Here is a 273,717-nt window from a genome sequence, read left to right as displayed (position 1 = left end):
CAAAATTCTGGCAAATCAAATACAAAAACATATCCAAAAGACCATGCACCATGATCAAGTGGGGTTCATCCCAGGGATACAAGGCTGGTTCAATATAAGGAAATCAACAAATGTAATTCATCACATTAATAGACTCAAAGATAAGAATCATATGACCATCTCAATAGACACAGAAAAAGCATTTGATAAAATACAGCACCCCTTCATGTTCAAAACACTAGAAAAACTAGGGATAGCAGGAACATATCTCAACATCATAAAGGCTATCTATGCTAAGCCCAAGGCCAACATCATTCTAAATGGAGAAAAATTGAAGGCATTCCCTCTAAAAACTGGAACAAGACAGGGATGCCCTCTTTAACCACTTCTACTTAACATAGTCCTTGAAACACTGGCCAGAGCAATTAGACGAAAGAAATTAAAGGGATATGTATAGGAAAAGAAGAACTTAAATTAGCACTATTTGCTGATGATATGATTCTATACCCAGAAGACCCAAAAATCTCCACCAGAAAACTTCTAGAACTAGTAAACAAATTCAGATAAGTAGCAGGTTATAAAACAATACCCATAAATCAAAGGCATTTCTGTATATCAGTGACAAATCCTCTTGAGAGGGAAATGAGGAAAACTACCCCATTTACAATAGCCTAAAAAATAAAATAAAATACTTGGGAATCAACTTAATGAAAGAGGTGAAAGATCTATAAATGAAAACAACAGAACCCTAAAGAAAGAAATCAAAGAAGACCTTAGAAAATGGAGAGATCTACCTTGCTCTTGAATAGGCAGAATTAATATTATCAAAATGAGCACACAACCAAAAGCACTATACAGATTTGATGCAATTTGGATCAAAATCCCAGTGGCATTCCTTATAGAAATAGAAAAAGCAATCATGAAATTCATCTGGAAAAATAAGAGACCCAGAACAGCTAAAGCAATCCTTAGTATGTCAGGTTTTTATGGTGTTAAGGAGGCGGGTTGGGGCTAGAGGTTCTGTGCAGCCAGAGGTCTCCCTATGGTTTGAATCTCCCACCAGTGCCTAAGGAGAGAACACCTAGACTTTCTTATCAGTGTGCTCATGTGTGGGTGGGGGGAAGAGGGAAGGGTGAGGCTTCAAAGCTTCAGGAGTCAAACATCAGAAAATGGAGTCCTACTCTTTAATAAATGAGATATCTAGAAATACAACTGCTTGAGAAATTCTATTGAATATGATGTTCCTGATAGTAGGGTCTCTTGAGAATTGGATGGGAAAGTTGCAAGGAACCTGAGAGAAGGAGAAATGAATATTGCAAAATTTTTGCTAGTATCATTTTTTTAAAAAATTCAAATGTATTCCTTTAGCCTAATGCTACTTCATGACCAGGTTCCTGACTGCCCATCTTCAGTCTCTTTCATTCACTAAGCTTTGGCCCTAGTGATCTATGGTTTTTAAATGCTTTAAAGCTATGAAATATTTTTATATATACAAAAGCATCTTGTGCTTCTTACAAACCATTTTTTAAAATACAGTCACATATTCTTCTACACTATACATTATGCAAGTTCAAATTGTTCAAGTTTGGATTAGAATGGCAATGAATTCATAGATTAATTTGGAAAACACATTTATTTGAAAAGGCCTTCAGTACCCAGAACAGGCATGGGTTTTTGATGAGCATCTTCACTTTTAACCAGATATTGCCAAATTGTTTCCCAAGATGATTGCACTGATTTGTGCCGCTAATATCAGTGAATATTGATGTTTTGTGGGTTTTTGTTTTTTTTGTGTGTGGCTTCACATTTTTATTTGTACAAGTGTTGTCAGAATTCTCAATTTTGGACAAGCTGCTTAGTGTAAAGTACTATCTCATTTTTGTTTGGTTTGCACTTTCCTAATTACTATAGAAGTTGAAAATCGGTCCATGTAGTTTTGGGTTATTTGGTTTCCCTCAGCTGTAAATTATCTTTTTGTGTCATTTATCCATTTTTTTCTACTGGATTGTCTTTTTTCCTTATTTATCTATAGATTATTAAGATGCATATTTTGTATACTAATATTTTCTTGATTGTATCTTTTTGAATAATGTATTTTAAAATTTTGTTTGTCTTTGTCATGCAGAAAATTGTAATTTCTTTAATGAGGTCAATTTTGTTTTATTGATGAAATTCTTCCCTGCTTCAAGGTAATAAAGATATTCCTATATATTAATATTCTTTATTTTTTCATCTCATAATTTTTAAAGTTTTTAAAATTTCATACCTAGAGCTTTGATTAACCTAGAATTAATTTTTATAAACAGTAAAGGGTTTTGTAGATTTTCTTTTTTCACCTGTAAGGATAATCAGTTTTCTAAGCCTCATTTATTAGGTATCTCTTTCTTTCCCTACTTTTTATTGTTTCAGTTTTAGAGGCCCCCAGGTACCAGAAGTACATTCATCATGTTTTCTACCTGTCTGTCTGTTGGGGGGTTTTCTGTCCTGTTCCAGTAGTTCACTTATGTGTCCTGGAGCTAAAGTTACACTGTTTCAAGCACTAAAAGCATTATATTAATCCTGATATTTGGGAGAGAAAAATATCATCTTCCTTATTTTTATTTTTCAAAACTGTCTTAATTATTCTTGGTCCTTTATTCTCCTAAGTGAATTTTAGGATTATTTTGTCAAGTTCAAATTGTTCAAGCTTGGATTAGAATGGCAATGAATTCATAGATTAATTTGGAAAACACATTTATTTTTACAACATTGGGCCTTTCTCTCCATTGACATTGTATCTTCCACTTAATTGTTAGTAATTTCCTTGAGTACATTTATATTTTCTATTAAGATATTATATATCTTTTGTTAAAATGGTTGTCTGTTTTGTTTTGCTCTCATTGTAATGATGGAGCCTTTCTTTTAATTATACTTTCTGAATTTTTTTAATTATGTATAACAAAGTCATTGTTTTTATATTTTTATCCCAAAGCTTTAATAAGTCATGATTAATTGTATTAACCCAGTTACGAATTATCTTAAATTTTCTATGTAGACAAAAATATCTTTGGTTAATAATGATCATATTGTTCATATTGTTTCCCCTTCCCAGTTCTCTCTCTGTCTCTCTATTTCTGGATTTCTGTCCTGGACAGAAGTAGTGATTGTGAACATCCTATCCTTGTTTCTGACTTTAAAGCTAATATTTCTAATTTTCGCATTTGACTGATGTTTGCTTTAGGTTGTTGGTCCATACCTGTATCAAGTTAAGAAATTTCCTTTTTATTCAAAATTTACTACATTTTCTCTCTTTCTCCCTCTTCCCTCTCTTTTTCTTTTTCCCTCTTTCTTTTTCTCTCTTTCTCTCCTCTTTCTATCCCATAGTTTATTTTTGTAAAATAAATGTGAGATTTTTACCAAAAATTTATCATCTACATTCATATGCATGTCACAATTATTTTGTCATATTATGCTGCCTTTGTGCAGTTTCAATATCAAGGTTTTGCTAGCTTTATAACAGAAATTAAGAGATTTTATCTCTTTTTAAATTCTCTAGAACTATAGTACAAAATAGAAGCTATCTGTTCTTTGAAAGTTTGGTAAAGCACCTTATACTCTCTGAATCTGATCCTTGTTTTATAAATGGATTATTAACAATTTTTTAAAAATATTGGTCAGTATTTTTTGAGCTTAGTTTCTTCTTGAGTCAATTTTAATAATTTATATTTGACTCCAAATATTTAATATGGAAATAATGGAGCATCCCATTGCACACAAACAATAAAGGTATTTGGCATGTCAGATATTAAAAAGTCCAAAGTGGGACAGTCTGCAGAGATTTGCCACAGTCTGGCTGGGCATAATTCAGGAGCCACTTGTCAAAAGAAACGAACTTTATTTTTAGAACCACACTCGCCAAACAAAACAGCTTCTCAGGAAAAACCCTCAGAGCCCAACTGCCATCACCGGCTTCCCACAAGCCTCTCAACCTCCCCCACTCCTCCTGCTCTTGAGGCTGATTGGCTGGGTCGCGTGGGCGGAGCCAAAAAAGTCCCCCAATGAGCAGCTCCATGGTCTGAAAGGGCAGGGAAACAGCCCAATGAGCATCACAGCAGAGGAGCCAATCAGCTAGATGTTGCTGGGGCTGCTGTGAGCCAATCATCAGCTGGCAGTCTGAAAGTTTGCTGGGGCCCCTTCTGCTATGGCTCTCAACAGAGATTATTGAGGAATTCAACAATATCCTCAAGAGTATGAGTTCTCTCCACCCTTCCTCTCTGACATCTTCAGTGGGTTGGCTCCCATATTCAGACATAGCAACATTCAGAAGATGAACAGGGATTGTCTCTTCCAACTGTCTTAGGAAAAGGCAGCAGCCACCTCATCGTAATTGGCTGATCAGAAATAGCTCAAGTTCTCATTCCTTAATCAATCACTGGGCAGAGACTTGGACCGAGATTCACAAACACTCTGTAGAAAGCCAGACAGGGTGTGTTTTATTTTGTGGGTTATATGTGATCAATGTTGCCACTATTCACCTCTGTTGTTGTTAAGTGTAAAAATCAGCCATAAACAAGAGATAAATGAAAGGGCATGGCTTTGTTCCAATAAAACTTTATTTTCAAAAACAAGCAGTAGGCTGGATTTGGTCCAAGAGCCACAGTTCGCCAACATCTAGCTTAGAAGACAACTGAATGCAGAGAGGGAGTCAGCTATCACTCAGGTACCTGGATCTGTAGATTAGATGAGATTAAAAAAAAAAAAAAACTAGGGCTCTTGAAATGTTAGAAATGTGTGGTGGGCAGAGAAAGAGGAATGAGAGAAAGAAACCTGGTCCTAAGATATGTTACACACTGGTCTTTATCTTTTAGACTGTGGAAAAGAACTTACAACAAGGGAAAAGAAGAGCATTTTCCCCACTGCTAGACAGGAAAAAACCAGGGGATCTCTTCTCATCAGTCAAGGAGTGACAGGCTTAATCAGGCCAGGGGAGAGGAAGGCACTTCATCTTCCATTTTCATTTGCAAGCCTATTTTCCCTCCACTTTCTTCTTTAATTCCCTAAAATCAGTATTGCCTGGAAATTCTTTTTGCCACAATGATGCTGCTTTCTAAGAACCTTGGGAGCCACCACCAAGCAAGAGCTGTCCCAGCCCACATCAGGCCCGTGCACGCCACCATCCTTATTCACAGCTCCTGTGGGGTTTTCCAGGACAGAAAAGATTCAAAACACACTCTTTGAGGCAAAAATGGCCCCAGGACGAGATTCATGCTAACATAACAGAGTCTGACAAGGAGTAGAGCTCATTCTGACTTCTCAGCCATATCAGTATGCATATTTGAGAGGAATTGCCAAGTAATAATAAAAAGAAAGCACACAACTTCATTCCTGTGGGTTTTGTATCCTCTATTTCAGACAGGCTTGGACAAATTTTACTAAATCTATCACTAAGTGATGGGTCTGAAGCCCGTTTCCAGAAACTGTATGGGGGAAAGAAGCCAAAGAGGGAGGAGGAAGGGGAAGATGGTAAGATAAGTTTGATGGGCCCTGGGGGACCACCAAAATTGCTGTAGGAATCTTTGGCCATTCATCTTTCAAACCCTTTAAAACTTTGTGTCATATTGAGAAAGGTTGGGGTAGACTTGGGGCAAGCTCCTCTATTTCCCTAAGCAAGCACCAGATTGGAGATTAAGGAAGGGAAAGCCCTCTTTTGCAAGGTGATAAGTTCAATTCTCAAAGCTGTTGTGCACAGAGGTGAGCAATACCAGCTGCTGGCTGAATGGCAGGACAGGACCTTGGCTCTGGCAGTTGTTTAGGTACCAGGACTGACCCAAGCAGGCCCCAAATCATGAGTTTTCAGTGTTCAAAGTCTGGGACTGAAAAAATGAACAGGTATTATGTTAATCTATTTTGCATCGATAAAATGAAATGCTTGAGGTAGGCTAACTATAAAGTAAAAAGGTTTATTAGCTCATAGCGTTGGATGCTGAAAGTCTAAATGGCATAGTATAAGTTCTAGTGAGGACCCCGCCCCCATTGGCTGCATCACCTCATGACAGATGGCTAAGGAAGAGGCACATGAGAGGACAAATAATCACAGCACCAAACAAGAAGTCCAAGAGCTGAATGGGACCATGCTTAAGTCTTCTTCAGATAACCACCAAGAGGTCAGAGGAGAACTACTTTAATCCTTCCCAAGGGCAACACCCTCAACTGGCTTGAGGATCTTCCACTGGGCTCTACTTCTCAAAGGCTCCATGCCACTTCCCAATACCACTATCATGGGGCCAAACTTCCAACATGTGAAACTCTGGGGGACACACCAAAACCATACCCAAACCATAGTAGCTCAGAACACCTCACAGGGTAAAACAAAGAGTTGGAATCAAAGAGTAGGCAAGTAGACCTGGCACAGGTTTTGATGGCAAGGTCTTGAAAAATTTCTCAAAGAGTGTTTTTGAAAGAGACATCACAATGACACCATGATGGGGGAAGAACTAGATCAGAGAAGCAATCGTAAGATTTCATCCTCAAAGAATGTACACACTGTAAGGAAAGACAGCCACGCGTATGCCAGATGTAAGCCACAGGTATGCAACCAGGGATACGATCTCCAAAATGCTAAGGGGAAGGAGGGGGGAGCCTCATTGTAGGGATAGTGCCTTAGAAAGTTTCGCAAAGGTGAACATGGGTTTGAGTGATGGGGCAGATAAGAATGTGGATGAGCCCAAGAGACTAACATGTGCAGAGACACAGATGCATGAAACAACCCGGCATGTGGGGAGCTGCAGGAATGAGGGAGTCCTGTGGGGGATATGTAGGGGGGGTGGTTGTGGGGGTCAGGACTGGTGAGGAGGACCCAGAGGTGGCCTGTCATGAGGACCTCACCTTCCATGCTAACAAGTGAGATTCATTTTCTTTTTTCAACAGGGAGTGTGGAGTTATTGATGTATTGTAACCTGGGCTGTGTGACTCAATCTGTTTTTGAGTTTTCAAAGGAACCATTCCTACAAAAAAGTGATTGGGGCCAAGAAGATTGATTTGTGGGCTATGAGAATGAAGGGACTTGTCCAGTTAAAAATGTACCATACGGGTTCAAGTTCAGCTTAATAAGACTGGAACCCAAGTAGTGGAACTGGGGTTCGGAGGGTGGGGGGGGCATGGGAAACAGAGCCAAGAATGACTGGGATTGGATCATGAGTCAGATGAGAGTGATGAGGTAGAGACGAGAGTCGAAAATGACCAGCTCAAGTTCATCTGCTCTCACTTCTCATGCCCTAAGTTTCCCTTGATCTTTACATGTGTTATATATGGACCCCAAAGTCTGCCTCTCCTCCTCAACCTCTCCAAACTCACTCACTGCCTGTCACTCTCTTGTTCCTTGTGCTTTGGCCACCCTGGTCTCATCAGACCCTCCAATCACACGCTTGCCTCAGGGCCTTTGCATTCATGCTTCCCATCTGCTCGTCACCCACATATCCTCATGGCTGGCCCTCTGACTTCTTTCAGGTCTCTGTCCAAATACCAAAAAGCCCTTTTGCCAAAAAGGAATTCTCTAACCACCCCATCTAATACAGAAACTGTGTCCTCCCACACCATTTTTTCATATACAAACCCTGCTTGATTTTTCTACAGAGTGCTTAGCACCCTCTCCCTCTCAGAAGAGGTCTGACTAAGCTGAGGTGACTCATAGTCTCCCAAATGTTAGCGGCTAAACAAAGAAAAAAACCTGTCTTGGTCATTGTTATGCCTCCACTGTCGGCCAGCAGGGGGCTCCACTCATGGTAGTAACTGGCGTCTCAGAGTGATCAAGCATTATTTGATCTGCTTTCATAATGACTCCCACTGTGCAGTGGTGGCTTGTGCACTGACTCTTAAAGCTTCTGCCTATGAGTGACATGCGTAATTTCTTCTCCTAAGTCATTTGTCATAGCAAATCATGGTTCACTTCAAAAAGGAAAGGGAACCTGGGCACGATGGCCCGGGTCTGTCATCCCACCAGTTCAGGAGGCTGAGGTAGGAGGATCACAAGTTCAAAGCCAATCTCAGCAACTTAGAGAGGCCCTAAGCAACTTAGTGAGACCCTGACTCAAAATAAAAAAATAAAAATGACTGGGAGTGTGACTTAGTGGGTAAGTACCCCTGGGTTCAATCTCCATTATCAGAGAGAGACAGACAGAGACAGAGAGATAGAGAGAGAGACAGAGAAGGGAAGAGGGCCAGCAATCTGTGGTGAACAGCACAAATTTGGTGGTGTAATACCAGTCATGATAAAATTACTTTTTTCTTTCCCTTCTCCAGAATATGAGGTGCATGGTAGCCATATCATTATTCCCTGCAGTTTCCCCTATGTTAAGAACATGCTTGGCATGCAGTAAACACTTAATAAATATTTGTTGAATGACTGAACACACATCTAAGCTCTTGCTCTAGACTAAAACTCCTTGAGGGCACACGCAATGCTCATTAACTTTGTATCTCCTTTCATTTCTGGACAATGTCTTGGACCTCCAGAACATTCATTAAACATATATCCCAATGAAAAACAACCCATGGCTTAGGACCACACATCTTTGTTCTTCAGAACTCAGAAATAAAATATTTTCTAGCTTAGAGAATTCTGGAAACAGAATGAAAGAGTGAAGGGAGAGGAAACAGAGGAACAGGGCAGAAACCTTTTGACTAAGAATGGTGTAGAACATGAGATCATGAGGGTTAATTCAGTCCAGACTTCTTCAATCAATGCTATTCGTTGCCCGCCTTTTGTTTTAACCCACTCACCCCCTCCAGGCCTCCAGTACACACTTTAACACTCTGGTCTCTGACTTTGGCTGGAAATTTTTTAAACTCAGAAAGGTTTGAGTGCAGATCTAACAGCTGTGTCCCTCTTTTTTGTTTGTTTGTTTGTTTTTTAACTGCTATCCTCTTTATCAGCTAGTTTTGAATTAATTTCTCAGTCAGTCAAAGGAACATTGAAATTACAACATCCCAGAAAAAAGCCAGAGTGGGAAAGTAAGCTATACGAATGATCCTTGGGTACCTAAGGATGCACCTGAGAGCAAAATGAGATTTGAGACGGAGGCAACAGATTCTGGTTGTTTGCAACTTGTTGACTCCTGGAAATTTGATGTCAATTCTCTGAAACGTAGGAAGAGCGGAGGAGCAAGCATTCAGTCTTGCTGGAAAGTTGAGCATGCATATGAATGCATCTGTCCTTGCTTCCTAATTTATGAATAAAAACATTTTAGATGTACTCACAAAGAGACACAGCGGGACCAAGGGTTAATAAAGATCTCTGAGGCCTTTTCAAAGATCAAAACTCTGAATGTCCCATCCGACCTTCACCTGCTGAGGAAAAATCTGGCTATAGGCGGTGAGTGCTACAGTCACAGGATAGCTTGCTGGGCCTTGTTTTTGTTTTTATGTCCTAAGAGGATGGGGTGGGTAGTAGTTTATGGAAACACAAAGGGTCCAGAAGTGACCCCCAAAGGAGAGGCAGGTGAAAGGACTAGGTCTGCATTTTGGTGCTGAGGGATTGAGCATCCGGGAGCTGTTCATGCAGTGAGTCTGCATGGGAGGGACCAGACACCCACCTAAGCAGGCTTCTTTAGCATGAGCAAACATCTTGCAAAGGAGGGATTTTTGAAAAGTGAAAATGATGCTCAAAGGCAAGGTCCTCTGGCTAGAGGCTATGGCTTACTGCTGGCACCCAGATTCTATCTTGCATTGGAATGCTGGGAATACCCACCTGCTTCTCCTGCCCCTCCTCCCTCTGGGACCACATGACCAGAGAACGGTAATAAAAAATAAATACTTATTGCTGCAGTGTCAGGGTACAATCATTACCTGACAGAATCTTCAGATCAATGTTGTGAGGTTACAAGCTCATTTTTTTTAAATAGAAAAGAAACAAAGAACTTGCTTGAACAAAGCAGAACTAGTGAGTGAGTGGAAGGAGGATTGAATTAACTTGGCCTGATTCTAGAGCAGCATTCCCACAAGCCATTTGGGTAATTTCAAAATTTCTGGTAGCCACATTTAAAACGTAAAGAAAAAGAGGTGAATTTAATTTTAACAATATATTTTCTCTGAACCACTATGCTAAAATATTTCATTTTCATATGTAATCAATAAAAATGATTAATGAATATTTTACATTACTTTTTTCATTTATTCTTCAAAATCTGGGTTTTTTTTTTTTTTTATGAGCAATGCATCTCAATTTGTATCGGCCATGTACAATGAACAACTGCACGTCTCTACGGGGTGACACAGCTTCCTCAGCTTTCTTCAGCAAACTCTCCCATTTTCTAGCTTCCAGCAACTGAGATTCATCTGTAGGAAAATCTCTTCATCAAGTTTTCTGTATCCTGAAAAGTCATTTTTTCCCTTTCCTCAATATTTAGTCTTCTAAACATTTCTAATAGAGCAAATGCTTCCAATTTGAAAGGGGAAAAAGTGTCTCAACTGGATTCCCTGATGGGGCGAGTAGATGCTCAGTAACAGGACACAGGAATCCTGCAAAAGGAAGCCCTAGTCCCTTAGCCCTGTCAGTTAAATAACTGTGTTTCCTTTTGGCCGGGGTGGGGGAGGGGGATGCCTTAACCCACCACAGGAATCTCAGCACCAATCCTCGAGGTGAGCATGTTTTAGAGATGGGCCAGATGGAAAAAGTCCACATTCCATCTGTTCATCATATAGATGTGGCCATTGTCCAAATCTTGTAAAATCACCAGGAGGAAAAAAAGAAAAAGAAAACCACCATGTGGTGCATTCTGAGGGTGATCACAATTCTTTGGAGTTTTTAAAAGCAATGACTATGCCGTGTGTGTGGGTTCTATGTGCCAGGATGGGGGTGGGCACGGTGGCGGGGGAAGCAACCTTTTCCATAACTTTCTAAATTCAAGTAGACCTGGGCTTGAACTTTCACTCTATCTCTTATTAGCTATATTGGGGCTCATTAATTCATCTCATTGCTTTTTGGTAACAGGGTTAGTGTGAGAATTAAAGGAAGATCCACACAGAGTACTTAACCTAGTGATCAGTACATACTGTTATTGATAAAAAGCAGGACTCTTATTATTGATAATAATAGTAACTTGTTATTTTAATTTTTATTGATATTATTGTTCATTAGACTTCAAGGCCATGAGAATTTCTAACAATGAGTTAACAGATTCCCAACATCTCTCAGAGTTGAGACCTTGTGAAATACTTCACCATTGTACTTCCTGCAATAATATTCCTGCAATAGTGTTTTCACTTCAATTCAGCCAATATTCATAGAATGCTTCGTTAATTTAAGATCCTGGGCTGGATAAAGTCATGAGGATGTTTGCACCAGGGTCCCTTATTCAAGGCATCTTCTGACATGCATGGTGACTGTTACAGATTCCCATCACTAAGCTCCCACAGAGCAAAACCCTGCCTTGTTGCACCTCCAGCATCTGGCCTAGGGCCTGGCACCTAGGAAGAGATCACAAATATATTTCTGAATGAAGAAAAGCAGTCAATGGTGAGTGCTAAGATGAGAGATCTGTATTAGTTTTAAATGTCTTTCTCCAAGCCTTCTCTCTAACTCCCTGTCCATCCATTTCTCTGTTCTCACACACTTTATGTCCAACCACATCAAACTTACTGTCATTCACAAAACACAACCCCACTGCTTTGCATGTGCCATTCCTGTTCTTTCTTTGCCTGATGGAAAACACATCCACTGGTGACCCTCCTTGATGACCCCAACAAGGACCTTCTTGGTGGAAGCTTCCCTTCCCATCTGGACAGAGTTAATCACACTCTTCCTTGTGAACAAGACTGCTCAAAAGTTTGAGAGCCACAGGAAAGAGCACAAACAGTCCCCACACCACATGTCCAAATGCTTAAGTAGTTATAAATCAAGCTAACCAGTGATTAAATAAGTTCAATCCTTCTTCCTTGTCAAAGATGCCATCCTAACAGAAAAAATATATGAATACATGCATTGTTTTAATTCATCCATATCAAAATGTGAGTTCTAAATAATTTAAATAAAACTGACCCATCCCTAAACTGTCCACACCAGTGGACTGGTGTTGGGTTGTCCATGGAGGGTTGACTCTCCAACAATGAGGAAATACAGTTGATCATTCTGTCAAGCTCAAGTTCAAAACTTGCTTCTCTATGATTCTGTGCCTTTCCTCTAATTTTCACATATTTAACATAAATGTTTTGAAAAGTTAGTTATATCTCATTAAAAAATTTAAAGTAAAACTTTTTTTGCAAATCTAGTGTTTGGTGTTCACATGGTCACCAGTGTACAGAATCAGTATTCCATTTCACACATTAGTTAGACTTGCATATATAAATTTAAGAGTAACACAATTTATTAAAATGTTGCCCAGTGTTTTCTGTAGAAGCCATCCACAACTGTTTTGAATAATGAGCTAATTGGTGAGCTGCTCCCAGTTGGAATGTCAAAAGAAACAAGAAGCTTGATGCTCAGTACTACTGAGAAAGGATGACATTTGTGCAAGAAAAAAAGAAAAAAAAAGGTGTGACTAGTGATTTGTCTTTCTCTCATACCTAAATACTTCCACTGCCCAAGTCCTCTTCTCACTCAAAGCAGTGTTCCTATCAGGGTTGCCAAAGGTACAACCTGTATTGCCACAGTCTGGCTGGGCACAAATCATGAGCCACTGAAGCAGGAACAAACTTTATTTCTGAACTCTACCAGCACATTCCACACACGCTCGCGGAAACTCCCCCGAACGCCAGGCGGCCTCTCCAGGATCCAGCAACCGGAAATTCCCTCCTCCGGCACTTCCCCAACCAATGGGAACTCTCCGGGAATCCCGCACAAGCGGAACTCAACGGGAACTCCGCCAGAACTCAAAAGTCATCATCTTAATGGCTTGCTAGCGTCACCTCTCAACCACTACTTCTGGCAAAAATGCCATGTGTCATCCTGACTCGGCTGTGGCGCTCAACACTGTATACCTTCATGACAGTCAGAAGCCTCTTAGTTCAAGGATATGAGGCAAGAGAAGCATTTCCCTGGGGACCTGAGGGATGTTAGTCTTGAGAGAGGATGCTTAGAGTTGCAAACCTTGCAGGCAGTGTGTCCACACCCTAAGTAACAGAGATCATAAATGTTCTAATAAAGTGTGTGTGTATGTGTGTGTGTGGTGTGTGTGTGTGTGTGTTGTGCCATTATTCTTTACATAGTTGTTAACTAAATGGAAACTTCTTTCTTTAGCATCCTGGACTCCTTTCTTTCTCTCACATCCTGTATCAAACCTCTCTCCGAATCATATTGGCATTAACTTCAAAAATTATTCTTACATCTGATAGTGCATTCATCCACCTTTCACCACTGCCACAGTAGCCCGGGCCACTGTGATGGTTCATCTCTTGCTGCTGTGTTGTGCCTCTTAACTGTTTCCTCCCTTCCCCCTCTCCTCACTCTTCCTAAACTATAAAACAACTGGAACTCCTGCTCTTAAAATAAGGTAAACTCATGCCAATCCTGTGCCCAACATTTTCATATAACATTTAGAATAAAATCTGCATCTTTGCATTGGTCGGCAAGGCTTTCCTTGATTTTCCACCTCTCTAGCTTTCTTTCTTCATCTTCTAAAGTTAGCTCCTGGCTGACTGTGTTCCAGACACAGGGCCTTCCATGTCTTTTGCAGCCCAGCACACATGGCCCCCAGTGTCCTGACACCTGCCTTTCCCCATACCTGAAGACTGTACTCCAAGAGGTCAAACACTTGCTTCCCAATCTCTTTCCCTGTTGATCTTTCTAAAAAGCAGATCTTGCCTTTCTCTATTTCTTTACTTTGCTATATTTTCAGTTAGGACATTTAGCAAAGCTGACATGATATTACACATTTGTTTGTTAAAGTTATGTGTCTGTCATCCTCTTTTTGGATTTGGTCCTAGTGGTTCAAGTGCCTCTCTTACCCTCTGGCTCCAAAGAGGGACATCTCTCTCCATCTCTGAACATCCAGGTCTGGCCATCCCTCACCACAAGGATTGGTATACAGTTGCAGAATGAAAAAACAAATATTATTCTAGAAATTGTTAATGAAACATTTCAGAATGGAAGCTCTGATTTTGTTGGAGTTGCTAAATTGGAACTATCAGTGGCCATTCCAACAATTTATGTGGGAGACCTCTTGAATATAAAAGCAGCAGAGAGAAAAATTGAGCTAAAATAAGAAAACAAAAATCCCTGATACGTAGTTTGAGCACCAGGATTTTCAGTTAAATGATCCCATGAATTCATGGTTTTTACTTAAGCCTGTTTGATTTGGAGTAGCCAAAAGATTCTGATGACTATAACTATGTAGTTATGTGGGAGGCATTACTTCTATATTTGCCTCAACTTTCCCTTAGAAGGATGTAATGGGTAAACCAGACTTTCCTGAAAGAAAATACCATTTGAATAATATAATGTGTAATAATATAATGTGTCACTATTATATTAACAATATATGTTTTAGCTTTTTCACTGTTGTGACTAAAAACCCAACCAGAACAATTGTAAAGGAGGAAAAGTTTATTTGGAGACTCAACAGTTTCAGAAGTCTCCATCCATAGACAGCAGGCTCCATTCCTCAGGGCTCCATGAGGCAGAATATTATGGGGGAAGAGTGTGGTGGAGGCAAGCAGCTCACATGATGATCAGAAAGCAGAAAGAGAAAGATTCCACTCACCAGATACAAAATATATACCCCAGTTTATAACAACTCAGTTCACAATAGCTAAACTGTGGACGCAACCTAGATGTCCTTCATAGATGAATGGATATAGAAACTGTGGTATATATACACAATGGAATATTACTGAGCATTAAAAAAGAATAAAATCATGGCATTTGCGGGTAAATGGATAGAGCTGGAGAATATCATGCTAAGTGAAGTAAGCCAATCCCCAAAAAACAAAGGCCGAATGTTTTCTCTGATAAGTGGAAGCTGATCCATAATGGGGGTTGGGGGGAGCGTGGGAGGAATGGAGGAACTTTGGATAGGGAAAAGGGCAGGGAGGGGAAAGGAGGGGGTTTGGGGGTAGGAAATATGGTGGAATGAGATGGACATCATTACCCTAGATACATGTATGAAGATACAAATGGTGTGACTCTACATTGTGTACAACCAGAGAAATTTTAAAAAGTTCTCCATTTTTGTACTATGAATTGAAATGCATTCTGCTGTTATATATAACAAATTAGAATTAATTAATTAATTCTAATTAATTAATTAATTAATTAATTAAAAATATTTACATATACCCCAAAGCCATGCCTAATGTCCCTCCTCCTCCAGCCACAATCTACCATCTTCAGTTACCACTCAGTTAATACTATCAGGGGATTAATTCACTGATTGGGTGCAGGCTCTCAAAACCATTTTCCTCTAAACTTTCTTGTATTGTCACACACATGAGGTTTGAGGAGACACCTCACATCTAAACCATAACAATAGCATAATAATCATATAATAATATAATAACAAAGTATCTAATACTGTGTATATTAAACACAATGTTTTCTACTAAGGAAAAATAACCCAAGCTTCCTCCTGGATATTCCACACCCAGTCTCTCATGCCTGTTCTCAGACAGGTGCTTTTTCTAAATAAGTGCCTCTTCTCCTTGACCCCCAGGGAGAAAGCCCATCTGCCTTTTGGGAATCCCACTCTTGCATCCAGCACTGGTTTTTATTTCTGGTGCATCCCTCTTGCTTAGCACTACATTTCCCTGAGTCTGAGTTAATCAGCCTGTAATAAGAAGCAGAAATGAGTAGGGGGAGGGAGGGTGGCGGCAGAGGGCTCCATGGGACAATCCGAGGTGATCTCTGGCATCCCAAGTGCCTCCCAGTAGCACCAGGTGGATGTGAATGTTTCAAAACCAGACTCCTTGGTAGGTCTCCCTACTAGCACGAGCTGCAGGATCCTGACCAGTAAGTGTTCCTCTTATCTGATAATGAACTGTTGGATCACACACACAAGCACTAGCAATTCCTAAAGACATAAGAAAGAAATGTTTCTCTAAAGACCCCCATGGAGTCATGCAGAGTGGCATTAGCTAGATTCTCTCCACCCTACCTGTAAACTTCATCACAAAGGATCTTCTCTCAGGCATGATGGAAAAAATGTGAAGGTCTTAGTAGTGTGCCATAATACACAGGAGGAGGTGACTAAATTTTAGCCTGGGGTTATCCCTCTCCTCCCCAGTATCCTGATATGGAGAGAAGAGATGTGTCTATGGAGGGGATAAATTAATTCTTTTTTAAAAAATTGTATTTGTTATTTTTTAGTTATACATGATAATAGAGTATATTTTGACATATTTATACAAACATGAAGTATGTCTTATTCTAATTAAGATCCCAGACTTGTGAATGTACCTGATAGGGAGATTCACTGTGGTATACTCATATATGTACATAAAAAATTCATTGTTTTAGTTACAATATTCTTCTCCTCTCCTGGGCCTGATGCTCCTTGAAAAAAATCATGAATTTTTCAACTGGGTATCATTAATAAATAGGTATTGAATTAGCAGATGAGACTATACATGTAGACACATTGCATGAGTTTGGTAATGGACTTGACTCATAAGCATTACTAAACAGAAATGGGTTTGGAGTCTTTGTTTGAGGGGTAAGATCTTGCCTTTCTAGAAATTGCCAGCTAAAATAAAAATATTGTCCACGAAGGAAAATTAATTAGATGGTAAAGTATCCATTAAAATAGAACTGGTTCCTATAATGGCCAGAAGGGGGCAGAGTCCCTGTGGGAATGTGACATGGGACAGATTTGGATGTTGTGGGAAGGTTTCAGAGCATGTGGCACTGCCCAGGGAAGGCAGCAATAAGTGCAGAGAGATAGTCCAGTGGGGAACAGGAGAAATAATATCCAGCAGCAATAAATAAGAGACTTCCTTAAAGTCTGTTTGTATCACTGAAATTCGTCATTCATTTATTAATTGAGCACCTACTATGTGTCAGGTGCTGTGCTTGGGACTAGCAATAGAGAAATGAATCTAATAGACATGTCTGTTCAAGGGAGCTTATAGACCAGTAAGGGCTACAGAAATTAAACCAAATATAATTATGAGTTCTGATAAGAACTATAGAAGAAAATAACAGAATGCTAGAGGAATTACTTAAGTTAAGGGAGATCTGTCCAATGAATGAAATCTGGAAGATGAAGTGTGGTATGGAAAGTTGGGAGAAAAGTGTTCCCAGCAAGAGCAATTTTGCAGGAAGGCTCTGAGGTCAGAAGGAGGTTGGGACGTTCAGGGAATTAAAGAAGGTGGTTGCACAGTCCCGAGGGGGTAGTGACAAGAGTAGATTTGGAGAGAGGGAGAGGATTATGCTGGGTCTTTCAAGCCCACACTAAAGAGTTGGTGAGTTCTTATAGGAGCAACGGGAAGCTTTAAGGGTCTTGACGTAGAGGAACAACATTGTCTCATTCACGTTTTAAAAGATCACTCCGGCGACAGTGTGGAAAATGAATTGGAGAGAAGCACCAGGGGAAATGGATATTAGCTAGGAGGCTGTTGCAGTAGCCCCCCAAAAGAGGATGAAAGCTGGGACAGATGATGACAGAAGGGGAGAGAATTGGAGACTCTGAGAGGTGTATTTGAAGATAGACTGAGGCTTGGTAATTGGGTGTCGAGGAAAGGTGTCAAATGGTTTTTGACTAGTTTCTTTCATGAGCAGTTGTGGCAAGTCTAGGGGAAAGCCAGGCTGGAAATGTGAGGATAGGGTGGGGAATAGAAACACCAAGGGGTCAGCGTTGAACACATTAAGTTCGAGATCCCTGTGAAATAGCCAAAGGGGGATATTCTGGGATGGAGCTCTGAAACGAGGGCTGAGTGAGAGATGCAACTTGTGAGTCATCTACTTAGAAAAGTAGGATTTAAAGCCATGAGTGTGGATAACGTTGCCAAGTCAGGGAGAATAGAAAAATATCAAACATCCCATGACTGCAGTCTGAAGAACTATAACAAATGCAGGGATCTCTAATATTTAACATTCAGGCTTTTGTGGGCTGATGGGAAGAATGATCTTTTAGAAACTAGTTCAGTTCGTGGCCATGTAGTCTTGCTTCTTGTGAGGTATACTAAGTTTGTATTAGTTTCCTTTTGCTGCTATAACTAATTACCATAAGCACATGGCTTAAAATCATGAATGTATTTTCTTAAATTTCTGGAGGTCAGAAGTCCCCTGGGATAAAATCCAATGTCAGTAGAGCTGTGTCCTTTCTGAGGCTCTAGGTAAGAATAGATGTCCTTATTTTTCTGGCTTGTGAAGACTCCCCATGTTTCTGAACCTGTGACTTGCTTCCATCCTAAAACCAGACAGTCTCTTAACTGCTTCATTCTTCATTCTTGTAAAAATGCCTCCCTCTTCATTTTTACAAGACCCCTTGTGATCACACCTTGCCCACTTGAATGATCCAGGATGACCTCCCCATCTCAGCGTCTGATGAGTGCAACATCAATGCCCCCTTGCAGGGTAATGTAACATATTCACAGAGTCTATATATTAGAATATGGACATCTTTGGATGCTATTATTCTGCCTATAATACTAGACAAACACTTGCTTCTTCTCCTTTGGACCAGTTTAAAGAATACGACCTGCTCTTTAAGAACTAGAAGAAAGTCCTCTCTGATAGTATAAAAGGGTGAAATTTATTTAGTGTCTGTGTGCATTTGTACACCTATAGGTATACTTAAGCTATATACCCAATTGTATAAGGAAGATAAATAGCTAGCAAAGTTATTGGTTAGGGACTTGTTTACAGTTCCCTTGTCAATTTAGAATAGCTATTTGTTTGAAGGGGAATCCTTAGGATATTGTGATCATGAATACTAGACAGCACTTAGTAAAACATACTGTCATTGAAAAGCTGTTAGAATGGATAAAAGAAATAGCAAAAACAAACAAAACCCTTAACAATACCAAGACTTTGCAAGAATTAGGCCAACTGGAACTTTAATATGTTGTAGGCAAAAATCACAAATGGTACACTGCTCTGGAACATTCTGATAGCTCTACAGAAGGTTAAACATGGAGCAGTCCTACTTGTACTTCTAGATATTATCCCAAGAGAAATGAAACATATGTTCATGCAAAAAACTGGTAAGCAACGGTTTGAGTGGCTTTATTTGTTATCACCCCAAACTGGGGAAAAACAAATATCCCATACCTGGGGTATATATAAACAAAAGGTGGTGCATCTGGGCAATGAATGTATTTTCCTAAATTTCTGGAGGTCATAAATTATCATTCATCCACTCTGATCCCCAAACATCTCTCAAGTTATCTCCCTGCTCTTTCACCACGGCCCTTGCCTCAGTCCACACCGTCTTTGTCTTGTGCTTTGATCATTGCAATCACCCTATCTTGGTTTTACCCTCTGCTAGATTCTTCCTGTTACAGCAACCAAAATTTTATTCTGGTAAAAATAAGGGTTTATTTATTTATCCAAAAATGTTGTGTATATAAAAAAGATGAAATCTTTCTTGAATATCTTTCTTTAAGTGACTTAAATACACTTTCTCAAAGGAAACACTTATTCATTTTCAATTCCCTCACCTTGTAAAAATTTTTTAAATATTTTTTTTGTTGTAGTTGGACACAATACCTTTATTTTAATTATTTATTATTATGTGGTGTTGAGGATCAAACCCAGCACCTCACACTTGCTAGGTGAGCGCTCTACCTCTAAGCCACAACCCCAGCCCTTTCAATTCCCTTTTAAAGAAAGAATTGAGGCTAAACATTTTGTAATATTTATTGTTATTTCCTCTTTAACTCATGAATTGTTTGGAGGTGCAGTTCATTGAAGTGTGAATCAAAGTGTTTACCTCTATATACTGCAATTGTTATTGTCAAATTTAAGGATAATGCAGTTTTTGAAATGCAATCTATATGATATCAAATTTTGAGCAGTCCTTTGCGACCTGGTCAATTTTGATGAATGTTTTATGTGTGTTTGAATAGAATGTGTATTATTTGTTTGGAGAGTGCAAAGCTTCATATAGCTGTAATTGGGGTACTGAATCCATGATGCATGAGTTGCAACACAAATGTAAATTTAAATGGATTCAGTGGGAGTAAGTTTCCTTTGTCCCTGATTAAAAGTTCTGGAAAATATGGTGTCTTTTCTGTGGATTCTTAAGTAATAGATGGTTATACCCTCACTGTGGTTCTCAAATCACTGTCTCTATTAAGGGTCCTGCAGGAGTCCACACTCAGGAGAGGTTGCACCTCCCTCTGTGCTGAGGTCTGTGGTTGGCTGTGATCTACTTTGAAGGGTTCAATTGGCCTCTGGCTTCTTCCCCTTGTAGGCTTCTTTGTAATCTGCTGCTCATTCCATGCTTACCACTTACTGAATGGCACCAGTACCCATCTGCCTGGGCTGGAACCAGGAAACACGTGGCCTCCTCTTCCTGTTCCTCCTCACACTTTTAACAAAGGCCAAAACCCATCCACTCTGTTCCTCAAACATCTTTCAAGTTATTCCCCTGCTCTCTGTTGCTATTGCCCTTGCCTTAGTTCAGACAGATCATCTTTGTCTTGTGCTTTGATCATTGCAATCATCCCATCTCAGTTTTGTCCTCTGCTAAATTCTTCCTGTTACAACAACCAAAGATTCTCCTAAAATATATATTGGATTTCATCATTCTTAACTCAGATATTCAGTGGTTCTCTGCAGTTCACAGAATAAATTTCAAACTTCTCAACTTTGCATATATTGCCCTTCAGGATCTGGCTCCATTAAAAAAATTCTCTCCAGTATCTGCTATAATCATTTCTCTCTTCCCAAAGCAAATCTAAATTCCAGTCTTCTTGTAGGTCCTAACAAGTGCTATACCCTTTCACCTGGAAGCATAATGCACAGGACCATATATTCTTAAGATAATAATAATATTTCTTAAGTTTACATATCTTAATTCTGAAAGAATGGAATGATGGAAGAAAGAGTATACATATGCATGCACACATATATCCATATATCCACATACATATATAAACTTATATATATCTATATATAACATTTCAGATAAACATAGGAAAGTCTATATGTGTATATATATATGAATATACATATATGATGGAAATTCTAATAATCAATAAATACTTTTTAATACTGTAAATGAATATCCATTTATCCATTTATAGACAGCAATAAGCTAATTGCATTAATTTCTTTCTCAGACCCCATTAGATACACACACAAAAATATATAGCTTCACAAAGACAAAAAGAGTGGGATATGAACCCAAGGCAGATAAGAAATTGTCACCCATTTTTGGAATAGAGATTTGGCAGATTTAGGAAAGCAGAGGAAACACTTCTTTGCACACACAGGGAGATAAAGTTAAAGAAATTAGATTCACCTGGAGGGCGAAACTAACAGCCTGCTTTCTGTCCCAAGCCTGGAGTCCAAAAGTGACTTTTCAGGAGGCCTGAAGAATCTCAGAAAAAGACCTCACATGCCTGTTGCACAAAGAGCTAATGAGGTAAAATCAAGAAACCCTCCCAGAGAGCAGACAAGAAGATAAAGATAGAAAAGGATACAAAAGAAAATTCAAGCACCCTAGAGCGTTAAACCAGCAGGGTCAACATCTGAGTAATGGAGTGTCCAAAAAGATAGAAGAGGAACGTGAAAGTGAAGAAATTATTAAAGAAGCAACAAAGGACGTCCTCAGGACTACAGCCTGCTCAAATGCCAGCTTTTCTGTGAGGCACTCCCTGACCCCTAAGCCACAGTCCCCTCTGCCAGTGTTCCTTGGCCTCCCTCCTTACTTAATTTTCCTTCTCTGAGCATATAAGCATCTGCCCTTCTGTGCACTTTTCTTGTTTAGCATCTTTCTTCCCCACCAGAAGGCTAGTGCCTTGCAGCTCAGGCTGTTCATCTGTTTCATTCTCTGTGTGGCCCCCATGCCCGGCTATGTAGATGTAAGGACTCAGTGAAGAAAACAAGAGATCTAAATCTCATCTGCTGAGGAAAGATGTCAACTGATAATGCCTCAGTGGTTCTCAAATCACCGTCTCTATTAAGGGTTCTGCAGAAGCCAATAAAAGATATTTGTGTGTAATTTAGATGTATGGAGGCAACCACCAGAAGGAATGGCTAAGAGTTCAAGACCATCAGTTGCATCATAAGAATAGAACTGGACTTTGGGGGCAGGAGGAGGCAAGATGTTGTTTTTCATTGCAAGTTTTTGCAACTTATATGCTATTTTTTTTATCATATGCTTGTTGGTGTGAAGACTGTGTACATGTCTTAGAAAACATTTTGTATTTATTTACTGTAAATATGTCATATCGACAATCATAATACCTAACATATACTGAGCACTTATAACATGCCAGGCATCATGCTAAACATTATATGGATTATTGAAGAATGTATTACATAACTGCTGACATTTTTTATTAATTGAAAACATCTGGATCTAACCTATACATATAAAAACTTCAATCCAAAAATATAAATATTTAATGACATAAGCCTAATTGATAATTGAATAAATTCTGCTTATCAATTCTCATAAGGATATGAATTTGATATGCTTACTGGTGTCCTTAAAATGCAAGAAAGATGCATTATTTACTAGTACATTCTTGCAGAACTGCAAAAGCACTTGTCAACAGGGTTTATTGCAGCAAAAACTATAGAAACCGAAGGGAAAAATGTGTATACGCTCTTTTAGAACATCTGTCAGTGTCATGTACGTGCCTTCTCTCTATTCTTCTCTGTATATTTCTTTTTCAGTCTGTTCATTGTGAGCGTAATGACCTTTGTTTCGGGAGATTTGTTAGATTTTCACAGTATGAAATGGCTTCTGACAGTCATTTTGAGCCACTTCATCCTATCTCTGTGCTGCACCCATGAGTTATTCAGGAACAAACTGAGACAGTTACCACAACATGTCGTTCATCAGTCAATACAGTCGTGTGATAATTGTGTAAAAATCCTTTCAACATGATCTTCTGTTTGAATGCTTCTGGTGTTTAGATTAGACTATGAATCTGTTGGCAACACCTCCCTTTCCTTCCCTTTACCTTTTGCTTGACCAGACTCCTGACCATCTTTCATGTTTCAGTTTAGATGTGCCCCACCCTTGCCGAAAACCACACCACCTAATAAGGATCCTACACTTCTTATAGTTCCTGGTGCATTGTCCTGATATGTCACTTTATATACTCTATTGTCATGGCCATTTATTTTCAGTTTCACCTGCTGGACTTAATGCTCTGTGGGCACAAAGACTGGAAAGGTATTTTTCTTGCCCAAGAACATAGCATAGTGCCAGGTATGTATAGCAGGTGCTCAGAAAAAATTTGCAGAATGAATGAATGAACAAATGAAAGCCACTGTCACTGTATACAGTTCCACTTTAGCTTACACATATTGAGTATTGTGAAAAATAACAACCACACAGCTATGTTGGACAATTGCTAAATCACAGGCTAATGAGAATATACATTGGTACAGCCATTGTGAAAAATAGTATGAAGTTTCCTCAAAAAACTAGAAATAGAACTGCCATATAATATAGCAATACCACTACTGGGTATTTTTCCAGAGAAAATGAAATATAAAATAGACATCTGTATTCCCATTTTTACTATAGTGCTATTTACAATAGCTAAGATAAGGAATCAACCTGGGTGTCCATCAACAGATAAAGGAATAAAGAAAATGTTGTAGATATACACAACAGAGTGTTATTCAGCCATAAGAAAAGTTAAATTCTGTCATTTGCAGCAACATGGATGGAAATGGAGAACATAATATTGAGTGAAATCAGTCGGGCACGGAAAGACAAATGCCACATATTCTCACTTACTTGTGAGAAGCTAACAGGTTGATCTCAAAAGAAATAGAGAATAGAATAATGGTGACCAGAGTCTGAGAAGAGTATGCAGGAGGGAGGAAGGGAGACAGTATGGCTAATGGGTACAGAAATATAGTCGGATAGGAGGAAGAACTTCGAGTGTTCTGTAGCACAGTAGTATAAATATGGTGACAACAATTATTTTGAATATTTCAAAATAACTAGCAGAGAGGATTTTGAATCTTCCCACAACAAAGAAATTATACATGCTTGAGATAGTAGATATGCTAATCACCCTGATCTGATCATTACATATTATAAACATGTATTGAAATGCCACACTGTACTCTATAAATATGTGCAATTACTATGTCAAGTAAAAATTAAAAAAAAATATTTAAAAAACAAAAAAGAAATCATGTTCACCAGAATAAAAGGATAATAAATTTTAAAATATTGGCCCAAACCAGAAGTTAAGGGAGAAAAAGAGGGAAGGATATGCCTGTTTCCTGTGTTCCATAGGAAATGAATATTTCCTAAGTTCTTTTCCTCCAGCAATTTCCTAAGTAAATTGAGAATGCACCATATAATTTTATAGCTCCATGAAAGAAGAAAGTAAAATGCTTTCAAAATGGTCTGTGTCACAGGCTATAACCCAGCCTGTTATTTATGGCTTGACAAATAGATGAGAGAAAGTTGTTAGATTTCCATATTTCTTCATATTAGCCTTTGAATAATGGTTAACAAAGGCCACATTGAAAACTTAACTTGTCCTATCTATCCCTAGTGAGATCAGGTTCTGGATTATGTGAAGCGAAAATGTTTTCAATGCAGTCCCCTCCCGCTCCTGTTGTCCCACCCCTAGCTGGGGCGAGAGACACCATAGAAGCATCATAGTTGCTTCGTGTTTTTTCTGTTCCTCTTCATTGGACCAGAGCTAAAAGGCTCTGGTCCAATACCCTCACCAATGATATGAAAAACTTGAAAGAAAACTTTAAAGGTGGGTTTAAAATTTTAATCTGATGCTAGTTGAAAGATGATTGCTTGAGGAGGTATGGTTGTCTGCAATTATTGGAAATTGGACAAGACTTTAGTTTTTAGTTCAAGTTATGGGCAGACTAAGGCATAACATATCAAAGAGAATGCGATTCCTTGGAACAGCCTCATGGATATACAAACGAACTGTAAAAAGAAATAGAGAATTATTCTACTTTGATGGTTATGTGTTTTATGTATGGAGTTAGATTTTCAGTTTATATAACTCTGAGGGAAAATGGATAAATCAGGATGCTATTAAAAATAATTGTAGGAGGATTTTCAATGACTTATGTAAGATTAGACTCTGGCTCAATGTCTATTTTCCTATGGCAGTTGTTCCTTTTTTGCTTTGTTTTAGTGCTTCTTCAAGAAGCACTAAAAGTAGAATGTATCTCTCACTCAAATGATGTTCCAGAGACATATTAAAAGTTGGAACCATCTCAGTCACACATCTATGTTATGTTATTCACTATGACCAGAAAAATATCCACATTATCTTACATATATCCATGTGCCGTAATTCATAATGTTTCATTTACTTTATTTACTAGCTGTACTTTCTTTATAATCTCTGGCCAGAATTTATAATAATAATTATTTTTTATGCTTAATTATGAATGAGCATTTTTATATTGCTTTAAATGCAAGAAAAGATATATCTATTGCATATATTTAACTTGAAGTAATATACATGTATAATATGCATATATATATGTACATATGTAGATACATATGTGCAGAAAGATACACATGCACATACACATATGTTTTCTGTGACTGTAATAAATGTGCTCTCTTATGAAATTCTGCTGCTGCAGTGGGGTTGCTATTGTGTTATTTGTTGGTTTCAAATGCTTAGCAGGATTTGTGACCAGTCCAGGAAGTTTCTAGTTTCTCTCAACTGGACAATGTACTAGGTAGCTGAGTGCATGGGTGTTGGGGTGGAGGCAAGAGAGTTCACTCCACCCAGGGCTCTTGTACAGATGCTTAGTCCAAATTCTCACCACTATGAACTAGTTCCTTTGTGTTTGAGCTTTGTGGCTGCTTAGTATTACAGAATCCTGGAATTTTTAAACCTAGAAAGGATATTAAAGATCAGATCCAACAACCATGGTCAGTGTTGGATAGGGAGACAAACTCAGAGAGCCTTTGTCCAAGGTCTCATACTCTGAGAGGTGCAGAACCATGAAGGTAATAAAGAACTTCTGAAGGTCACCTTTGCTGCCTTCACTACATTCATGCATTTTTTTTCATTCTTTAATTTAGGGGTAGTCAGGATTCTTTTGGGTGAAAGTGAGAGAAAACCAACTCTGACAAACTTCAAGAAAAGAACAAACTTCATTATCATATGTAACTGAAAACCTAGTATCTAGTGGCTCCAGTAATCTTTTCCACACTTGGTCTGTCTCCAGATATCATCTCTGTTTTCCTCTGTGTTGAATTCATCCTCAGAAAGTTTACCTCAAGTGGTGGCAACATGCCTCCATCCTCTCCTCCCTTCCCTCAGAGTTTTGGGCATGTATCCCATTAGCTTCAATTCTACCAGGAGGAGAAGCGCTCCCTCTCTTTGTAGCCCCAGAAAAGTGTTGACATTAAATCTCATGGGCTTACCCCTTCAGAGGGTCAAAATAAATCAACTGGTCTGTCCTGACCAAGTCACATACCCTCCCCTACCATCAGAGAGTGGATGCTACCCACAGCTGAATCTCAAAAGCTGATAGAGAAGGAAAAAAAATTAAAACAAAACAAAAACATGCAGTTACTGGAATTAAAATAAAAATAAAATAGATGCTAAGCAGTTCAAAACAGCCACTGTCTGCTTCAGGTGCACATTGTATCTGAGACACTGAGTTAGGTGATTGTCTGTGGAGTGTCTGTTACTTAATAAATTTGTTTTTCAGATTTTTCAGGATGAACGTGCTGGCAGAAAGTCAAACTCACAGAGATGGGTCAGAGGAGAGGCTATATTGGATGTGTTAAGGGGAGGCAGCAGAGAGAGGTTTGGAGTGCAGAGCTCTGCAGAGAGGAGAGAAAGTGAGGCCCAAGTGAAGGTCAGAAGGGTTCCAGAGGACAGAAGGGATGGGGGAAAAGCCAGGTGAGAGGCTGCCAGAAAGAATTTATCTGCTTAGTCCAGTGGAAACCAGGCAAGGTTCATTCATTCAAATGGCTTTGGAGGGGTTGCTATAGTCAGCTACTGTGCCATGTGCTGAGGTGAAAAGATAGAGCTGCCTCATGACCCACGGGGACCCATTACATAACTGACTAATGACAAATGCAGTAATTGTTACCAGGGAGAACTGGTAACATGTCCCCCAAAGGTTTATGTGTTGAAGGCTTGGAGGACCTTACTGCATGGTAGTGAAGTTGTGGGAAGTGAGAATGGCAGAGAAGTCACCCTAGAGAGAGGGACCTTCAAACTGGGACCTGAAGAAGGAAGAAGAGATTTGCCAGGGGGAAGAGGGTCCGGGAGAAGGAAAAGAATTCCAGACAGTGGATACTAAAGCCTGAGGGAAAATGTCCAAGGTTGTAGTGAAGAGGATGGTGCATTCCACACCATCCTAGGAGGTCCAGTGAGCACCAAGAAGGAAGCCTGGGAGAGCCCAGACTGGAACAGGAAAGCAGAGGCCAGAGCCTATCAGGCCATCTGGGCCACAGGGACTATTTTGAATTTTACTGAGAGCATTAATATATGTGGTCCACGTTGTGTTGTTAGAAAGATGAGACTTGGCCTTTCTCACTCCCCAGCCATTTTTGATGGCTGCTCTTGATTGGAGTCTGTCTTGCACCTAAGGCAGGAAGTTGGTTGGTTGCAAAGAAGATGAAAAAAAAAAAGTCTCTGGATTTGATCAACTCTAAGCTCCAACTTGATATGAAGAGTGAAAGTGTATGCTGGGTATGAGCAGACTCTGGAGATGATCAGACAGAGCAAAGCAAAATTGGTTATCCTTGCCAACAACTGCCCAGCCTTGAGGAAACCTGAAGTCGAGTACTGTGCCCTGTTGACCAAAACCAGTGTACATCACTGCAGTGGTAATATTACTGAATTGGGCTCAGCATGTGGAAAAACACTAGAGTATGCACCAATGGCTATCATTGATCAATAAAACTTTCCAGAGCTTGTACAAAAGAAGAAGGAAGGAAGGAAGGAATAAGGACTGGAGGGAGGGAGGAATAGAAGGAGGGAGGGAGAAAGGAAAAGAAGGAAAAAAAAGAAAACTTGCTATGGATAGAAAAAAAAATGAAGAGGACTGAGGCTACAGGGTGAACTCAAGGCAATGGCAGCTTGGATCGTAGTAGCAATGGAGATTAGAGAAAACAGACACATTAAAGAGGTATTTGAAAATCTTAGTATTATAAATATGAGTCTTCTGCAATAGTTGGACAGGCAGTACAATATATCTTGTGGATTTGTATTAGTGGCACATTTTCATTAACTGGTTAAATTGTAGGTTTTATTTTTCATGACAATATTAAATTGGCTGGGGATTCAGCTAAATATAATTGTTTTGTGGCTAACTGTGTCCCATTGTAATAAATAATGGCCACATATCAGCCTGTCTAGTACTGGACTTAAGAGACAGGGCCACAGGGAATTTTGTCAAGCTTACAGAATTGGGGACTAAAAATAAAAGAACTGAGACTCTAAACTCTGGTGGTCTCTCAGAATGTTCTCAATTCTGTAGCTCACTTGCTTGCTGCAGTTATGATCATCTCTTAAATCTGTTAGAGCTCATGGTCTCTTGAATGGTTAAATGGGATGACCAGCCAGAGTTGGTCTGTAATGCAAAGAAAGAATTCCAACTGATAGGGTGTGATGACTCAGAGACTGTGTGTGCTATTATTTCAGTGGTCTCCTGGAAAACCAGCTTTGAGAAATATAATTTTAGCCTGGAAAGCTAAGGTTGAATATGTTAGAGATGTGCATCCAACAGATGGTTCATAGTGTGCAGCATATGTACAAGATACTCTATAGATGTATGTAGTCTAGAAGAAAAACTATGAGAACTGACAAGGTAACACTATGGTTCTACCTAGTTCTGTCTTCTCCAGTCACTTACACTTTCACTTAACCTGCCTTTAAAACAAATACAATGATAATAAAATACCTATAGTATGATAGAAATATAAATAATACCCAAAGATGAAAGTAAATGAAATTTGTGAAAGAAGTTTGTAAGTAAAAAATGGAATGCAAAAAGAATTGTAACTGTTTGTTCCAGTCAAGATTGGCTAAACAGTACTGTGGTGTGCTAATCAGCTTTCCACTACTGTGACATAATACCTGGGAAAAACAACTTAAAGGAGGAAAGATTTATTCCGGCTCACAGTTTTGTAGGTTTCAGTCTATGATCATTTTACCCCATTCCTTTGGACTGAGGTAAGACTACCCATCATGGCAGAGAGCACATGGTGGAGTGAACCTGCTCACCTCTTGGGGGACAAGAAGCAAAGAGAGCATGAGGAAGGGACTGGGGGTGTGGCTCCTTCAAGGACAAGGCCCCTGTCACCTACTTTCTCCATCTCTTACAGTTTTTACTACCTCCCAATTTTGCTTTCACATTATGAATCCACCAATAGATTAATCCACTGATTAGGTATGAATCTTTATGATCCAAACACTTTCCCAAAAGCCTCACCTCTGAATATTGCTACATTGGGGAGCAAGTCTTCAACACATGAGCCTTAAGGGGACATTCCAAATCCAAACTGTAAGAAAGAGCCAAGTCTCAACCTTAAAATGAAGTTCTTTCTTGCCCCTGTGAAGTCCAGGGTAGGATCCTCAGGGAATGTGTCTTCCATTCCTCCATGTGGCAGTATGGAAGCCTACACACGTTTTCTCCCCTTCCACATATTCAGTGAGGATTGTTGCCTCTGCCATTGTAACTTGCAACTGGCATCTTTTTTCTCTCCTGTGTCCATTTTCCCTTCTGCAAGTGCACTTGGAGTCTTCTTTGGGACATCATCCCATTCATGTCTCACATGAGGCTGGCCTTCTCCTTTTTCTTCCACCACACTTATAGAGGTCCCCCTTCCTGGACTGGCTCTGGGGAAAGACATGTGACCTACATCTGGCCAATCAGTACTTTCTTTCCCTTAGCCAAAGTGATTGATATAATGATCAGTTGAGATCCAAGTTGGCAGAACCATATTGAACCCCAAGATTTTGTTGGAAATACTGAATACAAAAAAACCCTTTTTTTTCTGTAGAATTTGGTAGACCAAGAGGATGTGGGTATGGGGCTTCTTATCTGGAATAAAGCCAAGACAGAGAAGAGCTTAACTGTGGTTTCTACAAAGTCAGATGCCAGCCACATTTTAGGGTCCCTGGACCAAGTCATGCCAATTCTCTGGGTTTATCAACTATTACATTTTCTTTTTAGCTTGAACCATTTTGAGCTGGGTTACTGGCACTTGTAGTAGTAAAGGAATCTTTGCTAATATAGCTGTTTATTTCCAACACAGGAGCTACCAGCCTGACCAGGGATGGTAACACAGGAAAAGACAGGCACTCAGCCGTTTCAACCCATTCCAGGCCTGATCTGTCATTTGGGAAAATTGAGAACAGGAATGTCTATCTCCTTATTTATGTTCCCTTTCTCTTCTAGTATTCCACCAAGTACTTGATTATTCCTTGCCCACAGAGTGAAGCATCCTTAGTTTTCCCTTTGGTAACCTAAGACATGAAGCAGGTATAGAGCATTCTAAGTTCAGTGGAGGAGGACTGGGCAGGAAAGGACAATTAGGTGACCTAAAGAATGCTAATGAGGTGCAAAGATTGGCTACAGAAATGCAGTTAGTTTAGCTCCATTAGGTGGGTGGGCTAGAGCTGGAGGCTGGAAGCTGAAAGAATAACAGGATTTGAATGCTACCAGCAGGAAGAGGAGACCACCAAGACGTTTCCTACTCCAACAGGGTGATACTTTCAACCAAGGCCAAATCAGGAAGCTGAAGCTATCAAGGCTGAGGATGGCCTGGAATGAATGTCAGAGTGAGCCTCCTTATAAGCAAATAAAGCTGGAGTGCATCAGTGACTCCCAGGACTATATTTCTAATGGAGACAATTTGCATTTTGATGATTTTTTTTAGGAGTGATTCCCTCTAATAACTAAATCCAGTGAGATCACACACAATACAAACCCCATGAAGAAAAGGAGTGTGTATATATATAATTTCCATGTGCAGAATGTACAACGAAAATGGTGTTAGAAAGCCCAGCACCTTTTGACCATGATCTGTGGATATCCTTGTATACCAAAGATAAAATTATGATAGACACCAGAGGGGGAAAATTTTCTCTAAGCTTAACTCAGCAGCCAGTGGTAGGTAGCAAAGAATAGCTAACACTATGTGGTACATTATTGATGCCAAATGCTTTTCAGCATTTCACATATATTGACCTATTTAATTTCCAAAAGAACCAATTTAGGAAGATGCTATTATTTCTATTAAAAATTTTTTTTAAAATGATCTTAGTACAGTGATGTAACTTGTCTAAGGTCCCTGGCTAGTTATTGGTAAAGCCATGATTCAAACCAGGTAGTCAAGGTCAGAGTTCCCACTCTTGATTTCTTTACTCTATAGCACATGGGATATTCTATTGGATGTCCCTAGACATTAGTCTTCACCTTTGAATATTTCTCCTTGTTCACTGCATCACTGCATCACTGTGGTCTTATTGCTTAAATGGCAACTCCTTTTCCTTGGTTTCCTCCAAGACATGGTTGACTTGCCCATTAGAAGAGCAAACATGAGTCAATCACATGGCATGGGAGGTCCTGGAGCTTCTGAGACCTCGACTCTTCTAGGAAATGCCATGGTAGTGTGTTAAAGGGCTCCTCTTTTCTCTCTTCTTCCTAGGTTCAGAGGCAGCAGACTACTATGACTCTATCTTCATCTACCATTTTCTTCCTGTGACAAGGCTGGCCTGGGTAAGGTGAGAACAGAGCCTCACATGAACAGGGCAGGTATCAAGGTGTTGAGTCAGGCTCAAAGGCAGAAAACAAGAACCCAACTTTTGCAAACTAGGTGTTGCTCTCTGACATGAGGTCTTTTCCCATTGTCCACAACTGAGTCTCAGTACAAGAGCAGAACAGACTTGGCTGGTTTAGGATGGGTGGAACCCAAATGCAGTGGGTCACACCCAGAGCCATTTCCTCCCTACTTCACAACGGGACAAGACTGCCAAGTTTTGCAGATGGCTAAATTCAGACCAGAGGTGTAGACCCCTGTTTCTGCCTTTTGATTCTCTGGTTGTTATCCATTTACACAACATATTTCAGTAGTAATTTTGATTCATTTTTTTTCTCCCCCTTTTTCCTAGATCTGAAGAGTAATGGCTCAAGAATGAGCTAACTTACTTAACTTTAAGAATTATTCCTGCTCAGTAAGTCAGGTAATGTAAATAAATCTTGAAAAGAAGCTCATCTATTCTGCCTTCTTCTCGGCCCTTGAACTTCTTATAGTTCCACTTTCCTGAAATTTCATTACAGTTGAAGTTTGCATCCTTTGCCCTTTGACTGGAGTGTTATTTTTGCTTTTTGTTCTGTTTTCATTTCTGCCCATACTTCTGAATCACCTACTTTTCCTGAATTCATCAAGAGTTGAATCCCCATATGAAATGTGACATAGGCTGAAACTCATTGTCCATGCAGCCCTAGGATTCCTTTCTAATGGTGACCTTAAAGCCCTTGGTGAGAAGGGCTACCGTGTCTCCCTGATATTGGCAAGGAGTTGAGGATACACCTGCTTTTCAGGGTAAATCAGTGAGTTTTGATTTACATAGATCTCTTTTTGGTCCAACTTTTTCGTCAGAAATTTTGTCACTTTGTGGGCAGGAATGAGGTCTCATTGACTGTTATTGGCCCCAAACATATTAGGGATCCACTTTACTTAAGTGCCTTGCTGATTTTTTTGGGGGGGGCATGCTCCTTGAACCTAGATATAAGTTTGTAAGATTTCTTCATATGACTTTCACAAATGTACCACTCACCGTGTGAAAACAATGCTTTAATCTATCAACAAAACCCCATAAGACCTAATTCAGAAATCATTTAATGAGGATAATCTAAAAAAAAAAAAGCAAAGAAAAAGAAAAAACTCACCAATAGTAAAATTTTTATCCTAATCATCTACTTATCCTATTCTGGAATAATATATCTAATAATATATCTATTCTTACTTTTTCTTTTTAAAGCCAAAGATTCTCTCTTGGTTTATTTTACTTTCAAGATGAAATTGCTTCTTAGGTACTTTTCTGATAAAAACAAAGAGACTAAATAAGGGTTTTATTAAATATGTTTGGCTTCTCTATTATTAGGCTGAACTAATGATGAAGGTAAATTATCCATCCCAGAAGAAAGTGTTTTGTTTTTTTTTTCCTCTCGAAATTCTTGCAACTTGTTACCTCAACAAATTACGTGGTTCTCTTCACATATTTTCTGTAATGTTACTATTTCTATACCTGCATGATTTTCTCCACTGTGTTAGTATTTTGCAAAATCTCTCGGTCTGGGGACAACCACAGAATAAATACTTGCAGAATTCATTCTTGGCTATAGGAATGAATGAATGAGTTTGAAAAAAAAATGTCAAAAAATGACAAAAAAAGAACATTTCTTCCTAGAAACAAACTTCCTCTTCTAAGACGCTAAATGGAGAAAGTATTTTTGGTAACTCAAACCAGAAATTTTTGCTTGCTAAAAAAATACTATGATTCTTCATAATTAGCAATTGAAATGTAAAGATGACCTTGAAGTTGATAGTAGAATGATTCTCAGATAATGGTTTTCACAGAATTATAAGACTCTTATTTAGGAGAAGTTTTGTGGCTTTTGTTTCTTATTCTTTTCCCCAAACCTCTGGACCTCTCTCCGAATGTTACTTCAAAGATAGCTTGCTTTGTCAGTTACTTCCCTTACAAACCTTGCAGATGTTAGCTCAAAGAAAAGATTCTGTGGTTTTAAACTATAGCCTGTCCTTCCTTTATATTTCTTCTGTGGAATTCAATGTCAGATCTTTCAATGGGAACTCAAGACAGTGGATATAAGGGTATGACATTTAAAAACACACTTCATGTCAGTATGTGCACAGGTGTGACCACATGATAAGCAAGAGGTGTTAACGAAATGACTTGTAACTATCTCCCACTTTGACCTGTTTTGACCAAACTTTATTATTTATTTAATGGAATTGACAAAGAGGAGGAAATCAAAACACGTGGGGATCACAGAGGCTGTTATGTTTATTGTGCAGAACAGACAGTGATAATCCACTAGAGAAATTTTTTATTTTCAAACAAGCAAGCGATTCAAAGTACAATCATAGACAGCAATTCTACATGAAGAACAAAGAATAAAGTTAGAAGACACTCGAAGGAACAGGGAGAAAGTCAACTGCAGTTAAACGTCTTGATACTTTTCTCCTGCAAACATACCTAACTTGCAGAAATGGTAGAAAAGTAAAATGTCCAGTCTTACTTAGCTGCGACCAACAACAGCAAAGAACAGTCCTATAAAATTTATCTCCCGCAAAAATAAACTATATATATAAAAATTTTATGATGTTCTTACTGTTCCATTGGCCACAAGCTTTTTTTTCAGTATGAAAAATGAGGTATACTGGGACGTAAGAGGTAGTAGTGTGTTTTGATTGTACAACATACAGGAAATAAAAGAGTAACTTCATCAGAGATGGAAATTGCTAGGTGCTCCGAGTTTGGCCAACATGAGCAATTGCTTCAGTTTTATGAGCTGGCCAATGAGGTTTCTAAAAAACCCATCCAAAGATATGGAATGGGACTTTTATTTTTATGAGCCACTGTTTATTTGATTATTTAATGCACAGTTAACAGTCATGTTGAGTTTTAATTCTCTCCATAGCTCCTTTGGTGATTCACAACAGTGAGCGATCTGCCAGTCTCAGAGAGGTATGTGGCCTTTGAAATTACCTCCCTGAAGTGGCTAGAAGAGAGATGGTTTTGAGTTTCATTTGGCTTCAGTACAAAAAGTCATACTGACACAAGCCATCATGAGAAACTACCTCCTGGCCCAGTGGATAATACCATGTTAAAAAGTCAGCACACTCACTAGGAGAGAAAGGCATAAAAACTCTACATAAGAAGCGTTCAAAATAAATCTGGCTGAGACATGTTACAAAAATCACATTTGTGTAAAATACATGAAAATATCTGTCAAGCATTTTCTTATATTCAACTAATCTTAAAAACACATATCTTTTGATTGCATTAGGCAAAAACTGAGCTTGCTGCATCTTACCTACAAAGCTTCAAGTTTCTTTGAAGGTTGGCTTTATTTTACTTATTTTTGCAAAAGTATGCAATAATGTGTTCCTTTCTATCAAATGTCTTACAAAAATAGTTTTGATTAGGGATAGCTGCAGTTTGAACTATTTCAAACACTGGAGTAAAAAAAAAATGAACGCTGCAAGTAACAAGTTCATTCCTTTTGAAGTCTGGAGGTAGCTCTTTGCAAGTCAATTAGTCCATTTCCTTAAACAGTTCATTTGAGGTACAGACTTGGAGGGTAATATTTAAACATTACAGTCAAATTTGTTTTGTGATGTGTAGTGTGATTGAGAAAAATTATCCTTAACAACCTAGGAGCGACTTGGTTAAAAACATACTCAAGTTAATGTAGAAATCTAGCAGAGAAGCTGAAACAAGTATTTGTAAAATTTTAATTAAAAAAAATCATAGGAAAACACATAGCCATGCTGAAACAGAATAAGGAGATTGCTTCTTTAACTGTAATGAAATGTACAAAAAGAACTGCAGATGATTGGAATCACCTACCCAGTAAGATTTTTATCTTGCATTGCTTGTGTATAGCAGCATGTAATAAGACTGTAAATTGAATGTAACATTCAGAGGTAGTATTGAGTAGTGAGGATATTGCATCTCTGGCTAAAAGTGCAGTTTGAATGAAGAGATGGTGAACGGAAACCAAAGTAGAACACCTTGGTCGACCATCTTATGTCAAAATGCATTACTTGAAGTAACACATAGGCGCTTAATTTGAGGTAAGTGGTATTTAGGTCTTTCATGGAAACTGATACACAATGGGGGGGGGAAGGGGGAGAGAAAGAGAGAGAGAGAGAGAGAGAGAGAGAGAGGAGAGAGAGACTGCTTTTTTTCCTGCTTTTAAAACTGTTTAACTATAGCAAAAGAAATTTAGATTTCGCTCCTCCCACCTAATCATTCAGGTGAGTTCATCATGCATTATTGTTGTACCTTTTCGTTAAATTACAAAGAGGATAATTTTACTTGTCTAGGTTCCTTAAAATGCTTTGAGACTGACAAGTATTATTTATTGCTTAAAATGGCATTTGGCTCTATAGGAAGTAGATTTCCTGAAAACGAAGTGGTGTCTTGGAAAAAAAAAAAAAAAAACCCGAGTGCTATGAGTAAATTTATTACTCCTGCTGATATGTGTGATATCCATAAATATAGGAGTTGGCAACATTTATTTGCTTACTTCCCTTTTTGAAAAATGAACATAACCTTTTCTGGCTTTACTAGCTGAATGAAAGGATACATCAGCATTTCGTCTCATTTAGAAATTAAAAAAAAGTTAAAAATCATCAAGTAAGTGTCTACAAGATTATACGAGATAGAGAGAGTAGTATCTAGTCCTTATCTTTGGTGTTCTAAACAGGCTTCACTACAGGGCGAGCGGGTGGTGTGGTGTGTGGGGTGGTGTGAGGTGTGCGCAGAGCCACACACCGCTTTCCTATACAAATGCCCGGTGTCACCAGAGTGACACATTTCTTGTTTGCATGCAGCGCAGTGACTGACTAAACCCAACTCAAGAGTTTTTTCTCACCCACCCACTCTTGCTTATCTGATCAACTAACTATTAGTAGGTTAAGGAAAAAAAAAAGAAAACAGTTATTACAAGTTGCATTGTTAAAACTGTGTCCCCTGTGTTTACAGCAGTTTTTCACTAAACCTGGGACTGTGAAGGGATTACAAAGAGAGTGATTAATATAGTCCTTTTTAAGGTTACGTGATTTCGCCCCGCCCCGCCCCCGCCCCTCGCCCGCCCCGCCCCTCACCCGCCCGCCCCGCCCCGAAGAAAGTGGAAAGACCATGGCCATAGAGAGTAAGTGGTCACTGCAGTGTCTTCTCCCTTCGAAAGATCCAACTGCTGCTGAGGTAGAAATCGAACGCTGGCGCCACCTAGTCCTCCTCCGCCGACTCTTGGGAGGATGTCTCTTCAGTCTCCTCCTGCAACACACAAGGGCACAGGGTTAGCCACCCCGGGGGTCCCCTGCGCGCTGCTCCTACCCGCAGAGCAGAAGGTGACCAGTTCCCACTGCACATTAAGCTTGTTCAAAAGCGCATCCAGTGGTGGGCCAGCCCTGGTTTCCAGGGCTTCTTGCCCTGTCATTGAGGAATCAAGGTGTTGTTTTTTCCCAGAGCCCTCCCTAGCCCCTGTTGACTTAAGGCTTGACATCATGGCGGCTGGTCAGCAAATTCAATTGTTTGCAGTCCCGGAGACTGTCAGGCCAATGTAAGCCAATGTACTCACTAATTAGAGTAAAAAAGAAATGGATAAAATTTTTACCCCCGACAGCACGCCAGTCATCAGTTTTAAAAACCCACCAACAAGTAAAAAAAAAAAAATGAAGTTATGGGGATCTTAAGACATAAATAAACCCATCCTCCAGATTCGGGTGATGATAGCTGGTATTTCTATAGTGCTTACTAGATGCTTTTAGGTACTGTCTGTTACTACCCCTGTTTTACCAAAACAACAGACAAGTCCACGTGCCCAAGTTTGAGCCAAATCAGATGGGTGTCAGAATCTGTGTGGCCTCTAGGCCTTGTGTGGAGGTGGGCAAGAGCACCAGTGGACACCAAGAAAAGAGCCATAAGGGTACTGAGAATTTCCTTTCCAGGCTATATCCTCGTTTTTGCATTTATTGTAGCACATTTTGAGACAATAACCGAATTTGGCATAGCTGTTCAATCTCAATACTAAATCCATCCACATCAGCCAAACATTTAACGGTGGGCTGGCCAAGCAAAGAAAATCTAATATATATGTTTTTGAAGGGCCTCCTCTTCATATAAATCTAACTCCTCCTTCCCTTTTCCTTTTTCTGATTCCTTATGGCTCTGGAATTTGCTGGGGTTTCTGCAAGCCGGCTCGAGCAGCAAAGTTCTCTTTACTTTTGCTTATTTAACAAATGTGCAGTACCTTTCAGGACATGGGTGGTAAAGCGGAGACAATAAACATTTCTGATAAAAGCGTCGTTAGTGAGAGGATGATTTTTATCAAATGCTGCACACTGTCTCCTAAGATGGCATGTGAAAAAGATCTGGGAGAAGAGGTAAACATTTACTCTCGCAGCAAACTGAGCCACTTTAAGGATGGCCAGCTTAAAACAGCTTATAACAGCCTTCATACTTTAATAGATTCGATTTTCCACATGGCTTCATTTTGTCTGGGTGGCTAACTGACACAATTTATACCTCTCTTCCTTTCCCAGGTCACTACAGTACACCATTCAGTAAAGCATGCCTTAGAGCTTGAGTGCATTAGATGACCAAACTTCCATTCATTAGCGTCTGAAACACTTCAGCTGTGAAGGAGCTCCTAAATGCTACCATGTGTGACGCTTTTGCGTAAAAGCAGCAAACGAGACGGAAAAAGCCCCCATGAACCGGCCACTCACACACCCCCATTGAATGTGCACCCACACATGCACACACTCATACGCACTCTAGACTGGACTCGAATCACAGGCCACTGCTAATTGCAAACCCTCTGCAAAAGGTTTCAAACATTCTCTTTCCCCCAAAGACTGAGAGAGCTGTAAATCCTGGGAATAAACACACATACAAATGAATGGATTACAGCTTAAAAAATATAACCACGGCAGCATCCAGTCATGAGATTTCACACCGGTTTTGTTTAGTCTGCTTTGGGTTTTGTGGGAAATGTGGAACATATGAAGCTACCTCCTCTCTCCTCACCAGCCCCCAAACTGCAGGCTTCACATATTTAAGCAGCAGGTTTATACCTCTTGACGAGGCAACAGGCCATGACCCTGAGATTCTCTGTGGAGTCCTGGTCACAAAGGAGGATGTAGCATGATCAAAGCCACGGACAGACGAAAGAGAGGCAAGCCAAGGAGCAGCTGCCCTGTGACCTTGTCTTTTCACTTAATATTTAAATTCCAGAAAGTCACTAAGCTGTTCGGCAGATACACTCTTTGTCTGCTCCCAAAGGACTCACTTCTCATTATGACACGAGGTGTGGACTTGGTTTACTACTCAGAAACAGACCACAGAGTACGAGCTGGCAGGTATATTTTATTCCATCTTCTCACAGTTAACAAATTAATAGAGCCCAGTCAAGCTGGAAAACCTCCTGCATCTAGCTGTGATTAGTCCATCTCTGTTTGATTTTCCTCCACTATCTGGAAACCAAAGTACTTCAAAATCCGGAAGGAAATAGAATTTTCAGGCCATGAACTTACAAAGACCTTGTAGTGGATGGGATGTGATCAGCTTTTCAAAACATTCCCAGAAACTTTGCTTGATTTGAGCTCCTGAAACTCCTGATAATCAAACCCTTTAGACACAACTCAGCCGAAAATGACTGTCGTAGGTATTGTTTCCTTTACTTAACAGTTCTTAACATGGGTAGTTGTTTTATTTATGTATCTTTCTGCTGACCTTGAAATTCTTCAGCTAGTAACTATCAGTTAGTACTGGGAATGTAACTAGGAGATCAGGGTGAGGGTCTCACTCCATTAAACTTTTGGTGGCAATGTTGCTCTCACGTGCTCAGCACGATGGTTTTCTCAAATGTCTAGTTAGTGGAGAGCTCTCTCTTCTTGGCATGGTCTCTACTGGCCACCCTCCAAAGGAAGGCATGGCTGCCAAGCGGATGATGCTGGCGGGGCGTTGGCACTTCCCACGTCTGCAAACTTCAGTTCTCACCTCTCTAGTGACCTGGCCTTTTGCTTGATGTGTGGCTGCGGTGTCACAAATGTGTATGCAATTAAGAGAAGAAAAATCCTCCCTGTCTGGAACAAAGATAAGGTTGGAAAACCCACCCTCTGGTCTCCTAGGTGTCACAGCCTGCTTAGACTTTCACACAGGGTGCTTCTGCGGTGCAAAGAGTAGACAGAAACAAAGGATATGGGGAATAAGCAGCTGAGTCTGGAATTCCCAAAGAATCTTTTTTTTTTTTCCACAGCTGAGTAAAGTTGGTAGAGACCCCTGGGCTTCAATACTGTTTTAACTTATCATAGACAACCGTTTGCACTTCCAGATATTTTCAGAGTGCTTTCATGTTTGCAACTTACTGCAGAAGGACCTGTAAGTGCATGCAGCTCCTTAACAGCAGTCTTGAAGTAATAAGGGGATTGAAATACTGTGACCAAGAGCTGCACACATCTCATTAGGGGCAAGTTGATGGGGTGGGAAAGCCAAACAGCAGCTCTCCGGTCAAGAAGGCTTACCTGTTGGAATGGGGCTTCAGGAATGTTGTGATAAAAGGACTTTTCAGAAAGGAAGTGCACAGTGACATTTTTATGAGCACCAGCCACTAAAACCTCTAAACACTGAACAGTTCCCAGCCGTTCACACAGGTACTTTACAAAGACAACTGAGGCTGCACCACGCTGGGGTGAAATGTGTGTTTTTTTGGCAGAAAACTGATGAGAGGGGGGAAAAGGGAGTGGGCAGAGTTAGAGAACTATATTTTTATTATAGCTATTGGAAAACTGCACTCGTTTTGCCTTAGTTTTCCTTTTGTTCATGGGGGAAAAGGGGGAGGGATTTAATAAATGTAACTCTTTCATTGCTTTGGCTAAGCTTGGAAAAAAAAATCCCCACTAAAACCAGAAATTACAGTTTGCATATAATGCTATTCTTTCAAGTTGATTCAACAGGATGCATGTGCTACATATCTCTGGGCACACTTTGGCTAAGTTATTTAAAAAGGAGAAAGAAGACAATCTAATATTCAACCTTAACTCCTATGCTTGATGGATTCTTAAAATATCTTGAGTTTCATCATGGATCTTACCACACAAGCATGGGTAAGGGAGTAACACGGGAAGGATGTTCAGTATTTAAGGCCGAGAGCTGAAGCTCTGGGTTTAATTTTCAGATGCAGACTAAACAGCAGATCTGTAGTAGAAGAGAGGCCAGTAAATCCTACATGAAACTGGGAAGGGGAACCGCTCTCCCTGTAAACTTTAGGGGTTGTGTCGCCATGGTACCCCTCTGTCTGTGTAATTAGGAGGGCAAAATCATAGAGGTCCACATCAGGTTTAATAAGTCCTCTTTTTTAAAAAAAATTCATAATTACAAAGAATTCTGCAACTTCTATCATATGATGCTGCAGGCCAGAAATACTATTGTAATTTAAGCTGTCCCACCAATACATCTACAAATACCTGGATATCAAGAAAGGGGAAGTGACATTCTTTTTGTCATTTTAATATGTTCAACTCCTTAAGGTCTAGGAAAATTCTCCTTAAGAATTTTTGTGTTCCCAATTATCTCCAGTCATTCCAGTCAGAACAGAAATAAAAGGTTTTCTTCCTCATCAGCAAGGGGCCCGGAACCAATTTTTCAAGTTTCATCTGTAGCTAAGAGACCCACAAGGCCACAAAGCCAAGTTTTTCTATTTTTTCTGTCAGATATTTTAATTTAAAATGGATTGAGGCTGTTTAACTTCATGGAAAGTGATTATTTCCTTCCACTAGGAAAACTTTATAGCAGATTTTTAAAAACCATGTTAAATGGAACATATATAACCTGGCAAGTACAGGGAATTCTGATGGAAATGCTAGGAGGGAAATATGCTTTTCTAAAGGAGATTTGAGAAGTTGGGATATTTACAGCATTTGTACTGATCTTTTCTTTATTTTAGCTATATGTACGTAACAAGACATGAGTGGCAGCATTGCTTTGTATGTGTTACCAGCAATGCCATAATTGGCTCTAAGTTCTTATGGGGCATGATTGGTGTAAAAAGGGTGGATCTTAGATGCCACTGGCCACAAATGCCCACCATGCCACCAAGGGCTGTGTAACTATTGCTTTGCTCCCACTGTGTCACACCAGTAATGGCAATACCTGTCTAATGGCACTGTGGGGTTGCATGAGGAAAAAAAAAAGGTGAGAACTATTATTCAACAATTCTCCCAAAAGAGAATAAAATGTCTTAGATTGCTAACAAGCACTTCTGTTTGTCTTCTCTGTGCCCTTAACAGAGTTCCGGTACTGAAAATAACGCCACCCAGGTATCACTGGTCCCCAGGATACTACAAACTTCTCAGTATTGGTATCAAAAGCTAATTTAAAAAAATTTCTTTTTGAGATTAAGAGTTACATTTTTCAAATAGGGAAATCATTTTATGTATAAACTAATTGCAAGTTTCAGGAGTCAGAATTTCTTTCTTTTTTTTTGGGGGGGGAGGTACCAGGTAGACTAAGGGGTGCTTAACAACTGAACCACATCCCCAGTGAGTTTTTATTTTATTTTTTATTTTAAGGCTGTAAGTTGCATAGGGCCTCGCTAAAATGTTGAGGCTTCCTTTGAACTCGAAATCCTCCTGCCTTAGCCTTCCAAGCCTCTGGGATTACAGTATGTAAGGAGTCACAATTTCTGAGGATTGCAGGCTTGATCACTTTTTCCATGCCAGTTCCAGTTCTTATGGAAGAATTCTTACACTTGAAAAATAATTAAGATGTAGGGAAAGGATTCTTGCATGAAGAAATCTTTCAGGGGAAGGGAATTTATTTCACTATTTCCAAAACTATTCAGCAATGTTCTTATTTTCATGCCATGTGGCTAGGTTGATCTGTTTCATGGTTCTATTCCAGGCATGCTTACTGATGGCAAAGGCTAGGAGAAGCTGTTGCCCTTCATTTTCTACTTGTATTAACTTTTGCTTAGCTGCTGTATTTGTTGTCAAGAAACAAATTATCCACTTCTGAATTTTTATCATACTTGCACCTATCTTCCATTATCCTGTGTTAAGAGTTTATGAAAATATCAATATTCACAGTTAAGTCAACAAATAATTACTCAGTGGACAGTTGAGGGACTAGTAAACCTTTTCTGTATATAAAGGAAATATCATAGACAAAGCCACCTATGTCTATTCAATCATGAAGGATTTTCTTAGAAAGATCAGGTTTTAAGACCAGGTACTATTTGTTCCCTACTAATTTGGGTCAGAATGTTTGGATAATAAGAAGAAAGTTTAGATATTGAATAAATAAATGGTTTTGATTCAGCTCACCTCCAAATACAGAGGACAAGCCTTCTGCAATATGAACAGGAAAAGCAAGCAGACATTGCCATGTCATGCTGAGCCTAATCCACAGACTTCCACACAGTTAAAAGCTGTCATACTTATAGAAAACTCTAATAGCAAATCTGTCAAGTCCAGAAGTACTACAGTTTGCCTTTTAGAGTTTTATAAATTGCCTCAAATTCAGTGATGTTCTTTCCCTTCTGTTAGAATTTATCTTTACAAGACAGTGCCTGCCAAAAAACAGTTGACTTCGTCTTGCCAATATTCCTTTATTACAACTGTTAGCTGAGCTAATGACTTCATCTGTTTTTGGTTAATAATCATTTTGATATGCTTCCTTTGCCCTCCAATTTCCCTGTGCTGCTATGTCCTTGAGCTACTTTACTGAGGGTTAAATGATAGTTTCTATTTTGCTCTCTCCTTTTCCCTTGACCTCTGCAATGCCAGAGGTCAGAGGTTAAATCAAAAAGTATTTCCTATATAACAAAATAGTACCACTCAGGGCAACCTTGGATATGATCCTTCATGTTTTTCCACTTGGTACCAAACATTTACTGGCCCACAAAATGTTTTACCAGCTTGAAAGAACGTAAGTAGGAAAATAAATAAATCAGTACTCTTTGTGACTTAGGTGGTATAAATCACGATGCCCCCTGAGTGAGCAGACGAGTAACTGTTTGCAAGTCTGATTTATTATGAACTATTTACTGCATTGGCCAAGGTACCATGTAAAAGATGAGTGTTAGAGTAAGAATGCTTTCTCCTTTATCCTTCTTTCTTTGTGTGTCTAGACTGAGAGCCCCCAGTAAAAATGCTTTCTTTGAGAACAAGATGCTGACTGCAATTCATCAACTTGCTTGTCCCAAAATGAAATCTCTCATTTTGCTCCAAACAATGTTTAGGTTGTCTGAAATATAAACATCCTTAAAACTGCCATTGAAGTCTCTGTAAAAACATTCAACATTTTTCTTTAAGGGGGGAAAAATCCCATGATAACCAAGGCTTACTGAGATTTCTTTGCCCAGGTGCATGCCACCCACAGAAGATGTTCCTTGCAGGTAAAAAAAAAACTCTATTTTGAAACAGAAAGCTTTTTTTCTAGTCTTTTATGAAGTACAAATTTTCCAATTCTCTCATTGGGAAATTGAAAAGAACAGGTTTATACCTGTCCTAATTGCTACAGTACAGCTTGCCAGGACTTCATAACAATGGGGAAAGTAGGATTCACACATGAAGAATGGCTGGGAATTTTAAAAACTTGTTTTCCCTTTGGGTAGGGCCAAGGTAAGTAAAAATATCTGAATTATATAAAAGGAATCACTTCTAATTTCAGTCTAACGCTTTAAAACGGGAACATCAAGGAACGATGTCATATGATAAACTAGCCAAGCCTTTTTAGAAGTCCAAGATACGGATTTATTTTAACCAAAATAAAATCTCGAGAAACAAAACTTCTTTCCTTTATCATTAATAATAACCTGATACCTTTATGGTGTTCCTTTATGAAAATAAAAAGAAGGAAAGAAAAACCTGTCACCATTTGCTTCTCAAGTTAAGAATAGAATCCATATAGCTGACTGCTTCAAATTGCTCAAGAGCTAGCTAGTTTCTACTTATTTCTAATTAGCTAACTTCCATTTATTGCTTATTTTATCACTTTAAAGAAACACAGTCGAACAGTACATCTTGTTTTTAACTGGCTTTGGAATTTAGAAAAAAAGTTTATGAGAAAATTGCACATTTTCCCCTTTAGACTTTTAAGGGATGATTATCCTTCCCATTAGGATTATGGGACACACTGGAGGTTTGCAACTAATGGCATCTGGTGTATTTTCCAAATATAAGCGCCCACAGTGGAGCTTTCCTTAATTTTTGATTCCTTTCTAGGAACAGAATGTACTTCTAGACACAAACCCAAACATATAAGTAGATGTTGAAAATTATGATAAATATAAAAATCTTCTCAGAATGATGTTTGCTATTTTGCATTCTCAAATCTCTGAGGTTTCAGAACTTGATAGCATAAGCCCATAGAATCTTTGTAATTCCACATACATGTGACATACATGCAAGGAAGCCACTGACTGCTCTAATCCTATTGATAGGATTTAACAATTACTATACCATTTCCCTTAGTTAAAAAAAAATCCTTATTTTTGAAAACATGCAACAAAGACAGTAGTTTTAAATAAATCAGAAGTTTCAAATTTTGGAGAATACAAATCTCAGATGAAAAACTCAGCCATCCAAAATAAGTCAGAACATAATAATACCTTCTGGAATTCATATAATTATGACTCTCTCATAATGTTCTGAGATTTAAGTAAGAGGCAGTTATTATTCTATTTCCTAGATGGATAAATAGGACAAAAACAGATTAATGTGCCCACTGATGGGACCAAATAAAAAAAATCTAGGTCTCCTTGAACACTGCTGAGCCCATTTCTTTACATGTAAAATATTTAATTGTGCTAAAACCTTCACCACCTCAAAGCTGGATCTGAATGTAACTCCTCAAAGTGCTTTTGATGAAGAAAGGATATGAGGTTGAGTTAATCCAGATTGCCACATGGAAAAGCCATCTGGGAGGGTATTTTGAAAGAAACAGATGGAAAAGGAAGAGATTCTTTCAAATGTAGTGTAAAATTTACATTATCCTCCACGAACTTCCATGTAGTCCCCATGTTTATATAATTCATCACTATGTCTTTAGACAATATAAATTAGGTAGTCCAATGAGCTCATATTCTTTTTTTTTTTTTTTCCTAATTCGAAGTCTGAGCTCCTCTCCTTTAAAGGACAAATTTGGAGCAGGGTAAAACAGTGGTAAAAGAGCCAGATTGATCAACACAATCCACTTGTGACTTCTTTGAAATTCCTGACTCTGGGGGAAAAAAAAATCTGTGATTTCACTTAGGCTTTTTGGAGTATTAAAGCCCAATTTGCATTCAGTTCCAGATACGTTAATGATCTCTACTGTGATATATCTGTTCTTGCATCTCTATTTGCCATCCATCTCATCTCTAACATATTCTTTTCTTTAATGAATGTTTCCGTTTTCCCTTCTACAACTAAATAACAAAATAAAACAAAACAATAAGAATTCACTCTTCAGGAAATCATCCCCTTAATAACTCAGGACATTCTACTCATTTATCTGTATTTCCTATCTGTCCTATGTATACTGACATTCTGTGGTCATTTGCTCAACAACTGTTCAAACATCTTCTCATGTATTTTCATTAAGTATCTTCATCCTAGCTACACATTAAGACTGTGTAGGGAGTTCACAGAAAATACTCATGCTTGTGTCTCCAGGCCAAATAAACAGAATTAATGGAGAGTAGGGCCAGTGGTATGTAGGTCAATGTTTAATAATTTGCTTTCCAAGAAAAAAAAAAGTCTAGATTTGCAGCATTTGTCAATTTCCAGAGTGTAAATATTCTCACCATAGTGGATTTCCAGCTACCTGCTCCAGTACCCCACTGAATAGGATGCAAGCATCTCTCTCTCTCTCTCTCTCTCTCTCTCTCTCTCTTTCTCTCTCTGATTCTAGTACTCAGAGAAGTTTAAGAACCTCAGAGTTAGATTACATCTTTCTCTGATGCATGACTCTGTTCAACTGATCTTCCCTACAACACCAAGAGTAGAGTTGGAATCCATATTTTCAACAGACCCTCTACAGTTCATAGTCCACCATGCAACAGTGAATACCGCAGTATTCACTGACTCAAATGCATAGAATTGTCAATTCACTTTCTCTTGATTTTGTTCCTGATAAAGGATGAAAGGCTAAATATATTTGGGATCTTCTATTGAAATATCCACTTTTTGTTTATATTTTGTTTTCTCTCAGAATGCTTACAAATACTGAGTATTTTTAGTGTCCACCTACTCCCACTGCGGGCTGCTAGGTTTGGAATCAGTAACGATGATGATTTTTTTTTCATAGTAGCTCTGCTTTTATCCCCTCAAAATACAGGGTAATTATCTGAATTCACTTTCCTGGGATTCTTACTTGTGTTTAAAAGCTTCAACTTTCTTCCAAGCAGCATTTTAAAGAATAGTAGTATCTAGAAGACTACCCAAGGGTCTCTTCCAGGCAAGGCAAGGGAAAAAGCTTCTACAGTATTTTAAATTATAAAAAGGAGATCTACAAGGAACTTGATAACATCATGATATTGCTTAATGGCTTACTTCAGTAGGTTTTCTGTAAGACACCTCCTCGGTGTCTATTTAGATCCAGAAGGAAAGAGCATAGCAGTACATTCTTATATTTTAATAGTTTACATTCACAATCATGATTAGTTTCTTCTTCAGTTTGTCTTCTTCAGTAGATATTTCCTCAATAAACGTGAATTTTATGCTTCTGCATATAGAATGTAGTTATGACAAACAGCTCCAGGCATATAGTAAAGTAAATCAAAAGTAAAGCTGGTTCCTAATTTTAGTGTTGTCAAAGACTTCAGAGACTATGATTCCTTCATGAAAGCAAGACCTGGGAATTCATTAATCTGCAAAATCACTAAAACTTAATTTCCTAGTTTCCCAGTCTAGTTGGGGGTGTTTTAGAGTCACCAGATGTTACAGAATAACTCAATGAACAAATTTTTTCCCCCGTCATTATTCAAACAATAATTTGCAACTCTTAAGTGCTGTATCAAGTCAAAGGGATATAAACAGCCAAGTGGGAAGGATACAATTTGATATTTGAGAATTGATAAAGCAGGGGCTGGAGATACAGCACAGTGGTTAGGGTCCCCAGTTCCACCACCACCAAAAAAAATAAAATAATGTAGTATACATAAGGTTAAATATTAATTTTACATGTGAGATAGTGTGTTTTGTTTAAAAGTACTTATATTTGCTTTTACACTGAAGACCTTGATATTTTAGGTTTTTAGTGACACAATCTCAGACTATGTATTCCTGAGCTTTTACAACACATTTTCAAGAATATTTCAATACCACCATGATCACAACTAGAAAAGTATCAAAGGTTTAATTTGGGAATCTTTTTTTCAGTATGAATTTTACTTTACTTCTTATACTAACTGGAAATGAAAAATAAAAATGATCATATTTTACCTGAGCAGGCTTCTTCTGAACGACTTGTTGTGGCTAAGGGAAAAACAGAAACAAAAACACAAATGAAAGTCATACTCTAAAAGAAAACACGCACAATGAAAAAAATCAAGTACGTACATTTTAAATGTAGATGAATGTTTACAAAGCAAAGGAGAAAATTTAAAGTTTAAATGGTTCATCTAAGGTTAAAGGGTGCTTATTCATAATCTCTGTGTGTAAATACAATGTAGGTCACCTCAATGAAAATGATGCTCAATTAAAGCCTGGCATACAAACCAACTATACTGAAATAAGCTTACCCCTATTTGAAATACTTTGCTTTTAGTCTGGATATCACAACATTTAAGCAAAGGATCTAATTTTTTTAATATTTGGATTTTTAAAAATAGCTCTACTGAGATAAAATTTACATAACACACAACTCACCCATTTAAAGTATATAATTCAAAAAAATTTTAGCATATTCAGAGAGTTCTGCAAACATTATCCCAATCTAATTATAAAGGCCTTTCATATCCCCTAAAAGAAACCCTGTATTTATCAGTGGTCTCCCCATTCCTTCCCAACTTCCCTAGCTATTTTTCCATGTCTGACCAGCCATGAATCTACCTTCTGTCTTTATAAATATGCCAACTCTATATATTTAGTGTAAGAAGAATCATACGATATTCATCTTTTGTGTCTGGCTTCTTTCTCTGGCGTAGTGTTTCATAGGGTCATTCATACTGTAGCATCAGTAGTTCTTTCCTTTTTATGCCAAATAGTATCCCGTTGCATACATGTACCACCATCCTCAGTTGATGAACATTTGGGCTATTTCCATCTTTTGGCTATTATGAGTAATGCCTCTATGAACATCTGTATGCAAGTTTTAATGTGTATGTATTTTTATTTCTCTTGGGTAACCTAGGAGAAGAAATGCTGGGTGATATGGCAATTCTTTTTTTCCACTTTTTGGAACAGCTGCCTGATGGTTCTCCAAAGCAGCTGCAAAATTTTACACTCCCATCAGCAACATATGAGAGTTCCAATTTCTCCACGTATGTGCCAATGCTTGTTATTGTCTGTCTTTTTTTATTATAGACATGAAACGGGGTGTGAAGTCGAATGTCATTGTTCTAATTTGAATTTCCCTCATGACTAATGATGTTGAGCATTTTTTCATGTGCTTATTGGCCATTTGTGTATCTTCTATAAAGAAATGTTTATTCAACTCCTTTGCTCATTTAAAAAATTGGGTTATTCATCTTTTCATTATTGAGTTGTAAGAGTTCTTTTTATGAATGAGATACAAGTCCTTTATCAGATATATGGTTTGCAAATGTTTTCTCCCATTCTGTAAATTCGTGTACTTTTTTGATAGTATCATATGAAAAACATTTTGTTGTATCTACATCTCTCTATATATTTAATTATATGTGTAGGCCAAAACTCTCCTCTCTTGAGTGAAACATCTGAGGGCAATTTTTCCCTTGCTTAAATTAATTTTCCAATAGAGTTATTAAAAAATATTTGTTTCTCTAGTTTCACGAAAGGCAAATTTAAAGTCTCAGCTTTTAAATGGATTATTTCCAGTTCTTGCTCTCAGGTCTGAATATAAGCCTTTTTCATTCCACCTATATATCACTGAGATCCGCCAATACATTGAGCCACTCTGATGTGGAGAGTGACACGCTTTTATGGTACAAGCAAAAGAAACAGAATTGCTACAGTTCTCCAAGTAACAGAAGCTGGGTCAAATTCACGATAGCATAAGCACCTATGCATTTTCTGTCCTCTCACAGTTTTTGTGGTGTTGTAGTGTTCTATTGCCGCATATTAAAGATGTTAAAAAAAATTATCAGAATTTAAAAAAAAGACACATGATAAAAATAAAATAACCAGCAAGATACTTCGGCTCACTTAAAAAAAAAATCTCCCTGGTCTCTTTAAATGGCCTTAGAGATGATGTCATCATAAAAGCCCAGGTTTTGAGACTTTTCCCCAGGTGGAATGGAATCAAGGATAACTAGGACTTCTAGCCTCTTAGGACTCGAAAGCGTGTGCTGAGAGTATTCATTTCAAAAGGGTCATTTGTAAGAACAGACTACTTTTCTTCCTCCTCTTTTTTTCTCCCTGCCGATTACACCTGTACACATGTTTACTCCAAAACCGTTTCAAATCCACACACATTCTTGCAGGCTGACTGGTTCCTACTGCTCAGAAATCCCCCTCCTTTCTTGGCCCGGGATCCTGCATTCATGTGACTCCTGCACAGTGCGTCTCAATGAAATCGTCTGAAAGGGCTGCCAGCTCACCCAATTTTCCATGAATTAGGTCCTGACACTTCAATGAGGGGAAAGACAATGTCTGAACCCCTGCCAGCCCTGGCTGCCGGCCTAGTCCATGTCACAGAACTTCCCCAGCTACCCTTAGACACAGCACTTCATACTTCTCAGACCACCAAACAAACAGACCCTTGAATACTTTAGTGCTGGTTGTGGGTAGGGCTGCCAGGATGTTTTCCCGGCCTCTGGCACCCAATGGCTCCAGACTGTGCCGAGAAAGTTTTTTTTTTTGTTGTTGTTGTTATTTTGTTTTGTTTTTATTTTTTATGAATGGCTTTGGTCGAAAAACGCAGACCGAAGCATAATACTACCGCCATTCATAAAAAGGGGAAGGAAACTAACTGCTGGCTGGAAGGCTTTTTGGCCACCAAGCAAACAGCAAGTCTCTTATCTTCCTTGAGGCATCTCCCAGCTTAGAACTTAGTGTTAATACCTAAACCAGCTCCTCGGGGTTCTTGGCACCACAAACATGTTGGCCATCACAATTTTATGAGGACTGAATAATATCAAATATGCATATTAATCGCTAGTGGGGTTAACGGTGTGTTTTCGTGCGCTTTAGTAAACGGGTAATGTTTTACACGTGCATTTCCTACATAGAGGCTAAAATCTTTTATGTTTTCAACATCTGCCCCTTTGTGACTGGGAGGGCTCAGACCTTACTGTTTTCATTTTCTCACAGGGAAACTAAGGCATAGGGAATTTAGATAATCTCCCCGAGATCATTTTCTAAAACTAAAACAACTTGAGTCTATTAATTCTCTTAATCCTCTGTATAATGTTCGGAGGAAACCTGTTCTCTTCCTTCAAAAAAAAAAAAAAAAAAAAGTTAAATCCAGAGCCCATCCAGAGAAGCTAAATTTCCTGGCCTTGATTCTACCTCCAGATTCCCCTTTATCTCTGGGATCTGTCGGTACTCCTCAAAGCCTCACTTCCAGGGAAAGCTCAGGACTTCCAGCTCCCCCATCTCATTTGGAAATTTTTTAGTATCAACCATGGAGGGTCTGAGTAAGATCTTTTAAGTGTGAATTTCATAATGATGGTTCTATTGAACTGACAGCAAAACTTGTTCATTTAGACAAATCTAATGACTTCATTTCTGATAAACAGTGAGTTTATATAGTATAAATGCTTTGTCAACTCAACAGGTAAACCCTGTAGTGCAGGAGGTTTTGGGTTCATTATGTTGAGACTTACAACTTTCCAAAAGCTTCTCATGAAAACCCTCTCAGTCTGCAGTTGTAATCATCCTTCTAAAATACAATGGATTAGTTTCCCAGAACAAAACCACCACCAGCAGGACTCTGAAGAAATGTTTTGGATTAATATAATATTTTTAAAAACCTGTGAGAACTGAAAGGCCCTGTCAATAGAACATGTCAGTTAAGATGAGGACGTTTCGTCCTCTGGCCACATAGCCTTCAGGGTGTAGTGCTCTGTACGTTAGCCCTTATCCAAAGTGACTAACTCAGCCACAATCCAAACTAGTAAATACTTAAGTAAATGATACTATTGTTAAAGTTCACATAAGTATCTTAGGGTGTAACATGCTAAGAAAGTGCAGAGTATAAGAGGAAAGAACACAGCTTTGAATTTCTGAGATCATACAGCAAACCAGCATCTCTTCAAGGGAAAATGGTTCTTGAATTCTCAAAGTTGACTGTGTATTTCGGTTTTTAAGATTGTGCTGAAAAACACCTGTGTAGAAAATGTTCTGCAATTTCATCTATTTCAAAATAATGGAGGCGCTCTCCAGCCCTCTTACACCCTATGGTTCCAGGGAGTCTAGATAGTCTAAAGCTGATACTTAGACAGCTAAGCTCCCCTTCTCATAGGCATTGAAAGAAAATCCTTCATAACAAAGGACCTAGACATTAGCAGTTCAATTTAGTACTAATCTGAACATTAAATGAAAACAGGCTTGAATTCGGCTTAACCAACTAATTTTTAGAAAATGAAGTACAAAGTATAGTAAAGGAAGTATAATTGTTATGCAAAGGGTCTTAAGTTGACCTTAGAAAGCAGCCCTTCTTAGATCGTTGTGCAGAAGTGTCTTTGGGTTTTATGTCAGCAGCAGAATTTTAATCTAATTATATTTTTTGGTTTTTGCCAGCCAGTAGTAGGTGATTTTGCTCGCTTTGTGTTAAGATCAAGTGAGTATTATTCAGTGGATAGGTACTTCTATTCCCTAACATAATCTTTATTTTTTAAGTAGATTGTTTTATCATTTTCATTAAAGTATAGGATAAGACAGATTCCCTAGCTATTTACTAGAAAGGACTTAATAACTCTAATTTCTGGGAGAACTGGCAGACCCCTAAAATGTAACTCTCAACACAGCCCCACAAAACAACATCTCAAGCCAGGCCTGGTGGTGCAAGCCTATAATCCCAGTGATTTAGGAGGCTAAGCAGTAGGATTACAAGTTCATGGCCAGCCTCAGCAATTTAGCAAAACCCTGTCTCAAAATAAATAAATAAAAAATGACTGGGGATGTTGGTCAGTGGTTAAGTACTTCTGGGTTCAATGCCCAGTTTAAAAAAAAAAACAAAAAAACTCACAGAATATGTTCAGTTGTTGAAATTTAAAGTCAAATATGGTGTCATATTAAAAAATATTTGCAAAAGGATACTTGGTTTTAAGTTTCCAAAGAGTGTTTTATGCTTAAGGCAGCTTATAGACATAGAGGGGGCTTGTGCCTGTGTCCAATGAATCCAAACAACTTTGTCTATCTTACCTGTTCATCCCTATCATGTGGAAAAATTCTAATATCTGAATATACTTGTCGCTCAATGATTTCAACTACTTCTAGAATGAACCCATTAGTTATTAACAGTAAAAATATGTCAAAAAATGGAATAAGTAGATACAGCCTAGAGTTTAGATGAGAAATTATCAAGTCTATGCAAATACTCCACACACAGCCTTGGACCATCTAAGCGGCAGCTTTACGTTATGTGATATACTTCAATAGGAGCTCTTTTTGACGGGGTTTGAACTGTTTTCCTCCTTTAGTCTTTGTCCCAAGTTGTTCAAGGATTCAAAAAATAACCTTTTTCTCTCTATAACCATTCGCCGAGATTCACTTTTCATTTATGTGCTGAGAAATAGGCTTTCATCCTCAGGAGTCTTACAGTGCTGTTCTGAATATACTTTCTTTGAATATGACGTTAATCTGGTTGGAGGAAGATTACCATTTTCAAAAATGAAAATTCTTTTCCTGCCTTTCATGAAATGATGTAATCAACACACTTGTTCATGGTCTCTGGACTTACAGTTTTAACATTTTTATATTCTAGAAGGTCAAGGTTTGTATTGGGATCATTTTAAGAAAATGCACTCCATGCTCTAAATGTTTTAAACTATTTTGCTTTCATAAGCAAAAACATTTTTTTAAGTCTTTACAAATCACGTGGAACTCTACAGCAAGAAGCAGACCAAATGGCACTTCTGACTGCAGTGCTGATGGAGGGTTCTAGAATCCATTCATGAATCTCTGCTATTCTTGTGAGGAGACTTTCTGCCACCTCTGCCACCTTCAGGATGCCCCTGAGGGCCTCTGTGCAACTCCAGAGCTCAGGTAAAAAATCTCTGATCTCTAGAAGCAAATCCTCCATGAAGTCTGTATCACCAGGATAGGCGGAGGCAGAGCATCTTGACAAGCTTTCACCCAATATGCCTCAATTGCTGGGTTGAATGATCTGAACTTGCATTGTTGTAGATCAAAATCCACCAAATATCAAATGGATTACTCTAACAAAATCAAGGTAAGGTCTCCCTAATTCTGCTACATAAATTTTGTGACTTGACAATCACCTCTGTTAGCCAACAAATTTTTGCACCATCTATGTATCTACACTGTGCACTCAATTCCCCTTTTTACTGCTCTCCAACCTGGGTCCTGACCCTTATGCATATTTTGCCAAAAGCTACTAGACTCTGTGGTGAAGGGAGGGGCTTCCCTACACCAGGTGTGATGTTTCCACTTTCTCCTGTATTCTTCTGCTCTTCATGCAGAGCATAGTGCCTGTCCCTGGACTACCTGGCTAACTTCTTACTCCCCCACCCCCATGTCCTTCTGAGCTCTACCTCTTCATCAAAACTGGATGCTGAAATAACTTAATCATTAGGAATTCTCTGTGTCTAACCAGAGAAGCTCTAGAATATAAACCATAACTTCCAATTCAATTAAAATTAAAATATAAATTAGTTATTGACAACAATTTAGGAAAGTTGAGTTTAAGATATTCCATAACGCCAAGTGGTCAAAAAGTAATTTGATTTATCTAAAGAATGTATTTGGGGAACTAGATATGATAAAGGTTCAGGAATTTATTTCAGTTCAACTGTTGGTGCAAACAATATGAGGATGATCTGTGGTTATAGCTACCCAATCACACCACTATAGACCATTGCTCTTGGGTAGAAAGTTTTCCTATCTTAGTGGCTTCCTAAATTGAAAATGATCCTGCCCCCTAGTGGTGGGAGGCCTTGGTTTAAAGGAGGAACCATGGATCCTGTTCTTTGAACTTGGTTAGAAAAGAATTGGGTTGGGTCATCAATTCCATTCCTGTGCCTCCTGTGTGCACTTAGAGATGACTGTGCAATGTGTGGCTGCATGTACCCATGAATGGTTATAATTGGACAATAACATCTGGCCCTTCTAGTGCAAAGGAGATTTTGTATTTCTCAAAGTCTCCTAAGAAGTGATAAGTCTATGAGGAACTTTGGCAAAAATCTCTGGAATTTCTGTTTGGTACTGGGGGCAAGGGGATGTGTTCTTTATTTCCTATTCTCCTTGGCTTCACTCTTGGACTCTAATGCAAATGACAAAAACAAGCATCATCTCAAAAGTATTTATTGGATTATTATAGAAAAGTGCCCTTACTGCGGCTGGCCTCATTTCATCTGTGTAAGGATCAGAATGACTAGGATCTGCTCTAGTTGGTCTTGATTAACATCTGCCTGCATGTGGGTGGTCATAAGCCATGGCAGCTCTCTGGAGGGCAACTGAGACCAACACTTTGGAGTTTTGCCTTCCCTCTGGTGTCTTTGAGACACCTTTGGGATGGAGGAGGAAGAGCAAAGAGGAAACCTTTAAAAATCTGTGTCCTGATTAGTTTCGAAGTTTGTCCTATAACCTGGTTCTGATGAAGTTATTCAGTGGCTTATCCAATACTAACTCATATTTGATGAACTAGGTGTGAGACAGGGAAGGGATATACAAAATAAAAAAGCAATGTGTTAAGAAGCCCAAAGTTTAATGGGGGAGATAAATGAGGAAACCTAGATTAAAGAATATGTGCAATTTTAGGTTAATTTTTCCTTTATTCTTAAGCACAAACAGGCATGCTCATCAAATATAGAGAAAAATTGTAGGAGAGAACAAAGATGTAAGCACAAGTGGCCCTCCATACCCACTGGTTCCCCATCCATGGATTCAACCAATCATAGATGAAAATATTTGGAAAAACAAGGTCCTTATATAAAATGGCATAGTATTTGTATATAACCTACATACATCCTCCTGTACATTTTAAATCTTCTCCAGGTTGCTTATAGTACCTAATACAATGTAAATGCTGTGCAAATAGTTGTTATACTGTATTGTTTAGAGAATAATAACAAGAAAAAATAAAATGTCTATGCTCAGTACAGATACGGTTTGAGATAATAATTAACATCCAAATTTGCTGTTAGAACTCCAAATCCGATGCTGTCACACTTGAAAGTCCATTTAAGATATACATCTTCTTAAACTTGAATGATTGTTCAGATAGTGGTTACATTAAACTGGATCTGGACTTAACTATAGGTTTACAAATTTGCACGCAACATGCATGTCTTATCTTGTATGCTTACCCATATGTGTATAAGGAAATCGTGTAATTTAAAAAATAGTTCTAATTACTTTAATTTTGACTAAAGAGATTCGGGATCATTATTCCCTTGGTTCTAAAAACATTTGTCCAGGTTTTAGACTAAAACCTTTGAAAATGGTTTTACAAAATGATTAGACTATCAATAATTTCCCAGCAGCTATGACATTTACACATGGAAACTGAATTTAAAAGGCTGAATCATGACTGTAGGCATTTTCTTTCCTGAAGGAATGAGTCTGTACATTTATTGGTAATCTCTTATGTTCTCAAAGATTACCAAGGGATGGTTTATGGTTGAGAGCTGATACTTCTATGATACTTCACTGAGTCAGAGCTCTCCTAGAACCCCAACTGAACACTATTTTCTTGGCACTAGTGAAGGGGCTGACTTTAGCAGTTGAATTGTTTTCTTTGGAGGAAACTTAATATTCAATTTGAGAAATGTTGACTATTCCCGAACATTCATTTATATCCTTAAACTTTTTAAAGTCGTGAAAGTGAGTTTTTTCTTCCATATCCTCTCACTACCAGCATGGCCCCTGCACCCTGGTTATCTCAGAGGCTCTTTCCTAGACCCTCCCTCAAGGGTTCCGCTGGATTAATGTCTCTTTCCTCAGAATCTGTCAATTCAAATGTTTCTGTTCCTTTTTAAGAAAACCAGTTTCTCCATTCTACTTAATTTCAAACCCAAGCAGAGCTTCAGGCATCCTCCTGAACAACCTACCTCTCAGGGAATCTCTAAAACTGAAGATTCTGGGATCCGAATTCTGTCGTCTTAACAGCTATACATCTTTGTTCAGGATTGTCTAGAATCTTCCAGACATGCCTCTGAACTCTACTTCGTATTTGTATCCATCAAATCAAACATTCTTGAATTATCAATCAAGATGAGAGGACATGACTCTTTATTTTTATATTGATCCCATGATAGTAACAGCGATATAAAGTATATGAAGTGGTTCAACTGTGCACTGATTTAGTCCTCACAACAGCTCTCTGAAGTATTGTCACTCAGATTCACACAAGAAAAAGTATTGTTACTCAGATTCACACAGATTCATATATGCATTTGTTTAATTTACTGAAACCCAGCAATGTGGTGTTTCAAATATCATCCTGAATGAATCCTAAAGAAAATGATTTTCCAAAGATTAGAAGGTCAGTAGCTGGTGAAGCCCCAATCCCAGCTCAGGCTGCATGACTCCCCCCTTCCACCCTCCACCAGCCACGCTGCTGCAGAAAAGAATTCTGGGTAATTTTTCAGGTTATTCTGTGCCTTTTTTTTTTTAAATGAAAAATCAGAGTTATATGTAACCGTTATCTTTTATTTATAAAAAGCATTTGTTTTTAATAAATAATAAAAATCTAGCTTTCCAGGACTGTGATTTCACTACGAAGAAAAATGGCCAAATAAGGAGAAAAAAGTACATTTTAAAGCAACAATTTTTTTAAAAAAATCTTAGTCCAGAAGACTGTTTCTAACATAAAGGACAAGTCAGCGTTAGGAAACTATTCTAAGAATGACGACTTTGTTCTGAAAAGTTTTTTTTTTTTTTTTTTTTTTTTGTCAAAAAGATCAAGCTGTCTTAAAAATATAAATAGTACTTTTTTTTCTCACTATATTTTTATAAAAGTAGAACTCCTATCCTGTAATAGTCCTCTATCTATCCTTTACATAATCCTTATGTTTCTTTTATTCTGTCAAAAACTCTGTAGAAATTTTAGGTAAGGCTATGGACACAAAAACAAACAAACAAAAAAAAGTGTTATCCTGTGATAAACACTAATTATTTTGGGTTTCCTTTCCCTTCTTGTTTATCATTTGCTCTAATATTTGATTGGGTTACAAATGTAAATTTTAAATTTCATGGTATCTACGACATAAGAAATATACAGACGTAGCTCCTGCATCTGTGGAGTTCATAATTTCACATAGTTTATATCATTGTCTGTGGTCAAAATGTGAAGAAGAATAAAGAAGCTCGTCTCCCCTACACAGATGTCAGACAGGTGCATCCCATATACTCCCATGTACGTCATCAGACACTTTCCTTCTCATCCCTGTGGCTTTCTAGTTAACACATCGGCACATCTCTTGCCTTCAAACCCTTGTCCAGTCGGTTCTCTGTACTCACTGGCCAGTGCCTTTGTGCATGTGTTCATGTCTTTGGAATGTGACCACCCATGACACTTATTTTTTACCCATGATATACATAAATACACGCTTCTATACAGAGGGAATAGTTTCAAACACTCCATTTAAAGCCTGCTCATATTTATATATATTTATATTAAGCCACAATTACTAGTTAAAGCTCCCAACACTGATCACTTCATGCTGCAACCTCAGAGATGTTTCACAAACCCTGAGCAGACCAGCCACTAATGGAAAATTACAGAGTGATTCTTCCCAAGCAGGGAGAATGTCCACCCACCTGACTCAGCCCCCAGCACACCTCTGTCTTCTGCATGGAATAAAGATTCAAAACGCATTTCAGTTAATTTCTAAAATGGTCCTGTGGCCTGGAAGAAATCCTGCTCCTCTTCCAGTCCTTTTTCCTTCCGTGCTAAGTCCTGCCTTTTACAGATCTCATAAAGGGTACTTGTTACAAATGCAGATTCTGGACTGGACTCGCAGATTCAGGAGGGGCCTAGCAACTTTTTTTAAGAGAAATACGGACCATGCTCAGGGACACCTTGTCATGGGAAAGCAAAGCTTCCACAGCTCCAGTTCTCCCTTCAACAAGGCAGTAGCTGGTATGAGAGGGCAACCTTTCAAAGATTCAAAAGTAGAAAGAGAAAAATGGGTATATTTCTAAAACATGATGAGACAAATGGCTATTTGGAACTAAAATGTCCCCCAAAGACCTGTGTCTCCAGGCCTGGTGCCCAGGCTGTGGAGCTACTGGGAGGTGGTAGAACCTTCAGGAGGTAAGGCCTAGTTGGAGGGAGCTATGTCATACCCTTGAGGAGAATATTGGGACCCTGGTCCTTCTCTCCCTCTGCTTCCCGGCCACCATGGGGTGAACAGGCCTCCTCTGCACATGCTCCCACCATGATGTACTGTGCTAATACAGGCCCAAAGCCACAGGGTCCAAAGCATACCTGGACTGAAAACATGAGTCCAAAAAAGCCTTTCCTCCTAATTTGATTCTCTCAGGTATTTCTGTCACAGTGACAGCAAACAAACACATATTAAATATGATTTTATCTGTCTGTATACTTCCCTGTAAATGAGTGTATATGAGGAGGGGTAATGGGAAGTAAGTCAATTTATAAGAACCTAGATAATGAATTCTGATGAGTTTCTTGTGGCCCAGCAAAGAAAATTCCTCTTGATGTGTGTGGGCATAAGAGTAAAGCCCAACTCAAACTGACTTAATAAGGATATTGTTTATCTAACATAACAAAAGCTTGGAGATGATGCACCTCCCAAGTTCGTAAATTCAGTGGGGCAAGAAGGATCAGAGCTTGAGAGTCTTTCCATCTATCTGCTCTACCATGTAACATTTGTTCTCAGTCTGTCGCCTTCAGAGCCATAGAAGAGTGGCAGTGGCAGTTCCAGAAATGTCAATGTCCAGCCGAAGGAGAAACAGTTTTTTCCTTCAGTCCTAGCAGATCTCCCTGCCCTCCTTAAAGGCCAGACCTGCTCTGCAAGAGGAGTAGGACAACCATGACCATTGGCTTCAAAAGGTCAGGTTTACCCTACGGACACGGAAAAGGTCAAATGAGGAAGGTACGGAATGAACACAGTAACCACCAGTTTGGCTTTGCAAGTTTTTTTATTCACTGTGCTGGTTTTGTCTTCAGGACTGGTAAGAAATGCTTTCTTGCCTCACTTGAAATCAGCTGCACAAGATTCTCCTTTTACATTGCTGTTCTGAGCTCATACATGAAGATTTGCCTTTGCTGAGCTGTTTCTGTGGAGGCAGAAGAATGGCCCTCTTTGTAGAATGTACACATTTTACAGTTATTATGGAGGTGGTGTGAATGGTGTTTGCTTTCCTGGTCTGTTTGGAATTTTCCTCTGCTAAATCTAGATTTGAGTACATTTCATTGTGGACCAAAGGGTGTAGCTGTTCCTGACAGCTAGTTAATGAGTGTGCCATGCTGCCTAAAAGCCAGCTGTAACTCATTGGTCATGTCCAAAAGAAATTCTAGAGACGGGTAGTAAATAACTAAGATGAGTTTCTGCCCATGTTCTGGAAATCAACTAAATGTCTAGTGCCTTTTAAGGGGAGTCAACAGGAGTTCTGCTTGGTTAAACTGAAGAAGAGTAGAGCCCAAGGGTGTGCTAGGGGCCCAGGGCTGCCTGGTGATAACTACTCCCTTTGTTTTATGCTGCTCTTCGACTCCCTGTCAGTCCGGCAGGGGAGGATCCCTACTCTGTGAACAAATTGTCTATTGAAATGAGATGCTTGTCTCTCTGCAGATGCATCAGTATTCAAGTCCTTGGCTCCAGATAATACATGTTTCAGTATGTCTGGGCTTCTTGCCAGATATGTGTAGGTATCTCTGATCTTGGGAGGGACTGTTGGTGGTAGCTTTTTTTTTTTTTTAAATAAAGGAAGGATGTTTGTAAGGTGCTCTTTTTGATTGCAGTTGCTGTTTCCAGGATATGGAAGCTACTCTGGAGTATTGGCCTTGGGAAAAATTCTCCCCAAAGAAGAAACTCAATTCACTTTTGTAAAGGTTAGGAGGCAAATGAGCAGTTCTACTCCCTTCATGTATAGGAACAAAAGTTCAAGAGAGAGGTGAAGAACAGGGCTTTGGAGCCAGAAAGACCTCTGAGATCAGTTGTGGAACCAGCTATATATAAGCTGTGGGACTTGGTAGTAATCTAAATTCCAATTTTTTAACTTGTATAATGTGGATACCTTATTACCTCATTGGCTTATTAGGGTGATTAGAAACTGTGAATGTCTTTCAAGCACACATCACTGTTGCTGGCTATGAGAACTTAATAAACACTATTTAATAGAACTATGGAAGGTGGCCGTGGTGGCAGCCATAGTCCTAATAGCAGCAGTGGTGGCTTAACCCTCAATAATTACAGTTTGTGTTGTTTAGTATCAAAGAAATGGTATCACTCTGGACGATGATCAGAACACTCTCTGTATTATAAACTTAAAATCCACATGCTCCGATTTGCCAGTGTGTCACTTAAGCCTTGTCATTTCTGTGGCCTTGAAGATTCCGGTTTCAGCTGCACAGGAATACGCATGACAACCAGGACAGGGTTTTTTATGTGCTTTGTTCACCTAACTTGCACAGGAAAATGGCGATTTCCTTTGTATTGTGTGATGCAGAGTTCATAGGCATACATTTCACAGAGATGTTATCTAGGCTGATTTCCTTCATTCAGCTCTAGCTTGGCTATTTAAAGCACTTGATTTGTGGATAGGGATGTCCTCCCCCCACATTCTTAAGGAAAGGAAAAAAAATGAATAGAACAAAAGATTTACAGAGAGAGCAAAGAACACACGCATTCATAATATTAACAAGGAACCATTACTTAATAGTAAAAGTAAAACAGCTTAATAATAGTGGCTTGCAAACTGCATCTGACCCACAGATCTCATTTGTGAATGGATCCAGCCATGTGAACATTAAAGCTATATCTACCAGGCGCGTATGAGAATTCCCTGAAGCCTTTTTTCATAACATTACTGTAACATGACGCTGCATCAAGAATGCGGTGCCTTAAGCGCTTCACTGTGACCCTGAGAGACTTTACAACTTAAAGCCCTTCCCTTGTTCTCCTACCTGCAAAACCCAGAGGCTGCTGGGAAAGAGAGCCAGGCTTTAAAATCTACTTTGGTCAAGCATTTCTTCTGAAAGAAACTTACATTTTAGTAAATTTAATGAACGGCTACCAATTAATTACACTGCAAGATTTAAAAGAAAAACTTATTTTCTTCGAAAATGACCATTCTCTGAAGATAACTTTTTAAAAAATATTTTATTAGTTATTGATGGACCTTTATTTATTTTTATGTGGTGCTAAGAATTGAACCCAGTGCCTCACACATGCTAGGCAAGTGCTCTACCACTGAGCCACAACTCCAGCCCCTGAAGATAACTTTTGGCAAGTTACAAAATTAGCATTTCAATAACAGCAAACTTAATTCTTCTGTGTTCAAAGGTAGGTGTTGCTTGCAAACTACCTTTAGGAGGCTCAGGTTGTTAAAAGTGAAGAGAAACACTTTTTCTTTAAGACAATAGCAGCAAGCATTCACACTATGACCAACACAGGAAAGATAATAATAATTCAAACAGATGCCCTTAAGCTATACTGAGCATGTAGAACACACTAATTACTCATATATTTGTCAAAGAGAGTTCATTTACTTAACAAATTTTTCGGTATCTACTTTGTACTAACATGACTAATAGATTATTCTTGAACTGCTGAGCAGTCATCTAACTGACCACATTCAACTCTTTATTTACTATTTAACAATACTTACAATGGTTGTAATAATTGAAAACATTCCCGGGATAAATGGGACCTTAAAATTAAGCTATTTTTTCCACCTACAGTGTAACATCAAACCGAATGCAGAGCGAATATCGGAGAGCTTGAATATGTGAATAATCTAATTTTTCTAATGTTTCCCCAAGAGATTCAACATCTACAGTATCAGGATTCAAAGTCATAACACTGTGTAACTTCCCTCCTGCTGAGAAGTAACAAAGCCAGCATTTCTAGCTGTCCTGACAGGAGCAGAATAATTAAGAAAAGCAGAGTCAGGTTTGGTTGCTATTCATTTCAGAAACTGTCACTGATGGAGCTCATCTGCATCTGTGGAGCCCTGCAATCTCTGCCCTGACCACTGGTAAGAGAGACCACTCCTTCCTTCTGCTCTAAAACTCCCTCCAAGTCCTTCAGGGTAACACCTGCTCAGCTTCTGAGAAAGAGCCAAGTCTGTGTCCTAACACCTTTTGTGGAGACTCACCACTTATTCAGGATCTGCAGAGAGAAGGTGAGGAAATCAACATCCAGCAACTTGAATATCACCAGCCTCCAAGTTGAGTATGTACATTTCCAACTGCTCAACCTATATGCAAACTTGGGAACTTTCCTGCCTGTGAACAAAGGTAGGCCACCGAACAAAGGCTCCTCAGTTCTGCCCATGGCTAAGAGATGACATCTGTGGGAGTCCTAGGGTTATACAGAGAAAACGGAGGCTGGGGATGATTTGGCAGAAATCATTGCCAAGGCTCTTATGAAGGCAAATTCTGCATCCTCCAGTTATAGCTACATTACATGGTAGAATCACAGGAATATAAATGCACAAGTGGGCTGGGGTATAAAAACAACCATTCTACAGCATGAATTCCAGTATTCTTCCAATGAAAAGCAAAAAGACCCAAGTGTAAAAAGATGCTAATGTTATTAAACAACATGGTCATTGCTATACAACTGGGGAAAGTGAGCCCAGGAAAATGACTGGATCCATACAGCACTACTTTTATCTACGTTTATTTTATCAATGTTTAGAAATGCCACTAGTGAAAAGCTTTATAAAGTCTCTTAAACTGTGTGGAATAATATCTCACAATGTGTCCATTTAAATTTGAATTGAAGCGCATAGACCATATATGTTCAGACAGCTCTTTCAAAGAAAAGGTAAGAATTCTCTTCTCTCTGAAGGGGCCTGGTGGATACACAGACAAATGTAAACATTGTCTGAGGAAATTGAATAGCTGACAGAGACTTACAGATCTTATAAAAGAGAGAATATTGTTGTAGAAAGATAGAAAAGGAGGTAAGTTATGGCTGATACAAGAACTACACAAGATTTTTGTGGCTTTTTATAGAACTCACATCTGGGCATACCCCATCCCAGAACAGTTTTATATTTCTGATAAAATGGCCCTATGTTGGCATTGTTTTCTATGCTGTATTCTAATCATGCCCCCACGGGCTTGTGTAGATTAAGGCCAGGTCAACTTTTCTTAGAAACAGAAAATAAAAATTTAGTGATTAGAAATAATTTTCATTTTTGTTTATTGCTTATAGACAGCATGAGCCAACATGAAAAAGATAAAGACATTTTAGGTAGAATCCACCATCTTTTTTTTTTGTACTGCGGATTTAACCCAGGAGTGCATAATCACTAAGCTATATCCCCAGTCCTTTTTTAAAAATATTTTGAGACAGGGCCTTGCTAAATTGCTAAGGCTAGCCTTGAACTTGTAATCCTCCTGCCTCAAACTCCCAAGTCTCTGGGATTATAGGCACCCAGCTTCCACCTCTTTTATATTTATTCTTTCATCAAACAATAATTTTAGAACAATAGAATTATCTATGCATAGCTGCTGGGAAGCAGGATTATAGTATTGGGAATATTTTTATAATCATTTTATCCCTTAGAATTAATTACTTTTCATTCACCATATGGATCATTCAATATATGAAATATTATTACAAAATGGATTTCAATGAGAAACCTGGTCTATTTCGAAGACTCTATAGAGACTTTGGACAGGATGAGTCAAAGGGGTACCTTGCACTACCATATATGCTTAAGAGGAAAAATCTTAAGAAGACCTTAAAAAACCTTCTAGCTGGATATGGTGGCACATGCCTGTAAATCTAGCAACTCAGGAGACTGGGGCAGGAGTATCGCTAGTTCAAAGCCAGCCTCAGCAACTTAGTGAGGGCCCTAAGCAGCTTAGTGAGACCCTGACTCAAAATAAAAAAATAAAAAGGGCTGGGGATGTGGCTCAGTGGTTAAAGCACCCCAGGGTTCAATCCCTGGTACCAAAAACAACAACAAAAAACCTTTCTAACTAGCATTGTGTCTGGTCAAGTGTATATAATGTTCAGTACAATTAAAAAAACAAACTTACATGGAGTTTTGCAAGGCTTTTCCATACAGGCTGAGGGGTATGCCATGTTCATGAAGCACTGACCCCTCCCAGGGTTACCCACACAGCTGATAGTGGGTCTACCCATTGCCCAACACCTCGAGTTCCTTCACGTTAAGCTGGAGAGAAGAGTAGTGATGATGAAGTATTTGTAGGAATGCAACTCTTCTCTCAAGTATCCTGGCTCAAATTCTTAAAGTGAAAAGAATAACCTTTCTGTCACAGCCCAAGAATAAACTTAGTTTACGTAGGACAGAGGTGTGATGAAGAAAACAACATATTCGTGTCTGACGTGTGTCCGAGAATACCAAAATCACCGAGTTTCTGAATGGTCATGGCAAGGAAGAGCTGTCTGTAGTTGGTACAGTAACTGTATTTTTAGTATGTGAGGAAACCCTTTTGGGAGGTGGTTGCTTTAGGTTTTGACATGAACATGAACTTTGCAGACAGTAGTGTTGTCACAATGCCCAGAGTCCTGTAACTGCACAGGTTTCCTCCTCTTTCCCGAGAAAGGGGTCAATGAAAAAGGAAGCATTCTTATATCTGGGAAACTTTTCAAGGAGAGACAGGGCACCAGTGCCTGCTGGTGATCACATTCACCCCTGTATTCCACGCTAATCACCACCATCCAACTTTACTACAGTCATTGCACTGTGGTGGTATCATACCCAAAGTTTGCTCAACTGAATGCATCCTTAACCATCCATTGAGCTCATTTATTTATTCCTTTCTTTGTTTATTCTGCACATATTCATCCATTCATCCCAGTGCCTTCTATATCTCCAGGACTAGAATAGATACATAGCTCCTAGCACACAGTCAGCACTCAGGAGATGAGGAAAGAAGGAAGGGAAAATAGAGTCTTTGGTACTCAACAAGTCTAGTCATGCTTGTGCTAATATCCAAACATGATCAAGAAACACATGAAACTGCTCAGTGCATTCATAAATGTAATTTGAGACATATCATGTCTGTTAGCTAGATTTTCATGTAAAATAACATTAAGAAAATTTAAAGTTAAAATCTGAGCCGGGCACAGTGGCCTGTGCCTGTAATCCCAGGGTTTCAGGAGGCTGGGTCATGGAAGATCAAGAGTTCAAAGCCAGCCTCAGCAACAGCAAGGCGCTAAACAACTCAGTGAGACCCTGTCTCTTAATAAAATACAAAATAGGGCTGGGGATGTGGCTCAGTGGCCGAGTGCTCTTGAATTCAATTCCCGGGACCCGCCACCTTCCGCAGAAAAAAATCTGAAGTCATCAATGCAACTAACTGTAAAATTAATCCTCTCTGGGAGTCTAGGATTAGATGGGCTGTTATGGTGTTAGGTTTTGACCCCAGCTCTCACTCTCCCTTCCTTAGAGAATGTGAGGGACAATAAAAATGAATGTGAATCTTAAGTGAAATACAACTACCTTGCTTTATACTTTTTAGGATGAAAATGAAGATTTCTTGTGCTTGAAAATATGAATCTTGAAGTCAAATTTATACTACAAAACAATTAAACAATGAAAACAACTAAACTGTGCAACTTTAAATAGTTCATTCACGTTTTTCAACTATTCAAACAAAACTCAACTTTTTGGCTCTCTTAAAAATTTCAGTCCCCCACTGACCATGTCAATCTGGCCATTATCAACTAATAAGTCCAATATTCAGCATTTTAAGAGGAAAAAAATGCCTAATTAGTAATGTGTATGCTAAAAATACTGTGTATTTGGACACATATCTACACCTCGCACATATACATGCAAACATATATACATATCTATAAACTTAGCTAGCTCCTGGGTTCCATTCTTGTAGCCCTTGATAAGCAGAGGAGTTATAATCATATAAAAGATATTTATAGGCGCAAGAGTCTCTTAAAGTCTTTCAACATTGGACTGCTTTATGCAGTTGGGAGATGATGGTTTGGGGAGGGAGTAAAGAAGGAAATTCCAAAATGTGAATGGTATTTAAACCTCTTAAATTTCTTCTTCAAAGGAAGAGAAAAAGGATAAAATTATGTTTTCCCTATTCAACAAGATGGCATGCAGAAGGGCTATGGGCAGAAAAATAACTAAAGAGAGTATACAGACCCGGTGACTTGAGTCCTTTTCATGAAATATGTGGGTTCAAAAAAATCCAATAACCATAAAACAACCTTTTCTTTGATGCCGAACAAAAAACAAGCTTGAAATTTAGTGCTGCTGAGCAAGTGAATGAAAAATACAGATGTCTGTACCTTCAGTTCAACTCAGATTCGCCATCTGAACGGCCCCATGCTTAACTCTTTGTACGACTAAAAGTATCAAAGCATTCAGTTACCAGTAACAGTTTAAGGTAAAATGTAAAAATATTTTTTCCTCGTTAATAAATTCAATGAATTAGAAAATTCAGCTGTGCCATATCCCTTTTCTTATCCTGTTTGAATTACAAAACTTAAAATAACACACAAAAGCAATTAGGTACATCTTTTCCTGGTTTAGTAATCCAGACTGATTTTTTAAAAATTAAGATATCGATCATTTTATTTAAAATGTAGGACCTTGACGCTATTTTCATTTTCCAAAGTCAGCTTATAATACCAGTTTCCCCAAAGGTCAAAAACAATATATTAAGGAAATACCACCTGCTACTTAGAGCTTGCACAGGAAATTTGCATTTCCACTTTGTAATGTATTATTTGGGGGGGAGGAAATGACAGACTGCTTCATTATCCCAAGGCACAGAATCCCAATAGCTGCAAAGCGGCAGAAAAATAGAAAGTCGGCCAGTGTCCATTTTCCTACTGAGTTTCATGGAAATTAAAAACTCAGTAGGTAAAGGCAAAAAGCATGTGATGAAAGGTGCCAGGCTCACTCCAAGCTCGCTCTTCTGTTCCCTTTCAGACCAGCCTTGCTGTCCAGCTCACTTGAGATGAGAGAGTGCTCTGGAAGGGCAGGTAAGAGCACATTTTTCAGTCTTTTGTAAGCAGTCCCTGAAGATCAAGGTGGTGGTCATGGCTGTCCTCTTCAACCTGACTCCAAGAGCGAAGGAAAGCCATGGAGAATGCCTGTTCAAAGTTCAGCAGACCCTTTCTACAGTTTTATTTGCAAACCAAACAAGATTGAAGACAGATTACTTCCTACTGTCCAGCCCACAGGAAAGGAGCATTCTGTTCAGATACAGAATAGACATTGAGAAACACAGCAGTCGCCGAAAGCACCTCCTCTTAGAAGCAATCAACTCTACTGGGGTTTAGCACATACTTCACTTTGCAAATAGTTTCCATCATTCACCTTTTCTTCAGAGAATTCTCTTTCTCTCTCTTTCTTCTCAACCTTTTCCATCTTTCACGGTTTCCCTCCCTCTGCAGTTCTGGTTAGCATAGAAAACCAACCTGCCATTTCCTGCCACAGATCCCATACTTGACGTGTATAAAACTTAAGTCACCAATGTCTGACACATTAGAAAAATTCATTTACTTGGTCGATGATTGTATCTAGGCAAGGGCAAACCACCACTTTAAACAATTGTTTCTGGTGAGTTGACTGAATATTCTCTTCAAATTACATTTTCAGTTCAATGTAGCTTAAAGTTGAGTAGAAATGGAGATTCCTTGAGGCACTTGGCATAAGGCACTTGAAATACTTGGAGAACTGATGTGAAGTTTATTTTCTTATTTCTCTGTGTGAATTAGCTACGTAAATATACATCTCTTTTGAAATACCAAATTGATAAAGATGGTTTCATTTTTCATAAATCAGGGTGAGACTTTAAAATCAGCAATATCTTCCCTTCATCTTGTGAAGACAAAATTTATTTAAATTTTGTGGGCATGATGTACTAGTATGAGCAAGAAAAACAAATCTCTGTTCTAAAACATCAAATACGTTAAGAACACAACACTGAGATATAGAAACTCTCTCTCTCTCTCTCTCTCTCTATATATATATATATATATATATATAATATTTTTTTCTATCTTTTATAAACACAAGAAAACCTTCTATTGAGATAAACAGTTCAACAAACTATGGTCAGAGTACAACGCCAGTATTTCACCAGGAAGAGAGAAGAGTCTGAACAGAGAAAGGTAGAACTTGTCTGCACACCATCTAAACACCCATATAAAAACTTGGCCAACTCCCTGAATATTTTTATTCAGCTTCTGTAAGTCTGTTACGCACAGACCAAGTTAAAAAAATGATTTTTAAGCTGGCCTCAGTGGCTCATCTATAATCCCAGTGACTTGGGAGGCTGAGACAGGACAATCACAAGTTCAAGGCCAACCTCAGCAATTTAGTCAGGCCCTGAGGAACTCAACAAGACCCTCAAAATAAAAAAAATAAAGAGAGAAAGAAAAGAAGAAAGAAAGAGAAGGAAGGAAGGAAGGAAGGAAAGAAAGAAAGGAAAGAAAAAAGAAAGAAAGAAAGAAAGAAAGAAAGAAAGAAAGAAAGAAAGAAAGAAAGAAAGAAAAAGAAAAATAAATTAAAAGGATTGGGGATGTAGTCTCAGTGGTAAAGTGCCCCTGGGTTCAATCCCCAGTACCAAAATAAACAAATACATTTAGAAAATGATTTTTAAAATATTAGAAAATGAGAATCCCAAAATAAATGAAGAGGAATTGGACTACTTAGTTTGAAGAAGGTCAGGATATTTGTGACTGTGAGCTTCTTACAGATATATATCTTTGACATATATATGTATGTATACCTATAGACCCTTAATATAGTTTTACTTGAAAACCAAACAAATTTGAAGACAGATTTTATATATCTGTATCTATATTTATAAATAACATATAGGAGAGAGAGAATGAAGATTAATAAGCCTTTATCTTCTAGGAGGGCAAATCCGGAGAAATTTGTTTTAACCCAGTGAAAACATTTGGAAAGCCAAACACACGATACATCAAGATTCTGGCTTCTTCTTCACTTACAGCTTCTGATGAGCTGTGAGATCTTGGGCCAGTTTCTTGAACTCTCTGGGTTTCCATTTCCCCATTGTAAATGGAGATGGATGTCAAATCCTGCAAGTCCATGAAACACGGCTGCCTGTCCCTGTCCCTGCCTTCTCCAAAATGGAACTAATTACCAATTTTGTCTATAACCAGGTCACTTGAAAAAAGGACTCTCTTTTTCAGTCTGGTTTCTATATTTGGCAAGGAAAGATGGACCCCAGCACAGGCAGAACAAGGAACCAAAAGGCCCAGAGACTGAGGTAAAGCACCGGTGCATCTTCTCACAAGGTTGTTACTCCTTCCCAGAGCCAGGCGTGGCCACAGAGGACAGCTCACAGGATTAAAAATTGGAAAACACTCTTGGATTTCCGAATGTGAAGGGAATAAACTCAGTTCCTGCAAAGATAACAATTAATAGGCACCTGTGACCATCCTGCTCTGAGGAGAAAGGGGCCAGCCATCTTGTAAACAGCAATCCAGGGCAGGAACTTGGGCTGGTGTTAAGTTGTGCTTTTTAAATGAGTGATAAAACTCCTCCACACTTTACCAAAAAAAAAGAAAAAAGAAAAGAAACATCCACAGTGCCTACCTAGGAGTCTTAGAGCAGCAAGAATATCCTGAATTCCTGCACAGTGGACAAGGATCAACAGCTATTCTGAAGACTAAATGCAAGGACACTTTTCTTCCTTTGCATAGATAGGAGTGGTGGTGGTGGGGTGGGGGGGCTGCTTCTGAAACTGGAGGCTGCATTTTTTTGGCCACATACCTCCCTCAGAGCCCAGTGTGTGTGTGGGAGACAGCTGAAGGAGAGTCTAGCTGAACATTTCATGTGACAATGGGGGCATTTCAAAGCTTCCTGCTGCTGCTGGTGATCTCACTAACCCTTCCTTTGTGATCTTGGCAGTTAATGAGACTGTAAACCAGCATCCAAGCTGATTGAAGGCAGGTTTAAAGGGCAAAAGAAAATGGTGGTTGTTTAATGATTAAACAACTTTTTACTGTTAAGCATTGACGTTGCTTCATTTTAATGTTGCAATCAATGTACATGCAGAATGAAAACCGCCTTCAGGTGGAAGCAGAACTTTGGTCACACTGTTGTGCTTTGGGGGAAAAAGTGCTGCTATCACTTTAAGTGTCAGATTTGCAATTTGCCTTGAAAGCCCCACACTGTCCTACTCTCCCCACCTCCCACGAATTAATCCTATAGAGACAAAGTTAAACACATAATTTGTAAAACTATTGAGAAGTAAACTTCTCATCCACAGTAACTGAAGTAGTTGCCAAATGCAGATAAATCTTCAGCCCTGAGTAGGAAGCCCCACACTGTTTTGAAACAATTGCTAGACTTTGCTCCTGTTGAAAGGAACTGAATGCTGTTCACTCTCACTTCAGGCTTTTAGAGGCAAAGGGAACACTTTTTCAAAAATCAGTGCTTCCCTAGTAAGCACAGTGATTTAGGGAAGATTTTGATTGTCTTGGGTTGGTATTCCTGAGAACAGAATAATTTATTTTGCTCTAAGCAAGTGTGTAACAAGAATAGAGGCTGTGTTGATAAGAGATCCCGGGAGTTGGTAATATATTATCCTCTGTAATTTCTTCCCAAAATAGACTTAATGGAAAGAGGATGCATAATATACCCCTTCTCAAAGGAAGCATTCCCCAATACAACAGAAGCAGTCATTCTAAAAACAGCTTTATGGCCCTTTAGTCAATAGCTCTATTTTCTCCCCTTTCTTAGCTTCCTTCCTTCTGCTCTGTAAGGACCTGGAGGGTGTGTGGGTGGGGGGACACACAGTCACATCTTGGCGTACACAACTGAAAATGCCCCTGAGATCTGCATCCTCCTTCGGAGGTCTGCAAGACTATTGGAAATTTAATAGTGAGGAACCACAAAACCCCTTCAGTTTCCCTCAGTTCATGGAGCAATTCCGAAGTGCCTGCTATGTTTGAAGCCCCATGTAAGACACAAAGACAAGTGAGGAACGAGGTTCACATGAAATGTGATGAGTGGCAAGCAGATCACATCCCTAAAGATGGAGATGACAGCAGCAGCAGAATCCAAATGCGGGTGGCCACATTGCCAGTCCTCAAGCCTAATCACACAGCAGAGCTGTAGGTCCTTAATTTCTAAGACCCTGGAAGTGAAATTTCCTCATTAAGAAGTTTTCCTAGGGCTGGGGTTGTGATCAGTGGGAAAGTGCTCATGTAGCATGTGTGAGGCCCTGGGTTCGATCCTCAGCAGCTCATAAAAATAAAACAAAGGTATTTCTTGTTCACTTACAACTAAAAAATGTATATGTACATATATACATATATATGGCATATTATACATATACATATATATGCATATTTTATATATATATATTTTTTTTTTAAATTATTTTTTTAAAGGTTTCCTATCTATATTCACAAACCAGAAGAACATTTCTTCTTGCTCAGGGCCAGCCGAATCCTTATTAGAATAGAAGCAGTTCAAATGTTGATTTGGGTGTCAATTTTTTTTTTTCACATTGGGGACATGTTTCACGATGAGGGAACAAAAGGTATGAATGGTGATTCAGATCCTCAGAGAGGCTAATAAAAACAGACCACTTGAAATGTAGCACATTTACCCTACAAGTTGTAGAAAAAATATATTTTTGACCTCTTCATAAATAACTAAAATGGTTAAACAAAAGTTTACATGAAATATTTTTAAAATTCATCTTGGAATTTGGCATTTGAGGAATACCAGAGTTTAATAAAAGACAGTAGATGGAAACTTTTAAGGAGGGTCTGAATGGAAGCTTCTGGGCATTTTCAAGGGCTGAAGATAAATGGCATTCTTTCTTTATTCTGTTAAATTTTACCTCAAAACATATGGTCTCTCTCTTCTCAGATACAGTTACTGCCAGGGCCACTCTAGAAACATGATAAAATGGTAGAAGAGGCATGGAAAAAAAAAATGGGAAGAAATGCCTGAAAGATCTGGAAAAAACTAGAAAAAGAGAAAGAAAGAGAGAATCAACTGGATACTTGTATGTATAAAAATACGTGCAGGAATAAAATGTGGAGGGGGTGTAAAGGCAGGATGAACCTCTGAGGCACACGGCACTATCTTCTAGTACACAATGAATACCATCTGCCAAAGACCTCACAATTACCATCTGAGTGACTTCAGCCACTCAGTGGTGAGTGCATTATGCTTATGGGTGTTGTGATAGACTGAGGAGAAGGCAACTGGGAATTTGCAACTCTAGAGAGCATTTGCAAAATTTAAGTTCCTGTTCTATATCTAATTCACAGCCCAGAGAAACTGTAGACTCTCTTCAGATACGGGGGTGTGGGGGGGGGGATTAAAAACAGGTCAGATTAAGCAATATGAAAAAAATGATTTTATATTTTAATTGAAGTTGGTTCATTTAAAAACCCATTTCTGTAACATGAAGGAGAGTAGCACATCAGAAAACTTCCACTGCCCTGAATAAATGGAGGCCACTGGGCCTCAAAGACAGCATGAGGAATTTAAGTTAGGAACAAATAGCATCCTTCCCAAGACAGTCTGGGGTGGCATCTGAGAATGGCTTTATGAGGAGGGGTGATACATTTGGGCACCTCTCTCTGATTAGACATTCTCTAGAGCTCCTATTCAAAGTCATACAGTAGCACTGATATTGGTGTCCTAACACTATTCTGGGTTCCCACTGAGTACAGAAACCTACATGAGCCTACATTATTCACTAAGCTAGTCAGGGAGTCAGTTCTCAGTCTTATAATAGATCTTGTTTGACTGGTCAAGTGCTATAGCTGGCAAGGGGAGCCTATTGCTCAATGAGTACATTCCCCAGAATCCAGGAATGGACGCTGGGCTATGTGTAATACAGGGAAACCCAAAGTGGGGGATGAGCATCTTTTGACCAATCCCCCACCACAGTCATTACATATAAATGATAAAAACAGAGCTGCTCTGGTGGGATGGGAAAAGACCCAGAACCTTCTCCTTTTGCTAGTCCCTGAGGAGCTTTCTTTACAAATGGCCAGAGACTTTTTTTTTTCCTTTTCTTTTACTCGACTGGGCCCAAGTTAACCAATTAGGTCAGCAAGAGTGGCAAGCCACCTTTCTTTGGGGGTATGCCAATTAGTGGGGAATAGACAGTTCCATCTCATTTCCAGCTGAAGAAACCAGGGAAACAATCCTGCAAGTCAATTTCCCCAGGTCATGTGGTTAGGAGCAGAACTGGACCTAACATGCACATTTTCAACAAATCCTTTTCATTGTGTGTTCCCTCCTCTTTTCATAAGAGTTTTCTATTATATTTTAGTATGCCCTTAATGTTTTTGAGGACTTGGCAAACCCCCAAATTCACAGTCTCTAAATTTGGGAATCCAGGAAATATTTTGCTCCAGTTTGGAGGTTTCCTCTGAAACTGTATTACTACCCAGAGGCAAGGGTTTCCTGCACACATCGCCACACCACGAGTTAACTCCATTTCCACATCTATCCAGCCTCTTGCTTGGTGGCTGTGTTCCCAAGGAAAATTTTTTAAAAATCTTGAAGAGAGTTACGATATAATCTCAAATTAGTTAACAATGAAGCTGGGTCATAAACCAAATGATTTTCTCCTGGACACCAGCTTCCAGAAGCCAGAATTCAACTCCATGCTTGAGACAAATAACAAATTACTAAATGCCATGGATCCTGGGTCCATCTTTGGCCATTGAAACCTGGTTGCCCAGGGCTCATTGTACTATCTGCAAGCAGCCTTGCGTCCTTTGTGGACAGAGGGAAAATAGCACAATAGTAATCAGGCCACAAATAAATAGACAGCAGATCTGCACATTACCTAATGAAAAAAAAATTTTGCTACATTTTGCCATTTACATACACATTTTACCACTTATTTCGTTCTGTGGCATGTCTTTCAGTGGTACTGATGGATTAAGATACCTTCAACCTCATCAGTTTAACAGTAAAAAATCTACCTTTCACCTACTTCTCCTTCTACCTTCTAGAGTTGGAAATAATAGCAAATTTATATAAATGTTTATGAATTACTGGATTATCCTTTGAAGTAACATTAAACTTCTACTTCTTAAATTTTATTTCATTGGTAAAAATCTGCTCTTGAAATACCTGTCCTTCTTACTAAGGCACCTCCCAGGTAGCCAGCTTATTCACTCTTGCTTGTACGGTTTGGGGTTAACTGACTACAGGTGCTGTATGCTGCAATTCTGCTTAAGGGCCCTCTGAAGTCATCCATTCTTGTGACAATCAGATTAGGAGCAGAATCAGGAGGTGGGCCAGCATATATTTGGGCTTCCATTAGGATGGCTACCATATTTTTATTAGATATCTTGACTGATTCACATTTGCCTTCTTTTGAATCAAGAGCTCATTAGTGCTATGTTTTATGTATCATTCAACAAGCTCTCCAAAATGCTTACCCCATTTATTAGGATGAGTAGTGAAGACCGGCTATTGTTCTCTGGGTATCAGTCTAAAATTTTTTATAGTGTTTTCTATCTTCCAACTTTGGCATTTAGCAAATCTATGTTGAATAATGTTTCCAAAGGGATGTGGCTGCAAAATCTGTGAGGTGTGCTAAACATTCTTATCTGGTATGTCACCCATCTCCTGTAGAAAATTCTATGAGATGAGTAGAGACTGGCTAGACCTCCCTGCTGCACCCTTTTATTTTTATCTTGCTGAGATTTACTCAAGTGGTACCCTTCTCTTCTCTCTTGTAGAGACTTCTGTCTTCTTCCTCTTTTTAATATCTTAAGGTGTTTTGAAAGTTACCATCAACCCACCAGTAGGCATCTCCTTCTCTACAGCATCACTGACCTTACTCCTAAAAATAGGAACTACTACCAGGAAATAGGTACAAACTACCTTCTCTTTTCAACTTTGTAGCCCTCATAGGAACACCCCTGGTAGAACATTATGAGGTTACATTCAGATATCATCCACAAGACAGTGTTCAGTCTCCAGCCGCCTGGAATTTGTCAACACTTTGATTTTGATCTGCTCCACATGGTGAATTTTGTTTCAAGTTTGAGGAAAAAAAATGTGTTCAGATGTTTTTGAAGTATAAGATGAAAATTACATTGCTAATGTCTTAAAGGCCATTTTCTTATTCATATCATTATTGCATACAGATCAGTTAATTAAAAAAATTTTTTTTCAAATTTTCCAAGTGTCCAGAATAAGAGCATGTGTAAACTAATAGTGAGGTATTTCCAAGGTTCTAAACTCATTAGTTGCCACCACCACATTTTGTTTTTAACCAGTACTGCTTTTAACCAATACTTCACCTTACCAACCAAGCTTGGCCTCTCTTTGTTAGTTCTCATATCACAAAATTAAATGGACACCTGATTTCCCTCCAGAATTATACCACCTTTAGTTCATCTGCAAATACTGACAGGTATTCTTATAAAAATGGAGCCCAAAAGTAGTGAGAGAAGAGAGAGAAACTTATTCCAAATCATTTGGACCCATTTCTTCATTTTGCTAAGACTAGGAAGGACATTTTGTAGCACAAACATTTGCTTGTGAAGGAGACTTCACAAGCATCACATCTAAGGTCGCTTGCAGAGATAAGAGTTTGAGTAAATTATTCATAAAATCCACATTTAAAAATCTCCCCTGAGTGTGCAGAGAGGATGCTTTAGTTTCATTGATCAAAATTGGATGTTTTCTCTGATTAAAGTTCTGGGTAACTACTCCCTTCCAAAATTTACTGAAAGCTTATCTCTCAATGTTTTATTATGTGCAAACGCTTCAAGACTTGAATTAGATACTGAAGAGACACACAAAAGTAATTCTTATCTTCTCTAAGAAGCTTAAAGTTCCTTTAGCAAGAAAAGAGGAATGTCTAATAAACAATTGAATATACAAACGAAGAAGGGCCAAATCTATAAATTTAGGTTGTTTACCTCCAGGGCTCACGTTCTGGAAGCCTCCAGCCCTCTTCCCTCCCTGTTGCTCTCTCCCCTGCCCTATCTAGGCTACATCTTTTTCTCAACTCCTTTTCTGCCTGTCCCTATTTTATAAGTTGGGTCTCTTAGTGATGTTTACAGACAACTGTTTATAATGCCACTCTCCTCTCGTTCATGGAAAAAAACAAACCGTGATGAGCTGTATCTGCATATTGGTTGATTCATTCACTCATCCCTCCCACGCTCATTCATCACACAAATGCCATCTTACAAAGCACGGCGCCAGGCAGCATGAAGGGATCAGATCCACATTCTGCCCCAGTTCTGCCTCTCTGAGAAAAAAGATCCAGCTTTTGTTCTTTGTTTTTACGAGAGCTATCAAACACCCATTTCTAGGGATACCTGCTGCCTTCCATGCTGGGCGGGGTTTCTCAACATTTTCAAGGCTTCAGTGGTAGGACCTTAGGGTCTGCAATTCTCAGATAATTCCATCAGCCTTCTCTTTCTTCTTTTCACTTCTCTCTACTCCCTCCCTGCATGAACACTTAGTGCCCCCAGGGCTCAGCCAGGGGCTCCTCTCTCTCCTTTTCCTTCTCTACACATTCCCTTAATGTGTACCCACATGGATTCAATTAGCACCTACTCACAGATGAGCCCCAGATTCCTATCTCCAGCCCTGACCTTTCATTCTCTATCCAGTCCCATATTTCTCAGTGTCTAGAAAATATATAGACTAGATATTTCACTGCCATCTACAACAAACATGTCAGAAACAGATTTTATTATGCCTCCCTACAAAGGCTGCCTCTGCTGGCCCCCTCCCCATGAGCAGCACAAGCTCTAGTGCCTCTATTCCCGAGTCTGTCTTCACCAGCCTCCCCTTCCACGGAGTGTCCCCTGTTCTGTGCACACTCCCCTCCAGTATTCTATTATGACCTACTAGCTCTTTTTCTCTATTATTTTCTCAGACACCAATTTTTACCACAATCTCTACAAAGAACTATTCTAGATATTAATTGCTTCCAAGTCAAATACGTATGCGCGCGCACTCACACACACACATGTACACATTAATACACAGGAAGGTAATAAATAGAAAAAATTTCTGGGGATATCTTACTCCTCCTAAGACAGATCAACAATGGTTCCTGTCCCATGCTTTTTTGTGATTTTTAGAGCATAAAGAAATGCTTCAAGCTGGAGCTATGTGAATATTTATTAGGCTTTTCTATTTATTTAATAGTTGTTTTATTGTTATGTGCTCAGGGAGGTACTGGCCTCAACAGGCACACTGAGAAATAAATGAAGAAAAAAAATGCAGACAAGGTAAATTTAATGGCATTCCAAGCATATCCATCAAAAGACCCATCTGTATTCCAGTACATCATGCTGTCAGGAAATTATGCCTATGACTTATCTTTAAGTTTCCTCTTTCTTAATTTTCATTCTTTTTATGCTGTTTTTGTCTTGCATTAAAGGAGTCTTAGCGCTCCTTGAGATGAATTTAAGAAAACCTACCAGTTACTGGACATGGGAACAAGCTGGTTGAGACTTGTGGCTTCACTGATCACCATCACTGACTTGGTAGAGCCCTGGAAAACATGCAGAGCCCACAATCCCCATTGTTCTTTGTAGGATTTGTCTCAATTTGTGAGCTTGTATAAAAGGACCTTCTTCTCTGTTAGGAAGAGAGAACCTCACTCCTTACTAAACTGTCGCTTCTTGTGAAAATTACCAGTGTGTGGAGTATCTAGGTCTCCTGGATTACCCCTTCTATTACCTTGGCCTAGGTCACTTAGATGCTCATCTAAATCATCTCCAGAGGCCTGGAGGGGCAAAAGACACTGACACAAATTACCTACATTTTTGCAAATTTGCCATTAATAAGAATCTGTTATTAGAAAGTAGAAATCTTTAGCAAAGTCTATTTGGCATAATTCCCAAATGTTCAAGTTTAAACATAGAAAAAGAGTAAACACACACACACACACACACACACACACATATACATGTAAGTTAAGGCAGGTATTCAAAAGTGCATTCAAAGCAACAACTAGAGATGATAGAAGTAATTGGAGCCCATCTGAAGCAGGGAATACAATGTTATTTACAAACTGTTTGGAAGATAACAGATACAGGAAAGGGAGAAGGCCAGAGGAATGAGAAAGCAAGGTTGACTTGAGATGGCACAGAAGGGACACGGGTAGTGAATACATTTTGAGCATCTGTTTTATGAAATTAAATCATATCAGAGCCAACACTGTGATTTTTTTCAAAAAGGATAATCCTTGTACAAGGGCACTTGAGACTGAGACTACTCTCTACTCACTAAGGTACTCTCCCACGCATGGCTCTTTGACTGTCTAGTGGGTGCTTTTGTCAACTTTGCATCAGTTGTCATAGGATGGCAGAAAAACTGCATCCCAGGATGCAGACTTAAGTTGGGAGCCTAAGGATGAGTAACTCAGTGTTTTGCTATGATCTGAAGGCTCTCTGAATAGGTTCCTATACTGGAGAAAGCTGTAAATAAATGTCATGACTCCTGAGAGCAGATCTAGTGACAAGACACAATCATGGAAACATTTTATAAGGTGTATTGGGGTGGCATGGGTAAAGAGAATCATTTCAAATTCTCAATACTGGGTTCAATCCTAGGCCCCATAACTAATAGGAAAGAGTGGCTACATGTGGAGGAGAGTCACAAAGAGGAAAGAAGAAAGGGAACCAATATCTACTAGAGCATTGACTGCCTGCCAGGAACATTACATGCATCATCAATCCTGGTAAAGACCCCTTGAGAGAGGTCTCATAAACCCCACCTGACAGATGAGGAAACTCAAGTTCAGAGAAGTTAGGAGATGTGCCTGGGGTCAAACAGCTAGTGAGTAACGTGGCCCAGATTCAAACCCAGGTCTAACTACAAAGCCCATATTCTTTCAATTATACCATGCTGCTTATTAAAAGGCTGAATAATATGCCTTATGAGAAAAAGTTAAAGGAAGTTCTGTAACTCATGCTTGACAAAAAAGACTGAAAAGTGATATAATGTTTTTGAAGTATTGTCTAGGAAGGATTAACCTCAAGGATGGTAACCAGCTGTTTTGAAACTTGTTCTGAAGAAATAAGAATAGGAAACGGGCTTTGACTGCCACATGAAGGAAAGGTTGCATGTACTGACTGGAGTGAGCGGCTAAGGAACACTGGGGAATCTTCTTCCTACACAGAAGTCAAGATGAGTGGCCTGGAAGAGAAGAAGAAAAGTTTACATACGTGGAGAAAAGCACTAAGGAAGTTGACCAGAGGAGAGGTAGAGGGAGAAAATGGCCTCAGGATGGCCTGCCAAAACAGCCCAAATGGCATAAGGGATGGGGGAACAGAAGAAATGTTGGATGAGGAAATACATAGAAAATGAGAATCATAATTATAAATAATTAATAAAAGCACTTTTGATAATGTCTAATGCAACTACAGTTGTGGCACAAAATCCTATAGCGTCTCCTTCTCTGAAGATATTTTCAAGCAATATAGATTTTTATCTGGATGCAAGAATGTAAGTGTGGTCCTGCCTCAAAGCAGGAGTAAGTGCTAAATGACCACTTTAGGGGTTTCTGGAATCCTCAAAACAACTTATGTTTTTACTTTAAATAGGTTTAATAAAGCTCTCATTCTAAAAACTCTACTGCTCCATTTAATTCTTATTCCTCCATACATTAGGCATTATCATGCTGTGACCATCTACATTTTACACTTGTGAAAAATGTGGCCCAAAGAGGCTAAGGGAGTTATCCAGTTAATAACAGACAGAGCTAAGACTTGACATTAAATCCTTGAACTGATTCCAAATCCAGGATTCTTTCCAGAACCTTGGCCTGTATTTTCAACACACTGTGAGGGCTGGCTATCCGTTAACCGTACCACCTCGGGTTGCTCCTTTAACTTCCACGTGAATCACTTAACTCTAGAGATTGCTTGCATGGGTGGCGGAAGAACTGCTCAATAAAACTGAAAATAGTTCAGAGTAGCAGAACAATAAAGAAGACCCACGTAGGTAGGGCACCCATGCCACTCTCCAGACACATCCATAAGACTAGTTTCATAATGGCTCTGGACAGAGCGGGAAGCAATGTCTAAAAGCTTTTGTTCTTTATTTTTCTGAAGCCCACTAAGAAGACTGCTTCCAGAGAACATTCTTTCCTTCATTTGTTTATTCATTCATTTATTCAAATTTAAAACAGATGAGGTCACAATGTTTGGTCTATTTTCGCTGCACTAAAAAATTTTAAAGCAGTGCACCCTATGGAGAAATAAATGCTGGAATATAAGAAACATATCAAGTTTAACATTTAAAAACGACATTTTAAATTGATTAACTTCACAAAATCATAGCATAAGGAAAAGCAATTTTTATATTTATCATTGGCTTTAAGAATCATTTTGTAACTATTGGATGTTTGGGGATTGTAAAGAGAATATACACAGAAAACTAATGGGATGAAAGTACAGCTATAGGTAATAAATTTTCAGGAAGTACAATATTTAAATCAGGGATCACCATTCTCAAGCCTGGACACCAGAGCTTCCATCTAATATAAGTGTCATGCCCAGATGCACAGAGAGCAGCCTTGAGTAAAGAGATGCCTCTGTAATAGCCTCATTCCTGTTTGGTCATGCTTGTAAAACAATTTCAAGCATGAAATTGTTAATAAACATACAGCTAAATGTGGTGAATCCCAAATCTAGGAGATTCAACAATACTGAACCTTTACCATCGTATATCGTAACTGCCACACAGATGTCCTGGATCTGTGTATATACTGAGTGGCAGGGGTAGCATACAGTATAAGGGATCCTATCAGCTCAAAAATGATGTGAAAGACTAAGAAGGGTTGCCTGTCATTAATGGAAATTCAAATGAACAAGTCCTGATTAAGGGGCTTGGCCCTAGGGATAAGCAGTGTTCGTGGAACTGACCATGTTAAGGGAGCAGGAGAGACAGACAGCTGAGAGCCTCTGACCCAGCCCTGCTTCCTGCATCCTAATCTTGCTGTCACTGCACAGCTTTCCTTGGAGCTATGCCAAGCAATGTGCCAGCAGAGAAGCTGCTCTGTTGAACAGAGGATGTGGATGCTAACTCCCCTCTCACCTGCTTCCGGGGAAGGCTGAAAGCATATTAAGGTTTTCAGAAGCCTGATCCTCCCAACAACCAGTCCCATTATTAAGCAATCCTTTTGTCTCAGAATTAACTTTAACATCAAGTGATAGAGATGGTACATCTGGTATCTCAACCTTTGAATATCAGTTTTTCTACAACAAAACCCAGCTACTCCCTGCACCCAACCCTTGAGCCCAGAGCCATCTTCATCTTCTAACCTTGCTTGTACCTTTTGTGGTGTGTGTGTGTGTGTGTGTGTGTGTGTGTGTGTGTTGCTTGGCACTGAACCCAGGGCCTTGTGCATGCCAGGAGTGAGCTCTACCACTTAGCTACTTCCCCATTGCTTTTATCTTAAATGCTGTAATATAAATCATCAAAATATTCCAGGTGAGCTGGATATACAGACTGTTGTTTTGAAATAGTTATGTTTATATTAGTTATATATCCATTTTGATGATCACTGAAGGTTCTACATATGCTTGAATTCTTATTTCTGAATGCTGTTTCTCACGAGGATCCCTTCCCCTGTGGCAGTCAGTGGAAGTTCCTATGAGGAACGGAAGGTGAGTGGCAGGTGGGAAAACCAGCCCTCTTTACTACCAGCATTTGGTGACTACTAATTGCTATTTCTTAGTCTACACAGTTCAAACACTTTGCCCTTTGAATTCTGTTGACTCTTGAAACAAAGGGTACGGAGCTCCCCCTTTTTTAAGGCAAAAGGAAACATGTAAGAACCAAAAGAAAACCATGGAGTTCGTTTAGGTTGGACAGAACTGCAAGAACTAATAAGGAGCTTTTTTAAGAAAGGGAGGGACGGGGAGGAAACTCTAAAAAGGATCCAGCAATTCAATACGCAAAATTCCTACCTAAAGATATCCATGAAAAATCAGAGACCTCTGAAAACGAAGAGACAGAAATGCATGCAGTAGCAAAGGGAAAATGGCAAGGTCTTTTATAGAATTACCCAAAACATGCAGCTATGTTCATGATTAAAGATGTATAATATCTTAATCTATAAAATTAGGACAAAAAGCAGTTATCTTACAGGTGTGAGTCTTGGTAAGACGAGAAGATTTTTAAGTATGTACAAAAGAGTGAACACATGGCCTTTGTCAGAGGTAACTACTTTTCAGTCATATAAAGACCTGGAAAAAGCATCTGTCCCTGGTGTCAGGGACTTGCTTGTGGTAATGGCCAGACAATGACCAAACGAAGAGACTGAGCAGAATTTCCTTCCTCCCATTGGAAGCAGGGAAAGAAGCTCATTTTTAACTCTGGTGGAACATTTTCCAGACTACCGCTGAGCACAACTGAGTGTAGGAATCATCTGGAACACAGAGGGTTGGTCCCTACTGCTCTTTTCTTGGCTCCGCTAAGGTCTCTTTTTCTACTGTGCCCTTTCTGACTCCTTTCTTCTTCTTTCTTTTCAACATATCTATTCTCTTTGGTACTACTAGCTTTATTTACCACTTTTTATCTTAGCAAAAGTGTTCATTCTATACTTTTAACACCCAACACTACATGTGTGCAGCAATCTCATATCAAATGGCCTCATGGGCCAGATGGGCTGACCACAGGGCATCAAGGATGTCAGTGGGGAGAACTGAGTCACTGAGGTACAAACGCATGTGGAGAATGGTGCTTTCCTGAACAGAGAGAGCATGTGTCCCTCCCATACATTTAAATCTAATATCTTGGTCCTATAAGCAGCATGTAAAATTTTGTTGAGCAGATTTACAAACTTAGGATTATCGTGACTATATAGATAAAAGAGAGGCAGGACATGAGTCTTGAAGCATGATGACTTATTAAATTAGGTTGGATACCAGATTCTTCTCCATCTTTTGGGGGGGAGAGGGGTTGTTTTATAAAGACTCATTCAGATATCATCTTCTTCCTCTTTCTCCATGGTTAGGTAACAATCATAATATCACTACCTTCAGATATTTTTTATTCTTATGCTAACCTGAGAGAACATGAAACTTTTTGAACTTGTCTTTCATATGAGTGCAAAATTCAAAATATGCCTGTAAAAAGATTAAACGGAAAATTATGGACACTAAATATTCCACATTACAGGAATAAACCAGAGATTTTTTTAAAAATAGCAACCTATAGCTTAAATTTCCTGCCTGCAAGGCATGCTACACCTTACATCCTCTTAAATTCCACAGGTAATATAATTTATATTAAATGGGGCAGGTCCCAGCAGAAAGTTGTACTGGTGCCAGGCAAAACAATTACTTTGATGTGCACTTTTGAAAGTATTGTAGCTCCTAGGTATGGGGTTTACATGCAGACAAATAGAAGATTTAGATGTACTTTCTGTTATTAAAATTATTTAATTGCTAGCATGTGATAATTGAACATCATATACAAACAAATTAAAACTAATCTATTTACTCATTTCTTTTTAAAACTTAGATCAACAATTAAAAAACAAGAAAAATGAAAGTCAGACAATTTAGTAGTTTGCTAAACTACAGCTTCTTAGGAAAGAAAGCAAAACAAATCCTCTGCCAGTGGATGTGTCTAGAACTAAACCTTTTTAAAATGTTGGCAGGATATGTGTAGTAAAGGCAATTATAGTGGATGGAATTCAGGCGGGGCCAAAGTACATCAAGATTACAGTTTTGTAACAAAAAGTCTTTTGCTTTTAGTTTGATCTTGTTACAGGAAGTCCTCAGTCTATGGAAGAATTGGGTTCCCAAAGTAAATTTGTTTGTAAATTAACTATCTGGAAACAGAATAAACTTTCTTCTTAATATGGTAACAGTTGGAAACATGACCATTTATTAAGTCCCCAAGAGATGCCAGGGAAGTTGCTAAAGATGAGAAGTCCCTTCAAGGCAGAAGTAGAAGCATAAACAAATAATTGCAAAACAGTGCCCCCTGTGGTATAAGAGAGATATTGTGGATGAAGGATGAATGAAGAGAGGCACATCTGACTCCACTTCCCAGCAACTCCTGGGGCCAGATTTCACTTGCATTAAGGATGTCAAGAGGGAAAGAAAGGGCTGGGGATGTTGGTTGGTGACAGAGAACTTGCCTGGCATGTGCCATGGCACATGCCATGGTTCATTCACAGTACTGCATAAAAGGAAAAGAGAGACAAGGAGAGAGAGAAAGAAAAGAAGGCATATGGAGAAGGAAAATATAAAACAAGTGAACAAGTCTTTAAAGAGAGAGAAGTCCAGAGGATATGTTAAAAGTATGAGTAAGAAATCACAAAGAACAGGTGAGGGAGAGACTGGAAAATAGAACTACAATGCGTGTGAGACACCCCATACTGAGGGTATTGACACAGGCCTACGCTTCCCTGTGTCTGTCTCCATGATGCAGACCTCCATGTGTACATAATGGCTGTTGAAAGTCAGGTATGGGTAAGAGTACCTTTATGCCATACTATAATTCACCATAAAATAAAAAACTCCTTAAAAATTATGCCAAATCTTAGGCAAGTTCTTGGTCCTTGTGAGTAGCTAATTTGGCTTTCTTCCTCTGTAAAGTGCAGCATTTCATTTCCTCTAAATTCTTAATTGGCCAACTCTAAATATGGCATCAGTCTTATTTAAGGAAGTAAGAGTTGAGTAGTTTGGTGCAAGGCATCCAGGCTTTTTACCTTTGTAAAAATTGAAAAGTGATGGTAGAATTGAAATGGACGGCTGAAATGGAACTCGGGTCACAAAGTAGCTGCTACCACCCAGGAACAGTAGAAAGAGTAGAAATTAGGTTGGAACCTAATTACAGCATTACCAACTAGTGCAGCTGCTTCACCCCATGTCCACTACTTCCCAGAACCATTTAGCCACAACAAGATTGTTACCTAGAAACATCCTGACTGGAAAAAATTAAGTGCTTATCCTATAATTTCCTATTAATGACCTATTTCCCTAAGTGTTGACTTGGGTGCCTCATACATGGTCACTCCATCTTTCTGCTCCCTGTTCTCAAACCACTTTCATTAATGAAGAACTTGCTAAAGTGTGGACCTTCCAGGTGCTTCCAAAAAGGGGCACAGCCACCTCTATTAATGTCTCCATCCTTTTTCCCTTGTGCCTAGTGTTGCATGATCCCCTCAATTGGGACAAATGCTGTGAGGCTCAGAACCCTCAGAATTTGAATTTTTATGGAAGTAAGTGTTCAAATCCTTGGTTCCTACTCTTTTTCAGCTACAGGAAACCTAGCTGTGGGTCTACCTACGGAGACAAGTGTTCACTTCACACATGTCCTACCTGGTAAAAGGTAAGTGATCAATAATTGGGAAAGAAACCCAATTTGACAAGGTCTTGATCTTTAATGATCACAGTAATTACAATACTATATTTGATACTTAACCCCTGGAATGACATCAGCTTCCAACTTATAAAGCCTTATAAACCTGGTTTTCTACCCTCAAAGAACTTACAAATGAAAAATTTTAAACAAAAAGCTTAATATTCTTACTCTGTAGAACTTAATGTTTAGCATAACTTGTCACCTTTAACTTCTTTCTTGTTGAACTTCTTCTTGAATGCCCTTGCCCTTGTCCCCCTGTCGCTTAGTCAGTACCACCAACTCTGATCAGCATCAAACAAAACTATCCCCAAAGAATATTCTGTGAATCAACTCACAGCCCAGAATCTCAATGTTGATGGTGGGAAAGACTAAAGATGCCTTCTCTCTAGAGTATGGGATGCAAAACCACATCCCAACAAGGGTGTTCTGCCTATCTTTTCTACTCTAAAGTCACAGAGCCCACTAATAAGCACAAAGATGTATATAAACACTTATTAATGAATGTGGATAGGCTTCTGCAGACTCACTTTTGTAGGAATTGTCCTTTAAGGGCTCACATAAAAAAGCAACAAATCTGTATGCCCATAAGATGCTATCATCAGAGGCACTGACCCCCCAAGTGACCCCTGACAGTCCCCTCACCTCTCTCACAAGACTTCCAAAAGAACGCTCCCTCTAGCCATTGTTACATGTGACCTCATGGCAACTTCCCGACATGAGTTTAGCTGCAGGCTGATGTCTAAAAGTTCAGGCACTATAAAAACTGGTTTATTGGATGCAAAAGAGAATTAGGACTTCAAAGACTCTTATTCTGTCAAATTAAATTAACATATGGAACAGCAACTAAGCTATGATTGGTATTCATAGCATCAGCTCTTTGGTAAGGCTCTGGCTGGATTTTAATGCAGCTTGTTCACTGTTTTAAGCGAACTATTGCTGATGTATTATGGTTACTTAGAAGAATATCTAATGACCTGGGAAATGCTCACAATTCTATGCAAAATGTAAAAAGCCAAATACAAAATTATATTTAAGGTATAATCCAAATTTTCTAAATGGGATAGGCTCTATATTATACACATGTCTTTGAAATTAATTCTTTACTTCATATATAAAACTTTTGCTAAAATATTCACAATGACCTCCTCTGGGCAGCAGAATTAAGAGGAAAACTTCCTTTTATTCATTATACTTTTATAAATTTATCCAAAAAAGATTTTTTTAAAAAAATATTCCTTATATAAGTATAAACATGCAAAAAGTACTTTGCATAAATAGGGAAAGCATTTACATGCATCCCTGACATGGGGTGGGCAATCCTTAGAACAAGTGTAGTCAGGGTTAATATGCCTATGTGACATAGATAGTATCCACTTGAAATGAAGTATTTTATTAACTTTTTTGTTTCTTTTTCTTTCTGTTTCTCAATTTAGAAAAATGTAATAATGAGTAAGCAATGTATTAGAATAGTGATAGGATTTTTCTATTTTTTTTTTTCTGTAAGAGCAAGTATTGGTTCCACAATGTAGTGGAATGCCATTGAAGAAACTTGATACACAAAAGCAGATAGGCTGAAGCAAATAAATAGACAGTGCTTAACCATTTTTGACTAATAAAAATAGTAATTTTGTTCTGTTTAACTAAACATATCAATATTGCTAATTGTGTTCAATAAATACCCATTTTAGTATTTATTCTTATCCCTTTGTCACACATACATTTAAGTGATAAAGTCAAATTATTATAATCTATTCCCAAAATAATAAGAAAGCCAAGCCTCTAAGAAATAAAAATTAGGACATGAATTTCAAAAGTCTGATATAACTGACTTATTTATCTGCAATTGTTTTGATTTTTTTTACAATGTGATTTCACTCTGTGATTCCCCTACTGAAATGCTGACTTGGCTAAAGAGTTGTACATATTCAAGGTGTTTAAGAGTTTTTAAAACAAGTAGTTGGTACCATCAAATTAGCAATTTAATCCTTAATATTAAAATAATTTTTTGAATCATTTAATAAATAGCATCTTTCAGAATCATCTGACCAACCGGTTGGGCATATCAGAAAATTTCTATGTGTACCTTGCTTTTAACTTATAAAATAATAATACTTTAGCCGTAAAGTTGCAATGAAAAATCAGTCAACGAATTTGGGGGAGATGGCATGCACCATTAACTTGATTCTGGATGCTTTCTATTATGGAAAAACAAGTTATGACAATTACATGATGAAAGAGATTTCTTGCTAGTTGCTCAATGCTTGATATTAGGAGTCATGTTTAAATGAATCAGTATGCAGCTTGCAATTGTTAGATGAATTTAGAAGTAGATACTGTGACAGCAATGCTTTGGTCACTCAGCAGATTGAGCCAACATTGGGTGGAAGCAGTGCCCAGATTCTAGTCCCAGCCTCTGAACCTATGAGTTTCTATGTCCTTGGACATATCTTTCAAACCTCCTTAGTCTAGACTCCTCTGGAACATGAAGCTAATGATTTAAAACTCTGGGTGATTAAATGGTGCTTTGCAAATTACTCTACAAATTCAAGATATTATCATTACTACATTATTATCACTACAGGATGCATCTGGTTTTGTTATTTACTATTACAGGCAAATATAACTCCACCTCCCCCAAATAAAACATTTCCTCTTTATTTCCACTAAAAAATCAAGCGGCTCTAGGCAATCAGCATGAATGTCAATTTGTCAGTGTTGAGTCTATTTCATTCCAGCAACAAAAATTAATATTATCTGTGATCTGCTAATTATCCACAGAAGCCTATATCTCACCAATCAAGAAGCTTGAAAACGTGATGTAAGTGTAGGTTCCTAGAATCCGTGATTTAATTCATATTCTTTCTTGAGATGAAGGAGTGGCTGGCCTTGGAGCACAAACAGCCTCTCTAGGTACACCAATACAGTGTTTGACAGGGCTGTCAGAAACATTTTGCTAACATCTGACCTAAATAAATATTCACTTTGACACCTTGAACTTTTTATATTGGATCCTTCTTACAGTGACACCCTTAAAAAGGGACCCTCTCTTTGCCCTGACTGCCCTGTGCTGCTTAGTATATTCATTCTGTGCTTGTGACTACAGTCAGTTCAGCTTCCCCTCCCTAGAAGGGACTTTCTCTCCCTGCTCAGATCCTGGTACTGTGAGCACCTGCATATCTCCAAAGTTTCTTAAGAGTTTGCAATTCAGGTTGCTTCAAAATGAAGACAGAAAATCAATCAACTGATTATAAAAATGCTCCATCTCCCTTTATTTTCTAGTGTGCAATGACCACATACAGATTCAACTTTATGGCATAACTTTTCAGGCACTGCTTTAGTGAAGTGATACAAATTTCAGTCTTTTCAATCAGTACAGGCACCAGTTCCAAATTGTGTGTTTTGTGGCAAATAAGTAAACAAGCAACTTCTAGATCAACAGACAATGAAAGATAAAGCAAATAAAGGGAAATGGTGTTCCCCATGACATCAAGTCCTAATACTTGATTCTTTAAAATAAAACACACACACAAAGGCCCACATGTGTATTGAACGAATATTTATGATAAGGTGTTTTCTCTTCCTTCTTTGATATCATGCTTCACCTTGCCTTATTTTCTTTCTAAGTATACTACCTGGTTTGCATAACCATTTCACTCTACAAGATTTAGATGTGCAATTTTGAATTAATCCTGGTAAGTAGCATGTTGCCATTTTGTACAGACAAGCAGAGAGTGGGGAAGTTAGTCATCTTAGGCCACACTCTGAGATAAGGCAATCCTGTAGCATTCACAGGTGAAAAATCTGGTTGTCAGAATGACCAATGAGATCAGAATACGGTTCTCGACTTCTTTCTGAATGTAAAGAGATACCAAAGCACACTGCTGTCTGCTCTGTTTCCTCATTTCTGGGCAGCTGTTTTCTCATACTGCGCTATCTCCTGCAGAAAATGGATCTGGCCATCCAGCTGTCACTTAGTTTTGTTCTCACACTGGTAGAAAAGCATTTTTTTCCGGGCTCAGTGTGTGTTCAGTGATAATATACAAAGGAATATAAATTTTGTTTGTTTTCTTTTTCAGGGACTTTTAGGGTAAGAAAAAAAAAAAAACTTTTCAGGAAAGAGGATTTTTGAATCAGAAAGACCTGAATGCTAGTTCCTAATCTATCACTTAGTACCCATATGACTTTGTGCAAAATGTCTCGTTTTTATGTAAGACGAAGACGTTAGAACTTAGTTCATGGAGTTCGTCAAAAGATTAGTTTTCAGGAATGTGCCTGATACAGCATGTAGCACTTAACAAATGTTCAGCACTGTTGGCTTAATATTGACATTCTTTGGATGACAGATTCTGATTATCATCCATCTTTATAAATTCATACATCTCTTAAGAAACTGAGATTGGCTCTTAGCGCTTGCTATTTATTTGGAATGAAAAAAAGATCTTTAAAGTAAGCCGGTCCATGTTATGAACAAAAATTTGAGCTTAAACTGGAAAGAAAGGACCAAAAGTCTTACTTCCAGCTCTGGGGAGCCAAGGACAAAGCTAGCTATCTAGCTGGCTTTCAAAATAAACAGGTTTTGCTTTGTTTTAAAGAGCACCATCAATTTGACAATTATGTGGGCCTCACACGAAACTTGGTTTTCATATACTTCAGTACATTTCAGATAGAAGGACTTTCATTAGGTTTTCAAAAAACAAAGCAGGTTTGGTGGAGATGGTTTCCTTTTTTCATGCGTGTGTGTGTGTGTGTGTGTGTGTTTCATTCAATGTGAGAAGTTCTGCTGATGTCCTTGAAATAACAAGGACCTAAAAATAGATCTCAATAGAAAATTGTGGTGGATTTATGGGTTCAGGTCATAAGACTTCCGTTGTCTTTCTTTATCTAGTAAATGTTTAACACTGGGCTCTCTGGGAGGAAAAAAAATGTGTGTGCATATGTACATATATTTACACAAGTTTACTATAAGTTTTGTGATTGATGAGGGTATAGTAAATGATTTACAAATAATAAAATACACAATTCTCTGTTAATTCTATACCTTATCATTTCAGTGTCTTTCAAAATTCACTACCAGCTTTTATAATTCTATCTCCACTTAATAGTGTTAAAAAAACCAGACCACAAACAAAATGCTCAATTGTTATTCAATTCAACAAAGAAATAGCTCATGTTATTAACAAATGAGTACAGTTCCCACATGAACTGCTGGTTGATATTTTTGCCTCTATTTAATAGGTAAGACCAAAGTGAAAAGGGGAAGTCAGAACTCTTATCCATCAATAATGTGAGTGATTCCTTTGCTGAATTGGAAAAGAGTTTTTGAATACCTGAAGACTATTTTGTCAGATTTTTATGCCCTTCACAATGTGAAGGGTATAAATACAACACTTAAATTTTGCTTAATCTGAATTATTAAAAGGTTCTCAATAACTTAAGTCTAGACAAGCCTCATGACAATATATCAAGCTCTATTTGTAGTACCTGTCAATTTCTATGATGTAGAAGCTCTTACTACAGTAAATTTCAGGCTTCCAAACTGTTTATTGAACACAGGGTTGGAAAGGGATGACAGTGACATTCCTTTAAATAGTATTTTTTTAATACAGAAACAATAAATAAAAATAGACTCAAAAGCATAAATAATAGTAAAATTTAGAAAAAAATGATTTGAAAACAGTGAGCTTTGAATATTATATTTAACAAGTAAGACCAAAGTGAAAAAGTGGGGTCCGAACTTTACTCATTCATCAGTGTAAGCAACTCCTTTGCTGAACTGGAGGAGAGTTTTTGAATACTTGAAGACCATTTCATCAAAATTTTTAACATGATTTATTTAATTATAAGTTTATAGACATTAATTTTTAATAATGGCTGCATTTAACAACCAGCTCACAAAATTCCTGAAAATTTAATAATTGACTGTAAGCTGCCTCCAGCATGCTACAAAGTCTCCCTTAAAAATTCTGGTCACTTTGTGTGTGTCCAGCTTTATTCATAAGTAGATGAATTTAATGCGTCTGTAGCAAAAATTAGTGCTTCTACTATAAAAGTGGGGCTGATTTTTCTTATTAGTCTTGTCTTTTTGAGAAAAGGGGAAAATAAAATGGTTGATGTGGCCTTCATTCCCTGCTCCATGCATTCATTAATCTACAGACTGGACAGTCTCCTTTGACCTAGTTGGTTCTTGACCAGCAGCTGCTGTGAGTTTGCTGTGGCTACTAAGAGGAAAAGTCAGTGGCAACTTGTCTGGTTCCCACCTGAACTGTGCTCAAGATTTGGTCTAATAATCCCTGCACAAGAAACAGGTCCTTCCTTGCTTGAAAACACCCTGGGAAGGTTTTTTTGGGGGAAGAGCCTTACCTAGGGCTGAGAATAAAACTGCCCTTGGGTCCAAGTGTACACCAATTCAAAAAACTGCTGTCAGAGTCAACGTGACCAAATTTGCTAATACTTGTTAAAAAAAAAAAAGAAAGATCTAAATTACATACTTAAAATAATCTGAAATAATGAAGTAATTATCCTATACATCAGGATTTTGCAAAACACAAAATATTCTGATGACTAAAACAAAAGATCTCCTCTTCTTTATTTTATTCTTTGTTAAATTCCCTGCATTGTTGCTTCTGTGTCAGATTTTGTGATAGAAATATACTACCTCGTAGCTGAAAGACTCAGGTGTCAGGAAACTAATTACTTAGGTGCCAAAAGTGTTGGCAAGTAAATGAAATGGGTGAGTTCATGATGGATGAGGAAATATCTGCTTTTCTAAGAAGGTACAGTGGTATATTTATAAATTAAAAGGGAGCTTACCAGAGATGAGAGATCTTCAATTCTCATCATAAAAATAACATAATCTGGGAAATGGTCAGATTATTCCTAAGCAGAAAGGTGTAGCCTCTGATAAAATGTCTAGAAGGTAGAGAACAATCTGTAGTGAATTGGGCTTATCCTTAATCAGTATTCAGCACTCAGAAAGGTGACCAGAACATTTACATTGGATTCCTTAGGCCAGAATTCTTCTGGTCCAGATATAAATTCAAACCCTCATTTTCCTCTTTTCAGCCTTCTGCAATTCAGAAAATATCCTGTGATCATGATATTGTAAAGCAAATCTTCCAAAGAGTGTATGTGTGTACTGTGATAAGGGTTGATTAGTGAAAAAGAAAAAATCAGTGAATTCTAAGTAGGGACAAGTAGGCTCAGAAGTCATGAGGGAAAATAGTTGAAGGTAGATTCTATAAAAAACAGATAAACATTGCAAAGGACTGGCTCCCCAAATGTGTCATAAACTACAGACTATGAAATCTAAGAATATTTGGAAACATTTGGATACTTGACTAAACTTTTAAGTTTTCATCTGTTAGGAAGTATGAGTTGCAAATCTGTGAGAAGGAAGAATAGGAAAAACATAGCCAACGCAACATCACTGCTACGCCCCATCTTCCTTCCTTCCTTCCTTCCTTCCTTCCTTCCTTCCTTCCTTCCCTCCCTCCCTCCCTCCCTCCTTCCTTCCTTCCTTCCTACCAGGGATTGAACCTAAAGGCACTTTACCACTGAGCCACATTCCTAGCTCTTTCTATTTTTTTATTTTGAGACAGGATCTTGCTAAGTTACTTACAGCCCAAGTTGCTGAGGTTGCCTTTGAACTTGAAATCCTCCTGCCTCAGCCTCCCAGGTCACTGGGATTACAAGTGTGTGCCACTGCACCTAGCCCTAGTTTCCTTATCTTTAAAATAGGAATAATCATGAACAGGATTTTGCAGGATTGCTAGGAGAATTCAGGATAATGAAAATCAAGTGCTCAACATTTATTATACATGTGCAACGTTATGTTGCTAACTCTGGGATTATCAAAGATAAAAAAAACTTAAGCCCTGGGCTGGGGCTGGGGCTCAGCGGTAGAGCACTCGCCTCTCACATGTGGGACCCTGGGTTCCATCCTTAGCACCACATAGAAATGAATGGGTGAAATGAAGGTATAGTGTCCAACTACAACTAAAAAAATATATATATATTAAAAAAAAACTTAAGCCCTTGAAGACTGTCAAATATGTTCAATGATCATATGCATGAGGCATCTGAGTATTAAACAGTACTGATATTTAAAAACTCATTTTTCTTAACGGGGGGAAAAAACAATGCCCTTTTAGCACCTTTGCAGGGCTGGCGTAACCTGGCTTTACAGGAAATGCCAGCCATTACAGGGTTCTTTTGAGGCTGAAAATCTCCACTTTTCTTTTTATTTCCTATCTTTTTATCTTTCTTTCCTTCCTTTTATTTTCACTGTACTGGGGATTGAACCCAGGCCCTGGATCCATGCTAGGCAAGTGCTTTATCATAGAGCTACACCCCAATCAGAGAAGCTCCATTTTTTCAAGCTGCTGAAGTTATTTAAAAGAGGTCTTAACTGAGTTTATGATCTACAATATAGTACACAGAATAAATATAAATAGCACTATCAAAAGACAAAATCTGAAAGAAAAGAAAATGAATAAGTGAATGTTCTACCAAAGAGGGTGATTTTCTGCTCTCCTGTCAAATGTTTTCCCTCCAGCTTATAGCACTTGTATATTCAAAAACTCATGGAGGGAAGGATTTGGGGGCTATTAAACACAGCATCACCACACCTTAGCTGGAAAGCAGCCTGGTATCATGTTTGTTACCTATGAAGAAGTTGAGATCCACCCCCAACACCCTCAAGCAAGCAAGTCACATCAGGATTAAAATGGAGAATTTGCATCAGTGGCTTGTGCTGTCTCTTCTGTTGGGAGAATCGTTTAACTTTCTTATTTCTTCAGGAGAAATCAAGCACTACTCCTGGCTCACTATCCCATACATAATATTCCTTTTGAATTTTTAAATACCATTCTACATACCTACTTCCTTTGTGCTCTTCTAGATCACTCCTTTTTAAGTCCTTTAGTCTGGGCCCCAGTGTAAGAAAAAAACAACAAAATGCACTGAAAATAGGTAGAATACGTCTACAAGGACACCTAAAATGTCACTTATTTCCACATTCAATCATGGTGATTTCCATTAAAAATAAGAATGTTCTCAGAGAGTTATAAGATAAACTTGCATGGTATCTAGTTTGTGATACCAGATTTTTTTCATCAAATAATAGTGGTATGTCACCGAAAATAATTTACAACAATTCTCACTTCTTTTACGATTGCCGGAACCAGGATTCAACTAACCAGTTCTGCTTTCTTAGAAGCAAAGAAATTCCAGCAACACCAGTAACTGAAGTTGCTCTATTCAGCCTGATGCTGATAGCACACATAGAGATGTCCCAGGCAGAGATGCCACATGGAGTCAAATTCTTAGGCCAAGTGTTTGTTCCCACACTCATTCATCTCAACTATCAGATATTTTCAGTAACTAAATGCCAGCGTGGTAAGAAAGGTCTCTAAATCAGACTCTTCACGCAGTGATCCTCCAATGTTTAATCAATTAGGAAAAAATAGATCTGCCTGCAGGCTGCGAAGCTACTGTCCATCAGGTAATAGAATCATCTACATCCAACAAAGGCCTGCAATTGGCCACTGACTTTCACGCAGCAGCAGAGGTCAGAAGATCTGCTTCTAGAAATGGACATGCTGCGCGCGTGCGCGCGCGCACACACACACACACACACACACACACACACACACAAAATGTACGTTCGTAAAAATAAAGGAGAGAAAAAGACCAAGACGAAGAAGGAGAAAAAAGGAGAAAGAGAGAGAGAGAGAGAGAGAGAGAGAGCGAGCGAGCGCAACACACCTCCCGACAACAGCAGCGTTGTGATCCCTCTGGTAATGTTACCCAGTTTTGTTTATCATGAAAAGATCCCATTAATGCCTCAGCCCATCAAACAGCAGACCAAGTCCATGAATGGCACCTATCAGAGCCCAGGGTAAATCCAATGATTAGAGGGAATTTGCCAAAGGGCCTTTGTAGCTGAGAAAAATGCCTACTCCAGAGAGGAATGCAGAAAATTCCTGGGAGCACAGGCCCTTCTTTGTTGGCAGTCTGGCGGTATTCTGGAGCAAATAAAGGGACAAAAATGGGATCTTAGATGCAATGAACATTTGAAGAAAATGGTTTTCAAAGACCTCCTTGAAACATTCCTTTAAAAAAAAAAAACCCAAAACTATTACTCTGATAAACATGAATGACAGAACTTCTACCCAAACCATCATTTTATAACATCGCATAACTTCAGAGATTCTCCACCAGAATATAGTTTTAGTTAGATCCCCTTTGTTCTGCGGAGTTTCCTGGTTAAAGAGTAAGCCAAAGTTAAAACTTTACAGATAGGAAAACATACACGCACACACATATACACACGCACTAATCTCAACGTTATTGACAGAATAAGCAGTCAGATTTAGTGTAACATGAAAGCAACAGGCAAAGAAGCAGGAAGCTCATAATACCAAATTGAGCATATTAACCATTCTCAGATCAGAATAAAGCATAAGGAATATGCTCAGCTATTACCATATCCAAACATGCATACGACCCACCAGAAAAAAAAAATATGTCCGATCAACTGAATAGGATGAAGAAGGAAAGATAAGGCATGAGGACCCTAGATATCAGTAAGCTTGGCTCACATCTACTTCTACACACAAGAGTTCTATCTGTTCAAACCCTCTGACTAACCTAAGTCAAATGTAACATGCCTATGTTGTTTTTAACCACACAATAGCCAGGTCTATAGAGCATGCAAAAGGAACATTAATGCTACTATACCTCTTTTAGTATAGTTTCCCAGAGAAAACAGAATCTTTCAGTTTTGTTTGGTGGGAGGAAGCTGGCCTAATAGAGAATGAATCAGAACTTTAAGGTACAATGGCGTTTTAAAACCTGAAGGCTTAGGTAGTCGTCATCAAGGCGTTTGGTACATCTGAGTTTCTCATTTTTCTCAAAAGTTTTTTTTTTCCCTCTCCTTCCTAAGTTCCAAACAATTTTAATGACTTTTCTGCACAATGTGCCCCTAAGTGTAATACCTTTCCTCATAAATCTTGTTATAGACTTATTTTATGTTCCATTTTAATGTTTGCTGGGTTGAGGGAGAAGCAAAGTAATAATCATGTAATTCTAGTTGAAGGTTTTCCTCCCCTTTCTCTTGGGCTGAAATCTAATAAAGTATTATTTATTTGCATCTTTGGAGAGCTATTCACTAACATTTTTCAAAACTGTAGTAAAGTGGTTGCAAAGGTGGTGTCTTTATTGCTTTGCAAATGTTGTTCATTTTACTATTTGTTTAAATGTCATTTTACTGGTACCAGTGGATTTACATTATAAAGCTGTATTAGGATGCTATTTGGGGTACACACAACAAATGCAAACCTTTGCGCTGTGCTTCTCCATACCCGCTTCTTGTTCACCCATATAACCATATAAAACACTTCTCCCAGACTTCCCTTCCAAATAATTGAGCATACATAATTGTGGGGTTATTGCATCGCTGTTTACAGCCAACTTTGCCCTTTCTAAGAGTTACTCCAATAAGTCTCTACCTGGGGGTGTACTCTCATAAAGTTTATACATCTGTGCACCAAAAGGGAGAGGTCAATTTCGCTTTTTGCCTCATTCAATATAAGGTTTTGCAAACACTAATGAATACAATACTTTCTCAACATACACGATGGCTTGAAAAACAATTGACATACTTTTCTGATGCATTTTGCAAATTTCCTCCCATGTCTGGATTGAAAGTTTTATTATTAGAGTGCTTATGAATAAAATGCTTAGTTTTGCCAATGTAGAAAAGCCCTTTTGAAGAAAATTTCCAGAGCAGAAATAAATTTAAGCACAGAATGAAATAAATGCTCTGAAAGACCCTAATTGAGGATTCCCTATAAATGCAGAATAACTCTCTACCATGACAGAGTCCTCTGAAATCTTACTAAATGAATAACTCCTGGAAACATCTTCTTAGAAGATAAGAGTGAACTTGGAAAATGCATCATCAAAGAATTATGCAGTGCCAATAAAAAATAAACTGCCACATACATACATCAAAGAATTATGCAGTGCCAATAAAAAATAAACCGCCACATACATACACACACAGTTTTCATTTACCAGATTCTCTTTGACAAACCTAGCAGATGGTAGAGTTTTAAAACTAGGTTTTTCAAACTCTAATCTGATTTTCTGTTTAAAACAAGAAGCCATAGCATGTTAAAATAAATGCAGGGGATATAATACAAAACACCAACCATGCTTACATTAAGTTGGCCAGTGGAAGAGAAGAAATAAAAACTGTGGATTCAAAAACCTAATTCTAATCATTAGCTTTGTAATTGTTTAGACTCTTTAATACTATTTCCTTGTAGTACTACAATCTAAAAAAAAGGTGAATTAAAAAATACCATCACAGACATCGCAGTTCTGCTAGTGGCATTTTGGGGTGCTCCAAGTAAAATGTGCCATAATAATGAGGACTGGACTCCAAAAACTGGGTATCAAACATCTGTCGCACTCTTTTGCTTCTTAGAGGATCCAGACTCTCCTCACCCCCGATATTAGACCAAGTAAACTTTTGTCACTTTACTTTTAGAACCACAGCTTGTAGGGACCACTTTATCATGACTCACAGGACAGCTCTGTCCATGAAAGCAGCAGTCGAACACAAGGTCCCTAGGGGCCACTGCTCCTGAAGCCCTGCCACCTTTGCCAAAAACAAATTTCAGGAACAAGGAGGTAGTTTCAAAACCAAGTTCCACTTTACAAATACTAATATGCAAGTGGACCTAACGCTACCTTTTATGAAAACATTGCTTTTCACATTTTAAACCTGGACTCTTGGGAAGAAAAAAAAAAAATCACTCTGAAAAACAAAGACTCTAAGCAAAGAGGTTATCTGTTCTTTTCAAAGACATCCATTTGGCCTCTGCTCATACAGGGCTGAATTCTGGAGTGCCCTGTCATGGCAGATCTTGTCATGAAACTAAACACCTCGGGTTTGAGCTGTGACCACACCTCGCGAAGGGACCGGTAGATATTGCTGTGAACAAAGCCGGTTTCGCTGTGGCCCTTGAAGGTGCTCCTGTATGAACAGCAATTAAGGAGTCGAGATGTAATTTCACCCTCCTTCGAGCCAGGCCTTGTCTCACCTTCAACAGGAAATGGGGGCTGAGTCAGTGGGGCATGACTATAATAGGAGTCCGTGGCGGGGTGCAGTGCAGCCATCAGTATAAATCTGTCATGGACACACTCGCAGAGGAAGAGGGACTTCCATGCACTGCAGTCTTTACACTTTTTGATGCAGATACAGATTTATAGCACACGGGAAGCAGGGAGCCTTTGAGCCAAAGGGGCCCTGTGAATCAAGGCCATTTTGTAGGTTTCTGCCGGTCTAAAGAACCACACATTTATAAGTGTGCTTGAAGTCAACCTCCCTCCAGCCCCGGGAGGCAGGACCATTTGGTTGAAATAAAACTGAGGACTTTTCCCAACAGCTGGCCAGCCCTAGTTTTAAGTTTTAACAACAGGATGAATGGATTGAGCACGGCTGAAGGGATCAAAAAGTGTTATGCCAGAATTCTAGAGACCCTCTCCCCTCTCCACTCCAGTTCCCATGTATCACATTCATTCCAAGATGACGGAACTCCACTTTGAAGAATTCCCTTGCTTTGTTCACCCAACACAGATGACTCTTTCACCAAGATACTTAAAAATGATCCAGCCGAGACCTTAAGGAAATGTCTAAAAAGTTTCAGGCCCGGAGGAAAAAAAAGGGGGGGGGGAGGGGAGTCAATTAGAAGTAAATGAAAAACCAGCCCCAGAGTTGGCGTTAATTAATGAAAAACACAGTTTCAAAGCATCCCTAATAGAAGACTTCCTCCGTGTAGCTAGTATCTGATTCAGAGAGTGACTCAAGCAATAAAATCACAGTTGGGACGACTCTTGTGGTGCTGGCAGGCCAAGTTCAATATTTTCCCTGTGAGGCATGCTTGTACTATAAAAAGAATGTGATGTTTGAAAATGAGTGTCTTTGCTCTCTGTGTGCTGGCATTAAAAGCCACTCCTAGCCCTCCTGCCACATTTCAAGACTACAGTATGAATCACAATCATGTGACGAGCAGCTCCTTGCCAAATTCTTTCATGCTGCTACCACGGTGCATTCCCTCTTAGGTCTCTGCCAGCAGCCTTTGTCCCCAAGCCAAGACCATCATTGTGAGTGTTAGTGGAGAGGCAGAGAGCACTCTGCTCCAGATTCACCAGAGAGGAGACAAGGAGGCACATTCTTGTGAAAACTGTAATCACTGAGTGGATGAAGCGGGCAGAGGGGGATAAAAGTCAGCTGAGAGATGGAGCAAGGAAGCTACCAGAAAGGATGAGGCACACAGAAAAGGGACTGGCCTTGTGGGAGGGTAGTTTCTGTTGTGCTGGCAGACAACTGAGTTCCTGAAATTCATGCTCTTGTTTCAGACTCCTGACAAATGATTGATCACTGACATAGGTTAAAGAAACCAAGACCCACAGTTTTTAGGTGAGGGACTTGGGACGGGCACACAGCAAAGAGAGGCAGCTTGGGCTGTAACCCAGGCTAGGGTCCCTGTCTCGACTTTGCAATCCTGACAGCCCCGATTCTGCAGGTCAAACTGGGAGAGACCAGAAAACTGTTCTTCTCCAGACTTGGGCTTTTAAATATTTAATCCATTTGTTCAATGGATTTAGAAAATCCATTGTCTCCTAAATATCCATGTTCCCACTGTCAACAATCTATGTGTATGAAAATATCTGTCAGCCAGATTAACAGCCATAGGGCCAATCTTCCACAGTCCTGACCACAGAACCCGCCCCCAAGCCTAACAGTCGTCCCCAAATGCTTACTCCAGGGTCACAACGGGAACTGGGAGAGTGTACGGAAGAAAATATTATTGTAGTTCAACATCATGAATCACTACTGATGGAACCACTCAAAGTTTATCCCCTACTTACATCTGCATTTCCTTTGTGTTCATTTATTGCTGTGGTTAACTACAGATTAATCGACTTGCCAGTTTTCTGGCTGAGTCTCCTATAAGCCTAGCACCATCTGGCCCCTGAGAGGCAGAAATGGATCATGCAACCAGGAAACTCTGGAGTTACAATGCTTGTTTATCCCAATCTTCCCAAATGGCCTGTTAGGTACAAAGGTTTGGAATCTAAACAGTGTTTCAGCGGCTAAGTTTCCATACTTTACATTAGAAAGATGACTTGTTCCAGTAGATGGAAGAGGAAGTAAAGGAAGGAGTGCAAGCCTCAAGGTACTTGGAAGAATACAGAGAAGTAGTAAATTGGTCTTCTCAGTCTCCTTTCATGGAGTCCTGGTCTACCTGGAAGCAGGGTCCATGTATGGATTGCGGGGGGCGGGGGTGATGATGCTGATTTTCATTGCCTATATGGCTACATCCACATCTTGGGCAGACTTAGGGAAATACAGAATTTAGAGTAGTACTATATGATAGCCTTGCTTTTCTTTGCACTGATCAAATTACATGAATATGTAATGAAAGACTAAGGCAGGGTTTTAAAAGAACTCAAAATCTTTAACCTATCAATTTTCTCAAGTTTATCATTCATTCAACAAGTGAAAATTGTGCAGCAATTATGTCTTAGGCACTGTGCTAAGGGCTAGACATCTGAAAGTGGGTACAATTTGGTGTTCTCCTATGAGAATTAGGCTTATTGGGATAATACAATGTTTCGAATGCTATACTTGAAGGGTGGCTGTACTTGGTAATTACTAACTTTGTAACACAGTAACTTTCAAAAATTGGGCAATTCTCACCTTTATTAGCATTTTTGCTGGTAAAATTAACTCAGAGGATTTAAGTATCTTTGTTATTTTAAAACTCAGAATTGGTGATGCTGTTGCTGCATGGATTCATACTTGAAGCAATTATGAAGAAAAAGAGGGTAAGGATAGTGAAAAGACAATTGGCTTTTCTTTAGAGTACAAGGCAGACTGTTTCAGAGTCATTTGCCACATAAGTAGGATTGGGATATAGAAAGAAATGGTGGTAATGTGATGATTCTGAAGCCATCCAACCCTACCTGGATCTACCATTTGTTAGCTGTTGACTTATCCTGTAGGGGACTTCACCTCTCTGTGCCTTGATTTCTTCATCAGAAACATGACTGTGATAATGGTATCTACCTTAGATACTGTGAGTTATCAGAGAAAGAAACTGAATCCTCACAACAGCCCTGATATGTACTATCCCATGACCTAATCTATTTTCAGATTAAGATATCTTTTTTTTTTTTTAGATTAAGATTTGTCGACAACTACCCAGCTACCCCTTTAAAGTCCAGCCCAATTCATTGACCATCTGTATAGCCAGAATATTCTGTCCTACACCCTGCTGGCCTTTTGACTGGGTGTTCAGTTAGCATTCTTAGAATCCAGGACTCCTAGTACATTCACCAGCTTTTACCTACAGATATGTATATTTGTATATTTATATGTAAACAAATATGTTTACTAAAGGGCTCTTTGTCAACATCTACAATACATCTGAGCACAGTGGATGTATCTCTAGAAGGGAGGTCCCTGGGTCCCTGTATTATGGCTGTTGCAGGAGTCAGCACACATGTGGTTTGCTATGCACTTCTGGGGAATAAACTGAGGATTCAAAGGTATAAATAAAATTTTATTAAGAGAATTCCTAAGAAAATATCTGGGCTGGGGTTGTGGCTCAGTGGTAGAGTGCTTGCCTAGCATGTGTGAGATACTAGGTTCGATCCTCAGCACCACATAAAAATAAATAAATAAATAAAGTATTTTTTAAAAATATTTTTATAAAGGAAAATATCTGTGCCTTCTCAATTCACAAACTATATCCTATTCCCCCAAACTGCTATGGAAAAAGGCAGTAATAACCTCAGGAAAACCTGTGGCTATTCCTTGTAGTCCATGTAAAAGGGGTGTGTGTGTGTGTGTGTGTGTGTGTGTGTGTAAGGGCATGCTTAAGCTTGTGTGTCTTGTAAATGAGAGAGATGGAGAAGAAGTGCTAATAGATACCAATAGGGTTATCCAAAAGATCAATTAATGCTTTGGGGGTCAAAGGCAAGGGAGTGGCAATTAGAAGAATAAATTCAAATATTGTTGTTGTTTTTTTTTTTTTTTTTTAAAAAAAAGCTTATGTATGAAAGGCTATTTTGGCTTCAGATATCTCACTATAGGGATTCTGGTGATCAAACTTCAAAGAATTTTTATTATTAATTATTTGAGTTATAGAAGTTAAGATCTAACACTCTTCAAGATTTTCAGAATTTCACAAATTCTAAGTAGTATATAAAATATTTTCCTTAATCCTTTTCCATATGGTGACTCAGTAGGACGCCAACTTAAAAAGAATAGCCCTGGTGAGGTTTTCCTAGCCTTCACTGAACTGGCCTCAGAGCTAGTCATCAAACTCTTCTGTCTCTGAAATTCCTTACTAAAATATCAACCCCTGTACAGGGGGTCATTTATGTAATGAACTCCTTTTAGAAAAGGCATCACTTAAATTGCCAAATAAATAGAGTGAGGTAATTGGCTTTCTACAATTCTGGGTCATAGGAACCATACATTGCTTTCTAAATGAGCTCAAAGTCATTAAAATCCCAAGAATTTCATAACCTACAGTTCAAGAAAGTCTTGCTTACTTATTAAGGAGCACTGGGGAAGGCAATGAATAAAACAGGAAATGAGGAACTAATGAACTGTGCCTTCAAAAAGCAAAAGTATGTTCCAGATAAGGCAGAGAGGGAAGGTGATCACTACCAGTTGGACCCTGGCCAGTGGATCAGAAGCTCAGTCTGGACATTTTTTTGGAACTCAGCAGTGTGACCTGTTTGAATCTGTACCTCCTTCCCTGAACATCTCTGTGTTGTCTCTCCGCCAAGCCTTTCTCTGTAATGCCCTGAAAGAATGTTCAAAAGAAGCTTCCCACAAGGAGAAGGAAGAGTCTTTGATGGGAGAGTCCTTGACCTCAAGTAAAATGCCCTTGAAAGCCTTTGGGATCTGTCTTCCACTCCCCATCCCAACCTCTTAAAACTGTGCATTATTTATTCAATGGCTATTGTTTAAGAATGGAGAAAACAGAGCAATAAAAGTACATATGTAAGCCAATTTTAAGAATCTGATCTTTCTCTTGATTCAGTTTAAGGTAGTAATTAGCCTAAAAAAAAAAAAAAAGACATTTTTGTGGATAGATATTTGATATCATCAGATTACATCTTTAAATAATTTTGAAAATTTGACTCACAAATCATAGTGGATTAATTATTTTTAAAAAAGTTTTTCTTACTATTGTTGTTATTATTATTTGGACCAGGAAACATGGGAGATGTAGCTAGCCTTAAAATTATTTTTTACAAATTGGCTTGAGACATTTAGTGTGTGCTATAAGGTACCTAAGTGATCCCATTGCCACAAAGCAAGCTATTTATTTCCAGCATGTTATTTATTCCCAGGGATTGTACACATCCAGATGATGTCACCATGTCTTCTAGTGCACAAGAAAATAAGCAAATGAGACACACATTAGCTCATGTGGCAAATCACCGGGTTTGCCAAATGGAAAAGAACAAAAACTTAGAGGAAAAACATTTTGTTTTCAATCTACAAGGATATTAATAAAACTCAAACCCAACATTCTGTGGCTACATTTCCCAAGAAGAGGAGTCTCTTCTAGCCAAAAGAACATAACAACAAACTTTTGTATCTGAGAAATATGTATCTCGTGATGGCATTTTAAAATCCCAGTATTTATCATGACCAGGGCTGGCTGAAAACATGTTTCTCTGAGAGCTGGGTACCAAAAGGTGGGGGATGGAGGGACAGGACTCTTTCTACCCTAAATAGTCTGTACTTTAGAGTGAATAAATCCAATAAATGTAATTTGACTCATCATGTTTCACAATTCACAATCAAAAGTTTCTCTAGATAAAGTTCTAAGGAATCCTAGGTAAAAACCTACTTGCTAGGGCTGGGGGTATGGATCAGTGGTAGAGTCCTTACTGGACATGTGTGAAGCTCTGGGTTCAAGCCCCAGAACTGCAAAACACAAAGACAAAACCCAAATCTCTTACTATAGAGTCAAAAAGGGGGTGAAATTGAAGAACATAAAAATTTCTTACAAAGCAAGACTTTCTGTGCAAATATAACTTACAGATGCCAGAGAGGAAAAAAAAATATTATACTACTGAATAGCAATTAAAAATAGAATCAGCTGGAAGGCTTCTTGTGATTGAAAACTTAAACTTATTGAACATAATTGTAAGAAAATTCGAGTTCAGAAATCACAAGTGATTAATACTACTAATTGACATTTACTCAGCATTTCCTATGTGCCAGGAGCAATCTGAAATACTTTGCATAATGAACTCATTTAATGGTCTCAGAAATCTGTTATAATCATATGAGGATACCATTATCATTACTATTCTGTAGCTAAGGCAAGGAATCCCAGAGAGATTAAGAAACTTGTTCAAGGTCCTACAAATAGTGATTACTACCATATGTTAATCTCGATGAGTCAAATTACACAATTTCAAAGACACCAATAAATGTTGAGAATTAAGAAGCATAATCAAGTAGGATGTGAAAAAACTGTGATAGGAAATTTTCACTCAGTAAAGTAATAATGCTGAACTATTGGGACAAGTTACCTCAAGGATACCAAATTACATGCATGAATTTAACAATCTTCCTTAGAAATAAAGACCATCACAAATAAAGCTTAAATATGGCCCTGGATAGCAAAAGAAGATATATTTGTGCATTAATACTGAACAGTCATTATCAACAGACCATGCTCAGTTTGGTTAAAATGTTAGTTTTCACTAATGGCCAGGAGTATGCACATGTATTAAAAGATCGCCTGCAATTATTTTTCAGTTTTCAATCTTTTCCTGAATGCGCTGCCTTAATCAACACATGTATATGAAGAGGACGACGGGTTCACTGATTGTAACAGAGAGAATTCACTCGAAAAGCAAGATTGTTCATTATAAACTGTACCTTTCTAGAAACATTTAGAATTTTGAAAAGAAGTAGCTGTGGCAGTAGCATAGTCCAGTCTTTAATTTACAGGTGAGAAAAGAGTTCTGCATAGAGATTAAACTAAATTCAGGTTAGTATCAAGGTCACTTAAGGGGGGAAGCACAGTGGCTAAGGACATAGGAGCACTTACTAGCCCAATGACCTTGGATGCATTAATATCTTTTAGTTCCATTCTTCTCCTCACCAAAAAAAAAAAAAAAAAAAAATACTTCTCAGAGCTGCTGTGGAAATTAAGTGAATAATGTACATAGTCTACTTGGCACAATACTGGACATCTAGGAAAGGATGAATAAAGAGTTGCTGTTACCATGATCTTTAGTGATTGACAACCAGTTAGCATCAGAAAGAGATGTAAAAGCACTTATGGAATAAATGTTGTTATAACTGTTGTTTTAAATTGAGTTCCTTATCTCTTCTATGTACCTCAAACCTAAAGAGACAAAAGTCACAAAGGAAATGTTTTCCCCAAAAGTATTATTATTTATCACCTCCTCCCTTCTTTCACCCCTAAAACAATCCTTCAGTCCTTTAAGAAGTGTTTTTCATCAGAACATAACTTTGAAGTTGGACTTTTCAAGCTCTGTGGGAAGGTTCAGATGCACATTCACAAAGGGGAAAAACAGATCCAGGAAGTCTGAACAGACCAGACAGATGCCATGGCTCACAAAACCTGCTTCCTCCTAATTCCAACTGGGCTCTTCCTGGAAGGGGGTGGGGAGAATCTAACACTGGATTAGACTTTTCAACATTAAAACAAAACAAAATCAAATAATCAATCTGATCCTAATTCAAATTTGCTCCTTGTGAAAAGCAGTCATTTAAAAAAAATTTCCGTAATTGTTCAGGTTATTTATGAACAATTCCCTATCTTTCCTGCATGACTTGGGTCTCAAGTTCTGTTTCAAATAAGACTAACCTACATTTAAGGAGGGCTAAGTAATCGGGCATTGTGCCAAGTGTTTCGTTTACACTTCTCATTTAATTCTCACAACAATTACTAGTAGCATTACTGGCACCCCCATTTTACAGATGGAATAACTGAGGCCTAATGGGTTAAATAACTTGTTCAGGTTACTCAATGGTTAGCAGCTGAGCTATTAAAATTAAACAGCAGTGAGCCTGGGCCCTGAGATAACCTCTTTTCTACTCCTGTTTGGGTCATTGCCCCATATGCCACATCCTCTCTGGGGTCTCAGTTTCTAGGCTTTGAGAAGATGCAACCACACTCCAAGTTGCTTTCTTGCCTGATGTCCCATGGCCTGCTGCTGCTGCTGCCGCCGCCGCCGCCGCCGCCGCCGCGGGCGGGCTGCTTTGTTTCCAAGGTCAGCTGCTCTGGCTGGGCCTCCTTGGGCTCTGCCCTGTTTTGTTTTTGCTGCTGGACGTACTACAGACGCAGCCCTGGCAGCAGCGCAGCCCAGAGCACAGTGGAGGCTTCCTCTTTCCCTCCTTTCCTGGCTGCTTCAGTATGAACAGAAAAAGGTGGGCAGGGGCCAACTGGCAGAAGTCACAGAAATAGCAGCGCATGATTCTCAGAGGAGCAGCCGAAAGGCCGGCAGGCAGGTCCAAGCCTCCTGCCCAGTTCTCATTGACGAAGGTTGCTTTTGGCAAACAGTCACCAGCGGTTTCCATGCTCGTTTCCCTCGGGACAGGGCAGACCACTCCGATGATAGACTACACCGAGGTAATGCTCCGTGGTCCCATGCCAGCAGCTGACCGCCCAGGGACAGGAGATGGAGACGTTCAACTGCAAATGCCACGTAGAACCTCCACGCCTTCTGCAGCACCGAACCTACTCGGGAGACCTACCAGGGACTCCTCAGACCACCTCTGAGCACGTGGGAACAGGGTGCAGTTCACGCAAGGGAATGTGTCAGTCATCGCCGCACATGCGCAGAAGGCCGGCTCTGGGATTAGTGGGCTTCCTTCAGCCGCGTGCTGCTGCTCATTAGCAACCGCTGGGAGGGAATCCGTGCGGGGCTGGTTTGCAGCGAGCAGCGGACAGCGCCGGTGACTCAAGCTCTCCTAGCGCGGTTTTCTCCGTTTCCTCCCCCTCGCCTTCCCTCTCTCCCTTGCCCGCCCTCTCTCCCTTGCCCGCCCTCTCTCCCTCTGGGTCTGGGGCAATGCTCCGGCCAGGGCAGTTCGACTCATAACTGGATCTCGCCACTACTTAGTAGCACACGTGAGGATTTGGTGGAGTGGTGTTTTGTTTTGTTTTGTTTCGCTACTATTAAGCAAGATTGCCTCATAATCCTTTAAATGTTTTTTAACCACGTCTTATTTACATATCCCAGGCAGCAAGCACGTGATTCACCCCAGGATGTCATGGAGGGATCTGAAAAATATATCTGATGCTGTTTCATTCAGGAGACACAAGCAACTGGGCCATCAAAGGACAACTGTCTCTTGGGCCAACAGGACACAGAACTCTCCCTCTGGAGACCCTCAGAGATGAGGAAGAGGAGGAGGAGGAAGAAGAAGAGCTGCTGAGGTAGGGGCGAGATGCAAGGTTCTTCTCCTTCTCCTTCTCCCCTTTCCCTGCCTGCACTCTGGAGGCAAAACTTTATGCCCACAGCAGCTTCTACCTGGCAGTGGCGTTCAGTTGTGTATCAACGCCCGGTACAGCCAAGATACACCTAGAATGTGGTGTCTTCCTGCAACTTCCATACCACCCAGAAAACAAGCTATGTTGGCCTTGACAGAAAGGAAAACTGAAGCATTTCCTTTTGAGTGGTTTTATGTGATCAGATCATGTCAGATACACATCAAGGGGTTTTTCCTATCTTTTACCCCATGATAGGGATAAATAGAATTTGATTATTTACATTTCTCAAAAAAAAAAAAAAAATCTAATGATCCATCAGAAGGTAAATCGGCCCTTCCTTACTGGTGATTTTTTTTTTTTTTTTTTTAACAACTATAAGCAATCTTGACTCCAAGACTCAGACTCCAGGTAACAAGGAGCTCCTCACTAAGGAGAAATCCTTCAACATTCACAATCATTTACTAGGAGACACCAGTGAGGTCTCCACTGTACAGTGACTGACTCTCAGACAAAACACCACAACCCAAACACCAACCTTATATTTCTTAAGCTTCCATACTACCTCTGAGTATGACATTACCAAGTCATTTATCTTCTCTAAATCTACATTTTATTATCTTTAATATGAAGGGATTGTATTATGGATCTAATTTCCCTTCTAGCTCTAACATGAAATATTTGTTGGATATAATAATCTATATTAACATTGTCAATGGCAGTTTCTATTTTAAGCTTTAAATACCAAGGGCAACATAATGCTTCATAGTACAAAAATATCTCATTGCCATATATCCTTTGAGAGAAATATTTCTGCAAAACTTTCCTTGCTCTCCTTGGGGGTTGGGTCATGCCACTATTAGACTCTCTAAGCCAGGAGACAGATGCCAGTGATACAGGATGGCAGGTAGGGATTTTATCGATTTGATTTGAACTGAAATGCTTTGAAAATGCCCAGGGTTTTTCCTTGGAAAATATTTTTGCCTCTAATATTATCTCCAGTGATGAAGAGTTAGTGTCAAAGGTTTGTGAATGGATTTCAGAATGTACAAGTGGCACCTCCCATCTTTAGCTGTCTACATTTTTTTAATAACCGCTTGCATATTTTTGGTCAACCACTGTAAAATAAACAGTCCTTCCCAAATGTTTTTGTTTTCTTTGACAGCACAGCAATAATTCACTTGGAATGCTGTAGAAAAGAATAGCACTTTAATGCAGTTGTAAGGCTGACTTTTTATAATTTCTATTCATCAAGTTGTTTTGAAGTTAAAAGAACATAAAACACTCTGGAGATGTGTTATACTTGTATCTGCACTTCCTATTCTAACAGACACACACACGCACACATACATAATAAACACACATATATATAAATGTGCATATGCATACTCTATATATAATCTCTTTAAAATAATATTCATCTAAGGCCTTTGCTGTTTTTATACTTTTGAACTTGAGAAATATAGTATCTTAGTTATGGTACAGTTTTGTGTTTATGGAAATGAAGGTATGCATTAACAATTATTCCTGCTTAAAAAAGTTTCTGAAAAACAAAAAATATCCTAGCACTCTTCCTGCTTACTTGATAAGTGCTCTTGATTATTTTTCTCTGGCTATGCCCATCCAAAAGAAAGTATAAAATATTTTTTAACAAACTTTATATATAGTTTATTTCAAATGTGATAAAATTTGGTCAGATGAGCTTTATTTTCTTTCCTTTGGGAGTAGAAATTATTGTCACAGGTGTATATAACAGAATAAAATAACTATGTGTCAAAAATGGAAGGATGGAAAATAACCTAAGCAACTGCACAGTCTGTGTGTGCCACTATGCAGGATATCTTTGTTGAGGACAACACTTGGAGTAAGAAACTGGAGTCTGGGTGGTGGTACATTTTCACCTTACCCATATACTCTCTGAGAAACATATTTCAAGCCTGGACAGCATGGCTTGTAACTTGTGATCTATAACTGGCATGAATAAGTCTTGTGTTGAGTTTAATTCCAGAAGCCAGAGTTTATCAGCTGAACCATCACACCTGAATTCCTTGCAAGTGATTAGCCCTAGATGCCTGGCCTGGCTTTGGGCTTCTCCAGCAGAGAGCAGTGAAACACTGTCAATAAACCTAATTCTAAAAACCAGAGTAGATTCCAAGCTAGGAAAAAGGCAAAGGCAGAACTGGCTGGCTCATTAGAGTGGCAACGAAATTGGGAAAGCTGGGTTTATAGAATATTAAAAAACGGATATGTGTTAAAAGTTTGATGCTACTGATATTAACAGCATTGCACATATTTAGATATTTAAATGTTAATAAAAACCTCACTTGATGTTAGGTAGATAACACAAAAGGTGTATAACCAGAAAGAAAGAAAGTATTCTTTCCAAAATCAGCTTCTTCCTTTAATCCTGCAATTCCTATAGGGTTGCATTTATTAGCTTTACTGTTGCATACTTATTAGGTCACTTTCATTTGCATTCTGTTATTGCAAAGTCACTCTTCAGTCTGGCCACCTACCCTGGCAGTTTTTCAGATATCTCTTGTTTATAGCACAATAAAGCCTAGGTAAATTGAGTACAAAAGGTTTATACATACCATTCTATAAGAAAGATCATTGCATAAAAGCATTTTAAGAAGTCTGAAAATAGTTTTCTCTGTGGCTCTAATTCAAAATGAAGTTCGTAGTGGGGATGTGTGAATGGTGCTTCCAGGTAAAGTGATTTATGGCATTACACATGAACTTGTTAACAGTATAACACAAAAGTGTGAACACTCATCAAACACCTTACCCTTGGCAGAGGTGCAAATAGGTTCTTCTTCCAATCAACAATAGCATGATGACAGAGGATATTAATGAATGGAATGTTTGTGCTTGGCTGCTCTTAAAGAAAACATGTATTTTCACAAAAGAAAGCACAAACATTTTCAGTTTCACAATGTGGTACATTTGATTTGACCTGTTAACTTTTCTTTTGAGGCAAAATATCAGAGAAGATATCTAAAAACACAGACTGATCATTCATTTGCTCTACTGAAGTGGGAGATAATACCCTATGTATACATCACACAAACTTTTGGCCAGTGGCTTGATGGGTTCTCATGCCCAACCTTTTTTTTTTTCCTGCCTTCAAAGCACTGGGCTCAAATGCCAGCTTCTGCGTGCAGGCTGCCAAAATACTAAGTGAAGCATGGGGCACTACACATTAAAGGGGAGAGGGCAGCATGGCAACATGCCCGAAAAACACGCTGTGCAGCAGAAAGAACTTCGAAGAGACCGGCTCACATCAAAAGTCACTGCGTTTTTTACTTTCTCCTGGTGATCAGTGTCATTTGACCCTTTATTGGAATCTCCTCTCAGCCATTCTATCTGCCACTTCTTTTTCACTCGTCCCAAAGCCCCCCTCCACAGCACCACCCCAGCAAAAAGAAACAGCTCCAAACCAGGAAACTGCTTCCAGAGGGCAAACACAGCTTCAGCCAACACATCCCAAAGGCAGGCTTCCAATGGTCCAGTGGCAGGCAGATGCAAAGACGGTATTGCTAGGGACCATGCAATGCTGTCCGGCTGCCTGAAGAGTCTACATTCCCCTCCCTTGGCGTTTCCCAAGCTCTCAGTGGGAAACCCCTTTTCTTTCTTTTTCCTTTTTATTTTCTTTCTTTTTCCTTTTTATTTTCTTTCTTTCTTCTTCTTTTTCTATTTTTTTTTTCCTTATCAGTTCAAACAAAAACAATGAATTCCTCAAGCCCACAAGAATGTGACAAGGTGTCAACAAAGCCAACCAGGAAGGTGATGTATGGCCCATGTAGTTCCCATAAATCACTTCACAACTAGGGCTACAAAGAATGAGCCCTGCAACCCAGAGCCCAAAGTGTGAGCTCTCTCCACCCTCAAACACCACCCCCTCCATCCTGTGCACATCCACCCTGCTCCTGCAGCCTCACAGTTGCTCACCTGTCACCAACCAGCTGGCCTGCTCAAGGGTTAGGATAAGTTTCCTTCTGTAGCAAACACTACACATATATGGTGGAGCACTGTAAAATTTAATGTGCTTGAGGGACATGTGTTGACGTGGCTTTCTTGAAGCTGTCCAGGAAGTTCTTTTCAAAACTTTAATTTCAAAGGTTTACAAATGACAAAATCATTTGTTTTTTAGGTAAAAATTCAATTTAGAGAGTTTTGACTTCAGTGGTGAGATGATTTTATGGTTTCAAAAATCAGAGGCCAGGAACTATTTTGCCTGTTTTATAATAACACAAAGAGAAATTGAAAATTGCCAATCTTGAATCCCTTTCTGGGTTTACAGGATTCAGTTTTCTTGAAATAAAAATTGAATATGTAGTTGTGTGCATGTTAAAGTAGGAGGGGGATGGCAGCATTTGAGATTGCCATATGCAAAGTAACTTACTAGCAAATACAAAATTATCAAATAAGATATTTTCTTTCAATGTTTTAATATGTTTGACTTATATCTTTACACCATAATTTGGGAGTGAGAACACAGTATAAGTTCCTAATGCAAAAATTTCTGAAAATATTTAAATACAAATGATTGACTATTTTAGAACAACTTAGAATCCATTCTGTGAAAACCCTGGTGAAAGTTCCTTAAATGAATTACAAGGCAGACCAGAACAGCTAAGTAAATAATTTGCAAACATTTATACTCATATGATAGGCTCACTTGTAGCTACTACATTCCTATAAGTTTAGGAGAAAAATAAAGACCTTCCAAAGAAATAGTTTTTTGAAAACTAAAGACAACAACACAAAGGGAAAAAAACTCACCAATTCCCATGATGATGAAGAACAGGGTCAGCCTAGTTGAATGTGATTCTATTTCTTCCCTTCAACTTCTTTTTTAAAATAAAAGATTCTAAAAATAGCCGGTGTAGCAGAGATGAGCTCATTCTCTACTAACATTGCTCATTCTCTGATGATAGTAAAAATACTTCAAAGAAAACAGTAAATAAAAGTAGAAAGAATATACACCAAATTGGTAGTTCAAACTCATAGAAGGTTAACTGATAGTTAATGTAAGCCTTAATATTTAAAATAAAAAATTGAATGCATGAAAAGCTGTACAAAGGATTCTTAGCGGCACTTACTGGTATTTGAAATAATAAATGAAGGTTTATTATAAATTTCAAGTTCTAGTGCATGTAAATAAATACCTTAGAATAATATCATGTACTCATTCAGGAGCACAACTATTCATTTAAATAAAATGATATCTGTTATTACTGCCAATAAGGCAACCAAAGCGTGTATGCATGGAGCTACTGTGAGTACATCATCTAGGATGAGATGGAGGAGTAGACACGGAATTTGGGACTATGGTGGAAGAATTACTTGTATTAATTATTAGGTGATTATATATATATATATATATATATATATATATATATATATATATATATAAAATTTTTGTTTGTTTTTACACATTTGTGATTTAAACAAAGCAAAGCCCATTATGGCTATGTTGTCAAGCTACTTGGGATTTCTTTCTTTCTTTTTTTAAAAATATTTTTAGTTGTAGATGGACACAATGCTTTATTTTGTTTATTTATTTTTATGTGGTGCTGGGGATCGAACCTAGAGCCTCACACATGCAAGGCAAGTGCTCTACCACTGAGCCACAACCCCAACCCGCTACATGGGATTTCTAAGAGTGTTAATTGGGGGATCTGTTTGGATAAAAGGACATGAGAACATAAAATAGAAACATGCAAAATATGTGAGATTCCAGTTTTCTTGCAATGATAAAAATTTGTAGAAACAGCTACATCTGTTTCAAAATATGACTCTATTGTCCTGAGATACAGTTCCAAACTAGAAGAGAAAGACAATGGAGCCAACCATTTAAATTCTTCTAATATTTTTAAGCATACTTGTGAAAATGTTAACCTTCGTTCAGAGACACAGAAAAAAGAGACAAGTTAGAATAATGATCCTCTATTTTTTTATATAAAAATGATGTTCTGCCAAGTCTTAAGGAGGTTCCAAGGGTAAATCTAGACAGCCTGGTGCACCCTGGTATCAGCCCAAAGACAAAGATAGAGATCACTTGTACTCCACTCAAGGAAAGTGGAAGGCACCAGGGTCACTCTGTGTGTCTCCTTCTGAAAAAGATCTAAAACAACTTCTACAAGGAACTACATCTTCAGACAGTTTCCTTCCTTCTGGAAACCCAGGCTTTGTTGTAGGAGAGCAGTTTGTTCCCATTGAAAGGAAGGCAATTAAAGTTTCCTGAGTTTTGCTTCATATCATTAAAGACTTTGATATACATTTTCACTCAATGCATCTCTTTAAGCTTGACAAAGCCTTCAACTTAGGAGTAGACATTACAAAGCTTTAAATTATACATAGGTTTATGTGCTCAGTGCTCATATTTTATATATTTTATTATTTAGATCATGAATTTTTAATTTTGGTTTTAAATTTGCAAAATAATAATCTTTATATTCATAGATAATAAATGAGACCTATGAAAGTTTAAGGGATAAGCTATTGTATTCACAATTAGTTGATATCAACAAACATAGCCCTTTTAAGATCCAACTTCAGGTTAATCCACAGTGAAGACAGGAGAATTCAAAAATTATTGCAAATTTGCCTGTTTCATTATCACTATATTTATTCACCAAATAATTATTAAATATCCAGTGAATGCAAAATGCTGCAGGAAGCTATAGAGATGTAAAAAATGAAATCTTACTTATGGTTTGCCATTAGTTGGTATTCATCAAATTGCTCTGTATGTTTCTTATCTTTTATGAGTATGATTTTTGAATCCTATAAAAGCAAGAACCATACATTAAACCCCATGGATGTCTTGACTGTTAATCATCTAACAAATGATTCTACCATTATCATTATTGTTGTACAACCATGGACAATACCACAAGCAAGACTTCAAAACAGATACCCAGTCTCTAATCTTTATTATTAAAATTTCGATGATAATTTTCTGAGGATGAATATAATAAAATGTAACTCACAGTAATGTGATCATGATTTTACATATATAATATATACATATTGCACATACATTCATATTTTATATGTCTAATAAGGTAGTAACCTTCTACCAACTTCTCTTAGTTATTATGTGGGGAATTAAACTTTATCACTAATGTACGTGATTCAGTAACAGTGACATCGGAAGTCTCTCCACTTCCCTTCTATTCTATTAAAATAAATACTAGCCTACAACACTAAAGGCACACCTGACTTCAAGAATAACTGAAACCATTTACACTTAAACTTGACTCAATTAAAAAAAAATACTGAGAAAAGGAAATAAAGTGTTTTCTGCAGATAGTTGCTCTATAAGGTTTTCACAGCTCCAGGCAAAAGAATCTGGAGGTCTCGTGGTACAGATGCAGACACATAGCTTGGACATATTTGTTCCTTGGATGCTTTTTTCTTTCTTTTTTTAAAGATAGATATTGTGCTTTTCACTGAAAATAGCAAGATGAATGATTCAGTCTCATGTATGAAAAATATGTAAATAAACAATTATTAGCGCACCGTAAAATGTATTCTATGCCACGTACTTGTGTACTCATGGTGGCAAAGAGGAGGAGGGAACTAATTTCTAGAGGGGAATATCATATTTGAACTGAACCTTGGGAGATGTGTTAAGATTTTTTTTCAGATGGAGAAAATGATAAAAAAAAAATGTCAATCAGAACAGCAGTGTGGGGGCAAAAAATGTAAGCTGCCGAAAACCTCATCTTTCTGTACCAAGAAGTAAAGGCTGCAACTAATGAATGGAAGGAGGCAAGATCAGAAACTAGACCTACTGCTATAATCAACATAAGCTTGGACTTTATCCCTTAAGGGGTGCATGGTAGCCACTGAACATTCTTGGCAGGGGAATGATAAGGTTTCTGTTTTGAAGATAACACTTACAGCAATATTGTAGGTGGGTGGGACAGAGGAGACTAGAGACAGCAGGGAAATTAGGAAGAGTGCAAAGTTGAAATGGGAGGAGGGTATGATAAGGGCCTGTGCAAAGAAAGAAGCAGTGAGAATGAAGGGAAAGAGAACTCAAAACATATGGTCCAAGGCATATGTAGGAGCAATAAATGACAGGTCTTTGTGAATGCTGAATATGGAGAAAGAAGAGAGTCAAGGATCACCAGGTGAATGATGGCACTATCAAGTAATCTAGGAACACAGTCATGGAGATGCAGGTAGTCACTGAAACTGATGTCATGGAGCTGACTCCATGAACCCATGGAATGAAGATGGGAGAGGGCCTCGGATAGAAGCCTGGAGATGAGCAACATGTAAAGGGCAGGCAGAGGGAGAAGAGCCCGTTGAATGCAAGGAGCGTTCAGGCAAGAGAAGAAACACAAGTTAAAAGTTTTTGTTCAGGAATCCAAGGAAAGAGTGTGAAATGGGAAGTGTGGCTAACATGGTAGGTATTTCAGAAAAGACAAGAGGATGAGGAGATTACTGGTAACCTAACTTAGAGTTCCTTCTGTGGAGGTACTGAGTGAGGCATGAAAGGGGTGGAAGCCAGATGACATTCAGCTCAGGAGGGGATGAAAGGCCTGAAGAGGGGAGATACGTTTTCCTTTGTATCCTCTTGCTTTCCTGCCATGTCACAAAGGTTTCAGTCTACAAAATCTGTACTTTGCTGTGCCCAAAGACCTGTAAACCCAAGAAAGCATATGCAATAGATAGGGTACTGTGGCATTAGCACACCACAGAGGAAAGTGACATCCATGTTCATAATCAAAGGCTTTCCTGGGCCATCCACAGGAAAACTAACTGGATGAGGAATGGGTAGAAATCACACTGGAAGAGATTTTATAAAGACCCTAAACAGCTCATTTGGCATTGTTCTGAGGAGCTGACCTCCCGAGTGTGAACTAAAAATGGAGTGTGCCTAGGAAAGGAATGTAGCTCTCTAACCAAAAGGGAAAAACCACACTTTCAGAATCCCCTTCAGAAAGGGATATGGTGATGGATAAAACACATTCTACCTCATTATTTTTTAGCTTTGAGAGTCTATATGTGGAACATTCAAAATTATCAAGAGAAGGGGAAAAAATAATACCTGGAAGCAAGCTAAAAGTTTTTTTTGACTCTATTAATGAACTTAAATTCATTTTCCATTCACATACCAGAAGGAAGAAACCCATATAAACAGATTAAGAGGCCAGAAAGACACACCAGGGTTGGCATACGTTTTCTGCTAAGAGTCAGATGGTAAATATTTCAGGGTTTGTTAGTTGGATGGTTTCTAGCAGGTACTTGACTTTGGTGGGTAAGAGCTTATGATAGAAGGTGGTTTACTATGGTTCCCAAGGAACAAGCCTTGGACTTCTCCCTAGACACCACAGCAAATAGCAATAGGGGACTGTGAACTATGACAACCAAATTAGTCTTGGGAATCCATTAATCTACCAGGTGGAACTTTAGTAAGTATGATAATTCCCATCTTCTGAAATAATTGCCTTTCTGTTTCACTTCCATTTTCTAGTCATTGCTGACATCTTTCTGAGTTGCTCTGAGATCCACCATCTTCCTTCTCTAATTTTGTTTTGATTTAGGAATGTACATAATGATGGTGATGGTGCTATCCTATTTCAAATGCTATTTACTTGAACTTATTTGTCCCAGAAGACCATACACACACACATACACACACACACAAAATAATAATCAAAACATACTTGGTATTGAGTTGAACAGTCAGAGCCTTAGGAAATAGCTCCTCGTTTCATTCTCACTGATCTTTCCATAGATTATTTTTTAAAAAATACAAGTTTTGCCCTCATTGATGAAAGAAATGTAATAGTTTAGCAATGCCAACCTCTTGAAGTGCATGGTAACAAAAATTTAATGGCAATCCACTAGACTCACTTATATGCTTGGAAGCTTGGAGCAGCATTAGAAATTAGAATATGACATTGTTGCTATTTTGGCACAAATTCTTAATTTACTTTTTAGTCTCAAAATGCCATGATTCCATTATTCTATCAAGTACAGTCCAAAAACCCCACTAATCACCTACCTGACAACTTGCTAAAATTGACTCTAGCATTTCCATAGATTCTAGTGAGGATTTAGGTAAGAATTTGTAGTAACAGGCAAGACCGACACTCCCTGAACTTTTCACCCCTTTCATGATTTCATAACCATCCTTTAAGATGTACTGAACTGTACAAGAACCATGGAGCAAATAGCAATTACTTATATAGTAACCTATAAAAAGAAACTCTTGCTTTAGCTTTTCTCCATCTTCAAGATGAAGGGTGCTTTGGGCCCAACTGAGATGACTCACTGCCTCAGTTCTCCCTTTCCTGTTTCATGTTCAGACATCATCAAGGCTGGAGAGTAATCCGACTCCTCCCTGAATGTAATGGGCCGCTGCCAGGATGATACTCAGTTTTCATTCTCTGTGTGCTCTGTAAAACCACCTACCGCTCAGAGAAGCTCTTTGACATGTTCTGAACTCCAAAGAACAAATGAAAACGGCATTTTGGTGGGGAGAAATGAAGCCGGAACAAAGAGGTCAGAAACTTGATACTATAAGAGCGGCACGTCTCCACATGGCAAGTGAAAAACACTTCAGACTCAAAGAACCTAGCAATGTAACCACTAGTGTTCTCCTGAGACCTGACTGTCACAGGAGACCCTTACATTTCCAGTGGCATTTAACAGATTCTTGCCTTTTAAGTGAGGCCATCTACAGAAGGTTACTCCTTCTCAGATGCAGAGATTCTATTGTGAGCCATGTTGGAAGAAGAAAGAACTCCAAAAGGAAGTGAAGATCAGAAGACAAAAGGGACGGATCTATAAGGTGTTTGTGACATGAAGCTTCCATTTTTGTGCGTGGCTGGTGGTCGAGTGGAAGATCAAAACTTCAGTCAATTTAGCAACATGGTGCCCAAGTCCAGCCATTCAAGTTGCTGAACAACACGGTGAAGGAGAGTCCAACAAGCAACAAGGGGATTCTAGGAATGTATAAGAAAGAGAAGGCAGGTCCTGGCCTTCAAGGTGCTTCCAGTCTTGTTGAGGTGACAAGCTTCATGTACATGAATTTATACACTTGCTCACTTCCTTGAAAACCCCACCCAAAATTATTCTTCTGCGGGCAGCTTTAGAGTACTGACTAATAGCTCATGCCTCAACTCTATGTCCCCACAAGACTCATATCCTCCGCTTTTACTCAATTTGAATTTGGCAGAAGCGTTCTTTAGTTGATTCATGTGAGCTCAGTCCAACTGATTTGTCAGTATCATGAGGATACGGTTTCCGTCTTCTTCCTTCCTGTTCTTTTCAGTCATTAGTTCTGTAGCTTAAACATAATAAACACTCACTAAGGGAAGACTGGCCAGCCAATTCTGATGACTCCCGCTCAGATACCACTCCAAGTGTGCTGGTTCCTGGCTCTCCCCCTCACAAATTAAGTACCTAGAAGTTTCCCATCCTGAGAAAGTCTCCAGATTTTTCTGTGGCCTTTGTATCCAACAGCAAAGATATTCTCAGTGAGCAAAAAGTTAAAAAAGAATTCAGTGTCCCAGTGGGCTTGACTTCTGCTCATCACAAAGACAGGACAAGTGGCTATTTCTACTCAGTTTGTGCTATTAGCTACATTCAGAAATTCCAATTAATTGAGAATGATAGGCTTGAATTTGTAGTTTTTTTTTTTTTTTGTCATTATGTGGGCTACTAAGGTTACTCAGCTAAGTCCCATGCACCCCTTTTCACTTCTTTTCTCACAGACTCTTTTCTCTTCTGCTGTGTTTAGAAACCAGAAAACCAGGACTGATTTCTCCTAACCCCATCCTCTCTCTCACTCTTTCATCCTCACAAGAAAAACAACAGCAGCAAAAACAATTTGGCTCAGATGCATTGAGAGCACACAATGGCAAGCAATGTTGATATGTGTCAGTTATATCTGAGCTAAGTGCCAGTGAGGTTTTTTTTTTTTCTTTTTCCTTAAGTTAGCACTGCTAAAAGGAAGAACGGTTTTCATTAATAGTGGTTTTGATTGCGTTCTTAAATTTGTGATGAAGGATGTGAGGTAGGCAAAGCAGGGAGAGGTGATGTTATTTCACTGTGAAGAACAGTCTCACAGATATCAGAAAAAGAACAGCTAGAATGAATCATTTCTCCTTCTACCTGTTTAGGAGAACAGCAGCTTATCTTTAGGTGTTCTATCTAATCACATTTCATAACCCAAAGGTGAATGCTCAGATCCTAACTCTTTTTTTTACCATCTGCTGCTAATGTTACCCTTCTGTACGGCTGGCTCTTTCTTATCATTTGGAGTTCTAAATTCACACATGTTCTTCTCTGTGGAGCACACCCAAACTATCCTATCTAAAGTAGTCTCTCCCAGGGGCTGGAAGTGTAGCTGAGTGGCAGAACAATTACCTAGGATGCACATGGCCCTGGGTTTGAACCTCATCACTGTAATAAATAAATAAAGAAAAGTAAAGCAGCCTCCTCCTGTCCAACATTCTCCATTGCGTTAAATTGATTTGCTTTTCTTAGCTCTTATGATTGCTTGAAGTGATCAGCTTTATTTAAGAACTATGCCATTACCTATAATTCCTCTCTGGAATATAAGAGCCATGAGAGTGAGGCAGTGCTTCTTTGGTATCTAGCACAGGGCCTACCATTAGCAGGCAGGACTGAGTGAATGGCTGTCTCCCTAGGGCCATTCTCAATTCCTTTTTTTCCCCCCCTCTCTCTCCTATATTTGTGAATTGCTTTTTTCTCTAACATAGAGGTCCACCTTCCTGGAATACAAAGTTGCTACAATGATATATTTGTCGTGATTACTCGAGTTCACAAATTTTTGATCCACCATCATTTTAGTCAGTCACCATAGCCTCTATGTTAGCAAAAAAGAGATGGGAACACAGATGAGTAAATACCTTCCCACCATGACACTGGAGAAACAGGAAGATGTCATTCTAGAGCATTCCACATTGAATTCCAGTTTAAATTAGAAAACTTCAGAAAGCCAGAAGATGGACTTAGGCTTAAATTTAATATAATAATTATTTTTAAACAATAGTTTTAGTATTTTCAGCATATATGTGTGCATTATTACCTGTTTATGTATAATATAAAACGTGTGCCCTCATAAAATCAAACAAAAATACACTAACGTGCAAAAGGGCTAATAAGAATAAAATGGATCAAAATATTTCTAATCACAGTTAAGCAAGATAAGAGATATAGGCCAGGGACAATTTTCTCTTGCAGTTCAATGACCACTATACACACAATCCAAAGGGAAACCTACTATGCTTGTGAAACGGAAACAATAGAAAATCATTTGTAGTGTGTTCCTAGGAAAAAGAGGATTGGGTATAGTAACATTACAACATTAATGTCAATGTCATGAATTCAGACCATTTTTCTACTGTTAAATATTTTGCCGTCTTAAAACAAAAATCATGAACATTCAGAGCAAAGCTGGTATTTGCTTCCAAATGCAAGGTGACCATGCACTACCTACAAAGCAGCACGTAAAGGAGTTTGTTACATAGTAGAAGACTTTGAGGAGGCACAAGAAAGTGCTATTATTTTCCTAATAATCATGATTCTGTTTCTGGCTATGTAATTTTGTCTGTATAACACTCCTCAATTAAATTGAGAGTCAGGTCAGAAATTGTCCTCTTGGCTGCTATGTGGCATCTTCAAATCTCTGAAAACCCCCTCCATAGGTTTGCTTTTACTGAAAAGCACTCATCCTCTCTCTCGGGTGTTACAGGAATTAGGAATCCTGGAGCCCACAGAGTCTAAGCATGGCTCACTGGCTGGAAGCTAATAAGCACAATGGAAATGGGCCCTACTCGGTCACCATGGATACCTCAGATATAAAGGATTCCTATTCATGGTACTCATCAGCAACTACTAACATAAAATCCCTTGTGCTGCTTGGACCTAAATATGGTCATAAATGTTTACTGCACATATATAATATTCATGGAACTGTTCTGAGACTACAGAGCTACAGTGTGGAAACAATGTGTTTCTTTCCTTCATGTTATTTGCATATCCTGTTTTCCATCTGGAGAAGTTAAGGTTTTGTTTTGTAATTAGCTTTGCAGAATCAAGAAATTTTTTTGTTGGATTGCTAAAACTGCTTAGCCAAAATCAAGCATCAGGGCAGTTTTTGTGCCAAGCCAGCTCACCTAAAAATTTTGCACCTTACAAAAGATTGGAAAGCCTCATGTTGTCTGCACGGGTATAAAGTCACAACTACTGCAGTCTGAATACAAAATTCTTCTGTCCGTGAAACTGACAGGGAACACAGCCTAATATTCCCACCCCTTACAGTTCTATTCACCTGAAAACCTTTCAGGTCATTTCTTGTGAATGAATCCCAAATTACCACTAGTTTTTCATCAATGATCCATGCAAAGGATATTTGCCATGATTTTTAAAACTCTTTTAAATCTAACAATCCTTGAAGTCAAGGCAGTGGGTTTAAACACACCAGGGACATTTCACTCTTCTTTACAGATGCCCATGGCATGCTGTAGAAAGGTACAGCCAACTACTGGGACCAGGACTTGTTCTTGTGCCCTCTTTTGACTGAAGAGTTTTAGCAAACCAACAGAAATGCACCATCCTGTAACATTAATTGCATAAAAAAACTTTATCTTTTTCAGATGAAAAATGGGATGTCACTAGATATGACTTAACAACCCAGTCCAAAAGGGTGCTCCCTAGTTTCTTTCCCCTGCCCTCCTTGATTGCTGAGAGCATCCTCAGAATTTAGGGTTCTCTACTGTCTTTGGTGCACCTCAATGGTGAGCTTGGTCCAATGAGCTAATAGAGAAATAAGAACCATGCCAACTTATCATGAGCTAAGCATGTTTGAGAAGGGGGAAGGAAACCCTACTTGAGTTCTTGGGACAATGAAATAGCTGAAGAAAGATTTGGTAATGGCTGCTGGTCCACACAGCATCATTAGCAGCTGACAAGCTATTCTATCTCCTTGCTGTGCAAATGGCCGCCATATTCCCTTTCTTTTCCACTTCTACATTACTTCTTGGTTTTGACATTCTCCTAGGATGCTTATCCACAGCCATACTTTGGCCATATCCCATATATTTACCTTCAGTTCCGCTCCCTCTCCTAAACTTCACACAAATGTAACTTAAGTACATGAGTATTTCAACTCTATCTGGATCTCTACATCCATTCTTCTTGCTGAGTTTTTCACTTGGTTGGGTACATGGCCATCCACCAAGTGACCCATGCTTCTAGTCCCATGTAATCCTTGATACTTAACATTTCTTTAATTTTTGGAATATAGGAGCTTTCTTACAACTGGCTTGCATTGTGTTCACCTATGCAGATTAATTGTTCTCAAGTAGTATTTTAAATGTACTTTCAGAAATATTTAGTTTTTCCTTAATTTCTATGTAATATAAAAATGTAAAACTACCGAAAATATTTAATGCTATTGGAAGTACCAGAGTGGAGTCTGAGAAAGATACACATATCCACAGTTGGTTTTTGTTTGTTTGTTTGTTTTGTTTTGTTTTTTGTCAACACCCTTTAAAATATGAAGTCACACTGTGGAATGAAGAATGATGCAGAAATAGATTTCTTTCAAAACCTGGCATATTAAATTTTAAAGTAGAGGCTTTTCAGAAAATAGTTACAATATATCGTGACTCAATTTACTCTTAAGATTTTGTTTACCTTGTACAAGAACTCAAATGACATGTACATAGTATCTAAGTTTTTACCAATTTAGAAGAATCTAAGATAAATAAAAAAGAGATTAAATTATCAAAAGCAGTATTTTGAAAAAGAAAACTAATTATTTTCTGTATCCAGTCTTCCATAGTGACCACACACATAGGACAAGGACTGAAAAAACAAATACATCCACATACAAGATTTGCCCCCTGAAACTCTTGTGTCCATCCCCATAAGCAAATACTTTTTTTTTCTTTAAATGACCATTTTTAACTTAATCTATTCTTGACACATTGATTTTTAATGACTTAAAGGAAAATCCCGCCAAGTAGACATACCTCTTTCCAATTTTGTACAAGAGCCTGCCACCAGGGTGTCAAATACTAGGTTTCACTGTTTCCTCTTAGATAATGACCCTGAACCAAACCTAGCAAAATGGCCTACATTTTGTATCTTTGAAGGTATTTTTCCAGCATCTGCTTCTAGGTCTATGTTCTATTTTGTAACCTTGTTGAATGCGGTAGCAGTGCTAATGTCATTTATATTTATTTCTCCAAGTATTGGATCCAAGAGATTAGCAGCAGCAGTAATTCCTCAGGGTACAGCAATTAGTGACATAATACTGTAGAAATACTTCCTTTATAAATTCCAATGACATAGCTTTAAGAAATCATTTTGGGGGAATGACCCAAGTAGAGCCTAGCCACATATGCTTTTTTACTCCATTCAACAAATGTACATTAAGCAACTTCTGTATACCATTGTCCTTGATTTGGAAGAAAATGCAAAACTCTTTCCAAGGAGTTTACAAAACTGGTAAGCAAAGATAACACATGTTTGAAAATGATCAATACAAGAGAAAATGAGTAATGTTATGAATGAGACATTGATATCATGTGTTCCCACTCCAGGAGTGAGATGGTCCACCTCTGAACAGGGCAGTCAGGAGCTAATTTATAAACAGTGGATTAAACGGGGCTTGGAGGTTAAAGGATATTTGAAGCAGTAGAGAGTGGAACTGAAGGTCAGAAAGTGCCCTATTCCTGGAAAATAAAGTTCATTCACTTGCCTGTGTGTATGGAAGGAACATGACATCCAATGGCCAAATATTTCTAATTATATGACCTGAAAAATATATAAATGATTCAGTCGAAAATGAGGAGCCTATGGACAGTGCCAGGGCAGGAGAACAATAGGCTAGTGTAAAGATGTGAAACAATACTCTAGAATTGGCCTAAGAACACAAATGTAACAAGATCAGGGGAGGGTCAAGGTGTGCACATGAACAAGGGTGGCTGAACACACCATTCACCCACCTAAGACACTTTGGGGAGTGAAAGGAGTTCTATTGGGAGTTACACTACATGGAGGCCATAAGCCAATCCAGTGGAGGAAGGAAAGGAGTGGGATAGGAACCTGAGGGCCCATCAGGACAAGCTGTCTTAGCTTGATGCCTATTCCTTTTACTGAAAACCCATGACCTCTAATTTTTTAACTTCCCCACCAAGTTCTGGTCCATGGATGATATGTGATACATGAGACATTACTGACAGTAGATTAAAAATGATCCCTGGGCATTATGCCTGATGGCACATTTCTTCATGAGATCAAGGGTGGCAGGACTCCAGGATTGTCAAGATTTTCCCTTCCATGACTTTTAAGAATGTTTCTTGAAAGCTTTGTAATAATGTAGAAAGATAACAATGCAACAATTGATCAAGATCAGAAGTAGAAACACAATAAGGGCTAGGTTTAAAAAAAAATCAGAAAGGAACATCATGGGCAACATTTTGACTCTTTGGCTTGGACTCTGTTTAGATTTGTCTTAAAGGATTCCCCAATACTGCAATATTTAATGTGCTTTTTAAAACCCTGGGATATTGAATAAGTGGGCTGCATATTGCTCTCTCCTGGGTTCAATGTGTAAAGATATAAATATAAGGATGCCTATTAAATGTGAGAGAAAAATCAAAGGAGCACAAAATCATTACAGTTTTTTTTTTCTTTCATTTCCTGAAGCAATTTATTCTAACAGAAAAGTTGTTATCACAAATATGGAAAGTCAAGTCTTATTCCTTTCAGACTATACATGAAGCCTAACTATTGTTTGCAGACAGTAACAGAAACTGGTGCTTTCAAATATGTCATTGAGTCTAATACTTTTAAGCCTAAAATAATGTAGGAATTACTGAATCAAATTTTCTTCCTCCTTCTTTTCTTTTCTTTTTCTTTTTCTTTTTTTTTTTTTGTAAGTGGGAAAGAAAGGTGGAGAATCATAAAATCAATCACAAAACATATGGAATACTGAGGGATGATTCAAACAACCTGACTTACTCTTGTATGTATACAGATTCATTTTCTCGAATTAGTACATACCATTGGAAACTGCATCAACCCATAAAATAACTCATACGCCTATTATGTTTTTCCATTTTAAGCTTATAATAGCAATAACGACCTCAGCAAAAGACATTTCCTTGGAATTAATGGCTGGCTGGGAGGCAGAGCCAAGGGCCACTGGTTCCTCCCAGCTGGTCATTAATCCTCAGGAAATGCCTGCACCTCCATCATTATTGCTAAAGCACCATTATAGAAAATTCTCACAGTTCCAATATATGGAAATTCGAGGCTATTTTGCAAGCCCTTGGTATTCGTGTGAGTTAATAGGCCACCACTGAGCACAGAGGACGTAATTATCAAAATGACAGAAGGGAAAATATTGTTCTCCTAGGTCTGTAAGATTATAGGAAATGGGGACTAGTCTTATGGGAAGAGGTATATTTGAAGCTACAAGACATTAATTTAAAGGGAAATTTGAAATCACATATATAATAAAAAGACATGGCAATCCATTCCCATTACATAGTTTCAAAACTATTCCTAAAAAGGTACAAATTAAGATTACATGTACATTTCCTCCAACATTGATCAAATAATATTAGAGAGAATGAGGTCAGTAAAATTTTTCATGAATGCAAATGATTATATTCCACCAGTGAAGTTTGAGGGAATGTGTACAGTTGTGAATAGATTTCTTTATTTTTAACTTTTATTTAAAATTTTCATACACACTGCTAAATATTACATGCAAATAAATATCAGTTTATTCGAGACTTTATGACTGCAGAAACAAACAGAAAAGCTTAAAGTTGTCTCATTTTTTGTCTTAGCTAGAGGTTTAGCAGATCAAACAAGCATCTAGGAAAAGGAAAGATCAAATGATTAATATAGTGCTGGTGTTCTGCAACATAGTTTTTAGTTCTCTAAAAAAATTTTATTGGTTTCCAGGCAACACTGAAAATGAAAATGAGGTGTTTTCAGGTCTACTCATTCCCCTATAAATAAACTGGCCCCAACAAATGGGTTCAAAGGGAGGAATTAATCCAGAAATCATACATGAAACAGTCTATAAATCTTTTCAATGTGTTATCATAACAAACTACAAATGTTGGATATGATGCTTTATACTTAATGAAATTCACTGCAGTTTCTCTTTAGGTGTTACAAACACCTGCCTGTTTCTGGAGTTTGAAGTTAAGAAGATGTTATGGGTTGAACCATGTCCCTAAGAAGAGATGTTAAAGTCTTAACCCACCTTGTATCCATGGATGTGACAATATTTAGAAACAGGGTCTTTGTAAATGTAATCAAGTTAAGTCATTAAGGTGGACCTTAATCAAATATGGCTGACTTAGAAGACAAGAGAAGCTCAGACACACAGGAAAATACCATGTGACAGGGTCAGAAATAAGAGTGATGCACCTAAAAGCCAAAAGAACATTAAGGATGCCCAGCAACACCAAAAGCTATGGAAAAGGCACTGAATAGATTCTTGCCTACAGCCTTCAGGGAGAGCATGGCCCTGCCAACACCTGGTTTCAGATTTCCAGTTTCCAGAAATGTGAGAGACTAAATTTCTGTTGTGTTAAGACACCCAAGCTTGCGGTACTTTGTCACAACAGCCCTAATTTAAAAAAATGTGTATACACACTCACACACACACACACACACAAAGGGCTTGAGATCCTAGGTTCAACCCCAACCATCTCAAAACACACACACACACACACACACACACCGCCTAATACAGGATCTAACAGAAGATCGAACTGTGGTCAACATTGCAAATGGAAAACCAAGAAAGGACAGGTAAGGCAAGAGGAAGCTGGTCATTAAAGGGAAAAGCAGTGGACTAGGAGTCAGGAAACCTGGTTCTTGTCAGGGCTAATGAGGTTGTGTGACCTTAAGCTGGATATTTAATTGCTCTCAGCTTTGATTTTGTCACCTGTAGAACAGGAGAGAATTCTGCTATAGCAGTTTTAGACCAAGTCTAGGATTACAGTTGGGAAAATCAGAAAATCAAGCAACAAACAGACAGACATTTTAGTACTTTTGAAATTCACTGTGTGGCATAGCTTGGACCTCAGTGACAGACAGCAAGACAAAGGAGCACAATTGCAGTCTTCTCTTTGCCACTAGCCATGCCTATACTGGCAGTGTGGCCCCATTTGTATGGATTAGGTAAGATCCAAAGAAGTTTACTATGGAAATAACAGCAGCCTGCCCTGATAATTTTCCTTTCAAATATAGTTCTTTCTACACTTCCAGGATTCTCAAAAATAGTTCCAGCTGATTTAAAAGTAAGCTTGCATTTAAATAAAATGATACTTACTACCAAAATTACAGAATGTTACTTGCAATTAACAGATTTTTAAGGCATCAATATGAAAGACTGGAAAATTAGCTCTTTATATGCCACCATCTTAGAGGATTCAAGATCCAACAGGGAACTGGATCCAAATGTACTAAATGTGTGTTCTCTTAAAAGTAATTACATTTAGGGTGTTTCCCCCCCGCCATTGGTCGTTACGATCAAATCTTATCATCTTTTTCTTCTGCTTTCTTGTTATCTAATCAAACACTTGCATTTCAGGAGTGACTAGTGGACTGCAACAGACCTGTGCATTCTCAAATTTTAATGTTCATAATTTAAACGATGTGTAAATCTAGCTTTTCTCATGCTGGAGTACAGGACTGAAAGACCTAGCCAGATAGACAGCCGTCTCTCTGTTCAAGGTCCACATCTCAGCATGGCTTTGCTGTGTGTGTGTGTGTGTGTGTGTGTGTGTGTGTACACGCATGTGTGTGTGAAACACAGTTGCAATTTCTTTAAGTTAGGGAACTTAATTCTGTAGTTGTGTTATCAAGTGTGTATTCCTAAAGGTGTCAAGGTGACAGGGTTGTACCATAGCTCATCCTGGACACTGAGCCAGATGTACAATGAAAATCTGTCCTTGTAGACATTTTAAAATCTCTGTGAAACAAAAGTTTCTGAAGGAGAATAAAGATTATATATTTACAAGTTCAGGACCTTGGAGAATATATCCCAAAGGATGAACAGGTACTCAAATAGGCATGTTGTATGTGGCCTCAGGAAAAGCAGGTGTGTTGCAGTCCTAGGCCAACTCTTCACTTCCTGGCCTCTGAAATTGGCAGAACTTTTAATGCAGTAGAAAAGCACAAGTTACTCCAGGCAAGTAATTAGCTGTGTGCCAAGCCCACCTATGATTCTGCCTGGGCCAGCCAGACCTTTATAATGAGGGAATGGGAAAGAGTAACTGCACAGCCACAGACAGGAGCCATGGGCCAGAATTCCACTCCCCACATTCCAACAGCTAGGCCAAGTTCTTATATGTTTAGAGGAGAACACACATCTCAGTGTCTGTCGTCATGAGACATGAAAAACTCTCAGGCAATCAAGAGTCTTAAAAGATAGTGGTGGAGACCTAAACCCACACATGTGATAAAGTTGTCTATAACTTGATACATGCACAAATACACAAATGAGCTCATGTAAAACTTTTTTAGTGGCAATATCATAGTTGGGATATTGCACTACAATTTTACAAAATGTGGGTTAGAGTATTGCTCAGTGGTAGAGCCTGCATGCATATGAGGCACTTGGTTCTATCCCCAACACTCTTTTTTTTTAAGCCACCATTGTGGGGAGCTGGACAAAGTGTATAAAGCATTTCTCTGGGTAGTTTCTTACAACTGCATGTGAATCTACAATTATCTCAAAAAGAAAGATGAGGATAAATTTTCTGGAATTTGGGGTAAAGAAAAAAAGAAGAAATAAAGGGTGTCTAATTTTTCTACCAGAGAAAGGGCAAGAAAGAAACATTTTATTTTTAAAAATATAAATGTACTAGGCTACCAGAAGTTTCCTTTCTAATATGATTTTTTTTTTTATCTAGGAATTTGGAGAAAATGTGGAAGACCTTCCTTCTGACCTTTCTGTGGGGTTGGGGAGAAGGGAAGTCAATAAAATACAGTGTAGGTGAAATACAGATTGTTTCAAAATTTGTACCGCCATCAGCTATTTTTCCTAACAAATATTTTCAAATGTCTCAATATTACACATAGTTTAGAAATGTTGCAGTAAGTTAAAACTCATTAATCCTGGAAGAGATCTTATTATGATTCATGAGCACAGGAAGCCTAGCTGTAAACCCAGTACAATCATCTTTCCTAGATTAACGAACGGGAACTGGGTCCTCACACAGCATCAGCTTTCACCATGGATTTTAGGTGGGGAACCTAATGCTTTGGTGGCATTCTCAAATTTGGCCATTCCTGTTCCCAGAGAGGGACAGGAAAAGCAACTAAATTTATTGAGCGCTCACTATGTGCCAAGCACTGTGCATTGAGCTGCCTAGACCAGGAAGGGTGGAACCCATGTGTGGTGAGGATGCAGGCTCATGCCCCAGACATGACATCACACTGCCACTCTGCCCACTCAGAATCACTGATTCAGGGAGGCCAAAAACGATTAAGTGATTCAATGGCTAAGGTCACAGGCATCCATGGAGGAAAGGGCCTCAGGAAAGTAGCATCTCTGACTCCCTATGGAACATGTAGAATAATCATCAGGGGTATTTAATCAAATTCCACTCTAGACTATACAGACGTATGTACTTTTGGTCCCATAACTGAACATGAAATAAAACTCAATGGAGGCAACAAAACCAAAAGATTAATAATACTACAAATATGGGGGAAAGGTTTTTGCTTCTACATATGCTAACTGTATGTATAATAGATTAAAAAATATAAAGCCAATAGCATGTATAAATATTCCCGAAGCATTATTATATCCACTCTACTTTCTTTTCTTCCCCATTTTAGTGGTCTTACTCCTCATAGTTCAGCTCTTATATCTGGGGCACTCAAATTTCCTACTCTGCCATTTTCTCCAATGTCTCATTTTCCACTTCCCCACACTTCACTCCTCCAGTCTAACCTTCCCACTTCGATTGTATCTCTGCAGGCATGGCCATTGTCCTCTCTGGACCACCAAGAGTAAATGGACTGAGAACCATACAAGGAGAGATGTAAGCTCAATGTGTAAAGACCCTGTCACAGTGAGGATGAGTAAGTTCACACACCACTAAGTGGTACTCATGAAGTCTCCTTTCTAGGTGACTTTTTTTTTTTATGCACATAAGGATATTTTTCTCCCAAAGACAATTTCAAGACTGCAAGGAAATTAATCTAAGCATGTTCTCCGACTTAAAAGTCTCTGACTCAAAAATAATAAAATCACAAAATAACACACCTAGAATTTCACACAATTTGAAAATCTTGGTGTTTGCCTCATTATACAAATTCCTGGTGTCTCTAACAGGGGTCTAGGTCATTTATTGTAACACACTTAAAGACGAGCAAATAGAAATTCTGAATCTATACCACAATATAATAGTGTCAGTCAGAAAAGTCCTTTCGTTTTTTTGGTGGTGGGGTAGTACTATTCCTGCTCACGTTAGTATCTCCAATACTTTTCTTCTTCTTTTCTTTCCTTTCTTCTTCTTTTTTTTTTTTTTTAGAAAAGTCCTTTTTTCAGCAAAAATGTACTCTGTCACAAGAGAATTCTTCATACTATGATTGTATATGGCTAAATCCTCTCAGAACTTTGTGCACCGAGTATCCTATTAATCCATTAATATACATTAACTCACTTGCTTTATCATAGTTAGCAGGAAACAGTGTGGTACAAGTGATACAGCATGAAATAGTTCTCCGTGAACACTAAGGAACCCTGAGAAGTTTTGACAATTCAAGGAAGATACCAGTTATAACATTTTGTGCCCATACATTTTTTTTAATATTTATTTTTTAGTTTTAGGTGGACATACTATCTTTTATTTTTATGTGATGCTGAGAATCGAACCCAGTGCGTCACGCATGCTAGGCTAGCACGCTACCACTTGAGCCACATCCCCAGCCCTGTGCCCATGAAGTGATCTCAATGAACCTCCACTAAAATCAGTGATTTAGTAGCCAAGCAAATTATATATTAGACAAAGTAACTATTTCTTGTTTATAAGGTTAGGGATTTTAAATGGTTTTATGTAGCTCACCAATTGTCTAAGCAGGATGGAAAGCACAAATTCCAAAACCTGGCTGATTCACTGATACATTTTAATAGCAACCCACACCCCAAAAATGTAGGCTACCCCTGGAGGAAAGGCGTTACTAAATTAAAAAAAATATATACAGAATCCACCACTGTCTTGGTGTGACCATCAGGAAACGAGCATTCTGTAATTGGCAAATCTAAACAGAATGTCATTAAACTCTGTACCATTGCAATGAAGGGAATTGCAGGGGGTGAATCAGGGTTGGGAATAACATCATGTCCAACCAATACATATGGGAAATTTTGGGTCCAATGATAAAAATAAAAAATGGTGGGAAATTGAAGGATTTAATCAAGCTCTACTTACTCCTAAAAGAGCAACTTAAGATGTAGTAAAAACAAACACAGGAAAATGAAAATGTTATAGCTGACAACATTATCGCATGACCTTTTCACCCTCTCTTTGAAACTCCTAAGGCTGCACCTTTAGTGTCACCAATGTCCCTCCTCTGGAGAATGGAAGACCACAGAGATGGCATGTTCCTACCTTCCAACTCCACTCCAGATCTGAGAGTGGACCCATGAGTTGGAGTGCTTCACCAAATTTCCATCACAGGAGCTGGGGGTTGTGGCTCAGCTGTAGAGCCCTTGCTTAGCACGTGTGAGGCCCTGGGTTCAATCCTCAGCACCACATAAAAATAAATAAAATAAAGGTATTGTGTCCAACTGCAACTAAAAAAATGAATTTAAAAATTCCCATTACAGAACTAAAGGAACATTGAAGTTGGACTAGCTCAGAGATTAATGCCAAGAAAAAAAAAAAAAAGATAGGGGCTCAGACCCGTAATAAGGAAATTGTGCACTAGGATCAGATTTTGACACAAAGTGGGTAGCATATATCTTCTCTGACATGAGAGTCATTTGGAACAGGGAATGAAAAGACTGCAAGACAAATGGGATTTTGTAAGACAATACCAGCTATAATCTTATGATTCCATGTTCCTCAGTTATTCTTTCACCTTTCCGGGCTACAGTGCTTCCTGTTATGGGGTGCTGAAAATATGTGGGTCGTCTGGCAACTTGGAAAACCTGCCCTTCCCTCTTGGAAATGTGAATACTCAAAATTCCAGGTCACATGGCATTGCTACCTATGTTATTCCAACTGTGGAGCACTTATTGCTGTGGTGACATAAGCCTCATATCAGGTCTTAGGTTTATGTTTTCCCCAATGAAGCCCAATGATACCTGAAATGCTTCAAAATGCCCTTGGAAGAAGTCAAAGGAACACTATGTGTTATTGATTTTATTCTGTTCTTTATTATTCACATTAGTAGTAAAAATTAAGAGTAAAGAAATGGAACAACATGAATTTTTGCCCTTTCCCCCCCAATGAGAAACAACTGTAGAAAATTATTTTGTGACATTTGGCCAACAAAGCTCTCTTGTGTTTTTCTGATGATCCAAAGCTGTGACCAAAATTCTTTTAAGGTACAGCACTAGAGCCTATTTTGGAGAGCAGAAAGCTATTTCCAGAAGTGAGGGAATGGAAACATTAATCAAGGGCAGGGCATTCAAAGTCTCTTTTGGGGCTGGGCGATAGTGGCTAGCAGTTACTTCTCAAGTGGGGAGGCCTAAGCTGTAATTCAAAATCATTGCAAACACTGCTTTGATGTCTACAGGTTGTGCTTTTGTACCTATGATAGCTCAGATGATCAGTTTTTTGTTTTTTTTTTTTAAAGCCAAAGAATGTGATGCAAATCCACAGTTACTATGGGAAAACAAAAATTCAAAGACCACACTTCACCTACACTAAAGAAAAAGTATCACTTAGCCACTATACTTATCAGGCACTACAGTGTACCTATAACTACTGACATCAATGACTATGACCTATTGTGTGCTTGCTACTTGTTGAATAAGGTTTTTTTGACAGCTTCTCATATAATTCTTCAAAACAATCCTATGAGTCAAGAACTGTGATCACCCTTTGTCTTGCACATGGGAAACTGGGGCTGGTGACGATGACCAACTTACCTTAAACTGATACCTGAACCCAGGTAGTCTAAGCTCTTAAGCTGAAGGCAAGAAGATAAATATGCCACTGTTCAGAAATATTAAGGTATACAATTAAGTTGCTTTAAGACCTAGTGATTTTAAAATGATTGAACAAACATAAATTATAAGACCAACATATGTCAAATCACAGCTCAATAGAATTACCCTTGTCCTCCTGATGCCCCTTTCCCCTTTCTTCTTTGAGGCTCTGAAAATTTGATACTTGGCTTTTTAAGTCTGTCTTCACTAGATAAAATTTGACCAATTATTTTTATAAATCAGACCTGTATACATTTGATATTAGCTTGAATATTCGCTGTGATGACAAGGACAGAATGTAACCCAGGCCCACATCACATCACCAATTCACACATCACCTGTATATAGGCAAATTCAAATAAGGGTGTAGATACAAAGTATTATAGGATTTGTAAAACAATCCTATGGTTGGACTGTGAAATTCTAAAGAGCTCAGAATACTTGAACACTGTAGTTAAATTTAGCCTCAGAATATATGAAGCATGAAATAGTAACCTACCTGCCAGGCTTCAGGGTATTCTTTCAGGGTTCCCAGATCCTGGTCTCCCCAGAGGAAGTCCCCACCTATTGTGTTGGCTTTGACATCCCCAGGATGTCACAACAGACTTAGTAACAGACTTAGTGCAGTTCTTCTAAATTTGAATGTGAGTAAAAAAATTCTCTGGGTCAAGTGTAATCTGCAGCCATTCATCAATATTAATGAAACATAAAAGAGAGACTTTCGTTTACTATAGCATCCTGAAAAAAAAAATTCTTCTTACCTAACTTATACAATTATATTTACTATAAGAATGAATAAATAAGGTGTGAAAAACAAACTTCAATGTCTTGTCTGCGTTCAATTATTCCTGAGGACAGGGTTTGTGTGCAGCACATCAACAATTTGAAAACCTGATGTTGGTCTCCTTCCCACCAAGCCTTTTACCAGAGCTGACCCCCTGTTCCTGCCCTGCTCCCCATCTGGTGGAGGCTCTAATGAGCAGCGAAGTGGCCAAAGGGCAGGCAGCAGGGGAAACAGCAAAGGAGGAGCCAAGAGGCTCCATCATCTACAAACTCCAGGCAGTCCCTGGATAATAGAGCTGGTTGTAGCAATAAAGGATTTTATGTTTTACAACCGTAAATGCTGACAGCCTTTAGTTATAGACAGAATGTTCTGTCAGGTAACTAAAAGAAAAGGCATGGATAATTTAAACAACTTGCCCAAGAGTATTTAGCTTATACAACACAGAGGTCCTTGTTTCAATCTGGAGAAGAGGCAGTAGGTTTGATTTAATCCAATCAGATTAAAATTTTTTCAAAAATGTTGAGATATAGATGTCAGATCTTGAAGAATTTGGAATCAAGTATTTCTTGATTAAAAACAACTCCTTTCTTAAAAACAGAACGAAAATGTTCTCTTGGAATATGAAGTAATAATAGTTTTGCCTATGTACCTAGCCAAAACAAACAAACAAAAAGTGGCATATTAACTTTATTTATATACAATATGGGTATTCTAATCTTTTAGACATATATACTTCCATCCATAAATACTTGAATTTGGGTGAATGCAGGTAAATATGGTATGTGAGTATGGATAATACACTGTATAAGAGTCTAATATTTAGGGCTGGGGATGTGGCTCAAGTGGTAGCGTGCTCGCCTGGCATGTGTGTGGCCCGGGTTCGATCCTCAGCACCACATACAAACAAAGATGTTGTGTCCGCCGAAAACTAAAAAATAAATATTAAAAAAAAAATTCTCTCTCTCTCTCTCTGTTTAAAAAAATATTTAAAAAAGAGTCTAATATTTATATATAAACTTTTTATTTTATATGATCATTCATATATAAGACCATTTATTTTTGCATGAAATGGTCACTGAATTCCATAATATCTGTCCTTTTATTAAAATGAAGCTGAGATGACCTACTTAACAGAGATTCTATAGATCTAATATCATATTTAGAGATAGGACATTTATCTGAGCTATCTCCTATCTAGAATTCAAAATTCTACCACGAGTGGGAGTGGGAGGAAAGCCCGTCCTTCCCTGATTAAAGTTTAATAAGATCACCAGTCTACAATGGTACTGTAGCCACCCCTTGGAATGGCTGACCCTGTGGTCAATGTTTTAATAATTCCAAATGGTGTGGGTCTAACAAAGATTGGTCACACCACACTGAACTGGATTACCGAGTGGGGCAGATTATCAATCTCTTTTCTGAAAATCTCTTTAAAACAGAATAATTAAAAATAGCCTTCCAATATTAAAAGCAGCAAAAAGATTGGATCAACATTTTAATGACCAAATCCAATTCTTGCTTTCTGGATATGACTTATTAGTGTTTTCATATTTAATCTTGTAATTTTAAATAAGTATTTTAGTAAATTTTGCAGTAAGTTACTAAAATAAAACAAGTAAGATACTTTTCCCCACCGTGGTCTTTTAGGGTTTGGAAAGCACTCCATTTTTATAACAAAATATTGTAAAGAAAGGGATAGCTTCAGAAAATATTACTCTCCAACTCTGAATGCATTATATGCATCAGAAAATTTATATTTTAATTACTAAACATATATACAATATCTGTGCACTTTAAAGAGAGCATCTACTATTTTATAAAGCATGCTAATTTACAAATTTCTGAGGGGCATGGGTTTCTCCTTCACACATTGAATTAGCAGACAGTTTTTGATGTTATATTAAAGTCATTTTTTCCCCTCTGACTCCATTACAAAGTTAGAATCATCTGCAATCTGCATTATGGGGTACCTCTTTCTAAACACTGATATTAAATTTCAGTTTAAACAAGAGAATTGTCAAATTACAAATGGCTAAAAGTTTTTTTTTTAAGCAACAAACATCTGTAAGAGGAAAAGCAATGGAAATGAAAACCTAATGCTTTAGCTTTAACATTAGATTCCAGGTTCTTTAATATATGAATGCTTGGGATTCGTGGAAGAAAATCACAGTTTTAATCATTCTGGTTATAATAGATTTTATTCTGATTTAGCTCCTCCTTCTTGATACTCAGTTCATCATAGAGATTTCTATATTCTAAGTTAGAAACACAGAAGCCCTTGTTACCTATCTAGAGACCTTAGATGTTTAACTAGCAAATGAAATTACATACCTTGCTCTGTATCCACAAGTATTTTTTAATAAAAGAAAGACCACTGTGCTCCAACCCCCACAAAAAAAGAGGTGGGATGGAAAGGCATATTTTAAACTAAACGTACTGCACACACCCCATTACCAAATAAAGATAAGCAGCAGCACAAGAAAACATCTGGAATTCTTACTAACTTCCTAGTGATCAATTGAAGTTAATTGATCCTTGGGTCAATTTCTAGGTCAATCTCAGAATTTCCAGAATAACTTTTATTTTTCTTTTAAAATATATTAATTCATATTTGAGACTATTCTCCTTCTGTTGTTAATTTCCTTTCTTACAAAAATATTCTGAAAACAAAACAACACCTAAAGTGCTGACTATTCTCACTGATGTATTCTTCATTATCTGGTTCTTGCTTTTTTTTTTTTTTTTTCTTTCTTCCAGCTTTAGTTGCTTCACTGACATCTGGATAGAGCATTGCATGGATGAAGTTAACATCTTTATTATCTCATTGTATCCTTGGGTCTCAGTTCCACTCTAAAACTTTCTCCAAATATTTTCCATCACTACACTAGCCATGTGATGAGCTTCCTTTTCCAGGCAAAAATGGAGAAATGCAAATATTACATAAATGCAGTTGGCAGCAAGACTGGCTAATGGAATCCCACAGAGGTTCTACAGAGAACCAGCACATCTCTATTTGTACATAATGAGGCAAACAGTAGAAATACTACTTTTCAAATTAAACAAGATATGCCCCAAATCCTTCACTATTAGAAGAAAAGCATATAAACTGTAACACACAAATTTCCCCTATGCAAACAGACTTAAAATGTGCTTTAATATCGTTTGTAAGCAATCTTAAACTTGTTAATATTCAGCATAGATACATGGAAGGCATAATAATACTATAAAGGAAACTTGGTTAGTTTTACATGTCATTTCACTGTATGTGGAACTACTGGTGGCTGTAAGTAAGGAGAGCTCAGGCAACAACTAATATCAACATGAAAGTGTACAGGGGAATTAATCATAATTTCTATCATTTATTGAGCACTAAGACTTTTGCCTGCACCCTCTCACAAGAATTTAATCCTTACAAGAATTGTATGAGACATGTACCTTTTGCAGATGAGGAAACCGGACCTTTTAAAAGGTCATGTAATTTGCTCAAGATTACACAGTTAGCCAACTGATAGGTCAGAATTTAAACCTAAGCCATCTAAAGTCAGATCCTGAGCTCCTAACTATATATTTAAAAAAAATTAGTCTATATCCGATATCAAGGTCTGAAATCAAATTCTGCTGGGGTTAAGGAGATATAAGGAAGTAAACAGAAGAAGTGTGCTTAACCAAATCTAGTTAACCAGCTTCCTGGATCACTGGATTAGCCAATTTTCCAGCCCCTCCAGAAGCAAGACTGATGGCAGTTTCTCTCCTATACCTACATATTTCTAGTTACTCAGCTTTTGATTAAACTCCCAGCTACCAATCCTAATTATATCAGATGAGGGTAACAGTGCAGATACTTTTTTCCAGACCCGTTACATGAATCTCTGAGAGTTATAGGATGTGGTTTTAAAAGCAAAAGTACTTTAAAACAACACAATCCACAAGAATAAAAGGGGAACCATCTGGCTTCTAAACCATATACCTAGTAAATCCAGTCAGTTCAAAAATATATCTCCAACTCAAGGAAATCAGTGAATGACACTGTTGGAAAGAATTGAACTTACTATAAAGTACAAGCCTGTTTCCTATGGAAATTGCAATGATTTATTTCTTCAGCGCAAGCTTTCCAGCAAAGAATGCCACTGAACGGAATGCCTGGCTGTGACTGGTTCCCCAGTCACCAACAGAAGATATACAAGCAAAGAGGAAACACGTTGTATAGAAAAAATACACAATTTCCTTTTATTTCCCCTTCTAAGTAGAACAGCTCTTCTTGGGGGGACCAAATCAGGGACTTGTAACAACTCATCACACAAAATTTTCCATTCTCACAGCCAGCAAATATTGGAAACCAGGATGATCAATGAGGATGCCCGGCTCTTCCCAGAAAGACAAGGGTGTCTATGGTGGACATTTCCTCTGGGCTTCTTACCAGCATGAAGATCAGATGCCTGAAATCCAGGTTCTTCTCAGATAAGCAAGAACCTCACTAAGAAAAAAATATAGAGACCCTTTAATCTTGCTGTATGCTTTACTCTGGCTTGGCAGAAACATTAGCTGGGTGAGGATGAGTGATGGGAAACAAAGGCATAAAGATAATTAGGTGTAAGCTAGAGGACTGTGAGGTTCTAGGGCAGGTTGTAATTCATTCACTCGTCAGTTGTGGAGCCATGGAAGACTGCAGAGAAGAGCACTTTTTGTGATTTCAAACTTTGCAGGTTAATTGGAGAATATTATGGAATATCCCAAAGGCAGAAGAAATGAAATGCAGAGTTAAGAGGCCCCACTGGATTGTGAGGTATTTGCCTGGTCAACTTCCTTTTGTGTATGTGTTGTGCATGGGCATTTGTGTGTGTGTGTGTGTATGTGTGTGTTGTTGAGGATTGAACCTCCCACATGCTAGGTAAACCCTGTACCACTGAGCCACACACATTCCCAGATCCATGCTAACTTTTATTTTAGTTTAGTTTAGACATGTTAATCCTGTGACTTCAAAGAGCTCATCTATTGTCTATCATGTTGCCTCTTGGAACAAGTCTTTCAAAGTCATCAGTTCAGTAGCATAGGACATCTTTTCAGAGTTCTGATGCTTAGAAAAGAGCAGACCTATGTTTTATGTTTTCCACTAACAACTTAATGAACAGTACACTCACTAGAATATAATAGAAATAGTACTTTTTGACTTCCGAGATGATGTCACAAAAGGCCTTGTAATTTCTTCTTGGTTACCAGAACACTTTTTCTAGGAACTCTGCATACAGATAAGAAGACTGACTTCCCTGAGACTGCCTAGCTGGAGAGTCCATGTATGCATGTTCTACTCCTAGACATGCCCAGACTTCTGGTCAATCAAAAGCACCACACCTATAAATGAAGAAGTCTCCAAATTCCAGATCCAAAAGTATTGGAGTCGTCTCCTGATGCTTAGGTCCTCCCAGCTGAGGCCCCAGACATTCTGGAGCAGGGACAAGACTTTCTGCTGTTCCCTGTCCATATTCTTAACCAAAAGAATCCAGGAGCATAAGAGAATAGTTGCTTCTTGACACTATTGTTTTGGAGCAGTTTATTAAGCAGTAACAGGTAACTGGAACCACATGTACAGCAAGAGAGATGATAAACCAACCCACTGGTTACAGAATCCACACTTGCAATGTGATACTTAGTTCTGGTGATATATTTCAAAAGATTAAAAAACAAAGTACTTGAAAAAAAGAATAACAAGAATGTTCCTTTATGGAGAAAAATAATGAAAGAATTGGAGATACTTAAATCAAAAAAAGAGAACAAGTTTTTGGAGAGCTAGCATCAGGGAAAGTGAAAACAATTGCTCCGCATATTTTCATTGAGGAGACCTGGAGGCAGTGTGCAGAAGTCACAGGGAGTCAAATGGAAGACTCTAATTTAGACTCTAATAAGACTTTCCGGGAAGGAAGGGACAGCCTTGAGAGACAGTGAATTCTCTGACATTAGAGGTGATAGGGCATGAACTGGATGATCACCACATGGTAGTTAGTTTTGGAGAAAATTCATGTATGAACAGCAGGCTGAATGAAAAGCACTTACATTAAGGTTACACTGTAACACTGAGATGTTTTTAATCTAAAGATCATCCCCCTTTCCTTGTGCTAAGAAATCTAATCCCAACACATGTGGAACAGGAAAAAAAAAAAAAAAAACCCAAGATGAATCAATTAAATGAAAGGCAATACCAAAGTGTAAATAGAAAGTGATGCAGAACTCAAGAGTAGAAGGGAATGGCAAAATAACAGGAAAACATAATCCAGGATAGTAGGAAACTTAAAAAAAAAAGTAGAACATGGAGAATAAACTAGGGAAAGAGAAGAGGAAAGACAAGGATCCCATTACAGAAAATACTGGGTACAGAGGCTGCCTTCACGCTCCTGAGAAATGGTTTGGGTTAATGTTAGGACTTGTTCCTTCTATCAGTGGGCAAGACAGACCAGAAGTCCCTGGGTAATGTGAGAACAAGGTTCAAATGGTAAAATGAGCAACCACTAATTTTCTGGCCTCAAAATTCACAGCCTGTATGTGCCTGTGGGGTCCAGCAAGCTTGCATGGATGCCACTGTCTTTAAGGTCAGTATGTAGACAATGCCTACTAAGGGAAGTAAACAAACAAACAAACAAACAAAAACATAAAACAAACAAACAAAAAAACGGAAATTCGGCCCTTGTTTTCTAACAGAGACATTATGAAAAAGAAAACACAGACCACCTAGAAAATGATATATGTCCAAAACAAAGCATAAAATCAAGAAAATAAAATATTAAAATTATCTCATACACATTTCATCTGAATTTTATCACCATTGTAATCAACTCCCAAGGTTTCGTAATACCTTCAACCCTAGTTACTCAACCCACTGAACAAGTCTTCCCATTGTTACTCTATGTGAAGGAAGAATGGAAATTCCTTTGATGTTGATAAGACATAGAAAAAGGAGTCCACTTCAGGAAAGGAAAGTGTTTGGAGTAAAACCCTGGAGCCTAATCATAAGCAGTGATAATCTGTCCTTGCCTTAACCCTTTCAAAGATGTAACACACCAGGAATTAAAAAATACATGTAATCCTTGAAATACAACTAATATATTCATTTAAAAAATTTTTTTTTCTTTACAATAAACAAACAGAAAATACATCTTATCACTCACCCATTTCCTGGGTCTGCCTCTTGGCCGTTTTTCTCCAGTGGCTTCTGCTTTCTGCAAAATGAAAAAGGAAGTTATGTAATTTCCTACCTGACATTATTTGTAAGTACTCCATGAATAGACACATTTCAAAGAAAAATGTTCTGGATTGCAGATGAGGTATTGAGAGTGTTTTAACAACCTTTTTCCTTTAAGGTTCATCTTTTATATTTTTCAGTACATTCTCCTTCCCTGCATGATGCAAAAAGGTATCTATGCAAATCCTTACCATTAAAAACTTCTCTGGAGTGATCTCTTCTGAAATGCATAAAAATCCTTTTGTAAAATCTATATTGCTTTTATTTCTGTTCAAAAAAAGTGAAATATTCCCACATTCCATAATTACATGAATTAGTATTTTAGAAATGAACATTCCTTAAATGGTCAAGATTTGCTTTCCATGTAACAACTAAAGTTATGAAAATTTCTACTGACATATTGATTTAAATTTACAAAGCACTTGTATCTATGCTGCTAGTGCAAAGCAAGTCTAAATGTAAAAAAGAAGACATAAGCATTCTAGTTCAAAATAATAAACATCTGCCCACTTCTATCGGGTTGATTTCCTGTTTCTGGCCCAAAATAATCACCTGTCAATCAGTTCACCTAAAGCAGAGGGGGGAGGTTAGAAGCTGGTAGAGATCATCCATATTTGCCCCTAAGATGGAAACTTAGGATGAATGACTAAAAATAACAATTAAACATATACATTCCAAAATAACTTAAAATATACATTATTAATAATTCCACACTCGAAGCTGACATGAATATTATTTCCAAGTATCTTCAGAGTTTGTTTCATTGCCTTTCTTCACAGATCTTTTCTAGTATTGCTTGTTGGTTTTCTTTTTTCTCTTTTTTATTTTCACTGTTTTGATGCAAATTTTAACATTATTTAAAAAGTAATTAGCCTTTTCATTTTTGTCATCCTCTACTCTAATTCCCAAGCACACTAAGATAATACACACATACACAGCACATCACATCTACAAAAACATGTGTTTATACTTTTCAGGGTAAAGAAAACTTAGTACATGTTGCTTGCTGTATAAGAATCATCCTAAGGCTAACTCCACATAAAAATACAGACAATCTGAACCAGGATAACTTGTTTTCCATTTTACTTTTGCTATCTAGCTGAGAAGTCAGCGGATACTTGGTACTGTTATACTAAAATGAGATATTCTGACTGTCTACTGCCAAATCAAACTTACCTCTTTCTCTCTTCAATTTGCCTAATAAAAATAGATGGTTAATAGTTGATACATTGATAGACAGACAGATAGATAGATAGATAGTTGGCATTACTATTCAGCAGGTCCATTGATTGACCCAAACTCCATGTGACTGTAATGTTACCTCACATTTTTGGAGTATTTAAGTTACTCCAGGCATTGACTAAATCAGTCACATAGTTACTTTAACCCTCACAGCAGCCTTCTATGAAGGCAAGAAATTAAGTCTTAGTAACTTGCTCAAGGTCATATAGGAAGTTGTTAAGTGGCATACCTATTCTACTTGACTCCAAAGATGGTGCTCCTACCCTCTTAACAATGCCACCTCCCCTTAGTACACAGGATCTGCTATTAGAGAAAATATTTTGGAAACTAAAATTGTCATTGATTCAGCTCATTTTTCAGAACAAAAGGAAATCTGGTGGCTTTTAGGAGCTCTATCTGTCTAATTTGGGCTCTGAATTGTTTATTACTTCTGAATGGCTCCACAAAGGAATCATTATTGTTGGGGACCCCGGCATTGCATGGATTGAATTCAGTGCAAGCCAGGAGTACCCAGTGAATCACACTGCCTTTCAGGGTGGTGTCTTATGGAGAAGGAAGATGTCCTGAGACACAGACCATACTTTGGTAAGCTTAGATTTAAATCCCTTCTCTGCCACATTCCCTTTATGTCTTTGGACAGGTCCCTGAAAACCTTAATTTGAATTCACCTGTAAAATGGTGATGTTGTCTCCCATGAGGAGAAATGGAGGTACCTGGAAGTGCCCACCATAAACAAGGTACTCATGAATGTGCTTTCATTCCTAACAAGATGGAACCCTTAAAGGGAAGACTTTTTCTTTCAAGTTTATCTGGTATACAGAAGATTAAGTCAATACAAATATTCCATTACACCCACCTGTCCCCTTTAGCAGAAAGCTTTTAAGAAACCCTTTAGTACATAGAGAGTCATAGGAGTGCCAAATTCCCTGGTACAGAAGCAGCATTTGATTTAATCTTTGGAAGCAACTATAAGATTGCAATTTACCCAGTAGTAAATTACACAAGCATAGAAGATAGAAATCCTGTTTAATGGAAATGGGTAGTGAGTGGGGTTGGGGTAGGGAGGGATGGCTATTGACCTTAAAGTTAACGGTGCTCTACTAGGCTTTTCTGTGTCGTTTTTATGTTTCAGGGGCCATGATGTGATCCCGGTATATCTGAAATCTCCTGAAGAGAAGAGAGAGTTTTTCTCCTAAAAGGGTTTCACTGCATTGCCAAGTCAGAGAAAACAAATCTCTCAAAGAGAGAGAAAGTCCTTGCAAATAAGATGACTTTTAATTGAGCATCTCATTTACAAAAAGCCTATTGAGAAATAAAATTCATACCATTAACTAAAAGGCAAAATATCATGATTATCACTTGGACTTGTTAAAAGCAAACTTGCTCCCTGGCCACACAGGCCAGTGTTATATGTAAACTGAAACCCTCTTCTGAGACTACATCTAGAAGAAACACATTAGCTGTGCTGTGTGCCCTCAATCTGGGAGGTTCTCATTGTTCTTTAAAACCCACATTATTTAATGATTCTAATCAAACTCCACAAAGGCTGCAAAATGAGTTAGGATTTTAAGTTGTAAACCTGCACAGATTCAGGAGTTTTACATGTTGGAAAGTACTGGCTTTAACATTGTTTTCTTGTGTTTAATGCTCTCCAGGATATTGCTTTTCAAACAAGACAAACAAAACGTTCAGGGGACTTGTTTTAATATGTCAACATACACAATACTGTAGAAGTAGCTATTTGGTTTTCCTTGCTGGAATAGTTTGGTTCTATACTCCAAAAGCTTGTATAAGTGAGTCACAACTAGTTCCAAGTACTTCCTGCTCATATAGACAAGGGGAGCGACAGTAGGGATTCTCCACTTGGAAAAAAGAAAAATTGTTTTTATCAGCACTATTATGCTAGTATTCACAACCATCTATCATTAAAAGTGCTTCTTCCTCCTTGATTTTCTTTATTTATATTTTCATTTCTTTGTTAAAGTTTATATATAGAAATATATACTTCATTTTATATTTAATGTTGAATAGGAATTTGTACAATGGGAAATGTATTTCTTTCTCTAAGAAGTTCTGATGCTCTAGGCTCTTATATTTTCAAAACATGGTAATTAAGGGCTGGGGTTGTAGCTCAGTGGTAGAGTGCTTGCCTTGCATGTGTGAGGCACTAGGTTCGATCCTCAGTACCACATAAAAAAAAAATAAAGATTTAAAAAATGACAAATTTTTTTTTAAAAAGGTAATTAAAAGAGGAAATTCAAGCCGTGCACAGTAGTGCACACCTGTAATTCCAGTGACTCAGAAAGCTGAGGTAGGAGGATCAGAAATTTCAGGCTAGCCTCGGCAACTTAGCAAAATCCCATCTCAAAATGAAAAATCAAAAGGTCAGGAAATATATATCAGTGGTAAAGTACCCCTGGGTTCAATCCCCAGTACTGCAAAAAAATAAAAAATAAAGAAAAATAAAAGAAAAGCAAATACTGCTCTTGAATTTGAAAACAGTACAGTACTTGGTATTAGAGCCTAGCTTAGAAGAAATGTTCACTATGTATTTGAGGAAGGAAGGGAGGGGAAATGAATGAGGGGAGGGGAAGGGAGAGGCATTGTGTTTATATATGTGTTATTTTCTTCTTACCATCAAAATTCTGGAGCTTGGCAAGATTGCAGATATCATTTCTTAAAGTACTGTCATTTAATAAATAAGAAAACTTCTGGATGCACTAATCTCCAAATTCCCTGTGGGCTAGAAGTCTGTGGGTATCAGTGGTAGAAGGCACACATTTCCAATCCCTTTATAAGCTTGTAGAGTGGCTCTCCAAAAGCTTCTCACAACTTAACTTTCGAACTGCATTTTAGCTCACTGGAGATAACAGAAATCTACCTTGTAGCAGTCAGTTTATAAAATATTTGACAGTTCACAGTAGTGGAAAGGATATAAGCTTTGGAATTAGTTGCATTCAAACCCAGTTTTTTTCATTAGAGATGTCACAGTTTACAACCACGAACCACAGTCTGTCATTGGTAGAATGGAGATCACAACAACTAATAAAGAGATTAAAAGAGCTAAGATAAACAGTATGTAAAGTACCTGAAAAAGCTACAGCATTTGGTGGGTACTCAAATGTAATGTCTTCTTTGCTCTCCTCTTGTTTTAGAATGTTGCCCTTTAAAAGAATACCTAGCAATTCTAAGTCTCCGCAGTGTTTTTCTGGGGATAATTTCACTTTAGTAGGCCAGCCATTACTTCTGGTTTTCCACCTCAGATAAGATGAAGCAACCTGCCCACATTTGTAAAGTAGTGGAACCAAGACCCAGTTGGATGTCAAGGCAGTAAGGGTCTATTCTTCCTGGAAGATATTCCTGTATGAAACTAAATTGCCATGGGCAAATTTTAAAAACAAAAGGAAACCTTCTAGGGTGAAAATCAAATGAGTAGCCAAAAGTAACATATTTTCAATATTCCTATAAAGATATGGACAAGCACAGTGATCAGGAAGCAAGAAAATAATTCATTTCTAACTTCAGGGACTAATTTAGATAAATATCAATTTTTTTTGCAATTGTAAATGCTCCCATCATGTTTTATCTACACTGTGATGAATGACACATGGAAGTCAGAATTTCCTACTCCAAATACATCAGTGCATCTGCACAGGAAAAAAATATATATAAAATATGTGGGTGGGGGGGTTCCTTATTTTGTTTTCATGTATTCTGAAAAAAATTCTTTTTTAAGACCAAGACCTGCATAGACCTAAGAGTATACAAAGTTGACTAATCAAAGTCTAGAAAATCAATTGCTCATTTAAAAAACAGAAACAGTGTAAATCAATGTGCACTGGCATCAATATCAACTGAATAATCAATCAGAAAAAGCACTGAGTAAATTCTCATTTTGCCATTTTGATAGTCTAGCTCCATGGGTTTCCCCATTTTAAAAGATCACTCATTTAAATCTTGAAAAGATATTACAATTTGCTCTCATAATATATTTTGCAGTAGGAAGTAAAAATGAATTCCATCATTCATTGTTCTTCATGCTTATTTCACTCAAGAAAGCCCTCATTGTCAACTATCATTATTTCACACACATTTACAAACACTAACTTAAAATCAAGGCCCAAAATGGCAGGAAAAGTTATTACTTTCAAAGTCTGAAACTCTTCTTCTCCAAATCTTCCCTCTACCTCTTCTGTAATGAGAACTGATACAAGAGTTCACAGGGGTTACCTTCTGAGCAAACCATTTCTTCCTCTCTCCTAAAGAAAAGAGAATGACTGCACTACGACTCACTAAATTCAAATAGTATATGCCATTCAAAATTGTTTAGTGTATTAAATGAATATAAAGTCAAGCAACAGCATAAAATAGAGTCAGTTCCCCACTCATCTTTTTCTCTTGGTTGCAGAACCAAGATTCATTAATGAAAAACTCAAGCATCTAGGACAAGGAAATTCAGTTTCTACCCTTGTGCCAAGCTATGTGGTTCTAAGATGAGCTCTGGAAGCTGCAGAAAGTCAACTAACAAGATAAGACAGGCTGGAAAGATTCAACTGGCATAAAATGCTCTTCAGCATCCAACTGTTCTCAAGAAAGAACTGAAATGCAGGGGAATGCCAATCTGGTATATTCGGTCTCCTTAGCAAAATGATCTGTTGAGACCTCAAGATAAAAATTAACCAGGGATGTAAGTCAGCCCCCCCCAAAAAAAAGGAGTTTTGATAAAAGACTTCCGAGGGATGAGAGTTTCCAGAGAATTACAACTATGGGTCCTCTGACATAAAGTGACTACATAAAAGAATTCAAATGAATTCCAATCTCCCATATTTGGATCATAATCTATGATGATTCAAAGGCATTGCCAGACATAATTTATTGATGCATTAAGTAAGGCTTTGGCAAAGTGAAATTTAAAAAAAAGAGTCAACTGTTATAACTAAGTCAAGATAATAGACATAATAGTTGGGCTTTACTTAATTCCTCCTACTTGAATTTGTTTGTAAACTCAGATAGGACTGTGATTCTCACAATGGAACTCACCTGCCCATTAAAACAGAGGAATCAAACTAAATTATGCCAGTGCTGTAGGAACCACAGGTTGGAATTGTATGGCAGCTCCCAATGTAACCTTTCTCTGACTTACGTAACAATGATGCTTTTGGGCCTACTATGTTCTGTAAAGAAAATCCTGTCCTCGTGCAGCACCTATGCTGTAAGATTTTTCTGAATTGATAAGTAAAACCCAAATTCTCTCCTCCTAAAATTTCTGTGATTGGTGTTAGTAATTAATTTACTTTTAAAAAATCAATCCCATTTCTAGGAATGCAAATGATTAGGAATATGAATGAGTCTTTTTAGTACCCAATTAATATCAGGCTATCTTTTCATAGCAAATTGAAGATGGAAATTAAATATTTCTGAAGACTTTCTTTGAAGCATGCATACTTTACCAAATAATACTTTCATTCTGCACTTTGCTGTCTTGCTCTGGCCTTTTCACCTAAAGTCAAAAGGAAGGTCAAGCAAATCTGACTTATGAAGTAGGATTATCTTACACCTGACATTTTTAAAAATTCATTTCTCTTTTATGAAAATATAATTCAATCTCAGAAAAAATACATTTTTCTTAGGAGCACTTGTATGAGAACTGGCTTGAAATTTAAAGATAAATTTAACTTGTGACTTTACATACAGAAGTAGTGTCAGTCCCTCCAATATTCTTTCATGATTAAAAAGGGAACAATAGAATCCCAAATGAAACAAATGGTATTATACCTTCATTCTTTTCAGACACGGGAATTGGGAAAATTCAAAGTATTTCTACACAGCACAATTAAGAAAGAAAAGCAAAACAAAACAAAGAGGAAATTAAGAGACAACTGTGAGGCCCAGGTTGTAGCTCAGTGATAGAGTGCTTACCTAGCATGTGGAAGGTCCTGGGTTGGAGTCCCAGCATTGCAAAAAAAAAAAAAAAAGTGAGGGGGGTTAGATAACGGTGGAGGTAGGAACATGAGGGGAGGAGCAAGAGACAACTGGTCAAAAGTGTATCTCAATCTAAAAAATAAATAAAAGGGTGAACAAACTCATATACACACACTCTCTCTTTCTCTTTCTTTTGGATAAAGTATTTATTCAGAAAAACATTAACTTCGGATTTCTTTTATTAAGGGTAACAATATGAAACCCGTTCAGGCATACTCAGATTGGAGTTCTTAGGAATGACTGGAATTGTCACAGAATGGTCATCCATGGGAATTGGTGTTAATAGAATATAAATAGACTGAAGAATAATTTTATTCTTCCATAAGTTCCAGACATAAATTGTGTTTTTTTTATAAATTTGTTTGACATATTACATAAATCAATTTTCTATTAAATGCAGCCTAAAATTCAAGTGATGGCTAATTTGGTAGCCAGTCTCCACTTGGTCTTGACACATTCTGCATGCGTTGTCAAGTTTCACACTGTTAATTTTCTAACAAGCAGTTTGGTTTTCAGATACCTCAAGGCCAGTTGCTGAGTCCAAACACAAACTTTGTAAGTAAAATACAAACACCAAGCAGCAAGATATGTTAAACACACAATATCAGGATTCTCCTTTAACATTAGAGTTCTTTTCTCTCATATACTTACCAATTTTTATGATACATTTTTCATTATGATGAATCCAGTATGTAAGAAAACTCCCAATTTATTATCCATAGAAGACTTCTCGTATCTACTCTAGTCTTTTTAGCAGGAGGTTTTTTGTTGTTGTTGTTGTTGTTTGTTTGTTTTTTGTTTTTATCTTACATGTTATCAACAATATTTTTCTAAAAATATTTGTAGTTGAAAATCCTAATGAACATACGCTTTGTTAGAATACAATATATATTTGATAAACAAGGATATGTTTGATAATCATGTCTATATGGGATAGAAGCACATTCAATCAATACTGATTTCAAAGTGAAATGCCTTAAGTTTATACATGCCATGAACAATTCATCAATGTCATCATTATTTTGCAAAGTATTATCTTCTCCAAATGAAGCTTAATTAATAAAACTGAAGAAAAATAACAGTCATGTTATGGGCAAATGTATTTATTCACTTTTATTGGAAGAGGGAATTTTGTAAATGAATTATATGAAATGATTATGTCTGGAAGAATAAAATATTTCAAAAAAGGACTTCTTTGGGAGAAAGAAAACCTCTGTTTTGGAAACTACACAAATATTTGCATACACAGGAAGAATTATAAAGGAGATGAGTGGCCTAGAAGGGTCTTTGTAAATGCCTATCACTGAAGTCACTAAAAATAAAACAAATGTTACTTGGGAATAGATCAAATTTTGTTATTTTGCTTTGAATGGTAAATTACGCACAAGTCTCAGATTTCCTTTTGTCAATAAAGATGCTATTGGTCAGTGGTAATCTTTTTAAAGAGCAGAGAAGGGATGGGACCATTTCTACCTACTTCCTCAAAAAAAAAAAACTAACTAAATAAAGAAATATAATAAAATTTGGGAAATAATTCATTTTCCTTTTTTGCATCAAATTTTTAAAAATTTATTTATGGTGAGCTATAAAGATGTAACTGCATTTTTTAGAACAATTACATGGTAGCTCAAATGTTTTTTAGCTACACACAGGTTTGCTATCTCTGAGAGAAAAAATAAGTAAGGTAAATTTCATGCTTATATAACCTGAAATAACTCCTATTAGAATAACTACTAAAATTAGTTCTTTTTAGTTAATTTATACACCAGGTAAAACAGAACAAATAGAAAGTATTCATATTAAGAACACCAAATTATGTTCTGTCACTTTTAAAGGTTCTTAGAGTTTTTAAAAGTTTTTTAGAGCTCCTTTGAAATTTACTGATAAATATGAGTTAAAATTAAATGTTAACTTTAAGAAACAGTTAAATATATGAGAAATTTGCCCTTCAACTCTGTTCAAACTATTAAAATAAAACAGACAAATCATAGTTACTTATAAATAACAATATGTATCACTAGAACTATGGCAGTTTACATCACTGAAAACTATCACATATAATGTGCTTGGTACCCAGTCACAGAAAAAACAAAACATTGATCTCAAAAGGATGAATACATGGTCCTTTAAACAAATACTATACATGATCTTAAGATCATGTATATACTATACTTCAGATCTTAAGAAAATTTACTTGTAATTTTTGAACCTTTGTTTTCAACTGTTATACAAACTTTCAAATAAAATGCAAACTTTTATGATTTATAAAGTCAAAATTAACTTTTAAATTCACCTTCACCTCTCTATACAACAATTTATCTTGAGATATTTCCTCTTTGCTAACTCAAATACAACCAACATGAAGTTATTTTAAGCTGCAATTTAAATTTTTCCAAAACGTTGACTGTTAAACTTGACTGGGTTCTATCCTACCCAAATACATACAAACACACACACACATATATTCTACCTATATATGTATGTATGTATGTATATATACATATACATACATACATATAAATATTTGAGTAGAATATTTGTTTTAAAATCTCATTGTTCAATTCAGAGAATAACACTTCATGAAAAGGTTTTAGGGATTATGATATATTATATTGCAGGTTCATTATAAAACAGTGACACATTGTCATCACATTTAAAGTTGTAAAGTTCATGAATTTTTTTCCAGCATTCCATAAATGGATTAACTTCTAATTATTGTCTATTTGGCAAAACACATAACCTTAAAAGGGGGACTTGGTTTACAGTAGTCATTTAAATAAGCACCAAGTAAATTAATTTCTATTATTTTTCAGAGGAAACTGCAAAAATTTCACTACCAGACAAAATTTATAGTTTTAATATTTTTAACTCTTTAACCATTGATTCAAATATTAATTTTATCATTCACTACTCCAACCATCCACCCCCACCCCTTCACTCCTCCACCAGCATTTTAAGGTTCATATTATTTGGTAGTGTTTGTTTAAAAACAACACTGTAACTAACTGCAGGAAACTTTTTTGCTAAGCATCACTCAGAAAAAAAAAAGATTAACTCCCATCCAACTAATGTTAAATGCAGGGTTACCCATCTGGGACAAATCTTTAGGTGTGGATTTAAAATGGGAAAATTAAAAGGAGGTTCCTGCAGTCATTAATGAAATTAGGAGAGCTTGACTTGAGAATTCTCACCTTTTGAGCTGCTTTAGAAGGACTCTTGTTTTTGCTGCCTTTAGGTCTTCCCCTGGGTCTCTTAGGTGAGGGCTCACAGGTTGGCTCCTAATTGTGGGAGGAAAAAAATGCTGTTGTGGCAAAGACCGCCTGAAAGAAATTGACCCAGACTCTTTAGCTATGTTTTCTGCATGTGCTGCTCAACAGAGCTGCTGGAATACATTCAGTTCAAATATAAATGGATGATAATAGTACAGAGTTTACAGAAAGGGGAAATGACTATACTTTTAATTCAAGAATTCAAAGAGGAAACTATTTTGCATAAGAAAACTAGATTTTATTTCAAACCCAAAATGGTAGCAAAATCTGAAAAGGCTGCATGTTCTAGAAAGAAAATCATATATTTTTAAGATATAAAAGTTTACATGGTTATGCATTTGGCAATACATGGAAATAATGATCATTTTACATGAATACCACTATCCATTATTTCAAACAACAGAAATATGAAGCTAGCATTCTCAATAATCTTCATATTGAAAAGGTATCTTTTAATCATCTCTGTATATGTGCATTCTAAATTGATTAGGAGTCAGTCGACACATTCTGAGTGAAATATTGGAGCAATTACCCAACTTCTTCAGCTCAAAACAATTCCATTCCCCCTAAAAGTTCCAAATAATTATGGTAAACCTGAGGGGGGAGGTTTTGCTTGAATTATCTAGATAATTGCTTCAATTCTCCACTTCCTTTCCATGAGGCGGGCATGGTCTCCAGTCGAAATCTAAGTTTCTTTTTATAAGAATGAGCATGTTTTATTCAGGATACTTTTATGGTGATGGATTGGAGGAAACCAAAAGGAGGAAAGGGAAGATAAGAGGAAAAATCTGGGAAGGAGAAATTGAAACAATCGTATCTATAAGCAAAACTTTAAATGGCTCCTATGCCAAGTAGTAAATACTAAGTGGTTAAGAAAATGTGATGATTACTATTTCAAATCTTAAATATTTATCCCGTGAATCATTCACATTTCCTTCAGATTCGGTGATTAAATCAGACTAATTAAAATGCATGAAAGTTCTCAATGAAAATTCACATCCTACTTAGATAATCTGGGAACAGTTCCTTACAGGCTTCTGAGGGATACTAGTTCCAGTGGGGCACATCCTGAACACACACATCCCTAGACACATTTTTCTTTCTTTTGTGAACTCTGCCTTAACTCGAAGGTAAAACTTCCAATCACCTCCAGATTCCCTAATATTTTCTTTCAGATTTTTTTTTTTTTTTTTGGCGTGTGTGTGGGTGCAAATTAGCAGAGCTGGGTGGCTGGTGGGAAATGGGGTGGGGGGGGGTATAGGGCAGAGACTTCCTGGGAGGTGTAAAACAGGATCCAAACGCGATATAAAGTGTCGCTTGCGCAGAGCGGGAAAACTCAGGGGCTTCTAGATTGGCTTGTTTCCTTTGATGATTTCAAATAGGTACAACCCTCTCAGTTTATGCATTGTTAAGCAAACCTTGTTCAATTTCCCTCAACTTGCTCTCGGGTAGGTTTTGGACTCTAGGATTATTTTCTCATCAGTCTATTTGCCATGAGGAAAGTGAGTTAAGAATAAGGAAAGAAGAAGTTTTAAAGTCCGAAGAAGCGGAGTTTAAATGTTCTTGTGGTCATGTTCTGCTCCAACCCCGCTGGCTGAGCCTTGGAAATTGCAGCGAACAAAACCCCCCCGCCCTGGGCGCTGCGCACAGCTCTGCAAGAGCCTGCGGCACGCTTAATTGGTTGCATCCGCAGACAAAACCCTCTGCTCCGCGGGGTCCCGGGCGCCCCTCGATTGTACCCTCCCAGCCCCCAGCAGCTCGTCCCAGGGAAGAGCATTTAATGCGAAAGAACATTAACGTGGGATCCAGGAGCAAAAGGGAGAAGGGGCGCTTGGCTAGGAAGTGACCCTAGCTACTGTGCACTTTCACGGACACTCCTTCCAACGCGCCCTAGGCGAAGCGAGTTAACCCGTCCGGCTGGGCGCCTAGGATCCCCTACAGCCCCTTCCCCGGACCACCTCTGGCGGCTATCGCAGGGAATTTAAAGATCCCTTAAGAGCACCCGGCAGCCCGGTCCCCACGCGTTCTTTGTCGGGAGGGCGCGAGCCTTGGGCCACCGAGAGCTTGGGGAGGGCGCCAAGGGGGGCGACTGCGGCGCGCCAAACTGCGGGTTAGCAGCCCCAAGAGGCGGGAGAAAGAGCCTCTGGGCCCCAGGACTCCAGCCCCTTCAACCCCAACCGGCTAAAGTGCCCTAGTCCCCAGCGACTCGCTTCCCCGGGTAATTGCAAAGGCAGCTTAGATTTGTGGGACCCCGGCCGCTTCCAGTCACCAGGAGACCCCGCGCCACTCAGGGCCGTGCACAATAGCGAAAGTCCGAGGACATGCTTCGCACGACCCCACCTCCCGCCTTTCCAGGGCCGCCCGCAGCGACTCCCCACCTCCCATCCCCAAGGGGAGCTGTAGCTCCGCGGTGAACTCTAAGGGGATCCGCCGCCCGCCCCCCTGATCAGCGGGCTATGTGAAGCCGCCGCGGACACTAGGCTCCCGCGCTCTGGTCGCCCGACGCGTCGGGGGCCCTCGCAGAGGACACGGAGGTGGACTAGAGCCCCCGCCGCGCCCGCGTACTGACTTGCTGTTGCTTCCTGGGTCGGCCGCGTCCTCTCTTCTGAGGCGCCGGGACTGCAGGTTGTCCCTGGGCTGAAGTGGACGGCTGCCCGGCGCCTTCACCGCGTGCGCTCATCCTGCCTCCTGCAGCCGCCGCCGCCGCCGCAAGCGCTGCCTTCGCCGCTACCGCTGCCGCTACTGCTGCTGCAGCCGCTTAGCCTCAGCCACCCGGAATCTGCCCAGCACCTTTCGGGAGACTGGGTGAGAGGGCTGGAAAAGCAGGCAGGGAGAGCGAGAGCTGGAGTGCTGCGAGGACTGCTGTTGCTTAGGCTGCCGCCGCTGCCACCATCAACACCGGACGTCCAGCGGCTGCCAAAGAGAAAAGAGGGGAGGAGGAGGAGAGAAGGAGGCGCTGCCGGTGGCGGCGACAGTGGTGGGTGAGTGCCGAAGGTGGAGGTGGTTTTGGCGGTGGAGGTAGCGAGCGGAGGAGGGAAGCCGAGGAAAAGAAAAGAGGGTTTGAAGTTGGAGAGACTCTTTTCTCGGTTTGGGATCAGGAGTTGCGGGCACTGGGAGCACTTCGGCAGAGGCTTGGAAAGGGAAGAGACTTGGAGTGAATTGTGTCCCTTGAAATGTTAGGCGGGGAAAGAATTCCTCCTCCTCTTTTCCCCGCGCTAGAGAGAGAGAGAGAGAGAAGGAAGGGAGCGATCGAGGGAGAGAGAGAGAAAGAAACAGTGACTTGGGCAGTCGGGAGGGAAAGGGAAGATGCGGTCGAGCTCAAGTCGGGCACTCAGCGCAAGCAAGGGACAGAGGAGTGGGTGGCACCCCGCCTCCTCGGGTGGCGGGAGCAGGCAGCGGCGGCACCGAAGAGTCAGAGAGACTGGCCGCTAGCTTCTGCGTCCTGCACCAAGCGCTCGCTGCCCGGGCTGGAAGTTTTCTGAGTTCCTGCCCCAGGATTCAAGGGGGATGAGTGTGTGTGTGCTTGCGGCGGGGGTGGCGGGACGGGGGGAGTGCCCACCTCTAATCGTGGGCGGATAAAGGGGAGGGGGCTGCGCAGGAGGAAAAGTATGAGGAGGAGGGAGGCCAGGCAGACCGCCGAGCCAAGGCGCCTGGCCGCGGGCCAGAGACAGAGTTCGAAATACAACTGCCTTGGCGGCGGCGGCGGCGCCCGGGTGCCACCCGGAGCCCGGCTCACGTGCTCCCGCCGGGCGGCGGGGTTAAAGGGACAGACCGGGGATCCCCAGCCGACCAGCTGCGGGCCTCGCCCCTTTGGCCGGGAGGTCACTCCCGGGCGGCCGTCCTGGGAAGGCGCGGGAACTTGACTGCCCCAAAGACACATTTTAGGGCTCGGCCTTTACCTGCGCCTCCACCGCGCGGAGCCAAAACTTTGCCGGAAGCGTCTAGCTGCACTGGCTGCAGCGTCCTAGTTCACTGAGTGGGAAGGCACTGCTGAGAAGTAGGAGCTGGCCCCTGACAGCCCTACTCCACCTAGGGACTTCCTCACCCCTGGGCGCGCTGCGAGCACGCACACATACAACATTCACGAAGATACACACGCATAATCACATGCGCACTTGCACGCAGACACGCGTGCAAACGCTCACACAATATGCACTCGTAAACACGCACGTAAATACAGGCGAACTTAAACACACATACATAACAGGCATACAGACATGGCACCTTTGTAGACACAAGCACGCCGAACGCGCCAGTTTCTTCATTGAGCTTTTTTCTCCAAGAAAGACTAGGGGCAACACAAAGTCCCCCTGCGACTGGTGCTACGCACCGGGACGCTCACTCACGGTAAAGGGGACCTCACAGATTGCCAACAGCACGGTTGAACCGTCTTTTCAGTTTACCTTTATTTAACCTTCTCCTTTTCTGACCTAATTTTATAGCCTGGGCTGTTGCTGAGCTATGTGAACACCATACTGGCCACGGTCCTTTTTAAAAAGGTGGAGTACTCTTTTTTAAAAAAAAAAAAAAAATACACCTCTTTTTCATCCTTGAATAACGCAAAACCGAAAAAAAAATTAGGTTCGGGTTTTCACACATCACACCCAAAATTATTTTGGACTAATTCCAAAATAAAAACTTTCACCCGGGGAAGAATTTTTCTTTCAAAGATACAGACCACCGTGTAATAAAAACGCCTGCTCTGCAGCCCTAGGCAGGCAGTTAGGCACCGCCAGGTTCCGCTGTGAATGTGGAGGAGGCGCGTGTAAATGTCTGCTTCCGCGCGACGGCGCTGATTGGTCCGCGTTGCCATTTTAAATCCATTTCCAGCTGTCCTTTGCAGAGTTGAGACACTACGCTGCACGTTGAGTGCTCTGCAGGAACCCAGGGTTGCTCCTGGGTCTGGGAACGCTTAGCTATGATGGAGAGGGAGAGCCCCCATCCCTCCAGATGGAGTCCAGCAGTTGACTGGGGAAGGAGGGGTCTAACAGGAACCAAAGGTTTTCTGTCAGGAGTTGGCTGAAAGATGGTATCTTCATCAAAAGGATTGAAATTTCACTTACTAACGATTGCACTGACATTTCCTAACTGCCAAGTTTGCACATTTTTGGAATATGAGCACATATTTGCACAGTGGTGTGCACATTTTACATACACATACAAAATGAGCTTCTGGGTTTGTTTTTGTTTGTCTGCTTTTTGCCCGGAGTTGAGATAAAATTCTGAGGATGAATGTAGACCAGGTCATCCAGGATTTCAGTTAGCTAGCTTTATACTAGATACCTCATTATATCTTGATTTTTTTTTCAATGCAGAGACTGGCAATAAGGTGATTTTAATATTTTATTTATGCAATCCATCCCTGAATCTAAAATAAACACAGAAAAACTGGGAAAGGGGAACGCCCAGTCTGCTGTTTTCAGGCCACTTTGCTACCAGACTACTTAATCCCTTTTGAATTTATATAGAGAGGGATAGAAAGAAAAAAAAAAAGATATTGCATGAAGTTTTGTCTAAGATGTTCGTCTTATATATTTTCATTATTTGGAAACCTCATTTAAGTTTTTTAGATTGCTATGTTTTCTGCAGGCAAGACATTAAAATTCATCTTCATCATAAATGGATGGAACTTGAGCCTATTATGTTAAGAGAAATAAGCCAAACTCGGAAGGTCAAGGGTCGTATTTTTTCCCTTATGTATGGAAAAAGGAAAAGAAAGGTGGGGGGTGATGGCATGAAAATCAAAGAGAGATCAGTAGAATAGAGGAAAGGGACAAGGGAGTGGGAGAAGGGGAGAAAGTGGGGGGTGTGCTGGGAAGGAACTTTGGCCAATGGTATTGTTACAGTGTGTGCATGTACGATTACGTAACAACAAATTCCACCATTATGTACAACTATGACATACCAATAAAGAAAGTATGGGAAAAATTTATCCTGTTGATAAAAATTATTTTTAAAAATGGTGTCCTTGGGCCTGAGGTTGTAGTTCAGTGGTTGAGCACTTCCTTTGAATGTGTGAGGCCATGAGTTCAAGCCTCAGCACCACATAAAAAAATAAGAAAAATAAATAAAACAAAGACATTGCGTCCATCTCTAACTAAAAAAAACTTTTTTAAAAAATGGTGTCCTTAAATATTTTTATAAAGCTAAATGGTTAGATTTTTCTCTTTGAAGAAAGTTGTTTTGTTTTTACATCTACATTTGAGATGTTTATTTTCCCAAAATGTTTCTCAATTCACTTCTCCTTTATTATACCATATATTACCAATCCATTCAAGGGTAAACTCTTTCTAATTTGAGAACTTTCCAGGTGGTTTCTGTCCACAATAAATGGTTTCTTTTCTTCTTCACCACCTACTATCAAATTGAACAATTAGCACCTTGGTTGTATATGTTAACAAGGTTTCTGATTATCTGTGACACATGATTTAGATTAGTGTTTAGATCAGATCAGCTCATTAGTGGGTGGTAAAATCAATTTAGTGGACTCAGAACACCATTAAAAAACAGAATAGAGATTATCCCATGTAAAATTTCTGATTTTCATTATATAGTACATATGCATAAAAATTGTTTTAAATTTTTTCCCCTACCATTTAGCATCTTGGAAACTGGGATGTGTCTTAGAGTTAAGAGTGTCTTAGCACTGTGTTATTACATTTGAGATAGTACTATTGCTGTGTTAGTGATACACCTGATATTGGATGTCATATTTACATGTAAAGTCAATTGCTTGCTGCAAATTACAGAGAGACATGTTTAAATGCCACTGACTTAGAATTCCTTTATACCTCCACTAAACTGGATTTTTGTGATCTCTGTGGTGTTTAACAAATCATCTCTCATCTCTGTATCTCAGTGGCTTCCTTTCTAAAATGAAAGATGAGTATAATCTATGAAAGTTTTTCCAGTTCTAATAAATAAATCATGTATTAATGTCTTGTTTTCTAATTGCATCATGATGATATGTAAATTTTATCTAAATTCCTTGGACAGGTAGTATTTCTAACACTTCTTTTTTGGGGGGCCAGTTTTGTCTAGGTCGTATTCAGTTCAAAGATAAACTTTTGGTCATTTCTTCTAATTTATTGCTATGACAAAGTTACTTTTATTAAAGTTACTATGTTTACGAAATGAGAAAAGTGTTACTTATATTAAAATATTTTCAAAATTCTTTTGACTAAAGGAGATTCATCTATGATAAAGAGGTTGAAATTCTCACATTGTACTTAGTTACATTATATTTAAACTTAATGCATTCATAAGGAATGACTTAAGGATTTTTAGATTATAATGAATTATGAATTATGGGTGCATTTTATTACAGGAATTAATTATGACTAGATATTGAAAGCAAATCTATATAGGGCCACAGAAAATTATAGTATTTATTGAACAGAAATTACAAATATATATATATATATATATATATATATATATATATATATATATATATAAACTCAGTGTAATACAAAGTAAACACATATCTTGCCTTCAGATGCTACCATTCTAATTTGGATGAAAAAAAAATCTCAAGTGTTTTTAAATGAGTTCTTTTGCATGGCTTAAGCCCACAATTTGTTTCTTTAAATATGTGTAGTACATAATAAAAGATGGGAAAGATTACTCTCAGAGTTTCCCTATAGCTTCACCACATACAAAATATGTGTTGCTAAATTAGCTTTTTTATTTGTTGTTTTTTGACAAGTTTCCTATTCCTCTAGTAAGAGGATCATCAAAGTGACTTTGTTTCTTTTTTCTATTTTTATTTTAATTTTTTTGGTACTGGGGATTTGACTCAGGGGTACTCTACCACTGAGCTACAGACTAATTTTATTTTGAGACAGGATCTCACTAAGTTCACCAGGCTGACCTTGAACTTGAGATCTTCCTGCATCAATCTCCCCAGTGGTGAGGATTACAGGCATGTGCAACCTGCTCCTGCCTGTTTAAATACTGGTTTTTAATAAGTTGAATGCACATTGACTTGGTTTTACAGGAATCACCTATTGTTCTCTCAGGACTCAGGAATGTAATTCATCTAAAATTAAAGAGAACCTCTTAAAATAACTAGTATTCATTTAAAAGCTATTTACTTATCACTTTAAGCCTTCCATTTACCTTTACAAATCTTTAGTTTTCTCTATCCAGTTCATAGTTCATTCAACAACTATATTGAGAACCACCTATGGGCTTGAGAATCATATTCTTTTTGACAAAAGTCATGGAAGCAGAACAGAAATGTAAGTTTCATTTCCATCTCTTTATCTTGGACATTATACTGTTAGCCCCAAACAATCATATGCTCTCTATATATAATCAAACAGCTTTGGATAGTAAGAGGAATGTGGGCTTTGAAATCAGATTTAGCTGTGTGAAGTATGGCAGAGAGAACTCTAAAACTGCCCCCGAGATGTCCTGCTCCCCTGCTCTGGTGTACCTACATACATAATCCTCAGGACTATACTATGCTGAACTTCATTTCTGTGATTAGCTTGTATTAAATAGCATAGTTAAAAACTTAAGACAGGGAAATTATCCAGCAGACCTGACCTAATTGTACGTGTGTAAAGCAGAGTTTTCTCTGCTCTGTCTTTGGAGATGAAGTTAGAAATTTGAAGCACAAAATGTATATAAGTCACTAATGCTGTTATGGAGACAGCGGGGATGTGGGGCAAAGAATATGGTCTTTAGGAGCTGAAGGCAGCTTTTGACTACCATCCTTTGCCCCATGACAGGGAAACAGGGAACTCCCTCTCTAAGTACAAGAAACTAAATTCTTCCAACAATAAGAATGATCCCAAAAGTGTAATCTCATCTTCCCCAGAGCCCTTAGACAAAAACTCAGCTGAGCCAACACCTTGATTTCAACCTTCAAGCAGAGAACACAGCCACTGCTTACATGACTGCTGACTTACAAAGCTGTGAGCTCATAAATGAATATTTCAATGGTATTTAAAGCCCTTTACATTTATGGAAATTTGTTATGCAGCAGTGGAAAAGAGGAATCTGGTCCAATAAGCTTCCACTCCTTTCTCCATTCCATGAACTGCTTCAAAACACAATCACTCATAGAATTATCTGGAGACCTGCCCTGAGGTTGCACCACTTCTACCAAACCACTGCCCTATTTGAGCTTGTACTGAAGCAGTGGCTGGCATGAAAGGCACCACCTTGAGTTGCTTTCTACCTTCCCTGCCTCACCTCCATTTTCTCTTACTTTCATTGCCCTGAGGGTATACTTCTCAAATAAATCACAAGTTTTAATTCTTGCCTTAGGCTCTTCTAAATAAAGCCAGGCTAAGAAGAAACCCAGAAACTCAAACTCAGCCTCATTCGCGGTAGTTTTCAAACTTGTTCACAAATTCTTTAACATTTCTTGCGCAAAATGTGGAATTTAATTCCCCCTCCCCTTGAATAGGAGTCAACTTTACTAACTTGCTTATAACAAATGAAAGACTGTAGAGTGAGTACACATAATGTTAAAGGATAGACGAAAATGGCTACAGGGTACCCTTGATCTCAGTCTCTCTCCTTGACTCCCTCTGTCTTTTTGGCCCTTAGAATCCCTGAGCCAATGCATAAAGAAGATACATTGAAGCCACCATGTTGATGAGACTGTGGGAGAGGAGAGGAGAGGAAAGGAGAGGGGAGGGGAGGGGAGGGAGAAAGAAAGAGAGAGAGCAAGCTAGCTGTGCCATTTCCCAAATGTTTGCCTTCCCATTAACTGCCTGACACGCAAACTAATTCTAGGTTCCGAACCCCTGCTCTTAGGCCAACTTAGGCTGATAAGAGCACAGAGGAAAGACCTTTGCTGAGCTTTGCCCCAAATGTAGATTTATGAGCAAAATGTATATTGTTTTTGTCTTTTAAGCACTAAGTTTTTGGATGGATTGTTAGGTAGGTATAGAATCCTGCCCATCATTTTCTCTGCAAAATTAGTTTCTCTTTTTATTTACCTTTCTGATGAATAACCCCAAGTGGGAAAATATAATAAAAACCTCAAATGAGTGATTTACTTAGCCAGAAATCCTTCTTATCTGGAAATCACACTCCACCAGGAATTACTCTGTATCTTCCTTTTCTTTTGATATCAAAATATTACAAGTCCCTGTAGTTGTGTTTTCTAAATGTTTCTTGTTCTGCCCATTCTATTTCCACTGTCACTTCAGGAGTTAGGGCTCTCTGCATTTACATTTGAATTACTTCTCCCTGGTCTCCTAGCCCTCAGTCTGACATTTAAAAAAATCTATTCTCTACATTGCATCCAGAGGAATCTATGTGGGTTTTTTTTTTTTTTTTTTTTTTGGGTGGGGGGCATCAGTCGTTTGTATTGTTTTTTTTTTATTTTATCATTATCATAAGTGTATTAGAAAATGTATTGTTGAAGACAGGGGTGGAAATAAAGAAAAAAATTCCTTAGTTATCCTACCATCCAAAGTAACCATGAAACATTTCAGTCCTTTGAGACTTTAAGTGAACAAATATAGGTTCATACTGTACATTCCATTTCAAAACCTATTTTCTATATAAATAACATATCATGAATATTTTTCACATTAATGAATGTTCTGCAGTAACACCTCTAATGGCTCTGTGTTAGGTATTTCAATGTGTGTGCATGTGTGTGTGTGTGTGTTTGTGTGTGTGTGTGTGAGAGAGAGAGAGAAAAAAAGAGAAAGAGAACACCTGGAATTAAGTAAGCATTTGATAAAAATTTTTATGACATCCTTGTGGAAAGCTGAAGAAATATGGCTTGGATGTTACGCATTCCTTTATGCTGACATCAGTTTCAAAGGTGGTCTCTTCTATCAGCATCCTGGTATAATTCCCAAATTTTCAGATGTCCTAAAGATAAAAAGAATAGCTAACTCTACTGATGCCCAAATTGAGATTCAAAAAGATCTCAATGAAGCCTAATACAATTTAAAAAGATGAACACAAAATATGCTATTAGTTTCAATGGGAAATAAATTCAGCCATACCAGCAGAGGCTAGAAAAAGAACTTAAAACCAGTTCCTATGATTATGTGTAGGACTAAGAAGTAGATATTACTAAGATACCACCTCACATCTATTCCACCCTTCTAATTTAGTAAAAAGATCACACAGAAAAATTGGGTATGGCAATATGCACAACTATAAAACTCCATGTCCCAACCTCCCTTCTAGATTGGGGTCATCAGTGATATATAAGCAGGCTTTTGGAAGTACTTCAGGAAAGCCTTCTAAAAGGACTGACTCAGCTGAGAAGCTTTTCCCGGTGTACTTCCCACAACTTCCTTATTTTCTTTTCCTGCCTGGAATGCAGACATGATTACTAAATTCCAGTAGCCGTCTTAGATCATGAGGTAACGGAAAATGGAAGCCTCATCCTAAGACTAGTGGAGTAGAAAGACAGAAAGAGAACAGGTCCCTGGTGACTTCATGAGGCTCCTCAGCCACCTGCCCTGCCTGCCTCTAGACTTAGCCTTCAAGAAAGGATTTAATTTTGATTTTGTTTAAGCCACTTCTAAGTTAGAGTTTTAGTTCTCTGTCACGCACTGGCAATTCTTAACTGACAGAAGATTCAATCACTGTAGGTTTGGCCTGAGTTCTACTATCACTAGCTTTTATTCATTGATAAACTTTATTTGTTGAGCAGAGTTAGATTCATAGCAGAATCTAAAGCACAAAGTACAGAGAATCCTCATTTGTCTTGTCTCCACACACAACACTGCCCGAACTATAGATGTCAGCCAGTGGGTTTGGTTTGTCACAATTAGTGACCCTACATTGACACCATTATCACATAAAGTCCACAGTTTACGATAGGCTGCACTCTCGCTGATATACATTCTATGTGTTTTGACAAATGTCTAGTGACATGTATCTACCACTGTAGAATCATACAGAATAGTTTCACTGTCCTCAAAATCCTCTGTGCTCTCCCTACTCATCCCTCCTTCCCTGCTAATCCTTGGCAATCACTGATCTTTTCATTGTCTTCCTAGTTTCACCTTTTCATATAGTTGGGATGACACAATAAGCATCCTTTTTAGATTTAGATTTTAGATTCGCTTCTTTTACTTAGCAATATGCATTTAAGTCAAGTCCTCCACCATGACTTGACAATTCATTTCTTTTCAGTGCTGAATAATATTCCATTACCAGATGTACCCGTGTATTTATCCACTCATAAACTGAAAAACATCTTGGTTGCTTTTGATTTTTAGTAATCATTAATCAAGCTGCTATTAACATTGTAGGCTGATTTTTGTGTGGGCCTGAGTTTCCAGCTCCTTTGGGTGAATACCAAAGAGAATGACTGCTGTATCGTATGGTAAGAGTATGTTTAGTCTTGTAAGAATCCACCTAACTCTCTTCCAAAGCAGGTGTTCCATTGTCCCTTTGTGTTTTCACAAGCAAGAAATAAGAGTTTCTGTTGCTTGACATCCTCACCAGTCTTAGGTGTGATAGGTTTTGAATGTGGGCCATTCAGATAGCTGTGCAGTAGTGCCTTATTGTGTTGTCAATGTGCAATTCCCTCATGATTTATGATGTCAGACATCTTTTCCTATGTGTACTTGCTATCTGTATATCTTCTTTGGTGAGGTGTCTGGTCAAGGTCTTTTTTTTCCATTTAAAAAATCTTATTGGTAAAAATGGGAGTTCATAACCCACTTGAATCAAAGTGTGAAATATGATATATCAAGAACTATGTAATGTTTTGAACAACCAACAATAAAAATTAAAAAATAAATCTTATTGTTTGTTCATTTTCTTATTGTTTAATTTCAAGAGTTTTTTTGGCATATTTTCAATAACCTGCATCCTTTATTAAATATGACTTTTCCAAAAATTTTATCTCAATCTACAGCGTGATTTCTCATTGTCTTGCCATTGTTCTTTCTTCCTAGAGCAGAAGTTTTTACTTTTAATGAAGTACAGGTTAGAGATTATTTCTTCATGGATTGTGCCTTTGATGTTATGTCTAAAGAGTCTTGCCATATTTCAGATCATCTAGGTTTTATATGTTGTCTTCTAGGAATTTTATGATTTTATATTTTAAGTCTATGATTCATTATGAGTTAATTTTTGTGATGGGTTTAAGGTCTTTGTCTAAATTCTTTTGTTTTCTGCACGTGGGTGTCAAGTGGTTCCAACACAATTGGTTGAAAAGATTATCGTAGATTTATATTAAATTTTGAAGTCAGATAATGTCAGTCCTCTTACTTGTTCTTCTTCATCAATTTCAAGTTGGATTATTTGGGTCTTTGCCTCTCCACATAAACTTTAGAATTAGTTTGTTTACATCCACAAAATAACTTGCTGGGATTTTGTTTTGGATTGCATTGACTCTAACGTTGGGAACTAAAATCTTGACAATATTGAGTCTTCCTATTTATGAACATAGAATATCTCTCCACTTACTGAGTTTTTTTGATAATTTTCACAGGAATTATGTGATTTTCATGTGGATCTTTTAGATACTTTATTAGATTAATGCCTACGTATTTCACTTGGGGCTGCCAATGTAAATGCTAATGTGCTTTTAATTTCCAATTCCACTTGTTCATTGATGGCATATAGGAAAACAATTCATTTGTATATTAGGCTTATATCCTATAATCTTGCTATGGTCACTGATTAGTTCCAGGAGCTGTTGATTTCCTAGAGATTCTCTTGGATTTTCTATATATACTCATGTTGTCTGCAAACAAAAACAGTTTTATTTTTTCCTCCCAATCCATATATCTTTCATTTTCTTTTCTTATTTAATTACCTAAGATTTCTAGTACGTAGTTAAAAGAAGTGGAAAGCAGGGTCATTCTTGCTTTGTTCCTTATTTTAGTAAGAATGCCTCAAGCTATAGGTTTTTTTATAGATGTCGTTCATAAAATCAAGGGAGTTTTCTCTATTTCAAGTTTGCAGAGAGTTTTAATCATGAATGGGTGTTTGATTTTGTCAAATGCTTTTTCTGCATTTATATTGATAAGAGTATGATTTTTCTTCTTTAACTAGTTGATGTGTTGGGTTATATTAATTGATTTTCAATGTTGAACCAGCCTTGCATGCTTGGGCTAAATCCCACTTGCTCCTGGAATATAATTCCTGATGCTTTCTGTTTTGGAATGTTATTAATTATTGATTTAATTTTTTAAATAGCTATAAGCAAATTCAAATTATCTATTTCTTCCTTGATGAGTTTTAGCAGATCATATCTTTTAAGGAATTGGTCCATTTTGCCTAGGTTATCAAATCTGTGGGAATAGACTTGTCCACAATATACCTCTGTTATCTTTTTAATGCTCCTAAGATCTGAGTGATGACCTTTTTTCACTTGTGATATTAGTAATTTGTATCTTTGTTCTTTTCATAATTAGCCTGGATAGATGTTGATTTTATTGATGCTTTCAAATAATCAACTTTTGTTGATTTTCTCTATTCAATTTCTTTGATTTCTGCTCTAATTTTATCATTTTTTTGTTTTTTGTTTTTAACTTTGGATTGAAGTTGCTCTTCTTCTAGCTTCCTAAAGTGGAAGTTTAAATGATTTAATTTATATCTTTTTTCTCTTCTGAAAATAAGTACTCACTATGACAAATTTTCCTCTAAACATGATTTTTATCATTCTGTAAAATTTTACTGAATGTGTTTTCATTTCATTTAATTAAAAGTATTTTACATTAATTCTTTGGTACTTAGACTTTGTTATTTAATCTCTAAGTATGTTGGGATATTTCAGCTCTTTCTAGTTTATTGATTTCTAGTTTTATTCTGTTGTGGTTTGGGTACAGACAGTGCACTGTTCTCATTCTTTCACATTTGATAAAATGTTTTATCACCTACAGGGAATGTTCCATGTGAGCTTGAGGAAAAAAATGTGTATTCTGCTGTTTTATAATAAGGTATTCTATAGATCTCAACTGTCTCAATTTAATTAATGGTGCTATTGCTTATCTTTACTGATTATCTGATTATCTATCTCTTTACTGATTATCTGTTTGTTAAATCTATTTCTGATGGAAGGGTGTGAAATTTTCCAACTATGATAGTGGGTTTATCAACTTCTCCTAGTAGTCCCACATATTTTGATGCTCTATTGTTAGGCACAAACACATTAAAATTGTATGTCTTTGCGGAGAACTGATCCATACATCATGATGTAATGCCCCTCTTTATGCCTGACAACTTTCCTTACTTTGGAGTCAGCTGTGTTTGAAATTAATACAGGCACTGCCATTTTCTTGGGATTAGTATTAGCATGGTTTAACTTTCTCTGATCCTTTACTTTTAACCTATGTGTATTTTTATATTTGAAGGGAGTTTCTTGTATATGACATATGGTTAAGGCTTAGCCTTTGAGCCACTCCAATCTTCTAATTAGTGTATTTAGACTATAGATGTTCAAGTGATTGATATAGTAGGATTAATACCTATAATATGTATTATTGTTTTGTAATTATTTATTGTCCTTTTTCTTCATTTTTGTCTTCCACTCTTTTCCTGTCTTTCATTGTTTCAACTGAGCATTTTCTATGATTCCATTTCTCTCTTTTCATAGCATAACAGTTGTACTTTCACTTTTTTAACTGTTTGCCCTAGAGTTTGCAATACACATTTATGATTAATGCAAGTCCACTTTCAAATAACACTGTACCATTTCATAGATAGTGCAAAAATCTTATAAATAAATATTCCTAAATCATCTCTTAATCCCTGAATCACCATCATTTATTTCATGTATACAAAAGAACATATAAGCATGTATTTGCATATATATTTAAATATGCACATACTCATACTTAACCAAACACATTGTTGCTATGATTATTTTGAAAAACGTGTTACCAATTAGGGTCAGTTAAAAATATGAAAAATAAAAGTTTTTATTTTACTTTCACTTATTCCTTCTCCAGTTCACTTTCTTTATGTAGACTAAAGTTTCCTATTCCCTGAAGAGCTTCTTTAACATTTCTTTAAGGCAGTTATATTAGCAAAAAGATCCCTCAATATTTGTTTGCCTAAAATAGTCTTTATTTCTTTTTCACTTTTGAAGGATAATTTTATGAGGCACAGAAGTCTAGTTTGGCAGTCTTCTCCAATACTTTAAATATTTCTTTCCACCTTCTTGCTTGCATGGTTTCTGAAAAGTCAGTTGTAATTCTGATCTTTACTTCCTATGATAAGATGATTTTTTTCCTCTGCCTTCATTCACTAATTTTTTTATCTTTGATTTTTCTGCTGTTTTAATGTGACATGCTTAAATTCAGATTTTGTTTCCTTTGCATTTATCCTTCTCTGTGTTCACTGGGCTTCTTAGATCTGTAGTTTGATGTATGACATTAATTTGGGGATAATTGTTATTGCTTCACATATTGCTTCTGTTCCTTTCTTTCTTCTTCTGGTAAATTTATTATGTATACATTGCACATTTTATCATTGTTCCACAACACTTGGGTATTATGTTCCTTTTTTTTTTTCCTCTTTGCCTTTCAGTTTTAGAACTGGCTATTGCCATCTCCTCACATTCAGAGATTCTTTCCTCAGCTGTGTCCTCTACTAATGAGCTCATCAAAGGAATTCTTCATTTCTATCAGGGTCTCTTATCTCTAGAAATTCCATTTCTCTGCTTACATTGTCAATCTGTTCTTGGATGCTATCTACTCTCTTTTGGTTTTTTTCTTTCTTTTTTTTTTATTTTTTTTTTTTTTGTAGTGCTAGGGATCAAACCCAGGTTTCAGCCAAAAGGAAGGAAGGAAGGAAGGAAGGAAGGAAGGAAGGAAGGAAGGGAGGGAGGATGGACAGACTTGCTGAAAACATACAGTATGATCTGATTTTAGTGGTAAATGAATTCCCAGTTAGTGGAAGTGTTTAGGCAGAGACTTAGCCACTGAACAAAGGAACATTGTAGGAATGTTTAGATGGGAGGTAAGATTAGATAAATAGTTTTTACTCTTTTTTGAAGAGCAGATCCTGTCCTTCAGATGAAAGCCTAAGGAAGGCCTCTAACCTGTTCCCCATTCTTGGAAATAACCTATAGAACTTTCCAGAGCAAAGCTTAAAAACACTGGATTAGAAGAAAACTGTATCCCCCTGATGCCAATTCATAATTATAGATAACTTCAGTTACAGATGGATATTGGGCTTATACATTTTTGATACCTAAGAGAAGTATTAGAGAAAAATCTGATTTGTCATCTGAAATTTTTAAAGTAAAAATAAAGTCTTCTATTATATATAGTTGGCCCTCCATATCTATGAATTCTACATCCAGGGATTTGGCCAACCACTAATTAAAAATATTTGGGAAAAAAATGTATTTCTATTGAACATTTAGGGATCTTCTTCTAGTCATATTACTTAAACAATACAGTATAACAACTATTTACATAACATATTGCATCAGGTATTATAAGTAATATAGAGATGATTTCAAGTACACAGAAGGATGTGTATAGGTATATGCAAACACTAAACCATTTTACACAAGGGACTTAAGGATCAGAAGATTTTGATATCTACAGGGGGTCCCGGAACCAATTCTCCACAGAAGCCAACGGACAACTGCATGTATCAGAGATGAATGTTGTCTATTTCAAGCAGATCAAATACATTATTACCTCCAATGCAAATTTTGCATCTGTTTCATGGTTTACATATTTTGTATAGTATCCATTATAATTGGTATCTATTGAAAGTACAAAGAAGAGTAATAAGTAGTAATAAAAATGAATGATAGAGTACACATTTGGTGCCAAGCCTTGTTTCAGGTATTTTTTGAAGAGACAAACAAAGTCTGGGGAGGAACAAAAACCAATCAGACCTGGATGTGGGTTCCAGACTTCAAAGAGTTTACAAACTGGCCAGAATTACATATACATAAATCAGTATAATTTAAAGCAGAAAAAGATAATCACTATCAAGTATGTGTTGAATGAGTTCAAGGAAAGAAGAGATTTCCCATGGTGTGGGGATTAAAGAGGGCTACTTGGGGCAGTGGTATTTTCGAGGGCCTTGAAGGACAACTAGAGACAGAGATGAGAGCAAAGGGATTTCAAGCGAATGGGGGGATTATGAGAAAAGTTGCTGAAATGCAAACCTGAAATGCATGTACCAGGAGAGGTTGCACTGTTAGTCAGATGCCAGCTGGAAACAATTCACTGCAGATGGTGCTTGTGAAGGCACTTAACTGCAAGGACCACGTATAGCGATTGGGCAGGATTATAGGAACAAATGAGAGAGGTGGAGGCACCTAGATACAGACAACACTAAGGAGCCATCATCAAATGAAGGACTAAGGGGAGCAATTCTGTTGAGGACCCTGTTGAGCATTGGAGCCCTGGAAGAGGAACTTTCTGGTAGGAGGTAAGGTCAGGGAAGCATGTGGCCATTGCCAAAGAAGAGGCACCAAAGCAGAGAGAAGGTAGGAAGAAATACCCTGACCTCTCTATTTCTTTCTGTCTTTTTTTTTTTTTTTTTTAATGCTATGCATCATTGGCCAAACTCAAATTGTCAACAAGCAAAGGATCATGGGTAACTAAGCTATGAGCATCAGACTTCAGACAGGGTACAAAGCAGGTAGAAAAGCATGAGGAATACATCTTAAGTGGGCAGTTGGTGAGGGATCAGAGAATAATCATGAGATGAAAAATTAGATATTTAGAGAAAACTTAAGCGCCACACTATGGAATTTGTAAATTATGTGATAGATAATATAAAGGCATTGATGCCTTTTCAATAAGAGCATGACAACAAAATCTCCAGAAGTAGGCAGGCCAGGTAGGGCAGAGCTCCATGATGTTATCTGTGTTTATGTTTTGTCTTCCATCCTGTGTCCCAGTTCTTAGCATGTATTCATCTGTCTGATCACTTCATGGTTCAAATATGGCCACACCTCTAGTTTTGTGCCCATGTACTAAACAAGAAGAAAATAACTAGGAAACCAACTTTTCCAGAAATCCCATGCAGATTTTCAGCACAGAGTCAACCCTAGCTCCGGATAAGGGAGGCTGTGAAAAAAGCACTTTGCTACTCTGAATAAAATAATTTTGTTTTTTAAGGAAAGAAGAAGAAAAGAAATATTGGGTAGCAGCTAGCAACATTTGATACAAAAGAAGAGAAAGTTTGATGAAAGAAAAGCACTCTAATTCTTAAGCATTAGGGCTTCTATTAATTCCAAATTTAAATGTCATTGCCACAAATGGAAAAGTTGAATGGAGGAGTTATTTGGGGGAAAGGAAGAGGATTTCTGAGATTTGAGATGCACTGAATTTCGAGGGACAGCAGCGTACAGCACATAATGACTAAGCCATGTTAGAAAACAGGAAAGATGGAAAGTAATGACAGAGAACTGAGTAGGAAGGCTTATTGGATTGCTCTTCTCTACACTTCACTTCTTTCCTTAGTAAATTATATACTCCTTCTGGTTGCCACTTCCAGCCAAGTTTACTTACCAGGTCTATGAAAGCTGTGTTTGGTGACATTAATTTTTTGGACATGGGTTTGAGAACAGTAACATGTGCCAATTCCAGGCCACAGTGTTCCTGCTTGTTTTGGGGGAGTCTAAATTGTCTATGAGAAGAGCCATCTCAGTCCTAGGATCAAGACATGAAATAGGTCCCAGCCAAGCCCCATGGAGCCACAGTCAACTTACAACTCCATGAGGGAGAAGTAGATACGGGTGGTTTAAGTCACTGAATTGTGCAGTTGTTTATTATGCAATCCTATTGGAGCAAAAGCCTAATTAATTCAGGTGGTCAACCTCAAGAACATATGGAAATCTTCACCCCCACAAGGATGACTATGATCAAAAAGATGGATAAAATAAGTGTTAACGAGGATACAGAAAAATTGGAACGTTCATGCATTGCTGGGAGTATTATAAAGCAATGCAGCATTTATGGCCCCATTCTCTCTTTTTCACTCTGTCCTCTTTTTGCCCTTCCATCTTCTGCCATGTGAGGATGAATTATACTTCCCCTCTGGAGGTGACAGTATTTAAGGCACTGTCTGAAATCAGAATCACAGAATCCACCAGCATCTTGATCTTGGACTTGCCAGCCTCCACCACTGTGAGACAGTAAATTTCTATTCATTATATACTTAGTCTGTGGTATTCTGTGATAGGAGCACAAAACAGATTAACAGATTTGCCTAAACAGATTAACAGATTTGCCTATGTAGAAATAAGGCAGATATTCATGACTTCATATCATAATCTAACTGCTGCAGTCCGGCTGGGCAAAATAACCAAGAGGTGACAAGCAATTTGTGAAGGTTGAAGTGGGAACTGCTTTATTGCGGGGAAACTCAGCGGGAACTGAGCGGGAACTCAAGGTAGCAGGCACCCAAGGTAGCAGGAGCCTCCTTATTGCAAAACAGCAGAGGTATATATACCTAACTGATTACACACAGCTTGACTCAATTAGCATCATCAAGTTACAGCAATCAGCCAATAAGGAATCCCGACCATCTTAATGGCTCGGTGGCATTGCCTCACAAACCACTCCTCCTGGCAAACTGCCAGGTGCCATCTTGACTTGATATGTGGTCCCCAACATCTAACCCACCAATTTTTAAACCTTTTAATAAAATACTTCCTTTAATAATGTACACAAGCTAAATAAAAATTTGAATAAAATTTCACTGTAGAACATTCAAATAATTTAAAAATATTTAGAGTAAAAAAAGCAGGAAATAGTTCCTCTTTACCAGCTGTCCATCTCTATATATTATCCTCCCCAGAGGGAACTGCTGCAAATAATGTATATTCTTCTAGTTCTTTATTCAAGTGTCTACATATGTATACAGGCACCTATACATTTTTACTTTAGAAATAAGACAATACTTTGTACATTTTAAAAAATCTGTCCTAAAGATCTTTCCATGCATATGGTATTATATGTATATATAGAACTGTATAGTATTTCACAATTTGCTTATATTTGACTAACTTTTCCCCCTACTGAATATGTTACATTGTTCCAAATTTACCACTTTTACACAACAGTGATAGGGGAGCTTTGGTGTATCTTTGAGCATGTATGCAGGTATTTCTGCAGGATCATTTCTAAATGTACATTAGCCTTCTAAAATACTTGAGATAACTGTGACAAAATACTTGAGATAACCACCTTATAAGGAGGAAAGACATTTTGGCTCACGCTTTCAGAGATTTCAGTCCACAGTCACTTGGCCCAGTAGCGTTGAGCCTATATTAACAAAGTACATCATGGTGAGAGTGTGTGGTGGAGGAGGTCTATTCATCTCATGGTGACTAGGATGCATAGAGAAAGAGAGGAATGGGCCAAGGTCCCAATATCCCTTTCAAGGGCATGCCTCAAGGACCTAACTTCTTTCCCTTAGGCCCCATCTCTTAAAGAAGTGTCACCTCCCAGTAGTTCCACAGGCTGGCAAACAAATCTTTAACATATAGGCCTTTGGGTGACATTTAAGATTCAAACCATAACAAAAAGTTCCATTAGTTTTAACTAACTATAAGAGTAGTGTATTATTTTATGATAACCAATGGAGCTATTGTTGATCTGAATGACTTGTTAAAGCCATGGTAGCTTCATGGTTTTCAAAAAGGAGGACCTTAGAAGGTAAGCTGAGCAGGGGGGCTGGATTCATACTGCAGCAGCTAAACAGAAAGCTCCTAGCCTAAGGTAGCTTTGGATTGCTGAAAGTGATTGTAGGGGGTAGGATAATGCATCCTTCTTCAAACTTCCACTTGGCTTGATCATACTATAAATGTTTCATAAATCAAAACTAGATGTCAGGAAGAGAGAATAATTCAGATGATAGATTTTATACATCTCTATTGCCTTCGGTTTTGTGTTAAGTCCCAGATTCGGAAATATGAACTCTTAGAATGCTTATATTACCATCCACTAAAAGAACATACATGGGGTGCAATAAGACTTTTGCAATCCAACACAAAACATCAGGTGATGCTCCTAAATTTTAATGAAATCCTTAAGAAATGAAGTTAATACATCCACAGGAACTCATTTTCACAGACACCAACATCATGTAGCTTGGAAAATATCATGCAAGTTTACAATTTTAAGAGTTTCCAGGGCTTGGGTTTGTGGCTCAGTGGTAGAATGCTCACCTAGCGCATGTGAGGCCCTGGATTCGATCCTCAGCACCACATATAAATTAATTAATTAAAGATATTGTGTCCAACTACAACTAAAAAATAAATATTAAAAAAGAGTTTCCAGTTCAATTTAATAATAAAAATGTAAATAATTCTAGTTAAATCTTCATAGTTGAAGGCATTGAGCATCTAAAGTCAAAGTCTCATCAATATTTTAAGAAATAAAACAAACCAGAACTCAAACACATTCAAAGATATTTCATTCCAACTTCTTGTCAAAACCACTAATTCCTCCCTTGAGAATAGAATCTCTTTCTTTTTTAATTCAGTACCCACATCCTTTCTATTGGTGCATTATAATTAGACATAATAGTGAGATTCATTATGCCATATTAGTACATGCACACAACATAATTTGATCGATCTTATTTCCCAGTAAATTCCCTTCCCCTTCCCCTTTTTCCTCCTGCTAATCTGTTTGCTCTCTAGAGTCTCTGTCTTTTATCTTTATATTCCTTGAACCCTTGTATATGATTGAATAAATGTTTGATAAATGAATGGAAAAACAAAGGTACCCTCTGAACCTGAGTGTCCCCATTCCTGAAAGGAGAGAGAGCACATCATTTAATTAAAACTTTCTGCCCCTCAAAAGCAGTTCTGAATAAAAGGACAGGACTTTTTAAAAAGCAAACAACTTCTTGAAAATTAATAAATACATATCCTTTATAAAATTCTAAAATACTATAAAATAATTGTTAAAATTAAAAGAATCAAGCCCCCCCACCCACCTTCCCTGGAACTCTAACTCTAATCCCATTCTTCAGAGGTAATTTTGTTAACAATTTCCAGTTGATTCTAAATGTTTTATGCCTTTTTAAGTCTGTATGTAGTGAATACCTCTTACTCTTTTTTTTCTTTTTGGCCACACAAGTTCATCATTCTCCCTGTTTGGAGAATTCCACCTCCATAGAGTAGTCCCCGTTTATCCATGGGAAACGCATTCCAAGACTCCCAGAAGATCCCTGAAACAGCGGAGTGTGCGAAATTCAATATATACTGTGGGCTTTTTCTATATATATACATACCTGTGATGAAGCTTAATGATACATTAGGCATAGTAAGTGATTAATAATAATAGCTATTAATAAAATAGAATAATTATAATAATACATCTAATTAAAGGTATTTAAAATTGATGAATTGTTTATTTCTAGAATTTTCTGTATAATACTTTCAGACCATGGTTGATTTTGGATAATGGACACTGTGGAAAATGAGACTGCAGATAGTGGGGTAAACACTATTAGTAGAGCAGATCTTGCTTCATAATATAGAAGCTAAGAATGCTAGATCTTCTCTTTCTCAGCATCTCTTGGAGTAGAGGTGTAAACATACATCCTGGCCTTCATCTCTTAGACCCCTGGACTTTAGAAGTTAGAGACACCAAGAGTAGGTGACAGGCAGAATCCATGCTAGGAAGAACAGGAGCCATGGCTGTTGTAGTAAGTTACTGAAAGCAACAGCAGTTAGTGGCACTGGCCTGAGATCTCCCTGCATCTTGCATTGGGCAGCTGCCTGGTGAGGTTTGGAACATTATGACTGCTAGTGTACCTCAAATCTGATTGTCCAAAGGAGTACATTGTGTTTGTGCTTTGCCAAGTTCTCTCTGGATCATTCTTTACTGTTTTCTGTGCTCCCCTTCTCCAGCATCCTGAGATACTTTCACTTCCAAAATGACAACACCTATATCTTTTCCTTTAAGGGCCACCCTCCAGCTTCTGGAGCTAGCTTTTGTTGGAATGCATGGAAAGCTGTAAGTCCTGAGAATTTGCCTCCAAGGTCAGCCATTAGCAGTGGCAAACAGGTGCAGAGTGGGAAAGAGCAACTTCATACCTTGGGTTGGGGCAATGCTGAGGCCTAACTTCTGCTACAGAGTTCCACAGTGAGATCAGGCTGAAAATACCTTGCTTGCTGGTACCCTGCCTGGCCTTTCTCTCTTACCCTGCTCTACTTTCCCAACTCCTTGCTAATTTATCCTGACATAATTTAATAAATTACTGGAGTACAAACCTTCCAGGATTTGCTTCTTTGTAATCTGACCTAAGACACCCAATTTGCAGGACATCTACACCAGTCAGATCCTTTTTTAGAAAAAAAAAAAAAGTCCCCCTTTTTGTCTAAATTAACATAGATTAAGATATGTGCACATGTGTATATTTGCACACAAAAGTTAACTGTACTTTTAAAGAAAACAGTCTCCCAATAATATTCTAGATTCTTACTCTTTGCTTTTTTTTTTTTAATAGCCACTTGTTTGCCTTGATGTCCATTTTCAACATTTTAAAACTTTTCTTTCTTGTCCCCCTTCCTAATTGTTCCTTGAATTTCTTATCAATCTCATTAGGAGGGAACTGGTCCCACACAGCTTTAGGTGTAAACTATAATTGATAAAACAATCTTCAAATCCTGCATTCCTTAGAACTGGGTTGGGATCATGGGATGATCACCAGAGCAAATCTGGCCAATAGAGGCCTCAAATTCTAGTACTTTTATTTAAACTGTATTTTCACCACCCACCCCTGATTAAACAGGAAATGTGTACCTAGCTCTTAGCTGTAGGTAACCATTTTGGGCCTGGTGGCAAGGAGCCTGATGGGTCACTGTCAACACAATGTCAGTAGAAGAAAGAAACTAGAGACATTTTTGAACCCTGAATAAAGTCTAGTCTAAAGGGCTATTCAGTCATTTAACCACAAATATTTCCTTTTTTATTTTCATTAAGAGTTTTGGATTAGGGGCTAGGGATTTAGCTCAGTTGGTAGAGGGCTTGCCTTGCATGCACAAGGCCCTGGGTTCAATCCCCAGCACCAAAAAAAGAGAGAGAGTTTTGGATTTGGTTTTCTGTGACTTTCAACCTGTAGGCTTGTCATGAGGTAAAATGATTTAACATATAGAAAATACTTAGAACTGTGTCTGAATCCACTAGATTTTGGTAGCAGAAATAGTAAGTATGTCATATGTACTTCAAAAATGTTGAGTTTCTTTTGCTTGTATCTGGTGCTCACAGAAGCTTTATTTTATTCCCAACTTATTTTGTGATTCTAACCACCCGTGAGTACCCCTATTGCTTCTTCAGCCCACTTTTTACTTGTTCTGCATTATTCAGCTTTATGTTACTACAACAAAATACCTGAGGCAATTGACTTATAAAGATAAAAGTGTTATTTAGCTCACAGTTTGGTGGTTCAAATCCAAGATCAGGTGATCCCAACAGTTTAGCCTCTGATAAAAAGTAGAGGATGGTGTTGGTAGGAGTACATGTTGAAGTGAGTGGTCAAATCGTGAATCAAGAAGCAGAAAATAAGGGAGCACCAAGTGAGTTCCATAGGAGGATACACCCCAGTGACTTAAGAATTTCCCACTAGGCCCCACTTCTTAAAGTTCCTCAGCACCTCCCAACACCACCATTCTGGGGACCAAGCCTTTTACATATGGACCTTTGGAGGACATTCCTCTGAACCAGTCAGAGCATGTCCTCTTGTTCACTCCGCCACTTTCTTTCCTTTCTTCAAGTTCAAAATTGTGTGGGGACATAGAATATACAATCAGGGAGAGAAACTCTGGAAGGTGGTAATCATGATTTCCCATCTTTTCCAATCTTTCTTTAAGTAGATCTTTTTCTTATAGTTGATCTAATTTATCTTTCTTCTCTGATGGTGCTCTGAGTCACAACACTTCATGGCCTCTGTTGTTTAATAAGCAAACAGAATCTGAAGTTGAAGGCCTGTCTTACCATTGATTATACTGAATTTGCATCTAGCAGAAAGATCAATTGCTCTTCCTCTTGATTCAGTCCTTTACCAACGGTTCTAAACTATTTTACACTTTTTCAATATTTTCCTTTCCATAAAAATCTTTTAAATCCATTAAATATTTTTAATATGTAAGATTCCTCTGGTGTTCAGATGAACAATCATATAGTACAAGGGGGAAAATGTTCTGGAGGAGTTTGGATAAGTTCACAGTACAGCAAGTGAATTTTTAGTGACTTGTCATCAGAACTTCAGGATAGAATGTTTTTGTAGTGCAGTCTTGGCCTTAAAATGTGCATTTCTTCAAACTCTCATTACCAGGAGGTGGCATAAAATCACATTAATATCAAAACAATATCATATCATCTTATAAATACAATTCAATCTCTTACTCATCTGTCTTCCCTTGGAACACATAATATACACAAGGTTATTTTTGTGTGTGTATATGTTTTGTTTTTTTTCTTTCCTTTTGGTACCAGGGATTGAACCCAGGTGTACTGAACCACTAAGCTACAGCCCCAGCCCTTTTATATATATATATATATATATTTTATTTATTTATTTATTTATTTATTTATTTATTTTTTAATTTAGAGACAGGGTCTCACTGAGTTGCTTAGGGCCTCACTTAGTTGCTGAGGCTGGCTTTGAAATTGAGATCCTCCTGCCTCAGCCTCCTGAGCCACTGGGATTATAGGCCTGCACCATTGCACCCTGCTATACACAGGTATTTTAACTGGGAGTATTCAGGCCTACATTTGAACACAGGGTACAGATAGAAAAATGATTCCAAAGATTTTTTTTTCGTAAAGCACTAATGATATATGATTCAGATCTATTTTTTCCTGCTTATGTCATTATTTAATGTCCATCTTCCAACTTTTAATCCAGTTGTCATTTATTTGTTCATATAGGAGCCAACAAACACTTGTAGACTCTCTGCTATGCACACAGAGCTGTGCTGGGTGCTGATAAAAAGGGAGGAGGATGAGAGTGACCAAGACCCTTGGCTTACAGGGCGTGCAGCGGAGTAGGGCAGCACCCACCATGAAATTCACCCTGAGATTAATGGAAAGGCAGGCAGCATGGGGCAGGGAGAGGGATGGATTGAGGCTAAATAGGGGAATGGTCAGTCCAAGGGAGAAGAGGGAAGGAATGAGGCAGCCATGGGACGTCCGTGATTCCATCTGAAGAGTGTGAGAAAGCAGCAGCAGGACATGAGGGCAAGGAATTGGAGTGGCCCAGGGGGGCTCCTGAAGGCCAGTGTAGGCTTCTGATGTATACTATGGTTCAGCTGTGATTCCAGTGTACCCCAAGGGTCCATTATGAGGAAAAGCTTCTCCCCAAGGTGGTGCTACTGGGGGGTGGTGGGACTTTTCGCAGAGTGGCCCCAGCGACAAGTCCTTGGGTCACCTGAGGGCACACTCTTGGAAGGTAGTTCTCCTATGACTCCTTAAGTTCTCTGAAAGAGGTCGTGATAAAAGGAGCAAGTCGGGCCCACTTGGCTGTCTGCTCCCCGGCTCCAGCCATGACTGCTTATCCCAACATGCACTCGTGCATGTTCCGCTGTCTACCATTTTTGTGATCTGAGTCCTCACTAGAAATGAGCTGATAAAAGCCCCATGCCCTTGAGCCTCCCAAACTGTAAGCCCTCTTTTTCGTAAGCAGCCTATGTCAGATATTGCATTATGGTGACAAAAGGCTGACTAATACAGTGATGCACAAAAGCTGAAGGTTATTTGTAAGGACTCAAAAGATTAAATCTGGGTTTGGGGATTTTAGTGTCCATTGCACAGAATGAAATAGGAAGTAGATACCAACTAGAGGCGTTATTATTGGTGATGTTTTGTCATATATTTAATTTTCCTCAAACATATACAGTTTTCACCAGCCTTAGTGTGCCACTAAATGCCACTTTTTGTATAAATATGGGGGCTTACAACCAATGAAGAGTTGAGGCGAAGCCAGGCAGTGTGATCCTGTAACCACCGGGAGGCTGAGGCAGGAGGATCACTTGAGCCCAGGAATTCAAAACCAGACTGGGCAACACAGTGAGATCCTGTTTCAAAAGCAAAATAAAACAGAGAGAGAGAGAGAGAGAGAGAGAGAGAGAGAGAGAGAGAATATGAATATGAATCTAATGCCTGAAGCCCAAGTCAATAGCAGAAAAAAAAGTCTTTCTATAGAACCCAGAGAGTCGGAGATTTGCTGAAAATGCTTAAGATGACTCCACAAGGAGCAGGCTTTCACCACTCCTGGGACATTGTGGATGAAGATGGCAAATTGGATCCACCATTCTTTTAATCCCATCAAGTTGCACCATATGTTTATAAATAATGTTTTTGTTATGACCCTAATTGAGGGAGATTTAGTACTGTAACTAGCCTATTTCTGACTCACCATTGTCTAAGATCTTGCATTCTTTTAAAAGTTGAAACAGAAAACTGGAGTAAATTACACATATCTGCTGCCCAAAGGATTTATATTTTCCTTTTGTTTGTTCTTTAATACCATCATTCTATTCATCTGCAGGCTGTTCAATTGCAGAACACAGTGGCATAGAGCCAGATATCCTGTCCTGTGGTTCCCCCTCCCGCCTCCTGAGATGAAGAGGGAAAGGGGGGAGTGGTGGGAGAAGAGGAAAAAAGCAAGGCAAGCTCTGCCTTACAGAAGATCTGACCCGAAAATAAAAGACAATTAAGTTAGCATAAATCCAACTATAAAGAAAACTTCTGATTAGTCAAAAGTTTTCGGTGTCACATCTAGAGACAGCACAAATTTCAACAGCACCTTGAAGTGCTTAGTGATGGCATTAAATCTCAGCCTGACATGCAGATCGAGGGGCCCACAGGTCTTGCTACCCAGGGCCAGGTCTGAGTTGCAGTGTGTGAGGACAGTCTTGCTCTGCTCTAAAGAGGCTGGGCTGCCAGCTCCCTTGCCACGGACTCCTCGGGGCTCCTCTGTCTCAACATCGGTCCACTGTGCCTAGGCGTTTATACTTCTGTAGTCAACTAAAGGCAGCAGGTAAGTTCCGATTAAACAATATGCTAGTATATGTTCTTTTATGAGCATTGCACAGGGTAATCTGATTTTTCTACTTAGCACAGTATATTTCACATTTCAGATGTTAATAGGGCTCTCCTTCCTCACCCACTCCCCCTCTGTTTACCTCTTTTTTCTCATTGTGCCATTAATTCTTTCCTGTCTTTTTTCAAAGAAGCCGTAAGTCATTTCTTATTATACAAGTTAAGAGGACTTAAAAGAGGAGTTGTACTATGCTCAGGAAAAGAAAAATGTGCCACCTTAATGAAATGGTAGGTGCTGCCATCTGATTTTCCTTTGTCACAGAAAACATGGGTTTGTCTTCAATTAGGTTTTTCCTCTAGGTGGTTGGTGTTGGTGTTCCTGGTAAAGGAAGTCTATAGTTTGATGGGAAAAGGAAAAACCAGGCTAGTTATCCACAACACTGATATTTTCAAGCAAACCATGGGGCTTTTCCCTGGCCATATGCTTCCACCTACTGCAGCCAGCAAATGGCTACTACGTGGGTACCCATCTCCATGAGGGAAGCAGCTGGTGAAGCATCCATGGTTCTGCCTTCTGTAGCTGACAAAATCTGGGACAAAAGAACTGTCCCAAGAGCCATGCGGGAGGCTCACATTGTGGATCAGTTTCCTAGGGCTGACATCACACATCACCCTAAACTGGGTGGCTTAAAGCAACAGAAATCTAGTCTCTGATGGTTCTGGAGGCCAGAAGTCTGAAATCAAGACATGTGTAGGGCAAGCTTCTTTTGAAGGCTCTATGGGAGAATCTGTTCTGTGCCCCTCTCCTGCCTGTGGTGACTGCTGGCGATCCTCTGCAATCCCCACCAATGCTCCGCTTGTAGCTCCTCACTCCAGTCTTTGTCTCCATATTCACGTGGCTTTTGTGTCTGTGTGTCAAGTGTCCCTCTCCTTTCCTTTATAAAGGCACCAGTCATTATATTTAGGGTTCACCCTGACCCAGGCTAATTCATCTCAGAATCCTTAACTTAATTACGTCTGCAATGAGCCTATTTCCAGATAAGGATGTCCTCGCAGATGTCAGGGTTAGGACTTGTACATATTTTGTGGGGGCATGCAATTCAACTCACTACACACTGCTACTTTAATACCAAAAATTCAGATTCAAACCTGTAAAGCTACTCCAAAACTGAATCAACCTTTAGGTCAAAGGAAACAGAATCTTGAGTTCTAGGATTAATCTGAGATTTGTCACAATAGAAGAGAACGTACACTCCTTTTGCCCTCAGTCTGTTTGTCTAGGATGATTTCTGTTGCATTGCGGAAATGATGCTTTCTTTAAGCACTGAAGTCATGCTTACCGTCATCTCAGGGAACTAATGGAGGACCCAATGCTGCTAAGTTGCTTCCAAAACAATTTACTAACATGTGTAAAATAACTGTACAGAGAAAAAACATGCTTCATTAGGATAATTTTAAGGTTAAGAACCATGCTCTATTAGCTGAGGCTCAGTCTCAAAAGACACAATTCCAAGGAAAATCAAGATGCTTATTGATTAAGTCCATTTAGCAGTCTTAATATACTAAAGTCAAATAGTCAGTTTGAAAAAAAACAGTCAACTCCACTGTCTTAATTCTAAACTAAAAACAAATGGTAGTTTTCATTTAACCATCAGAAAGTCCCTGATGAACCATAACTTTTTCATGCTTCTAATGTTATAATCATGTTCTTCCCCTGCCATAGGATAGGGAAAACATGAGTGAGCGGCTTTAATAGATATGCATTTGCATGAGCACACCAGCCAGCACAATTTAGAGATTGCTGACATCTCTTTCTTTACACACTATTTTGTTGACATTTCTATATATTCACTGTATGGAATGCATTTGATGTTTTCTGGAGTGCAAACCCATATCTACCTATATAATTTGACATCCCAACTATTCACTTTTTATGAAAAGAGTTCCTCTGAAATGCAAATACTTAAAGAAGAACTCAGGGAGTACATCTTGTCAACAGTGAGATCAATGGAGACATTGGGCAACCATACCAAGTTCATAGGGCAAGTAATATCAATAGGACCTTAACTTGAAATTTAATTCTAGATGACCACATTCAAATATCAGTACAACTATGCATGCCACGAAGGTGCTTTTCATACCATCTGCTATTTCAGATGACCCATGCCTCTAGATTCTCCCAACAGTGTGAATCATGAAGAGCTGACTTTGTTTACATTTATCTCTAGGGACATTTTGACCTGAAACCATTAGCCAAAACGTGGTTAAATTTGATACTGTGAGGTAATTTCTATGTAAAGATGACTTTTTAAGACAAACTTGTGCTCAGATTTTGACAGCAGTTTGACAGAACAGATCATCATTTGCCATTATGTTGACCTGATTTCAACTGGAAAAATGTGGTTGTTGTTCAAGCATGGTGGTGCACGCCTGCAATCCTAGCTACTTGGGAAGATAAGGCAGAAGAATCCTAAAGTTTGAAACCAGTTTAGACAACTTAGTGAGATCCCATCCCAAAATAAAAAGAGCTGGGATATAACTCAGTGGTGGAGTGCTCCTGGATTCATTTTTCAAGGGAAGGGAAAGGGGAGAGAGAAAATAGAGAGGGGGAAGGGAAGGGAAAATCAAAACTTCATTTGACTCCTGTGTAGACATTCAGAGTTACGCACATATGCATTATCAGAAAAACAAAATGGAAACATGTGATGCTTGGGTGTATTAATGAATCTAGGCATTATACATATAAAATATAAACCTTAACTAAAGTATGCTCATCATGTTTGATTTATGCGTATTCCCATGGGAAGCAGAAGAGCTTATGCCTTTGTTAAAAATTGAAGTATAGGGTCTGAAGGTAACATAATATTAATCTTGTAGTTTTTTTTTTTTAACATGTAAGACAAATGTCAGATTGCTTGGCTCGTTAACAATAGTTAGTTTTAATCAGAATTAATATTCTACCACATTTTCTTTGGAAATAGCAATGTTGATGCTTATGTGAAATGCAAACTAAGGATTTAATAGTCACATTTTCCAGGGTTTTCTTTTTAACTATGATATCTTCATTCTTTAAAATTTTATGTTACTTCAACTAAAAGAAAAAAATGCTTCCACAGTTCATTTCAAGATAATATATTACTCCACTACAGCAAATGAAGTACAACTTGGACTTAGGAATTATACTATGAAAAGCAATCTTTGTGCATGTGTATAACTCAAAAGTTATTAAGGCATATTTTCCAAGGAAATGGCAAAATCTTAATACATAGATGTAGATGCAGATATAGATATTAATATATTTCAGGGCATTATTTAGATCTTGAAAGTAAATATCCTCAGCAGCAAAGAGAAAATTACAAATGTATAATTCTAAAAAAATTAAATAATCTTTATTTAAAAAGAAAAGTTGGTTTTTACTTTCTGTATTTTATTTTATTTTTGGCACCAGGGATTTAACCCAGGGGTGCTTAACCACTGAGCAATATTACCAGCCCTTTTAGAAAGTTTTATTTTGACACAAGGTTTCACTAAGCTGCTTAGGGCCTCTCTAGGTTGCAGAGGCTGGCTTTGAACTTGACAATCCTCCTGCCTCAGCCTCCAGGACCGCTGGGACTCACATGTGTGCCACCTCAACCAGCTTGACTTTCTATATTTTAAGAAGTCAGAATGACAGTTCTGTGCATTATACACCTCACTCAGCCTAATCATGTCTCTCTGATCTCTACCTATTTACTTTGTCACTAAAACATGTTAAAATGGGTTTCATATATAATTTTATGAAACATTTCATGAATATATATTCTTTAATTTTGAGGAAGCCCAAACTAAATTTTTAAATCAATCAACTTGGGATTTTGATAGAAAAAAGCTGAGGGATGGGTATCAAATTATGAGTAACTGGATGGAAACAGACAACCCTGGTCTATATTATGTTCTCAAATTTTATTCATATTTGCCATGTGCCAAGCATACATGATAAATTCATCAATCCTTTGATGCAGATACTTTGCACTTTGAAGCAAACATACAATCTCCCTGAAATACAAAGAAGTTAAATTGCCCACCATCACATCACATCTCAAGTAAAGGGTGGGATCTGCCTTCTAAAACACAGTCTGTGTTGTCTTGTGGAAGGTGACTCAAATTACTTATTTTGTGTTCTGTTAGTATCACCTGCATTCTTAAGTAGTACTTATTCTGTTTTTCATATTTAGATGAACCAAGTAATTTTCTCTCTTGCTTAAATAGAAAAGCACACAGGGAAAAATGTGAACTTTAGGTTATTAAAATATTTGAGCAATGTATACTAGAGCCAATGTATACTAAATTGCAAGGATGACACTATACATTTTTTCTTAGGAATAAGATATTTTCAGAAAATCATATAAATGTTTAAGCATGAACGTTCAATGTTGTGGCAAACAGTGTAATGTTTGATTCATGAAATCATTTTGTAACCTTTAGGTTACTTACCAGACATTCCAAATTTACTCATCAATTACTAAATAACCACTTGGCTTTGGGATGTGCAGATAACAGTCTTTAAGCTAGATTTTAACTTTCAAGAGCTCTAATCTTCAAGAACTTTAGAAGACCCTGAGAAAGAAATACATAAAATGAAATAGTTCACAATAATTTTTTTATGTTCTTGCTTAATTTGAATACCTCTGTCTTGATCAGATTCTCTCCTATTTCTCATTTTTATGGTAGTTGCTATAATTTTACAACTTTATTAGTCACATGTGTGGCTGTAATTATTAATTTCACCTCAAATATATATTATTCCCTTCTTCATCAAAAAGAAATCCCCTGAGTTTTAGCTGGACATGTGGTTTTCCAGTATAAAAATACATTTCCTAGTTTCCCCTGTTGCAGGATAAAGCCAAGGTAAGTAATTCTAGTCATGTAGATGGAAGTAAAGAGCCCATGCCTGACACCTCTTGGTATCTTTCTTATGAAGACCAAATTAGAGACACTCTGGAGTGTTAGTGGCCATCTTTGAGCATGAGCTGATCTTGACATGGAGGCTTCACACAGTAAGGCCACCTGGAAGGAGTCAGGCCTCTGTTGTTTGAAATGTCATTCCAGCCAGAATCCACTGCCTTTGACTTTGAAGCCATTAACAAATATCTTTCCACCTTTCCCCCTACCCCATCATCTTTATTACTTATAAAGTTCCTCAGTTGAGTTATAGAGCTCTAGTAGCAGGCATAAACAAACAGCTCAGGTGACCAGAACGCTGCAAAGGTTTGATTGCTTATGAGTTAGCTTCCTGGTTTACATTTCATATATTTCACATGGTACAAAATGACTTCTTTCTTTGTTCTGGATAGAATGTGAGCATATCCAGTTCAGTAGATTCTTTGAAATGCTACTACAGCTAAATGCATTGTATGCCTCACTTGTGAAGTTTTCTGAGACTGTACATACATATGTGAACAATATGGGAATTCATTCACATGCAGAAGGTCTGGGGTTCTGTGCTCTTGGGTTAGGTGGATGGGGTGAAGATGGTTATTTGGTGAAACTTCAGGCTGCTTCCGGAGAGCTTGGCATCTGTAGATCCCAGGTGGCTGCTAAGCTCACTTTAGGGAAAACCTTCCTCAACAGAAGCAATAAAGGCATAGAACAAATGCTAAGGGGACAGCTTTGTTGGCTTTGCCACAGGCCTTAATGGCATTTGAACAGAGGGGCCCATGATGCTTTATTCTGACTGCATGACTGGCTGTATGGATAAAGCACAGCAAATCAAACTTTAATCATGTGCTTAGTCAAGTTCAATCCAGCTGTAGCTCAATAAAACTAGTCCTGATTTTACTCCAATTTGTAATGAACAAACACTTTATTGAACTTTGTAAAATTCTGAATGAATTTTGTTTCTAACTGCTCACATGATATAACAAAAACAACAATATTGAGTACTACCTAATTTTATATAAAATTTGAAGTATTTAAAAGTTTTGAGCTTTGAAGTATTTATAGTCAAAAGCTTTTGAAAAAAGTGGTTGGATAACTATTTCCTTCTTGGATGGAGAAACAAATTTTCCTTTTACTTAAAAAAAAAAAATCACATTTGAGAGGCAGCCACCAGGGACAGTTTCACTTGGAAAGAGACTTTTTTGAGAAAGTTCCAAGTGACTGAGAAAAGAGAATTATAATGGAATTTGCACCACAACTTTTATTCTGACAGAGGGGCTATTCATCCTATGGAATTCTTTTAAAATCACTGACCTGAACAATATGCTTCTGAGAATGTTTTCCTGCTTAGCTTATGAAGATATTATTATGTATCTATGATATAATCACTAGAAAATGCTCCCTCTGGGGCATTTGTTGTTTCTCTAATTATCATAATTGATTGCAGAATTGATATACCTGACGTGCTTCGAGGTATAACGGGAAAGTAGATATAATCTTTTAAGCAAATTGCACCTTCTGTTTTCATACTGAAATCTGTTGTAATATGGAAAGATTTTATCAGTTAAAGAACAGTCTACAAATACATTTTTTTAATTTAGAAGAACAAAATTTATGGTAATAGGGATAAAATATTTATTCCTACAGTTATTTATGATTCTGATATCAAGACAAGCCTATTTTCACCTATAATCTCTAATAGGATATACTTCTCTGTGGCTTAGTTTCCTTTCTATAAAACAGAATCAGAAATACTTCCCATCTCAAAGGACTGATTTTAACAATAAAAAGAGATGATAACTGGAAAGCGTCTAACACCGTGCTTACTCATTTCTATTAGTATTATTTTAGAATCTTTACAGTTCTAGAACCCAGAGCCATAAATAATAGAAGTTCATATTTTATTGTGCTGACTCTCATGATTTGGGTTGTGAAACTGAAGAACAGTAACCCAGTAAAGTTAACCAACTATAAAGAAATCACAGTCACTTAGGTCTTCTCAATTATTCAAACTATTTGGGAAGATCACAGATTAGGTTAATGGAAAACAGCCGTGAAAATTTCTTTACATTTGGCTTTGGAATGCGTTTTGTTCTTACATTTGAAAATTAGAGTGTCTGGTGGTCTACATGTTCACTCCAAAGTAAGGGAAGAAGACATATGGAGAAGACAGCTCCAGCACAGAGTGCGCTGACCATTGCTCCTATCAGCTTCTCTCTACCCACTTCTTCCCTTAACCCACACATTTTTTTAAAAGTCTGTTTTTGCTTAATTGATAAAAAAAATCTGTGCTCTTTCAAAACTTACAGAGGGAGGTGGCTAAGCATTTGAGCTTCAAAGGGCTTCTGCATGCAGACTAAGTAGAGGAAATTGAAATGTCTAAAAAGCAATAATTAAATATATACAATATTAACTGCATTGAACTTGAAAGCGAGCTTGTTTAGGTGATTATAGGTGATAACCCAGAATTCTGATAAATTGAGGATAATGGTAGTTAACAACAGTGTGCTTTGACTATTTTTGAGGCATAAATCTGAATATGCTAAAAGAAAGCCTGCACCATTGATTTTATTGCTTATTTAGAGGTGTTAAATTTATTTTTAAGCAAACTTCTAAAGAGCTGGTGTAGTAGTAATATTAAGCTGGAAGGAATTTTTTTGTAAAAGAAAGGATCAGATCTATAAAAATCTCAAATACTTTTAATAATACTTGATTTCAAATCTAATAGAAATTAATTTAAATAAAACACATTAAATGCACTTAAGTACCAAAACATGCAATATGTTCTTATTTGTTTTTTAGAGATGGGGGTCTCCTTATATTGCTCAAGTTGGCCCTGAATCTGGGCTCAAGTAATCCTCCTGCCTCAGCCTCCTGAGTAGCTGGGACAATAAAACGACATACTTTAAAAGCCACACATGAACTTCTGGCTACCAAAGAGAAATAAAGTAGACCTAAAGGGTATGTTGGCATTTTAGTAAAACAAAAAAATGTTAAAACTGATCTTTAGAAAGCATAGATATGACAGTGTTTTTGTTTTTTAAAGTACAACTAAAGAACAGTTTTTAAAATTATTATTTCTAGATTTACAGCAGAGCTTCAGAGAAACTTCCTAATATATAATTTTGCAGTGGTTTTTAACATTCTTGCAAAGTGTAAAAGTGTGGGCTGCAGCATTAATAGATACAATGTGAGAACAAGGTCTTAGGTCAAACACTGGGTTATATAAAGTTAAGTATGTTTCATTCTGCATTATCTCTTGCTACATAGATTTTCCCCAAATATAACAGCGTTTTAACTGGGTGGTTCTGGGTGGGGACCAAGCCTGTAACACATGGGCCTTTGGGGAACATTCAGCATCCAAACCATAGCAGATGGTATACTGATGACCAGTGGAAGGGAGAGTACTAACTGATGTGGTACAATAAGATTTGGGAAAATGTGCTGGAAAAAAAATAATCAATGTGTAGTAGAATTGGTTGGCTATACCTAAGCTCAGTTGACATTCTGGAGGAAGAAGTTATGACAAAAAATAAAAACAACCTAGAATGACTAGTTGACAAAAAGCTATAGTTGACTAAAGGTGAAGTATGGACACCACAGTCTTCTTGGTAGCATAAAGGGCTCTTGTCTTCTGGAGTGAGGGCTGAGAAAGCTGAGGACTTGACAAAGACTTTGTCTCAGTACTAGCAGAGCTTAGCATATGCCAAGATCTGTTATGCCAAGGGAACATCCCTGGCTATGACTCTGGCACATGGGTAGGACATTTGGATTAGTGTGCCCAAAGAATTATGAATGCCCAGATTTCTCTGGACTCTCTGAGCATTAACAGTGACATGTCCTTCCCTATTGGCATGTCTCCTTGCTTATTACTAAACCAATAGCCAGGATTAAGCCACAATATAATAATCCAGGCAAGGACATACAGAGCCTGATAAGGAAGGAGAAGGACTAGGACCTCCTTCCCCATCTCAAAGAAGTACAAACCTTCAGCAAGTGAATTTATTGTTATTCAATGAATTCTGACATTTTTGAAAGGACACAACGTGTTTGGTCTATGTTAATGGAATAACTCACAACACTACTAAAATGATACCTAGAAAAATCAGTGGGGCACATTAAGTAGACATAAGTAACCAAGACAGAATTGCTATGATAGGCAGTGGGAGAAGGGGTTTAAAAGCTTAGGGACATAGTTAAGCCGGAACAGGTATACATGTAAAGCTCAAAAACCACCAGAGGCCCTTGATCCGTAGGAGGCCTGGGAAAGCATCATTTGCTGAGAGCAACAAGGGATATGCTAATAAAAAAAATCACCAGCACCCCTAAGAAGTTCAGTAATAGTTGATGGCAGGAGAGGCTATCCACAACAGTCAGAGGGCTGATGGGAACCCCCAGGTAGATGCAAACATCAACAAGAGGCAATGTCATAGAGGCAAGCAGAGGGGTCTTCTGCTCAGAATGTCATGTACGTTGTTAACAGAATTTAGTGTCCCTAAAGGCAAAATAGACAGGTGGCCGGAACAGGTACTATTCAATCCACAAAATCAAAAGAAATGAAAGATGGATGATCAGGAGTCTGAAGGCAATCACACCAATAAAATGTTTCTGAACCGAAAACAGTTTTTGAACATGGTACCCAGAGGCTGAAGGAGCAGTGAAGACTTAGGAAGAAGGAGCCTGAAATAACACAGCACGTGAGCACAATAATGATTGGCCCTGTCCTTCCCCAAAGAAGCCTGTGGCCATTTATTGGAGAAAGGAGAAGTTGCCACTCAGAAAGCAAAACACAGTGGCTTTGCTCCCTGTAAGCCTATGACCATGTGAGTTCACAAATGGAGTCCCGGCCAAGGTCTGGCTCCCAGCCGATTCACTGGAACAGTAGACCCTTCTGTGGTCATTTCTCTGGTCCCCAAATGTGTAAACAAATAGATAAACTTGGTAGCTGATGGCCCCTGCTTTGGTCTCTGGGTGCGTGGGATCAGAGCTATCAAAGAGGCCAGGGAAAGGCCAAGTGGAAGAGCCCCAAACTGCCACCTCCCCCCAGCCCAAAGAATAAGTCACAAACAACATTGTTTCCCAGGAGAGGGATGGAAATTAGGGAGGGAAAGGATGTCTGAACTCTGTATATTTCCTGCTGACATCAGTATACTTCCTAAGCTCATTCATTTCAGAAACCGGACAGCAATTTCATTTCATTTCCAAGACCTCCAAACTGGAGGGGGAAAAAAAAAGATTTCTAGTGATAATTTTATTATTGCCATTATAACCCAATTCCTTTATGAGTGAACGATTTGGGAAAAAAAATCCATTAAAATACTTTTTAAACTGGATTTTACCTTTACACACTACCTCTTTTTAAAAATCACTCATTTAAGTCGTTTTAATATTGTTTGCTAGAAAACAAAGTACCTTGGGGGCTGGGGTTGTAGCTCAGTGGTAGAGCACTTGCCTCGCAAGTCTGAGGCACTGGGTTTGATTCTCAGTGCCATATAAAAATAAATAAATAAAATAAAGGTACTATGTTCATCTAAAACTAAAAATATTTTTAAAAGAAAAAAAAGTACTTCCTACCAAAACAAACAAAACACTATTTTATGTGTCTATATAGCTAGTCTGATGTTCATATTAATTTTTTGTGCATAATGAGTTTGCTTCCAAAAATATGAAATCTAATGCTGATCTTAGAGAGAATAGTAAAATAAACACATTTGGCTCTTGTTCTTTGTTTTCTCTTCTTTATCTCTGCAAACTTCTTTTCTCAGCCTAACTTGCCTTTATAAATTCTTGTGAATGTTCTCTATACCACATGATGGCATTCAGCATTAGATAAGTTATCTTTCCAAAGAGGATCTACTTTTTTCTTGTTTGTGTTTCATAAAAGAATTTAAGATGCGATGTGATTCTGCAAGCTGTATACGGGGTAAAAATGGGAGTTCATAACCCACTTGAATCTAAAGTATGAAATATGATATGTCAAGAGCTATGTTTTGAACAACCAATCAAAAAATAAAATAAAAAGAATTTAAGATGAGCAAATTTTAAGGAAATGATGACCTACTGGGACATTTCAGTCATTGGTGGAGGAAGCTTTTTATTAATTCTGTGGAGTAGATGTCCTAAACTCTTCCTAAAAAAAAAGGAACTTGGTTCCTTTAAAGGTTTTGCTCCATGTAATGAGATGTCAATGGTGTGTTGAAAGAATCCTCAGAATTCCCATTGCATCCTCCTCTCATGCTCCACAGACTTCCCACAGCTCAGGCAGTGCCTGGCAGGTGGCAATGAAAGGAACAGGACTCTGGCAGCTAATAAACAGCTCTGACTTCCCAAGTACTTCCATAAATGTTCATGGGGACTCTACATTCATCTTATTAGCAGGGACAAGGCCCTGTTGGATCTGGTTCCAGGTACCTCCTTAAATGGTTAAAGATATAATCAAGAAGAATTAAAGACAGTTATTTAGTTATTATCTACATGTCAACCATGTTTTGCTTCTGAAACATAAAAAATAGGAAGCCATGAAACTGACACTGGGCTCTTTGGTGTCACTGTGGTGCTACATATTACTTTGAATTAAAAGAATTGATACATGTGAAATACATAGTTCTAAGGACTAGTTAGCACTACGGAATTGTCTAAACCATACTGAATTATTATTATCATTAATATCAGCAGAAAAACACTTGGATCACATACCACAGATCATAGACACCCATGTTTTACTTAGTCAACAGAGAGTTTTCAACTTTTAAAATACACTGGTGATTTAAAAAAATCAGTGTTATGGAACTTGGATGTTTTAGCTTCTGGGTCTATTTACTCACATGAATGTCTCCAGTTTACCACACTCCTCCCTACTCCCTATTGCCCCCAACACTGCAGCACAGTGATAGAAGCTATTTCTTTTTTTTTTTTTTTTTTTTTTTTTTTTTTTTTATAATTTATTTATTTATTTTTTAGAATTTTTTTTTTTTTAATATTTATTTTTCAGTTTTTCGGCGGACACAACATCTTTGTTTTGTATGTGGTGCTGAGGATCGAACCCGGGCCGCACGCATGCCAGGCTAGCGTGCTACCACTTGAGCCACATCCCCAGCCCGAAGCTATTTCTTGTAGTGTTTATTCTATCGTCTTTTCTCATAACTAACCACTTTTCTTTTTCTTCTTTTGATCTTCACTTTTCCCAGTGCACATTTCATCACAAAGCATGTTAGTTACTAATTGAAAGGAATCTTCCAGTGTTCTATTACTTGTCCCCTTTTGCCTCTGTCAGGGCGCAAGTGTTGCTACCAATCTGCTTCCTTCTTTAGACAACATGGTCTGAGTAAATGATGCAGCCTGGTAACATCCCTCCAGGAAGGAGAGTGTGTGGCCTCTTTGCCCCTGACCTCCCTGGCTTTTCTGGGTTTAGTTACTGTTGCAAATTTAATTTTCAAGAGTGAGTCTGAGCAGACATAAGGCTCCAAAATAACTCCTCCATTCTAAACTTACATTTACATTCATGCAGTTCAACAAGTAAAAGTTGAAATAATTTTAAAAAGGATTTTAAAACCATGTACTTTGTAAAATTTCAAACAAAAAGAAACTTTGGTGATTTAGAAAACACTAGTTGCTTGATGTTCCATCATTGACAATAATTACAGGTATATTTTCACATCTTATCTCCTTACTGTGAATGTTTAGACAGCCTATGGGAAATTACTGTAACTGTTGTTAAGTCAGTTAATCTTTTCCTATTACCTTCTTCTGGCACTAAGACTTACCAATTAGAATTGAGGATGACTGGTTTGGCACCCAATCACAAGATTCTTTGAAGAGGACTTCAGTATTTAAATCCAAAGTTCCTATAATTTTCCTTCAGAAGGGTTCCATACTGACAAATGTGACTTATTTTCATCATTCTTTTAAGTAGCAATTGATTAGAGGTTTAAAGGATTTCATGCATTCAGAAAACCTTCCAAAAGTGCAGATATAATTGGTTGATTGCCTGATTTGCATCAATAAATCACAAAGAAAACCAAACTTCTAACATTGCTGTTCAGTTGCTCTTCAAATTTGTTTCCTGGATTCCTTTCCTCCCCTCTCCCAGATGAAATGTTGGGCAGTTTGTCTAACTTTGTCCATCACTTTTGGATAACAAAAAAATAGTCCTTTCATATTGGCCTTAAAATGATAATAATCACATGGCTATAATCCAGAGTCTACCGTCATAGTCAAAACTTCCCAGAGCTGGGGTTGTAGCTCAGTAGTACAGCGCTTGCCTAGGATGGATGAGGCACTGCTTTTGATCCTCAGCACCACATAAAAAAATAAAATAAATAACCAAAGTAATCCTTAGCAAGAAGAGTGAAGCAGGAAGCATCACAATATCAGAACTTATACTACAGAACCATAGTAACAAAAACAGCATGGTATTGGCCCCCAAACAGACCCGTAGATCACTGGTACAGAATAGAAGACACAGAGAAAAACCAACATAAGTATAGTTATCTCATACTAGACAAAGGCACCCAAAACACACATTGGAGAAAAGATAACCTCTTCAACAAATGGTGCTGAGAAAACTGGAAATCCGTATGTAGCAAACTGAAATTAAACACCCATCTCTCACCATGCACAAAACTCAAAGTGGATCAAGGACCTAGGAATTAGACCAGAGACCCCACACCTAATAGAAGAAAGAGTAGGCCCAAATCTTCATCATGTTAGATTAGGCCTCGACTTCCTTAACAAGACTCTTAAAGCACAATAAATAAAATTAAGAATCCATAAATGGGATGAATTCAAACTAAAAAGCTTCTTCTCAGCAAAAGAAACAATCAACGAGGTGAAGAGAGAGTTTATAGTATGGGAGCAAATTTTTGCTACATGAACATTAGATAGAGCACTAATCTCCAGGATATATATAGAACTCAAAAAACTTAGCACCAAAAAAACCAAACAACCCAGTCAATAAATGGGCTAAGGAACTGAACAGACACTTCTCAGAAGAAGATATACAATCAATCAACAAATATATGAAAAAATGTTCAAATCTCTAGTAATCAGAGAAATGCAAATCAAAATTACTCTAACATTTCATCTTACATCAGTCAGAATGGCAGATATTAAGAATACAAGCAACAATAAGTGTTGGCAAGGAAGTGGGGGAAAAGGCACACTCATACATTGCTGGTGGGACGGCAAATTGGTGCGACCAATCTGGAAAGTAGTATGGAGATACCTTAAAAAACTTAGAATAGAATCAACCACCTTTGGACCCAGCTATCCCATTCCTTGGTCTATACCCAAAGGACTTAAAAGCAGCATACTACAGTGACACAGCCACATCAATGTTTATAGCAGCACAATTCACAATAGCCAAATTGTGGAACCAACCTAGATGCCCTTCAATAGATGAATGGATAAAGAAGCTGTGGTATATATATACACAATGGAATATTACTTAGCAATAAAAGAGAATAAAATTATGGCATTTGCAGGTAATGGATGGAGTTGGAGAACATTATGCTAAGTGAAATAAGCCAATCCCCAAAAAACAAATGCTGAATGTTTTCTCTGATAAGGGGATGCTAATCTATAATGGGGAGGGAGGGGCATGGAATGAATGGAGGAACTTTGGATTGGGCAAAGGGGAGGGAGGGATAGGGAAGGGGGCATGGAGATAGGAAAGATGGTGGAATGAGCCGAACATCATTACCCTAGGTACATGTATGATTGCAGAAATGGTGTGACCCTACTTTGTGTACAACCAGAGAAGTGAAAATTGTGCTCTCTTTGTATACAAAGAATCAAAGAGCTTTCTACTGTCATGTGTAACTGATTAGAACTAATTAAATAATTAATTAAAATAAAGTTGTAAAAAAAAAAAACTTCCCATTTTTATCCAATTTAAAGCTCTCCTGGTAAACATTAGTGGGCATGGACATTGCTATTCTTGTCCCTCTTTCTCACTTACCTTCTCCGTCCCCTTTCCTCTAGCTATAATTTCTAGCCAGGTTTGAATCAAGGGACAGAAAAAATAAAAAGAAGAGCTGTGACCCATTATTGGTGGCCTCTGGAAAGGCAAATGCTCAATGTTAATTCTCTCTCTCCAGCAAGGCCATTGTTGTCTCCCCGGTGATTCTTGGCCAGGGAATTCTGACTGCCACCACCCTGACATGGTCAGCTGGCTGATTAACACTGCCCCTTTGCAGAACTTTTGGGCACCTGTTCCTTTGCTAGTCACCCTGTTGTTCCCTCAGTAATCATTGGGTCCCTTTAGTAAGAGTCCCCTTATAAATCCCTTTAGTAAGTCCTTCTAAAGTACTTACACTGGCTCCCTTTTCTATCTGCATCTGTGCTCCAGGAAACACTCATCTTTTCCCCCATCAATGGAAGTGAAGTTTGCCCCATGGCTACCTTCCTTACTCCGTGACCAGACACAGTAGTGTGGTCAGCCACAGACATTATCTTACCTTTGTTGTTGCTGTTGCAGTATTGGAGATAGAACCCAGAGACACTTCACCACTGAACTGCATCCCCAGTCCTTTTCATTTTTCTATTTTGAGACAGGGATTCCCTAAGTTACTGAGCCTGGCCTCAAACTTGCAATCCTCCTGCCTCAGTCTCCTCAGTCATTGGGATTACAAATGTGTGCCCCTGTGCCTGGCTACACTTATAATTCCTACTAGGTGTCAGACCTAGTCCTTATGTTCCCAAACATAAGGTACATATAAGTTTTCTGACAGGTCCCCATGAAGTTACTTATGTTGAAGTACAATCCAACAATCTTTTTCAGTTCAATTTCCCCTCCACTCCTCCACCTCTACTAGCCCGACTTAAAGATGATGCTGGCAGAGTCACCTTCAGTGGCCCACTTTCCAAGTCCCACACAGGTGATCTAGCACCTCTAATTTTAATATGGAGTACTGGGAACCTATTCTCAGACCTGGGTGTAGCACCCAGACTAAAGCAGAATGACCCTGGTTTTATCATCTAGCTCTTGACTCAGGCTCAATGGCATGCTAGAGCTGAAGGTTACCCATTGCCACTATTAAAATTTAAATGATCTAAAATTACAATTAAATAAACTATACTTAAAAGAAAGATAACTAATACAGTTGGCTTTCCTTATTTGCAGGTTCTGGATCCTTGGGATCCACACCCACAGATTCAACCAATCTTGGATGGATTTTTTTTTTTTTAAATTATGTCTGTACTGAATACATATAGACCTTTTTATCTTCTCACTATTTATTTATTTAGAGACCTTGTCTCTAAATAAAATACAAGGGGCTGGGGCTGTTGCTCAGTGGCAGAGCACTTGCCTAGCATCTGTGATCCCCAGCAGTACCACATAAAAATAATAAATAAATGAAATAAGAAAGCAAAAACAGAATTAAAAAAATATATTAAAAAGGGCTGGAGATGTGGCTCAGTGGTTGAGCATCCCTGGTACCAAAAAAAAAAATTAAACCATCACTTTCTATTTTACTTTACTATTATCTCTGTTCTTCAGATTATTTATGTTTATTGTATCTATATGGTAAAAAGTATTGTATGATGATATGCCACACTACATTTCTTCCTAACTCTGGATTCAGTGACCCAACTTTGGTAATTTGAAATTGATTATTGTGGAAATATTTACACCAAAGAAATTGGCAAATATAGCAAATCAGATTCCCCAACCCTCAAACTTGTTGTTAAACATTTACCAATTCACTACTGATCCACTCTTCCAAGATGTCAAGAACGAGCAAGATAGCAGGTGCGATTCAAAGTAAGTCAGTTCATTTCTATATAAAAGGACTGTTTCCAGTAGAACTAACTCTTCTCAGGATCAATAGATTCAGCACATTCAAACCAAGCATGTCTCCCTCGCTAGTGCTTGCAATTCTTCGGAGATGGAATTGGTTCCTCTTCACAGGTATCCACCCTTAATACATTTTCAAGTACAAGTCTGAGATTAGAGTAAGAAGCTCCTGCAGCTGCACATTCCTTGGCAGCCCACATCATAAATGCTTTTGCAAAAATGCCTCACCCAATTTTTTAAACTGTTCTGGGCTACATTTAATAGATGATGAAAATAATGACTTTTAAATATGCCCCTGCACAATTAGGCCACTAAAGTGATGGAGACACTTTGGAAAACTTGAGCCTAGGAAACAATACTAAAATATCTGCAGGAAAAAAAAAAAAAGCAAAGTATCTGTAGGAAAAAAGTCAGAAAGTAGAGGTCAAAGTTGTACCTACATAGTCAAATGGAATCAATGTGAATAACGGTATAAAAGAAACAGCCTCTCATTGAATGGTATGCATTTGAGCATTAAATAATCTCTTCATTTTGTTTGTCAGGTTAGAGCTAACCCTGCCAGTGTTTCTCAGAGGTGGGGTAAGTATAAGGGACACACAATCTCTATAACTGGCGTCTTTTACACACATTTTAGAAGGAATATCTTGAACTTTTAGTGATTGTAAAAATAGAAAAGATTTCAGAAAAATAGATGTGAAATCAAAGCTATGGGGCACACAGATAAGGAGTTGTTGAATAGAGGTGCCTCCTTCATGAGTTTGACATCCCTTCTTTCTGACTCTGTCCCAGCCTTTCGCACATCAGTGTTTAAGTCTGGAAACATCTTTTCCATCTGCCCTACAAGAAATATTCTCAGGTAAGCAGTGTGACAATACTGCTTATAGCCAGCATCTTCTTTCTGGTCATTGGCCCCCTGCACTGAGGTAGTTATTAAACATTTCGAATACCAGTTGAGCATCTCTAATCCAAAATCCAAAACTCAAGTTTCTGATGCTCAGTCTGTAAATTCATTCTGATATTCCCAAATCAGGAAAAGTCCAAAATCCAAACACTTCTGATGCCAACCATTTCAGATAAGGGATGCTCCCTCTGTACCACCTTTTAAAGCAGTTGTCTTCTACAGAACCTTCATGTCCACCGTTTCTGATAAGCTTCACAGCCATTCTTTGTGGTAGGAAAGAAAAGTTTTGTTGGCTCTTCTTTTAAAATACATTGTCTCAGCTCTCTGGACTAACTCTTGATGAACTGAATATGGAATCTGACTTTTCTATCACCTGGATTTGGGTCTGGCACAACCTAACACAAGGAAATGTTTTAGTTTTCTACTGCTGAGTAACAAACCCCCTCAAACTTAGCGTTCAAAACAACACCCATGTATTATTTGACAATGTCTGTAGGTCAGAAATCTTGGAATGATTGTACAGAGTCTCACAAAGCTGAAAGCAAGATAATGGCCATATAGGAGTTCTCATCTGGAGCTCAGGCCTCTTCCAACCTCACTCAAATGGTTTCAGAATTTAGTAACTTGTGTAGAACTGAAATCTCTGCTTCCTGCTGGTCATTGGCCAGGGGTCACTCTCAGTGCTAAAGACAGCCCTCAGGTCTTCTTGCTGTAACTGATTTCCTCAAAGCCAAGGGAAGAATTTCCCTGACTTCTGCAAAATAGAGTCTTGTAATCACAGTTATGCAATCACAGTGGCGAATATCCCATCTTGTTCCCAAGCCCTATCCATACTCAACGGGAGGGGAAAACACAGGAGGCACAGGCCCCAGGAATGGGACTCTCTGAGGCCATCTTAGAATTCTACTTACCACGTGGTATGAGCCTCCCACTCACAGAATGGGGTCAACTTAACTTCTTTGAGCCTCCTGTTCCTCAAAAGTAGAGCAATACTACTCTCCCACGGAGGCTGTGAGGAGTTAAGGTGCTAACACCTGGACAGCATTTGTCACGTGAAACTCATTCAATAAATACTTTCTCCCATCCTTGCTACTGCACATACGTGCTGCCACACGCAGGTAGGCTAGGTGTGTGCTACATTGCTCCTGGGACGATAATTCCCAAGCAGCTTGCTGCAAACTGCCACAGCCAACCTTGAGCACTGACAATAGAACAGGGAAAGTGAAAAAGTAGGATGACCAATTCACACACATCCGTGAAGAAGCTCTCCAATAATAAATGCTTTTTTAAAATTTGTTTTAATTAGTTACACACGACAGTACAATGACCTTGACATATCATACATTTGAATCAGATGGGATATAATAAATGCTTTTGTCCAAAAAACCCTGCATGGTAGTATCACTTCCCATTTAAGAGGCAAAGAAACTGAGACTCACAAAGGTTTTCTGTGTACCCATGTGCACACAGTGAATAAAGGGCAGAGCTCAAGACAGGGAAACTCAGCTTATAACAGGATATCCACCAAGGAGTCACTGATAAACTAAGAAGTGTGTGTGTGTGTGTGTGTGTGTGTGTGTGTGTGTGTGTGTCTGATTCAGGAGGAAAGAATGCAAAGAATTTCCCTTCCCCTCAGGGAGAAGGCTGGGCCCCTTTACCCTCAACAGAGAGTGCACAGATTTTAAAATGTAGCAGAGGGCCATGAATTCCTATTGTGGGAGAAAAGAAGCTGAAAGAATATTTTTGTGAATAAGGATGAGAGAGAGAGAGAGAGAGAGATCACTGGAGTCAGTGCTGCAATCAATTGCTCCCATTTTTGATGCTAATTCTGAGGTCCAAAATAATCCTTTGTTGTGTTATTATTGTAATGTCATTATTTCCATACTCAAAAAAAAAAAAAAAACTTGAAATCAGAAACAAGGCCAATAACACAACCATTCAATTCATAATTTTAAAAAAAAGAAAAATAAATTGCTGAACAAATCTACGCATTCAGAGGATTTACAGACCCAAATATAATTTCTAATTGAAGAAAAGACATATTCATTCAGAAAGATGACTCCAAAGCCCTCTAAAAAAGGGAGGGGACTTACTTGATCATTGACACTGAAAGTTATTCCTGAAAAAACAAATCTTTAGTTTTTTTGAAAGTTTCTTTGGATTTGGTTTTATTTATTTTGTAAAAAGTCATTCAGATACATGTATAATGAATCTATCAGGCTGATGGAAAGGATTTGGCAAAGAAAAAAAAAGAAAACATTAAACAAAATGTTTTCTTTTTTAATTTTTCAACTTTTTAACTGAATGTTACCACAAATTTTGTCAAAAAAGATTATTCATAATTTTTACATTTTATGCTTAACTGTCAATGTAAAGAATTGGTATTACGCTTCACAAATTGCTTAGATCTTTTTAAAATCAAAATTCTCTAACAGCTTTATTTTCATATGTATATATATATATATTTAAAATTTTTTTATTAAAAAGTAATATATGTATAGGGTGCAGTGTGATGTTTTGACATATGAATATATTGTGGAATGATTTCTTACTTTAGCTAAAACGTTTTGACAAAGGAGAAAATAAACCTAATAGAATTGAAATGGATGCAGGTAACGCTTGAGTAATAGCCATCGTACTTGATAAAATTAAAGAAAGGAGAGAAGACTGGAAGTGTGTGTGTGTGTGTGTGTGTGTGTGTGTGTCCATGGTGTGTTTTGGGAGATTATGTTTTTTTGTTTGTTTCTTTGTCTTTGGTACTGAAGATTGAACCCAGGGCACTTTGCAACTGAAACACATCACCAGTCTTTTCTCATTTTTTATTTTGAAACAGACTCTCGCTGAGTTGCTTAGGGTCTCACTAAGTTGCCGAAGGTGGCCTTGAACTCATGATCCTCCTGTCTCGCCTCTGGAATCACTAGGATTACAGGTGTGCACCACCACATCCAGGATCATGTAATTTTTGTTTTTCTTAAATAAAAACTACATCTCTTAGTAATAGAAGTCCATACAACAAAGGAAAAGCAAAATTTTTTTAAATGAACTCAAAGTTCTGGAATAGAGATGAGAAACTTCGAAGCTGCAAGTACCAGAGTATGATGGTTTCTTCATCATTTCACCAACTGGTATGTAATCAGAGTTTTCAGTATCCGGCTCACTTAAATCACATTTATAGGTGATTTTAGCTCTGAAGAATAGTGAATATATTGGATCTAAAAAGATTTCCATAGGCTGAAATGAGAACTCAGTTCTAATAAGATAGTTTTAAGTCCTTTCTTAGTTGTAGATATCTAACTCTATAGTTATGAAACAGGACAGACATGAATTAGCAATAATAGGCAGTAGGCAGAGACTGCATCTGCCTATTCATTTTCATTTTCCCTTCTTCTTTAATAATAAAATCTGGATTTTATTTGGAGCAATGATGTGCCTAGCTAAGACTGAATTTTACAGCCTCCCATGTGGAAGGGTGTGGCCAATGAGAAATAAATGGAATTTTATGCAAAAGATTTTAAGGTAACTATTTAAAAGGTAATGACTCATCTGGGAGGGGTGTCTCTTTTCCTCTTTTTCTCCTTCCCACCTATAACATAAATATAGTGGCTGGCACTCTAATAGCCACATTGTGTCACTGGTAATGGGCATGCGTGAGGGTAGCAGAGTAGAAACACAAGAGAACATTGAGTTTCTGATGACATCATGGAGCCCTTTTTACCAGTTCTGGATTATACTTCACAGAACTTCCTCTGTATGAGAGAATAAACCTTTAACTGGTTTATTGTGTAGACTAAACTATAGTCTTGTCTCTGCTATTGGCAGAGGAACTTTGTCCCTAATACTGGTCAGCAATACAGTATGACTATCAAAATGGACCAAGTGATTTGACACTACATTAAAAATGTACCTGGGTAAAGGTAAGCAAAACAACAAGCACAGAACAAGAACAATAAAAACTGACTTGTGCCAGAATTTCTTTCCACCATAGTCCCTAAAAAAGAGTCAAGAAGTATTTTCTTTAAGGCCTCTGGGAAGAAGATGTTATTGGATAGATCCAGATTTGAGGAAACCAAAGGATGCACTTGAAGGACAGAGGCAGAAAAGGCTGGCCCTGGGCAGGGGGAAATCCTGCAAGCCTGATAAGAGAATGGAAGGAAGCACCCTAGGGAGGTAGCAGAGTCTTGGAAAGAAATGTCTGCATGGTACACAGAGGAAATCTGGGCACCAGCCATCAAGGCTTCCATTCCAGCTCTGTAAAAGACCCAAATGTTCAATCCTGTCTTCACCTGAACCATAATAGAGTTGGCGAATGAATTTCTCATGGGGGAGTATGAAGGCCTAAATATAGAGGCATGCTCCTTAATTTCCAGGACCCATGTCATACTTTATTGACCTCAATCCTCCTTTTATCTTACCTAAGGAGGTGGGCACCAAATAAGGGATATTGAATCTTTCATCAGCATTATGAAAGAAGTCTCATAGATAATTTTAAGTTGATTTAGAAAAATAAAAGTAATTCCCAGCATCTCTGTGTAATGAAATAAAATTTGGATTTTTACAGTGTTATATCTTTTAAGAATAGCCGTGATGGTTCTTTTCCTCAGCTTTGACCACAACATCACACAGGGGCAAAAGAACACAAGAGAATAGTTGGCGTACCTACATACCACCACCACCACCCCCATTTTAAAGCAACAGTACTTCCCTGTTGTAGGATGGCTTAAGACTTTCTAGAATACATTGCATGTCTGAGTCTGTCTTCCACAAAGATGCAGATGCAACTAAGTTTGGATGGATGGATTATAATCCAAAGTGGCAGCTTCTGCATCTCTTAAGGGACAGCATGCATGCACCCTTACACCCTTCTTTTCCACCCTGCTGCTTAGAATTTTGGTGCTGCCACTCAGACCTTGAGATAGAAGCTGTGGGCACAAGACCAACAAGCTGGACGGAGCCTGGGTCCAGGATTACACAGGTGGTCTATATCTAGAATGGTGCTCTATAGTACCATAATTCAAGGCCTCTGAGAAGAGAATGTCTAGTATTGTGTCCTATAAAATCATACATATAGACTATCCACTTGAAATTTCACACAGAAAAGTGAACTCCCATTTTGTTTAAAACACTGGTGGCTTCCATCATTTGTAGCAAAACCTGATTCGTACAGGGATTTGAAGGAGTGCACAATATATAAGAGTGCTGCAGGAGCTAAGTCTACATGACCAGCAGGAGAGATCACTTGGAGGGATTGTTTTCTAAAATTGGAATCTTCTTTTAGAAGATGAGATATCCTATGCATTCCCAAGGGGTAAATCCAACATCATGGAATAAAATTGTGGGAAGACAAATATGGGTACAATGTTGGATAATTGACTACCTGTAAGGGTCACTATTAATTAAGGCAATTCTCTGACCTAGACAACATTACTGTCTCCATTACCTGATATGACTGGTTAATTTAATCAAAGCAGTCCTTGGACCATAAGTTCAGTGAGGATGGGAACTGCATCATCCCCCACCACTGACCACAGTGCCTCACCCCTTGCAGGTGCTGGATAAAGGTTTGTTATATGGTGAAAAGGCCAAGCATAACTGGAAGGTGCGGTAAGAGGCTTTTGTAGGGCCAGAGAAGAGGTCCTTGAGGAGAAGACCCTCTCCCAGCAACAAGCATAATTTTGAGACAGAGCAGGGAAGGCTGTGGTTCCCCCATCAAAGTTTTCCACCTAATGCAAGCTATTTTCAAAAACTTGTTTCCACCAATGACAGTGGTTCAGGAGTTGCAAACTCCTTTCCCAAACTTCCCTGTAATCTCCACGAGGCACTATATACCTGGACTTGACAGGTGTAAGGTCTTCCTTGGGTGGCGGTAGTGAGCCTCTTCACTTCATGAGTCCAGGGCAAGAGAACACAATGCGCAGGCGCATATCAATGTGTCAATTATATAGATCTGACTAGACTTGTGCAGAAATCTCGAGATCCTGTGCAACAGCTGACTGCACCTGTGTGAACCTGCCTTTTTTTTTTTATCTATACAAGCTTTGCTCCTTAATTTCTCAGGGAACAGGCCCTGAACCCTATGCCATTTACTGTTTCCCTGGAGCTGGAGTGAAAGTCCCAATAAAACCTCATTCAGAAGGTATTCTTTGCCTCTCTGTGATTTCTATGTCCAACTGGAATATGCTGGTAACACTCAGAGCTGGTAATGCCAAAATGAGCTGGTGATATCTGAAAGAACTGTACTTGATCTATTCGTGATTTATATCCCAAATTATGCAAAAGGACCTCACACTAATTGGTAAGAACTTCATTGCTACTTAAATTCAGTCCCTTTTCTTGTTTGGGAAAATCAAAGTGAAATCTACTTAAAGAAGTGAGTACTGGTAAGTGGGTATAAATACATAACAGTATGGGATGGCAGTGATTCTAGAGAAGAGACAAATGCTCCCATTACCCTTGCCTAATGTGTGTGGAAATTCCTAAGTAGAAACACAGAAGGAAACCTGGTGTTAGACCTTCACCACTACCACTTTCAGATATGTACACATTTCAGCCACGATCCAAACCATGCCATCTTGAACCCATTCAGAAAATTTGAACTTTGCAAGTAAAACTATATCAGATGTTTTGCTCACCAACATTTTTCTTTGTATTCCTTTTATCCCAAAAGCTAATTCAGGTGTGCCCTGCTTTAAGAGAGCCAGATACAGTATCATAAAACCCCAAATTGACAACATATAAATTAAGGGATGAAAATTTACATTACAAAAAGACTTTAAATGCTGGGTTCCTGGGAGAAGGGCAAACATACTGAAACTAAAGCTATCTCCTTTGAATAAAATCAAAATATTGCTGAAATTGTGTTGCAAACTAGCGGGAGAATAGTATTTTAAGAGCCCAAATTCCCTTGGACATTCTTACGAGTAGAGTGATTAGCTGTGTTCAGAACGTGGCAGTAAGAAAAAAAAAATCTATGACATGCAGGGCTTTTGCAGAGTTTGCCCCATGTTGTGTTGAAAGATATTATTTTAAATAAAATTTATTTATAGAAAAATAATCTCAGTAACAACACAGTTTTTCATGATGTTTTTATATAAGGAAACATCTGAATTAGTATTTGGTACTAGGTCATTCATTCATTTATTAAATATTACTTAAAGCCCACTGTCCCTAGCCCTAAGCTAAATGCTGAGTATTCAAAGATTAAGTCATGGAGGTACTTTCAAGTAGTCCATTCATAGACAAGTATCACAATAACTTGTAGTAAGTATAATAAAGTATTGCTAATTCCTGTATCAGCTTCCAAGGAAGCATAACTTAGTTCACTTCTTTGAGAATACATGGTCTTCTGCACCCGTTCCCAGGAGGTCACATAGGTCCTTGAAGAACAACCACAGTTCCAAAGGATTTTCATTTCATTCTATAGCAGCCATGTCCACTGAGTTTTGCCTTTGATATGCTTGGCTTCAGTAGAGCATTTTAAAAGGAATCGGGAGAAGAATAGATTTTTCCTTTAACTTAGATGGATAATTCTACGTGTAGGAGATGATAGACTGATCCAAAAGCTACAGTAACCTGATGAATAGAAAATAATTATATGAAACTCTCCGAGGGCTAGGAATGTATCTCAGTGGTAGAGCACTTGCCTAGTATGTATGATGCTCTGGGTTCTATCCTCAGCAACACACACACACACACACACACACACACACACACACACCTCTAAGAGAAAATTTCCCTGCCATAGATTGAAGAATGGAAACCAGTGTTCCTTAATTATATCCTATGTATTAGCCATTGTACCAAGAACACAAAACGTGTTCCACAAGACAGCTATGATAGGAATAATGCCCCATTTTTACAGACAAAAAAAAAAAAACTGAATCTTAAGTTAAACCAAGTATATAAGGTGTCAGAGCAAGAAGATGGCAGAATCAGGCTGGGAACCCTGGTAATATTTCACAACAAAGCCAATGCCCTTTCCTTCATATTGAAACTATAGATAAAGACACTTTCTTCTCTATAATTATAGAATTCAGAGCTAATTGGAAGACTCCATGTGTCTTTTCTTGTGTTTCCAGTCCAAAGAGTATTTCTCTAGAATGAGATCTTCAGACATGCAGCTTGGAGAAACTAAACCTTCACCTACGGAAGAATAGGAAGGAGAATCAGAGCCCCTGCCACCCACATGCTCTGAGGTAGTTTTCTGCAGGGATCAGGAGCAGGACATGTGGGGGATGTTGCCTGGGTTTGCAGAAGGGTCAAGGGTAGTCAGATTCTGGCCTGGATGGAGTTTGGGAGGTAAGGGATGAGCTGAGCATGGAACTTAGCCAGAAGAAAGAGTGATTTGATCTGCTGATGAGTTTAGAAAGAGAAATCAGGCATGCATTGACCACCCTTCCTCTTTATTTTATTTTTGGGAGCTACCTATCTGTGAGAAGACAGTATATGATATTGTTTTACTCTTTCATGTTATCTGCTTTATAGGGGGACATCTCCTATTGTGAGAAGAGTTATGGTGTCCAAATGCTGATGGTCACTGCGTTGGTAAGCAGAGTTGCTGATAGAAGAAACACTGATAAGCATCAGCTTTATATATATATGATGTATATGATATATACATATATATACATATATATGTGTGTATATATCTGTTCTACTCAATTTTCTTATTTCTCACTTGGTCCAGCATTTATGTGAGAGAAAGTGGGTATGTTATTTATTAAGTATCCTGAAATTTCAACAATGTGAATAGGAGGAAGCCAGGTCAGGGAGATAATGCTACATACCACAGACAGGAAGAACTGGTACATACACATCTGAGCTCTGATGCTGGAAAGAGACATGTCAGGAGGAGGAGTGGAGGGTATGCAGCCTGTATCACCCCAAATTCTTCCCTGTTGGAGAGTGTTAGAGTCTGTAAACAAGTCAGGATGGCGCCTGGAAAATGTTAGAGTCTGTAAACAAGTCTGGATGGCGCCTGGCATTTTGCCAGAGGGAGTGGTTTGTGAAGTAATGCCAGCGAGCCATTAAGTGTGGAGATTCCGTATTGGTTGACTGATGTATCTAGTTTATGTTAATTAAGATAAGCTGTGTGGAATGTATAAATACCTCTGTTGTCCTACAATAAACGGCTCCCACTCCTGCTGTATCAGTCTACGCAAGTTCCTCGTCACCCCCCGGTTATTTTGCTGCAGCCGGACTGCGGCAGGAGAGATTGATTCTGTGTGAAAGACTACCCCCAAGTCTCCCAAGCTGGAATCAAGCTCGATATAAGCAAAAAGAGGCAGGGAGTTTCAGATTTGCTCCAAGCCTAAGAAGCTATGTTCTTTTCTTTTCAAATTCATTTTACCTGCTACCAGAAGGTCAATTATAAGGAGACAATTCAGTTTATTTCTACTCTAGGTTTTTAGCTAGCGAACCAGAATCTGTGGTCTACGTGGGGACCAGTTCTGCAAGGTAGGTTATTTAAAGGGGTTTAAGATCACAACACTAACAACTATTTGGAGATGTTTCCGTGTCCAGACTGAGGTGGCATAAGGGAGGGTGGCCAATTCAGTAATTCAGGATCTGATTTTCTCTTCTCTGGGTGAATAGATCAGGGGAAAAATAATCCTGCCTCAGCTTTAGATTAAATATTTTCTCTACAATCAGTCTATTACTATCACACACACATATTACTTTTAAAATTTTATATAAATAATATATGCTCATTGTAGAAAAAAATTAGAAATAAAAAAGAAGAGGGAAAAGGAGGAGGAGAAGGAAAGAAGAAGGAGAGGGGAGGAAGAGGAGGAGAAACCCAAGGTATTCGTGAATCACATTTGGCTGCAACAGGAAGTCCAGGGGAAGCATCATGAGGATGGTTAGCAGCTCCATGATGCCTTCAGGACCCAGGTACTTTCTATCTTTCCATTTCCCCACCCCTACCATGAAAACCTTTGCCTGATGCCTTGTGCCTCCTGGTCACAAGATGGCCTCATATCCTTGTGAGGCAGAGAGGAGGAAAGCACAAGAGGGCAGTACCTGTATAAGAAAGTAAAAGCTTTTCTAGAAACTGTCTCTTAAGTTCTCATTGAGCAGTGCTTTCCACATGATTGCCTATCTGAAAGGAGCTTGAAAAAGTGAGTATTTTTTGGTTGGGTCCACGGCTCTACTCATTGAAATTAGGATTTTGTTGGTAAGAAAGAAGAGAAGATGGCTACTGGTTGGGAAAGTTAATGTTTCCTCCAGTCTGGCTCAGCCCATGTTCAGCCATCCCTCCTCTTTCCTGCATCAGCCATCATCCACTGCCAGGTTCATTCTCTTGGTAACCCCAGTGCTATTTGGCACCAGGTTAGAGCACCAAGGCTTCCTCAAGTACCTGGCAAAATGAGAACCTTCCCCTTTTCTAGGTATGCATGCAGTTGAGACCATGACACTTTTTTCAAAGCACATGTATATACTTTCTATACTATTTTGTAACTTCTTCTTTTCTCTTAATGAGGTATTGTCAGTTGCTCTGACAACACTTTTTAAACTAACTGCATCTCAGTCACAGAACAAACTTCCTTGTCTCATTTATTATATGCCAAACAGTGTTGAAGATCTGGGGTACACACGGAGAAACACACACAAAGTCTCAGTTCTCATGGGCCTGATTTTCTGGTGGGAGAAGACAGTGAATAAATGTATCAGTAAATATATAGCCTACAGATGGTACCATTAAGTAGAAAAATAACCAGAAGTTGGGGTGGGGGTTTTGTGTTAGATATGTAATGATCAGGGAAGGCTCCATTGACAAGAAGAAACTTGAAAGGGCCAAGTGCATTTTGTGAAAGTTTCCTTTGCATGCGTAACTAGCACATGCAGAGGCCCTGAGATGGGCACATGCATATAGTATGTTTGCATAACAGTACTAGGGCCTTCATAACTGGATCAGGGTTCAGAAGATGAGAATATTTAGAGAAAAGGCAAAGATAACAGATAATTCCAGACAGAGGCAGAAGGTCCTATTTTTAATTGCATTGTATTTAAACACTATATTGGACATTCAAGTTCTTTTACAGCTTTTCATATTTATAAGTAACAGTTTTTAATGGTCTGGGCCTCAGAAAAAAAAATTCATTCGTGCCTACATTAAAATCACAATTGATTAACTTAGTTTTTTGAAGGAAAATGTTAAGCACAACTTGCTTTTTAAAACAATGAATGAGAGGAATTACCAAGATATAACCTCATTTGCAAACAAAACAAAATTTTAAATATGTTTAACAGTCTTAGATTGATCCACAGAAAATAGCATTAAACAGAGGAAGAAAGAAATAGGAAAAAAGAAAGAGAAACACAAGAAGAAAAAGGAATTATCTTGCTTAAAGTAGAAGAAAAGCTATTAATTCTACTTCTTACTGTGTAACAATCAACCTCAATTTAGTGGTATGAAACAACTACCATTTTATTAAACTCATGTTTTTTTGAGGCAGAAATTTGGGTAGGGCATGGCAGAGATGGCTGGTTTCCGCTCCACAATACCTGAGGCCTCAGCTGATGGGTGGGGGTGTTGAATGGCAGAAAGTGACTACCAGCTCAGCTGGGGCCCTATAGCTGAGGTCTCCTTCCTGGATATTTGTTGGAATCCATTGTTCTTCATTTGGCATCCTCTGGGATTATAATTTCCAAGATGACTTCAGTTATACATCTGGAGTCCACTCTGGGTTACCAGGTGGTTGTAAGAGAACTCTCTCGCTTTGTTCACACATACCAAGCCTCTCCAATTGGCTAGCTTGGGCTTCCACATAACATGGCAGCCTTAAGTAAGAGTTCAGCTTGTTTCATGGTGGCTGGCTTTCAAGTGGTCAGAGTGGAAGATGTGAGTCCTCTTAAAGGATATGGGTCTGCAACCACTGTAGTGTTGCTTTGGCTCTATTCTGTTGATCAGAGCAGTCAAATATCAGCCCAGATTAAGGGGAGGGCATATATCCCTTACCTCTCAAAGGAAGACATGTCAAACAATTTAAAGATATTTTAAATTTATCACAATATCTAAAGAAGAGGTAGGCATAATTTCTGTCTTTTGCCCATGTGAGGTCCTTGGACATGTTTGCACAGATGACAAAGAGAACCAGAGTTGAAACCATTCTGGTTTTATAGTCCTAAAATGTCTTCCTTAAGCCCCTCCACTCTGTCTCGTATGTGGTTTATCCTTTTCTAGCTCTTAAATAATAAATCACAGACCTCTTCTACCATCTTTAGAAAACCACTTACCATCTTGCAAATCATTTGTGTGTATGTGTGCAGTTGTTGGAGTTTTTTGTTTGTTTGTATTTTTTTGTTTTTTGTTTGTTTGTTTAGGGTACCGGGGCATTTGATCACTGAGCCACATCCCCAGCTCTATTTTGTATTTTATTTAGAGACAGGGTGTCACTGAGATGCTTAGCACCTTGCTTTTTGCTGAGGCTAGCTTTGAACTCACAATCCTCCTGTCTCTGCGTCCCAAGCCCCTGGGATTACAGGCATGTGCCACTACACCGATTTTGTTTCATGTTGATGCTATTTCTTAGTGCTTTTTTCATTTTGGTTTTAGAGCAAGTTTATGAGTGTGTCTTTGTAAATGATAACCTATCCATGGTACAATTTGCACCAGGAGAGTCTAAGAGAATGTTGATTGTATTTTTTTTTATTTACTATATGTGTACTTCCTGAGACAAGGGCAGTTGGATCAAATAGTTTTTTCGGAGCTGCTCTGCTTTGGGTGCTTATCTGCAAGGCTGCATTAGCTAATTCCCTCCAGACTTCAGAATTCATGTCATCTGGACTCACTGATTTGTGTATGTTCAGATTTTTCAAGTATTCCTTTACCTGCATTGACAGAGCATATATTTGACAGAATAATATTAAAAAATATAAGATGGCAAGCAGATGGTCAGAGTCTTGACTGGAAAGAGATCTTCTTGAGAATAGTTTTTGAACACAAACCACGCTTTTGTTTACAGGAATGTCCTTTTAAATACTTGGTTTGATTACCAATGGAGGTCTTGAAAAAGCCCAATGCTTGTAAGAATTTGTTAGCTGATATCCTCTACCTGAAATAATGGCTTCTTAAAAAAAAAAAAAAGTAAAGAACTTTTCTATACTCCTTGCTGCCAGATGTCTATTTGCTACCTAAATCATGAAGGTGAAAAAAACTTTTCCTGATCCCCAGGCCTGATGCAACTCTTTTGTCAAGGAAATAAGGCACAGAATTCAGTGCAATGCAAACAAGAAGCAAAAGAAGAAAGAAATGGAGAGACAAAGACTCATACCAAGAACAATTTCTGAGGATTTCAAATTTAGTTCCTTCCTGTTAAAAGGACAGGTTGATGAGAAGTCTGGGCTTGGCACTGGTACCTGGAATGAAAAAAAAAAAAAAAAAACACCATCTTTCAATTTAAGGAATACAAAGCTTCATTTAAAATCCTGACACCTTGCATGAGTTGCAACGAAAACTTGGTAAAGCAGTATTTGAGATTTTTCTCTAAAGACTTTTCATTAATGGATGCCAGTGTCCTGACAAAAGAGAAAAAAAATGTAGATCAGTATTTTGACAGTGACACCCAGTACCTTTCATTATTTGGAGAGTCAGTTCTATCACCCTCTTGCCATCAGTTTCTGCCTGTCACCACCGAATCATTAGGTGTTGGCCCAGTGCCATGTACTGTCAGATCCAACACCCTGTCTGTAGTATTTTGATTCTCATTTCAATTGCTAAGGTTAATTGGGCAGAATGACATCAACAAAGAAAGTATGGAAGTTGCTTCTATTTATTATCAACTATTTGCTGTGGAATATTTTGGGAAGGTACAGTATTTTGGCAGATTGGACCTTCTATCTTTAATAGACACATAACCATTACCTTCTTTGTCTCATACCAGAATGGACGCTTGCATACAAAAGCACCCACCAAACACGAAAGGCCCTGTGCCATTATATTCCCTTGGGCATCTTTCATCTATTTCTTACAGCTTTAAGTATTTTTAATCATAATTTTTACATATGTTGCTTTTCTCTTTTCCTCCCTTTCATACACAACCAAGTTTTCCTCTATTTGACCTTCTAGACCTTGCCTCTATTAGAAGTTATGACTAAGCCATTTTATTTTTAAATTTTTATTTATTTATTTAGCAATACTGGGGATTGAATCCATGGATGCATTACTACTGAGTTGCATACCCAGCCCTTTTTTATTTTTTATTTTGAGACAGGGTCTCTCTTAGGTTGCCCAGGCTGGCCTTGAACTAGTGATCCTCTTACCTCAGTCTCTCAAGCGGCTGGGATTATAGGTGTGTACCACCATGCCTGGCATGACTAAGTTCATTTTAGTGCTTAAAATGATATCTTGTTTTTTAAACACTAATCACATTGAAATGGTCAATGACTAAAAAGATCTTTCATGTTCTCTGAAAAGATACTTCAGGAGATTTTTTTCTTTATATGAATGTAATAATTTATCTTTATAAAGCTATAAGTTTGGTAAAGCAGAAACATCATTCACCTCCTAGAAAAAACTGCTTTGGGAAATCCAGATCAATGGGTCTCTGTTGGGAGAGGGAAAATTATCTCCCTAAGAAGTAGACCAGTGTGTAGAAAGTTAGTCAAATAGTAAGTCATTGATTCTAATTCATCAAAAACATAATTTGCCAAAAGATTGATTTTTCAATATTATTGATTTGCCAAGAACATGTGACTTTGTAGTTCTTCACACACTTGTTAGAAAAATCCCCAACTTAAAACCACAAGTGTCTTCACTCATGTATCTTGACACTCCCTTTATATCAATACATTCCACAGGCACAAAGCCCCGCTCATCCATGTATAAAAATATTCCCAGTGAATTGCTTATAATCCAACTCCTTCCTCTGTCAAGAAAGATAATATGTAAATTACATGAGTCAGGGAATGAAACACAATGGGATGAAAATATACTGGAAGATAAGAACCTGGCATACTAATTTTTTAAATACTGAGTTTGGTGATATGCTTGAATTTTTAAAAAACCAAGAAATTTTCTCAAAGTAACCTGTATGTTGAGAAGTTTCACTGAAACACAAATCCTGTTCTTTATTACTTCTTAGAAAAAAATATGACTCATTAAGTGAGCAAATATGTCATTGGGCCAATTAATCTATTGACAAATTGTTATCACGTGCTATAAACCTTAATGGATTCATATAGGACCATTACATAAGTTCTCTGTTAAACAATTCCAGATCTTATAAATTTCCTCCTCATAATATTCTTGCCTCTAAGTTCTTTTTTTTTTTTTTTGATTCTCAGTTGGCATGCTGATGAGCTGATTTAAGCAGTGAAGTCATTTATCAATAAATAGTTATTAAGTACCTAACAAAATATTTTATTATACACTTATAGGTGAAGAAAAGAAGAGGAATACTAAATAAACAATGCTGAAAATTCTTCTTTTTGCTGGCTCAGAAGACAAAATATTCATATATTGGTTGACTTGAGAACAGTTATGAAACTTCCTATCGAGGAGTTCAGTATTCCTGCAGTGTAATGAGTGGAACAGCTCTGACCTCTTGTTGGGTCCTTCCCACAATTCCTTCCCAATGTATATGCAAGCAGATTGCTTTTACTCTGGAATGATGTCTTTTTTTTCCTTCTTCTTTCAAGAAAAGACCTCTTCACCATTTTTCAATCATTAGGTATTTTTCTCCCAAGTCATTCCAAATCCTGTATACATTTTTACACTTTCTATTGTGTGACATACATATGTCTGCTATGATTTTAAATTCAATAGGAGAATAATTTGAATCCAGTATATTTTCTAACATAAGTGCTTGCAAATTAATATTTCAAAATATGTATGCATATGTATTTGTGGATGATGATTTTAAGTAATACCTCAGGGATCAGATGTCTTTAAACATCTACCTTGAAATCTTTCTTGTATTCAGAGAAAGTTTGGCCCAAGTTAAAAGGCCAGGTGACTAGCTGGCCAGCCAAACGAAGATCTACAGAGAATACCGGAGGCTTTAAAAAAATTGTAATTTCAAAAGATGTGTTTTCTAATTAAAATGCAACCAAAGTTCCCAGGGATGCCAAAAGGAATCCAGCCGGCGTTAGGTCCCAAGGTTTTGGGTCTCTGACATTATGCATAATTTTTCAGACATGCATCTTAATTATTCGGAAATACTTTTTTAAAAAAAAATAATCAAAACATTACGACAGGTCCTGAGGCATGGGGAGATAGTCCAAGAACCAAGCCATGCAGTTCTCCAGGGTGGTGACCACATTTTCCTCTATTGTTTCATGTAGTAGTGTGTGTAAGGTTGATGGTCAATAAATAAATTAATAAAACATTCACATAATTACAAGCTTCCATGACTGGAGGGAGTTTTCACAAAAGACATGAATAACATTTTACAAGCACCGACAGGCAAAATGGTACAATTATGTAGATAGATTTCTCTCCAATACTTGTTGATGTTCACATAATGAGACATGGCTTACTTCCACGTATTCAGCCTTAACTCTCTTTAGAGACTATTCAAGATTTAACGAATGTGCTGGTTTCAGAATTTGCTATATTTGAGCATTAGCATAGCATGAATTAACAAAACAGAAATGCCTGTTTTTAACATAGCCATTGCACTCCAAGATTTGCTACAAGCCCACATCTGCTGTCGTAGTCCTACTCATGTGCTTTATTTATGAGAGGAATATATATATATAATATATATATATATAATGCTGAATGTTTAAGTCTTTGAAATGCAGGGTTGGAAGAGCTTTAAAAATGGTCTATTCCAGCTATCCAAGTTCAAATTCCTCTAAACTCAAGTCTAGACACAGAGATTCACTGCGGGACTGCAGTATCAATACATTTTTGCCTGCCTAGAGCAGGGGTCAGCAAATTATTTCTGCAAAGGGTCAGAAAGTAAATATTTATAGACTTTGTGGGTCATACATCGCAACGACCTCACTCTGTCTTTGTAGCATGAAAACAGCCACAGATGACATGCAAAATATTGAACATGACTGTGTTGCATTAAAACTCTATTTACAAAAACAGGCAGTGAGTTAGGTATAGTCAACCCCTCATTGAAAGAATTTTTTTTTAATATTTATTTTTTAGTTGTAGTTGGACACAATACCTTATTGTTACGTGGTACTGAGGATCGAACCCAGGGCCTTGCATGTGCTAGGCGAGCGTTCTACCGCTGAGCCACAACCCCAGCCCCTGAAAGAATTTTTATAAGGAAATGGAACTTCAAGATCTGTGGAGGGTGGGGGAAGCCAAAGAAATGAGCAAAATACTCATGATGAGTATCAGCCAACACTCTGACTTCTCAATCCAGAGGATTCAGGTTTTTGGAATAAATTTGACATCTTACTAAACATTTCTGTTGGGTTGTATTAAGTTAAGTTCAGCCCTTCCACCTCATTCTGTTCTCCTCTTTTAACCCAAAGTCCTGGTAAAAGAGAAAAATTACTAGACATTCAAACAATAATCTACATGTATTCTAGAGATTTCTAAGGATGATGTCATTTTAAAGTGAAATTAGACACACTCTGCTTGATAAGGCATGTATGTTATAACTTTGTCATAAGTGGATGGTACCCAGTCACAGGCAGGGGAGGGGGAAGAAGATGATTATCCAAAAATATAGAATCAGGAAGTGAAGAGCTCGACTCCAAATGCAAAGTCACAAGGTGAAGCTGATTTTGAACCAAGAAACTGCACAACCAGGTATCAAGCACATGGACTTTGGAGTCAGAACATTCTGGATTTAAATGGTTTCTGAACCTGAGTAATTCTAAGGTACTGGACAGGTTTCTTAATTTTCTTTCTTTCTTTTTTTTTATATACTAGGGATTGAATCCAGGGATGCTTAACCATTGTGCCACATCTCTAGCCCTTTTAATATTTTGTTTTGAGACAGAGTCTCACTTAGGTGCTTAGAGCCTCACTAAGTTGCTGAGTCTGGCTTTTAACTTGTGATCTTCCTGCCTCAGTCTATGTAATTGCTGAGACTACAGACGGGCGCTACCACACATAGCTCTTAATTTTCGTGAGCCTCAGTGCCTCATTTACAAAATAGGGATAGTTATGTTTATTTTTCAGGGTTCTTATGAGGATTACATGCGGTGAGGTCTGCAAAGTGCCCAGAACAGTGCCTGGCACACCAGAAGCCCTGACATTCTAGACTAAAGGACAGTCAGTACTGCCTTATAAAAATTTGCCAACTACTTACCATTTGGAAAAATCCATGATCTGGACTCTTAAGGCAATGGTTTGTTTCCATATTCCTAGGAGAAAATGTCAACTGCTTTTACCATGTGAAGTATGGTTATGATCAAATGCCTAGAGAAAGGCATGGAACTTAGCACAGACGTTACCACTGATCCAAGTTTCACATTCTCTACAACTCTTTGGCTATTCAGTTAGGTTTGGGACCAGATTTAGTCACTTAGGTTCCCCCTGAAGCAAGAACTCATGGAGTCAGTAAATAGAGAGTCCAGAATAAAGTCTAGCTGTATGGTAACCAGGTCTTCAAATGATTAGCAATGAGACAGGAGTCCAACTTGTTTCCCTTTGCTGGCAGCCTGAAGACCACCCAGTAGCTTGCCATGCTCGAGAAAGTATGGCATGTTTATGTAGGAATGTGAGCTGTAGAGAACATGGAACACCTGTGCTCTGTGGTCTTCACAGCCCCAATTAGCTTCTGGAAAGAATTCAGGGTAAAAATCCTTAATGGGATACCCCTAAAAGTGCTTCAATCCTGAGCACTCAAATAATTTCTTTAGCTCTGCTAACTATGCATAAAACATGCTCACTAATAACTACTTAGTTACCCAAGTGAGTACCATAAAAGCATCTTTGACATTCAGAAAAGAGACTTGATTTATTTATAATGAGAACTTACAGTGTTTTTATAGGAAACTGATTTGGGGACTTCATATGAGAAAGGACTTTCAAAATCCAGAACCATTCAAATAAGGACTGGGTTCCCTGTGGGGCAGAGTGATGATCTGTCAAAGGAACTGGGGAAGGGATTCCTGCAATGGAAGGAAGGGTGATTTGGCTAAGATGCTATATTCTTATGTGTTTGTTTAATAAGCATTTTTTGAGCACCTAATGTGAACTAGTGCTTTTATATAAAACAGTTTTGCCCTTAAAGAACTTAAAGATTCTAGATGGGAAGATAGACAAATGGCCAATGAGTATGAGAGAGCACAGGTGCCAGAATAGAGCAGTGCACCTAAATTAACAGGTGATGCTCAGGAAAGGGTTCTTGTAGCAGTTGATACTGGGCGTCAAAGGATCAATTAATATGACCAAGCAAAATAGAGGAAGAAAGCTTCCATCAGCACAAAGAAACAGCACAAAGAACACCATGAACAAAGGCACAAGCTCATAGATATGAAATAATGCTTCAGCCAGTCGAAAAGATTGTCATTAGTGACAGAACACAGAGGTCTGCTATCAACATGTTCCATTTGTTGTTGTTAAAACATGTTGTACACAAAGAATCCCTAATCAAAATTTTAAATAACATGAGCACATTTAAATAGTAAAATTAGGAGTCCAAAGAGGACACTGTGGGGATTTAACAAATAATTGTTGAATCAATGACTCTTTACAAAGTCAAATGGGTGCAGAAATACAGTATTTGGAAGACCTGAGCAAATATAGAAAGATTGAACAATCTGAAATAAATAAGACAAGCCGTTAACATACGTTAATGTTGGTTTGTAAATGTCTGCTATATAACTTTGTAGGTGCTTAAATATTTTATAAGATCCAATCCAGATATTGGTGAGTATAATTCAAAAATAAGATTTAGTTGCCAAAAACGGGAATGTAATTTTTGGCTGGAGTAATTGAAGGGGGGTAGAATTCAGAGGGTGCATGTATCTGTCATTTGTGTATGCTGCCCTGAGTACATATACACAATCTCGTCAGTGCTGCAGTTTGTACTTAAGGATGGGTTCAGACCTGTTCTGAGGAGAAATGCAGACGAGTAAGAGGCTCTAAACCATCTTCTGAGAATCCTTTAAAGGAATGATAATGTGTGGAGCTGCCTCAAGAATATATTAACCATCTACCGAAGGCTTTCCTAGAGAAGATATTAGACCTGCTTTGTGGAAGATTTATACAATGGATCGACACTGGTGTCACGTTATATTTCTTTAATTGACACAAATTCAATTACATGAGTTCCACAAAAATAATAATATGTTTAAGACAAACATGTAATTATGTAGTATGGGTGACTCCTCCAGCTAATCAGCTTAATGATCATGCATGTGCCCCAGAATCAACAGGAGAGAATAAATATGAATTCCTCATCTCACATCCATGTTGCCTCTCAGAGCAAGAGCACCTCTCCATTTTGTGATTCTAGCCTTGAAAAATATCTTTAAAAATTTTTTTTGATACTGAAGATTTAACCTGGGGCCTTGCACATGCCAGGTATGTGCTTTGCCACTGAGCTACATCCCAAGTCTGAAAAGGACATTTTTTTAATCCACTTATCTGTGATATGTAAGCCAACTACTTCCTCTGCTTCTCAAAGAAGCAGTAATCAGTTCCAATAGGGGAAGAAAAGCTAGCTGAGAAATCATGGGTTGACAACTGTTTGGTTGCTTAACCTAAGAACTTCCAACATCATGCTTGGTCATATGCAATTGCTGCCTTATGTTGACTTGGTGCCAAAGCTCCTATACAAGATGCCACTCCATGATACAGGCAAAAGGTAGAAACTGCAGGAAGAGTGATATTAGTTAGCTCAGCATAAGGAAGACATCTCCAACAAGGAAGTGAAGAGGACTCTTCTGACACCAAAACTATCCAAACAGAAACTAGATAACAACTTTTCATAGCAGATGGCACTCAGAGACCTGGTAAGAGTAGTGAATTAGGCCAAATCTTGAGATTCTGAGATACAAACACCAGCTTCATCCTGGGATCAGGACTTAGCTTATATCATATTCTGCTGACTTTTCCATCTTTCTTTCTTGAGCTTCCTCTTCTGATCTTTTAAATACAGTTCTCTATTTCAAGAAGTATTTTCCAATTTATGTCATCTGTAGATATCTAGTGGTAACTGTTGCTACATTCCTATGGATTTGCTAAAATTTCTTTTTTCTTAGTTCGTGGTACTCATCTAGAAAGGAATTTTACTTTTTCCAGTGGCTAAATCTTAGGAACTCAAGATCCTGGTTTAGATGGTTTCATGATATGCAGATGTTTATATGTATGACATTGATAGGACCAATAACAAATTCCCAGTGGGAGGGAAGAGCTCAGGGTTAACATAATTGATGGGTACATAAGAAAAGAAACAATGGCTTAAACCAATAATTTTATGTTTTCTTCTTCTTCTTCTTCTTCTTCTTCTTCTTCTTCTTCTTCTTTTTCTTTCTTTCTCTCTCTCTGTCTCTCTCTCTGTCTCTCTCTCTCTCTCTCTCTCTCTCTCTCTCTCACACACACACACACACACACACACACACACACACACCTGCAATTTGGGCAGGGCTCAGCAGGGACAGCTTAGTTCCTCAGGTCCTAGGGACTGAGGAATCACCTGAAGGTCACTTGTGCATGTGACTGGTGAGTGATGCTGGCTGACAAGAGGGATCGCAGCTGGGGTTGTCATCTAGAACACCTATGTGGGGCCTCAGTCTGTGACTGCTTGGATTCTTCACAGCATGGTGGCAAGGTTCCAAGAGCAAGTGTCTCGCGAGAACCAGGTAGAAACTAGATCTTCCTTTATGACCTAGCTTTAGAAGTCACACAGTGTCACTTCCACCACAGTCACAAGCCTTCTCAGATTTGAGAAGAGGGAATACAAATCATAGTGCTTTCTCAGAGGGGTTTCCACATCAATTTGTAAGAAGAGTGTGTGTGATGTGAGATCTTACCACAGCCATCTTGGGCAGTTCCATCTACCATGAAATGGATAATCCATCTGGAAACAAGAGAACTGGAAATTACTTGGTTCAATTATTTACATCCTAATTTATTAGAAAAAGAAATGACATAGGTATCATCTCCTTTACTCTGACATTACTCTTTAATGTATGCTTTCAAAGGTCGATGGGAGTTTTGTTGTTTATTTGTTTGAGGTGACATGGCTATTTTATTAAAATAGATGCAAGGAGTTAAAACAGGTGCCTGAATTTAAGGTAAATCTATGTGCAGGTGTAAATGTGATGAATAGTTTTCCAGGATTACATCAAATGACAACATTGCTGTCAACACTCATTTGTAAAAGACCTCTTTTCTCTTGCTTGTGCAGACAGTTGGGCATATGCTGAGGATTTGTACTCACCCTGAGCAGAGCAGGCATGCCAGTCAGAAAAATGTGAAAATCAGCACAGGGAAATGAAAAAAGGATGATTCTGACTAGTCTGGCCCCACCTTCTGGTTCCTGAAGCCCCCTTTCTTAGCCATCTGTCTATTGGGACCAGAATTTCTAGTCATTGTGTTACTTTCACCCTAAGCTACCCTGCTAACAAAATAAGCGAACCAAGGCAGGAACTTGTTATCTAAATCATCTAACCTTGGTTTGAATCACAGCATAGTTTTGAACAATGATTGAACTCATTGCAACATGTACATATATATGTATGAATGAGTGGAATCTGCCAAGATTGAAATATTCTTTATTTTATGTTTGGAGACTTTTAGATGAATGGCTTCCTTTAGTTCACTGGGGCAAAAGAAAAAGAAGGAAGGTAAAGAAGGAAGAAGGGAAAGAGGGAAGGAGGGGAGAACAAGAAGGGAGCGGGGACTGCACTAGCTATTTTGACATTGAATTTGCCTCATGTGGATACATTACAACTGTTCATTTTTGGTTTATCTGAATAAAGTCATGAATGTGGTAAATGTCATGACATGAATATGATTCTAAAACATCAAAATGTCAACAAAACTAACACTAATGTGTTCATAAAATGTACTCTCTGAAATTTCCTGAATATTAGGAGCTACAAGTGACCAACCATAAATTTTCTTTTAAGGAAGACACGTGTAACTCCTGCTGATCCATCAAAAACTGGAGAAATGAACCCGATAAAATTATAATAAGCTGGAACAGCATCCTAAAACAAAATTTAAGCTAGTAGGCTGTTCTAGAACTGTTTTTACTTTTTACTTCCTTCTTTCCTCAAGAGAACAAAACACTTCTTTTTATTTAAAAATAAATTTAGTGGTAGATGGACTGAATGCCTTTATTTATTTGTTTATTGTTATGTGGTGCTGAGGATCAAACTCAGTGCCTCACACGTGCCAGGCGAGTGCTCTACCACAGAGCCACAACCCCAGCCCAACAAAACACTTCTTGACCTCCCTGTATCCCTAAGCCCATCTTTCAGCCAGCACTGACAAAAGATGTGCTCTTCTGAGTCTGCTATGGAAACTTCCAGGTGTTGAGTTCAGTGGGTATTGACAATGGCATAGATGAAGCCAGCTCATCCTGTCTACATCTGAGTCCAGCAAATCCACTGGCTGAGTCACCCACGTTCAGATTAATTTAAAACGTCCTTAATTTACAATGCAAATCAATCCAAATTTCTAAGAGGAACTGTACTGTCTTTCAGGGTTCAGAGATTTAAGAGAGGTTTTTGTATGGTAAGGGAGTGTTAAGTTCCCCCTCAAAAATGTTTGTAAAGGTCACTTTTTTGTTGTTGTTGTTTTGTTTTTCAGGTTCAGACAAAGTATCATCCATATGCATAAATTTATTATAAAAAGGGAGGAAGTTTTCCCTTAGGATAAGGCCATGCCTCAAAATCCCAGTGGTCAGCTGGAGTCAGATCAAACACACACCTTGGGAAATAGGGACATTAATCTGTGTGGCTTGTGGGTGTGAGATGATTCTTGGGAGACTGCGAAACAATGAGGTAACCAGGAACCAAGAGGAATGAAGGGGGATTTGTGAACAGAGGGAGAATCAATAAAATGAGTAAAAATTATGGGTTTCTGGAAAGATGGAGTCAAGCACAAGAAAACCTGAAAGATCCAGTGACATATAGGGCCAGATACTTACCTTTGGTTGTAATGTACGGATTTATTTTATAAGGTGCTAGCTCTGATACTGGGGAGTTGAGGGAATTCTCAACAAGACATTCCAATGTGAGCTGCATCTGTCCAGGGAGATTTGCTATCAGTACCAGCAGGAATCCCCCCAAATAAATATAACTCAGGGTGGTCTCTGAGCACCCGCCCCCTTCTCCCTCCTGAGAGTTGGGGGCTTCTGATAGCTGGCATGCCTCCCAGCCAAGAGTCATGTGTCCCTGCCACCCTGGCAAATTTACAAGTGAGCTGTGGCAAATTTACAAATTTACAAGAGTGCTGCAGAGCTGGGAAAACACTGGCCTAGTGGGATGGCTGAACGTTCTCCTGTTTCTTCACTAGAGAGAGCGTGTCCTTTCTCTTTAAGAGTGTTCACTTATTTTTCCAATTCTGCTCAGACACTCAAAACAACCCTCCTTTTTCCCAACCCTGGTCAAAACTGGCCAGTGTTAGCAAAACCTCTTTTTTCAAAATAAAGTAGTGACACAAATTCAGAAAATGAGCTCCTTTGGCAGTTGTTTCTCATTAAAATTCTTACCTTAAGGATTTAAAACATGATTTCACAGCACGCACACACACAAACACACCCCTACTGAAGGATTGCAGAAATCCACTAAAGTTTCAGATGCCTGACACCACTTTACATAAAAGAAGAATACTCTGTGTTTGACCTAAGTACTGAAAGCGAAAAGGTTGTCTGTGTAAGAAAGTGGAGATTAGGTTATCTAATAAAGAAAGGGCTGCCAGATGCATTAGTTGAGGAGGCATTAGTTCAGTTCATCTGCAGGAATCCAGCTGTGAAGGGAATTCAAGCAATTACAAAAAGCATGAAGAATCCAAAAAGACAGAGAACCCTCCAAACCCCAACCACAGGGGTTGTGACACTACCCCAAAAGGAAACTTTGTGTTTTGTAGCAAAATAAAAGTTCCATGCCTACCTTCTTGCAAAGGGAAACCTGACATTGTCTTGTCAGATATTGGGTGGCTGCTCAAGGTGTTTTCGGTTCTCCATAACTATGTCACCATGCCAGGCTCCCACACCTGCTGGGTTCTGTTGAACTGGTTACTGAGAGCAATGACAGAATTCCTGGAGCAGCATCTCCAAGTCAGGCTTCCACATGAACACGATAGAGAAGGTGAGATGGCTAGGTCTTCTAAGTGCTAAGATTCAGAATGGGAAAGGACAAAGTTGGGAAATGCAGATGGTGATACAACCAGCCTGGTGCATCTCAGCAGTGCTTGCCCACTATGAAATAATCAAAGTGGCATCACTTAAATTCTGGGGCCAAGCTCATTTCCAGGGATGCCTTGGCAATGAGAGGAGAATTTGTGGGTGTGGAGATATCAACAAACCTAAGTCCAGGGACCTGATCAGAAAACTTCAGTCTATAATCTTAGAGAAGACTATGTTCAACTCTCAATAATCCAGATTATTCAGGTAGTGTGTTTCATCAGAATCTTGTCAGATCAACTTTTCTTTTTTTCTACCTTTATGTGGCTACTTTTTGGTCAAACATATTCAACCCATTTCATTTCAGAGCTAATAAAAGCAGCCACCCCTACCAAGGTCTTTTGTGTCCTTGAAAGCATGTGCTTCCTGCCTCTTGTACCTGATAAAATTTTCACATTGTTCTCATGGTTCTGGTAGAAGAGGCTTGAGAGACATGGGTAGTAGGTTTTGGTTAGACTAAAGTCCAATGAGTAAGATGTGTTTATTTATGAAATGTACCTTGTTGATCTTCATAGTCTTGTGGAAATGGATGGTTTAATTTGGGTTTTGACTGGTAGGCCATTTATTCCCTTTAGCCCCAGTCATTTCTGAAAATAAATTAAAATTCTGACTAAGTACAAAACTTTTCCATTATTTCCATAGAATTGTGAAAAAGGATCAGTTTTCAAAACCTTATAATAACTTAAATTCCCACTCAGCTAACAGAAGGAAGAAAGTTGAACCCTTAGACCCAAAGATTTTATATTCACTCTAGACTCCATGAAGTCCCAGAACCCCATCTTTTCCTATCATGTTGACATTTTAATTTACCTTTTGTGTTAAGTGAATTGTGTTACTTACTTCCAGAAAGTACCACAAATTCTGACACCCCCCCCCCCAGTTGGGGATGCCTATATAAAACAATATATATTTGAAAAAAATTAACAGGTAAAATCTCTTGCAGCTAGATGGCTTTCACCTAGCTGGACACCCAGAGAAGCTTAAAAACACAAACTAAAGGTGGGCATGGCCTGTAACTCCACATACCCCGGAAGCTAAAGCAGGAAGATTGAAAATTCAAGGCCAGCCTGGGCAACTTAACCATACCCTGTCTCAAAATAAAAGACAAAAGGGCTGGGGATACAGCTCAGTGGTAGAGCTCTTGCCTGGAGTGTGCATATTTCAATGTTCAATCCCCAGTGCTGCAAAATGACAAACAGAATACAAGCTAATCCTTCTGAGATGTGGTGCCAACCTGAGAGGTAAGCACCCTCCTACTCTTCTCACAACGAACTTATTTGATTGCTAGGTATCATGAGCTAGAACTTTGTGCTGACACACTTATTAATGACCAGTAGGACACCTACTTTAGAGACATCATTAATAACATGGAATTTGAAGATGAGTGAATCCTGCCATTGAGAAGGGCAAAAGTTATTTGAACTCTCATATGTAGCCTAGGGTCAGAAAATATTCATCCAAGGGAAGATATTTGTTGTCTCCCACAAAAGAGTATGAATTTAAAATGGTTATCTTTCTCTATATATATTGGCTATAGCTTTATGGGCCGGAGCAGTGGGGGAAGCAACATTTTATAGTAATTGGTAGACCTAAAGGTACTATTGGTTTCATTTTAAAGTCCATGAGAGTTTATTGTCTTTCTGAGAGGTGAATCTGCTAAGCAGTAAGTCTGCATCTATTTAGTTTTTTAGAAAAGATGTCAAAAAAATCACCTTGCTTGATTTGAGTCATGTTTAAAGCGCTTGCCTCTTTAATGGTTTTCACTCATGAAACCAATATCCTCAATCTTTTCCTCTAATGAAATGATATGCTTTGTGTGTCACATTCCCATCATCTGAAGGCAACTGGTCATTTACAAGTAATGAGATCACTTCAGATGTGCCTTCCTGCCTTGTGCATTAACTTTTTATAGTCCTTATACCCCAGCTGACTTGAGTGTATTTCAGCTCATGATTGGAAAAAAACACATTTTTTTTCCTTATCCATTTACAAGTAAGGAATTGAAAACCCCAAGAAGATAAGCAACTTGTTCCAACAGCTAGCTAGAAAGAAGCAAAGAGAAGACATGATTGGCTTGCATTAGGATTAGCACCCAGGCTACAAAAATGAACAAGATAAAGTCTTTTGTCTTTATAAGGCTCAATGGTAGAGGAGACACACAAGTTAAGAAGCAGGATGAGTAGGTGAGGAAAGAAAAGCTACAATAAGCTGAAAGACCTGCATGAAAAGGTCTTTTGTGTATTGATGTCATCAAAACAAGTGCAGCATAGAGCACGGAAAACTGACAGATCAAGTTGATGATACAGAGCAGGGTCGTATGTAAAACCCTGGTGGTCCAAGTTTTATAATTTGGCATAAGTAATAAACTGTATGTAATCTAAATTTTTTTAGATTTAATCTTTATTTTTAGAGTTCCTTAAAGTTGTTGTATGACAAGATCAGATTTCCTTTGTAGGAAAATTGGTGGTAGTTTAGAGGACTTACTAAGTGAAAAGAAACCCAGGAAAGGGAAAGCAGTTCCAACGTCACAGGAAGTTCTACTGGAGAAGGCTGGTTTAAAAGAGTTTTAAAGATTTGGATGAGTAATTAGGAAAATGTAAAACTAAAATAATCTATCACTTCATATTGAAAAAATTGGGGTGGGAGGATGGAAAAGTGAGGATGTGGGAAAAGTAGGTGTCCAGCATTGCCGATAAGAGAGTGAACAGTTAGAACCACTTTGAAGAACAACTTGGTGATATCTATTAGAGATGAAGATACATAACCCTACAACACAGCAATTACAGTTTGATGGTCATAAGCAAGAGAAACGCTCCCTGCAAGCAAGGAGACCACCACTATAAGGATTTCATTACAAGATTATTTCCAGTAGTAAAAAAGGAGATAAGAGGATACTCAATGTCTACATGGGAGGTTGAATAAATAAGTTGTGGTATATTCATTCAGTGAAATACTCTACAGCAATCGAAATAAAAATCTATATGTCACAAAATGGATATATCTCAGAAATTTATTGTTGGGCAAAAAATGTTGTCTACATTGTAAACAATCAACATGTTCTTCCATGGGTTATTCTTCACTTTAGTTAATCTGCCATACTGCCCACAATTTTTCTAAAAAAAAAAAATGATTATGTTAACCCCTGTTCATCCTTTGAAATCTTTTAACTGAAAAAGGGAAAGAAGTAAAGAAAGACTGACTCTAAGTTGCTCTATTAGACGGCTGCTATTACAAAATACTTGAGACTTGGTACTTTATAAAGAAAAGTTTTATTTAGCTCAGTTTTGGAAGCTGAAAGTCCAAAAATCAGCCCTATCAGGTTGGTCTCTAGTGAGGGTCCTCTTGCAGGTGTCACATCATAGTGCATGACATCATGTCAGGAATGTGTGGGAGATGGAAAGATCACATGATAAGAAGCCAGAGAGATTCAGGGGTCAGGCTAGCTTTTTTATCACAACCCTTCTTGAGGGTATTAACCAGCAATTGTCCCATGAGAACCACAATAATGCCTTCCAGGGTGATGTCCCCCTGACCTACTTACCTACAAGTGGACTCTTAAAAAGTTTCCACCACCTTCTAACATTGCCACAATAAGGGCCAAATCTCCAATAATGAACCCTTAGAAGACAAATCATATCCAAATCGGCAGTTTCCATTTTCTAGATTTGAACAATCTGTGTTCAGTTTAGTCTTTTGTTCACAGCTGAAGATTTGCACGCTAGAAAAGTAATAAAGATAATTCAAAGTTAGAGAATGTTACATATTAAGGAAGGTTGGCATCATTAACCTGGAAAACGCTATGAACTCAAGGAGTTTAATGATGGTTTTGGATTTCTGTGTTCTCAGGTAATATCTGTCTGGTTTACCTTTGAAAATCTAACCCTAACCTATGTCTTTCAAAGGATCTGAAATTATTCTGCGATTCCCCTCTTCCAACCTCCTTTTGTTTTCTCCTTTTTCCCTTATTTCTTGGATGGCCTTACCTAACAGTTTTAAATGTGTCTGATGAAGTTTGGAAAGCTTCATGCAGAAAGCTGGTTCAGTTGAATTCAACATAATTGAATGCACAAGTCCAATTTATTTGCCAGGTACTGGGATCTAGAGCCTTCGAACTGGGTAACACACCATTACCCTCAAAAATCTCATAGTCCAGTTGAATATAGATAAATGTAAATCAATGAGTGTAACCCACCCCCAACACACACACAAGATCAAAGCCAAAACAGACTACTTAAACCTTCTTTAACTATTCCATGCAAAACAACCTTTATAAAGTGGAGGAGAATAAACAGCTGTAAAGGAATTGCTGGGTTATGGCGACCACCCAGGTGGTGCCAGAAGTTGGAAGTAGCCCTCCTCCCCCAGCCCGCCATCAATGAAGCTCAGAACGAATTGGCTTTTCAGGAATGCTGAGAGAAAAGGAAAAGCCGGCCAAATCTTCTCGGCAGAAGTAGTTCCGATCCGAGGATTAGAGCCTGTCAATTAGGGGTGTCCGAACAGGGGGGAGGAAAGAAGGAAGGAAAATATGGCTTAAGCTCCAGGGGAGACTCATTTTCTTTTGGAGAGAGGGTCAGGCACCAGGAATGATGCGTTCTTATGCTCCTTGGAAAGGAGTCAGTCCTTAGGCGGAAGATTTCTCTAGCGAGGAAACGGGGCCCCGTCCGGCCGGCTAGTGCTCCAGGACGGGTGTGCTCGGCCCGGGTGGCCCGCGCGCCGCTAGGTCCTGGTGAAGCCGCAGCTGGGCTGGACCTGCGGTCGGCTCCAGGTCCGCCGCTTGCCCCTGCGAGACGCAGCAGGGGCCCGACGCGCCCTGGCCAGGCCTCCCCGCCCGCGAGCGCCCCCCGGCCCTGGCCTCCGAGGCTGCCCCGGTCCGGCGGCACCGGCCCGCCAAGGCGCCTTTGAAGTCTGGCGGCCGAGCAGGAGGGAGATGGATGGTCAAGCAGGGGCAAGGAGACCAAGGGGCCCCGCCTGGTTCCCATGATCGGTGGCGCGAAGGGCCAACGTGCCACTGCGGGCCACGCCTGGGTAGAATGCGGAATGAGGGTGCACGAGGGCCAGCCGGGGAGGAAAGCTGGGATGGAGGAGGAACGGCGTGCGAACCCTAACCAGAGGCGATGTTTGAGAGACAGGGGACTCAGGTGTGACCGACCGGGAGGGAGAAGGCTGGCTTGAGTGTGAGATGGGACTGGTGTGAGGGTGTGACCGATGGTGAGTGTGTAAGAGGAGATAAAGTGAGTATATGGGAGAGAAAAAAGTGAGTCTGTGTGAAAGCGTGTGTAAGAGGAGATGAATGAGGATGCGAAAGGAGATGGTGTGAGTGTGTGAGGAAACTGGGCCGTGTGAGAATAGCCTGGCGCGAGTGTGAGAGGACGCCGCAGTGTGCATGTGCTCCACGCTAGGTGTGCAGATGACTATCGTGAGAAGAGATAGCTGCGTGTGCAGCGGCCTGGGTGGGGCAGTGGCGGGTGTTTTGAAATCCAGGCCAGGGGCACGCGAGCCTGGGCGTCGGGGTCTCTAATCAAGAGCCCGGGCTGAGGTTGCGGACTGGACGCGGAGCCAGCAGCCAGGCAACCAGGAAGCCAAACAGCCGCGCTCGGTGTCCGCGTAGCGCCTGCCCCGGCAGCCGCCAGCGGTCGGTGGAAGGAGACTCGCGGCGGGAACGCGATTCGTTTTAACTAGAGAGCGCAGCGAGAGCTATTAACTTGTCACTCGCTTCCGCTCATAGTTAAACAAACAAAAAAAACCCCCGCGCGCTCACGGACCCCCAAGAACCCAGCGCGCAACGAGAACAGCAGTTGGCCGCCGCGCTCTAGGGTGTAGAGTTTACGAGGCCGCCAACGTGCCCCGCCCTACCGCCAGGCCCCGCCCCTCCAGACGGCGCGGCGTCGGCTCAGGAGCCAATAGGAAGCTCGCAGCCGTGGACCCCGGCAGCGAATCACCGCGGGACGTGTTAGGCGCGCTGTGGCCCCAAACAAGATCGATTTGTTTTTGCTCCGCTGCAGCCCCGCTGGGGAAGCTGAAGGGGACTCGGCAGGTTATTCTTGCCCTGCCCCAGGGCCTGGGGAAAGCAGAGGCTCTTTTCCCCAGGGACCCAGGAAGCTTCTTATCCTCTCCTCCTCCAGCATTGCGGACACGGATAATAATTCGCCCAGTTTGAGGCCCAGAGAGAGGCTCATTAACTAGAGATTACATAATAAAGGCTCTCCTGGAAAGGAAGGCCGCCCCTTCCCCTCTCCTCAAATTATTTCCTTTGGGGTCATCGTATAAATCTACAGACCGCAGCTGTTCAAAAGGACCTACTGAGCCGGCGTGGTGGCGCCTGCCTATAATCCTAGTTACACAGGAGGCTGAGGCAAGAGGATCGCAAGTTCAAGGCTAACCTGGGCAATTTAGGGCGACCCTACCTCAAAAATAAATAAATAAGAAGGACCGGGGATGTTGTTCAGTGCGTAGACAGCCCCTGGGTTCAATTCCCACTACAGGAGAGGAAGGAGGAAATATTATTTAAAATTTTTTGTGGACCTAGAAGTGAAAGTTACATATGAGAAGGGAAAGGATTAGGACTACTGGGGGACAGAATGAGGTGAGCAGGCCCTGCAAAGTGAATACATAGGAGGATGTGTAGGGGTCTTTAAGGTCACTCAAGTCTACTCTCTGCCCCCTCCCCCCCCCCCCCCCCAAAAAAAAAAAAGAAAGAAAAACCTGCCTTCTGTTTGTGTTCTCTGTATTCACATTTGAACCTTGGACTTCAAGGTAGTTTGGAATTCCCAAGAATTGATGGTGAAGATCATAGTTTAGGAAGAGAGGAAGTACTGCACAGGACAATTTTGAATAGCAAAAACAAAAAGGTGGAACGAGTGGAGGGAGGGAGATAAAAATAGATGACAGAAGATACTTATAAAAATGTCATCAGTGTACTTCAAGCACAATACGCATTCTCTAGAGACCTCTATCCACTGAGTCAGCGCAAGTGTGCATCGGTAAACAGCTGCAAGTAAAGATATTTGACTTGGTGTATTGTAGTGACACTCCGCTGGTTACAAGTTTGCTGCTTCCAGAAGCTCCTTTTAGGTCTTTTATTTTAAGTACTGTGTACTGAACCCAGGGCCTCCTGCACTGAGCTATGCCCTCGGCCTGCCCGCCCCCATTCCAAATTTGAATTTTAAAATGATTCAAATGTCTTCTTCTCATCCATGTACCTTAAGTTCTGAGAAGTGGGAACACTCACTTGTTCCCATTGTCACTGTCACAGTTGCCTTGCTATTTGTCATTATTGAATACTATTGGCTACTTAAAACTTTTTCTGCTGCTGAAGGCACTTGTTCATCCTGGGGTATATTTCAGAACAAATTTATTTGATGAAAAATGGTTGATTTGCAGCAGCAAATGTATCTTAACAAAGCTGTCATGTTCATTTGGTTTTAGCAAATTGATGTTAAAATTTAAAAGAAAGTATGTAAACAATGTTTATGAAATTATGATTCCTTAATACTTGGAATTAAACTTCACTCATTTTTTAAAAAAAATTGGTCAGAAGCCTTCTGTTTTTTTTTTGTTTGTTTGTTTGTTTGTTGTTGTTTGTTTTGTTTTTAGTTTTTCCTTTTCTATTTGATAAATTTAAACACATGGAGGAAAGGAGAACTGTTACTTTCTTTTATTCGACAAATGGATTAATAAATAAACATCCCTGTAGTTTGTATGAGGCATGTTACCTTTATTTAAAATATTTCCATGTAATGGGCATGGTGGCACACACCTGTAATCCCAGGGGCTTGGGCGGCTGAGGCAGGAGGATCAGGAGTTCAAAGCCAGCCTCAGCAACTTAGTGAGGCCCTAAGAAACTCAGTGAGATCCAGTGTCTAAATAAAATATAAAATGGTCTGGAGAGGTGGCTCACTGGTTAAGTGCCTCTGGGTTCAATCCCCAGTCCAAAAAAAAAAAAAAAAAAAGATATGTAAAGACATGTTGAAAAGAGTGTACAAGAAATTTTCCCAAGTTGTCATAATATATTCTTTACCTCTTTACCTTAGCCAGCTGTCTCAAAAATCCAGATTGCTAAATTGTTAGTATAAATAAATAAATAAATGATTTTTTCCCCCCAGCCCTGGTGCTGAAATTTCTCAGGAATTTCTCCTGCTATTGCCCCAGTGTGATTTTCTACATTCCTATGGATTTTAACACCACACATAATTGATGGTTCCAATGTTTCTGTTCCCAGGGCAGATATGTCCCATGTGCTCAGTCCCCAACTTCTGTCTGCTTGAAGGCTTCCCCACATTTGGGACTTGACAGGCCCCAAACAGATCTCCTGATTTTACATTTCCCAATTCTTTCTCCCCCAGGTTTTTTTTTTTTTTTTTTATAAAAATAAATGATTCTATTAAATACCTAACTGGTTAAGGCAAAAACCCAGGAGTCATTTTTTAAATTCTTTGCTCCTTACACCCAGTGCATCATCAAATCCTATTCATCCTACCACCAGAATATAGAATATATCTAGAAATCACTCAATTCTGTCCTCTCTCCTGCCTAATGCAAGCAATATCTTTTATAGGGATTTCTGTAATAGGCTTGCTTACTGGTTTTCCTCTCTTACCTCCTTCTAATCTCTCCTTTCTGTTTTACCTCTACCTATGTTCACTCCCTCTGCAGCCCCTTCCCCACATACAAGATGATATTTTTAAAGCCATAACTTGGTTTCCCTCACTGCCATTCTTAACAGTTTTTAAACATTTTTGTGCCACAGCCTACCAGACCTGTACAATTCAGCCTCTGCTTCTCCAAATTCCTCTTGAGAACTTTCCCCTGGCCATGCTTTCTTTGGCTATCTTTTCCCCACTCTGTCCTTCAGGTTTCCCCTTAAATGTGACCTCAGAAAGACCTTCCCCCATGACATTCTATACACTTTCTGCTCTGTTTCCATTATACTGTGTTTCAACTTGTAATTATATGTTATTTTGTAGTTTATTTGCAGGAACTATGTCTGTTTTATATACTCAGGTCTGAAACAGTATTTGACTCTCAATAAATATTTAGTTGAATGAATGATGGAGTGAATGACCAAACTTTGAAGATGAATATCTCAATAACATGCAAAGGGCTGCAAGACTTCTCTACATTATTTCCATTGACACACAAGACTCCACAGATTGCAGACTGATTGCATTGTGTGCTGCCTTTCTGCTATTCTCTCTGTCAATGGCATTACTCATACATTTGCCCATCCAGAAACCTAGCAATCAGGCAACATTACTTCCCTTTCCTCACTCCCCATATCCAAATGATTATTAAGCCTAGTTAGTCTGCCTTTTAAAAGACAGGCTCTTCTCTTTCTCTCCTTCCCATTTTCTCTTCTGGAGGTCAAGATCTCCCTGTTTCCTTTGGGGCTTACCATCCTGGGCTCCTACAAGTTTATTCTGGCCACATTGATTGCTATAGTTTGTATCTGGAGTGTCCTTCAAAGACCCATTTGTTAAAAGCTGGGTCCCAGGCTCAGGTACTATTGGGAGATAGTGGAACCTTTAGGAGGTGGGGCCTAGTGGGAGGAAGTTAGGTCATTGGGGGTGTGCACTCAAAGGAGATATTGGGATCCTGGCTGCATTCATGGCTCCTCCTCCTCCTCCTCCTCCTCCTCCTCCTCCTCCTCCTCCTCCTCTCCTCTCCTTCCTCTCTCTCTCTCTCTCTCTCTCTCTCTCTCTCTCTCTCTCTCTCTCTGTCTTCTAAAAAGTTTTTAACGTATTGAAACAGGTCTCTCTAGTTGTACAGACAGACTGACCTTGAACTCATGATCCTCCTGTCTTAGCCTCCCAAGTAGTTGGAATTACAGTAGGGTGCCACCATACCTGGCTTCTCTCTTTTTGCTTCCCTGCTGCCATGAGGTATACAAGATTCTTCTGTCACATGCTTCTGCCATTGGTAGACTGAACCAAAAGCTCAAGCAACAGGGCCAAGTGACTACAGACTAAAACCTCTGAAACTATGAGACAAAACAAAACAAACCTGCTCTTTTGTTTTTGTTTTATTCCTCCAGATATTGTGTCACAGCAACAGAAAACTGACTGATATACTGATCTTGGTATTTCTCAGACTTACCATGTGTATTTCTTTAGGATGGTGTGCTCATTTTTTCTTCCTGGAATGCTCTCCCTCAGATATCTGAATAGCTCATTCTTTTACTTCTCTTAGTCCTTTATTCTACTGTGTCCTTTTCAGAGACATTTTTCTTGATCAGTCTGTATAAAACAGCAGCCTGAATTCTTTGCTTTCTACTCTTATTTTCAATATTTATGTGCCATTTATTTATTATTTCTTCTCCCCAGTAGTATATAAACTCGACGAAGGTTTTGATTTTTGTTCCTTGCTGGTTTCTCAGTGCCTCAGTATGTAGTCACTGGGGATATCCATTAAAAGTTTGTTGAGCGAAGAGTCCTTAACTTATTTCTCCAACCTTAATTCGTCCTCTGAGCTGCAGTTGTAGTGATTTTCAAAGACCCAAATATGTTTTTTCCCTCTTTCAGAGATGTCCTCAATTTATATCATAGTTTCCAATCTGGTTAGTCTATGTTACAAAGCTATTAACCAAGGCCATCTAGCTACCAAGTAGCAGAGCTGGAATTCAAATCTAGGTTTTACTGACATCAGGGACCAAACCCTTCAAACCTGTGCTTCTCTCTTCATTTTCTCCTGAAACCTCAGACTTGTGGGGCTTGCCACACACTGTGCTATCTCACACCTCTGAGCTTTGATGTATGTTATTCCATCTAAACAGAAATGTTTTTTTTCATTTCCTTCTTATTCATGTTCGAAACTCCCGTTCACCTTTCAAGGTCCAACCAATATTGCAAACTCCATGAGTTCACAGATCCATTCATCCTGAGAGAATCACTCTTGTTACCTGTCCAGCCATGGTCCTTTACACATTTTCCTCCCTCCCTTCCTTCCTTTTAAAATTATCTCTCAATGCTGTAGTTGCTTATGTACATGCCTTTCATCCACATAGTAAGCACTTAACCCATGACCATTGAATGATATTTTAGATATTTGAGTCTATTTTTGCTGAATGTTATACTTGAGATAGGTGACTATCACATGGGAAATGATCATTTCTTCACCATCTTAATCTTCAACCTTCCTATTCCCAAGTCTCTTTATGTTCATAACTTTTTGCTATTTAGAGAATTTTGGAGGCATGTAGTAAATGCTTTTGGAAGCCAAAAATAGATACCTGAAATAATAATGGTTTAAATAAGACAGAACTCCAGAATTCCCCACCCACCCCCCCACCACAGAGCCAATTCAGGGCTGATATGGTGGCTACATAGTCCTTGATGTGCCAGTCTTTACAAAATGCATTTATTTCAAACCCCCATTCCCAGGGGATCTCGTTTGTTTACATTCATACTTACCTATCAGCAACTCTCTGTATTTCAAAATTACAGACTTAGCATTTTTGCCTAATTAATTTAATTTTTTGAGTTTTTCACTTGAGGCTCTCAGCCTCCTGATATTTTAGGAGCACATAGATTATAGTTGTAGCTACTCTTTCATACTATTCAGTAATACATCCCCTATCATCCTGTGGCAAAACCTGCTGAGAACCATGTAAGATGGTTTGTAACTTTCACTGACTCTTAATTTTGTGGCTAGGAAGTGATTATGGGTTCCATTGTATGGCTTCAACATAGATTATTAGTAATGTTCTTTAAAAAAAATTCTTCTGGGCCAGGCATGGTGGCACATGCCTGTAATCCCAGTGACTCAGGAGTCTGAGATAGAAGGATTGCAAATTCAAAACCAGCCTCAGCAACTTAGCTAGGCACTAAGCAACTTAGTGAGACCCTGTCTCAAAATAAGAAATAAATAAAAGAGCTGGGGATGTTGTTCAATGGTTCAATCCCTGGTACTACTACTACTACTACTACTAGTAGTAATAATAATAATAATAATTCTGGAAGTTAGTGTGCTAAGTGAAATACACAAGTTACAAAAGGACAAATATTGTATGGTTCCACTTATATGAAGTACTAGGATAGTCAAATTCATGGGGAAAGTAGCATGGCAGTTGTCAAGTGTTGGGGGAAAGAGGGAAGGGGAATTAGTGTTTAATTGATAGAGAAGTTCTACAGAAGATGAAAAACTCTGAAGTTGCATGGTAAAAATGGTTGCACATAAGTGTTAATGTACCTAATGCCACAAAACTGTACACTTAAAAGTGGTTAAATGGTAAAATTTATTATGTGTATTTTGCCACCATAAAAAAACCTCTCCATTCCAATAACCATTATTAGAATCAGACAGTCTCCTGCCAGATCATACTCCTCTGAAGAGTATAAGACAAGATAAGCTTCCTTCTGTGTAAAAAGCCCCATGGGTAAATATCCCCCATGTCTGAAGACTTTGTTTTCTCATCAGAAACCAGAAGTTCCCTAAGAGAAAGTGGTTGCAGCATCTAACAACTGCTAGAAGTTATAACATTCTATTTCATTTTGCAAGGAGTTCATAACTAAGTGCCATCAGAAAGCCATGTCATTCCGTTTGGAGGTACTGTGGCATCCTACTGGTGTTTTCCAACAGCCTCTGTGGGTGATGAGGAAACACCAGTTTTGAAAATTTTTCCATGTCAAAACAGTGTGGAGCTCTAGGGACTCAATTAAACATTTGTTCAAGTGTTGAAGCACATTCAAAGTGACTTCCTAAGGAAAATTTTGGCTCACCCTTGAGGTGCCCCTGTAGCCTACCTCTGAAGCAAACTGGGATGGTCCTCATGAAGTGAAAACACTGATTTGCTTCTGCAACCATCATAGAAGGTTGGTGAGTTTAGCATTCACTTGGTTGTTTTCCACAACCTGCAACGCTGTCCTCTGTGAACCAAAGGTAATACCAACCTACTGGACGCATGCCAGAGAATAATCCTAATTTTTAAAATTATTTGGCTCTTATCAAGATCCCAGCTGAAAGATGTGATATACAGGGAAAACTACCTGGTGGAATTTACTTAGTGTTCCAGGTGAACCCCCAAGTACAAAATTATATTAGCTTCGTCTGCAAAGATTCACTTTCACTCAAATCTTGGTTTTTATGGGAGGCTATTACAAGAAACAGGACTATTATGTCCCCTTTTGCTTTTCTATAAAAGTACTCTTAGGACATTGCCCGTTACACCCCTCAGTGCCCTTTATAGGTACTCTATACAGTAAATTCCTTCCATAATTTCATTTCACTTAAAGACAGGCATATTTTGCTTTTTTTCAATGGCAAGATTGATATAACTTATGTTTTTTCTCTCTTTATCTTGGCTGCCAAACAGCTCAGACCCAAATATGAAGCTCAATCTCAGTCATCATATTAACTCTTAAGTTTGGTTTATTTCAAGTCTCCATTTTTTTTTTCTTTTCTGGTTTTCTATTTTGATTTTACCAATTCATTTCAAATGGGGTGTTTTCAGTCATAGACCACCCAGATTCTCTTTGGAAAGTTGTAATAAATAAAACATACTTAGCTCATAACTTTTAACTCTCTTTGATTGTGTCATCTCGGCTTGGCCTCAATTTACAGGAATTGACCCAAAAATGTGTGCTGAGAAACTTAAAAAGGAAGAAAGTGACAACTTAAAGCTGATAAAAGGAAACACACTGTAGGCTCTAGAAGAGGTGGTAAACTAAATCTGTGTCAAGGATGCATCTTACAGAGGAACAACCTTCAGTGAACTCCTTCCCTTACATGGAACCCAAAACAGAGCAGAAGATTAGCCAGACTCAGTTTAATACAGAACAGTCCTTCAGCTGGAAATAATCTCCTTCCACTGAAATCCGTAGCACTTTATTTCCATCTTATCTGGAGGTACTACCAATTTCTACTCCTTGCTATTGTTTATTTGCAAACTTTCCTTCTTTCTCCTCTTACTAGACTGGCTGACCTAAGAGGGCAGGAACCCTGTATTTATTCATATCCTACCAGTCCCCCAATCCTTTCCCATCCTTTTCACAGAACAGTTTGATCAAATATTCACTGAATGAAAAATAACTCACTCATGCACTAAATAAATAAATGGTGTTCTTTCAAAGATTCCTTTGCATGTGTTATTTACTCTTGGGAATCTGCTGCACAGGTTTGTCCCCTTCCCCATAGCTTGAAGCACTGGATGTTTGCCCAGACAGGATACCAAGATCTAAGGAGCATGTGACATTCCTCACATTGCTTTGTTCTCCAATTATGATCAGTCATAAAATTTCTGATAAGTAAATGGATGTTAGTCTCATTTGGTTCTTTCTATTCTGTTCAAGATTATCTTGGCCATTAATTTCCCTTTCCCAATTACTACGCTTACTTGCCTCAAATGATGGGAATGGAAAGATTTCAGAATAGTTTCCTATAAGAAGACTAGGTTTAAATGCCAATTTATATGACTATGTAATTGGTGATTTCAATCAGGGTTATTAAAACATATATACTAAGTAGAAATCTGCTAGAAAGAGATGCTATTCTACTTTCATCTAGAGTATTAAGGAAAAAAAAAAATCCAGTCCTTGAATCCTCACCGCTGGAGAGGAGAGGGACTTTGTGATGCAGTCTGACAAGCTAAACTTAGGCACATATACACAGTATTATCTTTAGGGATGGATAGAGCTGCAGTGCGTTCCTATTCCTAAGGTGTCATGCCTGACTTTTGTGCTTGGAATAGCTTTTGAGAGCAGGAGTTTTGTGACTCAGTGGTGGAGCGCTTGCGTAACACAGCAGAGAGGCCCTGGGTTCGATCCTCAGCACCACATAAAAATAAATAGATAAATAAATAGTACTTAAAAAATAGTTTTTGCGATTCTTTCCCTCAGTCTTGAGAGCCATCGTTAGCCCTTTGTCTGGTCCCCGCCTTAGTTCAGGGGCCAGGTGGAGGCACTACCTACACTCGGCGCGTCCTGAGTCCCGCGGGCTCAGAGTGCCTAAAGCGCAAGTTGCACGTCCCGCCCTCCACGTGCTCGCTGCCTCCTGGGGATCCTAAAACACCACGGAAACCTTCACCCCGCTGGCCACGGCGCGCGGAAAGTGACTACTGCAGCGCCCTGGATGCCTTCGTCCCATGCACCGTCCTGGGGTTCCTGCTGTCGGGAGCAAGAACTGCGCCCCGGAGAAACAAACGTTTCCATCCCGAGGGCGGCGTCCCTGCGCGTGGATATTCTCGAGGGCAAGGGAGTGAGGGGACTGGTACCGAGGACCAGGAGAACCTCCTGCATGGCCCGCGGAGACTGTCCCCAGACAGCTGCGGGTGCTGACTCCGGCTCGAAACTAGGGTGGAGCGAAGGGTTTTAAAATTCGCCCTCCTCGGGAGCGTCCAGTCTGTGCCCAGAACGTGCTGGGCTCAGCCTGTCTCACTGGAGGGCGGCTTGACTTTCACCGATTAGAGGGACAGTTAGAGCTGGCTGTAACATTTACAATTATTATCGTAAAAAGTCTCTTTGAAGAGAGAGGGGCAGGAGTGGAAGTGGAAGGTAGGGAGAGAGAAGCATGAAAATGCCTACCAATTCATGGACGTGTGTTTGTGACAGTGTATTAGTGCTCTCCAAGTGTGCTCAGATTAGCCCGAGGCTCTCTACCTAAGAATACCCAGCAAAAGCCCCTAGACTGGGAGCAGTTAAGTGGTGTCACTCAATTCAATTACGGATTCAGTCACATACTAAGCAAATCACAGAGAGGACAGTTTATTATACGAACACCGACAAATGGTTACCTAAAATATTTTGATGATGATTGTTTCATTACTGATATTAAGCCTCTTCATGGGTGTTTCTGTTTCTTGGAACTGACATGTTAAACCTTGCTCGCTGGGAAATAAATAAACCAAAATGGTGCGAACTAATTCTTTCTGTCATTTAACTGTGCATCGTTAGCATGATTATTGATCATTACATTGGCTATTTACATGGACAGGACTTTTTTATCCATAGGAAAAAAAAAGTAGCTAACATAAAGTAGATTTAAATATTACCCAGTTTTGAAGACGGATTTTATTAAAATTTAAGGCTGCTTTATCCCTAGACTATTAGAGAATTTTAACTCCATATGCCCCAGAAAGTTAAAAGCAATTTAAATTGTTATTAATTATGGAATAAAAAGTATGAAGGATGTCGGTCTGGGGTTGTGGCTCAGTGATAGAGCGCTCGCCTAGCACGTTTGAGGCCCTGGATTCAATCATCTGTACCACATAAAAATAAATAAATAAAAAATAAAGGTATTGTGTCCAACTACAACTAAAAAAATAAATATAAAAAGAAAAAAGTATGAAGGATGTCATCATCAGTCAAAACTTAGAAACATGTTTCACCTAGTAAAGAAAAGGGAAATGTAGTTTTTTAAAAAATTTTATCCAGAAAACCTGTGTGCAGTTAATTCTGTATAATTATACTTTCTAGTTTCAATAGTCACGTGCATATAAAATAAAAATGATTCATAGATATTTTGTTGATTAAAAAGACCTGCTCAATTTTTTATATTTCAAGGAAAGCAAAAGTTCATTGACAAAGAAGACCCCCCACCTCCCCAACAATATCTGGAATTGAACCCAGGGGCTCTTTTTAATTATTGCTGCTGCTGCTGCTGTTGTTGTTGTTGTTGTTGTTGTTGTTATTAAAATATTTTTTTAGTTGTAGTTGGACACAATATCTTTATTCTATTTATTTATTTTTATGTGGCGCTAAGGATCAAACCCAGCGATTCACACTTGCTAGGCATGCTCTCTACCGCCGAGCCACAACCCCAGGCTCTTATTATTATTATTTGAGACAAGGACTCACTATGTTTCTGAGGGCCTCCCTGAATTACTGAGGCTGATCTTGAACTTGGGATTCTCCTGCCTCCACCTCCTGCAGTGCTGGGATTATAGGCGTGCACCACCATGCCTGGAAACAAGGAAGATTTTTAATGAAACATCTTTAATAACTTAACTAGAGTGTGGTAGATTACAGCAGAAATAGAAGAAATTTCAAATTTACATTTAGCTGGCTTTATTCCTTTTTTTCCCCAAAAAACTGGAGTTTTGCCTATAGGTTGAGCTAGACTGCAGGAAAGTGGAAAATTGTTAAGAGGAAGGAAGAAACTAAACGGATATTAGTTTACAAAGAACAACATAAATATATCAAATATATCATATTTTTCCTCTAAAGAATAAAATGAGCCAGGGTCTGTGGTGGAACCATATAATCCCAGTGACTCAGGAGGCTGAGACAGAAGGATGGTGAGTTCAAGGCCAGCCTCAGCAAATCAGCAAGGTGATAAGCAGCTTAGCAAAACCTTGTCTCAAAACAAACAAAGAAAAAAAAGTAATTAATTAATTAAAAATAAATATGAAGAGCTGGGGATATAACTCATTGGTAAAGTGCTCCTGGGTTCATTCCATAGTACCCCAAAACCAGAAATAAAGAATAAAACAAAGAATAATAATAAAACTTGTAAAAATAACCTAAACCATCTATATTTTTGTGTTTTTCTCTTTATGAGTACTAATTTAACTGAAAATGTGTGTCCTAATAAGACAAGTAAGAAAAATTTAGAAGGATTACTAAAACAGTACTTTTTGCTGGGAGATAGCTTTGTGTGGGCAGCAATCATAGCCTTGAGATACTGTGATGTAGCAGTAATACTGTGATCTGGGGCTACATTGTCAGACCAGGAGTCAAATTTGTTTAAAGGACAATATGAGAAATTTGAAGTCTTTCTGAGGAAAACATCTCCAAGATTAGATATTTTGTTAAACATTACATTGATTGAAAACATTGAACTAATAAAGGAATTAAGTTTATGACCCAGGGAAGGGAAGATTTAGGGCTAATAATGACATTCAATTAAGGGACATCTTTAGAGCCTTAGAGTCCAGACATGTCAAAAGATTAAGCATGAAGAAGTGAAACTTCTATTGTCAATGGACATTAGGATCTGAGGTCTTTCTGTTTATAAGGTTGTTGAATAATAAAAATTTGCTTACTTACCTTAAGGTTTGGCATATTCTAGATTAGCTTTCAAAGAAGGCTAGACTCAAGTTCTTCTGGTCGCTTATTGTGAAGTTCTACTTGGAAATAAAAGATATGCAAGGATATTCCATTAAAAATTTGTTTGGGATGGATTGTTTTATTTCTGTATTCCTATAATTTATCTGAGTCTTTATAGGAATAGCCACCTACTAGTTTGGACTGACATAAGCGCTGAGCCTAGTTTTCTTCAATGATTATAATAATTTCTACCTCATAAATTGTCTTGATGATCAAATGTGACAATAATGAAAGTAAAGTCATGTTTTTAAAAAGATGATGATTATTATTACTATTAATGATGATATTATTATCATCATTATACTGGGGATTGATCCCAGGAACATTCTGCCTCTGAGCTACATCCCCAGTCCCTAGTGCTCCTCTTTTTTTTTTTTCTTTTGAGTCAGACTGGCCTCAAAATTTTGATTCTTCTACCTACCTCAGCCTTCCAAGTCACTGGGATTATAGATAGTGCTTGGCTAAAAAGCTATTAATTATTGAAAGAACACCCCACATGAATTTATATAATGGATAATAGCTTTCTATATTGTTTATTGCTGCATTTTGTTATCTTTTTCCAAAGCAGCTAAAAGGCCAAAGCCACACTTGCCTTTTCTTGTCATTTTTTAGCTATAATTTTAATTTTTTTGAGATGTTAAATATACACAGTAGTAGAGATCTTACCTTTATTTAGTATGCCTTAAGACCACCACCCCACCAAACTCAAAAAGGGTCATAAAATTTATCAGCTATCTCTTTGGAAAGCAATAGACATATTATTAATAATTTTGCTAGGATAACAGATGCAAATTATGTCTGCCCTTGAACAAATCCAATACAAGGGATATGGGGCCAGCCTTCCAAATTTGGGTTATGCTTTCTGGAATTACCCTGGAAACAACAGCAAAACCTTCATATAGGAGGAAATGTATTCAATCCGCTAAATTTTCAGTCAGCTGAAAGAAAGTCTTAGGGTGCTTTGGGGGACAGGGTAGAGGGGAATCAGAAGTAGTTCTGAAATTTGATCTGTTGGTCCTAGGACAAAGAATATCTTCCCTGAGGACCATCCTTGCACCATCCCATTAAGTCCCAAATTTTCAGGCAACCAAGAAGTGTTATGAGGTTAAATGTGAGCTGGGGACCTTGAGCTTTTAACTCCATGGCTGGCCCTCCAATGTAGCCCCAGATCACAGGCAGAGCCTCTCCTGTCTGAAGGTGAACCACAACTTCTATCTCTCTTGCTGACCAGTTTCCTCATTTCTCAGCCATTCTCTGAAAAGCTCAAATGTTTTACAGACCTAATATAATTCACCTTCCCAGATTCTTCTGCTTTTTTTGTGCCTTTGTAGTACGGAACTGCCTTAATCTTTCATTTTCATCCCTTCCTATCTGTTGACATTTCCATCTCTTTACTTTCCTCTTTTTATCATTCTTTCTATCTGGATGCCATGACAGGAAGCCCCACTAGAGGAAGGCCAAAATTAACATATGAGGACCAGATTGAAAGCCTGAGACAACAAGGGATGGTAGGAAAGGAAGGAGATGGCTAAATGTCCTTATCAAACTTAAAAGATCTCTCCTGATAGAGTCTGGTATTAAAAAGCAAAGGAATAACATTTGAATCTCAGTGTTATTTTTGAAAGTATAAGAATTCAAGGTGTGTGTGTGTGTGTGTGTGTGTGTGTGTGTGTGTGATTTTATCTTTCCGAAATTCTTAGAGCAGCAAAGAGATTGTAAAGAATAAACAACATCAGTTCAAACACTTATTTTTGACCATTTAGTATTTACAGAGATGAGAACAAAATACAAAGCCTATGAGAATAATATTTTGGAATTTCATTTAAAGACCAAATACCAATGATTTCTCAAAATAAATATTTATGAAAGTTGTTGTTTAAGTGGTATTATGATACTATCTTAATCTTTACACTCTTTTTCTTCCCTCCCCCCTTCCTCCTTCCCGCCCCCCCCATCCTTATAAACCATGAACTCCTTGTCCATGTGTACAGATGAGAAAACTGGATGTCTTCACTTGTAACTTGTTTCTGAGCTCTCTCTAAAGCATGAGCCTCTGTACATTATCATAGCACTACACTCCTTGCAAATTACTTCCCCCTTCTTGACTGAAAAAATAAATGAAAGGAGTCTTAGAAAAATAAGGTTAGCATTTCTAGAAGAGTGGCATGAACATTTCATATAATAAAACTTGAAGGCAGGAAAGGTCACACCACTGAGGACATCACTACATACACAAAACATTCTCCATTTTTATCAAGCTTTTCCATAAATTTGGCTTAGTTGGGGGCAAATTCTTGCCCTTTTCTAGGTGAAAGGGAAAGATCAAGTTAAAAACCATAAAAAATCCCAAAGTTTCAGTTTTCGTTTTTAGGATTATTGGAGTTTGAAATAATGAGTTCCAAAATCAAGGGTGCAAATTCTTAGAAAACCAAAACCATACTAAAAATAATGGAAACAAAGAAGAGCTTCATTGCACACTAAAGCAAGGCAATTCTCCAGTTCTGCAATTTTACTCGCCTAAAAACCATGATTTGACATAATTAAGTATCTAGTAGAAGTTAAATCATTCATCTGAGAATAAACTGTATAAAATTAAGAAATGTGTAATAAGATTGCGATTATCTTACTGAGCACTTTAAATGTGAATATTAGAAGTTTGATCAGACTTTTTACTAAATTGATCTTCTTTTTAGTACTCTGTAACTATGAAAACTTTTGTTGGAGAGGAGGTTACATAGTAAAATATTTAGTGAAAACACAGAAACAAAAAAGCTCTTTGGGTTTAGAAATTACCACAGAAAAGAATTCCAAGATTTCCGCACATACTGAAAAACATACTGGGGAATTTAATAACGTTTCACTTTTTAGCTCAACAGTTCCATTTTAATGACTGAAATATATTCTACCTTTTTCCTCAATTAACTTTTCATTCATTCACAAATGCAGTGGGCCTTGCCCTGGAATGAGACCTTTCATTCTTTAAAAAGCATGCTCCCTTGACCTGGGAGAATTTTCAGCTAAGTAAGGTAACAAAGCAAAACATGAAAAAGGACTAAGGAACTGAGGTTCCTTTAGCATTCATTCACTTAGGATAAACATAGTTACTTATCACAGATTGTCCTACAAATCCTTGGGATTCTCCACAAAGTGGAGAGTCCCAAATTTAATTGCCCTCTTAACAAACCCTGTTAAAAAGTTAACCTGTTACTAGACCAAAAAGAGAAACAGAAATCATAGAGAAGAGCATCAGATTTGCAAAGAGTCAGAATGCTGTCTGTTCCTCCTGTTTATAAGGAAGGACCAATTGTTAATGAGGATCAGACCACATGAGAAACCAAAAGCTCTGTTTGTGGGGTCAAACAACTCATGTACCTTTAAATATTTAAAAACAAAACAAGTTACACAATCATTGTTATGCTTTCAATAATCTACTTAAATAATCTCAGGACTGTTTCAGGTTTCACTCCTAGAAGTAAAATGAACTCCAGAAACATGTTTTCATCAAACAGCTTGATATGTTTGCAATATAATATACACATCAACAAACAATAAGCACATAAACAGATACCCGCCTTTCCATCATTTAAGATCATATGCACCTGAATCATTAAGTTAGAGGAAGTGTTGCAAGTCTGTTTTAATAGAACATGAAATAAAACTTCATACAGTTCAAGGGGTTGGGATTACTAGTACAGACATTGATAAATAAATGCCTAAATCTCCTTGAATCACTCTATGTCATCATTTTAAGGGCTGTACGTGTTTTCCTTGGAGAGTTAATAGAGTGGACAATAAGCTCCTCTAGGAGCCATGAAAGTCACAGTATAATAAAGACAGAGCAGACTGAGTGGGAAACCCATGCTTGGCTATTTTAACCACACCATTTATCACAATAATGAAACTCTGTCAAAAGCAGTGGCCGGGACAATGTATTACATGGCCAATCATAAAGCATCGTTACCACTAGTACCCAAAGACCTCAAGACTTTGGCCACCTCACAGATCAGCTTGACATTTGTCCTACTTCATTATTAATGCTTCTGCACTGTATCAACTATGTTTACAAAATTGCAATGCTCCTTTGGTATAGATGTAGTGTCAGTATACTTACTATTGGAGCAATATTTTTTAACTCATGAAGTTGTCATCTTTGCTCAGTGTAGATTTCTGGACTGAGCCACAGGACCAGATGACTGAGCACCATGCCTGCTGCTGACCATATATGTGTTTTAATTGTGAAGTTCAAATACAGGTAGCAGAATACAGAAGGCTTGAGACCCAGGAGCAGATGTACCTCCTGACTCCATAATCTCTGCTGCAATCCTTCTCCCCAGACCCTCTGTATTAATCTTCACCCAGGTCTGGCTTGAATATTGCTGAGATGCAAGTTGGAGAATGCTATGTTGTCTTTTTATCTTCTTCCTTTACCTTGTACCTATCACTTCCACTTTTAAGCGAAGAACCGACAGGGGAGAATTTGCTATTGTCCCCTAAAGGCAGTTTAAAAAGTTGTAACTATCCTGGATCTGAATCAACCACATAATGTTAATAGTAACATAAAGCACTACATGATTAATTCATTTACTACACCATCCTCAAGACATGGTTCCTGTAACTGTCCCTATCTTACAGCTAAGGAAATGAGGCTGAGGGAAGGTTAAGTAACTTTACCAAGGTACTATAGGACAGAGACAGACCTCACTTATGTGCTTTGATACTCTATCCCATTGATATCTGCTTGCTTGCATGCTGCCCTTTCTTTCCCATCCTCTGACCTGTCTGTAAGAACCACCATTTGGAATCCCTTTGCCCTGGATTTGGTTCCAGAAGATCAATTTCTTCTCTTTAGTTCAGTGTTCTTGACTTACAATCTCAGAAGGGTCCTCTTGGGGTGGGGGTGGGGGGCATTGGCGAATGCCTTGAAATTGTCAATTTTCATGTGTATAATCAGAAGTTCATTTTTCAGGAATAGGAGTTTCCATTATCTTATCCTTGAGAAAGGGATCTGTGACCTCAACATATTAAAACCATGGCTTGATTCAATTTTCAGGGCATAGAGGTGAGAAGGAATGAATTTGCCTATTAAGGGGAAACCTCATGACATCAGAGGAGCACAATACAATTTGCCTTGAACTTCAGAAATATGCTCTGAATTTTGATTCAGATGATTCTAGATGATCTGTTATAAAAGCTTTAACCACTATCCCTGATTTCATTCTACACATCTTGCGTGCAACCAGTAGCACATCAGGTGTAACGAGACATGGTGACAGGTACAGGAGGTGTGTGGTTGTGAAGCACATGGTATGCCTTCATGATGCACCACGTTTTCAACAGGGCCCTGGCCTCAGACTTGACTGTGTGAGTGCAATGAGAAGTTGAGGAACATGGCGGAAATGGTGGCAACCATAGCAGAGTGTCTGGCAGCAATAAATAGTCTCCTCAGGTCCCTCAAAACTGAGCAATAGTCTCAGTTTTTATTATTTTGTTCACTTGGTCATACAAGCCAAAATAATATACTGCTGTCTGAAAAAAAAAGACTATTTTGATGGTTATTAAAGAAGGTATTTAGTGGTGAGTTGATAAAGAGGAAAAATTTAAGAGGAAATGTATACTTTCCAAAAAGAAAAAAGAAAAAAACCACTAAAATGCAAAGAAACCAAACACTTATGGCTAATGAAGGAAATCCTAGTTTTAATTACCCTTTGAGTATTTATAGTTTAAAAAGTTGGGGCTGGGGTTGTGGCTCAGTGGTACAGTGCTTGCCTCACATGTGTGAGTCACTGGGTTCAATTCTCAGCACCGAATATAAATAAATGAGTAAAATAAAGGTCCATCGACACTAAAAATTATTTTAAGAAAAAGTTGTAGTCACCTGAGCCTATGTTTTCTCATTGGTAGCACAATTTAAATCTATAAGTAAAATAGTTTCTTTCTGAAAAACAGTCATTGTTGAGTTGATGTGGCAGAATTAATCGGGAAGCATTGTGAAGCCAAGGTAAGTAAGAGTCCTCAAAGAGGAAAGACTAAGAAGGAGGCCAGAAGGCCAAAAGTGAGAGACCTTTGGGGGCCACTTGGAGGCCAAACAGCATAGGAAAGGAAGTTGGACTCTAAAATGTGGATCTTGATCACAAGCTAGAATCTCCAAGATTGTGTTGGATGAAGACATTTAGTATTTGGGAAAGACTAAATGGTTCTTTTCAATCCTGGATAGAGCAGAAAGACAACATGAAACTGAAGTGTTAGCCTTTATTTATATATGGTTTATATTATCAAATCCTGCAGATACACAAAAGTCACACAAACTCACTGTACATTGGGTCTTAGAGTGTATACAGAGCATACAGAATTATGTAAACTCTGGATACAACCTATAACCTAAAAGTCAATGTGACATCCCCATCCCTGTACTTTTCCCAGAGGTGAGTGTTAATGTTATGTGTTGTGTCAATTTACAAAATTGTGTACCACACACACACACATATGCACACATGAACATTAATTTTCTTTATGTGTATATATTCTGTGACTCACTAAACAGTATATCATAGTCTTCTCAACTTTTAAATTTGCCTACGTCTGCTTCATCCTATTAACAGCTGCCTGTTACTTCAAAGTATCAAATACTATATTTTACCATATCCCTGCCCTCAGCCTATCTTTAGCAGAAATCTCTCTAAGCTCCTTTCATTCACTGGATTTTGAGCATCACTCTCAGCATGCTAAACAAGATTGGTATGAAGTTATAAAATGTATGATCTTTGTGCTCAAGGCTTAAAATCAAGAGAAAGAGATAAGAACTATTTGCATTAATATGGTTGTGAAACAAAGCCTTTCTGCTCTAAAGCAGAATGAGGTTAGTAGGAAGAAAGTAAATAAACAAATAAATAACCTGCTTGCAGCACCACATCACTGCTGCCATGGGAGCATAAACAAAGACCCAGAGGAGCTCAGAGAAGCTGATGGTTTCCAGCAGGGCTTTCCTGCTCCTGTCCCCTCTATGCAGCACCACCAGATTAATCTTCCTGCAGCAGCGCTTTGATCATGCCACCGCTCTGCTCAGAAATCTTCTGTGACCCTTTGTGGCCTGGCCTCTTTTCCCATCTGCTACAGAAATTACTTCATAGATATCCCTGTCCCATTAGAGTGGAGGTCCCTGTGATAAGGTTGAAGTACCTTGGAGTTGTTATTACAAGACCTGGGTGTGGTTTCTGCTTCTGTCATTTTCTTAGCTAAGTGACCTTGGCAGACCCACAAAACTTCCCTAGATTTTTGTTCTTTGTAGTAAACTGTTGATATTGCCCATCTCATTAATTTAGTATAAGAATAAATGAGATAATATACGTGAACTTTTTTTTGCTCCCTGTAAAGTGTTTTGTGAGTACTTGTACATATGTATGCATGTACAATACACACACTTACCAAGGCACTAGATGATCAATATTTATAAATATGGCTAATGCTTCCCGGTACAATATGCCTATAGTATGGCATATGGAGACTGACATATTTGCTTTGGGCTCTGAAAGATTGAAGGAAATGGCAGGGAAAAGGTACTCCAATCTGATGGGATAGCATGAGAATGTGTTAAGGGGTTTAAAAGGCTACAATGTGTTTGGGAAACAGCAAATCACCTGAGTTGCTTAAATGCAGGTTTTACCCAGAGAAGAAGCTGGAGACCACATTGAAAAGATCAGTTATTGGGGAGGCTCACATGGGCTGGGCCAGAAGGTCTGCACTCAGTTCAACAGACAGGGGGGCCATTGGTATGGGTGGTGGTGTCTGAGTAGAGGAGTGATGTGACCAAAGACTGGTCATTTCTCCAGTTTCTGAGGGACAGATTGACAGGGGGATGATAACAGAGGAGGAGGGTTCTGGGAGCTGTGGCTAAGCCAAGTATCAAAAGATCAGAATGCTGAACCAGCATTCTGGCCAAGAAAATGGAGACTTAGAAATGCATTATTGAGATTGTTGTAAAATAGTTGCCTATACTTTTCTTAGTCTCTGTTTGAACTCAGGAGGAGGAAGAAAGATGGATCAAGGAAGTTTTATGCTTGATGGGCATCTGAGGTTTGGGAACAACAGGGGTTTGGAGGAAGATCATTTATTTGCCTGAGATGTAGGGGCAATAGAAGAGAAAATAGAAAATGGAGCCGGTGGTGAGAATTGAACTAGCCAGTAAGGCAAAAGCGGGGTTGGGCAGTGTCCACGGTTTCTCACAAACCTCACTGAATCCCAAGTTGGATTGAGGCATTCCCTAGGAACACAAAGTGTACACAGAAAATAAATAGTGAAAACTAGACTTGGGGGGAATCTGAAATCTTAAAGGAACAAACAGTTTTCAAGAACCCACTTATTAAAAACAATGGACTTGCTGATTATAATTTATTCTCCACTGCCTCTTCAATTCATGAAAGAATTTCCTTCAAAAGACTTGGCTTAGGAACTTTATTAGCCATGTTTCAGTGACCGCATATCCTTAAAAGGAATCCAGATGCATTTCTTTACAAATAGTCTTCAATTCAGACACTTTACCAGTTCAAACTCACTTTGATTTCTAATATGTTTGAATAAATAAGGCTATGCTGCAAAGCTAATCTGTTTCCAGAGGATTTAAAGAATCCAAAATACAATCCACTTGGAAATCAACTGTAAAGCACTATTTTCTGGAAAACCCCAATACTTTGCAGCCAGATGTCTGTCAAAACTGAGAAGTCTTCATTTGCATTATTTACCAAAGAGAACAGAACTTCTCCCCGTTGTCAAAACTAACAGAAACTTCTTTACTTTATGTGGGTTTGCTCCATTTCATCTCATGATGTCCTATTATCTATACTGAGAGCAGCAACAAAATATCATTTATCATAAAAATTAAATAAGTTATTTAAGTGTAAATCAGAAGTTACAATAGAAATAGGTTCTTGCATTGGGACAATGACCAGCACAGAGAAAAATCAGTGGTAAAAAGTCCAAATTTTAAAAAGTATGTAATTTTGTATTATTTATTATTAATATCTACATAGCTCAAGGAAAATATTTTAAGGGACTTAGCTGTGTGTGTGTGTGTGTGTGTGTGTGTGACTTTTAGAAAATAAGTTATATAATTGAATCTTCATGAAAAATTACCAAGATGATTATAAATAGTGGCTCAAAACCTTAAAAACATTATACAGTTGAGAGTGATTATTGGATTCAAAAGCAACAAACACATCCATCAAGAGCAGGAAAAGTTGACACTCAGGGAACAATTCCTAGACATATGTAATGGAGTGTCAAGAAATTGATAGTCTTTTTGACCAGTTCATTTTCCAACAGCCACTAAGACTAATATCTAAGATCTTTTTCTTTCTTTTTTTTTTAGAAAAAGGAAAAAAGTCCTCTTTATAAGCCTACTGAGGCCTGCTGAGGATATGGAAACACTGGAATGAATATGTGGCACATGAACAAGAGCCATGGAGGTCCCTGTCTTTATTCCATATGGTTTGAAGTGAGCCTGATGGGATTTCAGATTGTAGCCCAAGATAGCAGAGGATTGTGAATGAAAACTCTAAACTTCTGAATCAAAACCTCAAATTCAGGTCAAGTTTACCGAGAGGTTTGCTGAGATCCATGAACCTCTAAGTGAACCTGCCTCAAGTCCTAAACTAGACAAGGGCAAATCTCAAAGAACCTGAGATGAATTATGGTTTCAGGTGGTGATCACGTGAAACCTCCAGCTGCCATGCTTCAGTTTCAATTTAGGATGAGGATCCACATGAGGCGAAAATGTGTGCCCCTTCCTAACTCCTCATGAATGTCGCACAAACAGAATGCACTAAACCTCCCGTCAGTTAGTGAAGTCCTTGCAGCAGGCACTATCTGCCTTTCACAAAAGTATATACACGTGGCCACATCATTGCACTGGGATGGAGGCTTCTGGGTTCCTGAAACAGGGTAGGGGCAGTCATGTTTGGAATGTTTTCTATGGGTGTACAGCATAGTGCTTCATCCCATCCTGAAGTACTACTTTGCATTATAGCTTTGAGCAGTGCTGGGAAGACAGTCTTCATAACCCTCTGGCTGGCAGCATGCAGACAGAGTCTTCCATTTTCTGCAGACAGAAACTAAGAAGGACAGATTCTGGGTCCAGGATCCCATGCCCACCCAGGTAATTTGAACATAGTAAATATAGAAAAGCTACCTGTTCCTTGGCTCTTATGCTTGTCCTTCCCATTTGGCCTCTTCGAATGATGAAGGTGATGTAATTTTATAACTTTTAGCAATGTTGGGAGTCCCCCAGAGAAGCAGGGACTGAATATGGGGAGAACTAGATGTTGGAAACAGAATTTCCCCTAGGGAGGCAAGAGAAGTAGGATCCCTGGCACAGAAGTGAGAGGCACACAAAGAAGGGGACCGCCACCCTGGGGCAGGAGATCATTCACAGGCTTGGATGAACAACAGCCATTGTGTGTGTGTGTGTGTGTGTGTGTGTATTCACACATGCATTTGTATGTACATGCTTTGAAAGTAGACAGAAAAGCTCTCACATTACTGCGACAGAGATAGCTAGGGACTGATTTATAGCAGTCACAATCACCATCCTAAGCACAATCAACAGAGATCTGGTGGCTGGAAAGGGAGTTGGAAGAATCTGCAGTTGCTACTGTGATCAGTGGTGGTCCCTCTAATCAACCAGAGGCCTGTATGTGTCATTATGTCCCATAGTGTTTGCTTTTTGCTCCTTCAGGCAGGTGACCTGGCCCCAACCAGTAGCAAATTTATGATATGGGCTCCTCTCCCCCACCTATCCCTACTATGTGCTCCATTGAGACAGGGTTTGTGAGACCATCAACAAGGGCAGGACTAGAGATTAGCTTGTATTATTTAAAAATTACTGTATAATACAACTGTAGGGAAAATATTTAAATGTGAAGGAAAATTTTTTTATGTGCTTCAGTAAATATTAAATTCTTTTCTATGTATTTGCAATTGTTCCTAAAAGTTTTTTTGTTTATTTTGGTCTTGAGAAAACAGTCTTATTTCAAATACGCATGCTTAAGAGTCAAGAAATATCTGTAATTCAAACATATTGCCTGTTTGGAGATGAACTTGTACTTTCTAGTCTTTCTCTTGCCTCTTCTTCTTCTTCTTCTCTTTTTCTTTTTTCTTGACCACACATGGAATTGAAATTAGGAGTGCTCTACCACTCAGCTAAATCTTTTATTTTATTTTATTTTGAGATAGGGTCTCCCTAAGTTGTTCAGACTGGCCTTGAACTAGTGATCCTCCTGCCTCAATCTCTACAGGTATGTGTCACAGTGCCCAGCCCCTTCCTCTTCTTATAATCTTTCTCCAATTTCTGTGCTAACAATTTTAGAAGGGCTTTTTTTGTTTGTTTGTTCTTCATGTTAAACATAGGGCCTCTTATTGACTTTCAGGTTTCATTCCACACTCAATATAAATGGTCAACTAAGTGATGCTTCCAATGTTACCTCCATGAAATCAACATGCAAACTGGCCTCACTTTACCTTAAACATAGGGGCAGATTCCCACCTATCTATTTTCAAATGAGTGGCTCAGATACCCATAGGGTGAGCAGAAAACTAATACTCTTGGATGTGTGATTTAAACCTTGGCTCCAGTAATATGAGACAAGTGCTGAAGATCTTTAACTGCTTTAGTGGTTCCCAAAAGACAAGGAGGTCAGCTAGCAGATGAAAGCTTCGAAGGGCACTGTGTGGGCAATCCCTAGAAGATGCTGAACTCAGAATGGAGAACATCATGACCACAAGAGAATTCTCCAGCCCTAACCCCTAACCTATTGCCTCTATCTCTACTATTCACTGTGAACAGTGGAAACCAACTAAAGCCAGCACTATCAATTTTAGGCTCTTCCAAATTCATTACTTACATTTTAAGAACTCCAAAATCTTATAGTTAATGACATCTTAGCATCACTGTTTGTCAGGTGGAATCCCTGATATAATTGTCATTGCTTCTCACATAACCATGAAATCGGCTTACATTCTGGAAGTATGATGTCTCATTGTGACCCTTTTAACATTTTAGTCAACACACAGTTAAATGATAATTTGAGGAAGAAATGCAAATTCTAATAGTTGTCTGAAAATCTTCCTCTGATATCTACTGGATCCAAGCAATCACCAGCATTTGCAGAAGTGGGTATCTAGGACTTGAAAGAAAATTCCAGAGATAATGGTGGAGCACAGTTGTGCTGCAAAAAAAAAAAAAAAAAAGATAGTGTTGAGGGCAATATTATGTGTGGGGGGCAGGATTCTGATTCAAAAAATGATGAAGAAGAGTTAAATTGTGAATAAGTAACTTTAGAAATAGCTTCATCTGTCTTGCTTGTATTTCCTCTTATGTACACGAGTGATATATGAAAAAGAAACATCTTTGTTTAAATAAATTTAAGTGAATCTTTTCAATAGGTATGAAACAAAAGTTCTCAATTTAAAACAAAAAAAAGTCTCATGTCATTTTAATTGGCAGTACTTTTCTGTCTTGATTATACCTACAGGTGAGTTTTAACTGGTGGAATCTAGGTTTTGATTAAAAAAAAAACAATACCACAGTTCTATTCTTTGTGGAAGAAAAGGAAAAGAGAGGGAGTGGATAAAGAGGGAGAGAGGATGAAAGGGAAGATTTTTTTGACTTTCTTAGGAGACCTTTTCTACCACTTCCTGCTATTTAGACCTCTACTGCTAAAATTAGCCAAGGGTTATCTCTAAAGACAGTGGAATAGCACATTACGTGGAATAATAATTAAAACCACTATGACACACTTTTTCAAAGCAAGAAAATAAAAGTAGGAGGCAAACAAATGTTATTTTAAGATCTTTGAGTTGCCCATCACCATTTGGTGTCTCCACAATGTGTTTTTTGGCCATTTGTAACTCTGAGCTGATGAGCCTTTTGAACTGCAAGGTTGTGGTTTGTTTTTACTTCTACTTTTTTTTTTTCCCTCACAGAAACCAAGGCTAACCCAGTGCCTCAATTAAGGACTGAGGCCCTGCTTCTTCCACTAGACAGTGTATGTTCAATGCACAGCCAGTAGCATTCTGCTATAAGCCAGCAAAACTGCCTACCCATTACAGGTGGTGGCTCTTTATAACTGCAAACATTGGACTAGCCAATGTGTACCATGGATCCTATCTGTGATGTTCTCAGTGTCTTAAGTATTTGTCTCCCCTGGGTTGCTTCCAAGAGCAAGAGAGAGGAGATTCCCAGAAGAACACTACATTGTGTGACTCATTCTATGGCATTTTAGTTCTTGGGAAATGAGTCCTCTAAATTGTACATGAGTTCATTGACTCTAAACTACAGGTACTTCTGAAAAGCAATATGGAGATTCCTTAGAAAACTTGGAATGGAACCATCATTTGACCCAGTTATCTCATTCCTCAGTGTATACCCAAAGGACTTAAAACCAGCATACTACAGTGACACAGCCACTTCAATGTTTATAGCAGCTCAATTCACAATAGCCAAGCTATGAAACCATCCTGAGTGCCCTACAACAGTGCATGAATAAAGAAAATATGATATATATACACAATGGAATATTAATCAGTCATAAAGAAGAATGAAATTACTGCATTTGCTGGTAAATGGATGGAAATGGAGAATATCATACTAGTGAAATAAGCCAGTCCCCCCAAACCAAAGGCAGAATGTTCTCTCTCAAATATGTGGATGCTAATCCACAACAAGGGAGGGGAAGACTAGACAAAGGGGAATGAAGGGAAGGGAGATGGGATGGGAATAGGAAAGAGAGTAGAATGAATCAAACATACCTTTCCTATCCTTAATATGAATACATGACCAATGTAAAGCCACATCATGTGCAATCACAATAATGGAATCCTAATTGGAACAAATTATACTTATTCTATGTATCTATAGATGACATGTCATAATACACTGTACTGTCATATGTATCTAGAAAGAACAAATAAAAAAATAAACAAATAAATAAACTGCAGGTACCAGCTCCTGCACTCACACCACAGGATTCAAAAAGCAGAATTATTCTTTATTGAAAGGATGGAAAAACAGAGCAGAGATATGGATTTTATAGATAACGTTTTTAAACAAACGAATGACACATAGTTATATATAGAATAGTAAAGGGCAGTGGGGGAAAAAAGTGACATCAGAACTGGATTAGCACCAAAACTGTGTGGAATCACACAAATTACCCCAATCCTCTGAGCCTCAGTTTTTTAATCTGTTTTTTTTTTTTTGCACAGAAAGATCACATGAAATAAATCACAGCTTCATAGTAGAACTTTGCAAGTATTCATTGAGAATGACCAGTTGGAATCATTAATTTTTATAAATCACCTCTGTTTAGAATGTGTGCTCTTATAAATAATGCTGCAATTAATATCTTTATGCATAAATCTTTGTCAATTTTCTAACTTTTTGGGAGGGGGTACTGGGGGTTAAACCCAGAGGTGTCTGCCCCTGATCCACATCCCCAGCCCTTTTTATTTTTCTAAATTTTGAGACAGGATTTTACTAATTTGCCCTTTCTGGCCTGAAACTTGCTATTCTCCTGCCTCAACTTCCCAATTCACTGGGATTGTAGGCATGCATCCTTATTCTCAGTCATTTAAAAAAATATTTTTCTATCAGTGAAATCATAAAGTCAATGGTATAAACATTTTTAACAGTTTTCACTGCATAAAAGATGTAAAAATTTTACATCTTTTCCTAGAATAAGAGAATGCCTTTCTCACCTATATCTTAAGGATGTTACATTTGGTTTTGCTTATTTAGCAATTGCTTTAATTTTATTTTTGCTTAATTTGTCTTTCATGATTGTTAGTTCAGTTGGTAAAACTGAACTTTGTTTCTAAACATTAATACACTTTTTTTTAATGAAAGATTGATTTGTGATTCATTTCCCGTATGTTAAGGTTTTATTCTTGCTAGAATCTGATTCTGCATCCAGGATGTCTTTTGATGATCTTTCTTTCCAGTCTTGTATCAGTATTGCATTGTTTTAATTAGCATAGATTGACTCTATGTTTGAATGTACTTTGAAGTCTTAAGATTACCTAACTGAACAACAGCAAGGCATTGTAGGATGCTTGGGAAAAAACAAACAAAACAAAAAAAGGAACAGAATTAATGAGAGTTAGACAGATATAAAATATTGGGAAGCGGGGCTGGCATTGTGGCTCAGTGATAGCACGCTCACCTAGCAATCGTGAGGCCCTGGGTTCGATTCTCAGCACCACATACAAACAAATAAAGATATTGTATCCAACTACAACAACAACAACAACAACAACAAAACAATAAAAAAATAAAAGATTAAAGATGCATATTCTTTAAAAAAAATATTGGGAAGCCTCAGAAACTTCCCAATGGCTTGCACACATCTGCAAGGGAGATTTGAAAGCCTTCTTAACTTAACCCTACAGATCATGACAGGGAAAAAAATAGACAAGGAATGTTTTATCTATGCCCTGATCAGCCACAACTGCAATGTCAGATGATGACTGGATCTCATTGTATATGCATTCAGTTTTACAAAGTGACTTTTTATTCATGTTCAAATATGATCATGTTACTTCCTGTTTGAAATTTTTAAATCACCTGTCATTATGTAAAGAATAAAATCTGAACGTGAATTATAAAGCACCAAATGACCTGGACCCTGCTAGACAGTCCAAGCTCCATACACTTTCTGTGATGCAGAGGAAGAGAGACCCTGATTTCTCTATGTAACAAGCCCAACTCCTGCTCATGCATCTTGGAGGCTCCAGCTGCAGCATCTCAAGGCCCTTCCTTTCTCCCGATTTTTTATTCAAATCCTCATAGTCCTACGAGTTTAAAGTGAAATACAATCTCCTTAATCAAGTCTCCCTAACCTTTCCCAGGTACTCTGTTTTGTACTTTCTAGATCTCTCCACCATAGCAATTCTTTTATCTCAAATATATGTGTTCCCTGGAGGCAAGGACAAGCCATGTTTGAATACCTGGAATCCAGTATGTTTCCTGGCACAAAGTGAATTATTAATAAAAAGTTCTCCAATAAGTAATGAAACAAGAATTGAAACTTGGATGCACTGTAACTGGTACAGCCATTTTTTTTCCTCCTAAGGAATCCTCTGGAGTTAGAAAGCACTACAACTCTGCAGAAAAAATTCCCAATATAATTTTAAGCTTTTTTTTTAGTGCATTTATGCTATTACAAGAAGAAAACACTTTCAAAGAGTTATTTTTCTTCATCTCTCTTATTGAGACACACAGAATAATCATAAAGCTGTTTCTGTAGAAAGGAAGCATGTGGCTGGGATGGATGTGGCTAATCCAAAGACCACAGTTAGGTCCTTCTAAAAAAGCACTACAATCATCTGAAGAAGGGAATTCTTACAAATGCACCCACTCATCCAAAACATGAATAGGAAAAAAACTATCAGCACCTTTTAACCACAAAACTGAACTGTAAATTTTCCAGCCCCCAGGCATTGCTTCAGATAATGCCCTTACTTCTGACTTTTTGGAAGCTTTTACATACAGCTCAATTTTTGTGCTAAAAAACAAGGCAGATTTTAAGGGTAGAGCTGAACATACACCCCCTCTGGCCTCAAGGTCCGATGGTTCTGGGGACAATCCCTGGGAAGTGGGCTAGACAGGAAGCAGAGCTACCTCTCACTTCCATGAGTTGTAATAGCCTTTCAGATCGTGTCTGTGGTCAATGACTGGCCAGAGTTGGCCAGCCTCCAACAGGCTTGTTTAGACTACTTGATGAGTTGACACAAGCAACCACTCTTTCCAGTGCTATTAGTGTCTGAACATTAACAAGCAACAGTGTTCAGTGAGACTATTAAAGAGAAAAGGCATTTTAATCTTTGTTTTGGAAATGAGCCCTCCAAACAAACCCGTGGGAGGCAGTCTTGTGAGTGAGTGGCTGGATGGTGGCAGAGGACAGCAGGGGATGGGCTGAGTCATCACAGGGATCCTCTGCTCTTGGTCAGAATAACTGGAAGGGCAAGAAGGGAGAGGAAGCCTCAGGCCCATTACCCTAAGAGAAAGAAAATGCTAAGTACACCATGTGATGGAGTTTCAGCACTCTGTCAGCAAGGCTATACATTTAAATTCCAGGAAAATGGTTCACAAAGGACTCCCTTACCTTTGCTAACTGCAAGATAAACAAAATTGGAGGAGAGAGGGTTTCTCACCTTACAAGAGGTCCCTTGCAATTTAGAGACTGCTAGGATGGTATTTGGAATTACGGTTCTGGGAACCGCTATGGCTCCCAGGTGTGACACTCTGTCAAATGACAGTTTCAAAGTATAGAGATGGTGGCAAGAATGTGACCCATGAGGCTGCGTCTGTCTCCAAGGGCTGCGTCTGTCTCCAAGAGCTGCGTCTGTCTCCAAACAAATGGGTCACAGGCAACAGAGAAATAGATGTTCATCTTATTTCTTCTCTCTCTTTAGTTAATGAACACAATAGATAATCATAAAATTTCAAGTTTGGAGAGAAATTAGAAAATTTTCTGCTCCAAGGTCAGTCTCTTTTACATTATATTAAACTGGGGAGGGAGGGTTGGATAATGAGGTATTATGGTTTTCACATATAGCATTAGCCATTTAATTTTTCCCCTGGAGATTTGTAGAACTAGAGAGAACAATTGAAGCTCTCATTATCCAGGTGTATGAATCAAGAAGGGTTCATAGGACCAATTTGCCAACTCAAATGCATACTGAGTTCATAGAGTATGCACCAGTGTTGATCTTCTGTCTTTCATATGCAGTATTTGCAAAAAAGAAAAAAAGAGAGAATTTTCAATGTTCCCCTAAATTTGTTTTCTTCCAACCATTCAGTAAACTGAGTCTGTCATCAATTTTATTTATATAGTTTGAACCCAAATAAAAGACAGTAAGAGTTTTGACTACAGTTAATCATCCACATTGAATAAAAATGCTTTAAAATGGCATCGAGATGTAAGTAAAATCAGCATGTAGTGTTCAAGTTGCAGAGGAAGAGAAATCATCCTTTTGTTCTCCATTTCATCACTGAATAAAATACAAATAATGGATTGCTAGAGACCACCTAAATAGGATTTCTTTTAAATTCCTGATCTTGGAGAACATAAAGAGAAAGAAATGTCTCATTCTTAATTACATAAGTGATTCAACCAGCAATTGTAAGCCTGTTGTGATTATTTCTATTTTGACAACATTAGGACTAATGGAAGAGGTACCTGATACCCATTTCATTTTCCTGTTTTCAAGATGAAGAAGTACACATGCTGATGACTTCAGGTTGCTCTAGAAGATAATCACGGCTGCCTTTGGCTTCATTTATCTGTATCTCTCATGCACTCATATTTTAGAAGATTGGTGGTCTCAGTTACCAGTCTCATAGCCTTTATCTTATACCCAGTTTGGAACAGAGAATTTCAAATCATCAGCTCCTATTCAAGTCACATATTAATCACTGTGGTTAATTAAATAATGGTACCCCTTCCACCCACTACTACCCAGATTATGATTCTTGAAACCATTGAAAATTATCTAGTATGACAAAAAGAAATTTTCGGATGTGATTAAGTTAAAGTTCTGGACATGGGGAGGTTATCCTGGGTTATCTTGATAGACCCTAAATGCAATTGCAAGAATTCATGAGAGGGAGAGCTGGTTGTAGACAGAAGAAAGGGCAAAGAATCCCAGTGCTATATCCTTGGCTCTGAAGATGAGGACAGGGGTGTGATCTAAGATCAACAAGGAGAGCAAGTCTGGGATCTGAAAAAAGCAAGAAGTTTCACCCAAAGACTCCAGAAGGCTGCGGCCCTGTTGGCATCTTGGTTTACACCTGGGGAAGCCATTTTGGACAAATTTCTTTTAAGTCACCAAGTTTGTAGTAATTTGTTACAACAGTCATGGGAAACTAATACAATCTCCTTCCCTTTAAATGGTCTGGTAAATCACTCATAAGACTAACGTGTTTTTCCTTAGAAGTATATCTAGTATATATGGGAAGCCCATGTTTCACAGGAAGTTATATCACAATGCAACACATTAAAATGAGGCATTTTCTACCTTTCATGTCAGTCACATTGGGAAGGACAGCTTTGGTTAACTATTTTTTTGGCTTGCAATTTTTACTGTTGTATAATACAAATCACATAACATGTATCTGAGAAATTAATGTATTTTTTTTAATATGATTTTTACTTGACACCCAGCATTTAAAAATTTCCAATTTGGATTCACCGATCTTTTAAAAACAATTTGTTCTTTCCAAAACAGGTTTTTTTTTTTTTCCCTCACAATGAGAAATTAAATGAAGCAATAGGGACAATGGATGTCAAAATATTTGTTTTTTAAAAAATCTCCAGGATGGATGAATTGTAAATATTTGAAATTACATAGGGCCACTAACTGGTAAGGAAGTAATTCTGGAGTTAAATATTGTAGAAAGAAGATTACAGTGATGTACACACCTCATTCCTAAGCCTCCTTTGGAATACAGACCTTCTTCCTGGAACACTGATATTTAGCTATGACACCTTTCCCTCCCCTACACCAGCCCAACCCAACTTCCGAATTGTGAAGCATAGAAGAAAATGTTAGAGGTGAAAGAGTACATCCTATTAATTAATTAACCACAAATTTCAGGATAATATGCTTGTCATCTGGTCATAGCTTCAGAAGACAAACAAAAACCCTCATCTCTTGACCCCCATTCCAGTTCCTTTTCCACCATCAATAAGCTTTTCCTCCTCCTAACATCTCTCTCTCTCTCTGTCTCTCTCTCTCTCTGTGTTACTGGGGGTTGAACCCAGGGGCACTATACCACTGAGATATAATCAGCACTTTTTTAAAAAATTTGAAACAAGGTCTTAGTAAATTGCCCAGGCTGACTTTGAACTTGTGATTCTCCCAAGGAGGAGCTGGTGAAAGAATTCCCCACGCAAAGACACTTCGCCGGGAGAATTCCAATTTTATTGCAAAAAGCAGTGTGCTTATATAGAACTAAGGGGGAGATGGTAGGGTTTAGATAAATGGCAGGCAACCCGTTTATTGGCAAGTTCTTTCAGATATCAGCTCCGGAGCCCAGGAATTAGTTCTCATTGGGGCTAAGGTTCCCCGCCAGCGAGATTTGAAATTGGCGCCGGCGGGAGAGTTCACACAGGCGGGAACTTTTCGCGCCACTGCAGAAAAGAAGAAGGTAGGAAGAAGAGGTGCTTAGGCGCCATGTTGGGGTTTTTTTCTCTGGGGTATGGCTGCCGTTTATACTTTTCCCAACAGCTGGTATCACAGGCCTGTGCCACCACACAAGGCTCCTCCCAACCTTTAACAGAACTTAGTTCACTTAGGAGAGGTAGTTAGATTATAAGCACACTTTAAAACTACGTTGTTTTTTTTTTTTTTTAAGAAACCTGTGGATAATCTACTGAATTCTCTCAATTTCCAGATAAAAACACCAAGTCAGACAAATTACTCAATTTCCTGTGATCAGTGGAAGAAGCAAGCTTGGATCCCCACCGTTGCAATTTACTGTGATACTTTCTGTGCATGGTGACTTGGAAAAGCCATCACAATAACCTCAACTCTCATGACTACTCCTTGAATTGTTACTCCATGAAGTCCTTTCTTTAAGATAAATATCATCCTAAGTCCTGAAGCATATCTTCACTCCTTATCAGACTTTCATCTTGTGTGATCTCATTAACACCCAGCCTGTGTTAATCACCATCCACCATGTGCTAAACAATGTGCAAGGCACCAGGAAACTCAATGAAACAGACACAGTTCTATGTTCCCTCAGGGAGCTTCTCATCTTGAATTAACTTTAAATTCCTCAACAATGATCTTTAACAAATCTCCAGGGCTATGAATTTATTTTTTTATTCTACCCCAAAACATACCAGCTTCTAAATAAATTGGCAAAAGAAGTTGTGTTCTCTGCATATGAAGAGTTACAGAACTTAAAGAGCTTGGAATCTCATAGAGACCACTCTCTCTTTTCCTTCCTTATTAAATTTATAATTATTTTCTTATTTTCTCTTTCCCACAGCCACCTTGCTATTCATTAACCTTCATAGTATCTTTTTGAATAATCCTCCAGCTGAATGCCCTTCAAAGACTTAAACCATCAACATTTCACTTGGAAAGGTGAGTCAGTACATGGATACACTCCTGCTTCTTGCAGCTCCATCAGGAGTTTAGGAGGATGGGCCTCTGAGATTCAAAGCAAGTAGAACAGGAAAGGAGAGAATTGCATACCTTTTTTCATTCAGTTTTCTGAAGAATGCTATGTTGTCAGTCAATGGTAACAATAGGTATTTACTGAACAACTACTCTGTAGTAGGCACTGTGTTCAACACAGGAATTGAGATGAAGAATCACTATCCTCAAGGGCTCAGAGATCTTGAATTTAATCAGTACTTACAGGGTAGAGCATTTTTTTTTATCCTCTCATAATTATCATAATTCTAGTGGATGGTAAATTAGAAAAACTCGTGAGTGTGTGAACTGTAAGACGCTGCATCTCTATGCTTGGTAGATTATAATTAGGTCTACTTGAGCAAGGTCCAAATGTTCTCTGCTAATTATACATCCTATGGTTGTGTCAATTGCTTCTTTTGGAGAAAAGTACTACTTAGAACCAATCACCATCTGTGATTTTCTTGTGTTCATTAGTGGTAGCTGAGTGAATGAACATGATGTGGGGCAGGGAAGTACTCGTTTTAGGGGTCATAGGATCTATGCTATAATCCCACTCTGTACCTCACCAAGTGTAGGACTTTGTATATATTTCTTAATTTCTCACTGTCTTCATCTGTAACAATGGGGGTAAGATAGCTCTTCATAGTGCTTTTTAAAAAGGACCAAATGGGGTAACATATAAGAAGTCTTGAACAAAACCTGACCACCATTGCTCTGGGTGAAAAGATGAGGCATATAGTGCCCCATAGGAGTTGGGTGGCCACCATGAACTGGAATTCTTAGGAGAGAGCTGATATTCAGCCAGTGGATACTGATATCACAATACTTGTTTATGGATGGGATTGTTTTCATTGGCTGGTGGTTACACTAGACTGGCTATAAAATATTCTGAATTTCATCCTTGCCTTGCAAGAAGGTTCTTCCAGGATAAAAGTTGTGTATGCTGGATCTAGGGCAGTGGAAACAACCGTTTAAAATCCAATAATACCTTTTTATAACAGTTCCCATTATTATCCTAAAATAAAATTCATAGATAATACAGCCTACCTACCGACAACATCTAACTGTTATATAAAGGTCAACTAAAGAAATTTGTAATTAAAATCATATGTGCCTCAGTGTGTAAATGCATGGGCATCAAGACACTGAAATATATAATAAAGTGATTATATGCTTTCATATATTCATAATGAATAAGTGGGAGTTAAGAAGGTCAAAGTCATTTGGTATGAGATGTTTTGAAAAATTAAAGAGGAAAAGTACAAATGGATGCAAGAATAGAAATTAGTGTTAGAGTAAATAATAACAGGCTATACATCATTGCATATGATACTTAAAAGAGGGAACTAATTTTAGTTTAAGGAAAATGTTGAGAAGAAATGAAATCAAAGCATAGAGAATGAAGTCCAATATTCTTGCCAGTGAAGTGGGTCCTATTTATAGGTGTAATATCAAAACAATTCTCAACATTTTTATATGGGTTAGGATAATGACAAAATATCAAAGAAAATTCTATCTCATTTAGATATGTTAATTTTCTGGTATTTTAAAAATCTTTGGAGACTTTATCTTTTGTCAGGTGATGGGGAATAGAAGACAGTTTTAGAAAAGGGACTGTAGTTCAAGAGATTGATGAGAAGTTATGTGGTATAGATCCAGGAAAATATCAGAGGAAGATTGAAAAGCAGAGGACACTCCTCAAATTTGGCAAATACTTTAAAAAAGTAATGTTCCCAGTAAACTTATTATTTTGCCTCAATTTTTTTGATTTTGCAATATTATCAATCAGCCCTTATTAATGAACCTCAATTTGACTTGAGTTTTGTGCATCTCTTCTAATATAATTTTTAATGCTAAGTCCATGAAAAGAAGTCTCAGATCTCTTTTATTGTGATTTTCTGCGGCATCCACAGATGCAAGCTGAAACAGGTTTATTGTACTAGTGACTCAAAACCCTGAGCAATATGACAATCAGTGGCATAATTTTCAAAATGGTGAACAACCTTTTGCTAATGTCCTAACCACAGCAAAGTATAGCCTTCTTTTGATTTTTTGGCCAGTTGCTTTCCTGAAAATTTGCATAAATTAAAGCTATTTCAAAGTATTAGGTGTTCCTTCATAAAGTAACATTTGGTTTCAGGCTCATATAATTACAAAACAAATTTCTCATTTATATGACTATTTATGAGATATTTAAAAGTTGAATACTCAGCTTCCTCCTTGGGTGCATCTCTCTTGTCCTATAGGACATCTAGCAATCCCACTCTGTCAAATGCTAGAACTATCTCCAACAATCATGAAAACAAACAAAAAAATGCCCCACACAAATTTCCAAAAAAGGCCTCTAGGGGGAGGTACCACCTCTCCTGAGAGCCAATGATGTAAATGGACAACCTTGCTAGTATTTGGCAGGCCCTACTCATCCAGTCTCTGAACACAGAATTTCTTCTTTGTTTCTTTGTTGTATTATTTGGGGACTCCTATGCAATAATTCCAAAATATTTCTTAAGGAAACTCTTGGCTAAATGTACTACTTGGCAAGACTCTGTTGTTATTCTGCAGGATCTAATGTTATCTCTGGACATGAACATCACTAGAGACAGAAAAGGTCTCTTGACATCTAGGACTTTTTTGCCATTCCATTTTCGAGGACAGTGCTTGGCATATAATCGCTGCTGCCTTTCATTTTGGTTGAGTAAATGTTGAAGGAGACATGCTACACACCTGTTGGAGGGAAAAGGGGGATGGAGTCAGAGCTTGGTACCATGTACACCATGAGAAAGCCTGGCCTTGTGTGAAAACTGGAGTCTACAGGGAACATCAGGCTCAGTCATATTACTGGAAGCTGTTAACCCAGGGTGAGAGAGGAGGACGGAGAGAGAGAGAGGAGTTAGGAAGCACGGCTTGAGATAAGTTTCTGAAGGCTGGAGACAGCAGAACACCTAAGAGTACTGGGGAGCCATAGAGGCAAGCAGACAAACTGCCCCACTGGCTCACATCCCTCAATGCCAGGCTGAGACAGGGGTGCAAGACCACTGACCTTCCTGAGAGAACCTTCCAGAGTGGTGGCTCTGGCACCAGGTTGGTGTTTAGAATAATGCTTGAGATCTGAGGAAGTAAGCAGAGCAACAGACCAGAAATTTCAGAAGAGGGAAGTATCCCAGTGCTGAGGATACTTGAATACACATGAATGGTGTGGGTGTGGGATGGGTGGGGATGAACTGGCTTGTGATTGGGGACAAAGTAGACAACTCAGGGCCCTGGTCTCAAGCCTTAGCTATGTCTGACAGGAGGCAAGACTTCAGGAGTCACGTGATGGAACGGTCTCCATTGGTCCCTGGAATGTGAGGATGGGGTGGTATGTTGAGTTTGAAAGAAAGAGCCCCCAAGGATGTGTAACTCACTCTCGGGTTCACCTGGAAAGTAGGATCAGGCTGGGCTCAACTCCCAAGGACTGGATAAAGCAAAGGGAAACAAGGTGGGTGGGTGGCAGAAGTGAGGTGGGGTAGAAAGCATCATTTATTAAGCATAAAGTTGAGCAGGGTGATATATTTTAACCTGTAATGTGCTGTGAGGTGCTTGAATTATGACTAGTTTTTAACTATATAAGTAAATCACAGGAACTTACTAAGAAAGACTTAATTCTTAGTGTCCCAACTAGAGGGCAAGCAGATCAAAATTTCCAGGTTTATTTTCAGTAACTGAAATGTTGGGAATGGTCTAAAGTATTCCAGATGGAATGTAACTTGAAGTGGGAAGCAGGAAGGAGGGAGAAGTGTGCGCCATTTCTCACCTTGACTTTACATCTGTTATTACTTTCTTATTTCCCTGAAATACCAGGCTTGTCTCCATAAAAAACAATCCCTTCTTCATGCACATGAGCTCCTGCAGCCTCTGCTCCCATAACAAAGAGAAGGCAGCAGTGTAAATGTAAGGCTCCTTTGTTTCTAAACCTATCAATAGGATTGACTTTATTCGGGCATCAGTTATCTTGAATTTCAAAATTGTCTTATCCCCAACAAAGTAATGACTGCTTATGTAGAAACAAATATCACATCACCACTTAATGAAAGGAGTGTGATGACAGGACATTTCACTATAAACAAGAACCTCGGCATGACATTTTTTGTTATTGAAGTCTCAAAAATTCTTTACCGATACAGCATTGTATTATGGATTCTCAGGACGCATATTTCTGAGCAGGATCCAGGAGGGACCACAGATTTCTTATAAAATCAGGCAGAAGTCATTATTTCAACCTAATATTTGGATTAATTAAAGCAGAGAATTGTTTAAAAAATGGAGAAGAAATAAAGCACAGAAAATTTAAGTTGAAATATGTGTCTCAGGGCCTAGGAAGCCAGGCTTGTCCTTGAAGAACAGCATAACATTCTGGTTGGTTTATTTGTGGATTAGATTTAGAAACAGTAAATTTAGATTCTGGGGGTGTTTACAAAGCATGGATGAGATTTCCCACTGTGACGCTTCAGAGTGTACAGACAGCTATGGATAAGCATCTATGACAAGATGCTGTGAACCTAGTAAAACATCTGCTAAGGGCCAGATCCCCACACCTGGATGATAACTAGTAAAACACTGTCATCACACCAAGTACTGGTTCTCACTGTTCCCCAAGTCCTTTCTCTATATAACTTTAAAGTTAGGTTAACTTACAGGAATGAGAAAGCCTTCTACACTTGCTAAGAACCACGATTGAAAAGATGGTAAGAAGATCCTAACAGGGTAGGATAAATTAAACCTATCCTTGTTATTTTACAAATAGTCTGTGTCTCTTTCTCTTAACTACAACACCCCCTCCACACTATGCACTGATCTAAACGCCATGCTTCAAGGCCTAGTGATAGTCATTCATCATCGCAGTCCCTGACCCTCACTGATGGCCTCCTATAGTCCTGATAAGTCTCAACTGCATAATTCAACTCGCATTTCTCTGTGTGTGTGTTTCCGCTTGTTATTATTTCCAGTGTTAATCTTGCCTCCTTCACCAGAGCAAATATTCCCTCAAGGCAAGTTTCATGTGGTAAGCATCTTTTGCGTTCAACTGGTATAGAAATGAGTTACTATTTTTGGCAAAATAACGATTTACAAAGCACTTTCCCATACATCCTCATTTATTCCTCATGATAATTCAGTGAGGACTATGCTATCACTACCCTCATCTTATAGACCAGAATTAGGCTCACAGAGGTCAAACTATTTGCCTGAGATCACACCACCAGGGAATGGTGTGACTAGCAGTGAGCTCAGCTCTCTGAGATTCTAAACCCTTGACAATTTTCACATACAGTCTTCTTCCTAAGAGGTTGCTGGGCGGATCTACAGTTAAATTAACCTTACATTAACTGTTATAAAAGAGTAGCCACATGCTGTGTTGTACGGGGATGGAAGCTAGTCTGGGAAAATTCAGATGGTTTAAAGATTCATGTAAGAGCTTTAAATGCACTGATAGTTTAGAAAGAGATTGATGTGAACGCCTATTCCATCACTGCTTGGAGCATATATAAAAATTATATATTATATATATAGTAATTATTTAATAGTGATTTAATGTACTGAATGGAGTAAAATTATAATTTTTTTTCCAGTTTTGGGGATTGAGTCTAGGGACACTCTGCCATTGAGTTACATTCCCACCCCTTCTTATTTTTTTGAGACAGGGTCTTGCTAAGTTACCCACAGTGGCCTTGAACTTATGATCCTCCTTCCTCAATCACTTGAGTTGCTAGGATTACAGGCATGCACCACTGTGCCTGGCTCAGATTTAGTCTATATTCAGTATGGAATTGCTGGGTCCTTAGGCATAAATATTGTCAACCAAGATAAGAATTTTCATAGCTTTAAATCCTCACTAACACTTGGTATTGTGAGACTTTAAAACATGTTTCCAGAATCCAGAATGACGAGTATGACATGGTATTCCTCTGTGGTTTTAATTGCATTTTCCAGTTACTTACAAGGTTGAACATCTCTTCACAAGTTAATTGGCCATTCCTATTTTATCTTCTTTAAGTATTCTGTTTATGTTCTATGTTCATTTTTCTTTTCGTTTCCTTGATTTTTTTTTTTTTTGGACCAGGGAGTGAACCAATGGGTGCTTACCAGTAAGCCACAATATTTAAAAACAGAAAGAAAGTCTTACAATATTGGCACTCTAACACAATCACCCATGCATATGTATGTGTACAATAAGCTAATAATTGCAATTATATATTTATTTCCCACTAGAAAGTAATCTTCTTTTTGGGGGGTTGAGGTACCAGGGATTGAACTCAGGGGCACTCAACCACCAAGCCACATACCCAACCTTTTTTATATTTTATTTGAGACAGTATCTCACGAAGTTGCTTAGGGCCTCACTAAATTGCTGAGGCTGGCTTTGGATTCACAATCTTCCTGCCTCAGCCTCCTGAACTGTGGGGATTACAGGCATGAACCACTGTGCCTAGCTGAAAGTAACCTACTTGAAAATATGGATTTTATCTCTTTTGTTCACTGCTTCATGACTGATACTATGAAAGTGCCTTAGACACAATAGACACAATAGGTATTTGTAGATAAATGAATAAAAAATGTAGGTGCACTTTATTGTAATCTCCCTTATAACTTTAATTTTTAAAAGTTTTAAAATCATGGATGAGGAGCCAAATATTTTTCCACATAGATTTGTAAAGGATAAAGCCCATTCTAAGGACACATTTCTCATAATGTGTTATGCAGACATTAGACCAACAGAATGCTGTGGGAAAAGACCTCAGTGGTCAAACATGGTTGAATAATGCCTTGTGCAATATTCATCTCTTAGAGTCACTGTGTATGTTAGAATATTAAAGGTTCTGAGAAGTCCTGCTAAGGAAACTTAGTTCAACTTCTTCCAAAAATATGTGACCTCAGCCCTTTTGAAAAATATCAACTCTCCCTTTTGTAAAGATGCTACTATATCTGGTAAAATATAGAACTGGAAAATATTAGAAAATATAAAATTATTTAAATATCTTCTTCCATGAAATTGAGCATTTGCTGGAGTAATGCTACAGAGAAGATTCATTTCTAAGTCTGACACATTTCTGGAGAAATCTTATTCTTTTTTCTGCTTTTATTTAAAGAAAGTGGAAATGATTAATTGCTGCAAGCTTCTGAATTTCTGTTAATGCATATACCTAAAATTTAGGCAGAGAAATACATTTAGCAATACCGATTTCATTCATCATACTCCTGGAAGAGAATGAACTTGTAACGTCTAGTTGCATTTTTGCGTCTATGTTACATTGGTGCTTGCACAGCAGTCAAGCTACCTCTGTATTCTGGCTTTTTTTTTTCTTACCATTTTATCCACCCTTGCATTGACAATGGATAACCCATCTTCAATTTCTGCTTATAGGATGGGGTGGCCCTGTCCTAGGGTGAAACCTTGAGGAAACTTAAGGTATAGAAACATTTTTACATTTTTCCAAATAATAAAGTAAGATTGTATGTTACATAGAATTAACTATTTATTTTCTGAGGGAGCTCTTTTTGACATTTCTATACAACATAGTAACAAAAACAATCCCTTGATTTGTGCTTTATGAGTAGAATCATCTTCTTGCTGGAGACATTGGATCCAGTGTTTTGTAAAGGTATAGCCTGGGAATGCTTAAGCTCAAGCCTCATGTGTACATAATACAGTAATAATCATGGCCAGATACAGATACACATGTTATATGTATGCAGTTATCTATTCTACTTATCCGTAGTTGCCCAGGAAGATAGTTTACATCTTTCACAAGCAAGCTAATCAAATTTAGGGCTTTAGTGGTGAGACTATTATGTTGCATATCCAACTGAACAATGACAGAGCTAAATAGACACAGGTATGGATATATTCACAGTAAATAACATATCATTTAAATATAGATATGGTTGATACAAATATGTATAAGTGCAAACATAGACATAGAAACAAATAGAGATTATATAGATGATTGTTTCCCATTTTAACATATGCATTTAGGGCACTGTAACAAGAGCAAATCATTACTTTCATCTTTGTTTTTCCTAAATATATTTTGGCTGTTGTATCATGAAACCCAAAGATGGTTAGGATTCATGCTAAGATTAGAGTTCTCTCACATGCTAACTTGAGTTATGCATTAATAGAATGACTGGCTTGGAAGACTTCTCAAGGACTTGTGCCCTGCTGACTCCCCACCCTGGAGTGTTCTTTAGACAGATCTCTGAGGTGTTTTCCCTAACATTATGTAGAGGTCTGTAGTAATTTCATACTTAGAGAAGGTTTCCTGAACACTTTGGCAAGAGAGCAAGTTCCCCACCCACTCATCACTATCTAATATTCTACTTTGTTTTATTTGCTTACACTTGGCATTCCTGACCCATCTATCCCTCCCTTCCTCTCTTTCTTCTCTCTCTCTTTCTTTCTTCAGCTGTCTATCTTTATCTTTAAAGAGCTGAAAATTCATTTGCTTGTTATTGTATTTTGCAGTGTCTAAAATATTGCCTGGCACAGAATAAGTGTTCAAAATATTTTTGTTACATTAGTAGATGAATGAATGGAAGTCAATTCAGTTTAGCTCATCAGATAATGCTTCATGGAAGTTTTGGTTCCTTGCATAGGTATAAGGAGATCAATTTTTTTTATCTCCAATTATATTCTGGGTACTATGCTAGGAATAGCTGAGAATCTCATTCCAGAATCATATGTGTGAAACGAAACTGTCATCATGTTTCTTTAGCTGAACTTAATTTCTAT

General features: G+C 38.5%; 1 protein-coding gene and 1 long non-coding RNA gene across 2 annotated transcripts; one reads left to right on the top strand and one right to left on the bottom strand.

Annotated features, from left to right (window-relative positions):
• Positions 1-36,930: 36,930 nt before the first annotated feature.
• On the bottom strand, positions 36,931-157,362 carry Hmga2 (high mobility group AT-hook 2). Its single transcript, XM_046430756.2, has 5 exons — positions 156,461-157,362; positions 153,814-153,900; positions 143,325-143,375; positions 48,237-48,269; positions 36,931-37,083 (listed from the first exon to the last, which is right to left on the bottom strand). The coding sequence occupies exons 1-5, from the start codon at positions 156,569-156,571 to the stop codon at positions 37,036-37,038; spliced, it is 330 nt and encodes a 109-aa protein (XP_046286712.1). The 5' UTR covers positions 156,572-157,362; the 3' UTR covers positions 36,931-37,035.
• Positions 107,992-132,662, top strand: LOC124083987 (uncharacterized). The gene is made up of 3 exons (XR_006848971.2): positions 107,992-108,814; positions 108,927-109,123; positions 132,201-132,662. It is a non-coding gene; the product is annotated as an uncharacterized LOC124083987 (long non-coding RNA).
• Positions 157,363-273,717: the final 116,355 nt, after the last annotated feature.

The sequence above is a fragment of the Marmota monax genome, unplaced genomic scaffold, assembly GCF_021218885.2.
Source record: "Marmota monax isolate L192 unplaced genomic scaffold, Marmota_monax_Labrador192_F-V1.1 WCK01_AAM20220418_F8-fsc00056, whole genome shotgun sequence".
Lineage (NCBI taxonomy): Eukaryota > Metazoa > Chordata > Mammalia > Rodentia > Sciuridae > Marmota > Marmota monax.
The sequence above is the reverse complement of the archived record's forward strand: the minus strand, read 5'-3'. Positions and strand labels throughout refer to the sequence as shown.

Coding starts and splice junctions, on each gene's coding strand:
- Hmga2 (XM_046430756.2), bottom strand. CDS start 156,571: ATGAGCGCACGCGGTGAAGGCGCCGGGCAGCCGTCCACTTCAGCCCAG. Junction 143,376..153,813: donor CTTCTAAAGCAGCTCAAAAG/GTGAGAATTCTC, acceptor TTCATTTTGCAG/AAAGCAGAAGCCACTGGAGA. Junction 48,270..143,324: donor GAGGCAGACCCAGGAAATGG/GTGAGTGATAAG, acceptor TTTTTCCCTTAG/CCACAACAAGTCGTTCAGAA.